Source organism: Strix uralensis, chromosome 12 (assembly GCF_047716275.1).
Source record: "Strix uralensis isolate ZFMK-TIS-50842 chromosome 12, bStrUra1, whole genome shotgun sequence".
NCBI classification, from domain to species: Eukaryota; Metazoa; Chordata; class Aves; order Strigiformes; family Strigidae; genus Strix; species Strix uralensis.
The window spans coordinates 14,809,040-15,097,397 of record NC_133983.1 but is presented as its reverse complement, the minus strand read 5'-3'; the positions used below and the strand labels follow the sequence as shown (position 1 = coordinate 15,097,397).

Sequence of the window (288,358 nt, the reverse complement as noted above, 5' to 3'; positions counted from 1 at the left end):
CTCCTTGTTTTGTCATGTTATGAGAAAGACAAGCTAACCCAATGTACACAGATACAAGCAGCAGAAATTCTGAATATTTTTTATCTTTGTTCCAGCTCTCCCAAATACGGTCCATAAGCACACTCATATGTAATAAATCATTTATTTGTGAAAAATTTTCTGTAATACAGATCTATTTTACCACAACAGAAAAGCAGATGCAACAAAAAGAAACAAATAACAATATAAACTACCCATAATATCACACTGACACAACACATCACCACTGAGGTACTGCACTAAGTGTGCAAATAATTCTGCAACGCATCCAGGTTTCATTCAGGTGCACAACTGAATGACAAAACCAGGAATCACTGAAAGCTGAAAAACACACAGGATAAAAGGGTAAAAAACTGCCCCATCTCCATATGCTTGTGATGCGGATTTGGAAAACAGCAAAGTGAGCAAAACCGACAACATTTAAGTAGATTCAAGATGAGCATGCTGCGTACTGATAAGTACCAAGAAAGTTGTTGTTAACCTTGACCATGTTTCTGCAGGCTTTGATGGATCGTATGTTGTACATTGTGTTGTCTGACCCAGAAACAAATGTTCTCTGTCGCAAAAGTAGCTGCAACTCCCACTGAAGATAAAGGACAAGACTGTCACAGAAAGGGGTCTAAAGCCAGGCTGAGACAGGGACTTTTTTCAGAACTGCCAAACACTAAGCAATTCCCCTGAATTCAAAGTCAGTTACAAAGGCCTTTTCCAGTTTGACAGCTTATGCAATAGTCTAAGTGTAGATTTTTCAGTCAAACGTAAGATTCCAAGTCTGTCAGGATTAAAGTTAATACTGATACTATGGCTAAGTGTAATGCGCCATTTGGGAAAGATGCCATCACCAAAATTTGCAGAAGTGCTAGGCATTAGAAATTCCCAAAATCTGAAGTGCAGAAAATATTTTAATACCCTTAAGTACAGTGTTACATGTGTACATGACTCTTCACATGCAGAATGAGGTCAAGAGGGCACATATCCAAAAAAACAACACTGAGAAAATCAGCTTTTCTGATGTGTATATATATTCACACCTTCACGCTGTGGCTAAACAACAAAGAGCCCTAAAATGAAGCCATACAGTTTCCATTTATTGAAATGAGAAGGAGCCTTTGAAGGAGGCAAATATTCTGAAGGACTGAAGAAATTAATCGCCAGATAACTTTTGCAGCAGCATTCTGAGGGATTTTAGGGTAGTGATGTGTTAATTAATAACCACGGTACTATAGTTTTGGCAAAAGCTACAGGTATCTCCGAGCCATAATGAGCCATGATACTTGTAAATGTCCAATAACCCTTCACTTCAATTGTCTTAATGCTTGCCTGGATTTAAAAATAAAAAATAAAAAGGTGATCAATGACAGTAGGAAACTTTTTACAGAAAGACCTGGGAGTTCACAAGCTTTACATCCACCCCAAACTTCATTACAACTCTGAATCCATCACTAGTGGACCAAAGAGAAGTTAAACAGCCTAGATACTGACGGTAAAGTTGTTTCAGTGTGAGAGAGCTTGCTCTCCGACTACAAAGCCACCCGGGGGCAGGGAAGTAAAGGCGGCTGCCTGCACCCCCGTGGAGCATCCATTTCCATTTCCCTCCCTCACAAGCAGTATCAGTGGGACCACTATGCAAGCGCCTGCAGGGCTAACCCATGCAGGGAGAAAGAAACTGCCAATAAAAGAATTTGGTTCCTAAAAAAATCCAGTGCTGACAGGACATGCCAAAAAAGGCCTTATTTCTTGCATTCTTTACCCTAGCAGCTAATGACATGCTTTTCTTACAGGTAAACAACCGATTCTAAAAGCGCACATGCTTTAGTACCCGATGCAACCCCACTTTCTCCGCCTCTAGCACCAGGGCATTTATCATTCACAGTGCGAAACGTCTCCGAGATTCCTGGTAGCAAGTAGATCTTACTACTGTAAAGTGGTTTTAGCTCTTCCTTGGACTACATTCTTCCTGGCCCCCATCCAGCCACAGCGAATTACTTCCTCTGCACTGCTCAGCTAATCCCGTCCATCCCCGCGGGTTTATTCCCAGGCAGTTCCCTCCCTTCCAGCCCCAGTGCCGGGCTGGACTGGGCTTTCCGGAGCCGTTCTCCGCCGACAGCTCCCACTCCGAGCCGCAGATCCCCGCGGCGTGCCTCACACTTTCCTTCCCCTTCCCCAGGGACCGCACAGGGAGGGGACGGAGCGACGCCGGGGTTGCTCAGGAGCAGCCCCTCCCCGAGCCGAGTCGAGCCCCCCCCTTCCCCCGACATGTGCAGCCCCGAGCACCCCGCGGGCGGCCCGGCCCGCCCCGCCGTGCGGCCTGCGCCGGCCCCGCCGCCTCCGGGCCCCGCTCCCCCCCGGCCGGGCCGCCGCCCCCCCCCACTCCGCACCCCGGGGGCCCCGCTCCCCTCAGGCCGGGCCGCCGCCCGCCCCCCCGGCTCCGTCCCTCCCCGCCGCGGCTGGAGGCAGGGCAGGGGAGGGGGAGCTCCGGCCGGCCCCCGCGGGGCGGAGGTCACCCGCCTCCCCCCGCCCTCCGCCCATGGGCGCCGGCTCCGTCCACCCGCCGCCGCCGCTCCGGCCCCGCTCGCAGGAGGAGGCGGCGGGGCGCGTCTCCCGGCGGCGGCTGCGCCCGCCTCGCCGCCCGCCAGCCGCCGGGGAGCCGCGGCGGAGGCGCATGGAGGCACCGGCGGCCGCTGCCTGCTGGGGTAAGGCGCGCCGAGGCGGCGGGAGCCGCGCCGGGCGCACGCCCCAGCCGCGGGCGGCAGCGGGGGGCCCGGCCCGGCCCGGCGGGGCGGGGGGCGGCCGGCAGCCGGGCGGGACTCTGCCCCGGGGGGCGCCGCGGGGCGGGCGGCGGCGGGGGAGGGGTTCCGCGGAAACTTTGCGTTACTCGGGCACCCCCCACCCCCCCGGGCTGCGCCCCCAGCGCGGTGCGGAGCGAGGGGCGCGGCGGCGGGCAGGACCCGCGGAGGAAGGTCAGCGCCGAGGGGCGGCGGAGGGGCAGGAGCCGGGAGCGTCCCCGGGGCACCACGGCGGGCAGGGGCTGGAGGACAGCCGACTGACTGCCGGGGACTCCTGTTTTATAGGCGACTGCAGGGGCAAACAAGCCCCTCTCAAGAAATCTCAACATTTTGTTATTAAGGACACGTTTTACTCGTGTGCATTTTGTTGCCTGCAAGTATAAATCTTTGAAGTGCAAGTTATAAATATTAAAGCTTAAATGCATAGGGGGAGTATGTGTATCAAATTTTAGAATAAATTTATTCCAACCCAGTTTGACACACACACACGCCTAATGTATTCAAGATGCACTTAAACAAATTAGGAAACAGTTATTTCATTTTACAATGGCAGGTGCCTGTTTCAGAAAGTGGTGAATGACTTAACAACAATAATTAGCATATTTACATAACACATTGCTGTTTATACGTGAGTTTTTGAATCTGAGAGGCATTAAATCAATATATAATACCATTTCCTGACCTGGAGTGATTCCTGGAAGTATGAAGCAATGACTTGCTTGGTTTTTTCACCCCCATTCAAGCTACATCTGTGCGTATATTCAGAGTCTGAAACATGTAATCCTGCCTCAGAGAGAGTGGGTGCATGTTAACAACACAATGTGTCTTCAACTGACATCTGGTTGCAAAACAAAAACAAACTGCTATTAAGGACTTTTTTTTTTCCATTTTTCCCTCCTTAGTTCTTTTCTTCCATCTTCCTCTCATCTGTGGAAGCTCCATCCGTATTGGAATAGGCAGCAATTATTCCAATCTCTGTAAGTAGTCTCTTTTTTTTCTTAACTGCATTAATGGCATGCCTTGCAGTCATGTACAGCTGTAGGAATATTATATTTAAAGTCCTCTAGCAGATAAACATCAATCCATTAAAAAGCAAACAGTTTCCTGACTAAGAAAACAACTGACTTAACAGAAACAGACTTAACCTTGTGATCTTTATACATACAAAACTCACGGAAATGAGTGAGAGAATTGTCTGAAATAGAGGACCGTAAAATTTAGTGTCAGCTACAAGTACTCCAATATTTCCTTTTTAAAAAAAAAAATCCTCCTTTTCAGCATTTTCTCCCACAACAACAAATTAGCACATAGCTCCTAAAACTGATATACAAATTGAGCACACTGACATCAGTCAAAATTTATATCATTTTGACACTCACTAGTGAAACAAATGTGGCTAAAAATTACTTCCAGTCATTGAAATAAAACAATGCCTGACATTTGACTTCCTTCTACTCTCCTTTTTATGACTAACTTTTGTAGTTATTACATTAAAGGTTTTTTGGAAAGGAAATATAACATTATAGGAGTCAATTCTGCTCATGTCACTGGTCCTGTTTTGGCAGAAAACCACATGTATGCAGGGAAGCAGAGTAGCATGTCCAGTCTCTTAGTTGAAAGAATGCATAATGATAAAACTATATGCACAACAATTAAAACACCCAAGATACCTTTCAGAGCAAGTGCTGCAGCTCAGAAGAAGCCATGTTGAAATGTTGCTACTAAAGTCATAATCTGCTTACAACTTTCAAGCTAAGATGCCCATCATGGGTGAGAAATCATATGATTAAATCTGAAGTTTAAAGAAAGAACAGGCAAAAAGTTATTTACTTTGGAAAATACATAAAGGAACAACACAGTCAAGCAGCTACTATTGTTCACAGACTAGAAATATCATCAGGCTTAATGTTTGCTGCCACAACCTACCAACTAGGAGAAATTATTCATAGTGTCAAGACCAGCTTCTATCAACACCAGGTATTTGTAGGATCTAACCCTAAGATAACTTTGATAACTAGGAGCAGAGTTTGGTGGGTAAAGGTGAAGACAGCGCAAAACCAAGCAAATACAGAGTGTTGTCTTTCAGATTGCCTGGTAATTACTTAAACTCCTAGGAAAATCATGTTAAAGTTGGGCTCAAGAGCAAGTGCAAAATGAGTAGCTGCTGATGAAAATTGTTCACCCTCTGGCTACCTAATAGATGACCAACTAGCATCACCTAAGTCCGAGAAAATACATAATAATAATACAAAAGTGACAGGAAACTGTAAATGCTTACATGAGTATGTAATGCTTACGTGTGGCAGTCTACTCATTTATTAGTGAATTGCCCGTAGACTTGGCAAAAAATACTTGTAACGTGCTTATGTTGTTACAGGTTAATATTGCAAAAATACTGTTTAGATTATTTTTACACAGAGCTGTTGGTTTTACATTGTGCATGAAATGACATTTCATGGCACTTCATTACATACGTAGCCAGTGTATGTTTAGTTTGGGGATTCATATCAGAATAACATCATTTCTTACCCATTCTTTGCTTTCATGTTCCTTGACCCTTAAACTCAGATTTTTCCCTGCTGTTGCCCCTCCTAGAGAGACCACTTCTTCATGGCAAGACAACTTTGTATTGCATTACCTTTAGATTAGTGGAGTTTTGTAATAGAACTGTTGCAGCAAACAGTTCAGAGCAATCTGAGTATTGCCCTAATTTTCAAATGGGTGCCTATGTCTCTTCAAAATTAAGTGTTCATAGGACAATATTTTTGTTTTACTTTGGCCTTAACTGAGGACAGTTCATCCAGGCCCAGCGTTCTGGCCTTCTACACAAGGGTTATCATGTTTAATTACTGTAATGCCTAAACTGTGAAATGTTCTATTGGAAATAACAGATAATATTAACACAATACCAGGTGGGCATTAGCCAAAAAAACCCCAAACTGTGGCTTCTATTATGCTTTTATAGTGAACATGGAAAGAGACTGGTGTTACCCCAGGCTGTTACTATGTACTACAGGAAGGACACTACTCAGTGGATACTTCAGCTATACAGAATTCACATATGCCAGGTACTAGACCCGTTTACCCTCCCAACACTGAACTTCCTGAGCAAGTGCAAAGGCCCAGGAGCCAGACTGCAGGTCTTCTCATACAGAGTCGGCTGTGCCTTGAGAATACTGCTCTTGTACGTGACGAAGGGGTAAAGTCGCACAAGCAAAGTCCGGGCAGGCTAATAGGAATGGAGCTATGTGACTTCAACCACACTGTACCAAGGCGGGTTGACAGTTTCAGCATTTAATGGAACTTTCTGATCAGCAATAAAATTTGCTGTTAGCTTTGTTTCTTTAGATGTTTCTTTTTGAGAGAAACACTGGATTTTCTTTGCAAAGTGTTTTAAGCTTTTGGTCAGGTATGTTTGGTTGGTTTTTTAAGTAGAAAGTCAAAATTATCTCTAGAAAATATTGATGACAATGAGTGTAAATCATTCTTAATCAGCAGTCATGAACCTTGGTGACTGTTTCTAATACTGAAATGAAAAGGGCCCAAAACTGCCAGAGAAGTAAAAAGGCAGACAAACATTTCTAGCCAAACTGCCTTCTCTTCCTGCATGCTGCTGCCTCCTCTACCTCCTCCCCAGCCGTTCTGAGATTCATCTCTGAAGAAATTGATTGTAAGCACAAGTAAAAGCAAACAAATCAACTGATTTTTCAATCAATTATCCAGATTGCCAATACATATCAGCTATTATAAAAGGATAGTTATTTTACAACTATTAAATGACTATATAGTTATGTAATTAAATATTAGTAAATCTTTATGATATCTGTATTGAACTATGTCTCTGCTGTTACATCTAAGAGCACAAGGAATGTCCAGAGATATGCAAAACGTTCATTTGGATGCATGAGTCAGGAAAAACAACACTGTAAAATAGGCAGACAGCGTTTTAAAATCCAGCATTAGGATTCCTGTGTTACAACCTTTATAGATCTTACAAACTTACTGTTACTAAACAGAATTACCTCACAAAATTAAGAAGGAACAAAAGCATTCGTACTGTAGCTTTCCTCTTTCTGCATGAAAACCCACCTAAACCTGGCACAGGCACATACTTGCTACAAAGGAAAAATGCAGAAAATCCTGATCCTAAAACCAGTAGGCCCTTGAGTAGACACTTTGGATGCTGTCCCTCAGCATTCGGCTCACAGGCAGTGACAGCACAGCTGGCTGCCAGCTGTGTTGTCATTGACTACAGCACTGCTAGCTGTGCTCTGAGACCCCAGAACGATGGTGGAAGGTTGAATAAACTTCTACTCATAAACAAGGAAATCTTTCTGTACACAGCAAGAATAAAATGCTCTCTCCACTGCTACAGAGTCTGTAGGTCTTATTCTTGATGGTAAATCCTGTATTCTTCCCAGAACAGTCTCCAAACTCAGCCAGTTTAAGAGTTGTCTAGAGGCCAGTACTCAATGAACATAACTCCACATTCATATGCACAGGTGGAGCCCAGTGCCTCCATTCAAACAGGTGAAGAAACTGGGTGATTCTGGGTCTGTGCAAGAAACATCTTACAGTGGTTCTATTGGCTGCACCAGAACTGACCCATACAGAAAGACAAGAGATTGCTTCAAGCCTGTGTGTGTCAGCTTTGCTGTGAGCCGGTGTCCTGGAGAGAGTACATTATGCCAGGGAGTTTAAGAGACAGACTGATCGATCTGCACCAAGACTTCTGCACCCCACAGCAGTATCTTCCCTTCCACTTGTGGGATGCCTTGAGAAGTGTCAGGGATCAAAGCACCAACATCCACCACCCATTACCAGTCTCTCTCTTCTCTAACAGAATGCCAGGAACCATGTAGGTCTGTGATGCCAGGCAATAAGGGAAACACACTGTAGTTGTCCCCACTTCTCTAAATGCACAGCAAAGTTTAATCCCCAGAATAATCTGCTATTTGTTTTCCTTCACTGATTTTTTTCTCAAAGTGTGGATGTTTTCTGAAGGCACCAAGGAGGCTCCCACCTCCCTTTTCTTAAAGGCACACCCCATATCTCCCTACAGTTTTCCACATCGCACTCCAGCTGTGCAGAAGGGGAGGATGGTTCAAATGCCTCTAGAACCACACCTCAGGAATTCTTTGTTCTTCTCCCCTAATAAGTCATATCCTGCTCAGTATCTTTCTGCCATCAATTTATTTTATGATGGCTTGAAATCATCTCCTACATCAGGAGTGATTTTTTCACCTTTCCATTTATTAGGCTGGAATCTGCACTATGGAGGTATCAATTTCTCTCCAAGTGTGACAATTTCTCATCCTCGTTTATGAGGATGTAGGCTGACAACTCCAAATCGTTCATTTCCACTGTAACTACTGACTTAATGCTTTAGTTTCAGCAGCTTCTCCCAACTCCTACCTCCTATTCCCAATTTTTTTTTTTTAGTGGAGAGAATAATAGATTAGAATTAATTCCGATGCAGCTACTATGCAAAAGTACAGATTAGAGTCCAACGCTGCTCCCATCAAATAAACAGAAACAATGCTTTAGTTTTTGAAGGGGATCTGATCAGGTGGTACAAGCAGCCATACTGAGAAACCTCTCAGAGAAGAGTAGGGGGAAGATATGTTTTAGAGGTGCTGAGCGCTATTAACTCTTGCAGCCTGACATTTCATTATTATATAACAATTGTATTTGAGCAAGATGTTCAAGCGCCTAAAAACACAGTAGATGCCCAGATGCCTTTATGTGAAGCATCTTTCAAGGACAGGTGGACATCTAATTGATTATGAGCTTTTGTAAAGCCTACTTACGAGTTTCTATCTTCAGAGGCTTTGAAAATTTGGCCTCAAATTCCGAGCTGGCAGAAGCAAGCAATTCAGTTGGCTTTGACAACATTTATGCAAACAGCAATTTTAGCTCCAAGACTTAATACGTATCATGCTAGAACTTCCTGAAATCCCTCAGACTGTTTTTTAAAAATAATGACATTATATGACATTGAGACACTTACAGTCTTCAAGGACCTGTGTGAAGACAATTCACTGGAGACCATTCCAGCCAAAGCCACTTGATCACTGTCTATTAATGCAAATAGTGCTTCTATGACACTTTGTTTCTTTGGCCTCTTTAATTCCAAGTTTCTTATCTTTTAATTGCTGTTTTTAGTTGCAAGGATGTTAATCCCTTTACTTCTATCCCTAAAATGAGGATTTTCTTTTCAGCAATTGTTTTCTTTCTTCATTAGGAGCATTATAAAAAGAAATAGTGAAAACCACACAGTTTTAATTTTTTTTTTTACTTTCAAATCTCTCCTATTGGTAATTAATCTTTTTTAGTTTCATGGTTTAAGAGCAGGTCCGTAAGCCTCTGATCTTTACAGGTATTCAGCACCCTAGCTTTATTTTGAATTAGCTGCAAAAATTATTACATTATTACTTCTACTTAAAAGACCTACCTAAGACTGATGGTTTATTGCCCTAGGTCCTGCACAAAATAACTGGTCTTGTCCTTCCAGATTGCAGGTGTCTAGATAACACAAAAGGTGGGAAGTGGAAAAAAAAAAAAAGGTTGGCAGAAAAATTAATTGCATTAGATTACATAGCAATTTAAGGAGAAAGGAAGGCTCTCCTGGCTCCTGGATTGGTATCTGTCAATGGTCTTGGTACTGACTCTGGCTAACAAGATACTGCACTACCTATTTTCTCTTGTAGCATCTTTTTTTCCATCTTTGTCCAATCCCATATATGTCTTTGCTCTTGGGGTTGAAGGAACAGACTTGCTGCAAGTCAGTTTACACAACATTTATTCTGCTTTTACTTTTTCATATGATTATTTCATGTAGCTGAATTAATTGCCCACAGGCAACCTGTCATCCATCGGGCTCAGACCTGATAGAGAGAAAGTGTGAGGTTACACTTAACCTCACCTTCCAGTTCCCACTTATTTAGGACAGGAAAATAACTATAACTGGCCTGTAATGTTTTTCTAGTTAGATCACAAATACAGGTGGGTCTCCCTTTCACTTGGGTACACAAGAGATATACAGGAATTAGTATTTTGCATCAGAAAGTTAAACACTTTAGTCAGAACAGCTTTCTGAGTCACTCTAAATCACTTAGTAGGCTGCTTCCAATTTTTAAACATTGAGAACAGGCCCCAGCTTACAGAATGAGTTAAATCAGGGATTTCTACAGCAAGGACTCAGGATATTAAAGAGATGAGCTTTACAAAAGAGTTCCCAGATCCTTTTGGGGAGAGAGTAATACAAGTACATGGCAGAGCACCCAGCAGATGGCAAGCTGTTTAGTCCCAGTTGGAAGACTAGTTCTTACTAGGACAACCTCATATTGAACTTTGCTTCTAATCCACATTTATCCATTTCCTCTTATTAGCGAAGTTCAATATTTTGGCCTAAATGTTCCCCATTTATGATTATTTACAAGTTAAGACTACTGAGGTACACAGTGGCCATTTTCACTCTCCAAACGCACACAGTATGCAAGTCACTGCCAAACAACTAGCAAGAAGTACAAGACTTCTTTAATATAGAAGGTCATAGAAAGCCCAACGCAGAACAGAAGAGACTAGCATTTTCAGAAATTTGTAAACCATGTTTACTTATTGTCATCTTAATGTGTTGCCCTGAAACTTGCCTCTAAAGGTGCAGTGATTAGGCAGCCCACTATGCGATCCTCATTCCCTGTTCAGCAAATAAATGTAAAAACCCTGCAGACTTGAACAGACAATAAAAGCTCTGAATGACAAATTAACACTCCTGTTTTTTTGCAGGTGCCATGTTGACAAGTAGCCCAACAGTATCTAGTCATTTTGTATTGTAATTATAACTCTGCCTCAGAGACACATTGGGAGAGGAACATGAATCCAAAGTGTTTTGGCCTGCAACTTAGTGCTAGAGAAGGAACACACACTCCAGAGGAGCAACAAAGAGTAGCTATTTGGGATGACTTTTATGCATCATTTGAAGCGTATGTTAAACTACGCTAATAATCACGCTCCTCACACTAAACACATTTGTGAAATCAGATGTTCCTTTAGAAAGAATATGGGACATTCAATAATAGATTAGAAAAGCAGTTACAATGTATTCATGCTATTGTGTGCTGGGGTACATGCTGTATAGTACATTTCTTAGCATCAGGCAATCAAAAACTGTCCCAATGTATAGGGAGAGCACAAAATCAGAATACCACCATCAAAGATTTTGTATATAGATAGACACTTTTAGAAAAGACTTTGCTTTTAGAACAGCACAATCCTAAATGGAAACATGAGTGGAAACTGTACTTTTGCAACTTGATCCTATTAGCCAACCTGAAAGTCGTCTAAAAACCTGATAAAAGTCTAAAATAAAAAAGAAAAAAAGTTATGTTCAGAGCTACATTTCTGTGCTCCTGATTTAAAAAAAAATGTTTCTACTGAATGAAGCAAGCCATAAATTGGAAACTTTCCCAAAGTTGGAGATATAAGATCATGCTTTGGGAGCGCTGGAGCATCTATAGTGGTAGAAATAAGAACTTTTTCCCAGATTTTCAAACATGTAAAACTATGATTCCCAAATACGCCCAAGGACAGCATGGTAAAATGCAGGGCTGAAGATAGCATCAACGTACCTTAATAGTACAGAAATTACATCTTGTGTCTGTCCTCTGATTTATTGTAAATTTCTTTAGTTGTCATCAGTGCAAAAATACTAAGGAATTGAGGGGCATAAGAAGTCAGCAGAGCAATAAGAATCTCTCCTCCTTATATTGTGTTTTGTGCAGGTTTCTGTGTCATGCACATCTAAATCACATAAGCACAGTAGAGCATTATGCATCAAACTAACGTGTGCCATGTGTTGTTGATTCTCTCATCCTCTCGCCAAGTTCAAGAGTTGTTAAATCATCTCTGTGTCACTGGAGGATCCTTCTTCACCACGACTATCTTCCCACAGCTGGCTACAAAGGTTTCAAAGCCAGGCTGCAGGCAAGAATGAGGACTATCATTTTTACATAGTGCAGAGGGTTATGTTGCAGAGAATAGTTCCTGCTGGTGGGTGATGAGGGCATTATCAGACTCAGTGGTTGATGCAAGAAGTGCGTACCCACTTTAACAGATACACAATTCAATGGTCATTTGAATAATAAAAAAAAAAAATGTGGTATTACTAACATAGGAAAATACAAATTTGGATAATGTACAATAGCTGTAAACGATTATGTGTATTTTAATGGTGCAGGTTAATTTTCAACTCGTGGATTCATTTTATGCATCACATTTATATAATACCGCAGCTTAATCTAAATTTGATAGGATCATTTTGATGTTCTTAAATGACTAATTTTCACTTCATAAATCCATTCAAATGCATGCTGATTTAAAACGCAAACCTTGAAAACCATCAGCACACCATTGCATGGCACATTCCGGTTGGGAACCGATGGGCTTAAAACTGGGAAGTGCTTCTCTGAAAGAGACTTTGTTATCTCCCTGTCATCTGTAGTAAAAATTGTTTTCAAAGCAATTTTACCTCAGGGTGAATCATACTTTAAAGACAAAATACTTTGTGCTAGCCTCTACAGAAACAGAAACATCGTCTTGGAAATAATGCGTTTTCTCACAAATGAAACTATCTGTTTCAAAAGAATTTTCATTGCATAGAAGTTAAACGTTGTTATTCAGTCAGTACCACACTGAGTGTGATGCCTACCTCTGTCCCGGCCTGCTGCACGACTATAGGCCTGTGCCTCAGTTTCTTCCTCAAAAAAACATTTACATATTTTTAGTTTTCATGAGGTTTTCGGTTATTTTGCAGCTCTGCTTGAGAATAAATGGAAGATTTGTATCATCTAGATTCACAAAAGACATAATTTGCTCTTGCCACATCTGGGAAATACAGCTTTATGGGATACGTTTGCACACCCTATTTTTTTTAACCATCATTGTTCCCCACTGCTTTTCAGTCCAAAAAAAATTGGATCTGCCCATGTAATTTCTTATAGCTTACAGTCTTAATGGTTCTCCCTGAAGATAGTAAAATATCATAGTGGTTTTCTAGCATTTTCATCAAAACCATATCCCAAAGTGACTTACACAGTTCAACAACTAGCAGAAACAGAAAGCATAGTATTACTTTCTGGATGAGAGAGAAGAGGCATTTATCTTTAAGTGACCTTCAAAGTAGAGCCAGTAGAGTGGTGAAAAGTAAAACAGGAATTTTACGTTGCAGGAACTGTAGAAAACTTTTTTACCTCATAAAAAAATGGTGAAATTGTAGCCAGTGATAGAGGAGAATTGTGTTGAATGACTGAAAACAGGAACAGTGAAGAAGAAAGATACAGAAGGGTGTAGACTGGAGCAGTCTACACTTCAAAGAAGTTTAGAATAATTAGGGCAACTTCAAACTAGATTACGAACTAAACAGACTTTATGGAAGATATAAATATGTGAGATGCATACCAGGACCAATTACTCTAATATATTTGCTATTTTTTTTTTTTTTCTTTTCCTTTGGCATCATTTTCTTGCAGGTGAATTTTGTTATTTGCGATGACTGTGTAACCAATCTAAAGTTAACAAAATTTGTTCCCATTTACACAATGACTACGTTTGGTACCAAAAAGTAATTGCTACTTAGCGGCGGCTTCTATAATATTTGAACTCTAAAAAAAAAAAAAAAAAAAAAGAAAAAACAAAAAACCCAGACAGGATTTTTCCCACAACTTTAACTGCTGGCAGTCCTATGCCATTTTACCCCAATATTGTCTGAGATGCCTACCGGAAATACAGTAGCCATCTGGGAAATGTACTGCAAGATGTTCTGAAAGTACAAAACAATATGATCTGATTATTGGCCTCTAGATTGCAGAGCTGCCAGGTACAAGTGTACAATCTAAGATTTACTGTTACAGTGATGTTGTCAATGCCGGTGATATTTATAAATGCATTTGGGGGTACTGACATCTTCCACTGGAGCAGCTGTGTGGAGAATTGGAAATCATCAACAATTAACTCCAAACTGCATGATTTTGCAGCTATGAAGGATGACAAAAAGGCTCCAAATTAAAAGCATTGGAGAGTAAACAAAAATGTGATTTTTTTTTTTTTTCCTGTCTTCTGTTGGGTACCGATTTGCACACTAGCCCTCTGGGCCTTTACTTTCAAGAGCTAGTGTTTTTCAAGTTGGGCTTGAACTTCTATATGCCTGTATTTGGAATGTTTTAGATTGCTCACATAAAGTAACCTGAATACAGCTCTAGTACTATAATGAAATTTAAAGCTGATTTCCAAAGACTCTTTCTACACAAAGGTCTTCCTTGCCAAACTTTAAACCTTTTTATTCTATCACTAATGAACTATTTTCTATTTTACTTCTCTTTCTCATTACTGGAAGGCCCTACAACACCATGCAACTAAATGATGTCACAGTGCATCCATTTGCACACTCAAATGCACTTGTCAGAAAATAATTTCCTTTTATCTATCATCAAAACAAGACCACTTTCAATAGCACTACTTGTGAAATGCGAGGGAGAAAAAAAAACCACAAAACCACCTTCTTTGAATAATATAGGAGGTTTCTTCCCCTCTTTTCCTGGATAATTTTCTGACTTCCTGATCTCCATGAATTTGTTTCTTCCTTACAGTATGTTGATAGATTTTTAACCTATCAAACTGGAATTCATTTACACAACAAGTTATTTTTTCAGTGATTTGCTCAGTGTGTTTTGTATGGCTGGTCACTGGCATTCCATGGGATATTTTGCATTGTGCAGTTAATGTGTCACCAAAAAAAAAAAAAAGAAAAAAGGACATATACTTCCTTGTATAGAGATTCTCCAACTCCTTTTTAAATTTTGTATCATGCAGCTGCTGTTTGAATGTTTATGGACATCAAACAAAACAGCTATTTTGAATAGCCAGTGAAAGTAAACACCTGTTGCTTGCTGGCATAGCACTTGCAGTGACCACTCTCCTCAGGCGTACCCTCAGAACTTCTGGACTAGGAAGGGGTGATCCTGTTCAGATATGACAAGTGATGACACTGGCACCAGCACTCCCATTTCTTCTGCAAATATGTTTCACACAGGTGAATATTAGCATGACCTGAAACTCTGTTTTTCTTAAATTACAAGGCTTAGGCTGGTAGCATCTCTCATTTGAGAGTAGAAAATTTCTGTTCATGCATGTGTGTACGCATAAAGATAAAAAGAACCATAATACGCTATCAAAGGAAAAGATAAAATTACTCTTTTTTTCCTCCCCTCTCTAGGCAGACATGAGTGATTCAGTTTTCTACTCAGCCACCAAGTATCAACAGGACTCCTGAGAGGTGGCTGAGGAGCCAGTCAAAGATTTGGCTTCATGCAGAGCTGCAGACCCTACTACATAAGATTTAAGGGCTCTGCAAACCAAGCCTGAGTTTACATCGCCATAAATTTACCTAAGGCTTTATTAAGATTATTCAAAAAATCCTTCCCCACTCTGTCAAACTGAGTTCTTACCCTTAATTGTCAAACTGGAAAGAGATTGTGAGAGAGTTACACTTAGAGCTAAGAAGCCCTTAATCCAGTCCTTCGGGTTTATGCAAGATAGCAGATCTCTTGTTTTTCCCCTCATTTATCCGTTTTGTGTATAAGCTGGGGCAAAAATGGATTGTTTTGTATATTAATTAAAGCATGTAAGTTAGAAGGCTAGGTGCCACAGAGACGTGGTACCCTTGTGATTTCCATGGTATGCTTCACCTAGACCTCATCTGTCTCAGACACTATTTAAATGATCAGCCACAACAGTATAGGAAATACTTGCTTGAGTCTGAGACCCTTTTCACATCTGACAAACAGGAGAGAGTGTTTTCATCCACTCAGGCCTTTCAAAAGCAGGAAGACTGACTTTCAGTAGACATGTAGCTTTGTTGCTCAGGAAGGAGTTGCTTGTTACACCAAGTCATCTATTGTTTCTCCTCCTTTCAGATGAACAGAGCATTCTGCCGTGTAAAAAAGAAGAACTGCAGTGTGGTGACGGACTCTGTCTCTTAAACTGGCTACGCTGTCATTATAAGAAGGACTGTGGCAGAGACTACATGTCCATCAAACTAACATGCTCAAGTGAGTTACCCTTCACCTTCCTAAATCATGACATAGTGCCCTGCAAATGTGAATCCATTTGCTCACCGAACTGGTGTTTGTAGCAATATACTGTTCCAAAAATTAGATCTGATCTGGTTTTGCTATTGCAAGGATATGGATATTTAGAGGTTTATTTATTCATATGTCTAAATCATTTATACTGCATGCTGATTTCAAGAGGAATGGTAGACAGATAGCAGCAGTAGTGGGAAGATTTGGTTGAGCTCAAAATGCATTAAGCTAATTTATTGTGAAGGCTGCTGCTCTGAAATGCCAGTTGAGGGGGGAGAAGAAAAAAAAGCCTAAAAAAGGCAGTCACCATTGCCGGAAACAATTAGACACTGGCAGCTCTGCAGAGCAGTGACTGCTAGCTGGGCACTCTGCATTTGGAAATGTTAATGTGAATAAACAAACACACTGCCAGCTGATTAAAATAATACTTGAGCAGGGGAGAGGTAAGAATTACTGTCAAGTCAGAGATATCCAGTGTATTTGAAGGAGTCATAGAGTAACTTTTAGCCATTTGTTTTAGAACCAGATTTGTTGCAAATAAGTTGAAAGGTGAGTTTGTAGATTTCTGATGAACAAAAGCATGTTGTGATCTCAGCAGTTGCCATTTACTACCAAACGTGGTGATGTAACCATCTCCGCTTTTTCTGTTCCTACTTTTTGTTCATTATGTTTACTTGTTAATTTCAAGCTACAGTTTTAACTCTGAAACCTTCCTCTTAACATACCCATTTTGTGACTAGCAACATCTGAGAGGGCAAGTTACTTATAGACCTCTATTCTACACGGTACAAATAGGATGGATCGCATACTGCTGTCACTAATTACCTGACAGAAATATTTGCAGACTTGGGGTTTTTAGTTAACACAACATTGGACACAGAACAACGTAGCTCAATTTTGCAAAAAGACCAGAAGTTCCAACAGGGAGAGCAGATTGACAGCTACTGGCAATACACTTCAGATGAAAGTAAACCAAAAATGAGTTTCAGGAGTGAGTACACTCCATCTTCTAATGGGCCTTCAGACACACAGAGGCAAGATAAACCTAATCCAAAGCAAAAGCCTCTGAAACATGGGTAGTGTAGACAGCAAGCCCTCAACACCAACTGTTTAGTCTACCGATCAGTGCTTGTCACAACCTGCTACCTGGCTTTACAGTGGAGTCATGCAACACACACACTCTGTAGAATTGATCATAGTCCATTTAGTAGAGCAGGATTCAGGTCAGATCCATGGAGCACAAAAGATTATGAGTTTAACTAATACTTCAGAAGGGCTGCAGTTAACATGCATGGGAGGACACACAAGACCCAAATTTAGGAAAGACCTCAGGTTCTTATGCTTTTAATTCCTAATCTAATCAGCAGAGATTAGAGCTGGACATGTGGTTTGGTTTTTTTCTCTGAGAAAACATATTGGGTGGGGTCATGGAAGAGTTAATGGGAACACATCAGTTTTGATGATCTTGCATCTTGCCTGGATCACACAAAAACCTTTCAGCAACTTACATTGCACATAAGTATGCATTATTTTCTGCCCTTCTATAAAGGTGCACATAAAATAAGTAGTGAGTGGCAAGAAACTCTTTTTAATATATGTAAATATATATTTTTTCTAAACGCAAAGCTGTCAATTCAGTGCTAATAAGAAAAAACTACAACAGTGACAGCTGACAAAGCAGAGTCAAATAGTCACAGGTTTGCTCTGAACACATTACAGTAGTTAAGAGCTCAAAAACACAAAACCAACAGATCATTTGCAATGGTTGCAGAAGTGCACATAAATCAGAAATTGCCTAGAGGAAAAATTCATTATTTTTCGATGGAAAGACTGATTTGCTGTTCACAGATGAACCTGAGAGCAGACTGTCATCCAGCAAGGCACTAACATCTGTCACTTCATATATACTTCACAGACACAGAAGTGTTTCAGACAAGTGCCAAAGCACCTCTATCACGTTAGTTTTGCTGAGTAACAGCAAGAACTGTTAGAAGATCAGCACCAACAGAAAATCTACACAGAACGACTACACAATTAGATCTGGTATACCATTTCCTTCAGTCTCATACTGTCCAGAATAGCACTGCTACCTAGTAATAAAGGACAAGGCAGTGACAGAGCTAGATGGAATTCAAAAGCTGACAGATAGGTTTCCATATGCAGTTAGCATTTGCATCGGGAAGTCATGTCTGAACATGTGGCTAAACAAACACATGAAAAAAGTACTTGTGTATAAAAAAAATCCCTTTGTGACTAATCTATAGGTTCGTTATGTAATATGCATATAAGGGGGTGTGTATATATACAAATATATACATATCTTTATTCTTGTTATATTTGTGAAGATAGAGACTCTCTACTGGAATTATTTGTTGTTCTTATTTCTACCTTCCTGTGTTTCTAATACTAACATCTAAACACTTAGCCCATAGGTTATAAAATACTTTAATTCATTCAGTCTATTTCATCCTAACACATTTTAGAATTTCCTGGTAGGATCCAAGAACCTTTGATGCTCACCAAAGGCAAGTCATTCAAAGTACTACACCCTTGAGCCATAAAGCATGAATAAAAATATCAGGCTTTTACATATTAGTTACCATTATTCTTTCTCATCTTAAATTTGTTACATTTACTTTACAGTTAATGGCATCTCCATTCAGAAATTGTTTGTTTGTTTGTTTTGGCCAAGAAAAACTTCATCTATTTCATATGAAACCCGTGCATAATAAAAAAAAACAGGTACCACGAAGGAAGTGTAGTTCCCCTATTGCATGTTTTCCTGTTAAAGCACTAGTAATAAATATGTTTAAAGCTTGTCTCAATCATATAAGCTATCCATTACTTTGTGTGTCCTTGGACAATTTGTCATGCTGCTTAAGGAAACTGATTAAAAATGCAAATAGATCTATCCCATAATAACGTTGCTTTCTTATTTTGATGTTTTCAGAGACATAGGGATTGTCACTTTTTTTCATTGAAAAGGATTTTTATATATATATATATATATAAAGAGCAGAAATTTACTTTCATATTATTATGTCAACAACCTAAAAACCTTTTGATAAGTGGCACTAAGTCACTTAAACTTGTTTTTTAATAACGGGCAAGTGTAGTGTACTACAGAGTTACAGCTAGCAAACTATCACTAGTAAGAAGGGTATGGCCGTCATCTCCCCACATATGTTTAGAGGCCACATTTGCATTCCCTCACACTCACACACACAAAGTGAAAATTTTGACCTTCTGCTAAACTTCTGTTTCTTCAAGGACAGAAGCTGACCTAATATTTTCTGAGTCAAAATCCTGGTAGTCAGCAGTGTCATCACTAGTCTGTGTATTTATGAATGCACATTACTATCATGCAATAGAGCCCATTACTACCTGTAGTTATGATGAATTAACTGGAAAGGAGGAGGAAAAAGACAGCTGTTGTCTGGGCTTTTTTTAAACCCAAGCAACAGCTATAGTCCAGATTTCTGCCGTTAAGTATGGCATTCCTTGACTGAAAATGCCTAAATGGATGCTAAGCAGATGTTTTGAAATGTGTTTCCATTGGAGTGGAAGTTTATAATTCTCATCATAAATCATAATGTAAAACTAGTATATAGACAGGTTAAAATTTCCAATTTTATCATGTTACGAATGAATAATTTCAGCATTAAAAAAATAATGGAATAAAACCATATTCCACTTTTTGAGTTGTCTGTGAAAATAGCCCTTGTCAAAGTTATTCTTAGTTACAGAAACTGAAAATCATGATAGGCTGGAATTCCCTTTCTATTGCTTCAAGTAAGTTGTTGTTCGAGTAGTGTTTTTATCATCAATGATTTTACGCTTACAGCCTGAAATTATGCAGAGGGCAGTGAAAAGCTTAAGCAGCACTTAGCATTAAATCTTATTAAGATTTGAGAGGATCTTCCATGGTGTACACTTCTTCATCTAGCATTTGTATCCTGCAGCTGTAGACCAGCTCTTTTCTCCAAATCAAGCTCTGTCAGTTAAAGATCGTGCCATCACAGTTGCTCACCTCCATCCACTAACTAGAAGGAATCATCTGCATAAACCAGTGAATAGAGAGCTTAAAATGAGTGTGCCCTAATCTGTGCTAAAGACAACACCAGCTAGGAAGGACAGCTTTATATTTGAATAGAGGGGTTGAATCAGCTCCTCGGATTTTGCCAGCAGCTTATTAGAAAGTGTTCTGTGAACCTCAAGAATTATGGGGAGAGTAACCCCTAACAAAAGGAGAAAAACTATCATAGAGAAGATGGTAGTGTCTTCACAAGTGTCTGTTCTGGTTGAAGCATAGCTTGTTGAAAGCCTGACTCTGAGAAAGTAGGCTCAAAATTACTTCCTGAGTCCACATATTGTACTATATATAGAGAGAACTATCCATAAATGCTGTTTGGGTCACAATCCCTGCTTCTAATGGAAGGACTGAACATACAAGCATATTGCACAGCACTCAACAGGACAGCAAATGAACCCTCTGAGTACTACTCACAAGACTGTTTCCCATGTAATTAGCAAAGCACTTTTGTGATAGGATCAATAAATTACATTGCCAAGCAGCTGGTGATACTGTCACATAGTGTGCAGAAGTCTGTTTCTTAAACTCATTATATGGAATATTTATCAAAGTCCAAAAAGACTTTCAGTGCTGATAACATGCTTTACTGTGTTATTTTGTTCTGTTCTTTCTATCTTAATTTTGTTCCACTTCCTTCCCCCACCTCTGGCTTTCTAGAAACCAAAGATACCTTTTAGTAAAGCTGAAACAGCAGTAATAGTACTGTTTCTGTATGACAACTAGTGGTTATACAGCACATATACCATAAAGAACACACATATCTTTTAGAACCATGTTGAAAAATCTGTACAATTAATTTTACTTTCAAGCATACATCAACCTGCATCAAACTGGAAAATGAGAACCTTTTCAGGTGCTTCTGAAAAGCGGTACAGTTCACTCCCCAGTAAATACCTACAGTCAGGACTTAGGTACTTAGCTGTTTCTACTCACAGACAAGTCTGTCATCAGCTTTTGAAACTGCAGAATTTTTGGTGGGCTACAGCTACACAGGGATTCCCAGGGAAGCTGATCACATGCAGCTTCATTTGGCAAAGCTGGAATAAAACAGCAATTCAATCTCAGCTATCACCTAATATAATAGAACAGTCATCCAGAAGAACCAGGATGAAATATAGCCACCAAAGTAAAAGGAAGGGATATCTTTCCTATTGCCCCAAGAAAATTATCCCATCAAACTGAAAACTGGTCAGTCATTCATATCAACACTAGAGTTCTTAAAAATGCATCACAGAAGCGTAGTGGTTTTTTGCTTTGGGCTGGACTAGATCCTCTGATGGTACTTACGTTTAAACTAGCAGCTGTGGTGTGAGTATTCAGGCCTTTAAACAAACACACAGTTAAAGATTATAGAATCCAGAAGCATGGAAGGTTATGCTTTGTGCAGGTTTAAAAACAAAAAGCTTTTCCATAGTATATCCATTAGAAGTTTATTTGTCCAACAGTTTTATTTTTTGGTCTGAGGAAGTCTTTTTTTTTAAACAGAGGAATAAATGGCCAAGTCCCTCAGTCTGTTATATGTGCTCACTATGCATGTACACTCCAGAGGACTTTGGATTTGTCAGTAAGGAGAATGCGTGAGGTCTGCTTCTTAAAACACTGGCAGTACATCAACCACGGAAGCTGACTAATGATAGAGTGAAAGGGAAATTACTTTCAAATCACCTCCTGCCCACTGTGTCATTAATGCCTAACCTAATATTCTGGATTCATGTACTTAGGCATTGGGAGGGAATAAAATGAGAACCTTTTGTTCTAGCATTTTATCAAATCAGATACTATAGTGTCTATAATAGGGGCTCCCTGTACCAGTAACTACTACCGTGTAGTCTCAGTACTCATTTAGAATAAGAGACTGCTTTATATCAGCTATGCAGGTAAGCAGGATCTCAGAAATGGGAGGGGCAAAGGAAAAAGAGATGCTAAGAAAGTTCAGAAATAAATACCTAGGAAAGGGGAAAAACAAAACTGACAGCTCTTTCTCAACTGTATCACACCAGTTTTACTATCATGTAGCTCACTGGAATCTCTTGTGGCCTACTGGTGTAAAACAAGAATGAGGCCATGGTATTTTGAGGATATCCATGACTAGTGTGGGCAGTCCAGTCACACTGGAACTCTTGACATTATTACTTGTCCAGTTATGAGCAAATGGCAGAGACATTCAGTGTTTCCTATGTGAGACAGTGAGAAAGATTCCAGAGGGCTTACACACATAAAGGAAAGACAGGCTATAGTATTTTACACATCCTTTCAGACCTAGGCATCTATGGGAAAAGCTTTATGGCTAGCCACAGTAAAGTGAATTTTTAGGGAAAGGAATCAGGAAAATTTTGGGTCCTCAAAATCGACATCTGCAGTATCTACTGAGAGTAAGAGTGGACTTTCCAGTGAGGCTATATTCCAGGAGAGATACATTTCATACATCATACATTTAGCATATTCCTAGAAGATGGAAACCGTCCACGCTGTTGCCACAAACCGTAGTCTAGTTCTGGCAGGAAGAATCTCAACAAGTGGTGAATCAAACAAGAAGAAGGTGGGATAAGTTCTCTTGAGAGGAGGGAATCTCTGTTCTTTTGTAGCACCTCACACATCCAGTTTCCTAACCATGGCTTCTAGGCATTATGGCAATATAAGTAAAGAATAACAGTACCAGTCAGTGTGTTGAGCCATGGCTCTGATATTTCTAAAAGGCTGTTTATGGCATCACAGTAATCAACAGCAGCTTGACAAGCTATGTGTGTACATTCATGGAGTACCAACAGTATACGTTTACCAACCAGTGATATGTGCATACACGTATATAAACCCAGCTCTGTAAAAGAGGTGCCTTAACATAGAAAAAATAAAACAGGTATTAATTTCATATTGCAGGATTATACGTCCCCACAATTCAGTTAATTTTTACCCTCCATAGTTATCTTGGCTTTCAGAGACAAAATAGTTTATTCCTTAGCTTACTCTGAGAGCTTAATTTTAGCATTTAAGAAGCAAGACATTGACATAAAAGTATTTCATTTAATGGGCAGCTACCATGAAATTCAGCCCAATGGGAAAGAACATGAACTATTTAAAGTGTATTTCAAGTATGAATATATTTGCCTATTCCTTCCTGTATCAATCAACCAGAATCACCACATGAAAAAAATGCATTCTTGCTTCTTCCTCCCCTTTTCTCTTTCTTGTGCTCTCTTAACTTGACTGACAGTGATTTTTCACTGTTAAATCCTCTTGAATCAGAAGTAGAACCACTGCTAAGTCTTAACAAAACCATTGTAACTGCATGTACTCAAGGGAAGCTGCCCTGAGAAGCAATGCATGGATTTGTTCCAGTTGAGAAAACAAGCTAATATTTCCCTTGCTGTAAAAGGAAAGCAAATGTATAATCTTTGCTCAAGGGTTAACCATACGTTTCTCAGAAAATACACTCAGCAAAATAATGTTGACCTGTAGCACTTAAGATGTACTTGCCTTCACCTACTCTTTTTCCAGGCCCCTAGCCAACCATGCTTACATGCATACAAAGATTTTAGCTATCTTCTGGTGTCTCAGATTACCTATGTGTCTTTTTTAAGGCTGTATTATCTATCTAGAGACTTTCCTGAAACCATGAGAAAGTAGTATTCAAGGCTAAAATTCTGCTTCAGGTTTAAACATACATTTTCATGGGAACCAAAGAATTTGCTCCACTGAAGCCAAAGATAGTCATAACCTGTGCAATCATTGCTCCCACTTCCAAGAGCTACATGACTGGAGTCTTTTGTACCAGACAAATTAAGTGTCCTTTATGTCACTTTATATTTCTCTTTTTATTTTACTTCAGGCTCATATTAATCGGGCTCGTATTAACAGGAGCCAGGTTTTATTTGTTCTAAATGCTGCATCTACACAGATAATTCCATAGATTGCCTTTCTGTTAAGTACCACAGGCCATTTGGATTAATAATCTCCATCACTCTCTATGCAGATTTATATAAAATCACATAGGTAATCCTGCCTATGGAAAGTCCTCTCTAGATAATCCTGCCCAGTCTCAACCATGATGGTTAACATAATCTTGTCATGAGACTGTTGAGGAAAGTGTGTTTGGATACTTTGCAGACTTTGATTTTGGACAGTTCTGGACAGTCAGAAAAACAGATTTCAAGGGAAGCACGGTACTGTTATTTAAACAACCATCACATGAACATAACAGCACTTGAGATAGAGTGACAACAGTCATTGAAAATACTAAATTTTAACCCAATGAATGCATTCTTTTGTTTCCATTCATTCTAGTTTAAATCCATTATACATCCTTTTACAGTTATTCCAACTGAAGAAAAGGAATTTGTCATTTCACAGTCTCCTTGCAGATTTCTATCCAGGCTTCTCCTAGTCCTTGCATACAGTTTCAGGGAAGGTATACAGACCCTCTGAGTACAGGTTTACATACTCTAGATTGTCAGTGGAGACAGGTACTCAGGAAGGTGATTTCATAGAGGTTCTACCTGCCCTGTAGATGCATCCAGGCTCTTCTTACTGCCCAAATGTAAGACCTAGAAAGCATTGATTCCTGAAGCTCCAAAGTGAAGTTCCAAAAGCGTGTGAATACTTGTTCTTAATCTGTGTGATGCTGTTACGCACCACTGAAATAGATAGGAAAACCTAGATTTTTAGTGGTCATCAACGGAAACACAAATGGAAGGCATGCTGGAGGTGCTGTCTTACGGGAAAGAATTCCAAACTCAAGAGACTCAGTCTGTCCTGTGTCTGACAATTTCTTCCTGAGAAGTCATTTCATCTTCCTTTAACTTCACTTCTTCACCTAGCAAGTGTATATAACTATGCTTGTCAGCTTTGAAAATTACTGTATTATAGGCACCCTAGCACTCTTATGAAGCAACAGAATGATATATCTTATATTCAGGAACATCTTCATAACACAAACTTCTCTATTAGGAAAAAGACTTCAACATCCAAAAAAAAAAGATAAGGGCGGGGGGGGACACACACACGACCCTGTCTGCATCTAATTCGGGGGCACCATAGTAAATCTGTTCTTATCATCTCACCGACTAATTCATCCTTCTTAAGACATCAAATTGTTTCTTGTAATGATAGTTTAAACAATCTTTATCATGCAATTGAGTTGGGAATTCACTGCTACTTGTTTCTCTTATTTCTTCTTTGCTTGCTTAGTCACAAGAAGACAGTTTAGCCTCCAGTTAGATTTCACTTCTTTGGATCATTCATGAAATTTATTTCTGTTTTATTAGTAATTTCCACAACAATCTAAATTCTCCTATCTACTCTTTTTCCGTTACAACAATATGCAGCCTATTGCATACAAAAATGCTGTAGCTGGACTTGTATATAAATTTCATGTACTGCCTTAGTCTGGATTATTAAAACTAATGACAACAATATCCTCTTCTCTTACAACTTTTATTTATCCTTTATAAGGATTAATCTGAAAGACTGCTTCTTCCCGTGCTGTTGTTTGAATATGTTTATTCAGCATATTTTTCTCTTTTATTTGCTGACATTAAGATTTATTTGATGCATACTGTACTGCCTGCTGAGGGTCAGTATTTGTTAATCTTGCCTGATATAAAAAGCCTGCTCACATACTACCAACTTTTGTAAGCAAAAATGAACAATGGACATAATTGAAATAGCCCTCAAGTAACTGTTAATTAGAGCAGAACTTTTATCTGTATTGTGCATCTTTAATTTGACAACTTATCTTTTTGTAAGCATGCAGCTAAAAAGAATAGAAGGTTTGGAAAATAACAACTAAGCATACAATTCTGGCATACAGTAAACATAAAAGGCAAGCCTGCATGGCTTGGACACCCTTTGTCTCCTAGCTAGAGAAATTAGCAATGGCTAAAGGAAATCAGTAGCCTTAAGAAAGGAGTACAATCAGGTACTATCAAGAAAAGATGCCAGTACCAGATCTTCCTGAAATGAGGCAGTCATTCTGACAAGGACCCTCCTTGCTCTGTAAACGTAGAAAATGCTCAATTCTGCTAAATATAGGTATTAATTTCAATGTAGATATAATAATACTAAATTATTTGATAAGATATAAAGAATGACTAGATCAGTTTCATAGTGAGAAATTATCAGTAGTATTGTTATATTTTGAAACATATTAAAATATTTCTTTGTATGGTTGCATTTTTTCAGGAAGAGAAGCTAAGGTTTAAAGCGGAGTTTCTATCAAGGCAGCCTGCCAAAGGCTGCTCCGTAGACCCACAAACACAGACAAGAAACTAATCTAGTTAAAGAGTTATCTTAATGTGCCTTTTCCTTCATCTGTAATGTGAAATCTATGACTTTCAGAAAAAGCTATTTTAAAACATTTCAGTAATTTTTATTACAACACTTCTATAATACAATCTTTCAAAACTACAAGACAAGAAAAAGAGCCCATCAGCTAGGCAAATACTGTGCCCACAATTAAATAGGTAAAACAGTGGCAGATTTTGAACATGCATCTCAGTGCTCCCTGAATTGGAAAATTTTGTATGACTAAAATCAAGAATGTATTTACAGTGCATAAACTATAAACATAAGCACTTTCCTGAATTGAGGCCTAACTTCTTTGCCCACAGTCTCTTTATAAATAAACAGCAGAATCCAGCTTTTTGGCACATTAGCTTTACAAAACATGAGCTAGTGGGAAACACTATATGCAGTAGAATTGAGAATAAGATGAAAAATACAGAGCAAATAGAAAACAGTCAGCAGGGCCAGGGGGCATAAAACCTCCTTGAAATCCTGAATTCAAAAATGCCTTAAGTCATGACTGAAATAATTTGGTTGGTTTCATCTGAGTGGATATCAGAAGAGGCTTGTTCATATCATTACATTACAAGAGAAGTGTTTATAGCTGCCAGGCTTTGTTCCAGGAAGAAAAGTGGCAAATAAATGCATATTATTATATGTAAATACAGAAGCAGGGTAGGAAAAAAAATATGTAATGGTAGACAACAAAATATTCTCCTGATCTATCTTACTAAGCATCACTGGAGATTCTCATAAAGGACAGTAATTCACAGAACTAGTAAGTGATGTTTATAAATGAACAAAACCCTGATGACATCCTTCTCTGAGGAGAGAAGTAGTAATCCCCTCAATCCTTCTGTGTGGGAGAGCCAGAAAAACACACAAACCAGTAATATGTGAAAGGAAGACTAAAGAGTTCAGGGTCTAACTTAGATGATGCTTCTGGCCTAAAGTGCTAAAAAGTCCTTCAGCATCTTCGTAACACTGCACTTGCCATAACAGTTATGTGGGAAAAAAAATTCTTTGCTGGGAAATAACCATCCTTTTATAACAACCTTTAGTGCAATTACAGGATAGCCTTTGTTTTCCATGGATTCAGTTGTCTGCCCCAGGAGTGCTGGATTAATCTGAAGTTCAGATTCACACGGGGTGCTTCACACCATGGCCATAAAAAGTTGTGGTGGCTTAACTCAGGGAATGGTGCTCTACCAGATGAGGGACAGGAATGGTTAAGGCTGGTGTTGCCTTCTGTGTGCTTCTGCTAGTGAAGCCGCAAGTCTGCTACTAAAACAGCCATTCTGGGGATTCTCCCAGGAAAGAGAAATGTCAGAAATGACACAATGTTTGCAGTAATAAGCTGTGTTGGCAAAATTCTTGTAGATGTCACCAAAATGTAAATGAACTCCACTGACTCAGGGAAGCAATCTCCAGAAGAGAGACACAGAATTTATTTGCATTTAGCAGGGGGTTACAAATACCATTGTTCTCTCTCCTCCTCTCAGACTGAAACTGTTGGCTCAGTGTCAGCAGTGCAGAGATGCATTTCTCTTTCTTGAAACTAGTGTAATACCAAGTGTGTATCCCTGTGCTTGTCAGCTAGCTCTTCTTCACACATACTTTGCTGCAGGAGTCCTGATTCTCAGTATCAGGAATACAGTGTATGATATAGTACAGCAGAAACAAAGAGGTCAGTCACTGAAAATACAAAACAGATTCATCATTTCAATAAGATACAGTGAGGTCAGTCCACAAGCTTTTGTTGGGCTCCAGATGTTTTCTTGCCCCATACTATGCTGGAGATAGTAATCAGCACGGGCTTTGCAAAGTACTACAAAAACCCCATTCTGGAAATGCTCCGTGAAACATGAGTGAAGGACAGAAAGTTTACCTGATGATAAAAAAAATGCATGAACGAGATGGGTATAATGCAACATCTTAATTTTTGTTGTCTGGAGAAAGGAAACATCAGGATAAAACCAATATACACAAAGATAGTACAGGAATGTTACCTACATTTCCCACTTTTTAAGGCATATAAAGCAAAATATGAAAAATCTAACAGAAGTGCCATACTTTCACCATAAAGAATAAATAGCACAGTAAAATAGCAGAATTGCAAAAGAGATAAAAGCATCAAGGGAAAAGTTTTCCTTTTTTCCTGTTTTCTACCATCACATAACCCATGTAATATTCATTAGTAGTAATTGCTCATCTTAAGGAAACAGTGTGCTGGTAATTCATCCCTCTTCCACAGATTATAGGAAGTGCAGGAAAAATATGCACAGTTAGATGTGACTTAACACAGAGCATAAGACATAGATGATATGCCACAGAAAGTGTCAGTTGAGTGCAGTTTAAATGACAAGTCACTTCAAGGAAGAGCAGAGTTAAGGTATTGCCCTTTTGGTTGCCAACTTATAAAACACATTCAGTTAAAGCGCCACTCTACTCAGATGCATTGGTGTGTCAATTCACAGCCTCAGTGCAACCATCTGTCCTCAGAAGACTGCAATGCAACTTGAACACTGCCAGCCCTTTCAGTAGGCACGCAATAGAGTGTTCCCACAAAATTGGATCATACTCGTACTAATAGAGTTCAGCATGGGATTTCATGACTGAAGAAGCCAAAAAAAGGGATCACAGTCTCTGTGCTAAAATTGTGCACATTTAGTTTATTGTTCAGTGCTTGAGAAATTGACTTGTCTTATGAGAGCTGCAGACATCCTAATGAGTTGGTGTTGGATAACATGCTACTCTTTAGCACTAATACCATGCCTTCCCTTTGAAAAGGGAGCAAGCATCTACACTCTGGATGCCAAGTTCCTGATACATCATCTTTTCTACTGGGACAGAAAAAACTATGTTAGATATATAGGCAGGAGATTTCCAGTCATGTAGCTGTCCATTGCACTGTAAAGTCCAGCAAGCACCATGTCCTCCCCACTGCAGGACACTATTTTATCCTAACAGGGAGCTAGCTACACAATGCAAAATAAGTCCACAGATTTTCCTTCTGTAACCCACCAAAAGCCACATGCCGTGTATATAAGGAACCACAATGCCCTGCCACATGTTACTTAGGAAAATGGGGCACCAGAGCAGAACTCTGCAGCATCAGAGTTATATGGGGATAGTTCTGCTCTCAGTCTAGTCCCGTTAGCAGTTGTTTCATCCAAGTCAGAAGGGAAGAGATGAGTGAGAAGCCTGCCTCCTCTGTCTCCTCCGCAGTTATGAAGGACAGGCAAACTGGCATTCACCAAATGGAAATAAAACATTAAAGTCAGCATCTCTCCTACCACTTTATGGAAATGTGAAAACCTTGCTTCAGTCTGCTAAGTTGCAGTGAAAAGAGCCTAATTTTATCAGTAGAAATTGCCAACAAGAATGAGAAGAGTTCATTATTAAAGGATGATAAGTGAAAGCTAAGATTAAGGCTGACATTAGGCAAACTGATTTCATATTAATCTTGATTTGAGATCATAGCACAGCAACTGTTTGTGATAATATATGTATATACACATTTGTAGGAGGCAGACATGGATTTTATGGGTTTGATGTGTTCATATTAAATTACCTTGAGTAAGAATCCAAAGGATAGTGTTTATGGAGTAAACAAGACTAGTGAAATATTCCATTAATTCAAAGACATCAATCACAAATGTCACCACATCCCTACTGTAGAAAGCGGCTCTATACAAACCTTACGTACATACTGATCAGGCCCATGGCTACAACCCATTCCTCTCTCCCCAGGCCTCTGAGCCCCGAATTGCACACTGCAGCCAGGACTGCTTTTTGTGATAAGGCAACTAATCCTTTTAACCCAGTCTTTGACCTAAGTGAACAGGCTAATGACTGAACTTGCTGCATCTTTTTCCTCTTCCCCTTAAAAAAAGCTGTCCTGTGCAAGGAGCTAAGACAAGGCGCTGGAGAAGAAGGAAGAGGTGTTATTGTTTTCATTGGCTCTTCAGTGTTAACTACTGGGACAAATAAGTTGAAAGCATTTTTATTTGGACAAAGCTTAATGGAACAACTGGTACAAATGATCTTTGAAAAGAAAGATCCCATTCTCACAGATGAGGGTTTCCTTACCATGTCCTCCATGATTTCCTCCTTCCACTCAGGAAGGTATTGTCACCCTAAAGAAGCCACATCTAAACCAAATGTGACAGATCAACTACATGTTATTCCAAGGTTCAAACACCCTTCTCCCACATTTATTATTGTAATTCAATACCAATACTGAAGGTTAAGTATACTGTCTTTAGAGGAACATATTCATTAGAATTAAAAATTGTTACTTCAAGATGAGGCAAAACCTTGAAGTTAGATTTCTCTGCTTAAAAATTGCTTTTAGAGTTTACCAAAAAAAAAAAAAAAATAGTAAGACCAAAACCAATTTGCCAGAATCCCAGCGGAGAAAAATAAAAACTTCATTGAAGAAGTACAACCATAACAAAAAAGTATCTTTTAAATCTAATTAAGTAGTCTTGCAAATAATGATTGTAGTTATGCTCCTAACTTATAGATGCTTGCATGGATGAATAATTAATTTGATCTCATACCGTGACCATGTACATTAAACCTGCACAAGTAGAACTGGTATGAATGCAGTTTTGAAAAAGACAGCATTCCCCCAGCACATCCTACTGACATCCAGCTCATTTGGAATCCTACCTCAGTGAAGTATCTGCTTCTTTGTAATTTCATGTTTGGGAATAATTGAGAGATGAGCAGATAACTGAGCCAGTACACAATATAATCTGAATGGACACTGTATTGATTCCTTCCATAATGAGTCAGGAACTGGTGGTGATGAAGACTTGTTCAGACAGAGTAGTGGTAATGCAAGAGAAATTACAGGGTACCCGTGCTTCATCAGTGATATCTACCTCAGTCAGTGGGAGAATAAAAAAAGAAATCTTGTGCTAAATTAATCAGAGGAAATAGGACTATAATTCATACAGTCAGTAATCATCTTGACAAATATTGTAAATTAATGCATTGTGCATTGTTCATTACTTTTTATCTCAGTCGCAGTAATTTTCTGAGGCTGATATGTATATGTTTCTCTTCTCAGAGTTTCTGGGTTATCAAACACTGATAAAGGGCAACACGAGGAAAAAACATACGCATTATTAGGCTATCTCTAATCTTTCTTCACAGACAGGGTTTATCTCCAAGTAACATAGGAGATGAACAGGAGCTTTCCTTTCAAAACCAAAAAGCTCACTGCACAGTCTTAGCACTTCCTGAATCAACAAGGTTGCTCACACCTTCACAAGCATTCAGTGCTTGCAAGCTCAGGTATATTGTTAGCAATGAGGCCATCTGTTTTTATCATCAACCCTGTCTTCCTTGGCCCAACCCTAAAATCTGGTATTTTAGGAAACTATGCAGCAGCTGCTAGTTAGAAAAATCTGTGATCTCATCCCCAGAAGGACTTAACAAGATAGTATTAACAAGTGACAGAGTAAATATGAATACATCAATTATTTTAATAATCCAAACAGCATGATATTTCTTGTATCATATGCTGTCAGCACAAGGGAGATCAGAGGATCTAAAGTGAAAGTCCCTGCACTGTATGATATTCAGTACAGCCTTTAGAATAAATTGTAGTAGAACATGCACAGGCTGAACATTATAAAGCTGTAGGTGTAACTCCATAAAACATAAAAATGTTAACAAGGATAACCACTAGCACATTTCTCCAATTAATACCAATGCAGAAGCTATCTAGAAGGCAGCAGGGGTTCAAACAGGATTTTATTTTTGCATAGCATTCATACCTTCCTTGGCAAAGAATTGCAATCTATCCCTTTATCTCTAGTAGCTAAAAAAAAACCAGCCAAAAAAAAAAACCCACCCCAAAAAACAAAAACCACAAACCAAGACCACACATACACAAACAAAAAACCAACCCACACAAACCAAAAAAAACACACCTAACTTCAAACCACATTCCCTTACCAATTTACAGTGGAAGGCAGGACCTCTTCCTTCTCCAAGTCATGAGCAACATATCACTGTAGTACAGTTTCAAGAAATTAAGACCCTTCAAAAGACACTTTGTGATGCACAAGACAAGAACGAGGAGTTAAAGGAATTATTTGATACATGCAGCGATTTCAAGTCTTTCCCATTCAATGTTTTTCCTCAAGCTTCACGACAGTGGGCACTTCAGATTAAAAAAAAAATTAAAACAATCAAAAAGCTATCCACTTCCCATTGCCATTCCAACTGGCATTTTGCCAGTACAATTATAGTTAGGATATGCTGTGAAGTCCACAGTTTTATAAATTCTGAGAAACAGCTGTTCACCTGCTACTCCAAGGTAATGTAATATTTCAGAATTGCTATGAGGCAATAAGGTAAGTCTGAGTTTACATCTTGTCTCTACAGCAGATCAAAAACCTACTGTTAACTTTTTAATAATTATTATGAGACTCATCTTGGTTTTTACATATTTCACTTTCCAGTTATGATAACCACCAGGAGTTCATGCTTACATTAAAGCACAACACCTTTAAAGATATAACAGCCACCATTTCTAAGCTTATTTTTGTTCAATTTCAGCAAATTAACAGTTATTGCATTGCTCTTGCTTTAAGCAACTGAAGTTCAAGGCTTCCATTTTGTCTTAGCATTCACTTGGTTCACACATTCAGCTAACACTGATGCAGACTGGAGATCTTTGGTGGAGGCCTCAGATTTCAGACATGTGTCTCACCAGGCTTTGGACAGGTGACCTGTGGAGATCACTGGGGTAAAATGTGGATTCCAGCCCTGAGGTTCAATCATGGTTGTTACTTGGTCCCCTCCAAGAGCCATAGCACCGTTTCACAGGAAAGGACCAAGTTTTTACTGCTGTTCAAAGCTCTGTGACTCTACTGCTTTTGGAAGGGATTTTCCCCCAGTCTTTAATTGCAAGACCATTATGAAGATAGTGTCCAGCACACACAACACATATCCCATTGTATTTTGCTAGGATTTGATATTTCTCTAGTAAACCTGGAGCACCATTCTTCCCTTTTTTTTTTTTACTTTCAGTGCTACATCACTTTCATGAATAAGCCTTTTTCAGAATAGCATTCATTTTTCTCCAGCTCACATATTGTATTTCTACTGTGTTGTATAAAATAGGAGCTATTTTCATGCTTTCAATTTCTTCACAAAAAAAAATTATTGTCTACTAATGCAAAGAGTATAAAATTTCAACTTGTTTTTAATCTTTGAATGTCTTTTAGTCTGATTGTTCACGCATAAGAAACTGAAAATGTTCATATATTCACACCAGAATTGAAGTAGCAGTATATCCAGCTATCTCATGCAAATATTAGTCCACATAAGAGCAGATGCGTACAATTTACGTATCTAAGTTTAGCAAATCTCTTTGAGATGGTGATAAATTCTTCTAATGTGAACTCTTTATATTGCCCTCATATTGAAGGACATTCTGAGTTCTCCTGTATCAGCAGACTATAATGTAATATATACCTTTTTGGTAGGAAAGAAGTATGTTCAGTTAATTTGAACAGAAGCATCTTAACTGGCCACACCATGTGAATCCTCTTGGCCTCATTATGAGCCTAACAATGTAACTCTTAGCTGCCAGCACCTAGTTAAAATGAATAATTAAGGCAGATAAGAGGAAACTAAAGAAGGGGTTCAATTTTTTTTTTTTATTCATTTTTAATTTGTTAATCAACCATTGTAAAAGTCCTTGCTGTTAGCAAGTATGTAGATGAAAATCCCTTTGCCAGTCATGTGTGATCAGGATAAGCAGGGACAGAAATAACATACTTTTCTATTACAAAGTTGTTTATATCTTTCTCCATATGTTTGCCCGTGCACTTGAAAGGGGTAGAAGAGGGTTTGACATCGGCCTAGATACTAGTTTCTCCAAGAACCCCATAGCTTTTTTCAAAAATTCTTTTTTTTTTCTCCAGTGGGTAAATGGGAACAATTTAACAGACACATTTCCATTATGAATATTAATAGAAGTAAGAGAGGTAGGATGGTTTGCATACAGGCATGTTAGGAGTTAACAACAGGGCTCAGGAAGCAATCAAGCCTCAATTTGTGCTGCAGTGGTGGGTTAACAGTCAAAGGAAGATCATTCTGCCTCATCCTAAATGGCAAATTGTGTCCAGAGATGAAATCACAGTTATCTGATAAACTGCAAGAACAACAGTTAGTGACCTTTAACATTGGACTAAACATACAAAGCACATCTCTTTGATGTGAGCACCGCTACTGCGAGAAGGTGGAAGCTGGATGGTATTTCTCTCTCCCTGTTGTTCCAGACAGTATCCCTGAAAGAGCTTTCATTTAGGTAGTCTTATCAGAACCACCCCTGCAGTGCACACTTATTTTCTGGGACTGAACCATTTTCTAGTCCCTTTTGTTCAAAAGGCCACAAAAACTAGCTAGCCTTAAAAACAGTCAGTATTCTAGGTTGAGACATTGTCAAGGGTGCTCTGTGAGCATCGCAGAGGTTCTAACCTACACACAACACCATTCATTACAAAGGGACTTATAAAACCTTTGTAATTCAAAATTTAATCAATTTTACCATAACATATAATTATTTAAATGGAGTCTAATCTAAGAAACAGTGTGCTCACAGAAAAAGCCAAAGTTCTTGTTCTAGCCTTACTCTGCATCTTTCTATTATTATTCTCACTCAGTCTCATTCAGTAGCAATGAAGAACAATGCACACTGCAAGTTCAGTTTCCTTTAGAAATATATTCTTTTGTTTAAATCCCCTTTGAAAATAATAAATAGCCTAGTTTTAAGAACAGGGAGGAATACCCACAGCCTAGAATTCTAATTGTCTGGAGAGAAAATGGTGCAGCATACAGAGATGTTTCTCAGGGCATCTGTAAATATCCTTCTTAGTGTATGTCTTCTGTTTGGAGAACAACCCAGGACCTCTTCCGACTTCCCAGCAAATAGGAAGGTGTAGCTATCTCCTCTCTAGCAGCTATTATGTTTACCCTATGTTGAAACAAGCATAGTGGAAACTACCTTTTATATATTAAAATACACACTGCAGTTTATATAGAAAGGTAAAGGAATATACTTTTCTAAAGGCTACACTAGACTGGGCGGGGGAGGTATTTGTTTGTTTGTTTTTAAAATCCTTCCTCTGCCATCTCAAATGGAAGAACAACCAACATCAAATTATTTAGAAGAAGGAACTATATGGAATATATGAATTAAGCTATATATGCAAGGCAGCAGAATGTTGTGCTACTCCAGCAGAAACACCACTGACTCTCAGCTGGGGGGAAGTTACTTTTTCCAGCCCTTCAGTGCTGTGAGTCTTCTCTTTAAGCCTGACTCAGCATTGCTGGCCAAAGATAAGCATGGGAGAGGGCAGAAAGCATCATGTGTACCAGTCAGCCCCTAGACACTGCACAGCATATACAGGGAATGGTGTTTGCCTGTATGGCAAGTCCTGCACTCTGATTTACTAGTCCTCTAACCAAACGGATCTTCTATAGTAAGCAATAGAGATTTTAAAGAAAGGGATTTTTCTTCCCAGTTTTTTGAATAGTAACATTTGAGTAATTTAATTTCTATAGATCTTCCAGTGTCCTTCAATTTTGGTGGCTCCTTTAGCAACAAAGAAAAACTAGGTGATTGAAATTGTCCCAAGAATCAATATCTCTTTTGCCATTATTGACATTCCTGCAGCTGTCTAAGCCGAAGTCCTAGTCCTATTTGGACAAAATCTGAGGGAATGAAATCGCTCCTTAATGGTATGAGAAAACTCCTTGATTTATGCAGGCAGATACCATTGTAGCTTTTACAGATACAAAGGATAATGTAAGTCATACTATAGGCTTTGTATACTCTGTGACATCAGCACCATAATTCATATGGACTTGCATAACAACACTGCAGAACCATTTTAATTATTTAAAAAAATTCAAGTCACCTTGAAAGAAAGACTGAGATATATCACATATGATATCACCTCTTAAAGAAAGATCTTTGAATTCCAGCATTTGTTAACACATTTCTATCTTAGCACCCAGTTCCTTACATAACTAGCTAGATCAGTGTTTCAGTTGTCATTATTTTCTAAGCAGTAAATGTCAATCATTCCTCTACATATTTTTCTTAGTCGATAACTACTACTGAAGACTGGAGATGAGGATGGAAAAAGAAATTGGATTATTTCAATAGAAAAAGTCCTAATTAAGAAGCAGCACATAGCCACAAGCACTCTAGAAGGAGTGTTCAAGGTATTTATAAGATGGATATGATTCCTGAAGCTCAGTTCGTAGCTCAATCTCAGAGTTTTGTTGCAGATACCATCTTTATTAGCTCTTTTCAAGTTTCAAATCATGTGAGCAGGTTAATGATTGCTGAAAGATGATGGTTAATAGAGCCAATTGAAAAGTTCAGTGCAACACAAGGAAAATACAAAACTTCATAATTAAAAAGTCTCATAAATTTGAGCCGATTTAATAATAATCAGAAGTGGATAGCTGATTTAAAGATTCATAAATGCATATAGCAGGCAATAGAACACAAGTCAGCTGCTCTCCAGTTAGAGCTAGCCAGAATTTCATCACTGCCTTCTCATTTTCTCTATAATGGTAGAAAGTAACGTTTGTAAAGAAAAGAACTTTTCTGTGGAAAGTTTTGGCTTTTGGGGTTTTTTTTCCCCCCAATATAGATCAGGTTTCCTGCCTGGGCCCCATCTTCTGTGAGCTGTCATCTGCCCTATAGCTACCTCTTTAGGTCACATTAGGTATAGTTCAGACAGAGCTCAAACTCCTGAAGAGAAGATATGAGCTGTGACATCTAGGTCACAGTTCAAGCAGGCAGACTGCTGAGGTAAAAATGTAGAATTATTTGCCAATTACATTTTTTCAAACCTTCCCCTCTCAGAATAGAAAGAAAAATTACTATATTGCTACATTTTTTTCCAAATTATATATGAGAAGCTCATGTGCCAAAATACCAGAGTTTCTCACAATAAAAAAAAAAAATCACTGCTTTTGCCCCAGTCAAGTCACTACCAACCTAAGTTGGATCAGAGCTTATGAAGGTAACTTTACTTTAATGGGTAAAATAGGATTCTCATCATACTTATTTCCAAGCCCTAATACAGAGTTTCTGAAAAAAGTAATAGGTTCGGGTCCTGCTTATAAAATTGTATTAGTTCAAAGTTGTTTGTATATGAGAAAATAGGGGAAGAAATATATTGTCCATCACAAAGTGGGCTGTTATACTTCCAGGGTGATTTGTTTCACTGCAGTGGTATTTATCATGTTGATAAAATAGACCGTGGATCTGAAAATTGGAAGATTTTTCCTGTTAATTTGAAACAGCACCTATACATGCTGCTGTGACATCAACATAATACCCTAAAGCCACAGCATCTGAAAAGATTTATTTTCTGAGCCCTTATGCAGCCACATTCTCTTTGCTTCTGACAGTCTCAATTTGCAGGCTGCTGGTGATCCAATCTTATTCATTCTGGTTCTATAATAAGGATGTCAATGCAAGAAGAGAAAAGTCATTATCTGATAGCCAGCAGACATGATAAAAAGGCAGAGTTAGATATCTCAGAGGAAAGGCCACCCTTTCTACCTTGGATGAGCTTCTCAAGGTCATGGGTAGCTTTTGTACCTGTAAGTACGCTCCAAATTCACGTTAAGCTGAGTGCATCAGATAAAACTGAAATGTCCCTATCACACAGTCTCATGTCTGAATAAGGTTTTGATTTTTTACTATTAATCAGTGAAAAATTTTAATTATGATTAGAACATAAACATGCAGTGAGAAAGATCAAAGAGGCAATGTGAGCTGTGCAGAAACTTAGTCTAAATTTATGGGTCTGCCTAGTTCATGGCATTCGTATGGGTTTGGATTATGTCAGAGTCAGAGAGGGACCCGGGGGTGTTGATTGACAGCCGGCTGAACATGAGCCAGCAGTGTGCCCAGATGGCCAAGAAGGCCAATGGCATCCTGGCTTGCATCAGAAATATCATGGCCAGCAGGGACAGGGAAGTGATCTTACCCCTGTACTCGGCACTGGTGAGGCCGCACCTCGATTACTGTGTTCAGTTTTGGGCCCCTCACTGCAAAAAGGACATTGAATCACTCGAGCGTGTCCAGAGAAGGGCAACGAAGCTGGTGCAGGGTCTGGAGCACATGTCGTACGAGGAGCGGCTGAGGGAACTGGGGGTGTTTAGTCTGGAGAAGAGGAGGCTGAGGGGAGACCTCATCGCCCTCTACAACTACCTGAAAGGAGGTTGCAGAGAGCTGGGGATGAGTCTCTTTAACCAAGTAACAAGCTATAGGACAAGAGGGAATGGCCTCAAGTTGTGCCAGGGAAGGTTTAGACTGGATATTAGGAAGCGTTTCTTTCCAGAAGGGGTTGTTGGGCGTTGGAATGGGCTGCCCAGGGCAGTGGTGGAGGCCCCATCCCTGGAGGTGTTTAAGAGGCAGGCTGACATAGCGCTGAGAGATATGGTGGAGTTGGGAACTGTCAGTGCTAGGTTAAGGGTTGGACTGGATGATCTTCAAGATCCTTTCCAACCTAGATGATTGTGAAATTCTGATTCTATGCTGAAGTATCTCCCCCAGTAGCAATAATCAGGCAAGACTAGTTAACCACTTGTATAAAAAGATTTTTACCTCAAATTTAAAAACAGTAATGAATATCATCTGGTTTGAGGAACTGTTTAAATGTCGCAGTTGCAGCAGCTGACAGCAAAAATTTATTTATTCATCGACTTTGTCAAATAACTACTAAGTACCATTCCAGAAGATAAGTTATCATCAAGCACAAGTTAATGGGCTCTCATAAGCAGTACGTGGATGAAAGTTTGAGCTGCAATATACATGAGCTAAACTAGATCAACCAGTCTTTAATCTATGAATATGTACACCATGCGATGCCCTTTACAAGCCACATTAAGGTAAAAGTTTGAAGCAATCCCTATACGGTTATTATTGAATATCAATTGTAGCTTAAGAGGCAGCTTAGTTTTACGTGTGCAAATCAGAAAAGCATACAGAACAGGAGGACAACATATGATTGGCCCCTAGGCTGTAGATAGCAGAGGCAAGCAGTGTGAGAGAATTAAATACGCTCCTGGGCTTCCTGAACTGAAAATTCCTTTCCCTATACTATTTCTATGGCTCTTGTAAAACTGATTTATAGAGAGGACATTTCCCAGATTATTCTAGTCTTCCACTCATTTGCTCAACTTTGCTACAAGATAATAAGATAAATGCAAAAGGACCAATAGCATTGCCTGTTCTTAGCATCATCATCACTTCCTCTTAAACACTATTTAAACATTAAACATACTAAGGTAGCAGTCCTTACCTGCTTCCTGTATCTCTCTAGAATATAGGAAGAATCTGATGCGCAGTGTTCCCATAGCTGAATGGGTATAACCGGTGAGTTGAGTGGTTTTATTCTTTTGGTGTTGGAAACACACAGATGCGAGTTTGCATTGTAGCATACAGTCTGTGCTACTGTATAGCTGCTTTAGAGGGTAAGAACCCAAACATTCAATGCATTCCAGTGTTAAGGCAGCACCACCTAATTCACTACACTTGACACAAGCCATTGCTGTAGCCATACCTACAAACCCCTTTCTTCAGTGACCAGTTTTCCATCCTCCATACTTTTAATGACAGCTACAAACTCTCTGTACTTACTCAGTTTTTAAGTCTTTCTGGGTCCCTAGTTACTCCTACCTTAATAAGTTGCCATCACAGCTGCTGTAGATCATATATGATGGAGCACTTAACAATAGGCGTGCCAAAATCAATCTTTCACCAGAGGCACGGAAGGTCGTCTTGTGAGAAGACAAAAAGTAGATTGCAAGAAGTTATTTGAGGAGAACATACATAGTTTCCTCCCTATCCAAACTGGTCAGAATTAGTAAAAAGCACAGTATTTTCCTCTTTTTTAGAAGGGGGGTGGGGGGGGAGTATTTGGTTCCACTTTCATCATTAAGTGGGACTCTTAACCAGGGAGTCAGAAGAACACATAGATCCATCCAGAGTGTTCGATGGAAAATGTGCCGATTTCAATATCATGTCTGACAGAGCTGAGCTATTCTCATAAGCCTTTCCTTTGACAGAATTACTGATTTTTTTTTTAATACTTTCACTACACCTAGAGATTGGAAAGGTTAAAAAAAAATAAAATCAAAACTTGTTAAATTGCCGTTCCATTTAAAACTGGCAAGTTGTTTGCACCAAAATAAAAGTCTGAACAAAGTATAAATGTAAATCAAATACAGGCCAGATTTCGATCGGCAGTCACCCCCGATGTATACTCAGGATAACCAAGGTAAGGCCCATAAGCAGATGACATCCTGGCATTTGTCTAGGGTAAGTGAGAGATTCCAACCTTCCTCACGATCCAGATGGAATAGCTTTGAATACAACAGAGACTTCTTTTTTTCCTTTTTCCTTCTTTTTTTCTTTTTTTTTTTTTTTCTTTTTTTAAAGATTTACCTCCTATTAGGCCTTTGCATTCAATGACTTGAATAATATCCTTCTCTCCCTTGCTACAGTGATGCTCCGTACAAAGCCAGCTCCTGTGATCCAAAACCTTTTTCAGCTTGTTTTTCTAATGCACCTACCTTACTCATTTTGTGAACTCCTGCCTGGCAGCTACAGAAATAAGCAGTGTGATAGCAGCCTGATAGCTGCTACAGCCAGAGGCTTTTTCACAGTACAACAGCAAGTGTAGAATTCAATTAGTCACTCTTGGCCAAACTAAATCATCTTTGAACAGGAACCGCTCATAAAGGTAGAATCAACAAAATCTTCATCAGTTCCACTAATTTAACTTACCTGTGTGCCTCACTGGGACCTCTCAACTCCTTCTTGCCATCTGTCAGTCTCCTCCCCTCCATAAAGAGAGTGCATATTCCAACACTGTCCCAACCAGGGATTAAAAAAATAAGGATATCAGAAACATGCTTTCAATTGCTTCACTGTTTGAGACACTTTGCTGTGATTATTTAAAAATCAAAGCTTACTATGCACTACCCTATACTGAGCTTCCTCCTACTCATTTCCAGTCCTGTACACTTTGTTAATATAGCATATTTAAAGGTAACAGGAGGTGCTAGATCATCAACCCAAACCAACTTGTACAAACCTGGGGAGTACATGTAATACAACATTGTTCTGTCAGTGTGCTTCAGCTCCAGTTCAGCAAGTAATCACTAAGCCCATTCTGTCCTCAGGCAAGGCTTAACTGAGGCTGGCAGGGATGTAGAGGTGTATGATTCTGCACACAAAATCCTTCCAGTACAACACATCAGCACTTCTTCATGAGCTGTTCACGTGCATTTCAGTCTGGGAAACAAAACCACTCCATGTCTCATCCTCTTCACCAGTGATAACATGAATTATCTATCATCTTTATTAAGATAATAGATTTTAAACTAGGGGAAGAGCTTTGGTTATCTTAATAAGATCCAACTTTAAATCATCTCTGATCTTTAAAGGGAACAAAGAAAACCCTATCAATTACAGAGACCACTGTGGCTTCACTAGAGCTGATGTGCCTTCCGAAAAACAAAAACCCCACAACTATTTCAGTATGAAGAGAAGTGATTTTCATTTATATGTAGTGCTTCCCTTCTGTCTCATCTGGGATACAAGCAGGTAAAAGCCAGTGACGAAGAGAGAAGCCACTTCTAATAAAGGGCTATATCTTGGATGAACCAAGCTCCCATGGCAGATCTGCATACCAAGACATTTCACTCTGACAGGATCTGACCCAACTGAAACTTCAACATTACTTACTGCCAAGTTAGAAAGGGATAAGAATACAGGTTAATGAGGAGAAAGCACGACATACGCCAAAAAAGTCAAGTCGTACTACACCTCCTTCAGTTACATGGAGTTACTTTACAAGTTTGTCTGTTGAGAGGCAGGACCACTGAGTAAAATAATATAATGTGATATTTAAGGGATTTTGCAGGTTGATAATTTATTGCCTAACACTGGATAGCATAGGCAATTTTCCACTAGTACTCTCATCCTAAATTAAGTGTTCACTCAGCCACATGTGCCCCTTGCATTGTATTCACAGCTGCAACAGCCAGCATGTTCCGTTTGTGCTGTGTCTGGTTACTGACACAACTCCCATCGCTGGATAAAAGCAATGGTTTGTGCATCCAATATAATTCATATTTAGAGGATTAGATATAAAGTATTAATATTTATGCACATATTGTTTACAATTTGCAGTTTCATGGAAAAAATACAACTTGCCTCAAAAAAAAAGTTAGCACTCTGCTATTGCTGTTATATTTATGTTATGTTAAATTTATATATTATATAAATTTACAGATACTTCTATTCTGAGTGAAAAACATACCACTTTTATATACAGACACGTACAGTTTCTCAAAAGGAGATGTATTTGGATAAGAGGAGAAAAATTCGTAAGACATTCCTTTGCCAAAAGTAACATAAACAACTTTTGCCCCCAGAAAACTCAAAACCAAAGAATTTATATCAACTAGCATCTCATTCTGTAGTTGTTAGTCACCTGAGCAATTCCCACAGTAGTAAGTCAGTCTGGAAAGTCTGGAGGACTAGACTCACAGTGTCAAACTGAAAATAATACCATGAGAGAAGTTTATCAATTGCATATTGCTTTAGGAGCTAGGCTAAGGGGAGTTTTATTCATTCCTTCTAATAAGAGCAATATTGCAATATATCATGTCTTTACCAGAGACTGTGTTCAATTAGATTAAGAGCATAAAAAAAGAGAAAGATTCATGATGGTGAGAAGCAAGAGATAAAATAGACAAGATTTGGAACAGCTAAGGAAGCCCTGGGAACATGCTAGGTAAATGGGCAGTCTTGAAATAAAAAATAACACCTCAAGTACAAGTGGGGAGTACAAGAGAGAGTACTTGCTGTTTGAAGTCACTGCTAACCTGTTAAATTCCTATAAAGCAAAATAGGACCAAATATTAGTGCTCACACTGAGTGGCACCACAGGAATCTCCAAAATAGTCAATGTGTTAAGATACCAGCTGGCTTCCACACACAACTAAAAAAAAAAAAAAAAAAAAAACCACCAAGAAAACTAGTCTACTCTTTTCTTTAGACAGTCCCCTCCTGTTAAAAGGATCACTTAGAAGTTGTCCAAGTTTCACAAGATCAGGAAGCACTCACTGCAGCCTCTTTTCTTTCCCACTGAACTTGACAGGAAGTTTATCACCAACCCATTTCAGTAATACTTGACTTCAGTTTGAAGACCACAAGCCTAATAGTGCATCGAGCAACCTCACACCCCAGGCTCATGTTCTCATTATGAGGGCAAAGTTGATTCTTTCCTCTTACCTCTTTGCAAGTCAGCCAAAATTACCAATAAATTACCCACCAATACTTTCAGTTCAGGTGTTAATTCCCTGCAATTGTGATTTAAACTAATTGGCACTGCTGTGATATTTCCATCTTTCAAAGTCAGACTTTGCAAAAATCTGAATAAACAAGGCTCTGGAAAGCAAGTGGGAGTACACATTTGTTGGACATATTACCAACAGAGATAGTTTTAAAAAACTGTACAAATGAGAAACACGATTAGAATTTTGTAAACTTTGAGAAAGTTTAGTTCTAGTGCAAGAGCCATAAAATTAGCAGAATCTACCCCTCAAAAATACCCCATACCCAAAAACTCTTTGTACTAAGAGTATTAAGTAGGACACTTTTCCATAGCCTTTTTGATTTAATGCTGCAGAATCAGTTTAATTTTCAGAAAATTCAGTTTTCTCTTTTAGCATAAAATGCTTTGTAAAAGCTCAGCACATTTCTTGGCTGTCTATCTTAATTGCTCATAAAGATTCTCAGCCAACAGTCAAGTGCTTCTAAAAAATTAACAAAAACCCTACTACATGCTAATTCCCCAGTTTTTTTATATTTCTAGTCAGTTCGTTCAGTGTCAAGCGTTAGCCAATGATAATATACATTGGCTTGAAGCCATCATCTTCTTTTTAAGCTTATTGTGACTGCAAGGCACTGAGTGGTATATCCCAAAGGAAAAGAGCGGGGAAGACACCGCTGAAAACTATCTGCTAACGTGTATCCATGTAAAAAGTCCTTGCACTTCCAAAAGCACATATTCACTTCACAGAAGATTCAAAAGAGCAAAATTTTGTTAGCCTTAGTTTCTGTAGGAAACAAATAATTTATCTGTTCAACTGGCATATAGCCAGATATGAAAATATATCCATGCCATATTTGAAAGCTAGTCTTGGTACATATGCACCTCCAATAATTTCTTGCATCAATAAAATTCTGGTTTACTTGGTATATAGTCTGATCCTCAGCAGCTAATGGGGTATTTATTTTTAATTTGGGGGAGTGTGTTTGTTTGTGGGGGTTTTTTTAATAAACTGTGGATTAAGGATAGGAAAATGGGTGCTTACTGCAACTTGTTTTCAAGTTACCTTTACTGCATGCCCAAACATTTGTCCACAAATAAACATTCAGAGCCTTTTGCTTAAGCAGAGATTCTATCTGCTGAAATCCTGAATCCTTTTTCCCATCATTTCTAACATTTAGCTCCCCTCCCTTAGCACTACAATCCCCCATAAATACATCTATGGGAATTAATTCACATGTATAATCATATGTCACCAGTGGAGGAAATTTACTGTAAATTTTGATACTCTCTCGTTAGCTTGTCTCAAAAGGATATTTGACTTAGGAATAAATTACTGGAGTTATTCTGACTTTTCATAGTTTGGAATATTCTTGCATTTTTCATTTTTCTCCCTTAAGCAGATTTATTGTTGAACTTAAATAGTACACCTAGAGATTTTATTCTAACAAAGGAAAGCAGTTATAGTTTTTGCTGCATACAACATGAGTGGATTTCAACCAAAAAATCAAAATGGGGTGGAAGTAAGAGTAGTAATGTTCCAGTGTAGAACTGCTTGCCTGGAGCAAAGGCGCACAAGCCAGATAGAGCTCAGCTCAGTCTGCAGTCACCTGGTGAAGCGCAGGGTGTACCTCCTGCACCACAATACTTCCACACTGTTTTAAGGTGAGGTCTGCCTGCCCACACAGCTCCTTCCTTACACAGTATCAGGCCAAACTAGGGAGGATGAAATTACAATGACCTCACCAAACCTAAGCTCTCCACCCGACATATAGCCTGTTTGAACACTAGGAAAGCCTGGACTAAAGCACAGATTTGGCACCATCCTTGGGTTACTGTTTAAACACACGGAGGAGCCCAAAGGGCAATAAATTAAGTTTATTTACTTTCAGGTTTTTAATTAGTAAATTTTAAGTGCTCATTGTGATGGCTTTCTATTTCAACAATTTATTAGACGTTAAGGCCAAGAGGACTGCCACATTGCCCAAGCTTCTGCCTAATAAAAAGCCATGTCTTGGATGAAAATCTAGTGCTTCACTAAGAATCTTACTCTGAATAGTCTCTTCCCTCCTCTGCTCCAAATCAGTTTCCTGGGATGCTGACTCACCCCACAAACTAGAGCATGCCCTGTGCTACAGAAGCATTCTCCTCTGTTTCACTCTTGCCCAAAACTTCCTCTGCAAAACCTTGGAGTCTTTTCACACCTAGTAACAACACACAATTCCTCTGTTCTGCTTAGAGCCCAGATTTTTGAGTTTTCACATTCCTCATTGTGCACTGAAGTCCTTTCAGCATGAATCAATTCATGATACAAAGAATCTTTCCAGGAATAAGAAATCAAAATTATGCAACACACATCACTGACTCCAGCAGGATATTCCCCAATAACAGGGAAATGATTGCTGAGTGACTCCCCCAGAGTCAGTTACTAACAGCTCCAGAAATTAGTCTAATAAATAGGTTGTCCATACAAGCGTGAATTCATAACACAGATCTGTCTCAGGCTGTCTCTTAGGGCTTTGAAAGCCCTTCATGTTGGCATCTGTATAACCACACTTAGTAAATGTCTCTTTTCACAACTGACATGTTCTTTTTCTCTGTGCCATACAGAAGTTCATTTGAACCAGAGCAGTCCAACCAGTGAATTCCCCAGCTACAGTGAAAATGGAAATGATACCAGTTTACTTGTTTCACCCCTTCTGGTGGCTGGAGTAGTGATCGGACTTGTGCTATTTCTATCCTGTGTTACAATCATTGTTGGCAGTCTGCGAAAGGACGGACGGTTAAGACACCCACATCTGAGGAGAGATGCTGTTTACGGTAAGATAGCTAGTCACAGCAAGATAATGCTTAACTTTATTAATATCTGGTGCTATGGGCAACAAAAAGCATCTGGCTGCTGTGCAAGGGATAAAAAAATAGAAAATTAAAAAATAGGATAAGTAGGTCACAGGCAGCTTTGCAGTTTAATAACATCTTTGTGCTGGCCCTGAATTCACATATTATGAGCCCCATAGTTAATGGTTAACATTAACAAGGCCAAAGCTGACAGCATTTCTTAAACAGCTTATTTTTCCTTGATACAGTCTAAGATTTCTTCTCCATCGCTAGACTTCTGATAGCTTATTTTCATATCCCATTACAGCCTTGGTGTAGCATATAAAGTAATTTCTATTGGTTGGAAAGCTAGGAATGTTTTCACTTCTGTAGTGTGCACCAGCCTACAACCATGATTGGGCAATTACTTCTTTTCTGATCACAGAAGTTAATAACTGGATATAAACAGAACAACAGGGCATCAAAATGTCATTATAACTGTCATCATCATTAAAGAGACTAGTTTGCTATCAAAAAAATGCCAATTCCTATCCCCCTACCCTCCAACAAAACCCCCCGTACTTTAAAAGGATTTTGGCCAAAAATATAATTCCCATTTTGGGTTTCCTGACCAGAATTTAAAAGCTACTTTGTCAAGGAAATGACAGAATCTGATTATTCCTATATTTAAGGAAAAAACAGTTACAGAAAGTTATTTTGTAAGTCTTCAGTTAGTAAAACTTCAAATGATAAACGGATTAATGAATTGAGTGGAGCATCAACAATTATGTCATCTGTGGTTAGGCTCATATATCTGCAGTTTCTTATGAGAGTACAGTTCTTTGCATATTGCTGAGGTTTTTTCTTTATATAGAAAAGATAATAATAGTGAGCCATATAAAAATGCATTGGCTTAAATCTTGATTTCACTGAGGTACATGAAGTATCCACTGAAGTCAATTTGACTTCATTTAATTATTTGGACCAGGAATTTTCATGTCTGAAACAAACACATTTTCTGGGATAGTTTGTCCACCTGGAGCCAGGAGTAATTATCTGGGGCTTTTCCAGAAACATTTATCCAGATAAGTGAATAATGTCTGTGTTTTGGGAATAAATTTTAGACTCTAAAAAGAATGAAATGCAAACTCCCATGGTAACATACAGAGGGAAAAAGGAAAAAAAAAAATCCAGAAAACTACTATCTACTATTATTGTAACATCTATTTTTTCTACTTTTCAGCAGCTACAGTTAGGATTAAATGGTTAAACCCAGTTTGGAGTCACTGTTTTATCCAGGAATAGCAATATTTTGGCATGATAAAATACTGACCATTAAGATTCAATCACTACATTTAAACCTACTGCTATGTTAATTTCAGCTCCTTTAAAAACCCTGAAGCCAGGTGAAAACATAAAGGACAATTTTCAAGCTGCTTGTTAGAAATAACAATGCTAGAAAAATGGGGGGAAAAAAAAGCATGGTGATATTTTCAGAGAAATTCAAAAGAATAATCTTAAACTAAATTGTGCCAGTCTACTCAAGTGAAAATTTTACCTTAGCACATGCCATCCTAGTATCTCAGCATGCTTCCACTGGCCAGCGTGGGAGCAGTGGGAGTCTCTGTGAAGTTGGCTTCTGTGCACGATGGACTGGATTAGTCCTGGTAAATTCCTCACAAAGACATTGGCAGAGGTGAAAATTGCCAGGAGGAACAGGCAGCTCAAGTGAGTCCTGCCCTTTATCCTCTATTGAGAGAGACCCTACTTCAGTATCATTTTAGAAGCTGGCCCTTCTCTCCAGGTACTATTTTAATGCATCAAGTGAAAAGGAGGGTTCGCTTTATTTGGAAGACGACTGCACAGGAGTGGAGATTGCTGCATTTCCACAATTGAGGACATTCTTAGGGAAATCTACCCCGGAATGTTGAGCATTAGTTAACTATCCTATAAAAGACAGAAACCAGCACTAACTTCTTGGTATTTGTGGAGCTATGAAGCTCTTGCATGAAGGCGTTAAGAAAGCCCTGGAACAGGCAGCAGGATTATTGTCTCTACTATTTTCCAGTTTTTCCCCTTTTTGTGAGTGTATTTATTGAGAACTGCATTTTCTCAAGACACATACCTACAATCAAACACCTAAGCCTCCTTTTAAAAACCTTCACAGAATTGGCAAGATTTCAATGTATGCAACTCCTGGGAACTTCAGCAATCCTGATAATGTTTGAAGCTGCATGCAGCAAAACCAACACTCCTTTTCAACCTTCAGGCCACAAGAGAAACTGTAGACACTTGCATCTTGTAGGGCATCATTAAATATATAGTCCCTGTGCCATAGCCTGAAATGCCACGGTTCATCTAGAGATGATGCTAACTTGCTCTTAAAGGAATAGAATATCCTGTGAAACCTGATTGTTCCAGAATACCAGTAATTCCCCTGCCTCAGGTTTTATTTTCTGATTTATGGCAGTGCTATAAACACTGATATTGTCTCAGAGAATCTACCATGGAGGAAAAGAACAGCAAGTATTAATTGCTTGTTTTGCAGCTCCAGATGGCTTCTCTTATGGTGGCTCTTTTGGAGAGCTGAGATCCACCTGCATGGAGGAGTTTCCCCCAGCTTTTGATTTTGGTTCCTATCTGGATACACTTTCTCAGGTCAACGTCATGTATCCCGATTCACCACCACGGTAAGCTCTTCTGTAAGATTCTGAGTGTTATAGTCTTGCACTTACAAAGCCTGTTAAAGAAAACTGCTAGACCTATACCCACTACAAAAATGCAGGTCACACAAATTCTAAATGCAGACGGACTTTGTTTAGTTTAAGTTCCGTAGCAGAATATCTCTTTGTTAAAGAATGGTATGTATACAGCCAATTCTTATTTACTAATATTCACATTAAAATTTGTTATATTGATGGCATATAATGAAACACAGGCGTAAAATTACTTATGAACATCTTTCTTTGAAATAAGTGATTTTACAAGTCAAAGTTTCACTTCCAGGAGAAAAATATATACTTTTTTCATGAACTTTCAGGTTACATTTATTACTGCCCTTGAGACTGTTCAGATCAGAGTAAACAGAAAAAACGAAGCGGGGGGGTGGAAGGAAGAAGCACAAGAAACCCTTAAACCTTTCCATATTTTTCAGAAAGTCTCACTTATCAGCTTTCTTAACCCTAGTATTCTGTCAGATCGCAGAACTGAACACACCTAGCAATTGTACTTAACCGCTTAATTTAGGATAGGGAGAAAATTGTTTGGGATTGTTCATCTTGTGAAGGAGGACAACTACCATTTTAGCTGTTTAACCCAAACCTGCTCTGGAGAGCCATAGTTGCCTGGATTGTAGTAGCAACTTTGGAGAAGAGCATCCTCCAAATATCAGGGGAGGTATCAGCATCCTTCAAACTGCCTGGGGAGGTAACATCACTAAAAGAGGCTGTTTCCAAAGACAGTTATTCCAGAAACTATATAGCAGCTCCTTCCACATTTGTGTGCCTGCATTCACAGGATACAAGAACAGCCATCACAAGTGCCAAGAGTTGCACTTCAGACCATCTATATCTCCTCTGTGTGCCTCACGCACCTTGAGGTTAACAAATGAAGGAATTCAGTTACTCCCTCCAATGAACCAACAGAAATTGTTTTAAACAGAACATCACTTCAGGCTTTCTGTAGTGCTGTATCTTATAAACAGCAAATAATGGGTGAACAGCCATGCCCTCCTTATCTTTTTTTTTTCCTTTTCTTCCTTTTAAGCAGACTCTGTTTTGAGTTAAACCAATATAAGACCAGCCCTTTTCTGGCTGCTTGTATACATACGCAATATACAGCAAATCAGTAGTATGAACATACAATATATAAATCTTTGCTTTTTTATTCTATGCATGTTCTACAAGCAACCCTTTATGGATTACAAAGTCATACTATATAATAAATGGGCTTTTAGAGATGGTGTAAATATTTTAGCAGAGAGCTCACATGTGAAAAATTATTCTCAGCCTGGCATCTAAATTTGTAGAACTTCATATAAATCCACTTAAAAATTTAGACTGGTTTTTGGACCCACACCCACGAGTCTTTACTAATAAAAACCAGCCAGCTGACACCCAAGCAACAGCTTGAGTGAGCAGTTGGCCAGATTTCTGAGAACAAGCTCAGACTCCTGTGAATAATCTCTGAGAACATATTTCTTTAGCAGACAGGTCTCCTAAGATTATACCAAAGGTTGCTTCCATTTCCCATTTGAAACAGGCCCAAAGAAGGATTTTCCACCTCTGTAGAGTTACCTGTTTGGAAGGAGATACATGAGTGATACAGGATAGCACTAGATGATCTGTGCTTTCCTGTAAAAAAAAAAAAACAACACACTCTCAAGCTACTTCTGTAATAAGCCTGGCACAGGTTAACTATCTTGTGTCCTACCTTGTTCTAAGAAACTATTCTGAGATGTCAGTCCTAGGATCAGAGAGACATAAAGGTGTCCAACCACTGCCTCCTCAAGATTCCCTTCTGGGCTGAGTGGACTGTATCCCTGAGGGGCCCATGATCTGACTCTGCATACACAAGGAAACACTGCTCATCCCAGTGATTGCAGTTCTGCAATAATCTGTAAAGATTACTGTTAATGGTTTTGCTGTTTTCTCACTGCTACCATAGTTCAATATTTTAGAAAAAGTAGCTTTGGCAAATCATCAAAATCTTATTAAGTTTTATATCTTAGCAACGCAACTTGGAGAAAACTTCAGGAAAAAGTAGAGCTTAGCAGATGGCTGAAAGCAAAGCTACGTAAAGAGACATTTAAACTTACTATTAATACATTATATAGTCCATTGTAACTTTCTGTTCAGAAAAGAACTGGTTGAGAAGCATTGTATGAATACACTGTGTTATGTAAGAGCCTGAAAAATTTCTGTATAGCTATCTTTACACTCTCCTCCATGGCATAACACTAAACTGTATTTTTTCCAATTAGTAGAGCATGGAGATTATTTGGACTGATTGGTGCCAACAGCAAGAAAACTGACTGTCATACATGGCCTTAAAGTATAAACAAGACATGCTTGACCTTGTGCATTTAAAATATTAACTCACTGGGATCAATCTTGTTACATATGATAATGTTTTGAAGAGTAGGTTTACTGAAATGTAGCACTGGCTTAAAGTAATGCAATTCCTCCTTCATGCAGCGCAAGATGTAATTTAAAGCTAAACTAGCATGCCCAAAAGTTAATACCACAACTGCAGCATAAACAGAACAGAAATGAACAGCAGCAAGGAAAGCAACTGCATTGGCAAATAACTCTCAACATATATTTGAACTGGAAGAATTCAGTGAGTGAAAGCTAGTGTCCTACTGCCACAAGCAGACACCAAGGCATTAGCTTCAATTAACCACATTGTTCTAATACAGCCTGCAAGAGGCACCAGCATTACGTCACTGCATACTGGGTGCTGCGGAGCTGAGTATTCTTGAACATATCGGGTTTGCTAAAGCCATACTTTCTGAAATGATATTTGGCCAAGGGAGTGATTATAATCAGTCCAGAATGTTTTCATCAGATCTTACAGTTGGGCTTTAAACCATGAAATGAGTGGAAAAGGAATTTTAGGGGAAGGCTGACGAAACAAAGAGAGTTAAGTGTACCCATTCCTATGGGTGAGGGAGAGCTAACTGTTCAGGGCTGCCTACTCTCAACTATCCAGTTGAAAGTCCAATACAAAATACTATTTATATAAAAACTTTAATGGGGAAATCAATTTATGAAAAATGCCTTGGGACGTTAATAATTTAATTGCTTTGATATCTAAATCACAAGTTTCATTTGAGGCTCAATTTGATTATCGCCACAGACACTTCCACTAACCACCTTCTTACATTAGATTTTACGTTAGATTTAGAGGAGTACCATGCACCGAATTTTGACATTAGCCTGCCATAGTTGCAGGGTGGTTACAGAGAAGCTATTTGGTCAATTTGTCTTGACAGCCCAAAATATACAGTGCTCCTATCCATAAACATCCCTTTAGGATAATTAATGACTTTCTAATGAGTCTCAGATCTGTGTTAGCATCTGTCAGATTGATTTTACATGAGGTGTGGAAGGGAAATATAAAAACAAAATACAGTGGGTATGAACTAAACATTTTCAAGATATTAGGGGTTTATATTTTGGAGCCTGTTTCTAACATGCACAGATTACTAGTAGCAGTGCTGGAAGTTAACTTAATGTTTCATAGTCTGTGTTACCAGAGATGACAAAGTATTTGTTTCTAAGAAACTTCAATCATCTGAGAAAGATGATCCAGGTAATCTAGCAACAATTCTAAAACACAGAATTCTTCTCCCCCCAAATTAGGAAACTTGAACAAATTCAACAAGGACAAAATATAGAACAATCTCCCTGTCCCAGCTTAACTATAGTCATATCTGAAAAAAATACTGGAAAGCCTGTAAATCCAATATTTGCCTACTTGTTCAACATTCAATGTGATGATATGAATAAAATCATCTAACTGAATTTTTAGTATCTTTAACTTCCAAGAAGAATCAAAGAAAAAAATCGAAAATATTATTTGGAATTATATGGCAGACAGCAGACCTTTAATCAAAAAAGTCTTCCGGAGTTTGATCAAGATGGCTGTAGTTATCATTTTACATATCCCAAACACATGCTGTTGACACTGTGTGGATAATACCTTTATAGATAGAAATCACGACCTCGTGCTCATGTTCACTGTGCCCAGAGTTCACTGTAACACACACACTTACAGTGAGCTTTCCTAATTATCTCTTTATATATATGTAATAAGAAAGCTGTTTAAAAGTAAACATGAGCTTACATGCTTTAAACTGCTTGAAGTACAGTAACTATCAAGGACCAAGTAAATTAAAAGTGATTGCATTTTCTGATGAGTCTCTAAAATCATAACAAAGCGGAGATTTGAGGTTCCCTGCATGAAAAGAATTTTATAAACTTTTCACCTTTTGGCCAGAGGAAATGCATTTCACCCCACTCAACTAAAAGCTTTTCCACTCCTTAGTGATTGGATATTAATGGTATGTACAGAGCTTTAGGCAAGCAAGGTTATCACCTTTTTCATCTGTGACTCATGACTGTCTAATACAGAACATCATTGAGGAATAACTCTTGAGCGAGATGGAGGGATTTAGCTTCAGGAATGGTTTTAATGGAAGGCACAAAAGTCCTCTCTGTATTTCACATTGAAATGTGTCCTGCAGGGCACACTATGATAAAAGCCTGTTAGTCACCCATTATCCTAGTATTCACATTAGAACAAATTGGGGGCTTTTTTGCTTGTTTAAGTCTGCTCACTCTACCTCATCTGGTCATCTTGCCTAATCTGTATAGGATCAATTCTAGAGAAAATTGTCTTGTTTACGATTGATAAACTGCAGTACTCTTAATGCCCATGTTCAGTCTGCATTGTTTAAATGGGCAGATCCATTTTAAAATTACTTTAAAATGGCAAAAGGAAATGCACGTCTTAAAGACAGACCCTAATTTCTCTCTAAATATGAAAACCAAAAAACCCCGAACTACTTAAGGTACTTTCTTCTCTAAGACATTCTTCTCCATCCCCCGCTTCTGAAGAAGCAAGTTAGCCGTCTCAGAGGGAAGAAGGCTTAAGCCAGCTTCCTAGATTTTCTTGAAAGGCAGAATTAGGCTTGCAGGAAACTAACATAGGAACTTGCTATGTTGTGCTGTATTCCTTTGCCAAGGCCTTTTCCTGCAAGCATGCAAGGCAAGTAGCTTTTGGCACATTACAACAACAGCTGGCAAAGCATGAGATGGACATTTGTGGTTAAGTTCAGATCTCAATCCAGCACCGTCATTGAGATTTTCGGTCAGTAAAGTAAAAAATATCATTGGAAATATGACCGGTTTAAATCCACCAGAAATCATGACATGAGATAAAACTCTCAGTTCTTTCAACTCCAATTTCTGAGCAACTAGACCCTCAAAAGCCCCTCCCATCACATCCTAGTGCTATCCTTAATTAATATTAGATATAGAAACAAGTTAATTGCTTTTTTATTAGTTGGTTGCTCTCTGCTGTGAAGGGATTTTTACATGACACCCACATTTCACAGCCCATCTAGTGAGCACAGGTAGATTGCCTTCATGCCTGACATTAAGCCAGCCTTTGAGAGGTCAAGAGTCTGCAAGTGAGATCCCAACAGGTGTATCTAGACTAGTACTTCAGATGTCTCTGGTATATCTCTAACCAAAGCCCTGCCCTGGTGAGGTTCTCAGCTGGTGTGAATGCCACCACACCAGTGGCAGCACCATCAAGTTACATCTGCTGCATGGACAGGTTTTCCTTCAAGCTTCCTTCATCTGGCTGTTTTCTACTAACGGATCATCCTTCAGGAAGCCATTTCGGTTAGAGGAACACAGGCTTGAAAGGATCTTCCGCAGTTACCCAGTCACACCCCTGCTGCGGCAAGTAATAATTTTTAATAGAAATGTACTTATTCCATAACAGAGTTTACAAGGATTTTTTGTCCCCATTATACTCATTCCGGAATACCTAAGGAGGAGACCTAATTCCTAATTATTATGGCAACCTTCTTCTTTCCAGCTTAAATTTGTTTATACCCATTTAACAATAGTTTCTTTTTGTGGCGTTTCCATTCCACCCATGCCTTTCTCTTTACTTGCTTCTTGTATTTGTAGTCAAAAATCTCACACCTCAGCCTGCATGTTGTGAGGCTAAGGCAGAAAGTTCTCTTGGCTTTATGTCATCAGAAATATCTGTTGGGATGCTCTATAGTCTGACCAGCCTTTCCCTACACCCGTCCCAGTTTCACTCTAGAAGTACAAACTATTGCTGCATATCAAAAAAAAAAACCCTGCAGCAGTGAAAGCAGAAAAACCTAATGAAAGAGAGGCACCAAGCATTTCTAACCAGAAATTGATTGTGCCATGGGGAACAATCACAACTTAAAGCTGTTAAGTGATTGATAACAGTACTGAAAAAAAAAAAGCAATATTTTTCTTTAATTTCCCAGCAGTTAGAATTTCTGTTGCATACTGCAGCTAGTATTTTCTTCATCTGCTCAGAATTCATTCCTAAAATAATTAAAGCAAAGCCCTTTCTAGGGCTTTGTCACATGGCAAACTTCCTCATACTAGCAGGTCCTAAGCATTCCTGCTGACATGCAAAAATTGGTATTGTTGTTTAGAACCCTGTTTGTGGATTAAGAGATTATTTTTAAATAAATTTGTCTTAACTGATTATTATTACTCAACCAGTGCCCATAGCTTCACTGTCATTTACTGTATAATGGTTACAGAAATCCAGAGACTAAACACTGCTTATGATCAAGTGGTTCTTATCATATATATAAAATTAATGCCAGGCTGAAATGCATTATGTAAAATCTTCATCATAGAATGACTTGTCTTATTTAAAACATTTATTTTAATTGTTTAAAGCTATACAATTATGTTGAAACTGTATTACATAAGTTGCAAATGCTATGTTCTCATGAAAACACTGTTTTACATTTAATTTCATTTTTCATCTGGAATATTTATTCATCAGAGTCACAAATTCCTCAATATTATCTTGACACATAGTGCATAATAAAGATCCAGACTTCTAGTGCCTGTTAACACAAATATTCCTATTGTAGTTGCAGAGAATAGGAAATTCCAGAAATAGCTATGAACAGAAAAAAGGCAGAAGATAAATTAATGCCAAGTTTCCTGTCTTTTCAAGGATTAAGTTACTTAAGCCTTAGATGTTTCCTTGAACAATACCTTGGGTTACATTTTTTACTATTTAAAAATATTAAAATAGAAAATAACAGTGTTACTTGTTGACGGTTACCTACTGCAAGATCAGGCAGGCACCTTGCAAGTGCATTCACAATACCTCTGAGAGCTTACAGGTCAATTCAGTTAGGAGATCAGCATCACTCTACAGCTAATAAAAAGAGAGAGATTCCTCCAGGGTACCTCAAGAGAATCTCCCTCTTGTTTAAATAGCTGCATTTCAAATATATGTGACAAAACATTCCCAGAAAATACTCCAGTGATTTTACGGTGCACTGGATCATTCCTTCAGGGCCCTGGTTTGGCTGACACCAGGGGCTGTTATCTCCAGGTGTTACATGTTTGTTACTTCCCCCTCACCCACTGTAATTTGGGATCAATCATAGTAAAAAACTCTCATGTAATATTATCCAGGCCCAGAGACAGATGGATTTTGATTTCATGCAAACACAGTAACTAGGACTGAAACTGCATAGGACGAGGTGCCACTTAACTACATTTGCTTATTCTTGCACTATCATTCTCCTAATTACTAGGCCCCAACAGTTAGGGGTGTTTCTTTTTTAATAAAGAAAGATGTTTTGGCTCTTCATTCTAAGTCACTGTTCAAAAATTAAACTAAGTGAATGACTGAGACAATCAGTAATATTGAATGGATTGCTATTATATAAAAATATTAAACTGATGCTTAATAAATCACTGACAAAGCCTCCAAAAGTCATTAGTAAATGCACCTAGTATCTCAAATGGAAACTGTCAGTATCAAAAATAAACCTAGAAAAATATCCTGTCTCATGACATATGTCACTATACAAGCAGTTTCATCAACAGTGATACATTTCCCTCATGGTAGTTACACATCATCAAAGGATATATGTATTCTAAGAAAAACACACCTCAAAGGAAACACTGACACATTTCCAAGCTGCTGTCCTACAAACCCAGCTGTTAGTAGATTGTGTGATCAGAGATAGTATCATCAGCAGAACTACTTACATGGTCCTCAAACACATCATTATTTTTTCCTTTGATCCTCCTTTTAGCGAGTTACAGTGTATTTGTTCTAATTTCAGTTTTTCTTTATTAGGTAACAACATCATACAAACATCCTTTGTGTTGTTTTCATCATAGCTTAAACCTGTCAGCACATGTATTTTCCAGATATAGTGATTCTGTTTACTTGCCATTATTAAAAGAAGATAGTAGGTCATCAGCAAAATGGAAACAATGTAACAGGAGCAATTTCAGTAGAGTCATAACATATAACAAATGAACAAAGTAAACAAAAAGACATCTGTTTCACAAAGAAGAATTCTTCATTCCCCAGATTTGCCTTTTTTTCACTAGCTATTGTTTGCATCTTAAAAAATTCTGTAAGTAGAACCTTCTTCTTTCCCCAGAGAGTAGGTCATAATTTATGAATGACAGCTAGTTAAATAATCTCTTTTGGGTTTCCTTAGCAACAAACCTATCCTAATACTTATTGCAATGAGACCTGACAAATTCATGAAGTCATTTCCCCACCCCCCAACATTCTGAGTCAACAAGGTCAACTTGAAGAGCTGCTGTATTTTTTAAGCAACATTCTTCTCTTTGCAGATCACATTTACATGCGGTAAGATGATGTTAACAGACATCAGCCCTCCTTGCCTTTCTTAGTATAATTATCCCTTAAAAACTCAATAGCATAGTCTACAATGACAATGAAGTTATTCTGACAAGAAACAAGGCCAAAAAAAAAAAAAGATGTAGACAACAGCACATTTCATGGTCAGTAACATCCTCCTTCTCATGACTGCCTGTAAAATACACTGAGCCTTAAGATAATATAATTTTTTAAAAATAAATGGATTAAAGTGTGTTCACCACAAGTGCTGTAACCAAGGTTTTTTTCAGGACTGAAAAGGAGACCCATGATATTCATGAGATGCAGTGTAATGAGTTCCTGTGGTCCATTATTAGGTTACGGTAACATAATACTTTTCAAAAGCATTTGCTTTCTTGTCTGTAAGGATCTTCCTGTGACTGCTGTACTGAACTTCAAGCATCAGCTACTTTTTACATGTACAATAACTTCACAGAACTGAATCTCTCAGATTAAACATAACTTACTTTTTGTAAGAGACTAGCAAGTATTTTTGTTTTTCTACTTAAGTCATGCAAGCTCCATGCTCTTGCATTTTCAGTTGCAAAACATGTATATAGATACACACATACCTGTAGGTGTCATTCCCTTAGCAGTTACTGAGGTTGCACTTTTATGATATGGCTAAGAAGTTCTACCTGTCAGCTGTGGTCAAAACAATCCAAAAAACACACACACACAACCTTTTTGCCTATTTAGCTCCAGATTGGGGATCATGGTTGGGAGGAAGTAGTGCAAGGAAAACAGTGGGAGTATGGAGCAGGGCAGGGGACACTTCCTTTCAGTGACATGGACGTTGGCTCATGCTGAAACCACAGCTTTACACATCACTGAGCTTTACAGCTGCCACCTTCTCAGATTGAATCAACAGCATTAGGTAGCATACTTGAGTGACTTGCATGTAACAGCATAATTTTAACATTAGGAATCATCATTACTGATTGTTATGGATGCACTGGTTCTTTTTAGTGGTAGCTATCATTACATAGTACCTCTTGGCCCCTCTGGTATCGAGGTCTCCATACTAGCTGATGAGAAAGCAGCTCATTCGTTCTATCCTAGTTTGTGCTGTTTGCAAGTAAAAAGAAAGAAACCTAAAAGCTGTGTCAAAGGTGCAGACCTCACGCTACAGGACAACTTAGCAATACCACTTAATTCATTATACACAACCTCACTGCAGTAAAATGCAAGAGTGCATTCACTTCTCCTCAAACATGAAGCTTTATTTTAAGACAACAGTTAAGTATTTAGTCCAGTATCACTCATATCAATACATGGTAATCAACTGTAAGAAATTATTGCTATTACAATTTTTTATAAGTAATCCTTTAAATCTTTTTTTTTTTTTTGGTTTTCTATTTGGTTAGAATGATTTTCCAACCACCAACAATACATGGACAGTGGGTGCCTCTCAAACTGTGTGTTACTTCTTAAAATAGTTGCTTAGAATCCTCTAATAAAAAAAAGATCTGGCAAAGACTAGATGTATAAGTTCACATATTATGGTCTCTTTGAAAGAGAGACTGCAAAATAAAACTCATGCTTGTAGCATTGATATCCATTAGTTATACTACAGGAATACCTCTATAACAGCACTCAAAGCAAAACCAAATTACTGAGGCTGTTAGAGGAAGGAAAAACAAACAAACAAAAAAAAAACCACAAAACATTTGGGAGCTAGGGAAAGATACAAAGTTAAAGTTTCTTTTATGACCTTAATTCATCTCTTCTCTATCCTCAACAGAAAGTGATAGGAACCTTATCTGTAGACTCCACTACATATCATAGTATCATAGCAATAGCTGCTTGCAATGTCAGCATTACAAGCAAAGATACTGTGCTTAGAAGATAATATGGGAAACTAAATATCAAGATCATAACTTGCTAATGAAGTACAAGAAGTTATTTTTTTAAAAAAAAGCTATTTGAGTAATTTTTAGTTGCCTCCTTGGCCACAATGGTAGGTGCAGCTGTGAAGGTGCCAAAAGTTACTTAATATAAAATCTAGCATGTGTTCCTTACTGCCCTTACTTACGATTTTTAAAATGTGAACTTAATTGCCAAAAGGGGGGGGGAGGGAAACATTACTTGCATTGGAGTTTGCAGAAAAAGAGAGAATTGGTTTTCATCCATCATATATATGAAGAAAAAGTGCCCTAACACTAATATATTGATATTTGGAACTAAACACTGAAATGGCAGGTCTTGAACACTGTAATTCGCTACCCATTTATCTTGATGCTTAAAAGTCTCCTTAAGGACAGATCATTTTACTGTTTATCCCATGAAGCATTTTAGTTCTACAGAGCTGAGCTACAGTCCATGAAAGATATTAAATTAAATCCAAGGGAAAGAAATGCAGATGATCAGATAACAACAGTAAGTAGAAGGTTCATACTGTGCCCATTTCTCCTTTAGGTCAGTGGCAGTTTTCCCTTGCGTTGGGTCCAGGCCCAGAATCAGGAGACAGAGAAGCTTCTTCCCTTTTGTGTCTCAGCAAAAGGATTCAAAATTTTCCACCTTGAAACTCATACCACTTTGTGGGCTTTTCAAAACTGAAATTCTTTTACTATGGTAACAGGACCCAGTAGGTGCTCTTCATTAGCCTGATTAAGTCAGTCAAAATCTGTGGAAAGATTTTACATAAATTCACTGGGCTTTGGGTCAGCAAAATCCAAATTAAATAAAGATGCAGCTCACAGTAAGTAATCCTGCAAAAAGTGGTTCTTCCTTTACACTCACTGAGTTCATGAAGAGTTGAGTTGGGGACATCAGGTCCTCGATCTGACTGAGGTCTAAGATCTTTTAAAAGAATATCAGGTATGCTTGAAAGCTTCAGTGGGCTTAGTAGAGGCTGGACTGAAACCTTTTCCACATGCTATACAAAACAATTCAACCTTCTATGGGCTGGGACTTGTTTCTGAAGTACCTATGTTCTGAAGATCCCTATTCAGGATCTTCAGAACACAGTTATGTTTTCATATACCGTTCTTTCTGATGGGGAAATCAAAATTTTCTAGTCTAAATTAAAAACCATTGTACTCATGAACATAAAAATAAGATAAAAAGGAGGTAAAAATAAAACCACCTGTGAATATTTGAGTTATTTAGTAACCTAGTACTAAGATTTCACTTTCTTACCTTTCCCTTCCCCAAAAACCATTTCCATCACCTGGACTAGGAACAATACCATCAAAATCATCAGGAGTGCTCTGAGGGAGAGGTACAAATGAGTGCAGCAGAACCAAGTACTTTCCTAGGGCAGGGCCTCCATGGTTGATTGCAGTAGATTTGAGCTCACTCTAACCAATGCAAGCTGCCCTGCTGCAAGCACCTACAATCTACAAGTAAGGTTTATTAGCTTGTGTTTAGCCTGGCAGTAATGCAATTACAGGGGGCAGAATGATGCCCTGAAGTCTACTGGGAAGACATATGCTAAATATCCTAAGTTTCAGGAAATATCCCAGATCTTAATAGCTCTGCGGTTAGTGTGGTTGAGGAAATGCGTTCTTAATTTGTCTGGCTCCAGCAGAATTGTTTTTCGGGTTAACTGAGGAGGTGGAGGTTTTTACAGGAAACATTCTCTCCTTCAGAATTGGATTTAAAATGATCCTGAAACAGCTAAACAAGGCAGCCACAAACAAAACACGTCCAACATTTAGGATCATGATGTTATGACTCTTCCTCACTTCTGCCTGTAGCCAGCGAACCAGGAAAACAGGACCTTCCTTCAGACCACTAGACCTGGGCTGGTTTGATAGCAAAAGTGGAGTCAGCTTTAGTTTGCGGACAAAGAGGTGATCACACTCCAGTAGTCAGACAGCAGACCACCCAGATAACAGACCAGATTCACCAGTTCTGGTTCAGCCCTCCTTGGGGTCACAGTGCAATCTCTGCAGAGCCCTTAAGCTCAGAGGGCTGGGCAGTGCCAGCGCAGCACAGTACAAACGCACCGAGCCTGCTCATGTCCACTCTGTTGGTTCCCATCCCCTTCCTGCAGCACAGAACAGGAGAAAACACAAGCACAAAGACCTGCTGGTCTATTCAGGCTTCATTATTTACCCTTCGTGGGCCTCCCTAGGCTCTGCAGTCCAAGCTCCAATCCAGGGTGCCTGTCTGCATTCACACCGGGACAGCAAGCACTGAGCACAGTAGTGGAGTAAGGAGGTGATAGTTTGCCCTCGCTCTAGCTTGGTGGCACAGACAGAGCTATAAAGCCTGGACAGACCTGAGCTGGCTCCTCACAGAAGTGCCACAAATCGGTCTGTCTGGCATTCCTCCTTTTCAGGAAGAGTGTGGCAGGGAGTCTGCTGAGTCTCAGAATGGCCAGCATGAGTCTGTCAAGATTATTCATCGCAGCTCTGCACCTCAGCAAGAAATCCTGCTGCCTCTGCCAGCACAGATCTGCAACCCAGACAACCCACTGCATGTAACTGCTGGCTGAGCACCAGAGACCTGGGAGTCAGGAGGACAGCATTTGATGTGATACTCTACTCTAAGACTCCATCTAAAGCTCTCTATACCTTATTCAGAACTGTAAAATAGCAACACCACTTCCTTTTTTTTTCCCCAGCCATCCTTTAACTTAGCTACTTACAAGCAGGAATGAACCCCCGCTGTGCTACACCTATGGCGACATGCACAGCTCTGTGTGAGCCAGCAGTTACTCCTCCTGCTCCTGCCTAACCGGCTGTAAGGAGCTGGGCTTATCCCCAGGTACTTCAGCTGAACAGTGCTGCCACAGATGTTACTTTCATGCAGGAGGATGGGGTCTAAACTTATCACTGAGACCTCTGGGATTATCTTTAGGTATTCAGAGATGTGCCTTTAAGTATTATGCTCTCAAGTGTCTCACATGGCAGGGTAAGCAAGGATGTGGGCTGAGGAACAAAACAGCAGACGATCCTTTTCTTCTCACTTTACCTGCCCCTGTTACGTTGAAAATAATGTACTGTGGCATTTTTTTCACAGGAATCTAATGAAAAATTTTCTTTTTTTTTCAGCTACGATGAATGCGTGGGGCCAGGAGCAACACAAATATATATTCCCACAGATGATCCCCCCCCCTATTCTCTTACTGACCCTTGTGAAAGAAATGAAATATCTATAAACATTAGCCTGGAAGAGGAAGCAGCATCTGGGACTACAGGACAGGCTGCAAATTATGCAGTCAGGCTGCAGGACTTGGAGCAGCCCATTTCATCCATCTCTTTGTCATCTCTCACACTGGAGGCTGCTCCCCTGTATGAGACGGTGGTGTGTGAACAGAATATCCCCATCCCACTTGTTCCAATGGAAGTACTGAAAAATTCTTCCACTGACTATCAGAGCCTTCTGAACCAAATCATGTGAATAAGTGGCTCTTCAATTCTTCTGAAGAACTCAAACCAACAAAAACATTTAAATGGAAGAATAAAACATCTGAAAGTTTTACCTATTTTATATCTTTAAACAGGGATGCAATGGGATTTTATTTTTTACAGTGAATTTTGAAAGTTTACCTAGACTTCCCTCTTTGTGCTTCAAAGCGTTCCATGACATCACACATAGAAGAGCATAGAAGAGCAGCAGTGACAAGCAGTGCATCTGACCTTTTTGAAGCATTTCAAAACACATTGAAATCAGCCACTCTCAATGTAGATACATGTTATCCAGTCAAGCTTACTTGTTGATTTTATGATACTTTGCATGTTTTAGAGCAGAAGGAAAAAGAAGAGCATTTCGTTGTCTTTGTAGGTGTCACTAGTACATTTCATTCAGTGTCTTGGCAACAAAGCATTTTTAAATAATTCTTTGTCTAAATATGTATTTCAGTAGACAGAGACAGAACACTGCCTGCAAAACATGACTGTCAGTACCATATAGGAGTAAAAGAAAAAAAGAGTCACATTTTTCCTTTGGAAAGCCTGGCCAGTGCTAGACTTTCCAGACCGCTGCAAAGCCTGCTGTAAGTCTTCCTCAAAAGAAACCAACAGCAAGTGATGGAGAGGTGGCAGTGGATCCCCCAAGACCAATTGGCTTTACCTACAGAAGCTGCACTACAGCCGTGTGCAGGCCTGGCAGCTGCATGCCCTTCCCAGGAACTTGCTCTAGCCAAGGGCAGGGCAGTGTCTAGAACCCCAGAAGATGCTTCATGCCAGTTCCCATGCGTGACGGCATTTTCAGGCACTAACTGGTCTCTTTCTTCAGTAAAGAGCCTGTAGTGTCACAGAGGACCTTGACCTCTAGTAATTGCATTAGTGTGATGTAAATAATAGATGCTGGACTTGGCATGCACAGTAACAGAGAACCTCACTTTGTGCAGAAACCTCTTTTATTAGGCATGATCCTTTTCACTAAAATTTTGCTACTCACAAATCTAGCCTGTGTTCATAGACCTGGACTTCTCACACGTTCATATGATAAATGCATACAAGTTGGAGATGCACACTAGCAGGAACAGCAGAGGTAAACTGCAGAGGTGAGAGTTTAATCTTGCATGGTACAGAAGCACCCTACCTCCACACAAGGACTAAACTACATCTTCAACCAGTACTAGTTAGCAGAGTTATCAGAGGCTCTTCTCCACTAAATCTCTTAGAGGTATTTTCACTGAAAATAAATTTTTTTAATGCCAATAAAATGGACTTCAGTTTACTACCCCCACTGAAATTTATGTAAAAATGAGTATAGTAAATATATAACTGTGTTTAAAAGGAAGTATCATCCAAATTATTAAAATTGCACTTAGATTTTCTGTAAATACTAAATAATTTTCAACTGCAATCATCATTCAACACTCCAAAGATTGACACAATTATAATTAATACTTAGATGGGAAGTAATTATATGGTTCTTACTGCTGTATAAATTATACCATTACTGAGTCATATGCACATGATGAGATAAGGTAAGTATGCATTTTTTGCTAAGTAGATGAGAGTAAATATGTATTTTGCTAAAATAACAGAATTCTTTTGCAGTTCAGCAAGATTTTCAATATTCTTGGTGTACTATACCCAAAACAACAAAATTTCACAATTTTGCATTGCAAAACTGCTAGCAGGCATTGCCAGAATGTAGACTATATTTCACATTTGTATTTTTAACAGACAGATCTATTCCTCTGTATAAAGTACTAGTGTAAACAGTTTGGTGGTATGCAAAGTATCCTGCAATAAGAGACACAAAACTAATAGATGATTAGGGGCCAGAAATGAAAACCCCACATAGAAATGTAGCAGTCAGTTTTATTGGCAGGAAAATAAAAAGTGAAGGAAAGCACAGAGGTTTGTTTATGCAGAATAGGACATGCTTTCATAGCTGTGTCTTCCTGCAGCTCTTGGAGACCTGCCTAGAACAGGGTAAGGCACCGGGACCAGACCCTGCTTACTTCAGGCTGCTAGTGGGGAGGTGGAAGGGGAAGTCTAATAAACAAATAGAAGGCAAATGTGATTTTTTTTTTTTTTTTCCTGAAAGTGAGTCTCTCTCTTACCTATAAGATGGCAAACCTGAAGGCTCTTCTGAAGACAAGCACAGAGGGCTCTTCACATCTGCCAGGCAAGCCTCTACTCTATTACAGATACTTAAGAGTTTCTGTGCATTTTGGGAAATCCTTTCAACCTGCTTGGCTTTTAACCTGACATGGCCTTCCACTAACTTTCTATCTGTGGTTTAAAAAATAAACTAATTTAAGTAGACCTCTGATGAAAAAGAGAGATTTGTATTTTACCTTACGATAGAAGTGCATTACTAGGATTATAGAAAATAATCAAAGTCTTTCTTCATTTGATAAGGGTTACGCATCCTTAGCATTGAAATCTGGATTGTGTGTAGCAGCATTACTTAAAAACAGCTGTCTACTCCCTCTTGTGGTATACTGCTTTATAAAGTCGAGACATCTAGTTACACTACACAGAGTTCACAATGAGGGACTCGTCCATCAGAATAATCCCAGCTTCTCTGTCACACAGATATGGAAGCCAGCCAAAACATACATGCATACTGTAGCATTTTTCTAAGTTACCACTAAATGCATAGGCCATGTCATTCATTATAAACAAATATCTTTAAGAAACAAACTGTGAATTCAAAGTAGAGTATGCTGCATTCAGTGATAACTTACCACAATCACTTGCAAATGTGGCTTAGAATTTTCTACTCTTGTTAATCTTTTTAGCTAGGTGATACCCAACAAAATTGTGGGAAAAAAGCTTATAAATCCAACCCATATACCTCTGCAAATAGACAATACTAGAAAGAAAAGTTTATAGCTCTAAAGCTGCTCTAACAGCTTCCACTGCTACTGCTGGAACAGTGTTGACATTTCTTGTAATGATGCAATAAGAACATGTTTTCATTTCTTGGATCATATTTAAGATCCTGGAAAAATCTCAGCAAAGTTGACAGAGTGTCTCTGATGCTCCTCTTAAGAAATTCATATCCTCCTATCAGATTTTACCCTGAACTCTTACATAATTTTAATGCCAGTCCTAAAACAGGCTTAACACAGGCCTTTCATTTATTACATGGTTGACATCAGAAAGAAAAGTGTTTGGACATGCTGTTTCTTGCTATGTGATAACAATACTGTATTTCTGTAGTCATCTCTTTTGCTTCGATTTTTAGTATACCGATCTTTACACAAAACTTTTAGTAAAGAACATACCTGTATTCGATTTATCTCCTGTGCTTTTTATTGCGTTGGTATCACTTTGGGACTACCCACAGCCTTTAGCCTCCTGTTAATCAGGCAACTAAGCAACCGTTGACTAAGCAACTTCATGCTTCAGCCACTTACATTTGGATTTTACATTTGTCAGAGACCACATGAATAAGCAGCCATCGGAGCAGTGACGTGTCTCCTGCTCAGAGGGACGAGTCAGTATGTGCCCAGCCAGGATCAGCCCAGCTGAGCAAGAGCAGGAAGAGAAGAGTCTGCAATACTGCTGCATTGAAAACTGTTACCCTTGAAATACTCTCAGGCATTTCGAGAAGCATCAGAAACTCTCAAACACATTCATAGGTACTTCTGAAAATTACTAAGGTCGGGAGATGAAAATGGCAACATACCACCAAGGAAAAAAAGGAAAAGCCAGGAAATAACAGGCCAATCTTCCCAGAAATATTCAAGCAGATAATTTTTGAGCAGAGCAAGGTGAGTAACAGTGTATTTGCTGAATGGAAACCACATCAAACCGATCTAACTGCTCATGGTACAGTCTGACAAATCATTCCCCTCCTTAAAGTAGAGAAATAGTCTCTACATAAAATTATAACCACAGACTTCTGTAAATTAAAATAATAATCATCATACAAGAGAGTATTTATTAATTGCTCTGTGTTAGTTTGAAAGGATGCATCAAATGGAATCACCTGTGTCCTAATGAAAATACCAAGCGTTGCTGGATTTCAGAGCTTTGAGAGAGAATGGACCTATTAAAATCAGCACATTACATTAGACTAGGAGAGGCAGGAGCATGTAGGAGAGCAGGCCTGGAATTTGAAGAGACAGAGAAACAGCCTGGAAAGAACACGATGCAATTCAGTGAATGCGAATACAATTCCTGCACTTGAGAAATGCAGGTGCAAATTCACAAACACACAACACAGACTGCAGGAGAACGCCTGAGAATTAGACACATACAAGCTAACTATGAGCCAGTAATGTCATACTACTAGGAAAAAAGAAGAAAAACAAACAGCAGCAGCCTGGGAATATAAACAGCGCTCTTATTCTTAAAACATTCAAAATAGCTCTCTACTCACCACTGCTCTGTTAGGAAACTGAGTCCAGGCTGAGGCTCCACAAGTCAAGGAGGCTGACAAACCTGACCGCCTAGAGAAAAGGAACAAGAAAGTTAAAAGGCCTGGTTATTATTTTTATTGGTTTTGCATGACAGAGAATAGAAAGCTGTTCTCCATTGCCATATGAGATATTAGAATTGAGGGGAAATAGAGAATTAGTATTTTCTACATTGTAGAGAAGGAAAGATTCCACATGCTACCAGGAATGGAAAGGCCAAGTTTCAGCCCTCTCTTTTAGTGGAGCTTTCCACATCCTCTCTTTATCACTGCCTGACAGTGTCTGATGCTGCTTCATGGCCTGGGAATTGGCAGTTGTACTTTTGTCACTTAATATTAGCAGCTCTCCAAATCTGGATGTTCTGCCAATACCCTCTGGGAAAAGAGGATTCTCTTAGCCCAGACCACATTAGTGACCCACTGAGAACTACAGGATTTCTAACGCTATACTGTTGTCACAGCAAAAAGCTTTCAGTGAAAATACTCATCACCACAATTATACCCAAGCACCTTCAGCTCTAGCTCCACTGAAGTGATGTGCTACATGTGAAGTGGGAATTGTAGATAGATCAGAAACTGAATCCATGTTTTCTGAATCCCCAACAGCATCTCATGCATTAAAACTTCTTCTCAGCTAGCAAAGTTCATATTCATTTCCCTTTTCCTCAGCTCACAGTAATGTATGCTTGAACACTGGCTACTGAACTCATAAGCATACGATAAATCCACAGCTTGGATTTCAGACAGGTCCATATGCATATATATTCTCACTTCCATTAAAGCAAGAAAAAGTAACAAGCAAACTAGCTTCTCTGTCCAGCAGAGGCACAAACAAAGTTAAATCTTTAAGGAACCTAGAAGCTTCAATGGTGGTCCATTCATGTTTTGGGTCCAGGGCCTTGACTCATTTCTTCTCCTGCATCTCCTATCAATATTATTTCAATAACTCTCCTCTGTCTAAATTAGCCCAACTGCAATGAAAAATAGAGTCAGGTATATAGCCTGATGCAATTCACCGGATATCAGCATTGTGCCTTTTGAACTCCAGGGAAATAACAACAGTTTGCATGAACAGCTGGAAGTGGCCATTCCTTTCTACTGAATTCCTATTCTCTCCTAGGACTAATGATCAGGCTTTTGCCTTGCTGTAGTCTTTAAAAAAAAAAAAAAAATCTTTTCAATAGATTCTGTCTTCTGTTACACTCCAAGTGAACCTAATACACTCACAATGGAGAGACTTTTTTAAAATTTCAATTCAAATGACAATGAAGCAGTGAAAGAACCCTGTAAAAATTAAGATTATTTTGCAACAGCTTTGCCTCTAGTAGCATTTTATATTTCTGCAAGAGATTGAAATGAGTAATAAATAAAATTAATACACCCAGAAAATAGCAAAACTTCTTTGCAAAACATTTCAAAGTCTCATTGAAGAAGGAGGAGCAAGATGGGAGACCTCATAGCTCCAAGAACTGCAATTGGACTTCTGGGCCCCAGGGTCACTGCCCTGTTGGCAGTGATGGGACTAGTACCCCCACACACACCAGGGAAGCGATTAAGCTTCCCTTTTAGAGAACAAGCTTTTAAACTATTAGCAAAACACAGAAAATGAATCCCATCCTTGGAGGCTGTACTAGGAAACTAATTCAGAGAACAACAATGCAGTGATAGCTAGACAGATGAGACGACTTGGTATTTACTATATTATGCAAATATGCTTTACTGAACAGTGAAACACTCAAGAGAACCAGCAACAAAGCAAGATTCCCTGTATCATTTGACTAAAACGCACCAGACTTTAACAAAGTGCAGCTATTCTATAAATTAACAAGAACTGCAAAGTTTAAAGAATCCAATCCCACCCCCATGGAAGCGGGTGTGCAGAAACATGAAATCCAGCCCTCTCCTTTGGGTCAATAAAGTTTTGCATATGGCAAGAAGAGAGCTGAGCTGCCTGCAGGGACCCTACTAAGCGCACATCCAAGCTTGTCTGTGTATGCATGCACATATGGTAGGGGAGGAAACTCAGACATTGCAGCAGATGGCCAGATGGCCTCATTTTAACATGTGGTGGTAGTATGGGGATTTGTCCCCCCTTCCCTCTTGGCTAGATCAGCAATTTTATATAGCAATTATCCATACACAAATTCTACAAAAGTATTTCCTAATGACATTTCACTTGGAATGACGATCAAAAGCATATGTTTTTGGAAAGCCCCCTTGCCTAGAAAGTCAGAAAGAAAACCAATTTATTTGCAGCACCACACAGCCACTTTCCCCAAAGAAAGAAATAAGGCTGCGGTCAAGTAAGCCTAAGATTTCTCTTAATCACAAGAAGCCACACATTCGCAGAGGTTAACAGTGAGACAGATATTCATTTTAAAATCTATCATGTAATGAAGACAATCTATAATAAGATGAGCCATTAAAAATCCATCAAGTCAAATTCACGCTTGCAACAAGTCAAGTCAGTAGAGACACCACTGAAGACACAAGCCCAGCTGGTCTACAACAAAAATTAAGGTCATGGGAGGCCGATGCTGGCACTAATTTATGAAACCACACAGGTGTGCAACATCACAACAGCCATAGGAAGTGACTCTAAAATTCAGATTCCAAAAATCAAAATTAGCAAAATCATGTGGATCAAAGTCAGGTTTGTCTTCTAGCTGCTGGACCTGACCTCCATTTCAAACCCATTCCAGGAAACTTTTCAGCCACCATAGCAGAAGACACCAGTCACTTTCAGCCGATTGATACCCAGCCTAGTCCAGGAGTTCAGAGCCAACATACAATAAAACGAGTAACAAAGCAAGCACAAGGAACACAGTACGTTACAGTCTCGTTTCACCCACAGCACAATTACCACTGAGGTACCTTTCACCCTCACGCCAGCCCTCGAGCACTAGGTCTCGCCCTCCCAAGCCCATGACCGCAGCGGGCACCTCCCTGCGGGGGCTCACGGCCAGCCCGGAGAGCAGCGGCAGACGAAGGGGGCACAAGGGGGCTGGAGGAGGCTCGGGGAGGTCGCTGACACGGCGCAGCCGGAGCCGCGAAGCGGGAACTGACAGACCCTACCTCAGCGCCGCCGCCCTCGCGCGCCACCGCCACGCGCCCGTGCTGAGACGACGGCCGCCCGCGCGCGGCCCAGCGCGGAGCACCGCCCCCTCCACCCTCCCGCCTTTCGCTTTCAGTTCGCCGGGGCGCCCGCCCCCCGCCCTGACTGACACGGCGGAGCACCACTGACCGCCCGGCGCACCGGCGGAGCGGCCAATGGCGGGCCGAGCGGCGCCGCGGCCGGGCGGGGGCAGCGCCTGCGGGCGGGCAGCCCGGCCGGTCTGGTGCCGCCATGAAGGAGCCGGCGGCGGCCGAGGAGGAGGTGTTGCGGGACTACCTGGCCTACTATGCGGCCCGGGGGGCGGAGGGGGAGTTGGCGGTGTGCGACGAGGCCTCCCTGAAGGCGAGGGCGCGACGGCTGCTGGGCCCGCGGCGGCGCGGCGCCCTGGACGTGTGCAGTGTGGCTGAGCGGTGCCGGCAGGCCCGGGGCGAGCGGGGCGGCAGCGTCCTCCGCGACCTGCTCAAGGCGCTGGAGGTGCTCGAGCTGCTCTGCGTCAACCTGCTCCTCTCCCCGTGGCGGAAGGAGATCAGGTCGCTGAAGGTAGGGAAGCGCTGTGGAGCCCGGGCGGGGGGCGCAGCCAGCCCCGACCTCGGGGCCTGGAGGCCGCGGGGTTTCGAGGCCTCTTCCCCAGGCCTGTGGTGTAAGAGGCACGGCAGCGGCGCCCGCGCCCCGCGGAGTTACAGGCAGCGCTTAGGGGCCGATTTTGAATGTGTTAGGAGTGCCCGCTGCGGTGGCAGGTGTTCGTTGGCCTTTGCAGGCCTCGTCCTCGCCGAGGCCGGGCCCTCGGGGGCCTTCCCAGGAGCGCTGAGCAGTTCAGGGATTTGGAAATGGAGACCTTTGGTTATTGTGAGACGCTGGAGAAGTAAAAAGGTACAGTGAGAGGATTAGACTCTAATTACTCCGAGTTTTAACCTTAATTTGCCTATAAGGAGGGGATGGATTTTAGCATTAGTTATCACTTTTACTAACAGTTTGATGCCAAAGGCCAGGTGGGCAGTGTCTCTCTGGTCTTAAGATTTTACTGCCTATCCTAGCTCTAGTGACTGCAGCTGGTGAAGTGGGTAGGAAACCCCCCTTTGAAAGAGAAAATGCAGCTTTTTGCAGCAAGGTGGTCAAGGTTACCCCCTCATCCCTAGCACACTGAACATGTCATTGCCCAGAAGAGACAGCAATCTTGAACACATGCAAATTGTACTTGTATTTAAACAAAACCCCTGAACACCCCAAATCTAAACTTATTTCCCTTCCTACAGCAACAGGTGCTGGTGAGGAAAAGCCATTTCTTTCCTTCTTCCTGCCCTTAAGTCTTGTCTACAGATTCTCAAACAGCTGTAGTTTCCTTTTCTCCTCATTCATCTCCCTAAAACAGGACAAAGCATAAGATATTCAGGTCTACAGTTAGTGGGCTCAGCTTTTCATAACACAAGAATCCTAAGCTTCATTAAAATCAAATTTTGAAGAGCACTGCGAGTAATCCAAAGTGCAAGAGAGCTTGCTGAAGGCCTGAAATAATTCTATGGCAAGGCACAAGTTGGAGAACAACCAGTATCTTGTGTACATGCAGGTTTGATAAAAAGTTACTAGTCATATGCAGAATACTGCTTCACATATTTCCTGCCTCTCACCTGCTCTGATGTCATTGTCCCTTGCAGTGCCTGCTCCTTACTTCCCCTCTGGAAGGAACAGAAGCTGGGGAGTGAAGGGCACTGTTGACAACTTTATCTGAGAATGGACTGAGGCTCAGTGCTATATTATGCTATGGCCTTTTAGGTTAATGGCCTTTTTGGGGATCAGTTTTCTCCTCCCCCAAGCTTGTGCTTGTGAGACCAGTGCCTAGGTCTCAGCCTTAGGAAGTAGATAAGTCAGTCTCAAGCTGGGCAGCCTAAAAATAAGGCACCCTAATTCTGGAAGTCTGGACTTTGCATTCCTACCTCCGTTCTGTTCTGACTTGCCTGCAGTTGGTCATGCTTAGGTCAGTATAGTCTCTCCTTTCATAGCATTTCAGACAAAACCAAAAACCACTTCCAGTTTACAAACTGGGCCTTATGCATGGGGTAGCTCCAAAACCAAGCAAATGTTGAACAGTTTTTTAAATTGGTCCACAGCAGCAGCATTTATTCAAGTCATGTTTCGCAGACAGCTTGTGCAAAGAGAGCGTGTTTTGGCAATATTTCTGCTAGAATAGTTTCCCTTCAGAAAGGTGCTTTCAGAGAAATGGCAACTTAATTCAGGGGTAGTGGAGTTACAACAGGAGTCTGAACCATGGAAAAAGAAAATGTTACAGTCTTGTCACCAGTTAAGAAATACAGTTAATGGTGAGTGCATCATGTCTGTTTCTTTAGGAAAATATTAGACCTCGGTGATTTATTCTATGAATCTTTGTTTTAAAAAAACTTCTGTTCTTCAGTAGATCACATAAGACTTATTGCTGAGTTTTTCTAGTGTGACTAAAGTGTTTTTCTTACTCTCCTTCTTTTTGAGTATTGATGCTCTTAGCCAGTATCTCAGCAGGCTTAAACTGGCATAACTTCACTGAAATTAATGTGCAAAGCTATAATGCTTGAGAGGCTGACAAAATAATGCTGATAGAAAAGCCTCACTATGATTCAAAATTCAGACTTTTAGGAACAGGGTTTTTTTTAAAACTTAATTTCTGAAGTATACTTCTGATTTTTAGGAAGTCTTTCCTGCTTCCCTCCACCCCACCCCCCAGTGTTCATCTGTTTTTCAATGTTGCATTCTGTTTCAGACATTCACCGGTAATTTTGTCTACTATATTCAATCTGTGCTCCCAGATGACATTGTAAAAACAGAACTGGAGAAAATAGGTTACATTGCAACAACAGCAACAGAGTTTTCACTTGTCAAAAAGAGAAACAATGAGGAAACAAAGCAGACTGCATTTGAAATATTCCTGGCAAGAATGGAGTGTGAAACCATCCTTGAAATGACAAATGAAGAAAAACATGGCAATTTGGAGAAGACTCTACAGAAGAGAACACAAATGCACTGGCATCATGGAGATAAAGACAAAGAGGATCAGACACCCCAGAGAGAAGACACTGAAAATCTAGAAAATAAAGGAAACAGTGAGACATCTTTGTGCCTTGCTACTCAACAGAAGTCTTCAACTAATAGTGATATATCCTTTGAAGCTGCTGGGAATCTGAAGATCAAAGATGACATGCCTCAGTTAGCAGTTACTCAATCCACTAACAGGCTTCAGGAACACCAAAGGCAAGTCATTAACACCATACATTTTCCGGGCAAATGCTCAGACAGCGAGGACTTCTTGATCAAATATAGTGACATTGTCATAAGACAAACACCTATTTTCAGTGAGAATCTTTCTCCAAAAGCTTTTGAAAAAAAGCCAAGAGCCAGTCTAAGTGAAGAATGTGTTTTGGCAGTCGCTGCAGAGTCAACTGCAAATGAGATCAGGCCTGTGCCACTCTCACCAGGAGCAAGTGGTCCGCCAGCCTTTGCAATATTTGCTGACAGCTCTTGTGATGGCAAAGACACTTTAGAGTACAAAGCTCAAGAAGTCCCCAAAGAATCAATTGAAGCAGAAATTAACGATGCCATAAATTGCACAGACCCAGACCCTGCAGATGAACCCAATGAGCTGAAGTCTCTGCCGTACAAGGACATTGCATCTGTCCAAAACTGCAGTGTCCCTAGGGAAGAGGAAGTTTGTGAGCTGTCTTTAACCTTCACAAAACTCCAGATCAAGGACGCTCAGGAAGACCTTATGTATCCAGTAGAGGAAACTGGCCAACCTGAGTCAGTACCGTATGCAAGTACAAGTGACAGGCATGTCAGAGAATTTAATCATTCCAAAATAAAACACACATATCTGACTAACACCCAGATGCAGAACAGAGCAGCTGTACATATTGAGCCATCTTCAGATCTGTGTACTGCTGGGAACATGGAGGATCCCACAGCTGGTTCTGATAGCAAGAGACTGTTAATGGGTACTCCTGATGCACATACACCTTCTGAGTGCTTCAGACACGTCAGAGAGCCTCCTAACCTCACCTACATCCCACCACAAAGTATTGATGTTCGGTCTTCACGCATAAGAAGGACCAGCGCACAGGGCAGGAGGAACCTCTTGCAGCCTGAACGTGACTCTCCCGAATCCAGTGAAGTAAATCTGGAGAACTATAATTTAAAAGTAAATGAAATTCAGGAGCCTTATGTCATTATTGACAAAACTGACCAAGGAATGATATGCCATCACACTTGATTCTACCAGTGCTTTATTTATAATCTGCCTGGATTTCTTCCTCTCACTTGTGGCCTTGATCATCTTTTCAAGGAGATGATTAGCTTTGACAAAACAGTTTTAAAAAAAAAAAAAAGCTCAAAACAAAAAGCCCACTGCTTTTGGACAGTAAAAATGGGACGTAGTTGAGCAAACTCTTAATGGCCCCTTCTCATCTGGAACCTTTGGCACTGAAACCTGAATGATCACCTTCCTAAAGCATAGGCAACTTCCATAAATTTAAATCCATTTAATTCATTAGCCAGATTCCTCCTTCTGGCTGTACTTAATGCCAGACAGGTTTCCTCAGTTAGTTAAGCATACTTATTTTTTTGTTGTTGTTGCTTTATATACCTATTCCTGGCATATTCTTCAAGTATAGCATGCTGTACAATGATAAAAACAGGTAAATGTTTCTAAACTGGAAGACCTAACTTTATAGGTTTACGAATGCTATACTGGAGTGTACTTCTATTAACTCATTCCATTCTTACAAAGCTGTGCTCTGAGCTAATCTTGCTCCTGTTTTCAGCTGAAAATAATTTTTTAAATTTTGATAACATTCCTTTAGGTTTAAAGAAGGAAACAGCCTTGTGAACACCTTGGGTTTTATAGAGGTGATAACCTGTATTACAGGTTTTATACCTGTCTCCACTTGCTAACAAAATTTTTTGTGACGACCACCACAACTTTCAAAAGAAGCACTGAGCATTGTAAGCATTCACTGCTACAAGAAGAGGGAGACCCAGCTACTGCTGCCATTTCCCTTGCCCCTGTTCCTGCCACTTAACCCTGCACCAGCTCTCGAGTTCACTGTATTTTTCTGTAGGCCTGTTCATCTCACTAAAATGAAGGGAAGAAACTGCCATTCTCTGCCTTCTTAGTGGCAGGAAAAAAATCAGATCAGAGAAGGGTCCTGGTGAGCATTAGAGCCTGGATAAGGGATATCCTGTAGGACAGAGTGCTGTGTGGAAAGCACTGTGCTGAGAAGGAAAGGGAGCAGTATTGTTAGATCAGGTCAGCTGTAGCTGGAGTCCCAGCATTGAGAACCTGTCATACACAACATTTAATTAAATTTTAAAAAGCACAGAGTCACTGGTGCTGTATTTCAGCACAATCTGCAATGCTTCTTTATATACTTGTTACCTAGAAAGACAGTTTAATATTGCTTCAAGTAGCTGTTCCAGTAGCACTTCAATGCTAAGAATGTTGTTTCATGTATAGTTAAAATATTAGTTGAAATAAGTGTAAATTGCTTATTATTGACTTTCATCCCCCCAAAATTTAAAGAGGAGCACATAGATTACACTAGAAAAACCTCAGGAGCTAAAATGTAAAGATCTGCTTCTTGAACAACTAAAGTCCTGTCATCACCTGATTCCAGCAGTGCAGAAGGAATAAAACTTTAACCAAGCTAACAGCAAGTGAATTACTGCCTTCAGCTTTGGGTGGGGTTGGGAGAAATATATTATGAACATGCATGCACAAATTAATACTTCTGTACTGGGTCTGGCTAGGAGTGAGGCAACTTTCTTAATAGCAGCCCCTGGGGTGGTGTGTTCAGGATTTGTAGCTAAAATTGTTGGTACTACACCAGTGTTCTGGTTGTTGCTGAGCAGTGCTTGCACAATGTCACAGCTTTCTCTTTTTTAACTCTACCTCCCACCCCCCAGTGAATAACTGCGAGAGAACACAGCTGGGCAGCTGAACTGACCAAAGGGCTATACCCTACCATGTAACATCATGCTCAGCAATAAAACAGGTAGCAGAGGTAGAGGTTTTTGTCTACTGAAGTGGCCATTGCTCAGAGACTGGCTGGGCATTGGTCCGCTTGTGGGAGGTGGTGAGTTACTGCCATTACATCGCTTGTTTTTTTCTCCCTCTTTCCTTCACTTATTAAACCTCTATCTCAACCCCAAAACTGTCTTGATTTTGCTCTTCCTGGTCTCCTTTGCCCTTCTGGGGGGAAGGGGAGCTCTGTAGGTGCTTAGCTGCTGGCTGGGTCAACCCCCCACAACCTCCTTGCTCTTCTTTCAAGTACCTATCTGTCCTTCCTAACCATTTTGGGGTTTATAAGCTGTATTTTCCCCCTGTGGGGGTTATTAAAGTTATGTGTTTTAAATCTCATGTTGTGTCAGTTATTCAGGAACTCTAATTTAAAACTGTAAAAACCCCTTCTCATCACAAATGAAGATGTGTCCTAAGTATTTAGATGACTACCAGTACTACAGGATTCATACACCTAACATCCCATTTTTATCTTAACTGTAGCCATACAGGGAAAAGTATTTAAGAGCAGCAGCTTACACATGAAAAAAATACAAAAAGAAACTAAAGACTAGCACTTGAGAAGACACCATTTTGGGCATCTAACTCCATTAATGCCATACTGCTGGCCTTCATTAAACTTATTCTGTTAACATTTACTGTGAGAAACACTCTTAAGTCTTTACTAACTTCCCTTGATGGCCCTGTGCACAATTGCTTCCATCTTCATAGTACCTGGCATACAGGAGACATAGATCTTCACTTTGCCCCTGTTTGAGCAGAGTTTTGGAGCAGCATCTTCCCTGTCCAGGAGCTTAAGAATAAGCTCACATGGGGGAAGCAAAATACACATAGGGTCTTTCAGAAGAGAGGAAGCGTAGCCCCAATGTGCTAACTGCACCACTGTCCACAGCTCCACCAAGTCACAGGAACACTGGTGGAGATCGTAACGATGAACAATGCCCACCAAACAAACAGTTGAATTGCACAAAATTTATTAAATATAAAATAGCCATGGTCTGAGAATCTCCTTTTTGTTAATGTTTTGAGTACCTGCATTAAAGAAGAACTTCCTCTTTATGGCAGATTGGCCAGGACTGGTAAGTGTTGTGTTGCCTCTGCAGGGAGAGCTTCTGTGCACTTAAAGTCTTCTAGGTATTTTCATCCGAGTTTGTTACCGCTGCAAGAATACTTCCTGTACAAATGGTAGGGTGTTGAGGTCTTGTACTAGAAACTACTTTTTTTATTTGCAAATTTCCAGGGTCTCAAGACAACTGCTTTACAGTTAAAGATGCTTGTGAAGAGATGAGATTTGAAAACCAGCTGAAATAAGAGAAGTCATTTAATAAGCCTTAGGCAGCAGTCCTTTGTGCAGCTGCTTCCACATAAGTAAGGTGGAATTCAGTTTAAAATCCTAGTTGTAAGTACAGTCAGACCTGAGAAGAGGGACAGAAAAAAGGGGCCGTAAGATTTCTGACCCCATCTGCCAGTGCCGTCATGTCCTTGTTGGTAGTAAGCACTGCCCCTCGGCTAATTAACTTAAATTAGAGCAACCACTCAAGCAATACTGCTAGCCAGCAAGAGGGCTGCCTGGGCCCCTTTCTAAAGGAAGGTGGTTTGTGTTTGTAAAATCCATGCTTATCCTCTGGTGAGCTGTCAACTTTAATTGTGCTACAGCTGGTCCTGATTGTCTATGAATTGAATGGGGATTTAGTGACTGATTGGATGTCTTTCCATCATAGAGACATGAAGCCAATTCTGTTCCCAAATTTATATGCTACACACAACAACTCTGAATGGCTCAGCTCTCCCAAGCCTCGGATTAGAGAAATTCTCTTTTGATCACTGTAGACACAGGCTCGGGCAGCAGACCTGGTGGCTGGGTGATACTCACTCACACCACCTCTCCCCACTGGGTCTCTTACAATAGTCGTTTTCCCCCCTTAACATTCGTATCACACATACACCCTTGCCCTGTCTGGAGTTAAGGTGCTCAAGAGGCGTAGCTTGGTTTTAGAACAAACCTTGTTTTTAAAGCCAAGAATGAAAACCAAATTTCAGTGTGAAGACAAAAAAAAAAAAAAAAAAGGCAAAAAACCACACAACTAGAAAGCATGCAAACACTAAATGAATAAACAAAATTACAATTTGCTTCAGAATTATAGATGATGGTCTTAAAAACAATTCCCTGAGACACAAAGTACACCCGAGAGGGACTGGCAAGGCCTTGCAAAGCACTGATGATTATCATTCAGAACTGTCTCACCACACAAAGACAATTTCTGCAACACTGCTTTATCATTTTTTACCTTACTTGTACCTAAACACTGGGAGAATAACCAGTAACTCACCACCCCAGCTAAAGGTCCCACCCATTGGAAGTTAATTGGCACAGCTCTCCAAGTGAGATAGCTGATTAAATCCAACAAGGCTCCTTTTCACAGCATACCAGTAAAAAACTGAAATTAGGATTGGGATGGAATATAGCGTCATCCGTAGAACAGCATACTCACAGTGGAAGTTCTAACAGCTCAATCAATACTTTTTGTGGTGTATGCGAGGGAGGAATGTATCACTGTCAGCAGGCAGAGGGCTCTAGGGTGGAGCAGAGGATTCAACTCAAAGCTTTCTGGCATAAAAACAGGCAAGTACTATGTATTCAACAGACAGGTAACCAACAGAGCTCCTCCATTCTGTCACTCTCCTTATCAAACCTTTGTATGTGTTCAGACAGAGATCACTCTTGTAGGTGTATGGTTTACACAACACTTAGCAAAATGGTGCTCTGATCCTGATACAGCACAAATAATGATCACATGCCAGCCTCTTAAAAAAATGATAAATGATCAATTAAAAGATTGATCTGGACTAGACAGAAGACTACATTTCTCTTATGTAGGAATTAATCGACCGCTAGTTTTTGTTCTGAAACTAATCTTCATTTACCAAAAAAAGCACACAACTTTGTCAGCCCCCTCAAATGGTGGGAAAAAAAAACCTCACTGTAATTCTCACCTGACTTTATCCTGCTTTAGAAATCCACAAAGTTTAGTTAAACCTCCATACACAACAGGAAAGACTGGATTCTCCAAGGACAGTAACTTGCTAGAAGAGCCATTATTCAGGAGAGGGACAAGAGAGCTTTGTGTATGAATCTTCTAATAGCAACTGATGGCAGAATACCCAGCACTTCCTACAGGCTCTGCAGGAGGAAGTGCACTGAAGAGAGATGATGGATTATTTCCTGGTGTTAGCAGTAGTTTTGTGTGCTAATTAAACTGGTGAAAACAATTTTCAAGGTTTCTTAAGACCTACTGTTTTGGACAGCACTTCTGAAATGTTTAATCAAACAAGGAAGATCTACTAAACATGCTTCCCATGATAGAAGAAAGTACACAAAAGGCCAGGCTAAGAGAACGCAACTATTGAATGTCTATCTTACTTCAAATCAATTTATACGATGCTCCCAGATTTGCTAAGACACGTTGACCAGGACTTGCATGGAGAAGAAATCATCTATTCAGATTAAGTATGTAATAAAGAAAAGGCAAAACAGAAGGAAATCACTTTTCACACATACTGCAGTTTAGATGTGGAACTCATTGTGACAAAAGTAATTAATACCCACAATTTTTACTCATCTCCTGTATTCCTACAATATACTCCAGAATAGCCAAAACGTATGCAAAACCAGCTTTGTATGGTTCAGTCTACAAGTATAGGCTACATCCAACTTATAGACCACATCTTAGAAGCCAAGAGAAGTGGCAAATTGTTTTTATTATCCATTCCACTGGTACTGAAGTTCAGTCTGCCTACAGAAACAAGAGTACTTCCTATGGTATTTTGGAACTTGCTACTCAATTACTGCTTCTTAGACAGTCATAAAATAAAATACGTATCAGACTAATGCTGACTGCCCTTTTTTCCCCTCCCCTCATCAACTGAGAGATTTCAAGAAACAAAAGCAAATAAATTCCAGGCTTTAAAACAGCTATTTATGATTACTGTCATATTTTTACCTACACATCTATAGCAGACTGTAAACATTTTACATTTTTGACACATAACAAGCAACCTGTTTGGTTTTGTTCCAAGTATTCATTAAATACCCCAACCCTCCTGTACATTAAAATCTATACATGAAATTTAATAGATACCAAAACATAAAATAAACATGCTCTCTATAGCCATTGCATCTGTAATTTTTCATAAATAAGTTATATAAATTATTCCTTTATATTCCATTAGAGTTATGAATATCAATAATCTCCATCCAAACTACTGTTTTGATATATTAAAGGGGGGGAAATCTGACGAAAAAGCATAAATTTCTTTCAAAAGCTGAAAGGTAACAGTGAGATTCTTAGCACTGTTAAGACTCTCTGTACAGAACAATTAAGTGATATTTTCTGGACCGTGTGCAAAATATACATGCTTGGCTTCTACAACCCATAATAAAATTAGAATTAAGAACAAACTGCAGATGACTGAACTTCAAATTTCTAGAACTATTTCCAAAGAAAATGTTCTTTTGGTCTCTTACAGAAGAAAAAAATTTTAAAGTTTAACAGAAGGTTTTAAGAATAACTACTACCCCCCTACAAAAAAGCTTCAATAAGTAAGATAATTACTTAACACTCAAAAATCTTATTTTTAAGCTAGAATTCTGAAGATTTACAACAGAACAACAGAATGGCAATACTGGGTTCACAAGCTTTAGTATAGCAATTTAGTACTTCACTAGGAAATGCTCTCTCAGTGCACTGACCATTAGTAAGTTGTACTGATTTGGAAAACCAAAAAAATCCCACCAGATGGAAGTGACAAGAAATGAACTGCATTTCCTGACTTGGAAAACGGTGCCATCGTTTCAATACAATGATTTTTAGGCACACCACAAAACCAGCTACCACAAAGCTACAAATAAAAGCAGTGAAGTGATCTCCAAAAGTAATACCATCAAATCCTGTTCAAAATCACATGGAAAAGCCAAGTAACTGGACATTTATATCCTCCAACAAGTTACAGACAAATGTCTGTAATAAGTGATCAAATACTAACTGAAGTCTTGGATGTTAACCATTTTTAGGAGCATTCACTACAAAGCTATGGCAGATGCTCAACTACATTAATATAAATGTATTTTAAAGCACTGTTAACTTTGCTTGCTCCAATTACACCAAGCAAAACTAGTACAGGAAAAAAAATTACATACTGTACTTCAGGAATCATTCCCCTCAAATTAAACAGAAAAAGTAACGTGAAAACAGTCAGAACTGCTGCATTAAAAAGATTATCTTGAAGACAACACTCAGAGAGTAAACCTGAAATTAAGGGCAACTCAACACTTTAGCTAACAAGTGCAAGAATGAAACCCCCACTATTTTCTCTACTCTCTAAGTACCTGTAAGTCACAATAAACCAATCAAGATAAAAACCCAAAGAACCATCTGTATTTTTCTTTATAAAACCCCTACAATCGAAGAATCCAGAATACTTAAGAAATCAATTAATTCTAGGGTTTTTAATAACCATTTCAAAGGAACAACAAATACAGTTCTGTGCACCCTGTATTTTTACTAGTCCTTAACTCAGCCATAGCAGGGCCAGGGATTTCATGAACACTACAGAGAAAGAAGCCATTTTAAAAACCTAGCTTAATAAAAAGCCTCAGAGCCCTTCTACAATCACTTACGAACACTTATTATTCTTTTTTTGCCATTGAATTCAGTGGGACTATACTAGTGCATAGTTACTTCAGAACTACAGCTATATTGTGATTTCATGTAAAGCAGAAGAGACTTGCTGAATCCAATGAAACTGCACTAGTGTAGGTAGGATTAGAGTACGACTCCCCATTTCAACTTGAAAAGACCTATTTAACAAAGCTACTTTGACTTGATGCACTTCATTTGCTTCCTCTAATAATAAAAAAGGACATTCCACCTCTTGTGTGGAACTATTTCTTTCAAATTACAAAAATAGGGTTGTCTTTGGGGGGAAAAAAAAAAGAAAGAGCTTACTTATAGGAAGCAGCAGTGAAGTGGGAAATGGGAGAAATAGCCCTATTTTAGCTGAATAGAACTGACATGGTAAAGCTGATGGAGAACCTAAAAACATGAAAGGGAATTGGCTTATATTCTGTTTATGACTTGTATCTCAACATTTCACAGCAGTAAGTCCACAACATTCTACAAAGCATAATCCAAAAGCAAAACCCATTATATTTAGAAATACTAAAAATACTCAAAATTGCCCCCAAATCAGACTTCATAAACATGTTTTTTACAATACAATAACCGCAGACTTCTATAAATGGTGTTGCATATTGTATGGGTTTAGTATTTGGTCCCGGTTTTCTTCATACTTTTCTATCATTTTCTGCATGTCATGGTCAGCTCCAATAACCTTGAAAAGAAGAACATGAACATTAGAAATAACTGACACCATAAAATGTGGTTGCTTTTGAGCAAAATAGAACAGGACTACCACTGAAGTCAAATCAATATACAGATCTGTCCCATTAGCTTTCTGTTCAGAATTTGGCATTCATTGAAAAGCTGCATGTCTGATCCTGCAAACAATCACAGTGAACAGACCCTCAAATTCCACCAAAGAGATGGTTACGCTATACACAATGGATAGCTGTAAACATTTTTCTGGAGTTTTCCTTCTCCAAAGGTTATTATAAAAGCAGATTTATTTACTTTTGCCACTAAATAACACCCTTAATACCTGAAAAGTACAATCCTCCATATGCTTAATTGGTTATAACTAAAATGATACTCACAAGCACTGGGCAGGAAACTTCAGACAGTGTATGTTTAATGAGCCAATCTTCGTAGAGCTGGTGAATAGCTTCTAAATATTCCTAGGAAAGAGGCGTTCAAATAACACCTATGCCCAGGGATGGAATACACATTGCAATTTTTATGCATTTGGTAAGTAGTTAAGAGCTACATATAAAAGCCAGCATCAGGTATTTCCACTAACAAAAATGAAAAGCATCAGAAGGTTTCTGAGAAAAACTAATTCCCAGTATAAGGTTTTACTCCATGAAGAACCTCAAAGACACAGCTTACAGGAACACAGGGCTTTCAGCTCCTTTTAAGATCAAGAGCCATGTTTCTCTCCCATAGGTATAATGTGGCTCAAGACTTTACAGAGAAAAATGTAACAGAGAAATAAGGACAAAAAGGGCAAGACTGCAAAGAAAATGTATTGCAGGCACTTTTTGTGTCAATACATTTTCCTAAAATTCCCAGCTCACCTTCTCCTAACTCTGACTCCATTTCCTCTAAAAGCACTTCTGCCTGTCAACTATTAGGTTTTTTTCATGGAGACCACAACATTTTTCATTCATAATTGCTCCCCCCCACCCCTCAGTAGAGCTGCAAAGTAACACAATGTCTCTTCATTATGGTAAGAATTTATTCTCTGAGGCAAAATTTCACATGGCCCAAAATTTAGCTTTTTGCATATGTCTTCAACTGACAATTGCTTCTACTGAACTACCCAACGCTAAAGATACCTTATAGTACATGGTATGTCTTCTGCAACTACATTTACTTATGGTTAGGCTTTCTTTAGGAGAAAACTTGTTCAATGAAGGGCCATTCTGTAAACTGTGACACAGAAAGTGAGCATTCAATTACTACAGCTTATTTTTAAGCAGATTCCCACACTAACAATTTTCAAGAAGTTGCTTCTTTTCAGAGACTTTTCATACATACACATCTTGGTAACAGCAGACAACAGAAAGTGCCCACATAAATCTTCAGCACCTGCATGCACAGGTATTTGTGCTTCAACTGGGTGCTTTTATGCTGTTTAATGATACAGAAGCAATTGCCTTTTTACATCTTCAAAAACATTAACAGTTGATTAATACTTCACCTAAACAGTCACCTATAGTACACTGATTACTAGAACATAACACTTGGAGAAGTCAGTGTGCATGATAGATCATTTTTTTTAAAACAAATCAAAATTAAATAGTGAAGTTTTAGTCTGCAGTGGAAACAGCTGCACCACATTTTGGCAATACACTCAGAATATGACTTTAGTATTTAGATTGGAATCATTATGTTTTCAAAACTCATTGTAACCACATATATTGAAGGAACTCCTTACCAGAGGAATGATCTTTTCCTCTTCCCTGCATCTTCTCTTTAACCTCTCATAACAAACTTCAGGAGAAGTCTGCAGATAAACTGTCATAACAAAAATTAAAATAGTTATGTTCAAGCTTTAAAAGCAAAGAAGAAATTTACTTCACAGACTATAGAAGGAAAGAATCCTGACTTGAGTACCACCACTGAACCTCCCCTTTGGCATTAATGTTAACCAGTCCATTGAACCATCCACAAATTCATGCTGTCTGATGCTACACATTGCAACCACTATTATACTGAATAATGTGATTATTTATGACCCAAGAAACAAGATTTTTTTTTTCTACAGTAAGGAAACCCACCCACAAACACACCCCTCCAGATCCCATCAAAATTTTACCTATCAAATCAACCGAAACATCAGTGTTGTTCTGGATCCAGTCAAACCATTCAGTTAGGACAACATAATCCACCTCTGGCATTTTTCCGCTGAATAAAACATAAAAGTCATCACTCACTGAACAGCATGCACAGATCAGTTCTAAACTTTTTTTTTTCACCTGACTAGAATTACTCCCCATTTACTCTAGCATATGTGAAATGAAAAGACCACCAATATTACACCCACCCAAACTGAAGGCCTCATAAAGCATTGTTTATACAATACTAACACAAAGTTTCTATTATTAACAGTTACAAACATTAATTATTTTTCCCACTACAGTTAAAAAATAGTTACTTGGTGACTAAGAAGAAAAAACTTGACCACATCAACATTTATACAACAACATATTAGTGTCAATGGTATTTATTGTTCAAGTTCTTAATATCAGGATCATTTCAAATATATCTTAAGTATTGCAGTGCATGTCACCAGAAAGGCTTGATTTACGAAGCAGCAATTAATTACAGAAGTCATAGTAAAGAGCAGTGAAAAACAATGACACAGTGTAAATAAAATTTACTCCCACTGTAAGAAATATTTGTGAAAAGAGTAGTGAAATATTCAGCATGCTTAATCTAAACTCTGTAGTCAGAGAACACAGACAATATTGGCAACAACTGTCCCAACGTTATCTCAGTAAGAATAATAGAATATCAAACAACTCATGAAAAAGGACACGTTAAGAATCACACACTATGCTTTTACTAGTGTTGGAATTTTCACTTATTACCATATTCCTAAATAGTCAAGTATTACTAGCTTTACATTATTCTGTCTTCAAAACTGGTGATAGTAACACATACTATGCACACTTTCCTAAATGCCTCTGCAATAGAAAAATAAAAAAGAGATGGGGTTGAGAGGCTCCTGTCCTCTCCAGCTGAATGATTAAGACCAGTTGCAACATTTTAAATAGCGCTGAAGAAAGAGATTCCAGATTTCTAAGCCATTCCCCCGGCAACGTGCTTTGACCACTGGCAAAATGGAGTAAAGATAATCCAGAAAGATATATCCACTTAAGTATGCAAGAAAGCAAAACCCGTATTCATACCACCTCTCTTCTTTATCTGCCATCCAGCTGAATATCTTGCCTCTCAAAGCACCCAAGAAATGAGATAACACAATTCACTGCTATTCTTCAATCATATACGTTTCTGGGTAGCAGGCATATACATAAGCCAAATACTGATTGTGCTACTTTTCTCCAAAATATATGGGAAAAACAGGAAGGCCAAAAGGAATTAGAAATAAGAAAAAGCACCACTATTCTTACCCTAAAAGACAGCTACATCCAGGTCAAATCTGCATTGACCTGCTCTGCAGACAACATGCCTTTGCCTTCCCTGTGTCAGTGGAGTCCCCTGGATAATCCTGTGAGGATTCTCCATCAGGCTCAAGATCCATAAAGAGGCAGGTAACGTAAAAGGCACAAAAGGGCATTCTCATTTCCAAAGTTTGCTGACATTTGACTTCTACCAAGTAAAGTTTTTAGTGCAAAAGTTAAACACGAATGGAATGAGCTTTGTATCATAAATAAATATGAATTCAAACGGAACAAAGTGAATTGCTAGTGCTTACCCTATAACATATCACACATACTCACGTGCACGCGTTTTATATTCTTCCACAGTTTTACACCTAACGTGAGCATGCCTTTCAATGCTTAACTCAGATGTGCAATCACAGTAAGAACTTGGACATTCATGCATATCTCTGCATGCCAGAGAAGCTCACAGCAATCGCTCACAATTTAAGCCTTCCCCATCGTTGTAAATCTTACTCTAGTTCTCTCTCTGGGAAAAAGCCTGCAAAGCCAAAACACAAATACTGAGTGACACTGGATCAAAGAAGAGCTGGTATTCCTGATGTTCCCACAGCTCTTTATCCCCTGCTTAAACTAATTATTCTCCTAAAGGAGAAGAGCTTGTGTAGACTAGAGATAACAAGAGATTCTTCTCCCTCCTTTAAGACTGGGACCCTAAGCAATACCTTCTTTTACAGAAAAGAAAGCAGAAAATAACCTCTGCTCTTTGCAGCATGCTTACCCCATTCAGTCCAAGTCTTACTTTGAATAAAAAAGTTCTAATTCATTTTTACATACTTTTAATGGGAAAATGCCTTCCATACAGCTATTTAACAATCCTTTGCTGAAGATACCTGTTGAATAGCTTGAGCTTGAGAGGTGTTTTTGATAACATTTTTATTTTCAGCAAAATTTAAAGATATGTCAGGTCAGTTTTGTCTTCCAGACCTTCCATCAGACAGGCATAATTAACTTTCTGCAACGGGCAACCTCTCTTGTGTTCTCTCCATAATTTTGCATGCTGACTAACCTACACAAGAATTAGGACCACTCCCCTACAGAGACAGGAGATTCCTTCTAGGAAATAGCAACAAGGAAAGAAAAAGCCTCTGGAGGATACAAAGGAATTTTCCTTTGCAAAGTCTGTGTAGTTACAGAATGGTTTTTAAAATTTTCATGGAGCAGCTGAATAAAAAAAACCCACAGCATGGGAAGCAATCGTTTTAAGTTATAAGGCCTTTCCCCTGCCACAGGACACTATTATCCTTCTACATAAAAGTATCAAGTGTAAAGTTTCTATTTTTACTTTGTTCCCCTGATGCTTAAGACACCATCTTCTCATTTTTAGCCTTTAGTTTATCCCCAGCATTTTTGTATCTAATTATTCTTTTGTTACTATAGTCCTGCAATTTCAGTAACTCACATTTTGTGTTTGCACCCACTGTGCCCATAGGTGCCAAGTGTATTCTCACAACTTTTCTATACAAGTATGTCAAGCTGGTTTTGCCTCTTTAAACAGGCTTTCCATTCTTTTGATCATCCCAGTATCTCAGCTTCATATCTGTTTCAGTTTTCATTCATAGATCATAAATGAGCAGTTAGAAGTGTAAAAAGTAATGTTAAAAAAGCTCTCATAAAAGCTGTGTACAAAAGCACCAATATTTCCATCCCCCTCTCCTGAAAGCCCTTTGCCAGATACTTCCAAGAGTTATATTTACTCTTCTCTGGACTACTCAATACTAGCATTATTTTGTGACCAATTTTTAACTAAATAAATAAAGATTCTGCTTTTCAACTTACAATCTTTCATTTTAAAGTTGAAACTTCTGTTGTCAGTTCAACTGAATGATAGAATTTATTAGCATACTCTCACCCTGTGTACCAAAGCATCAATCCAAAGGGTGATCCAACATGAGTAACCCCCTTCCAGGCTGATACATCCCCTTTCAATATCTCACTTCAATGGGAATTCCCATCACGTTACAACACCAGCTTCTGCACTTATGAATAATCACTCATGGAAGTCTCCCCAAACCTCCTTCACAAATACGTAACTTCGGTTCAGACTGGTGAGAATGCCTTCGTTCAGGTGGAGGAGGACATTACAAAACACAATTACCAGGTAAGTCTAACATGCTGTGTTGTTGGTTGCTGACTACATTTTTGTCCAAAGCTTGAATTATTCTTCCTTCTGTCATTTGTTCTGATGCTGTGCTAAATACTGAGGCAGATGAACAAACCTGCAGTTCCTAAGATGACTTTCCCTACCCCCTAATATGGGCTCTAAGTCACAGGGGTACTGCCTCTACATTACAATATTTTCTCCTAGTGTGAGACTTCACGTGCTTTCAGAACTCTGAAATGGACTGTTTCTATTACCACTGTTTCCATACTCCCATTATCATCCTGGGGTTTTTTATATGCAGTTTTCTTTCCTGTACACAGAAGTATTAGTTTTTGAGACAAGCCTAGATGATCTTTAAAGAACTATGACACCTAGGATAGGGCAGTGATCAAACAACATGGAGCAAAGCTATAGAACTGCTTGCCATAGGACCTCCTGGAAACTAAAGGTTTACACAAGCTTAGGGGGAAACTGGACAGGTTCATGGAAAAGAAATTCCCTGTGGGTTACTACAGAAAAATCACTGCTGAATAAGAAAGTCCCTAAACTGTAAGTTACTGGATATAATCAGAAATTATCATACATGCTTACCCTGTTCTTAACAGGATACTCTCTTTTCAAGTACTTTTGGCCATGACTGGAGTCAGGATATGAGGGAGGACAGATTTACTTATTTTTTTTTGTGTGACTCAAAACGGATATTTTCACCTACTCCAAATTTTTCCTTGTTTGATTTACAATCCTTTTATATACCCTTATATCATATTTTGGTTTGCTATTGGTAGCACCAGCTGGCTTCTAGCTTGCTGGAACAAAACAAAGCAAATGCCTTCTGTCCAACATTAAAAAGATCTGAAGGCACAAAACATCTTAGATGCCCTTAAAAATGTTATTACAAAAATAACATTTGTCATAGAGTTGACACAAGCAGAATTAGCCTCATAGCAACAAAGTTCTCAGTCTTTGGGACAAAAGCAGTTTGTCTACCATAAAAAAAAAAAGAGTCAGTAATTAAACACGAGAAAGACATTCCGGTACATTTGCATTGTATATAGACTGGGATAGATAACGTCTTTCCGTTTGCCTCGCATCTTACTGTGTGTGTCTCAACTTTCAAAGCAGTTCCAGTAACAGACTAGGAGCTTATGTAGCACGGATGCCATCTTGTGGCATGCAGCCATCCTCCCTGCAGACAGGGGCAAGAAACTGGTTTTGTCCCTTAAGACCACTGAGAAATCCATTAGAACAACAATCTGTTACAAACACTTCTCAACAGAAGGTCAGCATTCCAAACAAAAAACAAAACAAACCCACCCAAATCAGTGCTGAATACTGCGTTCTTTTAGTTCGTATGGGATGGGCGAGTTACACATCAGACAGGTAATAAATGCTTCTTCTATTTCCGGCCATATCCACCAGAACAAAGTAACCCATGTTAGGCCCAACTGCTCTGCCTCCGGCCCCAGCACACCTTGGGGTGGGGACCTGATTCAGAAAGTGACATTTAGAGACAAACAGCTCTTGTTGTTTCTTTCCTCACTAGCCTACCAAGGTTTGCAGCCTGTTTTGATCCTATGAATCCTGATTCTAAGCAATAGCACATGACGCAAGTTCCTGCTTGTCACTCGAGTTCCTGCTTGCAAGGAATGCCAATCCCTGCTGCTGGGCTGGATAACGCTGTCTAGTGCTCTGCCTCCTACAGTGTTATTCTTTATGTCCTCATGGTTTTCTACATCCTCAGTATGCGTTTGCTTTGATTTAAACAAGACTTTGTATTCAGCTGGAGAGCAGATAACTTAAATAAACGGTGTTCTAAATAATAACATGTTCTAAATACACAAGAGCACTTCTGGAAAAGGCTCTTGCCTGGCCCATGTCCTACAGGTTTTATTCTACCAGTGGGTAGCACGACCCGTACAACACACACTGCCACTCCAAGACAGAACCAACAGACTTCACAGACCACTTCAATGAAAAGTACCAAAGAAATCATCAGTCAATTATATACATTTTTTAATCTAATTAAGCCAAGAAAGTAATTTAGAAAACCATATTCCATACCTTCGATACAAATTTTCTACAAAAATGTATTTTGCACTGTGAATTGATCGCTCCATCATTCTTACCGGGGAAATCTACAAAAGAAAACTTGTCAGTCACTGACTAGTTTGCATTTTTCAGCATGCTTGTTTCTTTTCAAGCTCATATTACACATCATGTCCTTTACATTATGAAATACATAACACTTTCAGTTCTTCCGGATCTTGTGATAAACAAATTTACTGGGAGGGTGGGAACCACAAAAACCAAGTACTCCTAATCTTACTTAGGTCCCTGCATTATTAAACACTGACATAACTAATTTGTTATTCATACGCAAGTTTTGAAGGTAACTGGAGAAGCATTAAACTGAGCAGCTGAAGTTAACTAGGGCTACAAAAAAGCAGCAATCCATTTCGGATTTGCAGAGCAACAGGAACTATTGCTTCCTGAACTGTTGCCACCTTCAGGTGTGTTACTGCGTCAACAGCACAGGCCTAACATCAGAAAAACTATAACAAGAAAACAGAACTTTTAAAAGAAATAATTACAAGTGACAAAGGACTGGCCTTATCCAGTCTTGCATGTGCTCAAACAGAGCTTCATTTGGGAGAAGAGAGACTCTGGACACTCTCTGGCCCCTGCAGAGCAAGGCAACCCTGGCAGAGCTCTTCCCAACCAGGTATGCTGCACGTTAATGACCACAGAAGCAACAATTGCTCCAGCAAGGCTCAAGTGCAAATGACAGCAAAGCTCAGACTGAAATGAAGGGAAAGCCTCAGGAATTTCTGAATGAGCTTTTTCTGCAACAGAATGAGATTTCTATTATCTTGGAAAAACACCTCTTCCAAAAGCTTGTATGTGCAGTATCACTACCATATGTCGTACTTTTGAAATTTTGCCCTGACACAAACTCAGAAAATGTAATGCAAGAACAACCATTAAGATGTAAATGTGCCACCTAAGATCAGATCTTGTAATCAGGGAATGAAAGATTTAGCACAGAATGTAACAAAAGGTGTTTGTAGGAAAGAGAAGTGAACAGATCTTGATAAAAAGGTGGACTGTGTGAATCGATATAGAAAAAGAAAACATTACAAGAGAAAAAGGATGCAGATCATCTGAAAAAAGCAATAGAAAATTTTAGTGGTAGTATTTTGGATAAACATAAGAAGCAATGGCTAAATCTGTGCCAGACAGCATGGAGCAGTAGAACAAATACTGACACTACCTTTAAGATTACTTAATGTTTAGCAAAGATTTGACATAACTAAATTTATATAGACACCAATTACAGACAAGTCACTGACGTGCGATGATGAAGAGATTTGCGCAAGTCTAGCTCATAAGGGTGGTGCAAAAACAGCAGTATTAGTTTGGGGAAGTAAAAGTTCTGAGCAGATAGGAGGCAGATGTTTCGCCCTCACAGTACGTGTTGAGCGTATCAACAGTGTCTTTGCACCATAAAAATTCATACTCACTGCAGGAACAAAGAATGCAAACAGCATCTTAACTTCTGGATACAAGGTTAAAAATATTTATTACTCATAACCACATCTAATTCTTTTTTAAATTAAAAGAAAAATGTTTACTTACCATTGGTCTGGTATGCTGCTCCAGCATTGTCAGCTGTATGTAAGTCTGTAATGTTATCCCCCATCTTGATGCATCTTGGTACATTAAGCCCTGGGGTCAGAGATAGAAGCAAGACAGACATTTTTGTTAGGTCAAACAGCAAAAAAAGGGAAGTTGGGTATTTAGCAAGCTTTTGCACTACAACAGAATTGCTAAAAGAAGTGCACTAAAACAGCTGACACCACGCTTTACAAGAATTAAGTGATCATTTGCTTTCCACAATGCAGATGTAAGAATTACAGTCCTGGTCTTTAAGAGACACGAAGTGGGGCATTTGGAATGCTCGCTGAAGTCAACAGGAATTAGTTACTCTGCCCTGAAACAGTCAGGACCAAGGCACAGCTCATTTGAAACAGTTCAAATATATTTAGTAATTAAAAAAAACTTATCTGCTACTCTATTTTTGGGCAATGACAGACTCTCAGTATACCCAGTCCCTAAATGCAGAATCCAGAAACACATATATGGTTCCAGTAAGTATGTTCTGGGCCTCAGACAAGGTGTCTTTTAACACAGAGAACTGTTCTACCCAAAGGATCCTCAAAGCAGTTCTCAGATCTTCCACTCTTTTTGACTGCTGCGATTACACACACACATACACTTAGAAGCAACAGTCTATCCTGCAAAGGAGAGAAAAGATCTGACTCAAAACATCATTCAGTGTGTATTTGCCGAGGTGCCAAGCTTTAAGGCAGCAACGTGGCTTCAGTCCACAGATCTGACCTCCTCCTTCTCTCCCTGCCCAAGATCAGAATGAGAAAGTATTCCAAAGTGCACAGATTGCTGTGATGATATGCAACACAGACAAGCACGCCCTATACCTTTACTAATTAAGAAAATAAAGCATCAGCAACTCCTAGTAGGGAGAATTTACTTTTGTAGAGGACCTATGATAGCAGTAATGGTATCAAACACATGTTTGGGCACATGTGATTTGGGGTGTATCCACACCGCTGTGTCGACAGCAAATTCCACCTGAGCCTGAGCAGAGATCCCCATCTCAGGCAGCAGGGAGGTTTTTGCAATGGAGGTGATCACACAAGCAGTGAAGACTGACATCAGAAACCACTTCAACCATGCCAGCAAAAGCAAATCTGCAGACGTAGTCACGGCCCTGACTGCTGTCTCTGGGCACCGCTGTGACAAACGGACATATGTGCAGGGAATGGTTGCAAGACACTGTGACTTCCCAAAAGACAAGAGAAGCTCTCAACACCTCACAGGACTGAATTTTCCTTCTCTTCAGCAGTCAAACAATATCGAGCCCTCGCTGAGTGACCTTCCCTTCTCTGAAATAGGCATAAGTAGATTTAGAAACAACTGTCACACTCAGGGCTTACCTTTCACACCCAATAAAAGACCCAGTCCTTGCCAAAACCACATTTTATATGCAATGTTTCTATTACGTGCACGTCTTAATCACAGTAAAAGATCTTTTGCATTATGGAGCTTTATTTTTTGCTGTATGAGATTATGACCACACCTTTTGTAACAGTTTTGCTAATTGGTAAGAAGTCCTCACGCACGTCTTTCTAAAAGAACAGTAACTGTAGTTGTAGATACAATTTCTGCCACTTACCAGGATATTATGGCCACGAACATTCCTCCACTTACTCACTGGTTCTGTCAAAACCTTGTTAAAAAGAATTACTGCATGTTAAACATGTTTAGATTCAAAATACTTAATTTGACCCTACAAGTCTACAACTATTTTTAATGAATACTCATTCAGTAAGTCAAGAGTATTCAGGATTTACACTCATCCCTCTTCAGAAAACAGCACTGAATCCTGTAATACAGAAGGTAATAATGAACACTGCTGAAGAATAGAGAAATATCATTATACGGTAGCTTTTTAGCATTTTCAAACCACCAAAATAAAACACTGGATTGATTACCTAACAAGCCTGGATATAATTTCCCTTTTCGAGACAAAATCAGTACCATGTAAGGGAAAGAATGGCTTAGCTGAGTACTGATTGCATTTCAATGACCTGCTCATTCCCTCACAAATTAATTTCTCAGAGAGTAGCACTTGTCAGCAAAGGAAAAGAGGATCAGACTACTATCTTACTTTTCATTTTATTTTTGTGATCTAACAAACAAAATGTATTCAAAGCTTTTACAAAATTAATCAAAAAAGCCTCTACCCTGAATAGGTGAAATCACAAGAGACCTAACTGGTTCAAACAGTGTCTAAAACTTCAACCATACTGTAGAGCCAGGCCTAAGAGAACCTGATAAGCCTGGGAAGTTAACTAGCTTTTCAAAAAATATTGCACTGTATACAAATTAAAGTTTGCTGTCCTTTGGGTTAATAGTTATTTATTCCATAAGGATAATTCCTGCTAAATTACCAAAAAACATCTGGCAATCCAGCATTTCTGTGAGGAATCCTAAGACTTATCAAACGTGTTCCCAGGTCTGCCAGGAAAAGCATTAATATCTGATGTGCACAAAAGTAATTGCTCACAGAGGTTTGATCTTGATTTTGTTTAAAATACAGTAAATCTGCCCTTCCCCTAACCTTGCTCTAAGCAATATGAAATCAAATACCATACCAATCTAAAAAACCTCCAGAAACAATTCTAACAGATTTTTCACTTTTTAAAAAAAGCCATCCATGTACTGGGATCTCACTTACATGACATCAGTATCTTTACATGATTAATTCTTTGTCTTTACTTTGCTGATTACAAGACAGAACTAAGATTTAAGTGACATGAAACAGCAAACACACATGCCCAAACATGCCCAACCCACGGGGGCTGCTGTTACTTTAGAGGTACAAACTCTAACCCACAGGCCTTACTGATATTTTGGCTTCCAGTACTGTATCACATATGATCTAAATATCTCTTCTACAATTTGAATATAAATAGTTGGGGGAGGTGGAGGTGCGCCAGTAAGCACCCTGGCTCACAACCTGCTGCTCCTTTCTCATTAGCCTAAGGAAGGACAAACACTTCTAAGTTAACGGTCAGTTTTGTCAACACAAGCAACTGCTTAATGATGTAAATAAAGACAAAGAAATGTACATCCAGTACCTCAATGCTGGTAGTTTGTGCAAAATAATCCAGGCATGTTGTTTTTCCACTTGCAATGTTCCCCTCGATACATATCTGATGAAAAACAGTATCACCTTTAAAAAACATGTAATCACATGGTAGTAAACTGCATATGTAAAAATATGCTCTTTCCACATCAAGTATACTATTTCCTTATAAAGTAAATAGACTATTTTATAGAAAGACATTGGGGGTCAGTTTGGATTTTGTGACTCCTTGCAGACCACCACTTTTTCTGTCCCTGACATACATATACCGACTGTCTCTGCACCAGGCACAGGGCAGCCTTTTCGTCCGGTACCCCTGCACTCAGCTGCTGAAGTGCTAAGGCTTGGACAGCAGGCCCAAGCCAGAGTTGACCTGTAGATGAATCCTGTATATTTTAAAACTGATAACCACTGTGCTAGTAGGTATTGTACTAAGTTATAACAACCCACTTATGCTGATGTAAAAAGTGCTAAAGCGTTGAAATACTGAAGCCTGAACAACAGGCCCCGAGCCGAAGCTGCTAACTTAGCATGTAGTCATTAACAAAATATGTAAGGCTCACTAGTGAAAGATGCAGCTTAGACAGAATATAATCAGTAGTGAGGATGAAAGGCCGAGAGAATGTATCCAACTCCTTTCTCAGCCTTATTCAAGGCTGAGAACCCAAGTATTTGGCCTTGTTGGAAACTCCCTTGGTTTCCCCCCACCCCCCAAGCCCTGGCCAGGCTTTGGGTGGAATCCAACAGGAGAATGAAACCCTAAATTTTCTGCTCAAAACAAAGGTGCCAGTTATTCTGGCTTGCTGATCTCTAGTATATAAGGCTGGACCCGCTCACAGTGACTTTGGCTGCCTTTGGCTGCCTCACCTACGGATGGGCGCATCGCGTAGGACTTCCCGCTTGCCGGGACAGGCTCTCCAAATCCTCGCTGTAACCGGGGCTGCCCAGCGACTGCGGATCTGGATGATGGTAAAGTATGCAAGTGGTGATGGATCTTTCTTAATCACTATTCTCTCTCTCATGTAGTAATGATTTGATGCATTACCCTGTATTTTCTTATTTGTTTGCTTTAAGTGCATTATTCTGTCTTTTCTTACTGCATGTTTTCTGTATTACTCTGTTACATTATTTAGTTATCACTAGTAAAATACACCTACTCTTTTCACTCTGGTGTCTGAGTTTAATTGGTATCCTTAATCAGCAAAACAGCTGCCTGCCCCAGCTCCTGCTCCCACCCCCGTCCCACGGCCCCCAAGGGTTTCTGAGGGTCACCACATTGGCTGCCACAGCTCACCTCAAAGACACCAACCTAACTTCCAACTTAAAATAAATGCCAACTGACGTAATAATTTCAGCATCCATTCAATAGATAACTTAAACCTTAAGATGCATTAAAATTTTATTTTCAGAAGCCTGCACAATTAAAATAAACTAAGAAAGTTTTGTTTCAGTTGTCTTAAAATAATTTATAGCTTGAAGTAATTAGATTCCAAATACAAAAAAACACACCTCACAAGGCAGGGCTGTACAGGGCAACTGCAATGCTACACGTGCAACAAACTGACACGTGTCCCTACACACCACCACGTGCTTGCACAACCCCTCACGACTTCACTGCAATTTCCAGAACCAGGCAAGCGTGGGTCTGCACTGAGCAAGACCCAGGACAGACCCACCGCCTGGACACCGCTCAGTACAACAGCCACGTCCAATGGCTGCCAATATACACACGCTCAGATTAGAGTAAAATAAGAAGTTGCACGTTTTACAGAGTTTTCTGAACAAAACACATACTTACAACTGTCTTTCTGTCATCTTCTTTCATCAGATGTTTATCTAGATTAGAAATAAACAGAAGTTACAACCAAGAAGGAGATCTTCATAACTTAAGTTATACTGAGCCTTAGTGTGAGCCCCTGCGTGAAGTTTTTAGGCTCTCTATTGCTTATAGTATGAATATTTGCTAAATTTCCAATCTTTAAAGTTTTAGGTAATCATTAGGTCATGTAGTAGACATGTTGTGGCACACACTGACACAGTTTTAGCTTAAGTTCTCCACTGTCCTTGACACTACAAATAGCCAAATGGTAAGTGCCTACACTCTCCCAGCAAGTTTTTGTTACACTTACTGCTCCTCAGTCAGCTTCCATCGGGGAAAAACTTAATTTTGGAAAGGCCAGTCATGGTGTGATGCCCACTGACTTTGCAGGCCTAGCTATAAAGCTGGGTAAGAATCAAGATTTTAGATCATCTCCAAGAATTCAGATGCCTTACATCTCCGAGCTGCCTACATAAAACCTGTGCAAGCAACGCTAGGGTTACTAGACCCCTAACAAAACCAAACACACGAAAAAGGCCGTTCCGGTACCGGGCACTGTCAGTGAGGGACCACGAAGATTATCAGGGCCGCGACGTACAAGAAATGGGAAGCAGCAGGCTCGAGACTCGGTGGCTGCTCACGCCAGGGCAACCGCCGCTGCGGAACCGAAAGAACTGAGCAACGCCCCCCACCTTCCCCCGCGCCGCCACCGCCGCCTCCCGTGTGTCGTGAGGGCGGCGCCGGGCCGGGGCCACCCGTCGCCCCCGCGGCCGCCGCTCTCCCGCCTCCCCGTCCAGCGGGTTCCCGCCCCGCCGCCCCCCGGGCTTACAGCCGCCAGCGCCGCTCGGGCCGGGCCGGGAGCGCAGCGCCAGGCCGCCCGCCGAGGAGCCCGCGGCCGCGCCGCTCGCCCAGGCGGCTCCCGGCGCGCCGCTCCTCCGGCCCCGGGCCCCGCGCAGCGCCGCGGGCCGCGCCCAGGCCGCCCCCAGCCGCCACATGGCCCATCCCCGCCGGACCCGCCGCCACCGGCCCCGGCCCCGGCCCGCTTCCGCCCCCTGCGCGCTCACTTCCGCCGCCGGCGGGGCCCGGGGCGGGGCCGGCCCCAGCCCCAGCCCCCGCCCCCGCCCCGGCCGAGGGTGCGGTAGCGGGCAGCCGCGCCCCGTCCCGTCCCGCCGCCATGGCGCTGGACAGCGGCTTCCCCCGCTCCCCGCGGGGCGCCGTGAAGATCGCGCGCGCGGTAGGCGCTGAGGGGAGCGGGGCGGGGCCGGGCCCCTGCGGGGGGTCCCTGCGCTCCCGAGCGGGCGGCGGCGCTCACCCCTCCCTCCCCTGTCCCCTCAGGTGGTGGCGTTTGGCGCGTTCCTCTGCTTCGCGGCCTCCCGCGCCACGGGCGCGTACACGGCGCTGGCCGGGCTGGAGGCGCTGAGCGCGGCGCTGCTCCTGCTGCTCTACCTGCTGCAGCTCGACGCCAAGACGGGCCGGTTCTTCTGGCCATTGGCTGTGAGTACGGGCGGGGCCGCGCAGCCGGGGCACTGCCGTTCTGGGATCGCCCGGCCGGAGGGGTTAGCGTCCATCGGCTCAGTCCGTGTTTCTGGGAAGTTAAAAAAGCAGTAGTTCATTTTTGGGGCAGCAGTTTTTCCCAGCAGAGGTGGCGGTGTTCTTTTGCCCCGGTTTCTAAACAGCTGGCTGACAGCCCTTAACATCCCTCCTGTAATGAGCATCATTTGCTTAACTTTATAATACTGTGCTTTGCAGCTTTCACAGCACAAATTAAATGTATGCTTTCACCTAAATATTAATGAGTTCTCCTCTTACCTCCCTTTTTTAAATGTATTTGCTGCTTTACTCTGTCAAGCGTAGCCAAGTTGCATAAATTTGACTGCCAAAAAAAAAAAAAAAAAGGGTAAAATGAGGAAGTGTGACCACAAACACTCTTTTCAACATCAAACCACTGGGTGTCACTATCGATCTTACGTGGATATTACCGTAATTCCATTTTCATAGTAAACCAGCAATTTTTAACGATTCATACAACATTGGGAGCTATTCATGTTCTTCTTCAGGCATGTATTGCAAAATAAATATTTTTCTTCCACTGGCCATTTCAGGACGTTTTCAACTCGGTGATTTCAGCATTGTTCCTCCTCGTTGTGTGCCTGTTTGCAGTAATAATCAAGACCAACAATGGGACACTGGCTGGAGGAGTAAGTAGGAAAATAATTAACGAATGTCAATTCTTACAGTAGACATGAAAATGACTGTCACGGAAGAACGAATGCAGAAGTCGCAAACAAAAGTGAATACACATTCGATGTATCTCACTAAAAAAAAAAATCCTTAAATCATTAGTAATGCAAAGATATTACTAGACTTAGGAATTGCTACAGAGAAGTACTAACACTGTAAACTCCTAGAGTTTAACTAATTTGAGTAACCTGCATTTGCTTCCATAACCTGAAACGCTGGGTGGGAGAATCCATAGCTCTTTTAGGACTACCCAGTTTGGTTACACTGTTTAAGAAGAAATGCCTACAGTCCTGCCAGAAAGAGTTGAAACTTTTTAACAGACATGCTGGTACCTCCCTCCTGATACAAACTGAGAAATTACAGCAGTTGAAAAGGTTTTTTCATACTATGATTGTAAGATTTTTGTGTACTAATATCAAACCAGTTTAATAGTTTAAGTAACTGGTATTTTTAATTCAAATGAAAACTAATTAACATTAATAAATGATAAGGGGGGAAAAAACCTCTAGTTGTACTTCAGGAGATGTAAATACATTCACAAGATGAGCTAAAATGTGACAAGCAACCAAAGGAAACCCAGAACTTGCCACATGAGTTTTTCAAAATCTGCTTAAGAGACGAGGTGCAAAGCTGATGTCTTCGTTGGCAATGACATCCTAAGCAAAAAAGAAACTTTCTGATAAAGTGACTGTTAGAATACTAGAATATAAGTTATATTCTCAGTTGTGAAGTTAATAGAAATTAAAGTAGGAAGAAGGAGACTAAGAAGGTAGCTTGGAAAACAAGTTTGGGCAGAACGTATGAGATCTTCAACGTCAGGAGAAACAGAATTGCCCCTAGGCCTGCACTCGGCCTTGAACTGTGCCTGGACAGCTTGCCTTAGCATTACTCCCACTGATCAGGCAATTCCATTTTAAAACATGCTTGCAAAAGAAAAATTTGTGGGCATGTGGGATCGGGCTCAAGGGCAAGAGCTGAGCAGGTTAACTCAGTGGCTGTTTTGCAAACACATTTTCCAGCTGCCTGCCTCAAGTTGTGTATTTTTTAAATACTACATTTTCGTGAATTTGGAATATGTTTCCCATTCAGAGCTCCAGAGGAGAGGAGCACTACTTTTTTCCTGCTAGGCTTGTTTCTACAGATGTTGACTTTTCTCCTGGCCAATACTATTAATTAGGCAGTCCTTAAAGAGACAGAAGGGTTTTCATTTAGGATAAAAGCATTGTCTGGCATAATGCAGCATTAGCTTAGCTTTCAAGGAGAACACATCATCTCCAGGCTTCACACAAACATCAAACAAAGCCAAGGTGTAGGCTGCTGTATGAAAGGCTGATGGGATTTAAATATGGATGTTATTTATCAGCTGTCTTGTATCACACATATATTTAGAAAGCCAGAAGCAAGTTAGGAAAATGTGTTTACTGCTGCTTTGAGGAACAGTAGATGAGTCACTACAGTAAAAGAGATTCTGTGGGGGAACTAACGTTGTTTTTATAGGTGCTTGGTCTTGTATTGCTTGTTCTCTGCGTTGTCGACGCTGTTCTTCTCTCCCAGAAGATTAGCCTTGATAGACCAAGAGGAAGGACTACTCCTGCGAAATAAAATCACCATTTTTGTAAAACAACAATTTCTCTATGGGTGACCCTTTTACTGTTTCTCTTTTAAACAATTTGTATTTTCATGTGTTCACCTTTGAATTTCCTGTGCATTTATATACATTTTTGCTAGTATTGTTCATGAGTTTTCTTACCTTTACAAATGTAGTTTCTGTGTTGCTGTTTCACCAGTATAATGGAAATCATGGAAAATCGTCCAGTTTTTCTCAACTTAATTAGGTTTTCACCTGTATGAAAATTAATTTCATAATTGCTTTTTTTTCTGTAATAAAATACGAATAGGCCTAAGTGCATTATTTAACTTTATTTATTAAGTGCGCTTATAGGAAAAATTACTTGATTTAATGTACCAGTAAACATCTTCAGGAAAAGATTTTTTCCACCCTTGTGTTCCTCGTTCCAGAGCCGAGCGTCCCGGCTGAGGGCTGTCTCGTGATGCCACGTCTGTCTCATGCTCTATCGCCGAGGCATTTCGAGCCCTGAATTTTCATGTTTATGTTCAGAATAGCGCTGAAAATAACCTCCGTGCCCCCAGCGGAGCGCAGCCGCGCCGGTACCGCGGTGCAGGGAAGAGAGGAGACGAGGTTGAATTCGTATCGCAGTTGCAGCGGAGGGGTCTGAGGGCCGCGGGGCTCGGGCACAGCCGAGCGGCTGGGGCCGGGACCGGCAGCACGTGCCCACGGGCTGCGCGTGGCAAAGGCGGAGCCGCCGCCGCCCGGTCCCCCCGCGGGGCCGGGGCCGGGGCGGCGGCTGCCGGGCGGGACCCGTGGCCGCGCTGCCCCCGCGGGATCCCCGCCCGCATCAGCGGGGCTGGGACGGGCTGCAGGGCAGCCCCAGGGCAGCCGGCGGAGCCCACCCCCGGCCCCGACCGCACGGCCGCCACCCCCCAGATTTGGGGATGCTGGAACTTTTTTTCACGTTTCCGCAGTGTCACGATTTCCGCTTCCCTCCTTCAAAAAAAAAAAAAAAAACCAAAAAACAAAAAGAACCACCACCCCACAGCGCCGCCCGCGCTCCTCGCCAGCCGCGGCCGCCGGAGCCGCTCGCAGCCATGGAGGAGCCCGAGCCCGCGGGGGCCGCCGCGCCGCCGCCCGGGCTGCGCTCGCTGCTGCCGCCCCGGGAGCTGCTCGGCTCCCGCAAGGGGCAGCTCCTCCTCGCCGAGTCGGTAAGGGCAGGGGCAGCCCCGCGGCGGGGGGGGGGAAGAGAAGCAGCACCCGCGGGAGGGTGGGGGGGCGCGCATGGATTTGGGGAGGGCGGCCGGGCCGGACCGCAGCCCCCCCTCCTCACCCCGGTGAGGCCGGGGGCTCCGGGCGTGACCCCCCGTAACGTGCCGGTCACCTCCGGCGACAGCGGCGGTGCGAAGGGCAGCGGGCGCCGCCCGGGCTGAGCTGAACAGACCTGGGTCGGTGTCGTCCGTCTGCCCGACCCCAGCGGGGCGGGAACCGAGGGAGCGCACAACGGGGGGAAACGGGGGAGAAACCCTGCGAACGGGGGGGCAGTCCGGGGCTGAAAGGGGAGTTGATTGTGTTCAGGCAGAGCGGACTAGGAACCCAAAATACCCGTCCCATTCAGCTTCCAAGGCCCTAAGTGCGTTTCCCTTTAGCAGGAGCCCCTTTTAAGTTAAAGATGGCCTTGATTTCGCTTTAACCTACTCGCAGTGTGAATTCAGTGACCACTACTGCCCTGATTTGCACTATCTCCTCGTGCCATGGGGGAGGCATGGCTCACAAGACATCCTGTCCTGAGTATGCTCAGGAAAAACCTTCCTCATTGATTTATGATGTATGGCATTACAGAGGGCATCACCATCTCGCAACTTTTGTCCTGAGCGCTCCCAAAGCTGTTTGTCCCAGACCTGACAGAAGGACACACTCGCTCACTGCTGTGGAGCCAGTAGCTTCCTGTGAAAGTACCAAATAATAATCATTAGAAACAAGCTTAGTCTGGCGCTGGACACACTGCTCCCCCAGAAACACACCGTAGTTTTTCCTTTAGGTCCAAGTGCAGAGATGGGGGCTGGTGGTAATTATAGGCCTTTGATTTTTGGTGTAACACTTTCTGGTATTTCACTTGTAAAGGCTTAAAGCCTGACAGCTGAAACAGTACACCCCTGGCAGGGAAAGAGAAAAAAAACTTACCCCCATGGGTAGCGGGTATTTCACAATCAAAAGTTAAATTTTAAGAGGAAGTTAGTTGATTGAAATTAGACCTTCAACATAATTTATACTAGAAATAATGAGTTTGAACACTAAGTTCTCTGTAATTTTAGCGGGCGTTTTGACAGCAGGTAGTCGATACCGGGACAGCCCAAACTAGCAGTCAAGTACATGGAGCACTGTTTAGAGGCGTGAGGTGTCTCTGGCTATCCCCTGTGCTAGCTCAGGGAAGGAAACAAGGACATTCGAGAAAGGGAAGGAATGGGCAGAAGGAGGCAGCGCCGTCAGGCTCAGGCCGGCCCTTCTCTACCAGCGCTGTGAGTTTGTGAGGCTGTGGGCACTGCCCTGCGGCAGCAGCATGCGCAACAGCCAGGGTGCGGGGCTGGCTTCGAGAGGAAAAAACGTTCATTCAGGAGATGAGGATGACTTCTGTGGTGGGGAACACAGGCCTCGGGCTGGGTAGCAACAGGCCATGGGCTGTATCAGCTCCATGAAAAAATGCTGTAAAAATTCCAGGTACCCCCCATCACTCATACAGCAGCTGTAGTTTACAAAAACACACGTTTAGAAGATACCAAAGCCCAGCTAACTTTGCTCCTTTGGCACATGTTTTTGTTACATACTAAAACATATACTGGAATTTCCTATACAAGCTTACAGCCAGTAAACTATGACTTTCAGAGAGCCTGGCTTTTTAACATCTCCTTATGATGACCTATTTGAAGAATACTGTTTTGGTCATGGGATCAGACTCACCCTTTTGTTGTCATAGAGAAGTACTGACTATGCCTCCTTAGAGTAATAAAAACTGCTCTGTCTTGACAAAACAGGGATTTATCCTTTGTAAGGCCACTCAGGGCTTCCTCAGGGTTTGGCTGGCTGAAAGCGGCTCTAAAATCCCATCTGCCGAAGCTGCAGCGAAGCTTTCTGTGTGCTACTTGCAGGCCAGCCCACGTGCTTAGGATGTCGTTTCCTGGCAGAGGGGAGGCAGCGGTAGTTTCTCTCCAGTTGTCTCAGCTTTGCCAGAAGAAATCCTGGAAGGCAACACAGGCCCCAGAATAAATCCAGTCTGTATACAATTAGAGAAATGCAGAGCCAAATAACTGAAGATGAGTCCAAGTGAAATCTATCACAGTTTAAATCTGTGTTTCATCTTTAGCTTTGTATTTCTTGTCTTGAATGTTTGATTTTTCCTCTTTGACACAGTACTAATGTGGGGTGGGGTTGGGTTCTGCACAAGTGTATGTAAATAATATTCATGGGATATAGATTTTGACTAGTGTCTTTTGTTCAGAAACAAAATGGGGTTCTCATTGTTACCAAATACCTCTGTCACATCATTATTCGGCAGCTTGGCAAGTCATGAGAAATGGACTTTATTTCTGTCTTTAAAGTCACACAAATACTGGCATCTCTGCAGGTAGAGCAGAGGTTCTCTGTTCAGCTACAGGAAATGCCAAGTTAGTTTTTTCAACATTCAAAAAGCAAACCACCATATACTGAAAAATATATTGCCAGTAAAGTAGCAACTTGAGAACATATCTTGACTGGGGTAGATGGTTATACTTCTCTTTTTCTGTCTGTGGCAGAAAGGGAACAGAAGGTGGCTTCAGCAAATTCCCTCAGCCCAGTGACCGTGCTGGTTGTGTACTTGGTGGAAGTAATCTCATTAAAAAGTCTTGTTTTGCCCAGTAGAAATGGCTGGCAAATGATCGGTTCAGCTGTTAAAGGTTATAGTGGACCAACTCAGACTTTGTAAATTAAGACAACTGCCACATTCACGCCAGCGTGTCCCTGTCCCTTGCGCTGCTGGCGGCGGCTGGCAGCCCGGGAGCACGGGTGCCCGCAGCGCAGCCCAGGGCGTCCCAGGGAAGGTGGCAGCGGGAGCTGCGCCGGGAGCGTGGATGCTCAGCGCTGTGTTCAGATTGAAGGAAACTGCTACAGCCACTTTTTAAAAATAACATTTACACACATTTTCACATGAAGCGAGAATGGATATTTACAACGTTCGGGTGTAATTTTCATGTCGTCATGTAAACTGCTCTGCGGGCTATCAGGTCTGGGAATTCTGGTGTTTCCTCTAGAACAAGTTAGGCTGGCAATGAAGCTGATTACTGCTAGAAGCTTAATTATAATCTCAAATTTTATTCAGAGAAGGACGTTCCCCTCACCCCCCTGCTCATTTTCCTTTTGATCTTCCTGCCTTATTAATTTTTTATTCCACCTGGGATAGCTACACAGCCACAAAGAAGCAGTAACATCAAGTACACGTATAAGCTTTGCTGTCTCTCCTAGTCCTATTTATTCTGTTTTGCTCCTCCACTTTCTAATCACCATTCTTTATCTCCCAGGTTAATTTTTCTTTTTTCCTTTCTATTCTCTGCCCATACCATTATTTCTTCCATATATTTTAACACTCTTCATCTCTTAAGCTACTCATTTTTCCTAAATACTCAAGTTGCTGTCTTGAAAGACAGCATCTCATCCATGCTCTTTTCCCCTCTTAAGAATGCATTTTTTCAGTTCCCTCTGTCCTGTGTTGGAACTGTTTAGCAGCCACTGTCATACCTGCCACCAGAGCTTGTCTAGGCAAGATCCACAGTTACACACTCTGCCGCTCACCCCGACTATTTCAGTCAAGCTTTTGTGTTTGTCCTGGTGACTGTTTTAATTGGCATCTCCTTAGTCCCCTGAAGCCAGTATACAGTGGCACTACATGTTTTTGTAATAAAAACGTAGTGTGAATATGTAAGGTTGTCCTGTATAAGACACAAAGGATGTAGAAGTCATTGTACCTGTTTTTCTCCTCTTTTCCTGTCTTTCTTCTGTCTTTTCAGTCTTCTCTGAACTGACCTTCATAACTGAAACTTCCAGCTGCTCTGTGTAAAGCCTCCTTTGAAGAAGACCCCTCTGCCTTTCACTGGGTCTGTAGCCAGAAGGCAACTTGTGCAGCTAATTCTGGGGGAACCAAGAACCTCAGCTCCATGACAAGTACAACGGAGAAGTAGTAACTGAATAGCAGAGACCACTAAGTGGTCTAATTTCTCTCTCCACCAATAAACAACAACAAAATGCACTCTTGTCCAAAAGAGTTCACCGCTAGCCCCTTTTAAAACTATTTAAGCAAACCTGTTTTCCGTGGAGGGGAAACGAGGAGCAGGCTTTTGACGGCGCGAGGCAGCGAGCAGAGGACACCGGGGTGTGTGTAGTACTGCGCAATGATGTCAGCTGCTTCCTGGCATCTGCATCGTCCCCGACGTCCCTGGTGGGTCTGTTCTCCCTGCACAGAGGAGACAAACGCCTTCATACTCTGCCATGACCTCAGCACTTCAGCAGTCCGTCCTCCCTGAAGCAGCACAGTGCTCTCTAACCATTGTAACTAATAACTTTTCATACCTTAAACTGCAAACTGATTATATGATAAAGTATAACTTCATAATGCCTGGCCAGTTTGAGAAGCCCAGCAACACAATATTAATAATTACATGGGAGAAAATTACTTTTTGAAACATAATACCAAAGAAGTTCCTTTTAAAAAGTGATATGTAATAGTTCTCTCTTTTATGTAAAAAGGTGTTCAGTGAAAAATCAGGCTTCTTTTTTGCTAGGATTTTTTATGATTTTATCACTGCCAGACTATGAAAGGGTCCTGTTCTGTTCTTTGCTGCGCTAGAGCTTTGTACATCCAAATATTCCTCCACAGTGAAGCTGTCAACAATCACACTAACCTTTCAACAGCAGTGCAGGAACAACTCAGAGTCCTAGCTACTATCAATGCTAAGGATGTAATCTCAAGGGAAAAAGAAACCCCCAGTGTAAATACAAATGGACAAAACTGAGAAAACACTGTATTTTTTTCCTCCCAGAAGCAGCAGTGCTTTCTGAGTCTGAAAATGCTAGAAACGAACTTGAAACTGTATTGAGCCTCACAAACTTCCTTTCTAGCTGTTGGTTTTGTTGTTTTTTTTAGCACCAGCACAGAGCTGTTAGAAGAATGACAAGATCCCATTGCTTGACCTTTCTCTGAAATCACTTTTAAACACACAGCTTCAAACAAGTGTGATGTGCAGTGGATCATCTATGGCCTTTAGAGAGGTCTGGCTATATTCTAAAAGTTACTTTTGAGTTTGTTGGTTTTAGAGCAACTTTCAGTTTGTCTCAAAGACTTGAAGTCTGGAAAAGTAAGTAGGTAGGTGTTCATTATTTCTGGGTACAGATTTGTATTGTGGGAGTAGAGTATATTTTTTAAATTACCAGATTTTTAGATGACATCAAATGCTTGTTAGTGGCACTGCAATTAAATGGTCAGACAAGATAACAAGATACCTACTCACTTTTATAATTCAGAAAAGACAGTAATAGGTAATATCCAGTATTGCTCAGGGAGTCCATGCACTCCACCTGTCAGAAGGGGGAATAAGCTCTAAACAATGGGAAATGAGAAACATTGTCAAAAGCCAAGAGCTTTGTGGACTCTTGTATTACACAGGTCTGTCCCCAAATTACCGAATAGATCTGGCATTAAAATCCACGTCAGGGCTGCGACATAGTCACCAAGGAGACAAAAAAAAAAAAAAAAACAAAACAACTGAAGAACAAGCTGGAGCACCATAGCCATCACCTGACAGAGCCTTCAGGCACCTCCTTCCTTTTGTTTCTCTTGCTTTTTCTAACGTCTGCCTGCCTCCCCTTCCAGCGCCTTCAGCCTTGCCTCAATGAAGGCTGTAGCATCTAAAAATACCATTTTTCAAACCTTCATTCTCAAAATCTGGTCTGCTATTTTACAGGTGTGTATTTCACCTAAAACCTTCCTTGGGCCTTTTCAATCTCCAAATGCCGGTAAAATGAGGAGTGGTGCTTAACTGGAGAGCAATTACCACACTTCATGTCAGATTCTTTCCCTTTTACTATCATCATCACTACTCTGTTGAAATCAAGGGACTTCTTGTAAACCAAGAGTGGGGTTTTTTTAATGTGGCCTTGGCATGCACTTCCCATGCACAACGTAGAGTCAGGAGTGGAGAGCTGGGACAGGCTGGACTCAAGTCCACCACTCAAGGTGATGGCAGGAGTACAGTTACTGTTCATCAGGGCTGAGGAACAGGCAGCAGGAGACTGCTGTGATCCTACCAGTAACGAAGCGGTTTGTTTGAGCAAGTAGCTGGCCTGTTAACTAGATTTTAAAATGGACAACTAATATTTCCCCAGATGCCAGGTTCTGTGGATCAGACCAAATTAGAAAGCTGCAATACTCAGACTTGTCTCTTCAGCAACTTACCTTACACCCAAGCAGGAATCCCGCCGGGACACCAGCACATTGGAGCAGGAGCCCCTTGGTGTGTTCTTGCTGCGAAACAAGTTTCTGTTTGGATCCTGAGCCGTGTTAACAGCAGGGTCTCGGGCACTGCACTGCATTTCAAACCACGTGGACCTGCCCTGGGCCATCACGGTGAGGGGAAGACAGTGGGAAACTTAAGTTACACAAATTACCATAAGGTTGATCTTAAGAGAAAACAATCACTCTTCGTTTCACCTAACAGTTCTGACAGAAAATCTTTTTCTCTGTATAAAGGCAGACAGAGCACAAGAGTTACTGCATCAAACAGAATTAAGATCAAAGTGATCTCTACTGTGTAGCATTAACTTACATATCTGAAATTTGCTTCTGTACCCCCCCTCGCTGCTGTAGTATGATGGATTATTTAACACTGCATTTAATCCTTTTATATGAGATTTACCAAGTTTAGTTCAGGTCTAATGTTCTGCTGTTGAAAGGGGCTTGGTTGGTGGGACCTATCCTGAACGTGTCTCCTCCCTGCTGCTGTTTGTCTCTTCGTGCTTCTCTTTCTATACATCTCAGCATTCACACTTTCCTGTAGCCAAAAAAAGGAAGAGATTCTTTTTGAACACCAGAAAGAAAGAAAAAGTGTCCTAGCTACATGGTGATTTCTTTTTAGATCAAGAAAACATGAAACCATGTCTAATTTATGTTCCACAAATGCAACTGAAGCAGAGTCACAAAGTTAAAGTCCAGTCCTTTCTGGTTTTATTCCATGGGGGTGGGAAGGGAATAGGTGGTATGATAGGAAGGAGGAAGAAGTCCTCTCTCCTCTTAGCAGTTTTCAAGTTCTGTTATATCCACTTCCCTTCAAACAGTACTTGCCATTTTTTCAGTCACAGAAATAAAATACCACGTTAAGGATAAGATACAGTGCATGAGTTCCCTCCACTATATGAAAAGTCTAAAAAACCCTGCAAAGTGGTATGTAAGCAATAAGCAAGTAATAATAGGATAAATAACAACAAATAGGGTAAATATTAACAGGCCTTGATGCAGAAGTGAACCCTATGTATTCTACCAGATCAGTTTCCTACAACCCAGTGAAATGAGAACAATGCATAGGCACTTTATGATAAATATAGTATTTTACTAAAAATGTCACATCCTCTCAAACTTCACCACCCAGTCCTAATGGATCAAAACAATATACTCCAGCTACTACCATCCCGGTCAAGAACTGACTGCCTTCCCCAAAATCAGGTTTAGAATAAAGGCTAGTTAATTAATATTATAAATTAATATTATATACATTAATATTATAAATTAATAATTACTATTATAACTTAATAAAATAACTAAAGACATTATTTCAACAGGATTGAACTGCTTAGGTGCCCCCTAAATGGGCTCTTTTGATACATGTATTTGAGGGTTCACTGACCTCTCATAGGAGTAATTATTAATTAATTATAGCAGCCTTATCATTCAAATATAATGATTTTTTTTGAGGTACAGGTGGTTCCCAGGAACACATGGTAGCAACAAGCAAAGAAGTCCATAGGTCTGAAATTTAATGAGGCGAATGCATTGATCATCACAGTCCAAATATTTATGCTTTTCAAGAAGCCACATCTGCCTTTAGATATGCCACCTGGGGGAAAATACTACATCTATTTTCAGTATTATATGAGTGAGAATGTCAGTGTCCCACTTTAAAATTTAGAATTTAAAAAAATGCTTGTAATCTAATGCTCAAACAATACCTACTGCTATGTTGACCAAAAGCATCTCTGAGCATTGCTAAGGCAGAGATTTGTCTCCAAGAGGAAAGGCCTAATAGAGCAGCTCCGGTGTAAACTAGCACATAACACTCACACTTGCAGAAAATGTTTTATTCGGTATGCTAGCTACTTTTTTTTTTTTTTTTTTTTAAGCTGATTTGAAGAAAACCGCAACCAGTTACATGAGGTAGTAAGGCAGTAGGGTCAGAGCCTCTTCTTGGAGGTGACCAACTCCCAGTACATCATTTGAAATTAAGTTTCTCCACAGTTCCCTCACCTCCCACTTTCACACATACAGTGGCTGAAAATCCAGAAGTGTAACACAGCACTTTGGGAGTGTCTAGTTTAGGTGAAAATGCATTTTCTTTAGCCATTTCTCCATTGTGAAATTTTCTATTTTGAGCCATATTCTGGAGGTATTTTAATTGAATGGGAAAACAAATGCCATTTTTATTATTTTGTGGAGTTAGGAAACATCATGGAGATAAAACAAATCTATGGGAGTTATTTATGCTATTACTCTCTAAAACACTGTCTACACTGGAAAACTAGAACCAGAGACTTAGAGAAATCACAGAATAATTAATTCTCAGCTCTTTTCTATCCATCAACAGCAGACTTTTTCTTTCAACTCTAAGAAGATTATAAATGCTGAGTTACTTTGGGCTATCTGAGCAGTGATTTGGATTTCAAATGAGAACTGTCACGGTTGAAAGCTTAAAGCTCTGTTTTCTTGGCAATGCCCTACTATTTTCAGAATTATGTTGTCAGAACTGTTTACAATCCAGAGCTAACTATTCACTCAGAGAGGTGCAAATCCACCAAGCTCTCCGGAAAGTCAATTTCTCACGCATTGAAATAAATGCCATTACTTTAGATTTATTCCATGCTAAACAAGAAAATTCATTTGGCCCAAGAAAAAAAAAAAGTAGGAAGCAAGATATGCCATCACCAGCAGCACCGACAGAAATATGCAGGGAGAGTAATGCTTCAAAGCTGCTCAGCTGCCTGAGGCTCTGCTATTCCATGTGAATAACTAGTTTTCCCTTTACTCTAGGTGCTGTCATTTATCATCTTTATCTGCTATATTGCATCTCTAGCTACCTCTTTCATGATGGCACCACTCCTAGAGTTTCTGCTGGCACTGTTTCTTTTTTTTGCCTACGCCTCCAAACTTAATGAGAAGTTTAAAGGACTCTACTGGCCTTTGATGGTAAGTGAAATGTGCAGTATAAACCCACAGATTTAATTCTACAGTAGAACATGAGTAAAAGGGACTATATAAGAGTTTAGGCTGACTGTTAACAATTATACCCCCTTACTAGAAACTTGTCTGTATTGCCTCCCCTTCAAAAGGGCCCAAAGCACTCTTTAAAATGTGCTATACTACATACTATAGCTTTCTTGGTGCTGACACAAAGTATGGTTTTATTAAAGCACAGAACTTATGCCCAATTCCCGGAAAATGGCTTAGGGCTGGATCTTCAGAAGCAGGCAACATCAGCCTAACTAAGTCTGACCACTGCTGGGGGCTCTTTAATATTGCTACCCTTACAAATGGGGAAACTGAGGCATGCTATATAGTAATCCATGTACTTTATTAAAACGTTTTAAAATTCTCAGGTAAGTGCTGTTGAGATGCAGAGTCATACTGACAGGTAAACAAAGTGACAGCTACTTTTGTTAAGGGGGGAAGCCCTGCAACCCTTGCAGGCAGATGCTCATTCACACAGAGGAAACCACTGGCTAGTCACGGGCGAGTTTTCAGGTTGGTACTTGCAGGTGGTTACTGCACACTGGCCACTGGATGTCTCTGTTGTTTCAAATATACACTGCAAAGGGACCGTTTGTCTAGCACAAACACTTCCCAAAAAACGCTCATCTAATCGATCTAGATCTCTTTTGGTACAGTCTAGCAATAGTTCATCATAGTGAGATTTGAATTAGAGCTCTTAACAGTAGAAAAATGGCATTAGCAAGGCCACTGGTGATAAAAGAATAGCAGTGACTCTGACTATGACAGTGCATGGTTCTCAGCTGGTAATCTCAGTTCCATTGTTTTCCCATTTTATACACGTAGTTGATTCCAGAACTAAGACAAAAAAAGCACTTGTATGTTTATTATGTCCATCACCGTAACATACTCCAGCCACAACGTAGATAACTGACCTTGTCCTGACTTCAGAAGAGTCGGGTTTCTTGTAGGATTTGTGTTTTGAGACAGTATCTTACTTATCCCTCTGTTCTGAAAAGGCGGATCTAACTGTGAACAGAGGTCAAGATACCGTTATTCCAGCTCACATGGTTTACACGTGCTCTGGGAATCACAGCTCTTTATTTAATATACAGTTCAGAGACACCGCTGGCTCCAGCACATCACTACTGGTATTATAGTGCATGGCCCCTGCCCTGCAAAGCTACAGTCTCAGCCACAGAAGCACGTATTTCAATGATAACAACAGGTACGTTCACTTCAGGGTAGCTGTTGGAGTTACAAGTGTACATATGAAGTATAAATCGTAGTTTTAAACACTAAACAAAGTGTTTAGTTCCCAAATGAGGACTTCCAACAGACAGGCCTACTTCTATATAGGAACAAATACACCCCTGTTCCCCACGGGAACAGAGCCTTTGCTACCACGAGTTCTGCTTGAAGATGAGTATTTTTAAGGCATTTCAAATGATTCTTCTATTAGAGCCCTTGCTGTGCTCCAAGTTAAACATCACAGAAAGATGGCTCTTCTCAGCCTGAAGAAAGGTCTGCCTGACATAAGCATGTTAAAATTAGGAGTTATACCAACATCTGTAAGAGCAGAAGCTTATGCCAAGATTCTGGTCATCTCTCATTTAAAAATATTTCCCAGATGAGCAATTCATCCGCTACAAAATACCAGGCTGTAGTCACACTCCAGCATCAGGCAAGTCCACTGATGCAACAACAGGTTTTTAGTGGTCATTTCTGAAATAATTTTTAGAGGAGTTTGTATGTTGGAATTACTTGACTAATCTGAGAATGCAACATTGCTTATTTTACAGGATTTCTTGCGGTGCGTCACTGCTGCCATTATTTACTTTGCCATTTCAATTGCTGCTGTCTCAAAATATAATGACGGAGCATCGAAAGCAGCAGGAGTAAGTAGACACGTGTTTTCCACTTAAGTATTTTGGTGAATTGCGTATGGACGTACTTTAGAAACAATTCAATTTTGACCCCATTGCAAGTAGCAGAAGTTTCTTCAATTAACTGAGAATTAGATTTGCCTAAAGCAAGGAAGAAATGGTCAGCTATTGAGAAAACTGTGTTTTGAATCAATGAATAGTTTTTCATCCTAACAGTGCTGCTCAATGTTAACTGTACTACTTAGGGAAGGCATCTATTCTGCTTTTTGATTTCACCAGCTGTACAGGGAATATAAACTTCTCTGTTCCTGCAAGATTCTCATGTAAGATCCTTGCATGGAGAGAATAATAATAATTAAAATAACCAAACCTGTAACTACTAAGGACAGTCTAAAATAAGTAATTTCAACCTCCTGCCCCTACTGCTTGACTTTACTTGGATGAATTGAAACAAGAGCAGTGTCATTTTACTCTCCAGTATATGGACTGCCCAGGAGAGAGCCTTTGCCATCAGCATTTTGTGTTCAGAAATGGGATACAGCCTCACCATCTGCAACTTGACTCTAAGCATCAATAATGTATGCAACATAAATAAAATTTGCATAATTTTAAAAGATAGGGAAGAACAATACCCAGTAGTGTTAGCCAGCCAGCCTTACCAAACCATCCCAAGTCATACACAATTTCAAAACAAAGACCTTGTTTTAATCTTTGTCACTCTGTTTAGACATGGAGCAATGCAACATAGCATTTACCCTAGCTTCTCAGACTGAAAACCAGCCTATTCTTGCCACACTGCTGCTTCTTTGACACTAAATAGGTAACTCCAGAATCATTTTATCTCAATCTATTTCATTCTGCTACAGACATGTCTCCTTGCAAACCAGTAAAAAATTATTTCCAGAGAAATTGAGGTGATTTCTTGGTGGCAAACAGATGCCCTGGGATGGCGGAGGTGCAGGTTATGTTCTGTATCTCCCAACACAGGGCAGTGCTGATGCTCAGAACGTGCCCATAGCCAGAGAAGGATGTAGCCTGGGGAAGGGCTAAGAACACATCTGATAGAGCAACTGCAGGGACCACTACTCAGGCTCCCAGATTAGCTGCAATTTAATTGATGCCAATGGGTCATGAGACATGTCCCTTCCCTGTCTTTTTAGAAAGGCACAAGCCAAAAAATCAAGCCCAAGTTTTCTTTAAGCATTCTTCTTCTGTCAGTTAGACTTATCTTGGTTTGTCATTGATGGACATGACCTGTTGTTAAAGAGGGTATTGTTCTGCCATTTTAGGTGTTTGGATTTATAGCCACAATAGTGTTTGCCATTGATTTCTACATAACCTTCAATGACCTGGTTACTTTTCTCAAGCAAGGCAGTTCTGATTCCCCTGAAGGGCGCAAGTCAGAAGGTAAGTAAAATTCCCCATTTTGGTTATACTAGCGTGTAACGTGAGATTTTCTTCTCCATTTCACCCTTCACAGGGGAGCAAGAGCACTCAATAAGAACAGTTTCTATTCTTGGCTACGTTGGTTTTCTGTGACACAACTATGCTGAATTATGAAGCTGCTTAGTCTTAAAATACAACAACTGTAATTTCAGTGATTTAAAAAAGATAACTAGCAAGCCAGGAATGTGAAGTTTCTCAGGGTTTTGCGCCATCTAGCTTTGAAAAGCCCCAATCCAATTACAGAAATTACTGTACAGCACAGACTTTTTTCCTCCTGCCAACATGTCTGTCTTTAAAAACAAACATCTACTTTTTTTTTTTTTTGATAACTTGATAATTAACATCCATTAGTTCACAGTCTTTTATTTCCAATAGTGCTTTTCTCTTCATCAGCTCCTTATCATGATTACCTCTTATTCGGGGTCAAGCTTTGACAATCTGTGGGAAAATGGCCTTGAAATCCAAGGGCCACACAACGTAAAATTAATAAGATTGTTACCAAATGTCTTTCTAATATACGAGGTACAGTCTACCTCAAATCAGAGAGATCCACTTAGACAAAGATAAAAAGAGGGACCCGCTGTCAGGAGTTCAAACCCATTTCAAGTCAGGACACAGGTAGCTATTTTGCAGTACCCAGGAGCCCAAATCATGCCCATGTGATACTAGTTATTGCATCCACAAAGATGAAAAAGACTGCTCCACACTTAAAAACAAACAAAAAATCCCCAAACCCTGAAAAACACCCCATGCAAAACCAAAACCCACAAAAACCCTCAAAAACAAACACCCAAGACATGTACAGAATCCTAGAAGGTGTATAGTAACTCTAACAGTCTTTTCTAGGTATTTTAGTAGACTGTTAAATGTTTTGGAAGATTTAGGCCAAAAAGAGGGACAAAGAAAAGAAGAATTAAAGGAACAGATCATAGGAAACAGACTGTTAAGACTAAAACTGCTTATCCCCACAAACTGAACTGACCTCAAGATCAGGTGACAAGGGCACAAAATTAGGCTAAAGATTACATCTAATTTCCCTGGAGTTGGAGAGAGAAATATATAAACTTACAAATATGCAGTCATGCAGCTTTGTGTTGATGATTTAACCATGCAAGGGCTTTGTCCTGCAGCACTGTTCCTCCAGCACCAAACTCTTGTTCACACTGGGGCTCTCAACTGCTGATGGCAGAAATCCCTTGCTTCCTTGCAAGCAGAGTCTCAAGCTTGGGCAAGATGCACCTCTGTAGGCCTGTCAGGATTTCTTAACATCTTAAAGCTCCTGGCTTTCGGATACATTTGACTGGCAGTGCGTAACCGTGACCCACAGCAAACGGCAATATTCTAGTACAGGAAGCATGTCTTCAGCAGACTTCCTCTTGGTGGTCACACTAACAATATTGTCTCTGCAACTTCTTTCATCTGAACTGTTACCTACCTATGTTGTAGTTGTCTAAGGGCCTCTCAGCAGCATTTCTCAAGTCCTTTGAAACACGATTTAAAGCTCTATCATGTTAGTAAGAACTGTCATTTTACAAGTCTTTTCCTAAATATGCCACGTCCTTTGAAGCAGACACCTGCTGAAGAGCAGCAGCTCCCAGCAAGAGCCAAAGTTGATGTGGAGATTTCCAGCCTTCATTTTCACTATTGTTCCTTGTTTTAAATTTCAGATGAGGACTCCGATTCTGACTCAGACTGAAGAACTGAACACCAACCAAGCGTGAAGGGAAGATGATCAAGCACTTTCCTCTTTGCTGAATGCACTGCCAATTGAAATATCTCCCTTATTTCAGCCTCGGTATCCTCTTTCCACCTCACTGTTTATGGAATCAGCAAAGCACAGACAGGGCAGTGATGTGGAAAAGGAGACAATTCCCAATGCATTAAACATTCCTTCCGAACTATGGATTTTACAGTAGTTCAACCTGCCACAGAGGTCTGTATCCAAATAACACATCTCAATTCTCTGCTGCCCCTCCCTGCTCAGCACTACAATGTACTGAGTAAATGGGAACATAGTATTTTAAACGTGTAAGCGGAGCTTTTAATATGCTTTCTTAACTCCAAATCTTTAACACTTATAGCTTTTATACTTCTTGCTGTGCCAAAGAAGGGAGGCTCAGAATGCCTCTAGTTTATTTGTATTTTTCTTGATTAACTAACAGTATTTCTTTATCTGAAGTCTGAATATTCCACTATCTCAGGCACTGAAGGTTATAGTTAACATGTTGGTTTCAGTACATTTATATCTACTGCCTATCTGCAACAAGAAAAAGTGAACTGGAAATCTGCAGTAAGGATAAACCTCAAAGTATAATTGTGCCGCAGAGTAGCTGGTTCATCAAATATTCAGTATCACTTTTTTAAGCTGCTTGGATGGGATCACATCCCGTCTCCTGCAATTCCACCACAGATCGGAGGTAGAACAGATGAGGCATCTTCATACCAGCACCCTTCCTACCATTTGCATGGGAGCCCTTGTACCTGTTTGCACATACAGGTAAGGAAGGCTGGCCAAATACCATCCAACAGTATCTGCCTGTAGAAACCTGCAAATATTTGCGCACAAGATATGACTGATCTCATGCTGTGTTGCGAACACTGGTCCTCCCGTGAGAAGTAATGCTGGACGTAGTCCGCTGGGTTCGCAAAACAGACAACTGTAAAACTCAGGATACCTGGGCCCCAGGAGGGCAATACATCCTTCCCACTGTGAAAAGGCAAAAAAACCAACCTCCAAACTAAAGAATGTCTGCAGTGAAATTAATTTTCCCAGACCCTTTTTCTGGGGGGACACACACACATGTGTGGCTTTTGGTTTGTTTTTTTTTCCCCTGGAAGGACATGATTTATCTCATGGTCTAGTATTCTGGGTGAAAAGCCTTCTGAATTTGCAAAAGGTATTTTCATGGGGAGCACAACCTACCTTGAAATATTTGTCTCCACCTATGAACGCGTACTGCTTGGAAAATGCATGGCATGCTCCTTATATATGGCATCAAATAGGTCTGTTTCAAAGAAACCTGTATACATTTAAAAAAAATTAATATAGTACCAGAACAGGTGGCCTTAACAAGGAGTAATTAAAATGAGAGCAGATGGTACTAACAGAGTAAATGAAAAACAGGGATAAAACAGTAAAGGCAGATTTCCTTTGAAACAAAATTACTACTTGGGTTCCAATTCCCTGCTAGCAGCTGGCTGCTAACAGGCGGAAACACGGTACCTAGCAGCAAGCAGGTGCTTGGGAAGGTGCTGGACAGATTCAGAGCTGTCTAACAGGCAGCTCCCACATCTCCTGTTTCCAGACCACTGAGGGAATAAAAGCAAAACAAATGGTTGCTTCTAAATGTGACAATGCTTTTATAAGAAATAGCTCTTTGGATCTTTTCCTGTATGAAATTCCATGTTTCTTTTCTGTTGTCATATTTTACTGGCACACACTGGGACATCAGGGGACCTGGGCTCATTTTTATATTCAATTGTTTTGTACTTCTCTTTTTTTAATTAAAAAAATGTACTGCATGTCACAGCTGGAAACTAGTACATGGTTAATATTTAGAAACCATGATGGATTAAACCTCTTTTAATAGAAGTGTTGGGTGTCTTTACTTTTTTAAGACCTGGTTTTACCACCTTGCCTCTGACCAGTGAGAGTACCAGTGTTTCAGGAAACTCTTTATCAGGCAGGATGCCGGGTGCTGGGGAGGTGGACAACAGCACAGAGCCAGCACTGGAGACCAGTCACTCATGCTTACAAGGAGAAACTTCATCTTTAATGCGTAAGTGTAAAATAATTTAACCAAGAATTAGTTTTAGCATATTTAGTAGACATTGGAGATACACTGCTCTTACCGAGCAGCTAATAACATTGTGAACAACAATCCCCTTTGGGTTTACCCTTCACAGACATGTTACAACCCAAGAACTGCGAGGGTTTTCTAATAATTTTTTCACATTGGAATACTCCTAAAAATCAAGAAGCGGCAAACAAAATTGCTCATTACATGCTTCAAGACTACTTTAGCAGGCATGCAGTGAATTGCCTGTCCACAGAATTTAATTATTAGCATTCAAGTATTTGATGATTTCATTTATTTCTAAGCAGTTTGCTCCCAAGGTCAAGCACTTGTGTAAGATTCCAGCCTTTTATTTGAAAGTATGTTCCCATGACTGAAATAAAATACACTTTTATAAATGTAATTTCAGAAAAGAGAATTCAATTAAAAGTAATTACTTTAAAGCCAATTCTGATTGGGGGCGGGGGGGCGCTGACTCAGTCTTTCGTTCATCTCCTGCCAGCAATATTGCACTAAGCTCAGACTCTGGTATAGGGCAGAGGAAAAGTCTGCTTGGTTTTTTTTGCTTTTACGTTTGTTTGCTTGTTTTTCCTCAGCTGACAAGATCAAAGTAGCAGGAGCACTGGTTTCTCTGCAATTCGGGATTCACAACACAAGCACAATGTTACACCTGCAGCATGGAGTCCTTATTGAAGTTCTTATTTCGGTGTACTGAAGGGGTCATAACCAACATCTCTTTTCGATCACAATACGTTCTTGTTCCAAACAGGAGCCATTTCCAAAACCTGTACAGGCTAAGATAAGCCTTCATTACAAGTGCATCTATTCCCATTTTGAATTCCTGCGCTTGTTAGAGAGCACTCAGCAGTAGACAAACCCAGGGAGTGATGAGAGTTTCCAGTACCAAGTGTGGAACACATCTATGTTGAAACAATGCAAGAAGTCTTATGATCTAAACACTGTGAATCAAAGCCACTAACAGGAAGGAAAAATGATCAGCTAGCATTACAGACGAATGACTTCATACAGCTCTCGCACTGTTTGAAGGTGTCTCTCCCGCCTCCTCCCTTCTCCTCTCAAAAAGCTTTTATACTTACCTGTGGAAGATTTGTTCAGTCTTGTGTGGTGATTTTGGACAGGTGATGTTAAGGAATTCAAAAGACCTTTCCAAGCAGCCTTTTTAGTTTTTAAGAGGCTCAATTGTCCAGACTTTTAACACTCTCCATTGCTCCACTTAATTTTGCTTTTCACCTGATACTGTTCAAAACTCGGTAAGCCTTACATTTCCAACTGACAAAGTAATCTCCAAGATACTAAGTGAAAAGTGGTGTATCTCAGCCTACGTGGTATTTGAGAAGAATGCTTCCACCAGTCTGGTGTGTCAGAAAGCAGAAGACAACTTAATGCTCTGCATAGCAAGCATATGGTTTTCATTCATTATGCTTCTGGTAAGTGTTCATTGTGCAAATTTCTAAGCCTGAATTTTATAGCTGCATCTTCCCCTGCTAGGAGACCAGCAGCCTGTATCATTAAGTGAGTATGTACTTGTAACCAAACACTAACAGTGCATGTTACCAACCTTGTCAGAGATCAAAAATAATAAAATTAAGTGGCTTCATTCCAAAGACCAGGATACAAATGAGCAAATGCAAGATACGTATCACCATGCATATGTAAAAATACCAGCAGCTCCACCTGGCCGTCGTCTAATCTTTTTTTTTGAGCATGGAGAAAGAGAGAGAATACATCAAGTAAGCAGAAGAAATTTAGATAAGCACTGAGAATGCAAATCTTGTTACAAGATGCTTGAGACATCTTTCAGCATGGAGTATTGGCTTAAAAGTCAGGATGGAGACACCATCTATTGTTTTTCTTATACATAAACAGGACTGCATCAAAAAATCCACACTGCAACACAAATTCCTCCTTTACTGTAAGAATTCACAGTGCTCTGAATGTTCTGTAAAACTTCTAGGTCAGAAGGTAAAACAATGCTACCCAGAAAGCGTTAAGTGTATTTAAAAAAAAAAAGTAGTCAATTTTCAATCTGTTCTCTTGAAAAAGAAAACAGCAATTCCAATATTAATTTTGTGCTTTTATATATTTTGGATGCTGTCTATCACATTTTATTAGCCTAATCCATTAAATAAGAAATCAATTGTAGTCTTCCCAGGAGACTGAAGGAAGACTCAGTATTTAAAGGTTAGACAGAATAAACTCTTTTTTTTAATTCGACAGCTGACAAAGCTTCTCCTAACCAAGCAACACCATGGATAACAACATCAGCAGCAATATGGCATTAAAGTCCAGTACTTTAATTCTTTGTTTTCTTAAACCTGATCTCTAAGCAGGTCCAATGGATGTACTACGACAAGAGATGAGAATCTACCACTGCTGCCAGCCCCACACAGGCAAAATGAACTGGCCCATCTCGTAGCAGAGAAGTTGTACAAACACATTACTCTCCTTAAGGAATCCTTCTGTAAAAGCTCAACCATACCACCCTTTGTCCACCTCCCCCCACACACACTATCCCTAAGCAGTGTTTTAAGAGCATCATCCATATCCTGAAAACTTTCCACAACACCTTCAACCATCCATGTGTTTCTGTGTTCTTACCCTTAACTCTGTGCTTTCACCTCACACCTAAAACACCCAGATCCCAACTGCATCAGAGTAGGACTGGCAACCCTGCAACAACAGCCCATGAGGTGGCAGAGAATTACCCACCCACTCTGGCATTTCAGCCCCAAAATTCCTTCTCAGTGCAGAACACGATGCTGCAAACCACAAGCTATAGCATTTCGGCCCATTATAGTGTAGCAGATGGAGGAACTTCCACAAGAGCAAACCCACCACAACCACTTTAGCAATAAAGCAGTTCCATGTGCTTTCTGCTACATATAACCTCTCATCAAGGATAGACATGGTTTTTCATTAACTCCTGCATCTATGAAGTTTGTCTTGTCAGAGGCATAGTCACAAAAAAACCTCAGACTGGGTTGGTTGGTTTGATGTTTAACCCCCATGCCACTGTCTTGCACAGGAAGTGCATTCAGCAACTGCACTTACTGGATTATGAATTAATCCACCTCGACACTTGGTATACTAAGCTTATATGTAGCCTTTACAAATGAAGACAATGTTTTAGTACTTTAATATGTCCATTTATTAAACAGGAAGTCCTTCACAAATGATTCCATACTATATTATCAAGATAAGTGTTAGAAAACTACCATTTTCCCTACATACAAAAATACAGACTTTTACCACTATGAAGACATGATCAGAAGAGTACCATGAAAATCCATACAGCTCAAATCTTCAAATATCAGAAAGAAAAAGACAGAAAGACAACTAAATAAAAAAATTTACAAAAAGTATTGTGCCCATATACAAAAGACTGGAAAGCAAAATGACATTTAAAACTGATAAATACACCATTTAAATTATGCTATAACAGTATGGATTTTAAAAACAGGACTGCTTTCTGTATTGCAAGACATTACAATTCTTCAGCTTGTGTTTTTTGTTTAGCATAAACACCAACAGAAAAGAAGCACACAACATACTGAGAAATCGTTACTGGTGTTAAAACAAGTTGGGGTTACGTTTTCTTGTAGAGTTACCTTGCCTTTGACATTGGTCAAGCATTAACAGCACAACTTTCACATACAGAGCTGGAAGATGCTACACTTACACATGTAAGTTACAGCTGTCGATACTGAGAAGACAGTGATCACAGCTGGCAGGTACCGCTACAGAAAGCGTCCATGTCATCAGCTGGCCTTGTGTGCAGTTTAAGAACTTCAAGAACACTTACCAAATAATGTGAAATTGCTTCAAGGCTGTAAATTGTCTCTGTATGAACATTTGCTAACTCGTGATATTCTTCAAATCCTTGATCAGGATTTGGCAATAAATGATACCTGATCTGCAGTCCCCTAAGTCAATGGGGAATTTTGCCTGAGTAAGGACAACAGTCAGGTTCTGCATTCACACATAAGAGTATGCTGCTAAGATTTTCCTTGGCAAAACATTCTGATTTTTCTTACTTCAAAAGCAAAATACCAAGGGTATTACACAGCAGACTTGTGCTCATATGATAAAAGGAAAATTGCATAGCCTTTGCTCAGCCAGAGATGGAATTCTAACCCACTATTTCAACTAATACTTCCGAGCTGTTTGCAATTACAAATCACAGAATCACAGAACCATCTAGGTTGGAAAAGACCTTGAAGATCATCTGGTCCAACCATTAACCTAAATCTGTCACTACAGGACCTGTATCCCCAAGGGATAAGGTCTTTCAGTCAGGCCTGGATGCTCCTTCCTCGGACACCATAAACCAAACTATGAGCTAGAATCAGAATGTTTAGATTATGCCTGCTACATTTTCTACAAGACCCAGAATCAGCACCAAGGATACAGATATCTCACATTGAGCATCTCTTTACACAAGTCTCAAGGAAAGAAATTTGGAATACCTTCTAGCTCACGTCAGCAATGTCCTTTATCTCCATCTTTCAGGTAGCAGCTGAAGGCAGAGCAAAAGTGATACAATCCTTTGATTCACCATGAGATCAGATTTACTACTTAGTGCACAAAGGGAAGTCAATGACTACAGTAACCCTAAAACTGGTATTAGTGGAAACAAAGCACAGTGAAGCCAGAGATGCATTAGTGACTCACATTACAAAAATAGTGTTTACTGGTTTAATAAATTTACACCTCTTATTTTTGTGAATGACAAGTGTTTATACCACACATGGAAGGCACCCTAGGTGAAGCAGTTTTTCGGTATTTGTTTACAATTCTGTGAAAAGACATACAAAGTGTCAACTTTCAAATCAAAATTGAGCATTATAGTGAGAAATAAATACATACTTTACTATTTTATTGTGGGTTCCTGAACCCTTACAAACTTCAACATATACAAATAGTTTCAAAATGACACTAACACAGAAGAGAGTAAGTCTAGACAGATACAATGATTAGCTAAGTCATTCGTTATATTATGTCATAAATGTTGTGTCTTAAGTATAGAAATAATTTTAAAATGTAATAAATTGGCCACAATATATAAATCAAAATATATTCTTACTCCAGAACTGTGATGTATGAGTTAAAGCTGGATGAACTGTAGTGCTAAGATACACTCTCCCTCCACAATAGCCAACAAGTAGAAACCAGTAAACATTCAAGATTAAAGTATAAACAGTAAAAAAATGAAGGTAGCAATTGCAATAAAAGGGTGTTAGCCAGAACCACTTTAACCTGTAGACATCAGGATAAATGTAACATTACTAAAAATATTTAGACAATAATACTTTTGGGATTAAAAGGTTACCAAAAGTGATAAATCAGCCTAGTTAAGAGAGGGTATTTTCTTTCAAACACATGAAGGTTTTAATTAAATATGTCTATTGAGACATTTGTCCAAAGCAAAACAAATACAATACCCTGAAATTTCCCATATTCTAGACAATAGTCCGTGACAGTCAGAAGAGGCAGATGGTCATATTTCATTCTGTTACTCACATCCAGATGTTATTAAAATAGCTGTAGGGACCAGCCCCAATCAAAAAATAAGAAAAACCCCAGATACTCTGTTAATACAATCTGGCTACCGCTTTTTAAAATGCTCCTATGTCCTCATTCTGAATTAATGAAGATAGTTTCCATATCCTTCCATATATCCTAACTGGCTTTTTAAAATTTTACCCATGAAGTCCATGGTATACAGATAAAACCTTCATAGTAAACACAAAGCTCTATGTTATAAATATGTCAATCAAGGTAACTATGTATATTGTATATAAAATTAAATATCTTCTGTTTGCCAAGTATAATTTAAAAAGGAATATCTGTGGCTAGTTATAAAAAAATATTTATTAACCCATAGAGATTAAAAGGCAATTTCACTAACTCATCCATCCAGCACATCTGGAAGAGTTGCACTGGGATTCTGGATAGGTAACTTTATCTAATCACATTCTCATGATAAATAGACAACTTTCATTTCTGGGCATATATAAGAACACTTTTGAAAGCTGCATATCCCAAAAGAAAATTAGATTGTGTTGTATACTCTAAATTAAAGGCTATCATAAATCACAGTGTAAGCAGATTATTTAAAGATTATTTTTAGAATACAAATGGTTAAATTATAGACAGATTTAAAAAGACAACACAAAAATACAACCAGAACAACAAAAGAACCCTTTCAGGTTGGACAGCACCATTCTGACACTGTCAAACAGATCTACCCAGGTGGCCCAAGTGGCTAACAGGGAAAACAATATACCAGGAAAAACTCTAAAGTGGCATTCAGAGATTTCCTGATTATTTGTATAAATTCATTTTTAACCAACTCCCTCTGTTAAAAACAGAGAGAGGAATATGGCATCATTTCTACAAAGTACTTTCAAACATCCTGCTGATTTTTGTACCTCTTTCAGTTTCATTTTTAAATTCTTACTTTTGTTGCCATTGAAATTCATACACGACAGCTCTACCTGCACAGTCCTTTTGAGCTTTGTTGGCTCTCCAAACAATCCTTATAAATCCTATAAACAACAAGAACTAAGTACCCAGTTTTCAGAAATGCTACATGACTGCTTTACTGATTTCAGTGGGACTGAGCAGAAATTAGTCTGGAACTATCCTTTCTTCTAGACACACAGAGCCCTTCTGATGCAAGCATCTACATCCTGCAGGTCTCTGTGAACCAGCTACTACACTTCAGCTGAACAGAAGTTATTTGATAATCACACAATTTGTCAACATACCTCATCTTTTAAGATGCACCATTAACAAAGTCGGTGTATAATCTCTCCAACTGTATTACACAGCCAGCACAGCCCCAGAGTTAGGAAGAGAAACATTTCTACACCTACTTTCACTACTGATTCAAGGTGTCTCTCTCTCCTTCTCTATAAAGTGCAGAAGCAATCCTTCCTTCTGCAGTTGGGGATTATTAATGTTCACATATTTTGAAAGCAATGGATATTAAACATCAAGTTTGGGTTTCTCTCTCCTTCTCACTCTATTATATCTCAAATTCAGGATCAGATTGTGCCTACCTCTTTATTTACCCTAAACATCTGCTGAAGATGTTTGCCTCCAGAGCCTTCAGCATGACCTGTTCTTTATGCTCTGATTTTCATGTACCAAGCTGTTCCTATCTCATCTGAGTAAGAGAGAGAACATTACTTTCTACACTATTTGAATTGCTATTAAGTTTGGGTTTGGTTATTGGGGTTTTTTAATATTATGCCCTAAAAACATTATTCTTACTTATTTTGGGGTTTGGGTTTTTTCTCCCTCACAAAAAAGAACAAGTAGGAATGTTTACATTCCTATTTTCATATCCTATTACATCCCCATTCCGGGGGGGGGGGGGGGGGGGGGGAAGGGTTGCATTAATAAAACCACATATTATATAAACATTTGCTGTGCCTGCACATCCCCAAAATAGCACAAAGGTGACAAATATCAAATTTGCCTACGGACCTTATTAAAGTTCATGGAAAAATAGTGGTTAATTCACTCCTAACAGTCCACATGCAGCTTGTAGCAGATCGATTCTCCTGCTGTGTTCCACAGCATTTTAAGAACCAGTAAGTCTGCTGTGTTAGGAAGGGGCAATCATCTATAGTATAAAATAGTTCACAGGAGGAAAAAAAAAAAGTAAAATAAGATTATCTTAGGGAAGATTGGAAACTTTCCCCAGGTTTCCCCTCTTCTTTCTAGAGCCAACACTGAAATAAAAACAGTTAAAACAATTACAGATCGTATCATGAGAAGCACAGTGAAACACATGTGACAAAGCCTGCGGAGAAGCACCTCACACTACTGATTTTATTTAAATTCACACCTAAGAGACATCTTATAAGCAAAAGATGAGAGGCTGCTTCCAAGTCACAGCTCATTGCTGATGCCATGCTTCTGAATACAAAGCCCATGATGAATAGCACAGACTGAAATATAGGCATCAAATCTCTAGAGTCAATACCTTGCCTCTCAAAAAAGGCAGAGGTAGATGAAATCTCTAAATCCTCTCAACCTCTAAGCATGTGGCTCCTACCAGAAAGCTTGCACAGAAACACATACAGTACACCAGCTAGTTTCCAAAGTCCTAGGGGAAAGAATAAAATTTCCCCCGGCACATCCAGCCCAAACATCACAAGCTATCATAAAAGGGAAGAGTACCATACTGAAGCAAAAGTATGTTGGACACAGTATTCTTATCTTCCTTATATTGAAGCAGACACTATACAGATCAACGAAGAAGGCTTAACAAAAATTAACTACTAAAATGAAAGATAGATGAGGCATGAATGAAATGAAAGAAACAAGTGGAGAGTAGGAAGGAATCAACTTGACTAAGAAGCAATGAAACAATCAAATCAGTTCTTAACATGGTTTTAGAAACTCCTATTGTAGGCAGTTTGTACATTATTACGTATGATGAACTAAGGCTGACAAAACTGAGCATAGATAGCATTGAGGAAAACATATATTCTTAGAACACTATACAACAATTATTTCACTGTTGCTCCAATCATCTCTTACTGTTGAATCTTTTGACGCCTGTGCATAGGTTGCAAAATTTACCATCATTTCTACATATAGAAATACACGCAGACTGCGTATCTGAGGGCTTAGTTTGACGAAAGAGGACTAATCAGAACCATTACAGTTTTGACCATTCCATTCCTACAAGATTCAACTGTTTAGCTTTAATTTAGTTTTATTTACAGTGAGTTTTGAGTCCCTTTATGGAGCTAAACCGCACTCTTAAGGACTAAAAGAAATTATCTCTATATGCTCAGCAATTACAAGCAAGACTAACTGCCTGGGAGAAGCAGTTTAATGTTACTTTTCTAAGTAAGTTTCAAAAAAAATTTAAACTTTCTACCCTACTTCTTCCTTTAGAGTTTGTTTTTGGTTTTTTTTTTTTTTTACGATGACTGCAGTTTTGGGTAACAGTCTTAAAATATTACCACCTCTTCAATACACCACGTAAAATTAAGTCAGGGGGTGGTGGGGGGGTGGAGAATCAACTGTGTATATATCATATGATCTTAATGTTTCAAATTTAGTTGTCTCTCACAGCTACTTTATTTCCCTTCTATATAATCCAAACAGTAAATAATGTCTCTGTAGAGTAATAAATGCTTAACTTAGATTTTTAGAAAGTATATACTGTACAATACTAAAACCATCTTTGGTCCCTAAAATAGGGAAATTACAAATTTACATTTGTTTTTGTTTTACAAAGTGTATCAGATAGTATTAAATTAATATTCTCTTTGAATTCTACCCTGAAAGCTGGGCTAAGCTCAAGTCATGATGTGAGTAATAAATAATGGCATACTGTTCTTGGCTCAAGAAAAACTTACTTCACATGGAAAAGCACTCAAGGTCATTTGGGTATACTATACTACACGGCGAAGTATTACACAGTATTAGAAGTATAACTGTATGACTCTGCATTTGTCATTCCAGCTAAAAGGTAACAAAAGCTTTTCACGATCTCACTCCAGAAAAAGCTTGGTGAAGTTACCTTTTTCTAGGTAAGGAAAGGTATAAGGATTTGAAAGACACCAAATTCATAAACTTACAGACACACAAGAATTAACCAGCAAACAGGACACACTCGTAATGAAAAGCCTTTGCTATGCATCACCTAACTTCTGTTTCTTGATATGAGGGTTCCTCTCTAAAAGCATGGATCTTCTGGAGGACAATATTCTGTATTTGAGTAGGGGGGTTTGTTTTTTTGCTGTGTGGGTTTTTTGGGGTTGGGGGGGGGGGGGGGGGGGTGTGGGTTTCTTGGGGTTTTTTTTAAACAATCTTTATACAAACCGCTTTAATGCCAGTTTACAGTCTAGGTATCCTTGTGCTACTTTTAAAAAGGTTCTTTTAATAATTGATAATATCTACAAACTCTTCTTGCAAACTTTGCCAATACTAAACAGAGTGCTGAAAAACAGCAGGGCTGTAACAACTGTACTGGCAATAGGAAACTTTGTTATACCACACTGAACACGGAACTGTCATATACTTTTGATGAAACACACAGTAATCCTGGTGAGACACCCACCTCAATAAAATGTCTATGTTCTAAACCCAACACTAGAGGTTGGCTTATATGATTTGATCTTTTTTTAAACTGGTGTTCCCTTTGGCATTAACTTTCAATGATGCACAATGAAATGCCACCATAGTAACTGGTAAACCATTACTCATTAAGAAAAATCTACAGAAGAACACAATGCAAAAAGTGTTCAAGTCAAATGCGAGACAGATTCAGGCATACATGGCATACAGCTCTGCTAATTTCAAGGATTTCATCAGCTTACACCAGAAAGGAATTCAGCTCTAGAGATCTCCCTGACCCATCTTCTTCATGTAACATGCAGGCATGCATATGCCAAATAATGAATCACACATAAAAACACCAAAAAAACCCCAGAAATACATCAAGTAACATCTTCCTAACAACACTTGATACTGTCTAACCGTTCACTGCAGAATTTGAGTTCTGAGTTGAGAAAATATCCTTCTCTTCACTGGATACAATTAAAGTAAGAGAACTTCAGTTAGGTAAAACTATTACTAAACCAATCAGTACAACCATATTATCCTCCAATTATCTAAACTCCTTTTCCAAAGAAATATTAGGGGAAAAAATTTGCAGAAACACCCAATTTAAAAAAAAAAAAAAAACAAAAACAGTTTTACCTACTACCAACAGCTTTAATTTTAGAAGAAACCAACCTCCCAAAAAGGAAAATATTTATCTTACATGAATCACAATATTGCAACCTTAGAAACACTTTACAAGCACATCATAATTTTTTGCTAGTTCTTGCTTACCCTAGACTTCTCAGAAAGTTTGACCCTTAAAAAAAAAAAAAAAAAGGCTACGACTGGAGGAATGCAAGTCTATTGGATGACAATCCCTTCTTTCTCAACCCCCCTTTTCTCCACCCTGCCTCCCAAGCATATTTATTTTCCCATTTTGGAATGAAAAACAGGATGTATCCCGACATTAGCAGAAAACCACACACTTGCACTTGATGCATTATCATGACCATTCAGTAAACATGCTAACTTTGCACAAGTTCAGATCTGGCCAAGGCCATGCGTGAATATGGCAATTTCAGAGTAACCCACAGGGTAACTACCTCAACACGATATCCATGAAACAAAAAATGTGAAATGGTTGTCCATTTCAGCTAAGTGCACCAACTGTGAAACTGCAGGAGATCTTGCAGATAAGAACTGAGCTGCACTGCTGAGGCTGCATGAGGGTGGACACAGAGAGTTTGTTCGACACAATACATGGCTAAAGTTATTGCTATTTGCCCCTTGCTTACTTTTTGCATGTGTTAAATTTACATTTGGTGGATTTCTTTCCTATATTAATCAATCAATGTAGTGCTGGTCTTTGTTTACGATAGACAAAGAAACAGTGCCAGAGCTTGCACTTGGGAGAGGGAAGGAAAGTACTGTGCAGTTTATCCAAAACAATAACATACTTCAAAACATATATATATTATATATTATATAAGCTATATAATATATGTATATATATATGTGGACATCTTAAACAGATCTTGTTTTTTAATGACCAACATTTACTGCCTTCATGACAACAGCTTCTGACTCAATGCATCTCTGCACATATGCAGGGCTGAGCATTCTTTGCCACCATCTGATCTTCCTTTTCTTCATTAAATAAAAACGCTTTATTCCATGAGGGAGTTAAGCACTACTTCTTTTCCCTTTGCAGTCCCATTTGAATGTTGCTTTCATGCATCCAGACGCTGAATCTCAGGGCGATGATCTACTTCTCTGGATTCTGTCCGAGCACGTATGTAATCACTGGTCTGCCGACTATTTTGTTGTCTGCTGTTCATTCGCCACTTTTTAATAGCTAAGTATGTGTTCACAGCATACACTGCCATTGCCAAGAAACCAAATATCTACAAGAAGTAGAAAGAATTGTCAAAGACAGTTTTTGAAAACAAGAACAATACTAGTTTCACAACAAATTCCTCAGAAGCTTAGTTTTCTACTTTATTTGCACTGACAAATCATCACGGCCCATAAAATCGATGTTTTTCTTCTTCAATGAACTAAAGAATCTGCAAAAATGACTAAGATCAATGATCCCAGAAAACAAAGTTCTCTAAAAAACATGACAATTAAATCCTGCAATGTAACTTTAATGGAAGAACCTCTTGTAAAGAAGAATACAGCTCTTCATCCAACAGTTCATTCCTCAGGGTGCACATAACAGTGAATGAATGACAAGAGAAGAGATGACCATTCCGGACCATCAGCCTGGAGAAGCAGCTAATTTGCAGTTCTTCCTACATGCTTCTGCAGAACTGCTGTGTGATTTCCAATATCCAGGTTTGAAAGATGAAAAAGGAGAAGTTGCCAACTCAAGCACAAAATTTATTAGCTTGACCTTACTGTTCTGGATTTAAAGTCTTGAAGCACTACTATACTCCCTCCACAGAACAAAAATTATCTGTAGCAAGCAAGAAGAATTCAGTAAATTATGTGTAAGTAGCTCCTATTTCTTGTGAATTTTTGGCTCTATCTTTTCTGTAAGCTTGCACTATAGAGCAGTATCATCTAAGCTAGCTATAGAGGAAGAAGCAAGGCAAGTTCAACTGTCGAAGCGTTCTCTGCAAGTCATTTTTCTGTTTTTCTTGCCTCAAGCCTTAAGACAAACAACTCAAAGGATGCCCATGCTTTTTCAATCACAATTAGCTTATAGCCAACTGTAAAATTAGAAGTAAATTGTGATGGCAAAGGCAACAGTAGTATTCAATGCACACAAAGGAAAAGTCATTATTAGTTTTAATAGAAGATAAGAGTCATATATAAAGAAGTTCATATTCTTACCACAGCAGCAATTTCTGCTCCAGTTTTATGGTTTAAAGCAGCAAGTACTACAGAGGCAATGAAAAAGAAGAAAGTGCTGAGTCCAGTGTTGACCAGATCCTAAAAAAATAAATTCATTAGCATTACTAAACAATGATCCTTTGCTTGCTTTTATTAGAAGTGATGAAACAGAAGGTTAGAACAAGAACTACAGCAACACTTTCCCACTTCCTATGCAGCTTATCACTTATACAAAAGGCGGCAAAGACACAGGAAATGTAGCATGTGTATGCTTTAGTCTGTGAACTGAAGTCAAACACCATGTACACATAAAGCACCAGTGCAGATTCTGGGTGCGTTACCTCAATTTCTAGTGGGTTTATTAGAAAAGTACTGTCAGCATAAACAATGAGTAAAGCTGTTCTATCTCAGCTGTTGCTGAAGTACCCTGTATATCAAACTTTAGCACTCCAGGAACCCCTTGTTCTCTTTCACATCACTACAGCACTCCCCGCACTACAAAATTCTTTGAAGCCTTCGCTGTAGAAAACTGCAAGTCCTATGCTATTTCTATGAGTGACAGCTGCCCATATTCTCAGAATACACAGATTTTTACATATTTATTGCATAAAATTGTTGTTTCAAGCAGACATTTTAGAACATATACACAGCAACACCCCAGGGGCACCTGTGTTCAGGGAAAATTCTTGCTTTGCTCCAAGCACAGAAAAAGGACAGACAACACGCAATTCAGTTATACATAGGCTTCGTGTCACTTACGTGTTCAGATGGTTATGTTGCTATGCCTTACATAAAGCAGGGTCATTAAAATACCATTGGGACATAAGTAACAATTCTGAATGGCAGCTATTAGCACAAGAATAGTTATGCCAATACAAGGCTATCTGATCAGACTTAAAAAAAAATTTCAAGAGTTGGGACTTTAAAATAATAGAAGAAACAAAGTGCTAGATTCACTACAGACTAGCTGTTCACTACATTACTCGAGGCATCTTTTATAATTTTTAAAACATTTGATACATATGTGCACTGCACTATACATACATTACAGATATGTAGGAAATAACAGACTATCATGATAACCGAATGACCAGGTGAAGTCAGGGAGTAAGAAAGGTGTGAAGGCACCAGGGAACGGCAGCTCAGCACAAGTAACTGAACAAATGTGAAATCAGTGGGAGGTGAACACTATCAAAGCCAAAAGAGATGGAAAGAAAACCCGTATACAAGTTTGCTGTGCAAATTACAGTTTTGAGTTAAAGGAAAAAAACCACCAAACATCAAAAACCCACTCAACACGCCAACTCCCACCATTAAAAAGTCCCATCACCACTCTTTAATTAGAATTCAAGGACAAATTTGTTCTACTTGACTCTTCTTTCACATGCAAGCCAGGCTCACTTCCTGTTCCTGCTCTTCCACTTACTACAAGTAGAATTTTTTTAAAAATTTTATTTTATTTTTTCCCCCAAAGTGCATCTTGTGAAGTGCTGTAAGAAGCCAGGCTTAGAAAACTGAACATACAAACATATTCCCTGGGTATAAATCCCATGATTATGTTCCAGCTACATAGCACAAAGACTCTGAAAAGACCACTGTCATCCAGCCACCCCCAAAACATCTGTTTTTCTAGCCATGATTGTAGAATGCTTTAGAAAGTAACTGTAAAAACTGAAAGTTTCTGGTGCTGTGTTATTCACAGGGGAAACTATTTTGAGGGTACTGACTCAGCGACAGCTGGTTATCAGAACTAAGCATACCTGGGGATAAACTGTATGATGTATCACTGTGGCCTGATCCTCATCTAAAAGGAGGACTTTCCCAAGAAATCTGAGAGGCTTCCATTGCTCATTGCCATTTCCTCCCACACGTCCAGATTTCATAAGCCCAGTAAGACCCAAACTGTTTTACCAAATGGTAAGGAAACAAAAGCAAATTGTGGGTCTCAAACTCCTACCATCTTTTCACCTGCCAGTGTATAATTAGAGAGATACTTTTTCTCTCTGTTCAAGCTTACTGAGGTAGATGTTATTTTGTACTTAGGGCATCAAACAAATTGGAATTAAATAGTTATTGCAGTTTTAATTATATAACTTCTTGCTTTGCAGAGATAAAGTTAAGAAATAGAGATATTAGAAAACAAATGTCATTTCACAATTTCTCAGAGTATCCTCCTCTCCAACTTCAGTTCAGCAGCTCTAACTGTGCTTCTGGGGAAGCCAACAAGAGCTGTGGTTCTCACCTGCACAAACCTTTTCTCACTAGAGGGGAAGTCTCACTATATATGACAACATACACCAGACTCAACAGTATTCAACATTTTCATCAAGTCTCTAGAGTAAACATATGTATGTCACCAAGAATGCTGAAACCAAATACTGAGGAGAGGGCAGCTATGCTCTTGAATAATTAAAAAAAAAAAAAAAAATTTATGAGTTCAACCTGAGACCAAGTTGTGTATTTTACTACCAGAGTACATTTGCCACCTACAGGAAGGACCTACAGAACGGAGACAAAATCCTAGAAGAAGTAACTCTGAAGAACTTCGCAATTACAGTAGGTATGCATCTCAAGATGTGATGCCATAACAAAAAAAAGGGAGAAAAAGCACTTATACATTCCTTTGGACATACGGACACAATAGGTGCAAGGTGGTAATCTTACCTTTGCAAGGGACACTGGAATGCTGCATCCTGTTCCAATGTCCACATTTTTAAAAGTATGTTGAAAAATTAAGTCAGGGTACAAAGAAGAGCCACAGAAGTCATTTGAAAGGAGGAGAAAATTTCTCACAGCATGAATCAGAGAACCTAAACTGCTCTGAATATTAAAAAGATTGAGCTGTATACATAAAGACTCCAGTGTTCAAATAATCAAAAAATACTAGCTGTTTTAGAAGTTCAACATAGAAAAGGGCACCAAAATTAATAGTATAACAAAAGTAACAGCTGCAAAGTTAATACAAAAATCATATTCAAAATGAAGTAAGTTTTAACTGTAAGGGAACTGACCATCAGAACAACCAACCAAAGATGTGCTTAATAATGCACCTTTACACTTCTTGTAATCCAGATTATGTTTTTTCAGACACATATTTTGTACATCCTTAGCACCATCCATAAAGACTAAGTGGATAACACATAATGCTCTATGATTTATGGGGTCAGATATGCTTATTAATTAATCCTGCTGACATCTGACTTTTTGAATCTGTCAGCTTGATCATCTTGCCAAAGGACAATCATATAAGCAAGACAGACCTACCCACAACATGACAGACGTTATCATCTACCTCCATGCCACAAATTGACTTGAAGACTTCTTGTAAGAAGTTTGAGACACTGCAGAATACGTAAATACTGCTGAAACTAGACTGCTGGTGCCTTTGTCATTATTTTTCCAGGAAACCAAAGATATAAGTATGTCAGAAACTTTGTCATCATCAGTGGCATTTTACTTTATTGTACTCTTTACAAAGCATATCAAATTTGTCCTTGCAAAGAATCCAACAATTCAAATCTAAAGAACTGAAGCCATCTTGAGGCTCCAATTTATTCATTTCTGCAATTCCATTTACCCTGTTTAGGTCAAAACCTTTTCATTAAATTAATAATTGATTCTCATTCATACAATAAGGCTGGTTACTTAAAAAGCTGAAACTAACACCATCTTTCATATCCACAGATCAGATTGTTTGAGGCTTAAGGAGCAATGACACTTATGAATAGCGCTGTCATACAGATATACAATGGTAACATCACAGATGCAAAGATCAGTGGAGGTTTTTAACCCAAAACCTGGTACTTACTACTTAGAGGAGAAAAGCAAGAGAAGAAAAAATACAACCATTTTGGACGAAGTCAGAGCAAAACCAAAAGAGAATGAACTACAGTAGGAATGCAAGAAGTAAAGGACACTCCCTAAAATAATGTAGTGTTTTTCCACGTAAGAGAAAATGAATAATCATGACAATAAAAGGAATAAACTAATTGAAAAAAGATGAGCCGTTTCAAATCTGGCCATGATGTAGCTGAAGTTCTTGCTATTATATTTATAGACAAAGTAAAAACCACATCACACAGATACAAGAATTTCTGCTGAAATTACAGCAACCTCATGAGACAGTATGCTGTGCCATGAAATACTGTACAAAGCTGCCATCCATAACAGAGAATAAAATCTATGAGCTGAATCAAATCCACTCTAGACTGCTGCTGCTCCCTTTCTCCTTTCCAAAATGATTTAAAATGAAAGACTGACTTCTGGTCACTTGCTAGTTATTTGCCAGTCATTCCACTCAGTCACCAACGGTCCTATTAGTCCAAAGGAGAGTATCCAAGGACATATATTTGCTACTGCCATCACCAGCTATTTGTCCCCCTCAGAAGAAGAGAAGGCAGAGGAGGCATCTCAGCTTGTGGATAAAGATGGATTTATGCCAAGACAGCATTTTATACTAAAAAAGGGTGAGGCTTTTGTTCTGATTCTGCTGTAAAGGCGGGAAACCCTAGAAAAGAAAAGTGGACAGCATCCTACAGTCTTTTGTTTTTAAGGGTCTGGGCAGGTATGATTCCTGGATTAATAAGGATGGAAAAGCTGAATTGGTTCTATGAATGGGAGGTCTGTTAACAGACCTGAAAACTCCCATTTAACTCCTGAAAGCTGCACGGCACAGCAGCTTCACAGACTTCTGTTTAGTGCTCCAGTTTGGTACATTACCAGGAGTTGGTCCTAACACTCAGAGGCGTCAGTAATATCCATGTGTCTTTATCCGTTATTCTCCATGACCTCACACATGCAAACTTTTGAGAGACATTCAATCAAAATACATGCTCTGCCTTTTTATTTTGTGAAGTAAGAGACTGCACAAGTGACCAGGTACTATTTAAAAGAGAGACAACGCCATATTGCAATTGTAATTTATATAAACAAAAATATGACAATTAAACTGGTGGTTGCTTTTGTCATTTGCTTTCTGAAATCCAAGAGTTTACATTTAGATGGGAGTTTAAAGCAGCTAAATTAAGGTAACTTGGAAGAGAAACCTGCATATATCAACAGCTTGACTTTGTCACAAAAGGTGACAGAAGTTAGTGGCCTGCTGCTGTCGAGGTTATTTTCCACAAAAGAGAGAGATCAAAGTAACATTTCCTTTTAGCTCTGTTTGGGTTTTGGTGGTTTGTTTTTCAGTTAGCAGAGGAAGGGAGGAGAAGTGTGGTTATTGATTATTTTAACTTTTTTTTTTTTTTTTTTGTACAATGCCCCTAATTTTTCCTCCAACCAGTACTTTACTTGCAAGGTTTGGGAACTTTTCCCCTTGTTTCTATATGAAATTATTAATTTGAAGTTTACAAACATATCAATCAGTCATCTAAACCAAGCACCTCTGGTCAAACTCCCATAATTTTACTCTATAATTGTATTATTAAAACCTGTATGAGTAATTTGCACCCCAATTAAAAATGGAAACATGGTTTCTCAAGCAAGAGTAAATCCTAGGTAGAAAGAACCAAATTAACTGCATGAGCATTAATTCCCATCTCTTTTCTTCTCGTTTCTTTAGGCTTATATAGGTATGGGAGCCTTTACTCAAACACTAGATTCTGCTACTCCAAGATTCACATAAGCATCGCTTCCCGCTGATAAAACAGACCATGACCAATGGTTTCAGAAATATGTTAGTGACCCAGAAGGCTGGATTCATGCTGTGCAGAGATCTTAGTGCCCATCTCACAGGATGGGGCTATGCTGCCTGGCCCCTGCACAGGGCTGAAGGTCCCTGCGGGTCCCACATCACACACAGCAGCCCCCAAAGGTCTCTAGCATTCATCTGCAGGTGCTCCTGTTCAGGCACTGTGATCCAGTCCCAGGTGTCCAGCACCTGCTGGAAATCAGTTCTTATTTCCAGCATCTCAAGCAAAGTCTGTAAAAAAACCTGAATTAACACGAGTGACTTTCAAAAACCTTACTTGGCACTCCAAAAGGTCAGGAACAAGCTACAGTTTTGAAGAAATGGAAGAAGAGGCATTCCTCAGGGCTCAGTGTTGGGACCAGTGCTGTTTAACATCTCTGTTGGCAACACGGACAGTGGGATCGAGTGCACCCTCAGCAAGTTCACCAATGACACCAAGCTGTGTGGTGCGGTTGAAATGCTGGAGGGAAGGGATGTGTCATCCAGAGGGACTAGGACAGGCTGGAGAGGTGGGCCTGTGCAATCCTCGTGGAGTTCAACAAGACCAAGTGCAAGGTCCTGCACATGGGTCGGGGCAATCCCAAGCACAAACACAGGCTGGGCAAGGAGCGGATTGAGAGCAGCCCTAAGGAGAAGGACTTGGGGGTATGAGAGGATGGAAAACTGACTGTGGGCCAGCAATGTGCGCTCACAGCCCAGAAAGCCAACCGTGTCCTGGGCTGCATCAAGAGGAGTGTGGCCAGCAGGTCGAGGGAGGGGATTCTCCCCCTCTACTCCACTCTCATCAGACCCCCCCTGCAGTGCTGTGTCCAGCTCCGGGGGCACCAACAGAAGAAGGACACAGACCTGCTCAAGCGGGTCCAGAGGAGGCCACGAAGATGATCAGGGGGCTGGAGCACCTCCCCTGTGAGGACAGGCTGAGAGAGTTGGGGGTGTTCAGCCTGGAGAAGAGAAGGCTCCAGGGAGACCTTATAGTGGCCTTCCAGTACTTAAAGGGGGCTACAGGAAAGGTGGGGAGGGACTCTATCAGGGCATGTAGGGACAGGATGAGGGGTAACAGTTTTAAAGTGAAAGAGGGTAGATTCAGATTAGATACAAGGAAGAAATTCTTTGCTGTGAGGGCGGTGAGGCACTGGCACAGAGAAGCTGTGGCTGCCCCCTCCCTGGCAGTGTTCAAGGCCAGGTTGGACGGGGCTTTGAGCAACCTGGTCTAGTGGAAAGTGTCCCTGCCCAGGTCAGGGGGGTTGGAACTAGATCATCTTTAAGGTCCCTTCCAACCTCAAAACCAAGATTCATATGACTTCAATCTTATTTCTAACTATTTTTGAGTTGGAATACAAGCTGTTAGACGTACTAACTCTGCTGAAAATGACAAAACATGTTCCTGGATGAATGCTTCTACAACCCCCATTTCATTTGTCAAAGATCACCTGCCTACTTCCCTCTCAGTTCTTTCTTAGCTGCTCCTCACTGCTTTCCCTGCATGTTTTTCCAATAAGCAGTCCTGCACACAGACAGGACCAGCAGTTACTGTCACAAAGCAACAGACATTACCGTAATAACTACCAAACCATGTAATATTTCTTGTATTTAGAACTTGTGCTTTTATTTGTTACAGAACAATACATTGCTTACACCACGCTGCACCAAACAAGAACTGTCCACAAAGAGCACTAACCCAGAGGAAATTAATTCTATTTTTAATTTATATTTATTTTTATCCTTAATAGGTATTGCTATTTTGACAGCAGCAAACATAAAAGTGAAGGGTAACTTACTTAATTTCTCATTCAACAGCTAAGCAAGCCACAGAAAACCAAGATGTTTCTTCAAAACAGAAGGGTAAAAAAAAATTAAATGAAAACAATCAAGATTGCCCTGTGAAGGTTTTTGAACTACAGCTTTGTAATTACACTCTTCAGAGCCAAGGCTGCTGTAAGACAGTTTGTCATTCTGGCACTGCATCAAATTTTCTGCCAACTACTTCAAGTGTCAGTTGCTTGCACACAAGGTTTCATCGCTAAAACAACTGAAAAAACCCCGACCCAGCAAAGATGATGAAATAAATTTTCAGGCAGTACAAAATACAACTACTGATCTGTGTCTTCTAAGAGACACACCTGATTCCTTATGTTTCCTCCCTGAAGCAGTGCTTCCCTGGGACTGAGTCCAGGCTAATAAGCCCGGTAGAAGTTTGTGCTGTGCTCAGTTCTGTGCCTCATCCTTGAGGCCGCTCTAGACTGAAAAACTCTGCATTCAGAACTGCACACACACACCAAATAAAGTACCAGAGCTCCAGTGGATGATTAAAAAAATTTTTTTTAAAAGGCAATGGTCATCATCTATTGCAAGATTTTTTTCCCCACACACAGACAGAAATAGTCCATTCTACTGGCTGATTAGGCAATGATTTACATCTGTAATGACTCATATTTCTCTCACCATACAAACTCTCATCCAAGAAATACTGTCAAATTCCAGTATTCTCAGCTGTTTGCCATCACTTCTCCCCCTGTCCAAGTCATCTCAGTTGTCAGCCCTGAAAAAAAGGTACTGCAGCATTACAGTGGATCCACTCTGCCGTGACAGTAATTGTCAGAAAGCCTGGCAAACCACATGCAAATTCACCGGAACACCAAAGTTACTGCCAACACTTCTGTTACTCTCCTACCCAGTCCCTACTTCTGGAGGGGCATGTCATGCACACAGTTTGGCTGCAAGATCTTAAGCTCTCCCTGTAGATCACATGAGATTTAAATAATGAGTTAAAAAAAAAAATTAGCCAAACACAAAATTATAGCAAACATTCAGTTATTAGTTAACTCTTAAAACAAACATTTCAAAGCAGTCAGAGACATCGTGCATACCACTCCGTAGTCTCTTAACGAAAAGTCCTGGTCAAACTTACTTTGAACATAAGCTAGATCTAGTATTCACTGTAAAACCACTCACATCACACCAGCAAAACCATCATGTATTTGTGTGACACTGATGAACTTATACACACTTGTTATCATGCTCTTGTACATCCTAGTAGAATGTACAGAACTGTGTGGTATAAAAAGATGGTCTTCAATTGCTGTTATCAGATGTGAGGCTGCTGTGATGCTCATTAAACAACCAAGCCAGCAACAGAAACAGAGACTACCACCTCCTCTCTGCAGCCGCTGCTTTTCAGCTTGCCACAAAGGTAAGTGGTGATGGTGACAATGCTGGCAGGAGAGAGACAGATGGAGCAAAGGCAAGACAACCCAGAAACACTGCGGTGGTTCCACCAGTTTTGTTTTGCAAGCCACCTGGATCTCCCCCACCTACCAGTCACAGTTCTCAGTCCATCTAATCCATCTACCAAGTACTCTTAGGAAGAGTTCCTCAATAGATCATGCATTCCCAGGGTACAAAGGATCTTCTAATTCCACATTCCAGTCTCATCGTAGACAAGTCATTTAGGCTTATAAACAGTTACTGCAAATGTGCAAATTGCAACTTTAATAAATTCCATTAAAAACTAATTTTAAAAATCACACAGAAGCCTAAAAACCTCTGGGACTGGTCTCCAACAGTACTTACAAAATTACTGTTATAAAATAAAACAGAACATAGGCACATATGTATCTATACTATCCAAAAAAGTTGATATAAATATTGTCCTTGAAGCTGACAGATCTTTTGCTGGAGTGACTTAACATGTTGATTTTGTGACCTGTGTTTATGCAACCCAATCTGAAAATTTAACTCATAATACAGCATGGAAATAGAGACTTGTACAAAAGGAATGTGCACTGCCAGCAGTTCCCTTCCTAAAACTCCTCATATTTGAGAACCCATTAAGTATTGCCAGTCAAAGTTTAATAGTTATGTAAGCAATTCAAAACACCTGATTTTCACAGAAAGCACATAATTTTTACACTACTACCCGATGATTGTTTAATCTGTGTAAGAAAATATACATAGCACAACTGTCCTAATATAAAAAAACAGCTTAAGAGAGAACAACGGGCTACCATAAATACAGCATCTGTCAAAGTTAAATAACTACAGGCTGCATTTTTATCCACTTCAGCCACAAACAGTAATTGCTGGCATTAGCAGGAATTTCTTCCTTCCAAAGAGAATCTACCAGAAGACAACTGTAGTTATATTTAATGTAGTTTAATCTTGCTACATTTCAAAGCTCATTCTGCAGTTAGTATTCAAAATAAATGTAAGTAAAATGTATACGTTACTCAACATAAAGAACACTCATAGACAATCTCAAGCAACAGTAGAAAGTAAAGTTCAAAGACCAAACTTAAAAACAGATTTGCAGCTACTTTTAACAGAGGGAGGATTTCTATGAACTTACAGTAAGATTCCAGTTGATCTGCGGTATTCTTGTGTGAAGGTTTAGACTGAACATAAGCAACAGAACTCCAGTAACCACCAATGCACTACAGCTCACAAACTCGAAGAAATAAAGGCCTTCGCAAGGGGAGCATTCCATGATGGTCTCTATGCAGATGAATGCAATCAGTGCCAAAACCTAGGAAGAAAAACAAGTGGAAAAAAATATAAATAGATTTCCACATTTTGAAAGTAGCCACAAGTATTCCTGAAATTTCCATTGGGAACATGATCAGTTTACACTCAGGAATGTGTGATTTTAGTTTATAGCAAGGCACTGTCTAAAGAGCAAAAACAAAAGCAAATTAATGCAAGACCTTCTGGATATCTCCTGTTCAACAAAGTATATTTTAGCAAAATTACAAGGAGTCTAACAGCAATACGACTGAGAAACCCAGAAAGGCACAAAACCCCTTCAGGCAATTGGCTTAATACGCAAATGGCACCTCAAACATTTTATTTCATTTTTCACTCATGATTTGCTATTCCAAAACTTGAAGATGGAATGCATTTGTCTATTGGGCCAATCTCAAGCTCAATTACACAGAATTAATACAGTGTGATTGTGAAACACATTTCAATAAAGTTATTATTTAAAATTCACTACCAAATTGAGATCCAAGGTCAAAATAGAATAGATACAGAACCTCTACCAGCCTCCAAAAATTATAGAATCATAGAATGTTTTGGGTTGGAAGGAACCTTAAAGATCATCTAGTCCCCTGCCCTGGGCAGGGACACCTTCCACTAGACCAGGTTGCTCAAAGCCCCGTCCAACCTGGCCTTGAACACTGCCAGGGAGGGGGCAGCCACAGCTTCTCTGGGCAACCTGTGCCAGTGTCTCACCACCCTCACAGTAAAGGATTTCTTCCTTAGATCTAATCTGAATCTACCCTCTTTCAGTTGAAAACCATTACCCCTTGTCCTGTCACTACATGCCCCTGTAGTGGTAAACCTGCCTTTTTCATGGTTTTTATCAATATACTATATTTTATATAAAAACATATTTTTATCATTCCCTTGTAAGACAGTAAAATGAGTAGCTAATAGATGAAGGAAAAACTCCTGGTGCTGCAAACACATTGAACTGGGATAATGGTTAGTCACACTAAATTCAGAAGGCAGCTTAGTAGAGTTAACACAAACACAGACTTTTGCAAGACTAGAGTTTAATTTACTCTTTAGGATAAAACAGTGAAACTCACCATACTTGAGAAAAAATCTGCCCAATGGACAAAACTAAAATATATAAAAACCATACACCAATATTAGCTACCAATTAGATACCATTAGATACCACTGATTAGCTACCACAGAGTATACAACTTACATATCTAGGTCTATGTTTCAAAGTGATTCCTCTTTAAATATAACTGGTAAAAGAAAACCAGTTGCATGGATGGTTTTGTTTTGTTGGTTTGTTTTTTTCATTTTCCATGGCAAGCAAGGAAGGCCTTAAGAGTGTTTTGCTTTGGTTTTCAAGACAACAACCCCCCCCCCCACCCACTTACATTTTTCAGAAAGAATTCACTTTTTTGCTCTGCCGCAAAATTCTAGTGAGACTGTAATAAGTCACTTCAATTTAAGGATGAAGAACCCCGGGAGATAGCCTCCTCAGAGCTAAATATTCCATAATTTGAAGGTTTTGCACAAACAAAACATAAATTTGAAAGATTGACAGAAGCCACAATATGAATCAATTCCTGCTAAATCCTTCGTCAGTTCCAATAATGTTTTGCAGATACCCCTTCTTCCAGCACTTTAATGCTTCATCCATTAATCTGCCTTTGCCTCCTACAACATAACTAACAAAATGAAGAAAAAGGATTTTGAAATAAGTTATAATTTTTGTCACTAACATTAGCAGTAATTCTAAGTAAAGGACAATACCCTGCATGCTTTGTTTGCCATGTAATTCAGAATACAGTAGCTAATTTAAGTTTAAAAATGGATTAAAACAAAGCAATCCAGTTTTAATAAAAAAACCTCATACTTGGATAGAAACTCTTTCAGTTTCTATCTGAGCACATGCCATACGAATTTTTGCCAGCTAACAAAGCAGGCCAATTCACATCAAAAATTCTGAATGGATACCCAGTGACTAAACACTTAACTTCAGATTTTTATCTTTGACATTGAACAACTTTGGAAAAAAAGAAAGAGAATATGCAGTGAAATGGAACGTTCAGAAAATCAGAATCAGTCAAACTATGATTTCAGCAATGACACACACACAAAAAAAAAAAACACCACTGTCCAGAGCACAGCTTCATTTTACAGTATTAGCATATAACGAAGTCCACCTTTTCTGTGAACACAAGTCGCATAACTGAAGATGACATTGAATACAATTTTAAAAAGTAAAGCTCTAAAAAAAAAAAAAAAACCACTTTGCTGTTTCAAGCAGGATCAGTATCAAGTATTAACGCTAAATGTTAGCTGGCAAACCTTTTATTATATAGGAACATCTAAAAGTTAAGTCTCCATTGTTCTTGCCACTATTTTTGATACTTTATGACACTTCAAAATTTTTTAAAGCATTAGAAATAAATTATGCACTGAAGAAGCACTTGGAGCAATGAACTCTAATCATCACATGTTACGTATATACTCCCAAGCTCAGAGTTAATAATTAAACTTCAGAGCGGTTCTACCTTAAGACTTCATTTTATCACTTAAGAAATTACAAAATGCATTTACCTGTGACACACCCTTATAAGAAAAAAGTGTTAGTTGTGCACACTTGGGTTTGACTTAACCCAAACCGTTTCAAATGCAGGTAAAGATGTGCCACCAGTTTACATGCAGCAGCATTAATGTACATTGGTCTGGGTTGTGGCAGCCCAAGTCTATTGATGTGTTTATCAGAAAGGTTGGGAGAAAACCTTAATTGCTTCAGTTTATGATGGGTATTCTGGCCACAAAGCAGAGGCTGTGTTTTGGAAACATGCACAATAACTATGAACAGGAGTATTATCATCACTAAGTGGATCGGGATGCCTGAACACTTGTTGGTGGGAGGGACAGGGAAAGGAGAATATTCCCGTGCATACAATTTATTTGTAACACTTTTGTACTTCAAGTAAGATTCCAACTAAATGTCTTACTATTTTTCTTGTGGTAAAAATATATTTCACCCTTCTCAAAGATCATTCATCCTGCCAGTGCTACACATGATACCTGCCTGTTAACTGCCCACTATTTGTCTCACAATGAATGCTACAACAAAAAATGAAATCCAAATTAATCACCACATCAGAAAAACACTATCCGCCCACAGAAACTTCCCTTTTTGTAAAGACAATAAAAATCTTAGTCTTTAATAAGAAATATTTTCTCTTTGAAACATCAGGGTAATCTTGTCCTCCTACGTGTTTATAAACTTGCCAGAAGCATCCTTCCAATTAACTACAAGTAACATGAATCTTCTTTAAAAACACACCAGTGCTGCTTTCACTGGCCGTTCCACTCAGAGTTGAATCTAATTTTGTTTCTAATAGAAAACTACTCTGAACACATGAAATGAAAATGAAATACACATTACAGAATCAAACCCATGACTTCCTCAGACAGCTACACTACTTAAGTGTTGTGTAAATGCTACAACACAAGCCAAAGCAGACTGCCAAAGGCCATGGTTTACCCAGTGATCAAGTTCATTTAAAAAAAAAAGAAGAACGTGTTAACATTGTAAGAAAAATGCTTCATTTTCTCTGCATTTTTAAATTTATGAAATAAATAATTTATGAGACAGGCTATATAAATTACATAGTGAATTAATAAAATTTTGTCACCTAGAATACCACTTGATTGGCATGGCCACAAAGTAGACTGATGCGATCATAAGCATGCCCCCGGAGTGTCCCACTGCAAACTGCAGACAGACCAAAAGTCAGTCTTAGTCTCAGCTACCCCAGCTTATTTTCTGAGGGACTTCCGTGCAGGTCTAGCACTAACCATTTTCTCCTGTTCTCTCACAGAGCTCTGTAACTATAATGAAAACATTTTCTTTATAACCTACATTTACCTCCATTCTCTGTCTACCACCCATCACTGCCTACCGAATTTGATAATCAACATGCAGCTCACAGCTTACCAAGGGTCAAAGACCTTAAAAGTCACTTCTCCAGAGCTTCCTATACTCTTCCCTCTGCCACACCACAGATCCAAGATAAAACTGGTGCCTTGCCTTACCACATTGGCTATACACACTCTCTTGGAAAGAGGGAGGAGGGACAAAGACCCACCACAGTCCTCCCGGGAAGACTCCGAGCTCCATCCAAACACCATCTGAGTGTGCAGAGACTTGTGCTGCCCCAGGTGACTGAGGCACAAAGCTGAAGCAAAGAAAAACCCTCACTCAGAAGCTGCTAAAGCTTTGCTCTTGCTTTGTAACACAAGTCACCTCAGAAAACCAGGAGACAGGATCTATCCAGGCCTGCATCTGCCTCCCATGACTGCAGTTACAGGACTAGCTAACACAAAAAACCACAAAAGAACCCAAAAACCAAAAAATCCAGCATCATATCAGCCAATGAAATGCAAACTGCCATCTGTCCAACACAGGAGGTGACCCCCACTTGAGTCATACCTCTTCTCACAGTTTATAGTAATGAGTTTCAACAAGTTTCTTCCACAAGAAAAAGTTTCAAGGTTACTTTACCGAGGAAAAATGAGAAGTTGAACGTGGTGAAGATCTCCCCTTACATGAATTACTGCTGTCTCCCACAAATGACACAGCTACAGCTTTCTCAGGCAGAGTCAATAGTTTCCTCTGATGGATGAAACAAACCTTTTCATCTGCTTTTCTCTGCACTGAGTACTTCAGAGAGTTTTCTATTCCACCCTAATTCCTCCAATGCCCTAAGATTTGTGTAACTCTCTTTTATTACTTTCTTTCTCTTTTATAACAGTTGCTTTTGGTTTCCCTTCTACTTCCCCTGTTCTTGAAGTAAGTGCAGAGGATATTGATACGCAACTTTATCAGGATGGAAACATCCACTTATCCTACTGAATGCTCAGGTCCATGCAGAGGCATCCTAGGCTACCTGCAATACCACCTTTTTTCCTGGGGAAAAAAAAAAAAAAGGAGATGCAAGAGTCTGGTCAACAAAGCAGGATCAACACGAATGAGCTTCAGGGTAAGCTGAGAAAAGGACTGAGTCTGCCCAGACTTGCCGCCCAATGTGTGAAATACAGCTCTAACTCTGTGATGGAACAAATCTCCCCCTGCCCTCCATCTCTCATCTCCCACCACCACATAATGCAAAGGCAGAAGAAAAAAAATCTCCAAATAGAGGATTAAGTACAAAATCTATTTCCCAATAATGACTTTTTGTGTTTTTTGTCTTGAATAAACTGGCAAACTCTTATCCAATTTATTGTTTAGGACTGCTAAGATAACTCATGTACAGTGTGAGGCTACTGCACTTCTACTAAACAGCACTGAACCCCCACATAAAGGCTCCATTCAGAGTGAAGCAGCCCCTCACTGGAAGGGGATAAAGCAACCAGAATTTAAGGCCATTTAATTCCTGAAAGAGAGCCTCTATACTGGGATCCAATGTCCTTTAATTTAGCTACATTAGCCTCCTACCATTATTGTATTCATCTCAACTTTCCTGTAAACTCCCCTGGAGAAGGGCCCTTAATGAAGAAATCATCTGCCTTAGGGCTATGTAAATGGCTTATATTTACATCATTTTCTTGGCAACAGAGGCACCTCAGACATAAAACACTGTATTTCCCCAAAATGGAGAAAATGTGCTATGACAAGCACCAACGCTGAAAGAGAGCTTTTAGGAGGTTGCTAATGGTGTATTTTTCCTGTCAGAACATGTTGTGTTTTATTTTTGAAGAAAATAATCAAACAACTTTGCACTAAAAATAAAAAAGACAGTTCTGCAATGAAAACAAAGTAAAAAATGAGTTTTCCTGTTTATCTAAAATGTTACCACAGAAAGCCTTATTGTGTGGTTAAATGACATAATTACACATGATTTCCAAAAAACCACAAAATGGTCAGCATTTTTTCTGCCTGAAAAATACCCACAGAATTTTAGTAAGAATGTCACACTACCAAGACATTTTTGCATCCAGACTGTTTAAATTAATGGTACAGCAGAATACATATGCACAAAACAGAGAAGAAATAAATTGCTTTTACACCACTTAAAGTATCTGAAGACATTAAACTTTCTTGAATTAAAATCTAGATTTATTGTTCTCATTTACTTGGCCCAGCAGTCCCAACTTAATGTATGAAACCAAGTGGGTCTCATTCCTTGCAAAGCACATGCATTTCCCACATCTAAAACAGCTGGCACAGATATGAATATTTGAGATCATATGGCTTAAACACAGTCCTGCTCCTCCAGCAGGAAGCCATCTTTTACCCTAAGCAGAAGAATGACTGATTTCCCGCCTGTTCCTAGCCTGCATCCTTAAGACTAAAAGAAATGTGTTATTAACTCTGGTAATTGGACTGCAAGGAGCCTTAAATCACAAAAGAGTATTAAACTTTTCTTACAAGATAGAAAATTTAGGAAAATGACGCTTACCAGAGAGGGAAACTTAAGAAGCACCAGTGATTCAGCACCCTGGATAAACTAAACTGTGCTCTAATGGCGCTAAATACATCCACTGAACAAATCCAGAGAAACTCAACCAGACCTCCAAATTCAACTCCGATTTGGTTCTGGTGGTGACAACAGAAATAATAGCAGAATATTTAAATTTCAGATCTTCATTGCACCTCTAGGGTTTTACATGTAGCTGCATTCCTTAAGTTTTCATTATTTCTTAGTTTACTTTTGGATATAACGTGGCAAGACTTCAGCACATTAAATATTGTGGAATCTTTATTAAATCAGCTGAACTTTTGCCACCTCCAGCAGTTTTCTATAATCCCTGAAAGATTCAGCTACTGCTCACTTCCCTTTCTCAATTTAGGCAAAAGACCAATTCTAAATACAGAACATATTTCTGAGGCCAGAAACATTTTGATAGTGTATTATAAGAAAGGGACATATTTAAGAAGAACGGTAATCAGCACTCAACAACGGAATGATAGTTGTTTTGAAACACAGAGTACATCAGAACTAACACTTATTCTAAAAAAAATATAATTAACTGGACTGAACTAAGGTGAACAGAAGAGATTCTCAACTGGCTAAAACAGAAATGCATCCATTTTAAGTGAACTTAATCATAGAGTCTAGAATGAAAAAAGATGCGGACATGAAGTCGTGTCTTATTTCCTGTTAATTATGCATTAGTACAGTGTTTTGCTTATTGCTTGGACACGCCTATACAACAAACATTCTTATCTGCTAGACAAATGCAAAACCTATTCCAGTTCAAATATCATTAAACAAATAGTATTTTACAGTACAGAAATATTTTATGATTTGGGTTTTTTTAAAAGAAAAAGCAAACACAGTTCTTCCTGCTACTGCTAAATAATTTAAGATTTTTTTTTTACTTTACATTTATATTGTCCTCAAAGTAAATCTATTTTAGCATTCAAAGTAATAACTGAACATGCAGACAGGTGTGAAGCCCTGGGTTGCACAACTCCCACGCGGCTCATTCTGGAGGTGTCAATGACCAGACCCACGCCGCGCTGCCCCGCGCAAAGTGGCCTCGGGCTGCAGCATCAGACACAGCGTGGCCACCACCTCCTCCCCTTTCTCCCTGTAAGAGCAGGGTCGCTGCCCAGGCAGCCCCTCACACCAGTGCCTTCTGGCATCAGGGGTGCACCTCACTGGGACTGGAAGAGTCACCTTGTGACCCCCACACTTGGCCCCATCCCCACCAGTATCTTGCCCACTGTTATTTTGGCACCTGTAAAAAGTTGCTTATCCCAGCTTTGCATAACTTTGCAGACCTGACTGCAAGTTTGTCTTTCTTATACCCAACCAAAACACGACCATCTTCCTAACAAAACAAAAAAACACACCAACAAGCAAACAAACAAAAAAAAAATCACTCTGATTTAGGTATATTTCAGGTTTTATCCAATCAAGCAGGTGACCAAAAGAACCACTGAACAGAATCTGAAGCCAAGGCACACTGCAAGGAGATACTTGGTTTAGGCACATTTCCTCACAGAAATCTAAATGAGATTCAAACATACCTTCCAGGTTAGACAAAAAGGGAACATAACATGCCACCTGTCCCATAAACAAAAGCCCAGCAACAGTTTTGTAGCAAACATATCCTATAGGAATATTGATTTGAAGATCATAGAGATCCACTCTTTAAACAAAGGCAAACAAAACATGGAAAACGTAACCAGTTTCTCCCACTGATTTCTTTCCACAGGAACCTGTGCCTCCAGTCTCCAGAAACTACAATTCATGTGTATCATAATTAAAAATATTTTCATAAGCAACAGGTCCTGCAATAATGAGCAAAATCCCAACATACTGAGTTACCCATTTCTAATTTTGCCATTTATACACTGTATTAATCACTGAACTCCTACGCAACCCAGTGAAATGAACAACTCCTAAACAAAGTCTTATTTTTTATCTATAGTACACTGAATTGTGCCAGTGGCTTCAGGGAGTGGACATAAAACACTAAATTATAGGATGCAGGGGATTTTTTTCCCCCCCTTTTCACCATATCCTGATATTTGAGGTTTAATTTTCCTGTTCATTGTCTCATAATCATTTTGACAGACATCTGCAAGCATAGCTTTTTATAGCCATCTCTCTCTAATTCCCAAACACCACAAGCTAGTCTCTCAAATGATACTGCCTGGTGCAAGACGTGGCAGGTTCCTCAGAGGCAGCTGCAACTCACAGTAAAGTTCTCTCAGCGGTCACCTCAACAAGCCTCGGCATACCCATACCTACGCCAGAGGAGAAGAGAGGGACACGCCACAAAGCAAAGGGAACTCTCTCAGACTAACCACTGCAATACATCCACATCAGACTTCAGAATAGCGCTCTGGAACGCTGGTAAAAACCATAATTAAATCACACACATAACAGAAAATTGGAAATTCTTAAACAGTTCTTAAACACCTTAAACAATTCTTAAACTACTCAACTAAGTTTCAAGTCCAATTTTATCACAATTTGACTAGCATTTATATATCGTGTTCTTAGACAAGCTAGGTAAAAATAGGTCAGAAAAAACATCCTACATCTCTTCAGTGCTGCACTAAATATAACTTTGTATACATTGAGTCCTCTGCATCTTCCTCAGCCACTGCCGGCTGAAGGTGGTAGGAGCAGGGAGAATAAAATATTTTTCCATTAGTCCCATTTGCTGCTAGTCCTACTCATGCAGGCTTTACTAAAATAGTAACACAAAAACTGACTACAGGAAACAAAGGGGGGGGGAATGTAGCTTAACAGCTGATTTCAAGAAAGTATAGCAATCCTCACTTTCAGTCACCAAGGCAGGGGAAGATACAACTTCACTTCCTTAAAAATCATTGGTAGTTCTTGTTTATCTTAAAGACTAATTTAATACATTACTAAAAGTCACTAGTTTTGTATCAGCACATATTAGTTTGTTAACAACAGGATGCTCAAAGAAAGCATGTCCAGGAGAGGTTCCTCTCAGTAGTACAGTGTCCAACTTCCCATCCCCAGTCTTCCAGCAAGGGTACAGCATCCTCTCCAGTCCATTTCCTAGTAATTTCTATTAAGTCAAGCTGTAAGAACTCGTAATTTATTATACCTTTGCTATTTAAACAAAACGAATAAATACAGTTACCCTATTTTTGTCTTTAGGCTGCAGACACATGTTCTGTATGGCACATACACACACACACACACACACACTCTGCTGGAACACAGCAAGTTACTGAGCTTGTGCTTGTATGATTTTTAAACAAAGTAAAAAAAAAAAAAATGGCTATTGCTTCACTTAAGAGAATTCTCTACTCAGCTCTTAAAAAAAAAAAAAAAGAGAAAAATCAACACTTTTGACCTGGCTTCGTGTTCCCATTCACATTCAAGCTGTGTTGGAAACCTGGCTAGTCAAAACAATATTAAAACACAGTACTGTAAATCTGTAACAAACAGTAGGATATATTAATTGCTTTTAAGAAGGTGTACTCATAAAATTTGTCAAGTATTTGATCTGCGCAGCCTCTTGTTTAACTACCCTGTTAGGCTATTTTAAAAAGTGAAAGTTCTATTTTAAGACTATCAGAATCAGTCTGCATCCTTTAAAACCCCATTTAATCCCTATTATGAGTAAACATCAAACATCCCACAAATACTAAAACAAGAAAGGAATTTTAATGAGAAAACAATCAAGAACTTAAAGTAGTCCTAAGGAATCCATTAAAGTTTTTTGGGGTTGTTTTTGTTTAAAAGAAACGGTGCAAAATGTCCTTACAATCCCAACGTTCCCAAGATTGCAATCTGAAGGCCCCCTTAGATGCCATGCCTTAAAAGGCAAAAAGAGTCTAGACATACTGGTAAAACAGAACATTAAAAAAATAGATGTAGGCCAGAACATTAAAGAGCACTGCCAGCTGCACTGGGGAATGCATGAAACCTTCAAGCTTGTCTTGCTGTTTAGACTGTCTTAGAAGAGTTATACAGTAGTATCTCATCCAAAATAGAAAAAAGCCCACAAACTTTCATTGCATAACTGCAAATCCACCTACTTGCGATTTTATAACTCAAGAACAGATCTGACTAAAGACTGCAAACAAACTTGGCACACTGCAAACAGAGGACTATAAAATGTTGTTAACAACACAAAAGCCGGAAGACTCTGGCAACAATGCCTTCGCCTTCTTGGTCACGACTCTCACTGTACTGCCACCATAAACTAAACATACTGTACATCCCAAAGACGTAGGACACAACCCTGTAACTCTGGAGGAGCACCTTCTCCAAAATACAAAATGTTACTAAGTGATAACATCATACAAAATCAAAAGATCCCAATGTTTAACAAAAGGTTTCATCTACATTAGATAAAAAGTTTTAAGCATTAAATGCAACAATTAGTTTATTTTAGAAGAGTTATGATCAAAGAACCAATTCATTTATTCACAACATTCAAGTGGCAACATCGGTTCCTAGCAGGAAAATAATTTCCTAAGACAAAAGTTACTGAAGTTTATTAAAGACTTACAGAACATAAGTATTTCATAATATTCACAACCACGCTTATTGCTTTCTTGCATGAGTATTTCAGTTTAAAATGTACAAAAGTACAGAAAATGACTAATATAGAAATGCTTGTAGTTGATTCATAAAATAATTTCGCAAACAATTGCCAGAACTGTTATGAGTAGTGCTGTATCACTGGCAGATTTATAGCATTTAAGAATAATAATGTTTAGCTTAAGTGAAAGTTACAGTGGAAGTATCACTGTACGCAACTCCTGATCTAAGCACAGGATGTATTTCTACATACCAGGGCCATGGCTGCTGCACTTTTAAGCTATAATGTAATGAAGGGAACTATCATGAATGAGGTTCAGCTCACTTACATGCTGAACACTTTGTGAACATACATACAAGCTAAAGAGAACTTAAAGAAGTGTCCTGAACAAGACATTATTCAAGCATCAACACCTGAATATCAAGTTACATATTAAAAAAAGTTTAACTGCAGACAATGTTGAAGACACTTGTTTGGGTAAAAATACCCATATTCTTCCACAAGCTAAGGCAATAAATACCAGAGTCTTAATTACAATTAATTGAATACAACAGTCAGAAATGTGATACTTGGAGTTACAGTTCCTAGTTTAATTTGCCCACAGTGAGACTAAAACATTAAAAGCTACTCTGCTTACCTGAAACCACCCAGGCATTATGCCATTCTAGTAACATACTGCAGCGTGAGTACGGATTTAATCCTGGACCTCTACTAAATAAAACAGCACTTGAGCCCTGTCACTGTAAAGACTGCATTACTTGATTCATACTGTTGCGTACTGCGTAGGCTTCTCAGTTTGGGCAAGTGCTATGCCAGCTCTAAGACCTCCTTGCCCATAGTCTGTAATATTTTGGACCCATCTTTCCTCTACTCATGGCTGTATGTTCTTACACCTATTCTACATCAGATTGCTGTTACCCAGCTTTTGCTTTTCTTCTCCCATATTCTGAAGAGCTAATGATGGAAGTTCCAGAGAAACCTAAACATTACTGCCATGTTTTGGAAGCAACTGGCTACACAAATCATCTGAGAATTAGGTGACTTCTTTTTTTCTTTTTAAATCAAAATATATGTATTTTTTAATCCAGCTCTAATTTAGAAGTAGCAACTACTGCCGCTACAGAGTAAACAGCAGTTGACCTCCTGTTAAGAAGTCTATTCATTGTGCATCTAGTCCTCTTTGTATGTAAAATTTCAGTACGAAATTATTTGTTGAGGTCTAGAAGCAAGGCAGGTTATTTTTCGATTTTGAGCACAGGATGACGACTATCAAAAAGTGTGCAAGTTGATTTGACAAAATGATGCGTTAACTCGCATCAGAAATAACCAATTCCTCCTATACTGGTTATGTTACAAGAAAAACACAACCTCTTCATTTTCTAGTCCTTCTTCTTGTCTTCTTATCTCAAGATGATAATTAATCACTGGGGAGGCTCATCAACAAAAGGCATTACCAGAAAGATTACGAGAAAAAAAAGGTAGCTTTCCAAAAAATAATACCATTAGAACTTACTTAGCATCTTACTTAGCATCTCTTACTGTAGCATCTACAATTAGTGTAGGGCATTTATTACTATTACACTTATTCATAATGGGAGGAAAAAAATAGAGCTTTCTTACTACAGAGATTATAGAAATTTCTTCTGAAAGCAGAATTTAAAACTATCCACCATCTTAAAGAGAAATTTGTAACGGGAATTTGGAGTTTACCCACAGTAGGACACCAGCCCATGGCCAGATGGTAGTTAAGAGACACCATGAAAGAGACCAAAACCCATTCCCCTTCATGTGGGAAGCCAACCACAGCCTTCTCTTTAGTTGCACACAGAAACAATAAAAAGCAAATCTAAACAGATTATCTCATCATTCTTCCCTCTATGGTAAATGTCAGTATAAAAATATTGCCACACAGCAATTTAGATCCACAGCCTTTAAAGAGAAATCTTTCCAAAGAGAAATCAAAAGGTCTGGAGACACCGAAGAGACATCATTTACCTAAAGAGATTTTCTAAGCATATTTATGTATTACAAATTGATCCTTTTAATACGATATTATAACAGTCTTTTTCTAAGACCAAATGCCAAAGATCATCAGCATCCACTGTCATACTTAGCATCTTCTGAACAAGCAACTACAAATACCACTGAGAATCAAAGCACAACACAAAGAGTCACAATGATTTCTTACACAAATGTACACTTACTGTTTGGAAATTATAAGAGAATAAAAGATGGAAGACACAGTTAATCATGGAATTACTATACATTACCAATGCAATCCTAGCACGTAACAGGAAAGGTATCTCCAGCAGAGGCTTGGAAAGTGACACGTCAGCATACACACTGGTAAGACACACTTGAAAGGTTACTGAAAACTCAGGTTGTGCCTACTGAGAAACCATTACCTCAGTCGGACAGTGGTGCAAGGAAGGGCTGCCGGACAGTCCCGAAAACAGAGAGCCCCTCTTACAAGCAGAATCCAAAACAATTTTGTCTTGCCTTGTGCAGCAAGATGAAGGCTGGCTGAGTGCAGACAGCTGTTTCAACATGCATGAAGGAGTAAGGAGGAGTTAGGGAAAGTGGCAGTGTTAACACAAGAACAAATGCCTATAAACTTGCTAGAATTAAGTTCACACCAGAAATGAGGAAGGTTTCTACACCTCCAAAGTGCAGAAAAAATGAACAAAAGCTAACTTTAAGGTGAAACTATCACTTACGGAAAAGCCATCAGGTCGAGGGCTGCCTGTGACAATGAAGCTGCCTTAGAAGGCTCAGGTGTCTCCAGCAGTGCTCTGCTTCTCACCAAGACCACCGAGTGCTTTACTTCCAGACTGATGACCTGACCACCACGGAATGACCTTACCATGCAGAGAATGTCATCTGCTGGCCTCTATTAGGTACAGAGTAATTTTCTGTAGCTAAGCTAACACCCCATTTACATAAAATCAAACTTTACAATAAATAACGTGAAAGAAATCTCAATTTATTCACAATGCATTCAGTAGCCAACTGGTAACTTCTGTGATTTACAGATTGACAACTGCCCGTAAAGCACCCAGCTCCCCGCTCTAATAACCCATAAACGAAGCAGAACTGTGCAGCTGCACAGCAGTGTGATGCCTGGAGTACTGCAGAGACACCCAGGGAGAAAGGGGCAGGGAAGAGTTAGACGTGCCGTATAATGTGACACACCGGACTGGGGTGGGAGGTTGGGGACTCCATCTCATCCTCCCCTCCAGAAGCGATCAGAATGAGATGCTGAGCTGAAGGCACAAGCAGGCAATGATAATTAAATATGAGATTACTGAACACCTCATGATAGTTTTCAACTAGATTCTAATAGTTAGCAGTTAGTTTACTCCTTGGAACATAAATGTTATTACTCTATTTTTTAATATAATTAACAGTGAGAATTCTCCATAATCTCATTACCCATGTAGGCATTTATTACAGGTTTTTTTAACTTTGTTCTCTTCATTGCAATAGATTCTGATGGCAAAGAATTTCACTGTAGTCCTGGCCTTAACCAATTTCTGGATCTGGATATGTATAATGACAGTAAGCCACGAAACAAGTTTTTCCAACGTTCAGCTACTCTCCACCAATGAAGATGGAACTTTTTATTCTGAAAATTGTGAACACATGAACTGCTATTCCCACCAGATTTAATTTAGCTGAAAATCTTGCCTCCACTGACAGGCAACAGCATATGCTATAGAGAACAAGACGAGAGCAAGCACGCAGTGATACTTCCCAGTACAGTCATCAGCAACTTGGAGCTCAGAGACCTCCCAAGCAGAAGTATTATCTTCTTTTTAAAAGGACTCTCTGATGGATTTTGTAGTATTTGGAACAGACACATGAAAAAAAGAAGAGGCTAGGGCTCTCCAAGCCACAGAGGCCATCACTAACCACCACAAATGCCATCCTCTTTTAAGCTAGCACGCGGTAAGAGTTTTCTGACACTTGTTACCTCCATCACAAGGTTGCTCTGTGATCTCACTGCTCCAGTTAAACCATTTCTAACTACTGAACTACCGCCAATGTCACAGGAACTGGCCAGGCACAATTTTTCACATCAGTTGTCCCAACTGTTAAAGGCAATATATGTTACTTTGAATCAAGTAAATTGGCAGGATCCCAGTGAGAACCAACAAGGATCCCGACAGGATCCTGCCTGGTTTCCTCCTAACTCGCCTGGTGGCCTGATAACCAGCCCACCCGGAGTTATGGTTCCCAAAGAAACTGAGAAGCAGACAACAGGGAGTCTTGATACGCCATGGAAATTTCACTGGGAAATATATGTCTACGCCCAATTTTAATGGTAGTAATATCCTTCAAGGTGCAGAATTATAACAAGTAAAATGATAATGCATTTAGAACAGCTGAAGAGAAAAATTAAGTGGGGAGGGGGGAAAAAGCAGGCAATCTCATCTAAAGTGAAACAATTTCCAGCAAAGAGGTAGTACTGGCCCAGCTCTTTTGGATGACAGCAATGGGCCCCTCCTGATTCCTCACATAGTAAGCACACTCAGAAAAAGGAGAGAATCTCCTTCGGAAATTCAAGGGAATGGGAACAAAGTACTGAAATGAAACAAATCATTTGAGGTTGTCCATAGGAAAGTTTTCCAGGGATATCTGTTTGATTATTGTACAATAATCTCCATGGGAAGTATTAAAGCCCCGAAAGCATGAGAAACATTAAACCATGCCAGAGGATAATGAAAATAAACTCTAAAGAACTTTGGTCTCCAGGGACAGCTATCTAATATCTCACATCAGCCATATGGCAAGGTACTGCTCCATCTAAATGCTAGAAAGTCAGCTGAGACAATTTCCACCTAGATTTCAACCTCCCCAAAGGAAAAGCATTTCTTCGGTTAGTACACAAGTGTACTGGCTTCTCCCTGACTTCCATTTCAAGTTCAAACCCTCATTTAAAAAAAAAAAAAAAGGCACAAACTCAAACATGCGAGCTTCATACTAGTTTAACTCTTCCCTCCTCCCCCTCCATTCACTTCCCACCTGCCTGATGACACCCCACCAAGGTGTCTCAGCCACCCCAGTAGCCCTGAAAACTCCTTTCCTGATACGGTCCAACACTCACCACCTTCCTTCGACCTTCTTCTTTTAAAGAGGCTTGCAGCTCCAGCCCCAGCTACAGCAGATGTTTCCTCACAGATCCAAATAAACACACATGCAACTATTTCAACAGAACAATAAGATATAGGCCAATGAGCTACTTTCCGAAAAGCTCACCTACCTAACAATAAAACTTTCAAAAAGAGGAAAACCGGTTCAATACTAAGCTGTTCCACATGGGTCCTTTTTATTACTTCCTCACTATTCTTCATATTGAATATTACTGACCATTAGCAGGCAGACATAGGTACTACATAACTGCTCAATTTAGCCTTAAATATTAATAAGGATCCCTAAATAGTAAAATACAGCTTTCTTAGTTTGCATACCCAATTTAAAATTAACAAAAAACCGTAATGCTAATCAACCTTTTCTGGGAGTCAAGGGAAAGCAAACCAAACTAAGACCCAGAAATAAGCTGCACAATACTATACATGAAACATTATTATAAGACATTATGTCAGTGCACCTTTAAAGGACATTTTAGGGCATATTCTCTTTAAATATTAATAAATAAGAATTAAAACTCCCCTCTAGCAGCACATAAATTACTCCATATGCCTAAAATGTCATACTGCTTTCCATCTTTTAATAACTATTGTAACAATGTTTTAAATCACTAAGGACAAATCTACAACAAAATAAAGAGAGCCCTACAAACACCTATTTTCAGTCACTTGGGTTTTTTCCCCCATTCCCTGTTTCTTCTGCTTTTGACAATAAAAAGCGGGCATTTGCAAGAAAAGCCATTTAAGTCACAACACCCAAGTTATCCTTCCTATACAGCACTATGAACTAATTTGCAGAAAGTCTGTCAACTGAAGATTAGAAAAAACAGCAATGTTTGTCTTAAGCAGATAGTTTTGCCTGCCAATCATAATGTATTTTAAGACAAATCCTGATGCCAAATGAAGCACATGCATTGTAGTATTTCCTGTAGTATTCTTCTTACTAGAATATATTTAGTGACATTTTATCTTAACCAATACTTGTCTTTTTTTTTTTTTTTTTAGGTTTTCTTGGGTGCAATAGAGTTCGTCCTTGTTTTTAAGAGCTGGAGTTCTACACTTTGATACATTTTCATTCCTACAGTATTTTTGTAAAAATATTACTAAACATTATAATTAAAACAATTTTACTTGGCAAATAAGTGAATTAAGCACAATGTGGAATGTGTTCTCTCTTCTTTCCTTTCCAAACTGCTCAGTTTTCCATCAGTTTGCAAAATTCAGTAGTCTGCTCTACCAGTTGCTACCGTGAATTAGATAGAGCTTCTTTTGTGCACAACTGTGCAGAATCTGAATGTGTCTAGATGGTACATAAGCTTCCATCCTATACTAGCTAATTTCTTGTTAACTTCTGACCCAATGGATTCATACATTCTGTAAGAACCATGCGCAATAGCTCAGATGACTCTTATTAAAGAGGCACAAAACATTACTCAGTTCCCCTGAAGATACTATCTGCACGTATGTCTTCCAAATGATGTACTGGAAGTAGTGACGTCTTCATTCAACAGACAAGAAAACTCCCCTATCTGTAACTCCAGCACAGTGTGGTTTTCCCCCCAGCTTTCTTTACAAGACTTAAAAAATTAAGAGGTGTACTCCACGTAACTTTGGAACTTGTTCCAAGCCAATCACAGTTTAGTAATAAAGGATTCACTTACTCATGATCAGTAATCACTCATTTTAATTACAAGCTTTTTAACGTGACGTGCCACAGTTATTAGTGTAGTACAGAAACGATCAGCAGTAGGAACAGAAACAAAAATCCTGAGGGCAGGTTATTTCAGCATATTAGAAAGCACCACCCTGGGACTTCTACCACATGGACAGTTTTTAACAGTTCAAAGACAGGTAGACGTTGCACAATGATGACAGATTCTTTGGCTTCGGTCCTGAGAACACATAACAAAATACAGCTATTCCTTGTTGTTAGACTGCTCGGGTAACACGCTCATTGCTACCACTTGCAGACCACAGATTCTGTTCTACACTGAGAAGATGAGAAGAAAACAAATCGCACTTCCAAATCATGGATTTTACTGTGTATTCATAAGAGATTATCATAGATTCATCACTGCAGTCCTCTATAAACTTGTGTCACTGTTGAAGCTAGGATACTTTCAATGTATTTTACACGAAACCTGTACGTGCAAGCTTTGTCTGGTACTAACCAGCAGTGATTTCAAATGCTGAAGTTATATATACAAAATACTAAAATGTTTCCACCATCACAGTCCTCAAAGAACTCACGCATTTTAAGGGAAAACAATTTGTAGTACTCTGTAAGAAACTACTTAAAAATTTATTTGAAGCCTACTGCTATTTTCATAAAACACCTATTGCAAAATATCCTGAAAAACAGATTTGATTTAAAAAATATTAATACCAAAGTGACTTTGAAAGTGGATCAGATGAAGACAAGCATCAGCACCATCAACAGAAAAACTAACAAAATGCTTAGGTGCTGTTACACATTTAGCTGCCATAGTGCTCTAAGACTTGCACATGCTCCATCAAACTAAACAGTTTTAGCTGTTCAAAGTACAATAAACACAGATTACATTTTATTTCAGAACAGAAGAACACAGGTTGGGGGAAGGGGGGGGGGTTTGCAGGATTTCTCTTCGTTTACTCTGTGCACTTAAGAGAACCTCAGCCTGTTAAAGGCCAGCACGTCAGTGAACGCTTTGCAGGCACCCAAGTCGCCCTCCAGGGCCAACCCAGGCCTGCAGCTCCCCGCCTCGACACTTCAGGTAGCTGCCACCCCCCCCCCCCCCCCGTGGCTCTCTCCCGGGCCGTGCCTCGGGGGGGGCAGGAGCCGCGGTTGGCACCGGGGCCAGTGACACCCCTGCGCGGCCGGAGCCAGGCTGTGCCTCCAGCCCCAGCCACACCGCTCCGCGGAGAGTCCATTCAACTCTTGAAATTGAAGTCTTTAGATACTGAGAAATTACCTTTTTTTCTTTTTAACCTATACAAAACCTGCAGCGGTGGAGTTTTTTTAACACCCCAGTGACCTAAGGGCACAGGCAGGCCCTGGCACGCACATGAGGTAAAACCTCACACCAAAACCAACCAGCAGCGCTGAACGCCCCTACAAACCCACCGCAATGGAGGCCTGACCGGGCCGCTTCGCCTGCGAGGGGAAGCCACGCCACCTGAGCACCGGGAGCCAGCCCGGCCGTACCTCGAGCCACCCGAAACCAGCCGCCTTTCCTCCAGCCGCCGGGGACGGCAGCGGGGCACAACGGCGGGAGCCGGGCGGGCAGCCGGCGGGGACCGACTTTCCCCCCGCACCGGGCTGACATGACCCCTCGCCCCCAGCGGAAGGGACGGTTCCAACCCGGCCGCGGCGGGTGACACGGCGCTCCCCGGCCCGGCCGCGGCGGTTCCCGGCCCGCGCCGGGCTCCCCGGCCGCCTGAAATGGAGGCCGGTTGGGCCGCCGCCAGGCGCCGCGCCCGCAGGTACGCACCTCGCCGCCGGGCCGGCACGGCCCCGCCGCCCCGGGGGGGGCCCTTCCCCGGCGTCCCGCCCGCACCGCCGCGGGGGAAGGAGCCCGCCGGGTAGGCGGGTAGGGGCGGGGGAAGCTCCCCCGGCCGCGGGCCCCGCTCCCGCCGGCAGTACCTACCACCTCGGCCAGCTTGATCCTGCCGAAGGTGCCCCGCAGGTAGTCCAGGTCGCAGCGGAGGCCGCCCAGCCCGCGGCGCTGGCTGACGGGCTCCGTGGTGGGCTGGTAGGGGCTGCTGGCCCCCGAGATCATGGAGGTGCTGGACGCCTCGCCATCGAAGCCCTCCAGGTCATCGCCGTTCCTCATGGTGCCGGTGGTGCCGGTGCCGCCGCGCTGCGGAGGGGGCTGCCCGCCGAGCCCCGGCCCGAGCCGCGCCGCGCTCACCTAGCGGAGCGCCGGCTGCATGGCTGCCCCCGGCCCGCGTCAAGCCGAGCGGCGCGGGGCGAGCGAGGGCAGCATGGTGCTGTGCCCCGGCCCGGCGGCCGCCGCCGCCCCGGCCCCGCGCGGGAGGAGGAGGAGGAGGAGGAGGAGGAGGAGGAGGAGGAGGAGGAGGAGGAGGAGGAGGAGGAGGAGGAGGAGGAGGAGGAGGAGGAGGAGGGCGGCGGCGCGCGGGCAGCCCTCAGCGCCGCGCCCCGCGCTCAGCGCCCCGCCGCTCGGGGGCGCCCTGGCCCGGCCGCGGGGCGCGGGCGCTGCCTGGGGCGGACGGCGGGGGCGCCCTCAGCCCCCGCGGCGGCCCGGCCCGGCCCGGCCCGGCTGCTCGGCTCGGCACGGCGCGGCTCCCCTCCCCCGGTCCCGGCAGGGCAGCTCGGCTCCGAGCGGGGACGCTGCCGCCGCTCCTCCCCCTGCGCTCAGCGGAAAGGGCGGAGAGAGCCCGCCCCGGAGGGCGCGCCGCGGCCGGGCGGTGCCTCCACCGGCCCGCGGCCGCCCGCCCGCTCCGCCCCCGCGGCCGGCACCTGCCCCCGGCCGCGTCCCCGCCCCCGGGCCGCCCGCCGAGCCGCCCGGGCAGCGCAGGGGCCGGGGCCGGCGGCGGCACCGGCACCTGCCCCCGGCCCTGCCCCCGCCCCGCCGGGGCGTTCCCCGGCCGCGGCCGGCGCCGAGCCTGGCCTGGGGCGGGCGGGCGCGGCCGCCGGGTCACCTCGCTCGGCAGGAGCCGGTTGGAGGGTCCGGTTGTTGCGTCCCGGCGGTTTTGGCACCTCCGAAGGCATTAGCGGTCTATTGTGTTAAAGGCTGTTTGGCTTTGGGTTTTTAAAAATGCATCGGTGGTGATGTTAACACTGAGAAAGTCAACGACACTGACATTTTAATTTGTGTTCACAACTCAGTTAATCCTTCGAGGTAGATGAAGCAGTTCACACTGCCCAGAAATACCCTTCCAAGCTGTGAAGATACTGTACCCGCAGTAGTTCTAATATAGGAAATCTGCAGTGCATTCTGTGAGCTTTAGAAACATTCTGAAGTGTAATTTTAAATAGTGAAGTTTTCCAAGGAAACAGTTAGTTTCGACAGGCTCTGAATCACTTTTTGGAGACATTTCTTCTCTTGCTGTGTCACCATAAATAAGGAGAAATTGCAACGTGATCTGGCAAATGCAGCTGATTTATTTTTTTTTTTAACATGGAGAGACACAGACCGACTGCTGTGGACCACAGACCAAGCTGACTTTCAAGGTGTTCAGCGTCACATTCTCTGCCATCTTTATCAGCCAGACACCTACTCTTGTTCTTGTCATCGCCAGTCTACACCATTTTCTCTTCTTTCACGTTACTAGTACAGGACTTTCACATGTATTAATTCTTCTAGCATCTTCCTCCAGCCTCCAGGAGTCTTTCTTACTGCTACGTTTTTGTTTTCCATGAACCTCGTGATTTCCTTCCCAGTTATCTTTGTGTTTTGCTTAATCTCTTCCTTTCAGTTCTCTTGAAGCCCCTTTAATCCTTCTTCTTTTAAAGGGTTCTGCCCAGTACCACGTGATTTTTATTTTCAAGAGATTTTTCTTCTTTTCTTCGGCCTCTGTATAAATAGACCCTAAGAACTAGGGCCAAAGAGACAGATTCAGAGAGCACACCAGGAACCCTGGATCAAAAAGGATCGGGTTTTTGTCTACCGTTAACAGTCACTGCTTAGTTAATTGGAGACATTATTGACAGTATGCAGCAAACAGAAGTCTTTTCATAGCTTCTCTGGTACACCCTGGTGCTGAAAGAAGCTGATATTCTCAAGCAGGATGAAGAGTTAGGAGACATGCTTAAGGAAGCAAAAACATTGCCCTTTAGTGAAGAACAAATGGCAGGAAAAGAAAAGAAAAAAAGAAAACATGAGCAAGGCAGGGAAAAGGATGGAAACTCTGTTGCTTGGATCACATGAAACTAGCCTAATGATATGAAATCATAAATGTAAGAGGAAAATCCTGCATTGGCACAGGCCTGGCCATGATGGACTAATAGGTTTTTACAGTCTCTTATTTCAGTTCTGGTATAACTCCAGGGAAATGAGAAGTCTCACAAAGCTCCTTTTCTTGCAGGAAATATCATGGGTAGGTGGTTGCCACTTCCGAGACCTTCTCTGGATTCGTTTTAAGGCTCTACAGCTGTTACAGGAACACAGGATTTCCACATTTACCTACAGAGACATTTAACATTTGCTTTGAGGAACTGCTGTGGCACTTCTAGAAAACTACGCTGAGCAAAATTATTAAAACATTGCTGAAACACCCACTGCTGAACATTTTTTTGATGAATCTTTTACAGTTTTAACCAAAATACATCCGTATGTTGAAGGAGAATCAGAAGGTGGTACTGCAGAAGGCAAATGAAGGACAAAAGGAGAGATGGTTGATTTAAGAAAAAGGCTAGGTGATAACAGATCTTGATTCTGGATTTTGGCACAGCCAATGCCTCCTGTGCAGCCTTCAGCAAACTTAATAGCTTAGTTTTTCCTGTAAAGGGGAGGACACAAAGTTTAAATGTATTTAAAATCAATAGAGCATTTTTAGAATGCCCCAAAGTATAGACATGCCGACAACCCTCTGTCTTTTAGTGAGCAAGTTGCCTGGGTAGCGAAAGCACAGTAAGTGTTCTCTCTGCTCTATCCGGTGTTATTTGAACAATTGTGAGGCATGCTTTCAGTGAGCGTGTTGACAGTGCCACTGACCGCGGTTGCACAGACATTCCACGCAGCTCCGAGGGCAGCGGGACACCGGCATCGCCGACCATAGCCAGGGTGCCCCCTTCGGCACCATGGCCTGTACAGCCAGCATCCCCCTTGCTGTAAATGGCACAGAGCCAACACCAAGCCATACTGGGGGATTTTCTGGCGTCCTCCTGGACGGGTGGGTGGGCTGGACAGACTTGGCAAGGGCTTGTGAGGTTGCTGCCAACATTTAACAAAGGAATCCTTTACACACATTCTTGCCTGATACGGCACCTTTTCAGCTCACTCTGTAGCACTTGAAGGAAAAAATGTCTACATTTAATATGTAAATAAAAGTATTGATCCTGTAAAAAGGTCATTGCATTCATCCAAGGCAGATCACATTGCTTTCAGGTAACTTTGTTTTTACAAGTTCATAAGCTTCTCAAGCACAGCCTGCCATTTCATTGTGTGGCTGCATACCAAGACCAGGAAAATGGGGAACCAGATCAATGATCAGCACTCGAGACACCACCATAGTATCAAGCTAACCAGATCACAGAATTCATCAGAGAGGAATTCATATCTGGCTAAAATATGACTGAATAGTGAAAACAAGGAAGAAACAGCACAGAGGGGAGGAAATCCAAGTATGCTATTCATGGACACTGTAATTCAATGATCAAAGATCTGTATTTTTACAGAACAGGTAAAGCCAGCTTTGATAGAATTAAAAATTCCCCATCAGAAAGAATCTCCAGGACAGCAGTGATAAATTAAAACCAACTGGTGATTTAGGTGTAAAAAGCAGTGGAAAGAGAATCTTAAATATTATCACTGGTCAAACTGAACAAAACAACCCTCACCTCTCAATATTCATCTCAGCTATTCATACAGCCTTTAATAAACTTCTGATGGGTTTATTTCATTAAGCACATTTCAGTTCTATTTTCAAGATTCAAGCATGTGATTCTGTTGCAACTGAATAGGAATATCAACTTAAAACCAGATTTTTAAAGCTGCTTTTATGTAGTTTTAACACACTTTAAAGTATTTTAATGTTTATACATAAAATTTTGTAGATCTGAATGGTGCTTATGACAAATGGTGCTTAAATATAGTTAAGAGTGTGAAAGGAATTAGAATCCAAACAGGAAAGTTACATCTGTACAAGTACCTGAAAAGAGCTGAGAGGTTCTTTAAGAAAATGCTCCGGTATTTCCACATGACCTACCAAAGGGAAGGAGCACTGGTATGCTGCCAAATTCCAAGAGAGCTGAGCAGTGATTAGAGTTTAACTCTGGCATCAGAGAGGAAGCTTTTTTCCCCTTGAATTTCTCAATGTAAAAAATGCTGAAGCTTTTTCTCAACTTTTCAGTTGGGGAAAAAAAACACCAAACCCCACCCCACCCTAAAAAACTAACAAAGAACTTGCTTTAGGAAAACATCTGGTAGTTTTAACTGCCTCAGTCCAGTAAATTGTCCGTTTTCACAGTGTGGGAGCATGGCATGCACACTTTGATTCTGTAGCCATGAGCAGCATGGGAAGCAGGCAAATAATTTTGCTGAGTCAGAGTTAGGAATTGATACAACGGAAATAAGCTGCAAGTTCTGAGATGGACTTTAAGCAGAAGGAAAATTGGGCAGAATGGCGAGGAGTCATGCAGTCAGTTATCTCAAACTGGTCGAGGATAACTGCTGCTGAGCTGTATGATAATTCCTACTCTGCCATGTCCAACCACAGCTAAAGTAGCACTGTGCAACCTCCCAGGGTAAGACCACTCAGCATAGAGGCACCTCAGGAACAAGAACGAGAACTGAATTCCTCACCTAGGAGTCAAAACACGGTCATATCAACCGAGAAAAGTATCAAGAGAAGCAGAGAGGAGGACAGAAGGAAACTAATTCGAAGGGCAACCTATAAAAACTTCTTCCGCTGAATATCCAGAGAAGTTTCACAGGCTGACAGCACAGTGCCCGCGTCTCACGCCTGACGGTTTGCTCAGGGCACTTTAGGTACATACTGACACAGCACAGCAAGTGGCTCTCTTGGCTTTTCGTCTGGTTAAAAAAGTACAGCTCTAGTAACAGAAAGTGTTAGTGAATGCTATTCCTAGCCTGCAGTTATACTCTAACATTGACCCATGCATATTTTCAACACGTTCACCTTTATTCCGGCCCTTAGGCTTTGGAAAATAAACAGAGCAGCCCTGGAAGGCCTTACAGGCCTCATATGCTTGTGTGACAGATTCTTCCATCATGAGCACCATGGGGCAGCCATCGGGTCTCAGCTGGGACTCGTCCCAAGGAGCTGTATGGGACAGGTAGAAGTGTCACTTCTGGAATTTCACCATCGCTATCAGGAAACAGTATTTCCCCTTCAAAAACAAACCAAGCCAAAGAAAAAAAATCTCACCCCTCCCACCCCCCCCCCCCCCCCCGAAAGGCAATACTGCCAATAAAATCAGCTACCCTCTTACTTTGCAGACTTTATATGCTATGAACAATGAGACATTCACAGAGCAACTTTTTTTGTTTTTACTCCAGGACTAGAGATTGACATCTTGGGTGTTGTCTACTGGTCCGTTTCTTTTTCTTCCCCTGCCTTCATCACTGATGAAGTAGTCACTGACTCCTTTCACCTCCAAAAACATTTAAGGACATTTACAATCTGCAAGTGCCAGAGAGGGGTCACCTTGCAGCCACAACTGGGCTGAAGGGCAGCAACCATTCTACATAGCAGGGAGGTGAAATTAATTTCTATAAAAAAATAGAAGCAAAACCTCATATTCTTAAGAAAAGTGCCAGCAGACCTTTAATGGTGCTGGGAACCAGCCAAGACTGTGGGTTATATTTCTTTTGAAAGAATCCTGTATAATGAAGCACACTGAAAAATATGCAGAGAGACTGACAGCAGTGTTTATTTTATTCATGGCACTACATTTATTCAGGGAACAGAAGAAAAAAAAGAGCCCTGAACCAAGAAAAAAAAGGTAGTCTTTCAATAATACCATAAAAACACACAGGCCTGGAACAGAAGGTCAGAAAACACTAGTTCCCTCTGACTGCGTGGGCATGGTCATGCTGCCCCTGTGATATCCAGTATTTTTACAGCAAGAGATGGAGTGTGTAGGGTACAGCAGGCCTTTGGAGGGAAAGAGCTGATTTTTATTTTTTGAGGAGGTGGGAAGCTGAAGGGGAGGATGAAAAAAATTGTATAAACCATGTTTTATAAGCAAAGTTTTAAAGGTCCCTTAACAGGCTTAAAAAAAAGATGAAGTACACTCGCTACATTCTTTCTTTCCATGGACAAAACGGGCCAGCGAAAACAACTGACCTCAACTGTTTTAATACTGTGTTTGTTGTTACGTAACCAAACCAATCAGTCCCTGCACCTCTGGTGGGGAATTGCAAATGTTGAACAAGTTTGTTTTCTAATTATCCTTCTGAATTTTACTTACAGCTAAGATACAGCTTATTGCTAACATCAGCTAACATGACAACGTTGAAAGAATACTCCTTTTTTTCAACAGCACTTAATTCCTCCATGAGACAGAATTTTCTATTCAGCTAATTTGGCTCATTCCCTTGCAGAGTACTTTAGTTATACGCGTCTTCTACATGCAAGGAAAAGTTTTGGCTTTGGCTTTTTTTTTTTTTCCCCTTCTTTCTTTCTTTTTTTAAACAGGAATTTCAAGTCTTCCATCACTGGCTATAAACTCAAGGCAGGCATATAGCCCCAACTCTACAAAGCCATACACAGACGAACTAATAAATCCTGATTCCTTGCAGACTTGTATCTTCTCTTCCTACCTTCCCCACCTCACTCCTCCCACTGAGCCCAGTGATCCAGCACCCTCCCGAGGGTCCCTTTTCACACACAGCAGGCTTAGCTCCTATTTATGTCCTCGAACTACTGCTTGAGCGAAAGGAAGCAAGTGCTATGCCAGGTTCCATGTGTGCAGACCGGCAGATTTTTGTTTGGCCTGTCTCGCCTAGGAACTAGCCAAACTTACTTGGCAATCCTTACCTAAAGCAGAGGAAGTCTTTGGATTTATCATCTCCACCAAGCCACTAATTTTCATGCAACTGGTATTAATTCAGCTATCTGCAGATCTTTCTTGTTACTGAAGTCGGCCAGAAGATTTAAGTTGTTTTTGAGGAGGGTTGGTAAAATAGGACAGAGCACAAATGCAAACACAGAGGAAACAGTGCTAAAAATATTTTAAATATGACAGCATTCTCTTAATAGTTGTGTTATACTTCCATTCAGCTAAAAGGTGACTTAGAGAGATTTTGACAGGTTTTTGCTAATTTTGAAATCATTCAGATCCTGCCAATTTCACTGGCAATTTCTCAGCCCAGCAAAACAGCATTGCAAGATACTGGTCAAAACATCCTAACAGACCTAAACAGCTGCTAATTACAGTTGCCTACTGACACTCCAGTATTATTCTGGGGCACATGTGCTTTTCCCAGGAAAATAAACCTGTGTGTAGCAATTCACATTTATAACATACACAAATTTCAGTAACCCCAATCTCTTACATATATCAAAGGCTAATATAACACTTGCTTCTTTCAAAACCAGCCCATTACAACAGGAACAAACAATTATTACCAAAGGATATTGTCAGCTGACAGTTGTTGAGTATTTGTGAGTCAAGTAACACAGTGAGATTATCGCACAGATAATAAAAGTCTGTATCACTTTCCTTACTGACCTCCACACCTAAGCTAGATAAATCCAGTTCTGGGTTTGGCTGGAAGTATCAATAGCTCTCCCCTTAGACTTCTGCCTTTGTTTTGGATTTAAGAGATTTTCTGTGCAGTCAGTGACTGATCTTTAATAAAATGGATTTTTTTCCTACTTCTCCTACTCTGCCTATGGGCACAGTAACAAGTCTTTCAGACCCTCTGAAAATTTTGAACATCTTCACTTTCTAATAATCTCCAAAGCATAGTCAGTATACTAAGTCCTTCACGGATAATCATTTGATTCCTCTAGAAAAGAGAGGTTTTAATTTGATAGTACTTAGTGATTTATTATCAATGTAAACCAGTTTCTATTAACCAACCACAGCAAGTTACATTCATCTCCACCTTCATCCTACCATTTAAGACATACATGATCAATACAGTCATTTAAATTTGAGCTCCACGTTCAAGTTCGCTCTGCAGCCGAAACACGTGTTAAGTCTGTTCAGATGCCGACTAATTACTGGGCCCCTGCCTAGGCATATATTACCCTCCACAACCCGTGCCCACCGTTCCTGTTAGCACTGTGACCGTGTTGTGAATTTGCTGTCCCTGGCTCAGGCTTTTACTGCCTATCCCAGACTGCCTTGCAGGACAGTCAAAGCTGGTGTCAGACCAAAACCTTGGCTGGGCTCTTTCACAGAGGGAAATGGGCAACATAGGGCAAGACAAAAACTGTAGCTGGTCACTTGGGCCCATGCATGCAAGTCAGACTGCTCTGTCCTCTAGTCACTCAGACTGTAAGTCCAGTGAACAATATGCAGAGCTGATCTGGTCCAAGCCTCAGTAGCCATCTCCATCCACGATTTTTTCAGTGTTCTTATTCCCTCAATTAACTCAATTCTAACGCTGTTATTCATTCCCTCTCTAAAAGGAAAGTCCCTGGTTTTTGGAATGCTGTCAATCTGGTAAACTGAGTGCCAGAGATTTACAACGGCGTGTTTCCTTTTCTCAAGAACTTCAGTATCTTACTGCACACTCTTGCGAATATTCATGCAAAATTATTCCTAGCACCTTTTAGTTGCAACCACCTTTATGACATATTCTGAAGAATTTTTTTCGCTTTGAAGCATCTGGCAGGTCTGAGACAAGGATGACATTTTTACATGTGTCAAAGCTATAACGAGTGTTACATACAAACAAGTACCAACAATTTAATTAGTGAATATTCATACTGAAAAATCACTTTTCAAAGGCAGCTTGTACAATCAAATTCTGCTTTCTTGTGCACAGATACAACTGTTTTCTCTTAGTGCTGCACATTGCTATTTCAGCTTTTGTTCTGAAAGAAAGGAACCAGAGTGTCTTAATTAAGACAACTCAAAATTAAAAAGAAAAAAGCTTAACCCATAATAACAAAATTCTTAGAACTGAATGAAAATGCATTTGGGAAAAATTCAGCAACACACTCTGAAAGATACTTGGCCTAAAAAAAAAAAATCTGCCAAACAAGAATTATTAAGAGAACATCACAAGCAATGCATATAGCATCTTGCAATGGCACATTAAGCAGCACTACCTACAGGCATTGATCCCAAGTCTGCCACCTTCTGGACTTGGAACATTTCATCTCCAGAAAATATCAGCAAAACAATTACAATTAAGTATCAGGGAGAGGGGAGTCGAGGATCTTCAGATAAAAAGTTACAACTAGCAACGTTGATTCTCCCACATAGAAAGTCTGCAAACAAAGGCAATGCGGAAAATTAAATTGCTTCCCTTGTTTATGACGTTATCTTACAGACCTCTCACGTGTTAATATTAGCATGGTTTCAGTATAACCCCTCCAGAAACTCTCAGTCTGTGACTATGAATACCAGAACACAAACCAAAGTGATTATGTAGCTATTTCAGAGGGCAGCAGTGCTACGTATCAACTTACACGGACAAGTCAAATCTTTAGCATCAGTCATTTCTAAACAATGTCAGCACCATGCTCTTAGGTGCACTGCTGTATTTGGCAAAACTAAGGTGCTAATACTACTACTATTTTTTTTGGGAGCCAGTTTAAAGCAGAGTTAGGTGCCCTATACTTCAGATTTATGGAGATGTGCCCGATTTTGAATCTTTGTGACACATTTATACTACCACTTGTAAAGCGCTTCATTTGAGAAAATTAACTTCCTTGAGCTTTTTTTAAGCATTTGAATTTCAAGAGGCATTGATGTACACGTGCAAGTCAGTGCTTGCTTCATTTCACTTTTCCAGAGAAAAGAAAGCACGCTAGATCAGATTCTGCCCTCACCTGCATTTCTGCAACTCCCATTACATGGAATGGCTGTTTATAATCTACAGTTACATTTGACCACAGAATCTGATATGTTTGTGAAACTAGAGCCATGTGGTGTCCCAAAGCATTAGTTCAGACTGTTGGCCTTCTTAATTATTTGTGCTTACATTATCTTCTCCACACAATCTGAGTGGATCAGAAAAGTAATTCATTATTATGAAGGTTGTAGTAGAACAAGCTGCCCCTTGAAGGGGAAACTGCAGCAAAAGTGTGCTTTTGGAATTAAACCACCTCTGTCCTATGAATATATTGGTTTTTAATTAAAAAGACTGAATAACAGACAAGTTCTGCTTTTGGTACTAAATATTCAATTTAGGTATTCCATGCAGCTCTACATATAGACCCAAACAACCAGAGTCTGGTTTAGATCATTAATAACAACGTAATAATCTAGAGCCTTTCCCTTTGATGTATTTGAACTACAGAGACTCAGAAACTGACTATTTTATTCAAGCATAGGTTCTTATCTGAGAAGTTCATTTGCTAACAAAATCCTGCCATGGCTGAAAAGCCAGTGGGGTTAACATCACCATCTGGAACAGCACACGCAGTGAAAGATTCATCTTGTAAGAGTAGCTTAGACCCTCCAGCAAGATGTTTCCCACACCAAAACCATATTATTCCAATTTGTTTTTTTTTTTTTTTTTAAATTTGGAGACATTTTGCTTTCAAAAAAAAAATTACTGTTGAATGACTGCAAAGTAAACATTAAGAGTTACAAGGGTGTTCTTCCATTTTGATTAGTTATGTGTTTTCTGAAGAAAGTCACTTTCAACTCCTGCACATCTAAAGATGAAGTCTTCATTTAGTTTCCTCCCAAACTGACATAATAGATAATTCTCTTCATACTCAGAAATTTTTTTTCTAAATCCCATCTTAGAGGACTAAAACTAATTCTTTACATTAACGAGCTCATTAAACCATAAAGCATTATGGCACTTCTAAAACTATAAATGTTTCATGGCCTCATAAGGATTCACTTGTAGGGAAACAATGTACTTTAGAAACCAAGAGCTTAGCTGATTTATATTTCAGAGGCAGGGTGACTCAAGAAACATGAGTGGCTAGAACTTCAATCTATGCAGGGAGATATATAGGCATCCAGTTAAAGTAATGATGAAATAAACAAGTAGAATCCCAATTAAAGTCAGTCTACCCCTCCTATGGTTACTACACAGAACTTACTACACCCACCAAAGGGATAAAACTTAGCTTTGCTATTGGCAGAGAAGAGGCGTTTGCACAACTCAAGCCATTTACTCCTTAAACTCGTCATAACCTGGATTTTAATCCTACAAATTTAGGACCAGTGCTCTGCTTGGATCCAGTATGTCACAAAATATATCAGAAGGTAGACATCTTAGCCTGGGAAAATATACAACTGTTTCCCCCTTCTCATGAAATGTATTACTTTGCACCAAAACCAGTTCTGCTGACATAACTGTTTATGTGTAAACTATCACAAGCACACCTCTCTGCAAACATAGCTATACCAACTTCTCTTTACTTACACAAGGTCCATGCTCTAAACTCCAGAGAGGACTTGCATTAGCAAAGGCTGGTACAAGAACTCCCAAAAAGGAAGTTGTCATTAAGGTACACAACTGTACAAGCCAACTTATTTCTCCTGTTCACAGAACTCACTAATATTCTGCTCTCACAGAAACAGATCTAGAAGGGGGATCTTAAGAACAACAAAGCAGCACAGCATAAAGCAGTCTGGATTCGTGTTTATTGAAGCCAGTAATTAAAGACGTCCTCATTTTGCCAGCACTAGAAAGCAAGATTCCACATGACTGCATACTGCACCTGGTTAAAGCCATACAACTGGACTAAGGTTTGTTTCATACATTTGCAGTCCTAATTGTAAGTTGGAAAAAAAACCCAATAAACTTAGTATACAGGACAGTGAACTTTCATTTACAGCATGTATATTGTTAAGTTCATGATGTACAGAGCAGTCACTTTCAACATAGTTAAATTAAATAAAATACGAAATTCTGTTCAGTTTAAACAGGTCTTTTTAAATGCCAATAAAAAAAGTGCAAACTTAAAATCAAGCAGCATAACCACAGCATTTTTACGGAGGGCCAATCTTTATACTTTTCTATTTGCTTCAAGTTGAATGCTTTCATCTTTTGTTTTCTTAGTTTAAACGTGAACAGTAGATGCAGTCACTATAATGCATATAAATATAGTCATATAATAGTTTAAACAGTCTACCATACAAGTGTATTTGCAAATAAAATGAAGTTTCACTTGAAAATGTAAAGGCTGTTTGCAATTTGGCCTTTGGTTCCAATGCTTGAAGACACCAGAATAACAACTGTGCAGCTCACCAAAGTTGACAGACTTTGGCAACCACAGGATGCTACATTACTTACAATTTCTTTCAATAAACTAGGAGCATTCACTTGCAATTAGAAACCAGAAATCTGTTTCTGTTTTGTCAGAAGCATCTTTCTGCAAAGCTGGTAAGTTATCATACATTATCAGTTTTGATCAATTTTAGTATATTTAACATTTTTATAGAACTGGAAAGTACTTCAATTTTAAGTTTTAGCCATATTGCTAGAGAAAGTGCTTATCAGGTTAGATGACAAAAAAATGCAGTTTCAGACTGAGGTTTTCAAACTATATCCCATTACGATCACACGCCTTTTCAATTTCCTGTCGAGTTTTTGATGTTTTAGTCTCCAATCTCAATTCTCAGTGTCAGGAGGACAGTGTGTAATTACTTCTTCTGGTGTGGTAACTTGCAACTGGCACCCATTTCACCAGGAAGTACATCCACATTACCCATCAGCCATCCACAGTCTTAGTCTAACTGTTATCTAGACAACCGTATAACTTCAGGTCATACCGTTTATTTAAAAAAAAAAAGTAAAAAAAAGAAAAATATAATATTTTCAACAAAAAAACTGGCACAAATAACATACTCATGTTAATGTTTGTCAAAGAGGCAAGTAAATACTCTTAGCTTTCTAGATAATGTTTAGACAGACTTACAAGAACAGCCTCTTGATGTAACATAAGATTTGAAGTTAACATCCAGTACTGTGTTAGTGGTCAATCTAATTCTGTATATTTAAGTAACAATATATATTAGGGAAGTTATATCCAGACATCAGATTTAGTACAACAAGTTCATATCAATAAAAAGTAAACTCTGCATAATTCAAATTGTGGTTTTTCCCTTCAGCGTTAAGAGCACAGAATACGCTTGGTATTTTTAATTTATGGTAGTGTGTACATGTAAAACAAGCATACCGTATATAAAATCAAAGTGCCATTTCAGTAACCATAGCAGTTTTGTTTGTTTTTACAGAATGATGGTTTTATGTGACCATGGACAGAGCTCCGCTAGAGCAACGGGGACAACCACAATCCATCTTTCCAAATGAAATGCTACATTAAAGAAAATACAAAACAAGTTATTGAGTACGTTCATCATGGACACATTCATACTTTTTAGGTTACCTTCAGAATTGGAGTTGGCTGCACCTGCAGCAGATGTGGTTGGAACTAGGGCCTTGAAAGTTTTTTTTAAAAACCTCCAGAGGTGTAAGGCAGGAATTGATTTTAGCTTGGTAGCTAATATTTAGTTACAAAAAGTAAGAAAAAAAAAATACTGAGTGTTCTGTAGCACATTTCATTATGGGAAAATGATACATCACCCACCATTCTTCATAGGCTAGCCTCTTAGCATAAAAAAAGGCAGAAGCTATCAGAAAACAGGATTTAAAATTAAATACAAATCGCCAAACTACTGATTTTAAAATAAAACCAAACAGTGACTGTTTGTACTACAGTGCACAATAAGTTCAAGCACCTTCTAAAGACACATCACACACTGTGCCAGGCACTTGGATCTAAACAAGTTATAGTTTCTCCCTTTGTCAGCTACACCAGAAAGGGCACCCACACTCTTAGACTTTTTTTAAAAACTAAAACAAGATTTATAACAAGAATAAATTCCCATGATGCTTAGTGTTTGGCCTGGAATTCTCCAATGTAAAGTAGTCTTTTTAAAACAGTGATTATTTACCCCATGTGAAACACAGGATTTCACAACATTGCTCCTCTCCAGTCAATCCAACATTCTAGTTTCTCACTGTCCCAAATCTGTTTCCCCTTTCAGGGCTCCATTCCCTACCTAGGCTTCTTTCACCTAATTAATGCTCTGTTGCATCACCACCACCACCATCTTTCCAAGAATCTACTGCATTTGCAAACATACAAGTAGCCAATTCCAGTAACTTTGAAAGAGGAATTACTTTCTCTTTCTTGCCTTGTGTGCAGTCAGTAGCAGTATTTTAGTAAGAATTCTCCATTTTGCTTCTCTGTGTTCTTCACAACAGGAAACGCAGCTGCACCTGCTTACCTCCAAAACCAAAAGAATTGCCCTATATAAACTCTAAATGGTTATCTTATACAGAGGGATTTTATATGCAAACTTCCTGGATGTGCACTTTTTACTGGGACAAGGCAATGATGTAGTAAGCTCATTTCCCCTGCCCCAAGAAAACTGATAGCATCTGCCATAGCAGAAAATTCCTGGTCTTATCAGATCAATATACATAGTTATTTGGTCATTTACATATGCATTTTTTATGCGCTATCAAGCTTCATTCTCTGTTGGAGGAGAGTTTGTTGTTACCATAGAGTCTGGCTTGCGAGTCATCCTATCCAATTCTTCTTGAACATTTGTCAAAACTGTTTTTTGTCCTAAAAAGAAAAAGGACAAAGGTTACAGCAATCTAATTTCAATGAAATGCTTTAACCAATGAGTACAAGTATTCATGAAATCACTTTTGTATGACAACATATTTAATTTCTTATTATTTTGCCACCTACCCAAGATAAAGACTGATAAATACTAAGGCTTGAATCACTTTAAAGAGATGAAATGCTGAATTATACAGCAGCATAAAGCACAAAAATACCTGTGATGTATTTTAGAGCAACTAACATTTTAAAAGCAACCACATTCAGATTTTTCTATAAAAATCAACTCTACACAATTCTATTATTAGTATTGATAGCAAGGACTTTAACCCAGATTTTAACCACAAGTTTTTCAAGGTACATAAGACACCTGCTACAAATACCACATTTGTTTAGTCACACTTAAACTTGCTGTATTTTAATATTAAACAACTAAGAACTCTTTTATGCCTGCAGACAATGTTTCCCTTAAAAAAGGGGACATGAATTGCATATTCATGTAATATCTCAGAGCAGTCATTTCAAAGGACTTCTTCAATTGGAAACAGACACACTGAAGTATTTCATGGAAAGGCACATATCTTACATTTTTATATTAGACTCAAAACTTTTCAACAATTCTCTGAACCATCAGTTTAATTCTCACATTCTGAAAATTATAAACCCACAAATTAATTGCTAAAATTGGAACAACATATTCTAATGCTTAGAGCATACAAGCATTTAAGATTAAAAAGCTGTATTTTTAGACAAAAAGTAGATTATATAACCATGTACAGCTTCCTTACATAGCCAAAGAATTTAACAAGCATCTGTTTTCCAGCTCAAATGTGTGTGAAATATTAGGTGGATTTTTTCCAGGGTACATGCTGAAAACATTAAGGAGGCAAGATTTGACTGTTAGAGATTTAAGTGTTTTTTTCCAAAGTACAAAGACATAACCAAGTTAAAAGGTTACCTTTAATCATTATAAAGGTTTTAGATTTAAGCACTAGTCATAAGCCACAGTATTCTTAAAAGCATCTATTCAAAGCATGAATATTTAAACAAAATCTAAAAATTAGTACATTAATTGTAATACAACGTACAATACAAAACACTTTACATGTAGACTAATGGTACCTTGGAGTTAAAAAACCCTAAACCCTAAACCAATAAAAACCACACAAAATTCTTGCTTTAACAAAAGTAGGTCTAAACAAAAACTGTAGTGGTTTTTTTTATGCCCATGAACCGGATTCTTAAGCCTCCAAAATAATACCAAGCAGCTGTCTCCTGCAACCACCTCATACCGGACAGAAAAAACACTGCCAAGCTGTTCAGTGATGTGTATGTTTACATACTCCCCTTTACCACCATCACAGGTGAGCACCTTTCAAAGGAGAAGAAATGCAAGGAGCTGTTTTTAAGAAAATAAAAATTTCCCCTCCATTATAAATTAGATTGATACTTGCTTTCAGTTTCCCTACAAAAATATTGTCAAGCACAGTCATGGCCTTAGTCAATTAAATGTTTATACAGTTATATGTACTCTCCTTTCTAGATCAGAGTGAGAGCAGGGAACCCTAGGTCTTTATCTTTTGCAAGGGAATAAAAGGGTGAAGGCAAATCTTAGAATTTCCAAGAACCTTCTTGTGAATATAAATGAAATAACTTAAGTCTAGAAGCCCATGTGAAGAAAAATGATACAGCACAGAAACCACCAATTAAAGTTCTTTGAAACAGCATGGTCTACACGTGGAAGACAGTCCAGAAACAGTCAAATAAGATGGGTGAGGAATTACACAGCATGAAAAACGGACATGACATTGCAGCATCTGCCCAGATGAGAGAGCTCTCTCAAGTAAGAGTTAACATAGCAGAGACCAATCAATCAATTAGGCTGACCAGTATGTTCAGATCCACAATGTCTCCCTCCTCCTGTGACAGAATCTCAACATTTCAACCACAGGATATTCATAGCTGTGGGAGAAACAGATGGGTGTCTTCAGAGCTAAATATTTTTAGTGTCAACCTTCTGAGAAGTTTAGATTAGATATCTAAAATGCCTACAAAGATCGTTTTAGCACATGTACTTGCACAGAGGATGCTGCTGTAAATAAGACTTTCTCCAAGATATTCTCAACTCTTCCACAAAAGAGCAAGTAATCTTTTCTGTTACCACCACCACCAGCTACCTTATAAACTCAACAAGAGCTTTTCAGATACCGATGTTAGGAGCCCTTACCTTCTCAGGAAAATTTAATCTTATATTGGTTGAATATAAGATGTGAGCACATCAGCTGACAAGGAACAGGCATATTCTCTTGTGAGTGAAAGCTGACTGTTCTGTTCCGAATGTCAGGGAATGAGCGTGAGCTGCCAACGTGATGCAGCCAAGAAAAGCCAACTGCAATCTTGAGATCACTCAGGAGAAGTACTTCCACCAAAGAAAGAGAACTGCTGTACCAGGCACTACAATGAGATATATCTGGAGTGCTGCATACAATTCTAATCACTCATGTTCAAGAAAAGATAAACCAATGATGGGAACTAATGAAAAAGAAACTACTGGGTAATGGAAGACTAGAAGGGAACTTGTCTAATTTAGTCTAACAAAACAAGAAAGTTAAGAAAGGATATATAACTGCTGCCTCTAGATGTTTCAGGAGAGAAATAATCTATGTAAATTAGAAGTTAATGCTGACACAAGGGGGAAAAAAAAGTACACACAACCATTTGTTATCTTTGAAAACTCCTGAAAGGCACATGATGTTCTAGAAGACTGAAAGAGGGAAGAGTAAAGCCCATTATAGACTTGTTAGTTTTTACTCTAGTATTTTTTTCCAGAAATTGCAATTATGTTTTAGGTTTTTTTCCAGAAATTGCAATTATGTTTTAGGTGCTTACAAACAGCCTACCAGCATAACAATCAACAGAGATCTGTTACCAACAAGTTGTGTCAAGTCAACCAAATTTCTTTCTATGATAGGATAAACAGGTCCTGTGGAGAAGGGAGAAGTGGTCGGTATCACATCTCACGTAACCTTCATATAAATAAACTAGAAAAAAAACCAGTCTTGGTATTTCAGAAAAATGAACATACTGTAATACATAAAATTACCCATTAGTTATCCATAGTACTAGTCAATATTTTTATTCAGCAATCTACCCTGTCCAACTGTTGGAAGATATCGGATATGCAGGCAAGCATGCTTGAAGGAACTACAAAGGATTTTGAAATACAGGATTGGAGGTAAAAAGTTATTTATATAAATTATCAAAGTAGTGCATAATAATGGAATGGAAAAAATGATTAAGCAATCGTATGACCTTTTGAAATACTAAGGTAATTTGATACAGACTAGAAAACCTCCTACTAGGAGGCAGTAATTGTATTAAACTGGCTGTATTGTTATAACAAATCCTGATCAATATCATACAGAAGAAAAAAACCTAGCATCACACTGAGATGTGTAAACAGAAGCATAATACATAACACAGATTAAGTAACCCCTACTTAGGGCAGACAAAGCTTTGTCTGACATACTGCATTTATTTCTGAACACCAAAAGAAACAAGTCTTCTGAGCAGACAGTCTAAAGGAGAACAGTAAGAATTATCAGAGTCATAATAAGCATAAAAAAAAGCATAAAAAGTCCTGGTTTAGGCCGACAGAAGTGTATTTCTGTAGTCCAGACAAAAGTCACAGGCAAAAGAGTAATAGCTTTCAAATATGCAAAAGACTGCTGCAAAAACAAAGGGGCCACACTGATCTCTGTCTCCACTTGAACAAGACAAATAGTACTGGATTAAGAAATACTGACTGTACAAGAGAAAAAATAACTCAGAAACTAAGTACTGGAGTAGGCTTCCCAGAGAGATGACATTACATCTTTTATTTCAGAGTTTGTTTGCTTTTTAAATCACTAGCTGGGAATTCCCTAACTGATTCTACTTTACACAAAGAGCATGGATGAAACAATCCCTAAAAATTATTTCTAGTCCTATTTCTATAAAAACAGTTAATTTGACACTGTGGCCAGTAAGAGCATAAGGCTGCACTGGATGAAGCAGAGGACACCTTTCAGTGTTTAACTAAAGAGGGCATTCTGGATAGGAAAGAAACAATTAAATATTTTTATAATGTAGATACAATAATATTATGTAAATAATATATAAAACAATTATTTTATTGTTCTTGATTAACAAAAATCAATTACAGAATTCATCACGCTAAAACAAAACAACTAAAAAACCAAATACTGACTTGACGTAAGTCAAATTCTAGTAATTTTTGAGCTTTCATAGCATGGAATGGCATGTAAAACCCTTACCAATTAAAATGAAAAAAAAAAGTCCTATTTCCTCTCTTCAGGAATAGTTTCAGTTCAAATACCCACACCCCAACAACTGCTCTGGTTCTCTTACTGGCAATATCATTAGTGTGGTTGGCATCAAGTATTTTTCATTTGCAGTTCAGAATGTCTGGGCCTTACACTCCTCTAAATGTAAGAAACCATGGGTTTGGCATCACCATTAAATTTTACATTATTTTAACAACTCAATCAAGTTATAACAGACTTAATAGAGAGTTGTGAAGTTGCAGTACTCCAGTTCTTTTTTAAAGACTACATATTTTGGCACTGTCATCTGTCAAGGTCTGTCACTTTACAGACCAGTTTAAGAGATACACACAGTTAGACCAATGTAGGCCAAATAAAGTACTAAAAATATGCAAAACAGCCTGTAATAACAAGTCCAATACCTGATTTCTTAGCTGTACTTTGCACTCCTCCAGCACCAGGACTCCCAGGAGAGCCAGTCTTTTTGCTCAAGAGACTGTTAAAGAAACTAGCCAAGACACCTTCACTTGCAGCATTATCTAAACAAAAACCAAATACATATATATATATATCACAGAATAGTTATTGTTGGTAAATGATGTTAAAAAAATAAGTTCTATACTATATAAAAATAAGTTCTATACTCTATATAAATTACTTCATGTACAACAGAAAATTACATTCTAGAGAGGGCTTAGCAGACGAACGGCTTTCATTGTGGATTCCAGAGTAAGTGATAGGAAGTATAAAACTGCATGTAGTTTAAAGCAGTCCTCACTCTACTAATTCAAGTGATGCATAATAAACGTATTTAGGTAACTTAAGGAAATAATGTATTTGAACTCCGTCTGACTGCTTGGCAGTAACAGAACTCTACTTCAAGCCATATGAATGACAAAAAAAGGAAAAAAAAAATCAAACCTGAAGGTGTCATAAATTCATTCGTGTTATTAAACTAACTATACCATTAGTGAATAAATTCGAAAATCTTTCTACATAAGAGGATTTTTTTTTAAATGAAAATAACAGATTATAAAAACAGTAAAATGCGTATTCATACTTTTAATATTTGGATCTGGTTTCTTAACTGATGTTATTGGTGAGGCACTGGGTACATTGGCGGGACCAGCTCTGCCTTGAGTTCTCGGGGATCCTGCAGGGCCTCTTGCAGGAGATTCCTTAAAAAAAAAGTCCAAATCACACATGTCAGAGAAGAACTTAAATGGCTTAGTAATATAAAGCAAATGTAACATTACATACAAATTACTTTTTAAACTTTTATGTTAGCACTGTAGTATATGCACGCTGAGGGAAAAAAACCCAAACAAAACAACACCAATTATTTTGGGCATGTGCCTCAACTAAAAGAAAGATGACTCACTGTACGAAATTTTCAGTTCAATAATCCTCAGATATTTCTATGTTTCCACGGTGAATTAGAATGAAGTAATTTATAAGCAACATTTTAAAATACTGCCTTTTTTTAAAAAAAATTTACTTTCTGGAGTTTGGGGAGATGATGTATTATACATTTACAAAATGAACTGTACAGATTAGAATCATTCCCTCTTCCCTAAAAGGAAACAAAACACCTCCTACTCTTCTCTTGGATCTACTTACTGATGCTCTTGTAGGCGTTGCTGGCTGTTTGGCAAGGAATGACTGCAAAAAGAACATATTAAGAATATTAAACATATTTCAGAAAAGTATAAAGACATAAAATACAGTGAAGCTGACTAACCATTAATTTCTCTGATTTTTTTTTTTCCCCTGATATTTACAGGCTTCCTCTGTGATATTTATATAACTCCAGACTTTACCACTAGAGGACAGAGTTAAAATGAATAAATAAGCTTCAGTCCTTTGTCTTACACAGCCCTCCCAGAACCATAGACACCCAAGTCTGTAACTTCTGTGATGTTTACAATCAACTATACAGGAAAGTATTACCAGGGGTTTTTTTAAACAATAGAGCAATAAAGAAAATAACAAGATACAGTAAAGCCAAATTTGACACCTTAAAGACTTTCAAGCCTCTGGCTCTAAGAAAGCTGCACCACTAAGGCGTTATGTTTTAAAAGTATTTATATTTTACAGATCAATACATTTATGTTGTGAAATTTCTTCTTGCTTTTCTACTTTGAAATGTAAATTATTTCTGTTCTCAGTATATTTTCCTTTCAACATGTCAAGATAAGCAGCCATGTTTTCTACTCATATTTGTTAAAATAAAGTCTTATTTCACAATTACATCTGAATTTACAAAGCTGAAGAGTAGCTATCTAGTGAGTTAAATGAGGAATGAGAAACTGAAGGCAGTAACAATGGAGAGCTTAAAGCCAAATCTTATTTGGTAAGGACTTATTTTCATTCTTCCATTCTTACCTGCTGCTTCATAAGAAATACTTGTTCATCTTCTGCTGCCAGCTCTTTATCATGGACTAACTGTTGAACAAAATATTTTGTTATTAGAGGTAAAAAATGAAATTGCTGTAACTGGTTTTATGGTTTGGTGATCAAAATGGAAGAAAAAGAGGCAAATCTTTAATACCATTCTTTACTTCTTGGGTTTAAAAAAAAAAACCCAAAACCCCTGACATTTAAAAGAGTAGTAACATTAAACAAGTTGTCATTTAAAAAAAAAAAATAAGTGAATGGAGTGGACTAGCCTTGACCCAGCCTGTGAACATTCTCCTAGAAAGGTTAAGTACCTGGTAAGTAGTCACATTGATCTTTTTAAGTTTGGGTATTAACCTCATCTCTTAAAAGACCCGAGATTACTTTACTCCATAAAACCCCACACTCAAACCCGGAGCCCCCAAAAGCATTATGCTAGCTCTTTTCAGTCATAACACTGCTATTGGGCAATGATTATTTCCTATAGGTGCCATGAGTTACAACAGGATTAAACCTTTCCCTTAAAGTTTCAAACAGCTCTTCCCTTTTCCAAATACTGGGGCTTGAGCTAGAAACATTAGGCATGTAAGAAAGTTGTAAAAGAAGCTTTCCGATACAGACCAGAATACCATTTCATTTACAATTTTCCATATTATCCATTTTACACATATCCTATCCCTGTGTACCTATACTCACAAAATTAGCAATATACAGAATTTATATGGATTATTTACAGCTCCTGCCTTACATGAAGAAATCTGTCATTAATAATGTTAATGGAATAGTGACATACTGTCTTGTTTTACAAGATTTGCCTTTACATGGTAACCTCAATGCCATGTGTGTATATATGCAAATTGTTCAAGTCCTACAACAGTATTTTCCACTTTCAATCAGCATTTATGCCCCATGCATGCAAAAAGGTTGATGTGACTGGAAAATGAAAGCCTGATGTTTCACACATTTGGATACAAAAAAATTTAGATTTGGAGTTCTTCAATATTAGTAGTTATTAGCAGCCACGCAAGCAAACTGCACTTATTTGTTGGGAGACAGGGAAGAGTTTACCCCTTTTTACCTTTCTTACAGGAGGTTTTACAATGAAATCCTCATATGCATCTTCTGGTTTCACTGTTGTGAAGTTTTCATGTAAAATGGCAATTTTCTTTTCATTGTCCCAACCGGCAGGTCTATAGAAAGAAGGAAAGCTTTGCCTTTTCAGTCACAAAAAGCACTTCCACAGAGACACCTTATTTACTCTACCTGAATAAGGCAATTTTATTACAGATCAGTCTTAATTCTCAGCTAAATTCCAAAGATACTAAAAAGCTGGAATGGTATACTCTGAGTCAAGTACCCCAAGTAATATGCACTATGTTTTTTTTTTAATTCAGGATTTCAGAAGACTCACATACTGAGTAAGCTTTTGAACAACACAAACCAGTCAAGTTATTTTCATATATATGTGAAGTGTACTGCTTAATGGAAAACAACCTGAAACCATGCTGCTTATACAACTGACTTACATAAAAACTGCATCCTTTTCTACCACTAAGGCAGGTGTGGTAAACTGAAAACCGTATGTTTTATGTACAATGTACTTATACAACAGATCAAGGTTCTTTTCCTCCTTAACTGATGTATAAATCAAGGCAGCCCCATCTGATTGTTTATTTAAGGAAAATTATGTAAGATACAGTTTTTAAGTTGTAGTAAGAATTTCAAAACAAGAGCTACTGGACATGTATCTACCAGACCTGATTTTGAGAAGTAGTTAAACGCAAAAGCTATAGCCATTTAGTATTCAGGAAGGGGGTATAACAGGAGAAGACTCATGATACTTTTCTTTGACATGCACAGAAGTTACCTACCCTTCCAGGCACTTAACTTTGAAAAGTCAAAAGCTTAAGAGACAGCTGACATCTCAGTTTTACATGGAAATTGCAAGTTCTGAGGGGAAAGCCAAGAAAAACCACCTCACAAAATGCAAGACAAATCCTTTGTAAAGGAACAAAAGCTCAAAATCCCATGTACAATTTAAAAAAAAAAAAAATACAGAAAGTTTTATACATCTCTCAACATTTTCAAAACAACAAATGCTACATAATAAGTAACTAAATACCAAATATTCTTGAAGTGCAATTTCTCAGATTAACTTTATGTGCAATTCAACACTAAAATGTATTTTCTTGCTTCCAGATTACAGCAAATCTCTTCAGCATAGGAAAGGATACACTGTAAGCAGAATCTACGAATGTGTGACTGAATGAAGTCAAAATGTTCTTCTCTGTAATCATGCTCCTTCTCTAGTACACTCACTGCATCGCACTGGAAGGAAGGGAAAAAACCAAAACCAGAAAAACCCAGTGATTTAATTCTAGCACATCTGAAAATATTTTCCTTAATATTACACACATGATATTTACTTTGAACTTTTGGTTTTAAAATGCCACCAGTAAGTCAAAAGATAAGGTAATTAACACATAATTGATAAGGTTATTGCTCTTCTGCAAAATTAAAAATTGACACTGATGGTAGAAGCTTACTTATAAAATAAATTGCTTTGCTATTAATCCAGAATTCATTTTTCATGTCTGTATAAAGCATGCCTTCTAAAAGAAAAGTAATTAAACTTTTCCAAAGGAGCACAGAACTGGAAACTCACTTTTGTACAAACTACCAGCACAGGAATACCAAGGTTGTGAGTCAGCACATTTTCCCCTAGTGGCAAAGAAACATGTTCATCCTCTTGGCCAGAAGAAGGGCCTCTTCTCTGCGGTGATCCTTGGTAGCCTTCTTCAGGTTCTACATACTCTTGAAACTCCTTTATAACTATTAAGAGAAAGATCTTCTTAAGGTACAACAAAGGAACTAGTTCTTTTTAAACCATAATTAATCTAGGACTAACTAGAAATCTCAACTTTTTGTTTTCCTTTTATAATGAGGCACCACACAAGAACAGAATGCAAGCTTAAGCCTTGTTGCCCCTTCAAACACAACAGTTCTTCACCAAAATTTACAGCAAGCTAAATCAAGTTCAATTTGGAGCCATTACAAATAACCAAAACTACCTTAAGAGCTATAGTATGCACAAAAGCACATTTCTCAACTCGATGCATTTCATTATAGGGGAGTTGACAACAGAAAACATAAATGTAGTTTAGCAACATAACCTATAGTCAGTAAAATCTGTATGTAGTTTTGGAAGAAAGCATGGTGAAAATGTAAATGGACACAGAAAACACCAAGCTGAAATAACCACTCTTTCTTATAAATTATTACTCAATTTCATTTTCTATTACTCTGCATATCTGTTGCATAAGTCCAATGCTAGAAAAATAAAAAAATACACCATGTAAATACAGACTCGAGGACTTCTAAATGTTATCTGAAGAGACTCGGTTATACTCTGGAAACCTACAACTGAGTCCAGAGGAAACTAGACGTTTTCTAAGTTTTCAATGCTTTAATTTTATAGCAACAATGAGCATTCCAGTAATATTAAATACTATCAAATACTGAAGTGCCCAAGAAACAGTATTAACACCATTTTGGAAGCACACTTTGACACCACGCATGCTTTATCAAAACTGGGCTACAACTTACAGCTTTTATGTCTTTTTTCAGGATGAAAGCCACAGACCAGATAAATCTGCCTACTGGCTGCACCTGCTCCCAGGCACAGCACTTCCTGAAGGCCCAGGGCTCTCCCTCAAGTGGCAATCCCACCTGAAGCCTCCTCCTTGCTCAGCCATGAGCCCTCAGGAAAGAGGCAAAGCTCCATCATTTGCTCCCATGAAGGCCTCTTTATTTTAGAAACGTGGGAGCAGGCTGACTGTACATACAGTAAGGAACTCTTCAAAAAAGCCCCCAATCTCCAGCACAGTCACAAAGAGAGTGCTGCTCAGTACAACCATCCATGTGACAGGGAAGGAACTGCCACTGTACTGCAGGCCATGTGATACTTCTGAGATTTAGGAAGTGGGAAAACCTCAGAAAAGTTTATAATACAAATCTTGCAAAATAAAGTCACTGTACCTTTTCAAAATAGGAACCATTCCTGCAATGGAATGGGCACGTGGAAGGAAGAACAAATCACAAAAAACACTTCTGTTCAAAGCCACACAACCTACAATTTTTATTTGAAATATAAAATTGTGTGATTCTTGTGGAAAGCAAGAGAGCTCTGGTCCAGACAAAAGCTTAAAAAAACACATTAAATATAGACCATAAGAATTCCAATGACCAATTCAATATATCCCAAGGTCCAAGGAAATTTAAAAAAAATTTGAATGCAGTTGCTTTTAAACTTGGGGAAGCAGTGCCTTCTGGTGGAGAGGAAACAAAAATGCTTTCAAAGAGATTCTTTCCTCTAGTACTGTTTCATATTCAACAACTGGAAATCAAACTTCTGTTATACATTTTGCACATTAAATATTTTTACTGACTATCTCACAGAAAGCAAACTGATTCCAGAGCATTTAACTAGAAAAGGGTTTAAAAAAAGTACTTATTTCATTACTCAAACTATTCCTAGCTCAGGATAGGAAAAAAACCTGTTGAAGACAAGTGTATTACAGAAGTTAAACGAGTATCATTTACATCCACTACAATCATTCAGATAAGCCCCTCTGACCTAATCAGATGTAACTGACAATTTTCTCTCAATTTACTACAGCATTATAATCAGACTAATACTAGTTTCCTAGGTTCTGTTCATATCAAAGCCAAAAATACTTTCTTTACTGAGATATCTATTAGTATAAACCCCCTCAAATTCGGGAAAGAAAAGCCTTAAGACTGTGACAACATGATACAAATCATGATACCCTGAGAATTTTACTAATATAAATAATAGCAAATGCAACATAGAAACTTCATAAATCTGATGGCACATCCTCATGAATATCTGCTGAATGGGAATGACGACCATAACCCTAGGGAGATGAGATTCCCAACTCTTCCCTCCCAAGACTAAGCAGTACTGAACACCATGCATCACAGACCCGTGACCAACAAGGTCGTATCTCACTCTGGCTGATCCATGCATGGCAGGAGAAAAAACTTCACTGTGGAGATGAACTGTTGTTGTGGATTGGTAATAATGCACATGGTCTGGCAATGATCCCTGACTAGAGACAGACAAATGCTACAGAAAACACTCAGCTTTAGTTAACAAGGGTGTCTGCTGAACAAGTAACTACTGGAGTTAAAGAAGGTAAAAGCTATACTAAGAACCTCTAAGTATCATATGAATGCAGATACACTTGTTTCTGAATTCAAGTGGTTTAAGTGCCTGCTAGCCATAGGCTCTTAAACACTTTTTAAAGACTCTCATTCAACCCTCATTCCCATTCAAAATTTAGTCTGGTTAAATCCAAGTAAACCTGTATCACAAGTGCTGCCAGACTACCTCTTAGGAACAAACTGCATTCTAAGCAGTTAACAAAGAAGTTCACTTCAGTTAAAGTGTTTCTTTGTCACACAGCAATTTAATACTTTCTCCTTACCTCCCATATCTATTTCTCGCTTGATCTCTACTCTCAAACTTTCAATGAACATAAAGTTCATCATGCATCCAAATCGCTTGTAGAAATCTTTCTTTTCCCTTTTTTCTAGTGAGCTATGAATATTTTCTCCTCCACATAATTTATATTAAGGAATCACATTCTATATGGTATAGGAAATAACTCTTTATTAAGAAGTAGGGGAAAATTTCTTTGGTTTAAATTTTTTTAAACAGGCAACACAGGTAAGATGATGCACATTAAACAGGAAGCCAGAAAAACAACCATTCATCTGACGAATCAGTAATATTCTGCTATCTATTAGTAAGGTCAAATGGCCTATGACATTTGGAAAAATTATCACCAGGTAGATGATATGCCATAACAATATCACACCTCTGCTACAGTGTGCTGATTTATCTACCAAGCTTGTGGCTTATCTAGGTAAAAAGCCTCTTATTTAGACGTTTGCATTTAACACAGCAAATGAACTCAAGTTTCCAGTTAACTGTTTTGTTCTCATGTTACTGCTTATTTGCACAAGCTACTGAAATTGAACTATAACAGGAACAGACGTATCATTCCTGTCACACGAGCAACTGACTTGAAGCACCACCAAGAAAGCAATCCACAATTGTTCTTAGGTTTGATTGTTCTAGTAACAAAATCCTCAGTCTTGGAGTACTGCTTAACTGCAATATGGAAATGGCAAACACTACAACTTATTTAACTAGATAGATCACAAAAGCACTGAACAGCAGAACAAGAAAAATGCAGGAAAATTTTTCTGAGACAATCATTTCATATTTACACTCCATTAAGTTTCACAATCAATTCATGCAGCTTCCAGTTTTTTGTGTACTATCTTTACCAATCATAAGTTTTAGTCTTGGGAAAAGAATTCCTAGACAAAAAAATGTCTGGGCAAAGTAAGTTTCTTTTAGCTTAAGAATTCTTTCAGCTGTATGTCACACAACAACAACAACAAAAAAAGCAGAGAACCTGAAACTAATTCAGCTTGAATGCGACACTATTTAATTTTCAGAAAAATCTTAGTGTGTTTCCAGTCTTTTTAGGACAGTTGTCTTTTCTGCTTTGCTGTCATGAACAGGGAGGCAAAATTTAGATCTTCCCTGAAATAATTATTCAAATGTGTGTTATTTAAACAGTGATTTATCATAACTGAGCCTGAATTAAATTAGAACATTTGAACTGACATTATTTATCAGAATCCTAGCCAAGCTTTTAGCAGGGAATTTCCAGATCAGCTCAGTGACAGGACTGAGTGCAGACAAACAATGCTCTTGGTATACTCTGAATAATTAAACTTCTTTCATGGCAGCCTGTTGCTTCCGTATGTGTGTCCTGCCTTCCATTCTGGAAGCTATTGAACACAAAAGGAAATCTTCTCATATACCAGATGGAGCCTAGTGTCATCCACCCAGTAAAGCCAAGAGTTGGTATCTCAAATAGCAAACACAAGACAAAAGGCTGGGTGGAGAAAGGCCATGAAAACCTTGAAAGCAAAGACAAGCAGTGCAAAGTTCAATTCCACTGAGAATGGTGAGCTGACAAAAGGATTTCTGGGAACTGGTAATAAGATCTTAGTAATGGAGAAAGAACAACCTAGCAGCACTTTAAATGGATGCTAATGGGATAATACTAGAAAATGTTTCCCCAGGGTCAACAAGAACTGCTGGTGACTGGTACTGAGTGTAATAGCTAGGGAAAGCACTGTGGACACTCAGCTTGGTCCACATGCCCCAGCTTCTAACTAGAAGCAAGTGTAAGGGAATATGGTTCTGCAAGCTGAAGTCAAGGAACACATACATCCATGTGGTGTTATGCTGCAGTGGGGCTTTACTAGGATGAATTTAGCACATCCCTTCACTCTGCACTCTATGTTTTAACTGCCTCCTTTGCATATGCACTTTATAAACCCAGTTTTTTCATATCCAGGCTATGGCAACACAATGATTCTTATTTTCTAAATGGCAGCTTATCTCAGGAAGCATATGCAGCAGGATTTTAGTAAGAAAAACTTTGCTACTGTAGCTTTATTGATGAATTCCACTCACAAGGCATTCTTCAGACATGTGGGCTCTATATTATCTAAGCAGTTACACAGCCACGGTTATAGTAAGAATTTCTCTTATCATGATTTGCTGTTAAGAGAATTACAAGTTATGGTGGCCAAAGTTTTGAGCACAGACCTGGCCAGTCTCAAAGAACTCAGAAGACAAGTATCTGAGATGACACAAGAGTCCTACAGAGTGTCTGAGAAAAGCAGCCAGATGGAAGTTTGAGAGTGGGGACGCTAAGGCCCTGTTTTACCTGCATGCTGACACTGGACCCAAGTTCACCCCTCAGCCACAGGATGGCAGCAGAGTCCTGCAAGCGTGTGCATTAGGCAGCTCTCAAATTTTCCTTTTCCCTCGACTCTATTCTAAAGCGCAAGAGAAAGTAGGAATTTCTACAATACTTTGACTTAGAAATCTCCAAGACAATACTACTGCAATGTCTTCTAAGTTCCCCAGACACGGTGTTAAAGCTTCGCCATAGCTGTTAATGGCTCCTCCACACAGTACGCTCTTATTCAAGGCTGAAACAGTTCTCAAAGTAAAACTGCCGTGCACAAACTTCACATTTATTTGGACTGCAATAAAATTTGTGTCTCAGAAAAGCGCGAATTGGGTTAGCTCCTGTATTTTGACACTAGAACTGCCTTTCCATCTCCCATTCCCAAAAAATCTCTCACACATCAAAAAAACCCCCCAACTTTTTCCCTTAAAAATTGTGAAATTTTACCTTTTTTTTAATATAACCTGGTGATCAAACCCAGTTGGTTTCAATCATTAAGTTTAAACTCTAGCTAGTATGCTGGAGGCACAAACCTTTTGGAAAGTAATATTTAACATTCAGAAAGGGTATCAGCTATACAAATACACCTGAAAGCTCACAGGCCAAACAGATTACACTGCTCCCTAAAGTGAATCTAAGGAAGCTACTAGACAGTATATGCAAGGTTTAAACACTCCAGTACAGCTAGCCACCAGCCTTGAACACAAACACCAGCAGCACAGATCAGTCTGAATCTATACTTCAGCTGAAAAGGAATGCATGTTGCTAAGGTCTTTTCCACTGAAAGAATTTCTTTATTTTATTTATGAAAACAGAAAACACTCTCAAGAAACATTTAAAACTATTTTAGGAAAGAAAAGAAGCTGCAGGAAACCAGACTGCAGCGGTGACTGCCTGCCAGTGCCAGATTCTTTCCTGCCACAGATATGCTGGGAAAGAAAGTTAATTTATACAATGTTCCTGAAGTCACAGGGTAGGAATGGCTGTAGTGAGAGACAATTAAATGTACCAGGATCACAGTCTGAGCCTCGTGAAAAACAAGAGATCTACTGGAAGACAAACACAGTATACAGGAACGGGACCTGGCTTAGATACCACAGAAAAGCAGACAGCTCACTTCGTTACTGAATTTTGTCACTATTTTAAAAAATGTGATTCTGTATGGAATTGGTTTAAGTTGGCCTTTTAAAAAATCACATTATCAAAATCTCATTATTGCAAGGGATTTAGACTATTAATTCACCTGATGTTTTGTTTGCACAGCAAAACTGGAAAAGTTGTTTTAAAGCCTAATAGAGTCTATCTGAATTAGAATTGTAATCAGAACTTCAAAGTCATTCTCATCCAACCCATTCTCAAAACACTAACCATTACAAAAGTTACAAGAGCTAGGGTAAAAAAAAAAAAGGACAAGAATGCATGGATGCACTGAGACTTACACTTCTGTTCCATGTCTCTCATCTCTTCTGGAGGAATTTTCATCTTATCAATATGTTCTTGCAAGACACTGGCCCATTTCTGTAAAGACTCCATAACAGTCCATGGTCTAGACATATCTGCAACAAAGACTACAACGGTGTCTTGCAGGGATTCTGCAGAAACTGCAAACTTCAAGAGCCCTTTATGGTATAAGTCTCCATCCAGAATCCAAACGTTACAGCGAGTATGATCTGAAAGGAAAAGGTACAGTTGTAACTCAACAGATGCCAAGTTCTTGGTTTGCGAGTCTACAGGTAAACAGATGAGTACATTAGTGTCAAATGGAAGACCAAAGACCAGCTACCAGCAGATCTTGCCTGTTTATTTTTACGACAGGTGCATGTGTAAATGCCTACATTACTCGGTAGATGCTTTCATTTAACAGGATTTTTTTCTTGGTTCAGAATCTTTCAGTTTAAAAAAAAAAAAAAAATCTGTTCTTTGGCTTTTACTAAGACAACTGACACAACAGTTTATAGATACCGCACAAAATTCCCGAATTTGAAAGATGTATATTGGAAGTAAACCTGAGTATGTGTGACACACATGTAACTCCAAGTTCAAAAGGGCGTGGTTATAGCCCAGTCCAGCCGGGAAGCCTTAAGTGTCCCTCAGACACATAAGCTGGTTTAACATACTAAGGACACCTCACAACAGAAATAAGCTGCAAACAAGATACAAGCAATAAGCAGCTTAGGTTTCTAGCACCAGAGTAGGAGAAGCAAACACAGGATAAACTTATAACCTACCAAACTTCAGAGTTTTGCTATCTGCTCTTCATTTGCACTGACTTAACACAGGGTCCTACTTGCAGGCTCCTTATCAAACGAGGACTGGACAAACAATTTGGTATTTTAGTTTTTGTGTTTCTGCCCCACCCCCCAAAGTATTTTGATACCAACTGGACATTTTTTGTTGAAATGCAAAGGGGGGGGGGGAACGGAAATCAGCTGGGGATGAAAAGCTTTAACCCAAACCTGAACTTTGGCAAGAGCAGAAGAAACTAAAAATGAAACATCATCCAGGAATAATGTATGAGGTACTCTGAACAACCAATTCTATCCAAATTAAAAAAAAGAAGAAAAAGGAAAATAAATTACATTATCCTCAGAATTTCATCCTGAAAAGGAGCAATTCCATTTGTTTCTATCTTCTAGACTCCTCCTAGTACCTCTTCCAAAGTATTGCCTTTTCTTCTACAGTTGTCCAAAGGTAAAAGTGGGTCTCCACAGGCATTGCATACGAGATACATGAAATTTTGAAATACATGGATCAACAAACCAATGACTGCAGAGCCCAGATTTTTCAAAACAGCTACTGAACTTCATAATTACTTCACTTCACTGTATTTCCCTGCCCAGTGCTCCAAACCTTTTAACTTCACAAAATAAACCCAGTTACTGTAGTTATCATAATTTTACTCTAGGAAAGAATCCCACCAGAATTAAAAATACTGGCTCTAGAAAAAGACAAAAACTGGACTAAGGGAGTTGGAAGGAGAAAAGAGTACAGAGATATATATACTACCCTCTACTCAGGTCTCGGATAAAATTACTGAACAGCCAAGTTACAGACAGATTACATCAAGATGCTATACGTGGGCAGTCTTCATTTAGCATTTGTTATGCTCCTACTTAAGTACTGTTAGGCTGTCATAAGACATTCAAACATCAGTCATCACACAAACAGGCCAACAGTTATGCTTTTAACTTGAAGATCTTCATACTTCCAACTGAGCATTTCAGATCTATCCTTTGCAGTAAACAGTTGCGATAACTGTTGCGTATCTAAGAAATGCACCTTTGTGTATTCATCAACTGTTTCCCTCCTTCCTCCTCCCCACCTCAGGAAACCATCTCACAGATATCACACAGAATTCTCACAGCACTGGATGTACAAATCTAAAGCTATCGGAAGACCTCTAAGGACAGAGGAAAAGCCTGGTAAAAGTTTGGAAAAACAGAAAGGAAGCTAGGACATAGGTGAACACATTTACACATTTACTATTAAACAACAGTAAATGAAACATCTACGCAGGACTCTCATACTCTGCATTCCAGAAGCATCCTTTGCATATTCCTAAAAGTAGAAATGTACCAGTGAATAAAACCCCTGTGAGCTTTCTGAGTTAAAGGTTATTAATAGACATTAACTATGTCTATTCACAACTGTCTCCCTGAAGAAAATATGAAAACTTTAAAAACCTAAGTCCACCTATAGTCTATGAAAGTTTACAACTCTCATCAGCACCTTCATAAATTCTCCTGTGGTGAGTGCTTTGATCACAGAAAACTTTCACACCTTAGCAAGTAACAAAAACTAATAAATATCCTAATTCACTGCTTCTAAGTGACTTTTAAAAGCCAATCTCTAAAGGTTACAAAGGTTTTGTTTGCTAGACATCGCTGTCCTACTTAAGGATTTTGGTTCTGCTTAACATCTAGAATACAGACTGGAACTAGAGGTGGAACTAGAATGCAGTTGCAACTATCACTCAAACGAAATCAATCTGCTAGGAAGACTGGAAGCCTAGCACTTATGTTAAAATGTACTTTAAGAAAAGATAACATTATAGGAAAATGAAACATTTTGCTTCTTTCTTACAGTAGAGAGGTATGGCTTGTGATTTATATTTGCTACAAATATAAAACACACTTAAAAATACACTAGTGGTTGCTCATAATTTGGCAAGGGCTCGATAGCAAATTCAACTTCGTCAGTGCCACATCAAGCTCCCAGTTAGTCACATGATGTGAATGTTAACCGGGCCTTTCATAGTGGCTATGACATGAGATACCAAAACAGAGCAAATAATTACCAGATCCTGTTGGAAAAGCAGGTGCTACTTATTAAAGACTATTACAACAGCTGCTAAAACTACATTTCTAAATCTTATCATTATTATCCCTTTAGCCTTGAAAAAGATCTTCCAGCTTTGATGAATTTTACTGCAGATAGCTGGTTCTATGAACTGCAACTATACATCTTGCATTTATGCAAAAGGGATCAGTGGTTATTAGATATCCCTCGCCCAAGCTGTAAAGAGAAACAAAACAGGGAAAAATAATTTTCAAGAGAACCACTTTAAAGATGTCAACAAAAAGAAATTTTCCCATTAGAAACCAGTGTACCAGCAGCACTTGCCTCAACCTGGAACAACCAGTTCAACTGGAATATGCATATGATATGACTGAGGCCAGTCCAAAACTGAGGCAAAAAACTAAGACTACTTGATTTTGTTACAAGTAAGAACACAACAGAATGACTCTACTTTTGGGACATTTGGCAGAGTCAGGACAACTGTATTGCATTAATCTGAGGCAGTTCAACTGGAAGTGCTCTATGGTGTTTATAATTGCCAGCTAACCCATACAGTTCCGCTACAAAATCAATGTAGTTTATCTCACTGTCTTGCTGTACAACCTCTCTTTAACTCTGTCCCATCACTGCAAGGGACTCTGACAGCTACTCTAGAAATACATATCCTTTAAGAAAATGATGCAGAGCCTCTCTTGTACCTCCTACAAACTAAGACTCTCAGCTCTCAAAAGCAGACTAACTAGCACATCTGCTCATCACAAAGAAAGGCAAAAAATTAAAACTGGCCACGCTCCCTGAGAAATTCCACTAACAGCCTGACTCCAAGGTTGTTTAACATCCTGAGTTAACTTTACAGCTAGTGCTGCAAGTGCTTTGATCCAGATGAACTACAGTGTCAGGTATGCAGAAGAAGCCATATGCTCCAAGGATATTGTACCTGGGACTAACGATCTAGGAGAATCCTCTCTCTCTCTCTCTCAGGATTGCTTCTCTCAGGCATCCCCAAACCTCTTCTTGAACAACTGCCTCAGCCTAGGCAGAATTTGGGATAGTACCAGGAGATTTTTCAGGTAGAGATTTAAGTAGTGGACTTATGCTAAGTTATCCTGAGACCTAGGGACCAAAGTACTGCATGTTACATTGAACAACATCTAACAGACCTGACCCAGCTAATTACTACAGCAGTGGTTATGTGTCTCTTGCCATCTAAGCTACGTATCAGCCACAGTCAAGAAACAAGCACATGATGGTGAAAACCAAAAAGTGAGTAGACACCTGTGTTAGCCATGGGGGTCCTTCAAAAAGAGGTGCTTTCTATGCATTTGTTTAACTTTCCTACAAGAAAAACAAACAATTTAATCACTGATCTAATCTTTAGGGGAAAAGACAAGAGTAACTGTAGACTAGGATATGCACATAGCAATCCAGAGTAATTCTACTTCAAATGTAGGAGGAGCCAGATTCAGGTATCTGTTAAGGAGGAAGAGGTGGGGAGATGGGATAGGAAGCAACACAGATTTTCCTTGAGCTTTCCAAAGGGAGGTGGGAGGTAGATAATGACTCAGCACTATGACCAAAATATTTCTCCTGGACAAAATAAACTCTTCTGAAATGAAGAAAAAAAAAGCCAAAGAGAGCAAAGAAATCTTCCACCACTTGGGAAAGAAGTTGAAAAGATCTTCCCACCCCACTACATAGTTTGAGTTACCAGTATTGATTTGACACCCCTGGAAATCATTGTGGTTTACTGGTCTTGAATAGGTTGGGGTATAATAAAAAGCAGATAACCTCAAAAATGAATATGTGATAGCAAGCTCCTGAATGCCTATCCTGAGTTTCTTTAGGGCTTCCAAAAATTGTGGGTCAATCATAAAGGCTTTGTTCCTAAATCCGTATCTGAGCGTACACACATCTAAAGCACGCAGAGAGTTTAAAGAAAGAAACCCAAACCTGTCCTAGAGAAGGAAGAGTGTTATCTTTGCCTGCTGGGAGGTCCTGTCCCACTTTGCTATTTATTTTGCTTGCTGACGACATTAATGAGACAGAAAGGAAAAAGGTATGTATTATTAGATCCTAAGACATGCATTAAAAGGATGCATGAAGACCTGAATTCTCCAGCTGAGTCTGGTAGTCAAAAGGTTTCTCTTTTTTCTGCTAATGCTGCCTGAGTTCTTATGACAGGCTTCTCCTAATCACCTCAAATACTTATCACTTCCAGATACTCAGGAATAGCCCCAAAATATTTCCAAAGTAGGGACACACTTGAAGCTTGGTAGACAGCACCAGGAAAAATAGCACACCAAACATTTTTCTGCTTATAATACCATCTCCTTTGATGTTGCAAGAAGCCTGATGTTACAGGCTGTTTTAACACTCCTAATCTTAGGGATTTTTCCCCCCCTGAAGTATTTATGCAGTACTAAAGAAGATCGTGCATGGTGAGAAAGCACTTTCATCAAGAACCTAGAGAAGTCAAGAATGGCTCAGCACTTAAATTACAGCGCAACAGATTTTTAGGAACTGCATGATTAGGTGGCCACTGAAGACACAGGCAATGTACTCATCCTTTCATTGTGCCTAACTTAGTATCCAAAGACAGTTTACTACCGTGTCAGCGCAGGACCTATCTCCATAACAACCAGTCACATATGGTACTTCATCACTCGTGCAAGCCTTCAGTACATTTCCATTTCCAAAATACCACTATAGGCTCTTCCTAGTTCATTTGTTTTCAGGAACATGGATGAACCATCATCATTGCTTCCCTCTTCTGAACTGAAAACTCAAAAGGAATTCATGAATAGGAAGACTGTCATTCCCCATTTTTGAAGACGGAAACTAACACAAAGATGTTCAGTAGTCTGCCCAAAATGAGACAAGCAGAGGCAGATTTAGGAGCAAGGATAACAAACTCACTCCCCATCTCTTCCTGTCCCTAACCTTCCTAATAGGAATATTCTGATCATTAGATCTGCTTTTAAACAGTCTCTTGTCATCATTCCCCTCCCATATAGTAGAGAAGAGCTATCATTAACAGCAACAAGGGGGAAAGAGACAAGTTCCAATCTGAGAAAAGGAAATATTAATTCTGGCTTTCAGTTCTGTTCTTCACTCATTCAACTCCAACAAACATCTTGGTTATAGTTAACCAAATTCCGCACACAGCCCCCACAAGAAAACACCAAAACCCCACACCCAGGAATCCATACTGAGAATTAAATTCTCATGGATGCATCACTTTCTATAGTTATCAAGCAGTCATACCAAATGACAATGTATCTGCTATTAAGTCAATATCAGTAAACATAGCTACCCTAAAAGTAAATGGATCCTGCTTTTTCCTCATGGTCAGGTCAGGCTGTAAGAAGGGCAAGAGGTAGAACACACACTGAATGTAAAATGCATTTCACTTTTAGGAAACTGATATAGCTTCTAAAGCATACAGAACAATGCTGGAACCAGCTACTTGGGTGTAACCCAAAACACAATGATGAAACCACAGTTATTAAAAAAGCACATGAACTACTTAATTAAAGAGATTACATATAAAATTAACTTACCATCTCTGTCTTCATCATGAATATTTAGATACAAGTATTCCAGCCCTCTTCCCTTCTTGCCATGCTCTGCTCCCTGTATTTTAGCCATAAGTGTGGTTTTACCTGAACCATCATCACCTGCCAGTAAGTTTTTACAAAAAAAAAAAGACACTTTCAGAATTAATTTTAACTTCATAGAAAAGATTTTTCAAAACATGTTTAAGTAATCATAAGTATCCTTGTACATTGCTGGACCATTCTTATTTGTAATTTTCTTTCAAATATTCCAGCTAAATCCAACAGTTTATACCATGACAATAAGAATAAAGCACTTAATTATTCTCTATTACATCCCATTCGTTTAAATATGTTATAAATCTAACAGCAAAAAACAAAAGTAAATCAGCATAAAGAATACCACAGATCATATTACATAACCTAATTTTAACAAACTGATGTATCAGTTTGTTCACATCATTGTTTTAAACAAGCTTTACTTCTACAAAACAACCCCCAACCACCCAACTGCTTGCATATGTTACTTACCAAAAACAAGAATATTCTTGCCCGATGGCAATTTAGATCTTGACCGGGTAGAAACTTCACTCAGTATCGAGGACCTAGAAAAACAGCATCGTTCCCGTCAGACTGCCGTGCCCACGGCCGCGCACAGCATGCACACACACAAACACAGCCCACGCATTGCCCATTTGACAGCACTGATGAGCTCAGCAGATCTGCACGAACCAATCCAGTTACATCCATTCTATTTACAAACTAGATATAATATTACAGTTAAACATTTAAGTTTATTTTAAAAGACCGAAAGTATGCCACCTTTTCGAGAAAACATAAGGTACACATGCGGTAACATTTTAAGTTTTTCTCCCTGTAATAGGTCACATTGCTGCAAAGCATTACTTTTCAACTGATGACTAACTCTTCCCACAATCCATTACTGTATTTTACACACGTTTTTTTCTACCATTATTAGTGTTTTTAAAAGCGTTACTCAGCTATAAGCGACAGGAAAACAAGAGAGCGAGTCTCCCGGAGCCTTCCCCACAGAGCCACGGCTCTCGGGCCCCGCACACCGGCTCTCCTCATCCTCGCAGCGACGCTGGCCTCATTCACGCGGGTGCGGGGCTCCCCTCCGGCTCCCCATCAGCCCCCTCAGGGCCGGGAAGGGCTACATTCCTCACCGGCCCCGGCGCCTCGGCCGCCGGGCGGGCCGGCCCCCGCCGCGGGCAGCTGCCTGCCTGCCTGCCTGCCGCCGCGCCGCCACCCGCCGCTCCCACCAGCGGGGCCGGAGCGCGGCCCGGCAGCCGGCGCCCCCACCGCCCCCGCCCCGGCCGAGCGGGGCGCAGGCTTCGCTCCGGCCCGGCCAAGGGCTCACGCCCACCGCGGGAGGGCTGAGGCGGCTCGGCAGAGCAGGGAGACCCCGCCGTGACAGACGCGGGACGGCCCAGAGCAGCTGCTCGCCTCCGCCGCCAGGATGCTGCTCCCCCCTCCGCCCGGCGCGGCCCCTCACCAGAGGTTCTGCCCCTCCTCCTCCTCGCTGGGGAGCTCGGCGCCGCCGGGCCCGTCCGGCCCCAGCAGCTTCTTCTCCACCAGCACCGGCGCCATCTTGCCAGCCGCAGCCACAAAGAGTGACCTCACCCGGGCCCGCGAGGACCCCGCCCCTCCCTCGCCCCGGCACGCCTGCGCGGGCGCCCCGCGCTGCCGGGCGCGCCGCGGCTCGCCGCCGCCCCGCCGCCCCTCGCGGGCCCTCCGCCGCTCCCAGCCGCGCCCGCGCCGCTTTCCGCTCAGGCGGCGCCCGGGCAGCCCCGACGGCGCTCCCCGCCCTGGGCGGGGCCTTGCGCGGCGGGCGGGGCCGCCGCCGGCAGCGCCCCCTGCTGGCCGGCGAGGTGCGGCGCTCCCGGCCGCGGCGCGGGGCGGGCCCGGCCCGGGCGCTTCGCCGTGCCCCCGGCAGCCGCTGGCGAAGGCGCCGCCGCGCTGGGCGCGACCGGGCGGCAGCGGCTGGCACTGCCCCTGCCCTGGCCCGCAGGCACCGTGCGTAGCGTGGAAGCTGAAAGCTAAATTAATTCTTGTGGTTACATGACAATGCCTGTTCTATGTGATTTCCTACCAGAGCAAGCTTCTGTTACGACCCAAATTCTTACACCTCGCCAATAATTTTTGTTCTTTTCATAGAACTACAAAGCAAGTTCCCAGTTTTTTTGTAAACCTGCTTTCCTTCGTGATTTGTGAGTCAAAGTGCTAAAATATTATGCGGAGTAGCTCAAGCAGCCTAGAAACGACATTCCTATGCAATGATATTTTTATTGTGCCCGTTATGTGTGGATTTCAAAACATTTTAGGCAAGAAAATTAATAAGATTATCAAGGTTATACAATAGAAAGAGAGAAAAATATTAATTGACTTGCCCAAATTCACACAAGTTTCTGCTTGCTTCTAGTCCATGCCTCTTCCTTTTTGGATTATACAAGAATGTTTAATGACGTCTTCCTCGGCAACTTGCGTTACAACAGTAGCTGAAGCACCAGAAGAGGTTGCAGGAATTTCAACCCTGAAGCCTTTCAGTAGTTGACAAGGCACTAAGCAACTTGACTAACTTGGAAATGAGCCCTGCTCAGAGAAGGAGGTTAATTACAGACTCCAGCGGTCCCTTCTAACCTACATTATACCTAAGATTAGGCAAATTGTCAGTATTGTGATATTCTGACTTTGTGTCAAGTAAAGATTTACGCCTTGCTGATTTTCTCCACCTGAAAGGTATTTAGGCCAGAATAATACAGATTACCAATACACATTCAGTCAACAGATGAAATAGCACTTGTCTAGACTAGCTTTTGAGGCCTTGGAAAAATACTTCGTAGAGTAAACCTCCCCGTTGTGCATCCCACGCCCCTCCCCGGACGTCCTCTGGGCCCGTATTCTGCAAAGATGTAGGCCAGTATTTAACTGTGCTGCTTTGAATAGCTCTGTTCAAAGACATGTTTTGTAGATGCTTAAATATTTTAATAAGATAAAAACCAAAGTGCAACAGCTGAAAATATCAGAAGACCTATTTATCATTGGTATCATTTTACCACAAGACTTTCAGTTTCGGTCATCCTGCTTGTTTTTAGGCATTTAAGCTACATCATAGTGAAAACCTAGTGCTAATAAGATAATTTACTATGGAAAAAATTTAGTTAACTATGAGTTAAACATTCTTTATCAGAATTGATAAAAAATACAAATGAAATACTGTTATCATAGAAAAATCAAGTTCCTAAGGCTTTCACTAAAGCTTTCCATAAAAATTGTGTAATTAGCATAAGTTGTTCTGCTCACTTACTTGAATAATACACCAAAAAATGTCCAACCATAAACAGAAGCCAAATTTTATCAGTACCTGCATTCTACTTTGTTCAAGGCTGAAGTATTTTATGTAGGTTATCCCAGCCATTAAGATCAGTCAAGAAATACTGCAGCTGAACCACACACTAAATCTTCTACCCAGAGGTTCTGACACTTCCACCAGCTTTCTGTCTCAATTTACTTACTGTACCAACCTAAGATTTGCCTACTACATGTAGCAGTGCTTAACCATACATTTGGTGTTTTCTGTCAGATATATTTTTCTGCACATTAAACACACGACAAAATATTTTAGCTGCTTTAAACATTTCACTGATTAAGAGGAAAGAAATTCAGACACAGCATAACACCAGTTTCTGACATAGGTTCATTTTAGCAATACAGCCTTGTCTTACAAATGGTATAAATCAAACTATAAAAGGATTCAAACAAAAAGCCAAATCAAATGTTACATACATCAAATGTTCCAAGAAGGTTAAACTAAGTTAAAAAAACCCACAAATTTTACTGATAAAGATTTTGTTAGCTATGCTAGCATTATTTAAAGAAAACCTTATCAAATTATATGCAATTTCAATTTACAATCATAACAACTCTGTCAGTGAATGTTATCACCGAAAAACATGAATCCAAGCCAATCTAAATTCTCCAAGGGCTTGTCTTATCGTGACAATACCTCACTGTTAAAAGTGCTGTTCTTCAACATTCTGCAACAAAACCCAAAACACTCTTGATATTATTGATGATCTTTGTTTTTTTCTTGCCTCTACAAAATGGAGATAAAAGAGAACATATCAAGACAAATCTTGACACAAAACACTGCACAATTTTAGAAAATGTTTTAGTAGAAAAATGCCATTAAACACTCCCACACATCCCCAAAGCACAGCAGAAAAGCTATCTACTCCACCCATAGAGAGCATCTACTCCATCCACAGAGCATCTCTGTGTAAGGAGTGTATGTATTAAACACGGTGAAAACTGTCAGAGAGATTTTCATCAGAAAAGAAACTGAACAGAGAAAGCATCGACTTCCTAATAAACACATGGATTAATTTAGAGTCCTGAACTGAACTTCTTACGCTCTCTGTATCCCATCAGGTGGCACTGGAAGGTTCAAAGGCTCTCTAATATTTTCCCAGTTTAGTTCTCACTCTCCAAGAACAAGCCCTGACTGAGTTACATCAGAGACCATTCTAATGCTTAGTGTGCATAGCACTGAAGTGACGCAAAGCACAACCATGGCCATAGGTTGCAAATTCTGATAGCCTGTCCTTTTCTTTGCAAGTCAGTTCAGGGGCAAAAGCTGAAAACAACTGACAGCATATATGATTAGTAGAAAATTAAATTATGATTACTTGCAACTGTAACCGGTAGTATTTCTTGGAAAGATCAACACTCGTCCTTCCTTTCTGAAATGGGTAAGACCACAGAATTGAATTCCAGTGATTACCCATTTTTTTTACTCCACTCAAAAGACAGTTAACTTCTTCAGTCGTGAAATTTTTTCGGGCTCTTCTTTTGTTTAAAGTTCTTGTGTCCATGTCCAGGGAACATATTTCATTGTTCTGCAAATATTTATTTTGGTATAATTAAAAATTATGTAAATGTACATATTATTTTGCCTTTGGAAGCAATGCATTATTACTGACAATACAATCTTAAGTAGTTCTAAAGAAATTATCGCTTTGTCAAGACAACAGTGGTTCTTCAAGGTTTCTTCACTGTCACCCAGTTACTGAAATACAGTATTTTTCCATGACATTTACTTTCATTTCTATCGTGCCTACAGAGTTTATACCATTAGTATGTTTAATCCTCTAGGTTTCTGTTATTTCTCTACTATGCAAATTTTCATCAGTGCAGGAGAAAGCATACCTCCATATTCATTATTCAGAAAGGACTGTCACCTGAAAAATGCTTAACTCATTCAGGGGTACATCAGTACGACTGGAGTAGAATCAACAGAGGAATACCCTTTTTACAAGTTTCACTTTGCTACTGGGCTCCTGTTAAAGGTGACTTAAAAATAAATTATGCAATTCATAGTGATTTTGTTTGCACATATTTATAAATATGTGAGTGTATGATCAGGCTTTGCATAACTAACCTCATCTTTGTCAAGGGAATATATGCAATTTTCTTTTAAGTGCTGACATTCCTGGTTGCACATTTCTTTGACTCTTCGTCTCTTCGAGTTAGCATCTTGAGTTTTTTTGAAAGCTATGAGATTGTGAACAAGGCCACCTCTTAGTTACTTTAGTTGAAATCTACTATAAAACTGAATAGAGTGTTGTAAAGAAGCATTTCTTCTGATTAACTTGAATATGTAAATGTTGCTTTATTACTAATATCTCATTTTCATTAGATCTTTTTCTCATCATTGACATTAACGCATGAGGATTACTTATGCATTGGAAGCAACTAGCAAATAATAGGGATTAACTCAAACATCAATAAGACTATGATTGAAGGTAAAAGAACACACCTATTTAAATTCTTAGCCATCTGTCTCCAATAGCAAGCACAGGTGCTTTTCTCAATGCCCAGGCCTAAATGCAAAACTTGATCTTTAAGTTACACTTATTATAGAATTAACTTTCTGGTAATACTCACACTTTTCATATGTAGGTACCAAGTTATAGTCGTCAGTCAACCTACTATTTTTACTATGGTCATCTCTATTTGAAGTATTAGATTTGTTTTTTCTAATTGGAGTCAAAAGAATACCTTAAAAAAACCCAAACAGTAAATCATTATGCATCCTTCTTAAAAAGAAACACAAAACACAGGTAATGTTTAGGAACTAAAATTTAAGAGAGCCATACTACTATCCGATCTTGGAAAAAAGACCGGAAAATTCAGTTTACTTCAGAAAATGTTTACTTGTTAAAGGTAATACATTAGTGTAATGGACTCTTGAGATAAAATTACTCAAAACTACTGGTTTAGAATTTAAGTACTGATTTAGAGAGCTGCTTCAGCCTACTTTAAAATTTCTAGTCATCAGTCATAAGAAACAGTATTGGTTCCTAGTTGATGACTGTAGTAATGTATGACTGTAGTTGGAGTTCTGCAGGATGTACCCACAAACACCACATTCTGAAGAAAATTCTTTGTGAATTATGTAAAAACATAAATCTTGCAGAATAAGGAAAAAGTTATAACCACTAACTCTCTTGCTATATTACAGAATAAAATACTGTAAAAGATATGTACTCTGCTATTTACAAATGGAAAGTGTGTTGCTATTTACAAATGTTGTGTGCTGTAAAGAATACCAGTTTTTATGGGCAGCTGATGGTTCTGTAAACATAGGGCTCCTAAACTGCACTGCAGAAACTGATGGAACTTATATTCACTTTTCCAACTCTACCTTGTTAGTAACATCTTATTCAACACCTCATGATACAGGACAAGTAAACACATCTCCTGTGCTTAATTTTCTGATAGGTTGTTTTCAGTTACTTGTTCTAGTTTTGTTGTATAAGTTTAGCTATTTAGCACACAGAGACCCAAGTCCTTAGCAGAGCTCCAGGAACAGAAACAGGTATCATAGGATAACATGGCTATAACTGTACAATAGATGGTGCTGAATCCAGGTACAGGCAACTGTACGGTGTTCTGATCCTGACTATAGCTCTACATTTTAAAAATGAATGCCACAAAACTGAAAAATAGCAGATGGCATGGAAGTAACCCTGACAGGATTCAAAGCAGTATCTATCAAGCAAGTGCCAGATAACTTCATTGTGAATTAATGTGCATAACACAATTTCATTATTATAGAATATGCATTTTCTGGCCTATTAACATACAAATTTTTCACAGAATCCACAGAAAAAAACCTCCTAATTCCCTCTCCACAGCCTCCCATGGCAAAGTCCTGCAGAAGAATTACTTAGACAGTAAGGGTTTTTTGCATTAATTTCCAAACAAGTTTCTTACTTTGGAAACTATACTTTTTGCTCCTGAAAGTTGATAGTTCTGTATGCAGTCTTTCTTTCTTCACTGGGGTCAGCAGTATTTCTGGAATATATAAGACAGACACCAGTGCAAATGCCAGTAATTAATAACTGTTTAATTTTCAAAATGCCTCCTTTAAACCAGAAAAATATAGGATGCACTTTTATTTAATTCATTAAAAATTAGGAGCTTCTTACATCCATAAGTATGTGATATTAGAATGAAATGTCTTGTTATGATGTCATACATCCATTCACCCTCATTTCAGCTTAATATACTCCCTTCTATTAGTACTTGACTAATTGGCAAACAGGACAGTCTCATCAAAGCCTATAACAAGGATATATCACTACTGCCAAGAAATACGCAAGATCCTCAAAACAGAAGTGGGTAGTTCAGATTTCACTTTGTACAAATCATTGGTAAATCAAATTAAATGAGTGAGTTTACAAAAGCAGGACAATCAGAATCAGACCAAACAGAATTTTAAATACGATTTAAAACAATAGTTGCAACTACTGAAAAAAAAAATCATAATTACTCTCATGAGTTGTGTATCTGCTGTTGTTACAAACAGCCAATTTGTGAAGCTCCTTTTTATATCTTTCTTCAGCTTCCAGAATGACTTTGTGATGCTCACACTGGTACGGACAACTTTGCAACATCTTGGTAAAGGTTCTGCTATTGAAGGACAGTCCTCCTGCTGTACAACCTGGAGGAAAAAATAGGATATTGTAGAAACAGCAAGCATGAATGCCACAGAAGCCATCACAAAGTCCAGCATATTACTTTGCTCCCTATGATCTACAATTTGACCTCCAGTTTTCCATATACACATCTCAAAAGAGGTTACACTTTCATGTACCTTCTTGAAAATACTTACTTCTTGTTTTGTACTTGCTCTCTAAAGAAAAAAAAGTGTTTTCAACATGACCTATGGGACCAAGTTATATTGCACTTCAACTCCAGAAGTACTAAATGAGGCACGGATCCTCTACAGAAGTAAAAATATTAGTGGGATAGGAAGAAAGGGGCCTCAGTTCCCTTTGCACATTTATCTAAGAACCAAAATATAAAAGATGTCTTTGCTATACTTACAAACTTTCTCTGTGTCGTAATAGTTATCTGAATAAATAAGGAATAAATTTCCTTAATAATAAATAAATAGGAATTAATTTCCTTCCTGTTCGTTTTTGAGGACATGCCTAGAGTAATTTACGGTTTAGTTAATTCTCGGATGTTCTCACAGTTAGTTATGTCAGCTGAAGGAGAACTCTGGCACTGTGAGGAATTGTAAGAAGGGCACCGGTACATACCTGCAATATTCTAGCCTACAATAAAGCAGTGCTAAATCTCCGTTTGAATTTAGTTTGACAACTTGGATTCATGTGCCTAAATGATGTTCAAAGATGGGTTATGGGCTTGGGGGGAGGGGGCTTTTGGGGTTTGGGTTTTTTGTTTGTTTGTTTGTTTTTTAATAAAGAGAAACAGGCTTGATTACTAAATCCACTTACAAATCCTGAATACCAGCAGCATTCTTGTAAGCTACTGATAGACCATGTTCAGGAAGTAGGAGGTGAGTAACTGAGGGCTGCAGTCATGGATTACTATAAAAATGACGGCCTGTACTTAATAGCAATAAGGCAGAGAAAACAGAAGGGCTGCAGAACAGTTCGGAGGCTTAGCAGCAGAATACATGAGGGAACTGAGCAGGGCTACATGTTTTTCCTCCCTCTTTCCAATCAGAGAAAGGTGGAAAACACCTGCTCTTAAGTATTCTTGTAAGTAGTGTGTCATATTTAAAGGTGTTATATATTCTGTTTGTTAGTAAACCCACATTAAGAAAAGTTACATAGACCAGAACTGGAACATGTAAGCTTTACTTCAATATTTATGTTTTATTTTAGGGGCAGAAAAAGGAAAGGAAGAATACATAATATGTAATCCAATAGATGCATTAAAATTTCTGTAATGTCAGTTTGCTTATTGCATTGCTGACTCTTTATGGCTTCTTTTATGGATTCAGGAAAAAAGACCTAAGATAATATTTACCTAAACATCTTAAATTTGCCATTTTATGAGATGCAGGTGTAGTTGAATGACTTTTTTCTTCACTGGTTATCTCCGAGTAGAATGAATGTTGATCTAAAATAGGAAGGAAAAAAAAACACTTCAGAAAATGCAACCTGTCTTTGTAATCATTCACCAGCGCACCTATATTCAATTGTATTTTCTATTTGTAGATTATTAAAGTTTAATTTACATAACAGCAGAAAACCCAAATGAAATTCCTCAAATTAAATGGATTGCATTTACTTTTTTGTAAATCCAGAATAATTACATTTATTTCAGTGCTTTTTCATCACTCTCCCAAAGCATATTGCTTCAACTTGAACACAGCAAAATAACCCTGTAAACTCACCTCACTTAACTAAGCCCTATAAGCTTTATTTCTATTTGGAATCAGATGCTGAAAAATGTGATGTACTGGAATAGTACTTATACTCAATTTAAATATGTATAACCTGGAGATCAGCTTGATCACCTGTAAAGCTATCGTTCTGGCAAATACTAATCTAATGAGTAATTATGAATTTTATAAATTACCAGGAAACTAAGTTATGAATAAGATTTGATCAAACAGATGCCAATTCTGAAATAAATGTATCAGACTAGGATCAATGCAAATCTGAGATACATTTATTTTAAACACATGTTCAACACGTAGGAATACCTTCAGGCAGAAGTCACTCTAACAGGTAGGTTCTATCCCTAGTAGAACAAAACCAGCATCCTTACGCATCTCCTATGAATGGCTTTCATTGTTCAGTACGGATTGCATTCAGACTAAACTTAAAACATTTATTTGTGATATGTTCATTTGAATATTAAAAAATCAATTAAAAAATAAAAGCTAAAATACATATTAGAAGAAAAGTAGAATAAATATTTTCCTGGTAAAATTGTATACAATATAAAATTCCAAAACTATGCAAAAAGTTAAAGGATATTATACGTAATGTACTCTGTCATCTAATGATGCATAACATCTGATAAAAAATAGTGATAAAAGTACACAAAACTAATTAAAATCACATTAAGAAGAAAATTATCTAAGAAGGGAGTATGGTTATCTATATGTACCTGATATGCATGCCTGTTTCATATTTTTAACAATCTCTGCTGGTTGTTTAAATAAGTGTTCACTAAGACAAAGAAAATGTGAACAAATTAAAAAAAAATAATCAAACTTCACAACATACATATACCTGTGAATTAATACACGCATTCCAAAGGCAAAACAAAAAACACATTAAATACATAAAACTCTAAAATAAAGTTATTCTAATTATTCCAAGTTACTGGGCTTGTAGCATATAATCACTGTGTGTTAGACATCTGTCTACCAGAGACCTGTGGTTAGCATTCCTTGCAGTGCTGTTCAGCACCTCTGTTCCAGCATCTGGAATACAGTGCTTTCAAGGGATGCTGGGTTCCAGAGTCATTCCCAGTTCTAATTCACGTAAAGATTAGTTAGCACACATAAAACTTTCACAAAGTCTTCAGAATACTGGAGCCACCACTAGATGCAGCAATTGCTCTAAAAGGTAATTGATTTTCTTCTTTTCTTACACTGATTTAACTTCTATGCAACCAACATGCTCCTATGATATGGTGATCATGCATTTTTCTATGTCATTGACTACTTCTGAATGCTGCAGGATCAAGGAGCCTAATCCATGGTTATGCTTGGGTAACTCCTCCCCCACCACCCCAGTTAATTTCTTAATAGTTTTGTGCTTCAGAAATCTGAATGACAAATAAAGAAGCTGTGTGAAGTTATGCTAATCAGTAGCAAAGCAAAATTTACATGAATGTACTATGGAAAATATACTAGGCTCTTGGTAATTTCTGTGGTAGTTGCAAAGTTACAATATAAGGCATGCAAGGAAACTGCATAGGAGCAGGGTTCAGCCAGCCACATTAAAAAAACACCCAAAAAAAGTGGAACTCAAGAAAAGGAGAAACTTATTTTTGTTCATACCCTGTCATTGCCTGTCTTGAGGGATATTCCAGATATAAATTCAAGATAAGAGAATCTGTATTTATCCTTACAAGTTGCCTATAATTAACTTTGTGTTTATCAATAGGAAAAGATAACCATAAGAAGCAAAAGAAAAATAGAAAATTAAGCATTTGTGTGAGAGCAAGGAGCAAGAGGACAGTGAATGACTACACAAGGCTGTACCTGTCTCTTCCCATGCAAGCAAGCAATTCAGTATGAAGGGAGAAAAGAAGAGCAGGGGGGTGGTGGTCACTTTTTCCCTACTTCTTAGGCACTCCAATTTTTGCTGAGCAGTTCTGTAACTGCTGTTTTCCTAGTAAGTGCATAATACACAATTTTTTGTGGTTTCATCCAAAGCAATGGGTCAAATCTTGATCTACTGATTCATTAAGAATTTTGAGGCAAAAACTATGGATGCTTTTTCATCACCATGTTGAAGGCATCAGAACATGGCCTGTAACAGGCTCTCTATAAAATCCGTCAGAAGCCTACCATTCACAGAAAAAGATCAGAATCTTTTATTACTACAGTGCCTAATCTGTGATGTCAAAAACACTTCCACAGAATATTCTCTAGTGAGCCACCAAAAGGCTGTGTCTTTTCACTAGGTGAAAGAGACATATTAACAGATAATTTAAAAGGCTGACATTCAATTTCGAAATTACTAAAGAAAAGCAACTCAGTGTTTCCGCTTAGGTTTAAGATACTTACCTTACTTGAAGAATAGACCGATTTTTTACACAAGCAGTTTTTTCCTTTATACTGTGACTTTGAAGTACACTGTCTGGCTGCAGTTCATTAACTGAACATGGAATATGACTCTGTTCACTTTGTCTAGTAGAAGCATTTACTGGATCCATAGCGTTCACTATTTTATTTTTCAGTGGAGAAGAATTTACAGATGTAGCAAGAACCTGATCATCTGACTTAAAGGTCAACTGTGGACAATGTACTACTTTATGTGTTCTTTCTGTGTAAGTTTTTGGATCAGCAGGATTCACTTCATGGTATTTTGATGCTTCAATATTGGCTTCTGAAGATCTCTCTACAAATACTCCTCCTTGCACTCTTTCCTGTATTGAAAAATACTAGTTAGCAACTACCAAGCTCTATAAAAATATTAAATAAACCTAGTAACAAGATTAACTAGGATAGACCAGTCTAACTCTGAAGGTAAAGCAAATTCCAGAGAAGCTTCAAAAACCCCTGACTGAGCTGAGAGCCAACAAGACATTAGTGCTGCTGAAGGTGTTGAAGGGGTAATTATTAAGTGAGAATTCCATGCTGAAGCAATGGATTTGCTACTAATACAAGGCACTTCTAGAAATGAAAATATCTAATTAAGATACAGCTAAATAATTCAAAAACTTGCTGTTCCACACCCAGAGATACCAAGTAGTTATACAGCACAAGGAAAATATAGATCAACTTTATTTCAGTTCATGTTCGCATTTTCCATTATCATCTATCCTGTAATAGCTGTACAATCATGGGTATTTCATGAATGCAAATATTATAATTATAGGTTCAAATGATTGATAATTAAGAATAAATCTAACTCTTGTTTCTCCAACTTAAATGATCTCAATTTTGCAGAAAAAAATGGTTTTATAATAAACTAAAATGCTTCATGAAAATACAGATGCCTGCATTCTCTGATTGCCCTGCACACTTCTAACTTTGACATACAGTCATGGTAAAAGTTGCAGGTTGTAGTTTCACACATAGCCAATGTTTTCCCTACTTTTCTAGTTGACACTGAAATTATCTTAAGGGTTTACTTTCATTTCTCCCTAAACTCTGGAAAGATTTGCTTAGTTTTATGGTACTTTGGTAAACAGGCGAACCTCATCATGTTCTTTTTCAATCAAGTTTATTCTGTGTAAAATTTCTTTTGCTTTCGTCCAGTAGTCTCGTAGACTTCTTTTTCTGACTTGCATGTCCAACTCTTCTGCATTGTTCACGTTTAACAAATTATCATTTATTTTCAGGGACAATTGTTCAGCTTTATAAAATATAAAACAATATTAATATTGCAAATTTTATCAGTGAACACCTTAATAAGTATTTATTATATTTTAGTATGTTGAGGGACAGCCCCAATAATTTAATGCAAAATATAACCTCTGAATAATAATTGTTATATAACTTAAATTTACACACAAATGTTAATACACTTCAAATATGAACTGCAGTTACAAGAGGTGAGCTTGCAATTATAGTTACTATAAGCTATTTACATAATGATGCTGTGCTCTAAAAAATTACTATCATGAACTTAATCTTAACTCTATAGGTCCTTTACCTGGGTATGGGTGTCTTGGTTTTTTAAAAGACAACTCCGTATTAATCAACACTGAAAATCACCATGCCGCCTCAATCTTAAACAAAACTCTCAGTCATGTTTCAGTACAGAAATGTAGATACGTGCTTGTTACTAATTATCAATTGCATAATACCTTCCATGCTTTGGAAATTAAAGGACAAAATGTCTTTCTGTTTCACTAGTAGTATTATAAAGTAAATTTAAAAAAGGCTTAAACAGGATACTTCAAGATACACCCTACTTTAAAAATAAAGATCAAGATTTTTTAATATTGCAAAATAATTATAGTCATGGTGATTTCGGGCTTCATTGTTTACTCATTTAGTCTCTATACAATAATACACACCCAGGAATAGAGTATCAATTGTGTGTTAAGTGATAATGTTAATATTTTGCACATAATTTATAGATGGGAAAGCTTTTAAGAACTGGCCCTACATATAGAGGTTTCACAAATGCACTATCACAACATTATTGGAATTCTTACTTTTCTTTTTTTCTGCCTAAATGCCATAATCAGTCCATGGTGGCAAATATGCAACTCTTCTGCAGAAAACAAACATCTCGGAGTACATAGAATTACAAAGCTGCTACAGTTAAAATCATTTAGAAAATCACATAAACATGGAAATCATCTCTAATTTTAAAAGCAGTAACAGTAAGCTTACTCATTTGTTTGCAGTTTTGCAGCACAAAAGTAGCAGCTTTATTTAATTCCTCATCCTGAGATTCGGTTAATATCTGAATCATAAGTGGAAGACCATTGTTCTGGAGCAGTTCACACTGGTTTTCTTCTAAAATAGGACATTGTAAAGGAAAATAGATTGGTTGAAGCCTCATACACAATCTTACAGTAATTTTAGAAACTAATACTTTTAAGTTGCAGGGAAATTCTGAGAGATTTTCATTACAGATCCAAGCATGCTGTAATGACTTCCTACCCAGACAGCAGCAGCAGCTCTCTAGATCACACAGGATGATTTGACCATAGCTCAAAGTTCTTGTAAGAAAACTGAAGGAGGACTGAGACAAATTACATGACGGAGAACCAAACTCATTTAGTTGTTTAGTTGTTGCCTAAAAATAATTGAATTATGGCTTCTCTATTTCTTTTCCTCTGGTATATACACTCTTAAAGTATATACGCTACATTTATGAAAACCTTGAGATGCAGATATATCAAAAGCTTAAAGTTTATAATTAGCAAAACTCTAATAAAATTAGTATTTTAATCCTGGTCTAGCTAATCTTTCCTCCTCATTAACGATATAATTAGCTAAATTTTTTTATTGTGATCTCAGTCACAGTATGTATTCATAAAACTGACAACTTTCCAAAAATAGTTTTGTTGTCTAAGCTTGATAGAACAAAGAAATCAACAAAAGATGAAATAAGATTATCTTGTCAGTGTCGACATTTTAAGAGAAACTTTTATTCGGTTTATTCATATTTCTATTTGAAAGACATTTTCCATTAAGCTTTGTTTCAATCCTTCGCGAAAAAGTGTCTTTTAAAAATACCAGATTTATGACCTACTGAGCTAATTATTGAACTTGTTATTGACATTTAGAGGATGATAATCAATCATGACTTTTGAACGTAATCCCTTTTTCCTGCATTTCTGAACCTACATGAGAAAAAAACAGTAGTATAAATAAACAAAGATCAGTGTGTCACAACTTCCCATTCTGTTTGCTTGTACTCATAAAATACAAACGTAAGTGTTGTTATGCTCGGGAAAGCCCTGAGGAGCGTGGCAAAAACATCTCAGAGTCACCTACTGCTTATGTTACTTCAAGAACAACATTACTATATAGCTTCTAAGAAAAAATAGCTATGTAAACAGTGCACAGAAGCTGTGTATATCAAGGGCCATTAAAATAGAGCTCAAAAAACCTTACTTGGTAGGTATGTATTGTAGCAGTTTTCATGTCTGGATGAATTTTACCCTGTGGTACCTAAGCCCAGCTCTGAATTCTTGCATAATAGTCTACTTTTTCTAAGCTCCTAAAGATACTACCTGTTAACAGGTTTTAAAATTTAAAGATGGAACATTATGGTAAACATTTTTTCTGAATGTTAATACTACATCATTTAATAGAATTTCCCCTCATGTTCCAATCTTGATGGAGTGACACCACTGAAGTAGTTAGTGTATGAGAACATAGTAGAAACTGACAGAAAGAAAAAAGAAAAAAAAAATCTTACCACAAACTTCAGTACAGTGTCCAATTGTTAGAATAATACTTATTTTTTCTCCTGTATCCAGAATGTCATTGGACAGCAGCTTCAGAAGCTCCGACACAGTGTGATACTTTGTCAAGACAACACCCATGGCAGCTATTATGTTAAAAATAATTTGAAGTAAAATAAACTAGGTAATAAGTATATAGGCATCATCCAAGTATAAAATGCTGTTGTTCAAGGGAACTCTACCGACTTCTAAAATCCTTGGGCCTGCAAGGTCCTTCTCTTCACTCTTTCATTTTAACGCTTGAAATTACCACACCCCTCCTAGTGCAGTAACTGCCCATGCTGCTCCCCATATCCAACACTACCCTTTCTCCCAGACTGTGCTCTATAGAGATGTGGCAGAAGATCTCATAAACAAAGGCTCTGCAATGTGCAAGTTTTGCAGACCTCTGTTGAGTTTCTCCACATCCTTTATCAGCTCCAGAACAGAGCAAGAAAGAGCAGAATAAGGTTTGACACATAGTCTATCTGCCACAAAAAGAGATAGGAATGTTTCTGGTAGAGGGAGATCTCTTCCTGAAGCTGGGATCATCACTGCTAGTGCATACATGCTGAAACCTAATCCTGTCACATACCAATTTCTTGAAACTAGGCTCAAAACCAGTGCAGCTATATGCTTTTAAACTCTTTTGAACTTCCATTAGTGGGCACCTATGGCAGAAGCATCAAACATAATAACCATGGCCAACAGCACAGATTCAGCAGGCTCACAGGTTTCTCAAAATCTGATAGAATACACAAAGACGTAATTAGGATAGTGTTATCCAGACAGTAGATCAGAGTAAAGATGCATTAGGCAGACATACCATATTTGTTCAGCTCCGCACCCAAGTTACTAAAGCCTCCTCAAGCGTACGAAGCTTATTAGTTTAGGCATAGACATACAGAAACACCGCTCCAACTCCAGGATCCAAACTGATTGCCACACTCAGTTCTCAGCTTTACTTACACAAAGCTACCTCTAGCATCTTATTTTTAATTTTAGTATAGTTTAAATTTCACTATCTTTATTTTAGTAACGATGGGAAAGCAACCCACCTCAGATGAACTGAATCATTCCCCACATATACATTGGAATTTTTAAAAATCAGCAGTATAAACTGGTATGTATATAACTTCATTGACTTTCAGAATCCATTCATATCACTTTTCCAGCAAAACCAGCTTTAAAAATTTCATTTTAAAGTTACCACATACAAAAAATGGTAGCAGTCTTTTCACTCACAGTCATTAGCAATGCAGGCATCCAGAGTCTTTGTTACAACTACTGCAAGTTTTGTGCTTGAGTGACTCATACAGGAATCATGCATCAGCTTGATGAGAACTTTAGCTAACGTATCCAATCCTCCAACAGAAACAAAATATTTCTGCACGTATACTTAGTGAAAAAAAAGAAAAAATGTGTTTTAATACAAGTTGCAAACTGTTTTAGCATTTTATCAATCATTACAATTTTTCTGTGCATGTATTAATCATTACATTTTCACCAACAGTTGGACAAATATAAATCTCAAGAAATGCAGTAATTGTCTTATAAAGTAGTTACAGAAAACACATGGCCCTAATACATGCATACAAACAGCAAACATTATGCCCGAGTTCTACCCAAGTCATTGTTTTCAGAGATGTAATAATGACTTATATTCATAAAATACTTTTAATCAAAACAGCTTCCAAATAGTTTTTACCAACCTTACTAAACGCAGCCAGTTTGTGGCTATTTGTGCACTTAAGCACAATGCAGTATAAGTAAAGATGGTGGAATGTAGTTTTCAGGGTAAAAGCTAGAATAGCAAAATGGGTTTGTAGAGATTGACAAAAAGAAATCAAACATTTAACTACTGAATTAAACTTATTTTTACAAAAGAAAAAAATATTTAAAGCTTGTGCTGCACTTACAGTTATTTGCAACTGTGAGACCAACAAATGAACAAATAGGACGAACTATCTCAGGCTCTATGTGACTTTCAAGCCACTCTTTGGCATATGGAAAAACTGAACAGCAAATGTTTTGATTATCTTCTAGAAAAGTAAAAACAAATAGCTCCAAATCAAAATGTAATGTGAAATTTCAGTTGAACAGTAAAAGTGAAAACAAACTGTTGTCACTTTGGAGAAATACTTTAAACTTTTTTCGCAATTTTAACAGCAACACTTACCATTCTGAGGATTGTTAACACAGGCACAGAGAGTACTGCAGACTGAAGACCACAGCTGATAGCACTGATTAGTATTTTCATCTGACAGATTCACCTCAAACGTGGAAAGAGTCGTTCTGTTAAGAACAACACAGACAAGTCCCAAATAGTCAAGCAAACATAAATCCTAAATAGCCTATAATTTTTGTTTGAATTGCAACCGTTTGTGTACCTGAATAGCTGTAGCAGAAGACCAATGCAGCCTGTATCTCTGACACAGGTTTGCCCACTTTCTAAAAAAGAACACATACAAGACTCCAGACACATGCAACTTGAGACAAAATCTAAATATCAAGTTTAACTTACATATATACATTCTATTTCCATTTCCTAAGCATATATCCCCCCCAAAACAAATACAAAATCACACCAACACACTGGCAAAAATGTTCCATTTCTTGCTATGTGTGTTTTTTTCTATAGACTGTCAGAAACTACTGGTTTGCATTTTTTTTTTAAAAGTATAGTTTCATTTGCAGAATTAAATCACTTTCTGCTATTTAAGGAAATCCCAGTGAGCTATGATCTACTTACACACTTCAGGTTCAGTTACATGCAAGTATTCATCTTTATAAATTAACTTTACCAAAACATTACTTAAGAGTGTTCCAAATTTCTGTACTGCAGTTTGGCAAATATGAAAAATTGGTGTTGAACACAGAAAAAAACCCCAACTTACTATTATTTGAAACCAGTACTAAGATGACATAAACAGACATTCTTTTCAAGTTCACACCAGAATCCGTATTAATTAAAAATAAAATGAGGTCTTCAAACAATGCAGAAGTACACAAAGTTTGTTGACAATAAACTGAAAACAGAAAATAGAAACCATTAAGTCCTAAAGCAAGCTATTCATAATCCTGAACTTTTTTTACAATATAGTAACTAGAGTCTCAGTTGCATCCAGTATGTGGTGAGTGGAGACAAAACAGGACTATAGTAACTGAGGGCTTCCCCCTGTAGTCAGTTCTATACCAACCAGGACCTAGGCAAACTTTGGAATAATCTGTGAGTCATTTAACACTTGCTGCTGAGGAAGCGAAGTAGTACAGCTGTCTGGTATCATAAAGACATGCTGTTCACTCAAATCAGCAAGGTTTTTCTCCAAATCTGGGGATGTACAGTGAAACAGTGGCACCTTTACCGCCTCTCACTCAAACTGGTAATCTTGGAATCTGATTTTCTAAGACAAAAAAATAATGGAGACAAAGCACAAAAGTAATACCATATGATCATAACTCGGTCAGAAATGCAAATAATATTACTTATTATTACCGTTACTCTCTATTATAATTCCTAATGTAAATAAAGCTGCTTCCTTTACTATGCAATGAACACTTGACTTTGCAAGATCATTTATAAACATCAAACCACCAATTTCTCGAAAATATTCACTTGCTTCACCTATAACAGAAAAAAAAAAATTAAACTTTTGCTTTTGTTTCTTCACAAAATGAAAACCTTCCAAGATTTTAAAACTTCAAGCCTTATATCATTTAGATAGTCTTTTTTTTTTACCATGACAGCCAGCTTCTTAACATATACTGTGAACATAAAATTGTGCTGTTTCTATGGAAAAATGCTTCTTACTGTTTTGTTGACAAATTGAATAAATAGTGATCAAAGCCTCCTTCTGAGATTCAGGGCAGTCCATCTGATATTTAAGGCATTCAAGCAGTAAATTCAGGTCTGTTTTCATATCTAATAGCAAACAAGAAAAAAGTAAACTGTTATCTTTTCTTTAATCTATTTAGTATTGCAATAAACCTGCCCAAAAATTTAGTATGTATTTTTAAAAAAAAAAAACAACAGTGAGAAAGAATGGAGCTATGCCACTTTTATCCATCCATAAAATAACAAACACACTTAACCTAAAAAAATTCCTCTTCATAGTTTGTTATTTGAACATGATTTCCTTCACTAAAGTAACAGCCCCTTTTTAATATTTCTGGCCTTTAATTACTAGTAACTGTTAGTAAATGTGATGCAAATTACTAAACATTAAATTTGCAATCGCAAGGTGCATTAATAATGCAGAACCATTACAATATTCAGACTAAAAACACAGTTGAAAATCTACAGAGTGAATGGGGAAAGAATCCAACAAAGCAAGGCTTGCCATATGATATTTAGTTACAGAAGATGTAATCACTTACCACAGCAGCTAGAATCTTGAATGAGGTTGTTAGGTTAGTAAGTTAACACAAAGTATTTTCTGGGCACCTACGTACAACCTTAGGTAGGTAAACCACTTGGAAAATCTGTTTCTTAGTCTTTTGGGTATAATAAAAATACTTATTTGATAATTATTTACATACTAACAGCAGATATTGTATATTTAAAACACTTGTAAGGTTTGGGGTTTCTTAAAGAAGTTAAAAGACAATAAAAATGTGGGTAAATATCAGCAAAAAAAAAAAGGGTGACTTTGTGGTGGTATTATTTACTATTTGAAAGTTTGTCATTAGATTAGCCCTTTATCTGTCCAAAGATTTGGCAGCAAGGAAAATAACATTTCCCCAACAGCTCAACACCCCATGAGAGACCTATGACAGTCTAATAAAACATTGTAAAATTGATGCAGATAATAATGACAAAATATATTAGGTATCTTACCACACTGTTTTTTCTGCACCTTTTGATTTTCCATTTTTGATAGTACCTGTCTTCTTGTTCTACAATAGCAAGGAAAAAGTATTTTCTGTTTAGATTAGCAGCATTTATAATATATGCAGTATAAACTACGTCCTTTTTCTTAAAATACACTCCACTTTTCTGGTTTTACACTATCATCTGACACACACAGTGTAATATGCTCTTGCATGGCGAAGATTTTCTTTGGAAATACAGTATTTTATAGTAACACTGCATTTGTAACTACTGTGTTACTATGTTTTGGAATTTAACATTTTGCAGAAATTGGGCGATTCCATGCTACACCACCGTGGGGCACCAAAAACGTCCCTGTCATTAAAAATATATCTAGCTCTGTGTCATATATCACAATAAATCTGATGCAATTTTGCTTACAATAGGTTGTCAACTTTGCCATCAGCCAACAACTAGCAGTAAGACCACCAAGTTACATGGAGGATCAAGTGTGTCTGACATCCACTATAAAACATTCAGCCTCCTATTGCTACTCAGTGAGCCACTAAACCATAACTGTGTTGTTTTACCAGTATTGGTCAAAACCAGAAACAATGAGCATGAACTCAGAGCAAGAATTAAGCAAGAATTATTGCTTAAACTAGGAATTTATTTTAGTTCACCAAAGACATGATCACATTACACAAACCATGTAAACCAGAAAAACTCACAGCGTTGATTCTACATAAACCTAACATGTCAGCATCTGAGAGTTAGTCAAGCAGAAGAGTGAAATGCAGGTTTGGAAGCAGAAAGATGGTCCCTTAACCATGCCCCAGGTCCCAAACCCAAAGAAAGATTGATGGAAGCATCACAAGTAATCTACTTCAATCTCTCAAAAACTATTTAGCTCCAGGTAGAAACTTTAAATCAGTGATAAATCCAGTTTAATAATGAAATTAGTTATCTTTCTTAAAGTAGAGCAAAGGCTCTAACAAATTTCAGTATCATCTTAAGACAGCCAGCCCTGCTTTCCATTTAGTTACTGATTGTTCCCATTGTTCTGCTATTCCATTAGTTCAGATGCTCTATACACATCCTTAGAGTAGCATTGGTGAAACATGTAATTTGAGAGGGAAAGTTTAAAAACAGTTCATCTTCCTTTACTCTTTTGGAAGTGATCATATACATGCATTTCATTTTCTTGCAAATCTAACCCTGCCACAATAGTGGAAAGCTTGCAAATCTTCCTCACCTCTTTTTGCCCCTACTGATACCATCCTGCTAGCCCAAGAGAAAACAAAAACTACCTACAAATTCCTTATCAAAAGAGAAGCTCTAAAAATTAGCTCACTTTGGAGCTTATTTCATTTCAGTAAAGTGCAATTAAATAGACATTTACGCAATTAAAGAGCCTTTAATATAAGGGTTTTTTAACACTATAGAAAGATACATCTTGACCTTAACTGGATCTTTTTCTTTTACAACATACAGAAGGTACACAAAGTAATACTTACAAGCCAGCCTACATTAAAATACGAATAGCTCAACTGTGTTGTTGCATCACAGGGCAAAGATGAAAAGTTAAATAACAGAATTTGCTGCAACAGACTTCTGGCAAATGTTGCATATAAAGGAAAACAGATTACCTCTTCCGCATCAGTTGTGGAAAATAACCCAATAACATCCCTTCAAACCTCAAAAAAACCCACTCTTTAATAAAAAAAAAAAAGTACAGATATATTGATCTGTTTGTTCAGCAGCAGTAGAGCACAGAGCCTGAACATTCAGGAAGAGCGACACAGGAGGTCAGGGAGCTCCCATGGAGGCCAATGGGACCGTCCCCAGCCAGTCAAGGCCTGGGCTGCCGGACTTGGCCCCTCACAGCCACACTAGGTCAGAAACAGCCAGGCTTAGGGGTATTTTTAATTTTTAAAATGCAGCGGTCAACTCCTGTACACTGGAAGAATTCTGGATTGTTGGTGTCCTACTAAAAATCAAAATTCACAACATCACCTGAGGATGCATGTGCTAACTTTTGAGAAACACTCTTCAGTGTAACACACCTTTGCAGTCTTCAGGTGCTATTTCAGCATTCATCCCATCCCTCCCCCCTCTCCAGTGAGCCATGTATGATTTATATAGCTCATTATCAGAGTTTGACTTCGAAGTAGAAATCTTAACAAGTACTTCAGATCACCCCAAATATAAAAATGAAAGAACATATAAAAGATTTTTAAAAATGCCAAGTCTAAAAATGAAACCGCAAAAGCAGTCTTTTACCAGCTTTTGGGAGGGGTGAAGAATATCAAGAGAATGGGAACCAGGGCGCGGACTAGCCACCTGTTGATCCGGCGGTAGGAGCCGTCCCGCTCAGCCCCCACGGGGACGCCGGGCCTGAGGCGCCCGCCCCCCGCGCTCAGCGCCCCGCCGGCCTGAGGCGCCCTCAGCCGCGCGCGCTGCCCTGCCCGGCCCGGCCCGCCCTTCCCTTCCCGCCGCGGCACGCGCGGCCGCTGCCGCCCTACCCCGGCCCCTCAGCAGCCGCCGCAGCCCGCGCCGGCGAGCGGCCGGACCGCCGGCAGGCACCGCCCCAGGCGGCTGCTCCCGGGCCCCAGCCCAGTCCTCCTCACCTTCTCCCAGCGCCCTCCCGGGCGCAGCGTGGCCCCAGGCCACGGCCGGGGTACAGCCTTTGCTTTTCAATGCAGCCGGCTTTCCATACTCCACCTCTTGGAAACGACAACAAGGCCACAATGCGCAGTCAGCCACCACTTGACATTTGCCAGACACAGAGGGTGCAGGAAAAAGAATCTTTTACTAGATGAATACAGCCGAGAACACCAAGCTTTCAGGCACACACTATCCCTTTCCCTAATGTCCTTGAACTCAATAAAAAGTATTACAGCTTTCCCTAGCTCTTCTCAGTTAGATCCTCAGACCATCATAGTTATGTTAGTCTTTTTCAACCTCCTCCCCCCTCACTCTGAAGAGCAGCTTTCATGAAAATAAATTCAGCTCAGCTGCAAACCAGGTAAGTCAATTTGTAAATGTAACTTACCATGCCAAAGAACAGCTGCTGCTTTTTTCTTTCAAAGGTCAATCAGAACATTCAAGATTTAGAAAAAAAAAAAAAAAATCAACATTTGGTATGATTTTATTTGTCCTCAGGAAAAAAAAAAAAGATAAAATCGTTACAAATAAAGGAACTTTAATTGGCAGGTAATACAGAACAGTCCAGTCAGTGGCAGAACACCACAGTATTTACAGGACACAGCAGCAGCACCTGGTGGCAACAAATGCAAGATCCTTATCTACAGCTGGAAAGTTGCTGAAGTCTGTGACATTCCACTGTAAATGTAGGTGTTATTAAAAATTACAAACTGCCCTGTAATGACTTTGATAACTTCCTGTGCAGCAGCTCCTGGAAATGAAAAAAAAAAATATAAAACAGAAGGTAGTTAGCAGGTCATATTTAAAACCCAGTAAAATGTTATCTAGAACTCACTACACTAGAATTATTTCAGAAGCGCCCGATACAACTTGTAGGAGGAAAAAATGCCTTTCAGTACTTCTCACTATAAAAAACTCAGAAAGCTGTTACTTCAAAAGTCAGCTTTACATACACTTTGCTATATATACTTTCTCTCTCCATGTACATACACACACAGAGTAAAAATGTGTGAGCAGACCCATGCCAAGTTGTGACCTCTATACACAAAATAGAGAAGTTCAATTAAAAAAAAAATCATATGCAGTTAAACTGTAAAATAAATTGAAGGGTCACTTCACTGGGATCCCTTTGTGTTCTCCTGTAGTATGAAATATTCTGTAACTTCTTCAGAAGATATCTTTACATATTTTCCTAAAGCACTACTCATACCAGGTTTCACTTAATCAGAAAAATTCCTACATCCACGGAGTATTTAATACATTAATAACTATCTTCAGCACTGCATGAAGCCAAATAAAGAGGGTAAGTTAACTGATATATCAATTTTGAGCATCCGTTAAAACATATTTAGTTTTGATAATACCCACGGGTTGAAGGCTATTTATACTTAATAGACACTTAAATGTATTGTGTTAAAGGAAGACGTGTACCATGTTAGTTTTAATATTACTATAATTTATTTTAAAATTCAGTGTATCTTTCAAGCATGTTATTTTAAAAACACATTTTTAAGCTACTACAAGTCATCTACTGAGATTATTTTTTATTTGGTTTCTTTCACTGACTTTAAACCCTTGCTGTGTCCACTTTTTCTACACGGAGAATGAAGGGGAAGCATTTTGTTCTAATGCTACCTTTGACTACAGCCTGTGATTACAGTCTTTGCTCTGACAATACAAAGTAATTAAAACAGTGGAGATTCTGACTCAAGTATGTACTACAGCAGGTTGGTTTGTCTGTATGGACCTTAGAAATACAGTGACATTCTTACCTCCCATGAAGGCAGCAATAGCATGTGGCTCAGCAGCTCCATAGCGACAACTGGATAGAGAAGTAAGAGTTAGTATTTTCAGGTCAGTTTTGCCAACAAAGGGACACTTAAGATATAATACTTACAACTCATGAACATAGTCATCTTTCACCACTACAGACAACCCATGTTCTTGTAAGAAACCAGTAAGACATGATTTCAGCTTTCCGATATCGTCTTCTACCTGATAGTTGTAGACACCTGGAAGGTAAGGTAACTGTTTCATCACAAAACTGTAACACCATACTCAATGTTTAATGGTTTAAATGGCAGTTTAAGTAATTTTTCTGAAAAGTTTCTAAGGCAATTAATGAATTATTAATACTAGACTAATTATAATTGAATATTCTGTTGATGCTACTCATGATGACAAATTACTGCATTGCTGAGCCAACTCAGAATCCATGCAACCCATTTCAGTGGTATCAATTCAGATAAATTTCTTCAGTTCCCAAAGAAAAAATGCTCACTTTAATTTTCACATTTTTAAGTTATATTAATATGAAAACGAAACCACAACTAATGCTATATTTGAAGTTTGTAACTAATATTATAGTAACTATTGGATCTTTATATTTCTTTTGATGATAAGTGACTCTGGTATTAACATACCTGGATATCTACCATGCTGCTTGTAAAATCTATCTACAGTCCGTAGCATCAAGTACAGCACTACTTCACTGTCTGGGTTATCCATCTGGGAAACTGAGAACAGCAAGAGAACTGGTTAGCTGGTACAGATGAAATGGAAAAAGAAACATTTTGAATTACTGGAAATCAAGTATTTCCCATGTGCTTAAACTGTAAAATCTGCAGTAAAAAGAAATCTTAATGAAAACAATCTGCATCTGAGAATCAAAATGAGTCAACTGTCAGATACATGACTTTGACTCCAGAATGTAAGACAAAACCATATGTATGTATTTGATATAAACTGTTCAGTGAAGATAATCACATTTTGACTCTTGACAGTTGCTATAACAATAAATGGGACACTCCTTTGTTAGAATTTTGGGATTTGAAATACATGCTTCATATATTTAACTGTAATTCTAAAACAGGTCTTAAATCCCTTAACATACAGCTCAGTCTTTCTAAATACTACTACTTAAATCACATTGCATATTACCATTACCATATTCAAGGAGCTTTCACTTAAATTATAAATATTACAAAAATTATGAAATCACAAAATGTATACACTTTGTATGTACATTTTGTTCAAAACAGGACTTCTATAGGCTTAAACAAACTTTGATAAAAAGTATTTCCAGCCTTTTTTAAAATTTATGCGGTTCAAATAAATAAAATGCAACATTAAGTAACTAGTTTGCTTGTTCACATACTGAAAAGATAGGTTGAGAGGGGCCAAGACAATTATTCTTATATCTTTGGTCAGGTGAAAGCACCTTTCCAGCTCTGTCAGAAATAAATGAGGTACAGAAAAGAGAAGTTTGAAGAAAACAATGTTTTATTTATGTGTTATCAAAAAAAATCTGCAAGACAAAAACCTGAAACATAGATCAATCTGTAAGGTTATTTCTGAACTTTCGAAACCAATTTTAGTTCAACATTCTAGACTTTAAAAAAAAAATCATACTTCTAGTTGATGCCAAATTATAAACATAAAACTGCATCATGAAATAGAAGTGTAACATTTTGGATCACAAAACCATTTCAAGTTGAAAATGCAACTAAAGTATGTGCCAAAAAGGAGTACTTACTGATTTCATCCTTGTTAAAAGTGTTTAAACCATATTCTTCAGACAGAGATCTACATCGAACCACTCGGAGAAAAGCTGAGTTGCTGCCTAAGCAGAGGGTACAGAAAGGAGAGAATGACCTACTTGAACGCGTCACCACTTAATGTATCTTTCTAAGTCTGTATCTCTGATGCATTAAACATGCAAGACTAAAACTTACGTAATTTCATTTAACCCTTTTCTGGTTCTTCCAGCTTGCAGTAATAAAATCTATTAAACTACATTTAGATCTATGATCACAAGTATTTTAGTGAAATACTTCATGCTTATTTACTTCTAGGATCTAAACATATTTGCCACGATAATGTAACAGCTCACAACATCTGTAACTCTCAATTAATATTCTAACAGTGCAGCTACAAGCAGGAAAAGGTGGTTCTCCAGTATCACTGTTATGAAACAACCCAGCGTGCAGCTACTACCTAGCGCTCAAAAATGTACTGTGAGGTTCTCCAAACACCCAGCAAATGATCTATCAATGCAGTGGCAATGTGCTCTTGGCTATGTGCTTACAGGAAAATGTTTTTTATTTACTTAGGCAGGCTGCTGAGTGGACACGCATACATATACAGAAGAGTCATAACCTAAAATGCCATCAATAGTACTCCTCACCACATCACTGTTCTACCTTTTCAGACTACCAGAGCCTGCACTCTGAAGTCAGTATCACAGAATGGGCAAGAGTGATTCAGTACTAATCACAGAAAGTAGAGGACATCTGCTACCTGTTGTTTGAACCTGAAAAAATGTCCCACCTTTTTTAAAAGCCAACCTTTATAGACTCACTGTCGAAAGATGCTGAATATCTGTTACTTCCACTGAAGATGACAGACACAACTGCTAAGCACTTATTTTAAAAATTCAGATACTGAGTTACTGATTAATAACTACATTATCATTCAAGAGTTTTTGATTATTTGATCATTTGCATAAACACAGCAACAGATTCCAAGCATACTCACAAAGCAATTTTAATTCTCTCTCTGAAATAGATTCGGGTGCCTAAAAGAGAGAATATACTCATTCCAGTACATGCAGTGACCAGATAATTTATATTTTCAGAGATATTCATATATTCATTGTGAAACAACTAGTCGTTCTGGCAAAAAAAGATACCTTAAATTGTAAATAATATATCCCTGCATGCCTTTTATATGACCAAACCAGAAGTGAAAAATAAACCAAACCACAGATATTAAATTTCACTAGAACTTACTTAAGCCTTTTGAAAAGAATTAGATTAATTAAGCCTTCTCTTTTCCTATCTGTTTTCTGTGACTTATTTCTGTACAGAACATCAGGGTAAGAATATTTCTATCCTGTCAGAATGGCCGTACATTTGTAATTACCTTGCCTAGGGATTGTAACAATTTAGCAGCATGGTTACCCACAGCAGCAATATCCTTCTTTGCTTTTTCACGGTATCTGTTAATAATAAAGAAGTCTTAATAATTACAGCATAAAGCCATCAACTTCATAGTGAAGACCGTTTCTTTTTTATGTTATTACTACAAACACTCAGAGGAAGAATATTAAGTAGCTTCAGAACAACAGCCATATATAATTAGAATGAAGTATTTAGAATTAAGTATCTAGGAAACTAGAATTTCTGTAACCAGGTTGACATACATATTGAAGAGAATAACCGAAGGCTGTTTTTAAGCAACAATTACCACTCAGGAAACTGGGATGCACTGAAGACTTAGGCCCTGGTTCCAAGCAGCTGATCACATCTATACAGGGAGCAGACAGCCCCAGGCTGTCATGCTTCCCTCACCCCTCCTCACCCTCGTCCCACATATACAGTCTTTTTTTGAAGTAATACAGGAACTCATGCACTTTGTGAGGTCTGGAGTCATCACCATTTACTACCATTAGTAACTATTCAGGAAAAAATTATATACTTACACATTTTGCAATTTGATAAATTTACTGGAGTCTGCTATCATATCAGGAATAGTGCCTCGGACAGGCAAGCTTCCTTGCCCCTCAGCTGCCACAAATTCCTTTACAGCTCGAGCCAAAACCCAGAAAGAGGGTGACTGCAAATGCACAAGAGAGTCATGTACACAAATGTTATTTATAATGCTTTTTCTACATTTAAGTCTTACTCTTAATTATTCATTACCTGCTCTGTGAGATTTATGCAGCGATCATCATTAAAAATCTCTTCAATGCATCTTGGAATCTGAAAAAAAAAAATTGGGTTTGTATTTACTTGTCTTCTGATTTCTTGAATTATCTGAACACTTACTACATAGGTGATCCAACTCTGAGCAACCTCAGAGTTTCATAGCAAAATCTCTTCTGAATCTTACATAGTCAGTGCTTCTCAGATGTGTTTCAAATAGTAGCACTGCCTGAGAACAAGGCACATGCTTCTGATCAAGATGAATGTTACAAACAAAATCTCACCTTATTCCCATCTCCTATATGGAAGATTTTAAAAAAAGCTGGTAGCAGCATCAGCAAAAGGTACTACCAGTCCCAGCTGCCCATCCTACCTGCTAGAGGCAGAGCAGCAAAAAGGCTGGGGAAGTGAAGAGGAGCTGCAAAAGTGTGTTTTGACTCCTTAAATGCTGCAGTTTAGTCTGGCACACAACCTCAAATAAATCACCAACAGTTTGGGATATGGTTTGAGGTGGCTCGGATGTCAGCACTAAGTTTTACCCTGCTACTTGCTTGGGAGGTTTAAAGTGACTGTCCAAGGAAGGATCAGCACAGCTCAAATAAAAATGGAATGGAATCTAGAATCACAGAATGTGCTTTTACTTCATGTAGCTTTTGCAATTTACCATGGGTGAGAGATGAAGGAAATCAGAGGTCAACTCTAAACCATGACCTATCACTTCAGGAGTATTTAGAACAAGAAAACTTCACTTTTAATGTTTTTAAGCTTGACCAGTTTATGAAGGAATTTCGTAACGTTTCTTTAAGAGGAAAGAATCGAATTTGCTGAGCCAAAGGTCCCTTGCAGCATTTCATTTCTATACAGAATACTACAGCAAGCAGCTTCAATATAGCACAATTTCAACACATGCTTTCTGAGTCTCTCTCCTAGCAATATATTTCAATCAGACATCATCCACACCAACGACTGCTAATTCTTTATAATTGTATCAAGCACTTTACAGTTTAATCTGTAAAAGAAAATCTGATAAAGTCTAAAACAGGAATATACTACTAAGGAGCTCTGGTTACTGACTTATTCTATACTTGAATTCAAGTCCTCAGGAAGAAAGGGTAGCTTCCTAGCATGATCAAGAAAATAAAAGAATTTCCATAAGTTACAGTGCCACCTAGTCTAGGTCTATTTTACTACACATTATTTCAATTTTAAAAATAGTACTAATCCTGTTTTACCTAAATATAAATGTTGCAAATAGAATTCCTGTCCTAGAAGTGCCTAATAAGTTCCAAAACAATGAGATAGTTGAAATTTCTTCTATTTTGTCATATGTTTATTTTACCTCTGTGGTATTTAATGCTGTGTTCACATTTTTTATAGCTTCTTCAAAGTTCTCCTCATCTTCTGGGGTCCCGTTTTCATTCTTTAAGATACCTTATTGAAAACAAATTTAAAAATACACAATCCCCTGAATTCCATTTTATTTGTGAGAGAAAGAGTAAAGTTTCATAATCACTTTATTAATGTAGATGGTGGTAAAAGGCAATTCAGCTCTCCTTTCCATCCCCAGTTATGTTGTGTTGGTTTTAGTCAAACCTGGCAAAGATTTATGCACTCACACTGCAAGCCAGACCAGGAAATGGACTCCACTGAAAATGTAATTTAACCAAAGGTAATTACTACAGATCAGATCAGTTCCCTAGTCCAACCTGGGGATAAGGACAACAGAACCACTCAACAACCTGCACACATGACAGCTTTTAATGAGTAAATACCAAAAATTCAGTTAATGTTTTTACCTTACAATCATTTAAGATAATTTATTTATAGATCTTAAAAATGCCTCATTAATTTTAGCACCTGTAAAAGGTATTAGATTGAAACATCTGCAAAAATGAAGCCTATTGACATAGTGGTTACAGCGTATTCAGTAGCTACATAATCTTTCTCTCTGTCTAGACTAGTTCTTTAGAACTGCAGTGATTACCAACAGTTTGGTGGGTCAAATGACCAATGAAATATTTGCAGCTAGTAACAATTTCAGCACCAAAAGCCACTTGCTTTCCTCACTGTCACGTTTTCCATGTTAAACATCAATATTTTCTATAGGATTTTCTCTTAAGGCCTCTCCTCCCACCCAAACCAAAACATACTCTTGATCTTAAACAGCAAACAGTAAAAAACACTGTCAAACTGCATTTTTAAGCAAATCTGAACTCTTAAGATCCACCTGTATAAAACAATCATTTAGCAGAAGAATCATAGTATATGCTAGCAGATTTTCATATGTTAACCCTGCAAGAACTTCTCGTTATTTTTCAGATTATTGCCTTATACGTTTCTGCCAGTATGACTAAGTTACTCCTAGGACATGTATTACCTTGCCGAATCAGTTGTCTGAAGGCTTCTTTTTCTTTGTAACTCTTAGGCAACTGATCACTTTTCTAAATTTAAAAACACAAAAACATTTTGTCTTTAAAATATCTACTACTAACCTCATTGTGTTCAGACTGCTGAACATGTTTGTCATCATTCACATACATTCATTTGTATTTCAATTAGTAATTTTTTTATAATACCACCTTGTTTTCTTTGTTACACATTGCCAAAATAATAATCTAGTTTAGAAAAGACATATCTAAAGTAATAATAATAATAGACTGATGATTATCCAATTTTGCAATATACCTCATTGAACCATTTTGTTAGATACTTGGCTACAATCACAATCCATGGAGTGTGGCTATGGTCCTGTAATAGAACAGGAGAGAAATCTTTGTTAAGTTGAGGAAAAATAAAAATAGGAGACAAATTAAAAACCTATTTTAAATGTAAACTCTTAACATACCTTCCTCTATTGTAAAAACACAGTACACATTCCAGATTTTGATTCAGAAATAGCATTCTCTAACTACTATAAAGCAAATTATTAAATTATTATTCCTTTACTTAAAAGAAGGGTGGCTGAGCCAAGTTCTGGAGTAGAACTTACATTATGCACAAATACCCACACTGCAAAGCTTTGCAGCAATAATCATAAAAATGAAAAAAAAGGGGGGGAGGGGGAATCGATCTAACAAAAGATCAAGTTGTCCAAGAATATTCCTTACTTTCCAAGATCCCCACTTGCTTAAGATTTAAGTACATACTGTAACATTTGGTGCAGAGGCCAAAAATAGTACCTCGTGACTGATTCTACAGTTGCCTCTGCTCAGATGAGACTCGGCACCAAAAAAAGTCATCTGCCAAGTCATTTTCACAGAATCCCTGTTCTATGTCTGCATCTGTCTTAGAGCACATACTGCACACACATACCAACCTTTTTGTCCATATGATCCAAGTCATAGGACTGAATGTGTTCCCTCAGTTCTGGAAATGGTTTGTCCAGTCTCAGATCTTCTAATGTATTATCAGGATGGGATTCAACAACTGTGAAAAAAATTACGCAACGCATTTCACAGCTTTATGTCCAGCCTTCAAAACAGAGCTATACATCAAATGCAGTGCATCTCCTGCTTGATTAACTGCTTAATTCTCAAAATAAGTGTTTTCTGTAAGTTAACTTCAACATCAGGATAATCATTTTACTATTTGTTACAGTCCATAATTTCTATGCATTCCTCAAAGAATGCTCCTGGTGATGAACTGCAACTATTTAAGACTTAAATACTAAATACATTACAAGATAGAAAAAAAAAAAAAAAAATCAAAGTGACATTACATATTGAAGCATTAAACCTTTTAGGAAAGCCTGAATCTCAGAAAACTCTAACCTGTATGTTCTTTAATAATGACTCTCATATAACCAACCAGTCCATATGTCCTGCAGACCAGGAGAGGAACGTTAGAATTCCAGAGAAGTTCAGCCAAACGCAGCAACGTACTGTAAGGAAAAACATTTTTTGTTTTTCAGATGTACAAAAGGACAACAGTTAACTTTAGTTAACTCTTGCACAAGTCACTCATGAAAGAGAAGTTTTCTATGAGAGAGCTCTAATATTATCATGATTCTAAGCACAAAAGGCAATTCATTTTATACATGAATTTACACTAGGTTAGAAATGCATTTATGTTAGCTTACTTATGTTTAACTCCATCCTCCCAAATGCTCCAAACACCAATTAAACAAAAAACCCCAATGAGTTGTGAAAGAAGGAAAATAAGAATTAGATCTATGTGTCTGTCTAAACCAGGACAGTGTTGCACAAACATAATTTCCAGTAGGGGCAATTCCAACCAGAGGTTTTTGAATAGCACATAAGAAATACTCTTTATTCATGAATTCCTGCAAGGCATTCACCACTTCTAAGAGGCAAGTTGGCTCTCATTTCTGTAAGAGACAGCATCTCTAGCTCCTCTATTAAGTAGGGGAAGGGAGAAAATATATAAAGTATGAACAACAGCCACTTTCTTACGAAAGCAAGATTTAACTATTCATCTATCCAGCAATGTCTTGCTTCTGGGGAGGCAGCTTGCCTACTGAAACAGAAGTACGGTCTTCTCCCCCAGCTTTCTCAATACTGACAGTTGTCATTTTTCATCTGTACTGTTCACTGGAAGGCAGCATGCAAGAGGCCTCTCGGCAGGAAAAGGTAAAAACAAAAATCAAGAACTTCTGGTCCTGACAAAGCTTATGTGGGCAATATAATTACGTACACAGGTAAAGTGGAAAGAGCTATACAAAGGATAAATACATTTGCAAAAATCTAACGGTATCGCAGACCCTATTATCTGTTAGGGTTTACATAAGAATACTTGTTATACTGATTTTGGACCAGAAACAACTGTCGCTACAAAAGAGTACTACTTGACATAGACAAATACACCTAGGAGTCAGGCATGGCTCTGAAAGATTTTAAACTATGTACTAACATATAAAAAGGTCCACAGAAAAATGCCATCATTTACTGTAACCTTCCTTCACAAAGTCCTGTTTCGCCTAAGTTTTCCTGCAAGAATATGCCTGCAGATGAAACCTGCTTTTACAACCAAATGAAAACAAACAAACAACTTCAGATGATTCTTTACCTTTCTGGTAGTTGTGTTGCAACCACCAAGTTAAACCGACTAAAAAAGGAAGGGTCATTGTCTAGAAGTTTTTCTGGGCTCTAAATAGTAGGAAAAAAAAATAATCAGGAAACACTGTGAAAATTTCTGAATACACAGCAAGTCTGTTCATCATTCAAAGTGTTAAGTGAAAGCTGTAAAATTATGAGGAAGTTATAAAATGTTTAAAATACATAAATTGACTTTTTGCAAATAACCTAAGATCTTCCTCAAATGTTGTTTTATCATGAAGCTACTCAAAATGCAACATTACAAAGACAACACATAGCTATTATTTCCTACTGTGTGTTATCACATTGTATAACAAGAAATGTACAACGCATTTAGGAAAACAAACCTCTTCAACGAAGTTTCCGGCAACATCACTATTCAATTCTTGCAAGAGCTCAGTGGCACTCTGGGCACGATTCTGTTTTGGAACAATCAAAACAATGTTTAACCTCTCGAGATGCAATTTATGTAGTATATCAGCACTACATATGCTACATGCTTTAAATTAAAAAAAGACTTCATCATAAGCTAGGATTTCTTATCCAGGCCTTGCTTATGTGAGGAAAAAATAAATCCCTTAACAGCAGGTACTTGTTTGAGATCATTTTTAGTAATATCATTTTAAAAACAAGAATTACATGACAGCTATTTATTAATTTCCAGGAGTTACCTATGCCTTTAGTACTCTCTTGGTTTTGTGATCCCCCCCGCCATCCACTTCTCTACTCTTAGCTTTACTCCGTCAACCACAATTCTCTTCCACCTTATCCTTCCAAAGATTTTATTAATGATATCCTGTTCATTTTTTCCATTCAATCTTGTCAGAATTGAGCTTATCTTCTCACTTATGAGCAACTAAAAAATAAGCATGGGGAATTATGTCAAAGAATAAATAAGATTTTAACCTATACATACATGTTTTTAGCATTACTCACAATATTATGTTTATTTACCCAATACTTTCATGCTTTCAATACACCTAAAGTGACATTTGTTATCTCCTCACCTGACCAATATGGTTTTTTTGCAGAAAGAAACTGGAAAGGAGACAAGAAAGAGTTATATGTGAAGTTTTATCTTGAACAAAAACAACATTAAATCCACATTTTGGAGTGCAGAATATGTTGCTGACTCTCATACACAACAAACCAAGTTCCCCCTTAAATGTCCTTTTCTTCTGCCCACCACTGTTATATTTCCCTCATGATCAGTTTCTTAAGGAAACTTTCCAATGTCTGAGTCTCAAATCTGAAAAATAAGACATGCCCAACTCCTCTAGAAGCCAGGATCACACTGCAGATTCTTTTTCACTAGACTAATTAAAGACCCATTAGTACTCATGTCTTCATATAATGAAATGGCCTTCCCCCTTGTATATCCCCTGCAAGAAGACAGATATTTGTAGGTATCTACATGAAGTGTAAGAGAATGTGATCTAGAATTAGTAAACAAATTATTTTCTATGGGCTTTGTAAAGAGTTTCTTATCCTTTCTCCTGCTGCACACAGCATTTCAAAGCTATCAAAGGTAACAAATGGCTATCAGTCATGGTTTCACAATGACAAACTAATGAAAACGGAGTTATTTTCATCATCAAAATTACAGAAAATACTGAAACACAAGTAAATCTTGAGTTGTTATATCTCAAGATTAAGCAAACAGGCTACTTTTAAATATTTTTATACTGAGTAGACCATTGTCTTTATAAACTTGATACATGAAGCAAATAGACCTGTAAGATACAAAAACAGCAGCTAAAAAAACCTATGTAAAATCTTGCAGATAATGTCAAAATGGCTGTGCATGCTGTATATGCCACAAACATCCAAAACCACAAAAGACTTGGAGAAACATATAGAGTACTGTAAAATTATTAAGGATTTTATAGGATTTCTTAACAAGTATAGAGACAGAACTACTTAACTTATGAAACCCTGTTACTTCTCAATTTGTATCAGAAACTAGTAACAAACCTACTTATTTCCAACATCTTCTCCAGAGACCCGACTCCCATCGACAATTGTAAATGAACCAATACCTTGGGGGAAAAAAAATACTATGAATAACTAGGCATTATGAAATTATCAAATACATTACAAAGAAAATACAGAAGTTACTTACCTGGTAGCACTAAGTTTTTGAGTATTTCAGTTCCTGTCGCTGTTGCATTTATGACACAAACATGGGCAGATTCTAAGGCTTCTTGTCCATGGTCACCCCACAATCTATATTGGGATGGAAATCAAAACATCATGAAATTATTTTATTTCAGATTGTAAAGCCAATATAAAGAAAAGAAAAAAAGTTAACCACAATCAGAGGCTAGCACAATACTTCCTGTCCACTGTTAGAGGGGCTAAATAACAGTCACCAAAACAAGCTTTCCTTAAGAAAACCTACTGTGACAAACTTGAAACTTTCTAAAGAGCAACCCAATTTTACTGATGTTTCACTTTCTTCACCTTTATACTCTACACCCTATGAATGTGCACACCTTTTCTGTTATAACATTGAACTTTTTAAACGTCAGCATGGGTCAAAATACTCCTCACACAGTTTTGCCCTAAAACGGAATGCTCTCTTTTTCATATGATGAATACAGTTTTATGGTTTTTTGTAATTTATAATCCAAGACATACAAATAGATGAAAACCAGTCTTGATGAGTTTGGTAATGTATTTAAGACATCTATAAAATAATATTCAGGCGAAATCGTGATGTGACTGTACTCGGTCACAAACGCCCCACTGATTTCAGGCGGGCAGTGATGTTACTCTGTCCACCTGCAACAAATTCAGTTACTCAATAGACACAGCAAAGCATTATTGCTACTACCACGACTGTCGAATGTACGCGAGTGTGTGAAAATTAACCCATGCCATACTTGAGAAACCGGCTGGCTCCCGGACAAGGCGCCCTGCTCTCGTTTGACTTTGCTCCGTTCCTGCCTTTCTCCCCGTGCCGGCACAGCCAGTCACGCAACTGCTCGGCGAGGCCGAGAAGCCGCCGGCCCAACCCGGCCTGACCGCTGGGTCACAGCGCCCCCTCCCCCGCGGGCTCCCCTCGCGCCCCTCAGGGCACGGCACGGCCGGAGCCGGCGGCTGCCACCCGCCGGGGGGGCTCAGCGGCGAGGGCCCTGCCCACACGGCGCAGCCCCAGGGGCCGCCCGCCGCGCCGATCCTTACAAGCGGCGGCGGCCTGCCGCTTGATCGGGCAGCCGTGGCCGCGGGAGGGCGGCGCGCGGGCTGTGGCCCCCGGCCCGGCCTGCAGCGAGAGGCGAGGCAGGGCCGGGCGCCGCGGCAGCCCGCCCTGCGCCCGGCCAGGGCGGCGGCAGCCCCCGCCGCGCTACCTCAGCTGCCGGTCGTATCGCTGCTCCTTGAGGGCGGCCCTGCCCGGCTGCGCCATTGCCGCACGCTCCCCCGCGGCGGGCGCTGCGCAGGCGCGGGCCGGCGCAGGCGCGGGAGCGCGGGGCCGGAGGGGCGCGGCCCGGAGGGGCGGGGAGAGGCGGAGCCTCGCGGGAGGGGCGGGACCCGCCAGGGGCGGTGCGTGGTGCCGCGGGACCGGCCCCGCCTCCCTCCCCCGCCTCCTCCACCGCCTCCTCCGAGCTGGGAGGTGCCCGCGGGGCCCGGGCACGAAGCTGCGGGCCCGGCCCTGCCTTGTCCCGGGGAGCTGGGCCCTGCGCGGCGCCGTTAAACACGGACACCGCCGCGCCCTCCCTCCTGCCGGCCCCGCTAAAAGCGTCCTGCGGCCCGGCTGAGCGGGGCGCTGGGCTGGGGGCTTCCAGCCGGTATGGTGGGTTACCTCAGGCTGCGCTGCGGGGTGGCAGGGTTCCCCCCGGGGCTCCTCTGTGAGTCACGGGCGCCGCTTCACTCTCGGGAGAGAGGTGAAAGAATTCGTGTTGACACGGAGAGTTTACTAAATGCGGTGGGGATGTGGGAAGAGCTGCCATCGTTGTTCCATGGAATTGAGACAGCGATTTGGAAAACGGTAGAAAAAAATGGTGCTGAGAAAGCAGCCTTGATGGAAATCACGAGCATAGGAACATAAGATGCTGTTTCCTTCAGGAATGTGCTTCTAAAGATACGGTGCCATTTTCAAACTCATATTCAAAATGGGTATTTCTCCATCTCAGAGCCCACTTTCTGGTATGATGTTCTGAAGCATTTTCCAGCAGTCTGAGTTGGAAGCCCTGCTGATACCCACATTCAGAAAAATCAGTCAGATATATTTTGCTGAGATGGTGGACATTATTACAATGATTTCTCTTTAGTATTGAGACAATAAAATCTGAAATCTACCGTGTCTATGTACTTCTGTTATGAAAATCCATATAGGATCAACATAGATTGTACTATAAACATGTACAAAAGGAAACTTTCAGATCTTTAAAAATGTCAACCAAGGTTTCTGGCACTGTTTCAACAGCAAAAGAGAGGTCCTAAAATGTGTGCATCATTCCAGCTGATTTGTTAGCCCATAAAGGGGTGTTCTGTTGTCTTTCAAAATCTGCTTCTCTCTAATAAGTTCAACTTGCTATTTATCTGATGAAATAAAATATACAACAGTACAATTATAATTTAGTGCTTTATACCTTGCAGATGATGTAAAATGTCATACAATACAATATAGTGCTTCCTCTTTTGTTTTCCCATATACAGTATCTCCTCCAAAGTTCATTTTTCTCAGGCTTTGTGTTTGCTATGTCACAGTAAATCCTTCCTTCTGTTGAAATTTCAGTGACTGTTACAATATTTGTAGGAACATTCTGTTCACCAAAATCAAAAGTTGTCTCGTTCTGTTCTTGCTCTGTCCTACAATTATACAGTTTCAACTGGACAAACCATAAATTATAAGAATTATTATTTCAGACTTAGTTCCAAAATATAGTCCTCATTTCTGGTATAAAGCAGCCAGGTGTGTATAGCTTTAAAAGTCAAAGACAAGTCATAATAAAAAATGGCATGTGAAGGCTGGGAAACTCCTAGGGAGTCAGGTGCCTCGTTCTTCTTTTTCTGTCCCACTTTCCCAAGAATGTTCCAAATAATTCTTTCCTCTTGGCCCATATTTTATTCAAGTTTTTTTCTCTTGCAAAATTGTCTGTTAATTTTATGCATGTTCTTTTTGTTCTTTTCTTCTCAATCCCTTCTTTAGGGACCTTTTTTTCCCCCCTTATGTCATGAAGAGACTCCCAGTAAATAAATGTTCCCTTAGAAATCTCATGAGTCTCACCGTGTAGCTGTGGGAGAAGGATTGCCACTTTCAGCTCCTGAAGTTACACCGGATGCATGAGAATCTCAATATATAGTCATCACATTTTTGTGTTTGCAAATAAAAACTTGAGAATATAAAATCTGAAATTTCTATTGTCAATCAACAAGTGTAGGCAGTCACTTTTAAAATAAAATACAAAAAAAAATATCTGGAATTATTCTGCTTTTTAATGCTTAGTGTTGGCAGTACACCAACTTGTTTATATTTACCTTGAAAAGTATTTTTGTGCAGTTTCTGGATTCATTATAAATTATTTTAATGCACACATAAAGAACAGATGTCACTTTAGTATAACTCCCAGTTGGAAACCGCCAGCATTAGTAATGGCAATGTAAGAAGAGAGATGAGCTGCCTGGATAAAGATACTCTTTCAAGAACCTGAGGTGTAGGCAAGGTCTGGAGTGATGAATGTTTTAACATTTAATCTACCCCTACCTATTGTACTTCAAAGGCTCTAGAGTGAGCAGCCTGTACCCAAACTGATTGTATTTCTGCCATATTTTTGTTATAGGCAATGACACATCAGACACACTCATATGCATTAAAGAAGGCACATGACACCTCGTTCAAATGTTTGCCATTATTAAAGATGCTCAGCAAAGATAATTGCCAAGTTACTTAAGCAAATACACTTAGGGTGCCGTTTAACCATTCACCTTGGAACCAAATAACTATTCTTTCATTTTACATCTCCTAAACTGCAGCTCTGCCCCTCTACAGTGATGCAGTAAGATATACCAAAAGCATTATCCTCAAGTGATGTAATCTCTTTGCGCGAATACCTCCCAATGACTCCAGATCTGTATTCTAGAGACAACTTGCCTTAGAGATTCAGAAATACAATTTCCTCAAACCTGCAAAGGTTAATATGTTCAATGTCTATTTGGCATTCTGATCTTACTTGGAGCTTTCTAACCATAATGGTTAGTTCTTATATAGCAATTTTAATAAAGGGAGCTCAGTTTCAATCATGAAGAAAATTATTCCATATAAAGGGATGGGAAAAACTGAAGCGTTTGTTGTTAGTTCAGTATCACAACATAGTGACAGGTTCAGAAGAAGAACCCGTGTATTTGTCCTAGGCTGCTGCTCTGTTCACTCATCATTACTGTCAAAGAGGAATAAAACCCTAAGTATGAAGACTGGGGAAGATGGAATTATTCTTTAAAGTAGCTTGAAACATTTCACTGTAGTGGATGGAATGATGTCTTCCTGTCATTCACTGCTAAGCAGACACTTTTGAGATGTAGTCAAAGCCCCTGAGAAATTTGTGGAAATCACGAGTACTTCACTTTTAGCTCAGCATTGGAGAAATCCACTGTTTAAGAAACTACTACTCTGTTCTTCTCACTTCCATAAGTTCAGGAGTGTGATGTAATTATCGTCGATTCAAGCTAGTAAAATTGAGATCAGAATTAGATTACTACCACAATTTTTGAAGTGATAAATGATCATTTGAGGATAGAATCAGTGAAAATCCATACTTAGAGGCAGCCAATATCAAGAGGCATCAGGGTTACAGAATAATGTGATGTTCATATAAGCAGCAGTATTACCCTAGCTTTAAGGAAAAGTTAATATTCTCCTCAAAAAGAAAGAAGGCTGATGGATGGGGGAGCACAATATACTGTCATATACACACTGGCTATCATTTATAGCTAAAGTTTTACTCAAGCTCTTTTTGTCTTTCCTCTCAGGTATTGTCATTCTCCTTTTTCACTTTTTCTAAATCCAACCATTTAAACCTCCATTTTATGGAGGCCACTTCCTGCCATGTCTTCATGTTCATGAGACTCTTGTCTCAGAGTTCTTCCTATGCCCTGCCTTTGTAGTCCACATCTGTAGACATCTATGTGTTTTTGAATGTGAGAAGATAAAAGCTAAAGTGATGAACAGTGTCAAATGCATGTAGGCATTGGGCCACTTCAATGGCACTGTGCTCTGAAAGCAAGATCAGAGCCTCAGTTTTCAAGTTTCTCTTGAAAACAGTTGTTCAGTAGTTTCTATCTTGCATACAGTTTTCCCCAATCTATAGTCTGCTTTTTTCACATAAAAAATTCCTCTTCCATTTCTTCTTTTCACTGGTAAGTTGGTATTTTTTGTACTTTTTCCCATGGTCTAGAACAGCTTTCCTGACTATTTGCATCTGACTGACTCTGTCTACATCTGGCTTCCCTGTCTACAAACACGGCACAGAGCCACACAAGAATGCAAACCAAAGCACCAGAACTTCTCACAGCTCATTTGTCCTACTAAGCAGCAAAGTATTGTAACCCAATGGCAGCACCGCTGTACTACTTCCAGTGCTGGAGTCACCGGGAGTGTATGTGTATAGACTATTTGGCCACAGACACACCTGCAGTGCCAGTGCCTGGTGTGTGTGTCAGGCCTAGGCAGAGACCTGAGTAGGTCATAGTAGTTTAACAGAAATAAATTGAGAAGTTGACCTGAGTAAGTCATTGTAGAACTACTCTGTGGACTCTTTTATAGCAGTTTACATCCTTTATTGAGTGATTTGGCTTGCATCAGTGAATCTCAAAGGGTTTATAGCTGAATCCTATGGAAAGCTTCTGAAAAAGGAAATTAATCTTACAAGGCAATACCACAATATAAAAGTTGCATAAAATGCTTTCATTGATTTTTTTCTTCCATTTTCTTGATTGCATAATAGAGAGATCCTATTTCTGTGTGCTATTGTTTTTGTGAAAATCAATATGTTTATAAAATGTAGCCTCAACAGACAGTGTTTCCTCAGATCTGACAAAATTATTTCCAAGGAGCCATTTTTCATGTCACAAAGATGTCTTAAGACATTTTACAGCTGCAGATTGGGTATCTCATTGTAGCCTCTTCATGGGTTTAGGAAGCTGCAGGCAACTACTGGATCATACCAGATAATGGAGGCTTCACAGATCAGCTCCTTTCTCTAGTCTGCTGTGTTCTATTCCCTAATATAACCACACTTTTATATTTGTCTTTTCACAAAGTTTCTTCAGTTACAAAGAAAAAACAAATCAGATTGCCAATTTATCATTAATTGATGTGATTTTTCCTTTGTTTAAAAGTAGCACAGGTAATTTTTTCTGAGATGAGAATGTTCTCCATCTCATCTAAGCACTGATTCTGAAGTTTTAATGACAAATCAGGTGAAAACATAGTAATTTTTTGCAGCTGGATAGAGTATTTAAGAAAAGAGAGACAATGATGTTTCTCCATACAGAACATAAAAGTGAGAAGGGCAATTCTCATTACAATCTGCAGGTGTTACTGTGCCCTGATGCTCAGAGCAGTTTACAGCATTTGCTTCCTTGTGGTGTAGGATGGGAAAATAGTACTACTTTTTCCTAAATTTGATCCCCATGCCACGTAGGCAGTCCTGGTTCCTCTCTAAGTCCCGGGACTTCAATTATCTCAGTCTTACATTTTCCTTCTCCTGTGCTGAGTTAGCAAATAGAGTGAGCAGCAGCAGGAGCAGCGAAACTGGGAGCAGAAGGAACGCGGGTGCTTTCCCTGCCCTGCAGGAATTGCTTTGCTTGCTCTGTATCTTTAAGGGGCTGACCCTATCCCACGGTGAGCCGTTATAAAGGCAGGTAAGCAGCAGTGCCCTGATCAAAGAGCTGAGAGCAGAGCAGGGTACAGCTCCCCTAAAATGACTGGCCACCACAGTTGGGGATATGGGCAGGATGACGGTAGGTTATAGCATTTCCGTGCTGCATCTCTCTCTGTCTTCCCCCACTCATTTTCTTTCTAGAACTGTTGCCTGAGCCCTGCAGAGCTGCCTGCATTTCGATGTCTGCAAGCATCAAGTATATACAGCAGGTAATTAATTACTTTATTGATAATAAATAGTACCCAGAAAGTGGCACCGAAAGATGCACAAACTTATGCCTGCTGCCTTTCATTGTTGTAATCAATGTTCCTAAACTGAGGGAAGCAGTACTGAGTGGTTTTTTTTAGGCTGCAGATATTACAGCTGGGTCCCTTTCCAAAAAGCTGTTATGAAGAGGATTAACTGTGTCTGTCTCTCCAAAAGCAGTTCTTTTAAGTAAAAAAGATTTAGTAGAGCAGTAATAGATCTTCTGATCTTGTGCAGCTGTGGAAATGTGATATCTAGGCTTCCATAGAAGTGAATAAAATAAGGTGTATGTTATATATTTCTAGAACATCAATAAATTGTACAGATCAGTATCAGAGATCTCTTATAGAACAATTTATGCTTTCTGATTTGACAGTTTTTAATTTAGTCATCCTTTTTTGCTTCCCACCTCCAAGAATGTGTGTCAGAGTGAGAGGATATGTGAAGCTACTGAAAGATTCCTACAATAGTGTTTTATAGCACCTGTATCCTTTCCAGAGAAGGATGGATGAGTGACTGATGTTGTCCAATAAGACAGTCTTTTGCATCACTTTCAGGACTCTCAATTTATCTTAGCTGCTGAGTGTCCAACAAGAGTCTTTTGTATAACCTTCAGGAGCCAGTCTCTCTCTTAACAGCAATTATTTTAGTTTCTGTGAGTTCAAAAGCAACTTTGAATACTAAGTGAAGCTGGTTAGGGCTAGTAGATAAGTGTTACATGTTTGGGGATATAGGTAGTAGTAATAAAGCCATGTATATTCTTATGAAGCTTATAAGAGACAAATCATATTGCTTAAGCTTGTGTAACAGTATTTAAATCTTAAATCTGCTTTATAGGTAGGCTGAGAAATGATATTATTTTTAAGTTTAGCTTTTCAGAAAATGTCAAAGACAAGTAAGAGTACAATGGATCACTGTTTTTGTTACATGAACTCAAAGGGGGTAAATACCTGTGCTTGATTTAAAAAAAAGTTTCCACTTGTGAAAGTATGTGAGACTAGCACAATTAAAAATGTGCTTCAGAATCTTAAAGTAAAATTCTTACTGTTAATACTTCATGAACATAAGCAGTAGAAGAATTTAATTGCTTCTTGCACTACCATACCAAAGTAGAACAAGAAGTTGTAAGAATAAGTAATTCTTTGATACAGATAAGGTTTTATTATCTCAAACAGCATAAGGCTGTTCCAGCTCTGGCAGCAGAGTGCTGTGTTATTAAATTGGTCTTCCTCCCCCCTATTGGGGTCAGGAAGTCCAAAAATGTTAATTATCACACTGTACCTTTCACTCAGGGTAGAGAGATACCATAATGGGCATGGGTGAAGAATGAAGCTGCCTCAAAGATTTACTGCAGTCATAAAATGGTTTTAAAAATAACTGCATAGTCAGTAGCTAAGAGATTGAGTCATCTGCATCTAATTTGAATCACTGGAGCTTCTACACTATCTTTCCCAGGAAGAATTAAATGCTGTTTCTTTGGGGGAGTGTATGTGTGCATGCAAGTGTGTTTACGCTTGCACCCACCTTGGAAGGTCTACAGATACCTTAGCAATGTAATTACAAACTCCGCAGAAAATTGGTGACACAAGTAACTGAAGATACGGCAGTCTGATGTGCTGTGATTTCCTCAGTGTATTTTGTATAAGATATTTGAATCTCCCATCTTGTTGCAGCCTGTTTGTGCTAATAAAAACATACCATCTCAGAATTTAAGTGGACTTCAGATACCAAACTTTCAAGTCACTCCTGATCAGCAAGCTTTACTTCAAGGATCATGAAAACCTGTAATGATTATTTTGTGTATAGTAAGAAGAAAATAATGGTGCTTTCCTTTCTTTCGTTTTGAAGGACCTTCAGAGTGGCACAGATCTTATCCCATTGCCCAAGGGAACCGCCAGTCACCTATTGATATAGTTTCTGCAAGAGCAGTTTATGACCCTAATCTGAAGCCACTTATTATCTCCTATGAATCATGTACATCTCTCAACATCTCCAACAATGGCCATTCAGTTATGGTTGAGTTTGAAGATACTGATGACAAGACAGGTGAGACTAATACACAGCCAACTAACTTGGAATACCATTTTGTGACTTAGTGAGGGAAACAATTAAGTACATCCTGTATAGGCTATTTTATATAATGTATAATTACAGTTTAGAACAAAGCATATGACCAGAGCCCTTCATATTTTTGTCTCTTTGAGCCTCACATTTCTTGTCTTCACTTGAGTCTGTCTAGCAATGCAATATTGCACAGCAGTAGTGTTTCTGCATTAGGAAAAGCTCTTGCATCAGGACAATCAAAAGTTTGTTTGCCGTGCTTCCCTTTTAAATGGGGATTGTCAGTTTGCTAGACAGGGAATACATGTATCTCCAGCACTCCTAGATCACATCAGCATGCAGAGTAGGTATGGACGCTCCTCACTGCCCTGTTTCTATGATCATCCAAATCAAAGATGCTAACAACATGCCAGCTCTGTCTGGCTCACTTCCCAGTTTCCATCCACAGGGGTAGGGAAGAGAAGATGATGAGCAGAGATCAGGTCATACAGCGTAGTCATCATAATCATAGCCACTACACCAAGTTGTATCTGGCCAGTCACTGTTACGTTGCATTGTTTTCCTGTTCCTCCCTGCCTCATAGCAGTTCAGTTTCTTCAGAAATTATAAAATCTTCAGCTAATTCTGAGTTGGTAGCAGCTTGTGGATGTTGGGCTATCCGCAGTTGTATGTTATTCTTGTCTCAGCTCTTGGCAGAGAATATAAATGCTTTAAATGATTGATTACTTCTGTTAATTCTACTTCCATGGTAGACCTTGCTTTTACATCTGGGGGGTAGGGGAAGAGCATTCAAATGGAGATGATTTAAGTAGCTGATAAATTGAAAGTGCATTTAAAAAAAAACCTTCTGAACAATTTTTAAACATATCAGCTGATTTCATCTTCCATTTGGTTGTGTTTATTGATTCTAGCTAAATAGGATATTCTAGATACTCAAAACAAGTTACTCTTTCTGTCCGTGCTGGTAAGCCTTTGAAAAAGGGCTTGGGGTTAAAACTCCAGCCATTTTCTTTTAAAATTTCTCTTCTGGAATGAAGAATTTAAAACTGCCCAAGTGAATGGTCAGGTTTTCAAGCATCTCTACTGAATTTAAAAAGAAGATTGGATGTGCATTTTCCAAAATCTTATTTCACAGATCCATTAAGCATGTAACTGTACAAAGAGCATTTGTAAAATATATCTGGAAGCATTATCTTAGCTTGCTAACTACTTTTGTGCAATTCTAAGCTGAACTATAACTATGTAACAGTGAACTTTATCCAGCTTTAAAAGTTTAAGATCATCATCTATTACTCTGCATTTAGAGATACAGACTCAGAGCACATGCAGGAATGAAGACCTCTGCCCTTTCTGCACTAAGCACATGCCTTGTTTTAATAACACTTTCAAGAAAGAAGACTGCTAGAAGTAGAAAACGTGGTTTAAAGTGTTTTTAGTTGTGTTGAAATAGATCTAGTGACTCACAGCTCTGCATAAATGGCACAACAGAATTTTGACAGCAACCCATCATAGCTAGATTTCTTAAAAATAATATTTGAGACAGGTGATGCATTCCATTGGTAAGTTCAAAAATCATACTAGGAGATACTTATATTCTTAATTAATACTAAAATATTTTCTTTGGCAAGGCCAGTTTCCTGCATAAAGGCCAGCTGGAACTATGCACATGTGGTAGGCAAGCCCCAGCTTTAGTTATTTAAATAAAATGTTATGGACTACACTGAGGGTAAGTCCTTTACAGATACTAAATGCAATTTTAGTTTTCTTAATATAAGACTTTGAGGTTTTCATGTCTGTTGGGCCAAATTTGATTTAGTGCCATATAAAGTTACAGGAGGATTACTGATGCTGTTGATCAAGTATCTTCTCTAGGTGGCATCTTAAACATTCATCTGGTCTTAAGTGTTATTTCTAAATGATATATGAAGGTTCTCTATAGCATTTCCTCACCATTATAAGGTGATTTGAGATTCTTTGTGGTGTCATGTAAAGTACAAGCTATTATATTACCTCTTTTATGGGATCAGGTATTTAAAGGAAACAATATATATATATAACCTTCACTGGAAGTAAAGATACTCTAAAGAGGAAATACTTAGCTGAATTGTCTACCTGATCTTCAAGGTATCTACTCTTTTGTACAAAATCTTGGGTAGCACTGTCAAATATTTTAGGTACATGAGTTTCAAATTGTGATTTATTTTTTTAATATTCAACTTCGATTTACTGTGTTTAACAGGAAAGGCAAAACCGTAACAATGGCTACCACATGTCAAATATAGTCTTTCAAAAAAGCTACAAAATTTTGTATAAGTAGCCACACAATGTTTTTAATTTAAATTTTTACATTAATTCAGGTGCTTTCAATTAAGAAATCCAACCCTTCTAAATGTCTGGATGATGAATCTCTTTCATATTGGCAAATGGGAGATGCTGATGTCTTTTTTTTCCACTATTGTGCCAACAGTAGCTACTTTTTACTAACAGGAAGCTAAAAAGCCAGAATACTTAAGCTTTTTCCCTTTTTTTTTCTTCTGCCTAGCAATCAGTGGTGGTCCCTTTGAGAATCCATTTCGGCTAAAGCAGTTTCACTTTCACTGGGGGACAAAGCACAGCCAGGGATCAGAGCACACAATTGATGGCAAATCTTTTCCCTGTGAGGTAATAATGTGTTTCTACAAATGGGATCAATTTATGAAAATGCTGTTGATGAATGACTGTCTGCAGTGGGGATTGTGTGTCCCTTAGGATTCTGATCACTTACTCACCATGGTTATGTCAGCACAGACTTTATAAGAATTAAACAACCCTGCTGGTGCTATCCATGGCTTAGAAATGGCTTCATCTGGGCGCTCTTGAGACAGTTCTGCAAAGCCAGGACCAGGCACAGGCCTTTCCCAGCATGATGTATCCCAAATACTATGGTAGCATAGCACCCTGGAGTCTACCAGTGAGTAGTGGAGCATAGTGATTCATGGAATGAAGGCCTATACCAGGGAAATTAGGTCACTGGTTAATGTCTGATTTGTTTCAAATTAAAGCTGTGTGGTGGGTTGACCCTGACTGGACACCAGGTGCCCACCAAAGCAGCTCTATCACTCCCTCTCCTCAACTGCATAGGGGAGAGAAAATGTAATGAAAGGCTTGTGGGTCGAGATAAAGGACAGGGAGAGATCACTCATCAGTTACCATCATGGGCAAAACAGACTCGAGTTGGGGAAGTTAGCTTAATTTATTAGCGATCAAATCAGAGTAGGATAATGAGAAATAAAACCAAATCTCAAAAAACTACTTTCCTTTCACCCTTCCCTTCTTCCAGGGCTTAACTTTACTCCTGATTTTTCTCTGCCTTCTCCCTGCCAGTGGTGCAGGGGAACAGGGAATGGGGGTTGCAGTCAGTTTATCACCCGTTGTTTCTGCTGCGCCTTTCTCCTCAGCACGAGGACTCCTCACACTCTTCCCCAGCTCCAGTGTGGGGTCCCTCCCACAGCAGACAGTACTCCATGAACTTCTCCAACATGAGTCCTTCCCATGGGCTACAGTTCTTCATGAACTGCTCCAGCGTGGGTCCCTCCCACGGGGTGCCATCCTTTGGGAACAGACTGCTCCAGTGTGGGTCCTCCACAAGTCCTGCCAGCAAACCTGCTCCACTGGGCTCCTCTTTCCATGGGTCCACAGGTCCTGACAGGAGCCTGCTCCAGCGTGGGCTTCCCATGGGGTCACAGACTCCTTTGTATCCCCCTGCTCCAGTGTGGGGTCCCCCCTGGGCTGCAGGTGGAGATCTGCTTCACTGTTAACCTCCATGGGTGCAGGGCACAGCTGCCTCACCATGGGCTGCAGGGGAATCTCTGCTCCAGCACCTGGAGCATCTCCTCCCCCTCCTTCACTGACCTTGGTGGCTGCAGAGTTGTTGCTCTCACATATTCTCACTGCTCTCTCCTGGCTACAGTTGTACAGGTTTTTTCCCCTCTTCTTAAGTATGTTATCCCAGAGGTGCTACCACCATCACTGATTGGCTTGGCCTTGGCCAGTGGTGAGTCCATTTTGGAGTCAGCTGGCATTAGATCTATCAGACCTTCATTCTGTTATGAACGACTAGTAGTGCCTGTTAACATGAGACAACCTATGTTCACAGCTTCTATCACTAATTTGTTTAGTTCTTATTTGTTATTTTTCTCTAAAGCTCCACTTAGTTCACTGGAATGCCAGAAAATATGCAACATTTGGAGAAGCAGCAGCAGCTCCAGATGGCTTGGCAGTAGTTGGTGTTTTCTTGGAGGTAAGAATCACAAAAATAGCAAGTTTACATGATGAAAAGCATTATGCTGTCAAGTGTTTGAGAACCAAGCCACACATTTAAGTGCTTAAGGAAAACAGATGACTTATTGGAAGCAGTAACTCATAGCAAATTGCTGTTAAACTTACTTTAGGAATGTTGAGATTCAGATAAGAAACCAACACCTATTCAAAGCATAATTATAGCCATTCTTATTTAACCTGTCTATTCCATTATTTTAGATTGGGAAAGAACATGCCAATATGAACAGACTCACTGATGCTTTGTACATGGTAAAATTTAAAGTAAGTTTTAAGCTCTTTAAATGTAATTTTCTGGGATATTCTTTATAAATCAAGCTCATGATTGAGACAAAATGGAAAATCACCCACCACAAATCCTCCCATCATTAGAACGTCACTGTAGTTGTATTCTCCTCTTCCCTGCCAAAGTTCATCTTATTTGGAATAAAATCATAGAATAGAATGGTGTTGGAGGGGACCTTAAAGATCATCTAGCTGCAACCCCCCTGCCATGGGCAGGGACACCTTCCACCAGACCAAACCCCCATCCAACCTGGCCTTGAACACTTCTGGGGAGAGGGCACCCACAATTTCTCTGGGCAACCTGTTCCAGTGCCTCATCACTTTTTTGCCTAATCTCAGGTGCTTCCCAAGGCTACATTAACCCCACTGGTCAGTCAGAGGTTCTACCTTTCCAAGAGTATCTAAAATCAAAAGCTCAACGACCCTTTAGGCTTAGCTCTTACACCCAGCAAAATAATCCTTTCCATTGAGCCTAGCCTTGAAAAAGTCAAAGCTGGCTGTCTACTGCTGCAAAGCTCTGTCAGGGGACAATCTTAATGAGGTCCTGAGCTAGTCTGTTCGTACAGTGATACCTGAAGGTGGTCTTTAACCAGCTGTATCTGGGAGTTTTGCTGAAGATTGATATCTCCTGCACTTTCTCAAGTGCAGACTGATTTAGACCACTACAAATGTTATCCTTCCTGGCTTTACATGAGGTCAATGCAATCTATAACATGTATAAGTTCTAATATGTAAAATAAAATATCTAATACTTGAATGGGCATATTATTTCTTGCTCCTCTGTATACAATTGTGAAGAACAGGAAATGAAGGCAGTTACACAGCAATATGTAGGCCACAAACACTAAATGATACTTTGATGTTTAAGTGATTTCTTCCACTTGCAGGAAAGAGTTACCCCTCAGTTGTAGTCATGGGAGGTCTGCAGGTTTGCCAGTGGTGATAAGCTGCTCGTTCTGTTCCTTGAGCAATTTTACAGACAACTAGACAGTGCTTTCTGAGTGACTAAATACCTTTCAGATATTCCTGCAGGCTGTAAAATCTTGCCCTAGACTGTGGTAGTTAAGGCGATCACTACTTTATGAAGCACCTCCTTCTGTTTCTACTGGGCTTTTGGTTGATCCACCTTTCTCTAAAATTAGACTTAAACATTTGATTTTTAAGACTAATATTTGTCATAGCAGACAATGACTGGGGCCAAGTTTTCCATAATTTAAATCTTCTATTGAACTAGATGAGAAGCATAGAAAATAGCAAGTAATGAGACAAGGAATTCTGCAATGATACTGTCTATAGCTCACACTGAACACTATACAGAGAATATACTTCCTGCATTATTTTTAGACCTTTTGTGACAAGAGATGAACTTTGGTAGAGGCAATGGGGCAAGAACTCAAAGTCCAGTAAGCCAGCAGCAGGCATCCACTTGCCATGCTACTCTTGAATAACAGTTGTTATAAGTCAGCCAAACCTTTATAGACTTTTCCTTTCCCCTACTTTTTAATATTACTTTAGTATTTTTTCCTCTTTCAAAGAGTTCTCTAACCTGTACTTAAAAGTAAAAATAGAGTTCAAGTATCTTTTTTTTTTTTTCCCAGGGAACAAAAGCTCAATTTAGAAGCTTCAATCCCAAATGTCTCCTGCCTTTGAGCCTAGATTATTGGACATACCTTGGTTCTTTGACAACACCACCTCTTAATGAGAGTGTAACATGGATAGTGCTGAAAGAACCCATCAGAATTTCTGAGAAACAGGTAAACTTTTGATATTCTCCTAGTTCTTGTAGGATTCAACACTGGATAAACAGGCAGTGACTGTTTTGATTTGCAATGGGGCTAAGTTAAAAGACCATTAGCCTGTTCAATAATCAGGGCTTCTGTTTTTTCTGCTAATGCTCTCTAGGATCTTTGCTTGAACCCATTCTGTGAACAGATTAAAATGTACTGAATACTCTCCTTTGGTCCTTTATTAAAAACATTAATATTGATTGTCCCCTTAAGCAGTAAATTATTTCACCTGAATTTACAGATGGAGAAATTCCGCATGCTCCTTTTCACCAGTGAGGAAGACCAGAGGATCCAAATGGTGAATAACTTTCGCCCCCCTCAGCCTCTTAAGGGGAGAGTAGTTCGAGCTTCCTTCAAGGCCTGAAGAAAACTGATAATGGCCCTGAGATATCCAAGAGCTTCCACATCTGAGATGCTATAAACAGGAACTCTGGTCTTCAGATCACTCATGGAACACACAAGATAGACATTTCCATGAACACTCTACGTGGAAGGGGACAACCTTCTGGATTTATATTTTATTTGAATTGCTCATTCTTTTGAGAAATGGGATCTTTTTAACTAGCACTTTTTAATATAAGGGATAGTTGAGTAAACCAGAGTGTTCTCCAAGACCCAAAACTCTAAAAATTAAGATTAAATTAAAATCCCACTTATTATAAAATGGGAAATTATGTAATGATCTACTAATACTGATGGCTACAACTTCTAATTGTCTCATTTAATATGTGATGAAACAGTCAAGAATTTTGGACAGATTGGACTTAAATTTTCCTTACTGATCTTTTTGTTAGCATTTGCTGATCTCTGCCTGATTTAAAGACTGCTTTCACTGTATTGCTGTCTGACACGTACAGTGCACGCTAGTAGCACTAGAAAAAAGTTCTTTACTCACCTCAAGTAGGCACTGGTATGAAAATGTCATATATATTTTAAAATTACTGTTCTAAGATGCTATTTTATAACTAATTTAAAATAACAATGTAAATGCTGTGTTTAAAAGCAGACCATTTTATTGCACAGTGTTGTTCAGACATATGTTGTTTTACCCCATGCAGCATACAATGCCCTTGTCAGTTTGTTGAAAAGAAGATCTATAGCAATTCAGGTGTGTGGTTTGTGGTTCTCAATTGCTCAAATTCTACCTCAGTTAAGTGATTTGCTCTGCAATACAACCTTCTTCATCGTCTGCCCTAGAGAAAGTAGGTGTTTTGTTTAGTTTGGGGACCTAACATGGGTAGACCTTGACTGCACTGAATGTGCACTGCTGCACAAATCATCCCCTCACTATGGCAGTCTGTCAGGGATACTCCCTGCAGATACAAGGTTCAATCAGTCCTGGGTCCTTTTACCTCTTCAAAAGAAAGTTGCTTTAGAAAAGCCATGTGTTAGTATTAATGATTCTGCAGCTTACTGACAAAATTCACACTTATGTCTCTGGTACTTAATACAGGGATGTTATCTGTAACTACCCACAGTCTATTTTCAGTTTCTTTAATTCTGGGCTTCAAATGTTCTACTTCATCTGTATAGTTCAGACAAATTGCTGATGCTTATCGATTTTCATCAGCTTAGAGAAATCAAAGATGTACAATGTAAAGGAAAGCAGGAGGAGGAAAGGAGAACAGCTACCGTGGGCTGTTCTCCTTTTTCAGAAGGGGAGAGAGACACTAGGTGTGAAGGACAGTACCAGAAATGGAAGACTAAAATTCTAGACCTAATTCTTCTATGGTTTTTCTGGTACCCTAACCTAAAACTTTCCATTCCTCAGTTTCCTCTTATATAAAAAGAGAATAACACTGACCTACCTCACAGGGATGTTGTGAGGGCTAATTCAGCATTGTTTTAGATGTGAGATTCTTATGCAGTGGATGCTAAAGGAAACAGAAAATCATTACAAAATGCAATGGTTTTAGCTATTATGAATGTAACTTTGCTAGTAATGCAAACTGGTATTGCAGAAAATCTATTTAATGTATCTTAATTTCTTTAAGAAATGAAATAAATGAGACTTTAAAATGAAGTGTGCATATCTTCATCCTTTATTTTGAGTACCTCACGCTATGTGCAGCAGTGTTTTTCTTGGACTTTCATTAACAGAAGTGCTGTTTGATATCTTCAACTGATACATCTACTTTGGATCAAGGAATGCTTTGTTTACCTTCAGTTTCATAGAAACCTTGATTATGCTATAGTAGAATAATCTAAGTACAAATGAGTTCATCTTCCCAAGTTTCTGGGCTTTTTTTTTTAGTTTCTAGAAAGCCTACCTCTGTTTAAAAACTCTTTTTAGTCTATTTTACAATTCTTCCCATCTTTTGGAACTAGCAGTTTCTCCTTCAGCTTAATCCTTTCACTCAAATTCTGACATATTTTGTGCATCTGGAATGATTTCTTGTCCAGTCAGAGTTAAATTATTGTTGTCATGAATCTTATGTCCTTGTTAAAACCTACATGGAGAGATTAATTTTAAAATGTAAAAAGTTTGATAACCCAAATACATTTTATTAGGGGTAAACTAAAATATTCTCCTGTTTACAGTTTAACCAGTATTACTTACCATATATAGCTTAATAAAGCTACCTAAGTACTGCTGCCTTGGCATTGGTACACACTTTTGCAGAGACAGTTACTGATTGATATTTTCTGTTTTCTCTCATTCTAGGCATATAATTAGGTTTCTGCTCACTCAGTCTCTCATAAAGGTAAAATTTTGTATACCAAAATTACTAATAAAATTTAAATCTTATTTATCCACAGAATGTGTCCATTCTGTGACCTTGAACACAGTACTTAAGCTTCTTTAAGGGTGGTTTACTCATGAACAACAGAAGGATAATGTTTAGCTTACAAGGTTATTGTAAAAGCTTAGCTATTGTAAAGAGCTTTAAATGCTGAATCACCCAAGGTGTTCAGTTTCTGGGAGCAACCGAACTATACCTTCCTTCAGAAATAAATTACCTTATTTACAGCTTTTTCCAGTTGTTAAAGAACATGATCTATTTTTATAGTGGTGAAGCAAAATATCAAAGGAAGCCTTTTATATTCTTTGTTTATTGAAACCCTGGTTTTAAAGCTATAAACTAGTTTCTACAATTTAATGCACTTCATTTATTTTGAGGTTATAAAAGCAAACTGCAAGAAGAAATATATTATCTGAAATAATGAATTTTATTGTATAGTCAGTGAATAATGCAGTCAGTATGATGAAGGCATAGTATTTGGTTAGACTGAGCTTTGCTGTACTGTCTTGTCCCTGCAACTGAAAGCATAGTCCACCAGGAAAACATACCAAAAATAGTAACAATAAAACTGATTGTTCCCCCCCCCCAAAAAAATAAAATCACCAATCTAAGTTATTTTTCAGTACTGATCCTCATTTAGCAAAGTTCTAGTAATAATATTCTGGGGTACAAGGAACCATGTTCATTTGTATTCCTTATACAGATTCTGGACTTGTTAATGTATTGGTTGAAATATAGTCAACTTGAGAGTCTTATGGCAAGAACTCCTTTATTTCTTTTACCAGCATTATTTTATCTTGTTATTCATGAGGATCACCAAGCCTAAGGACTGTATGCTGTATTTATAATATGCTCTGAGACCCTCAGAAGATACTAACTATAACAGTACAAACTTCTATTATTTAATAATTCCCTTTCTGAACTGAGCTACATTTTGGTGCTTGCATATATAGACATGACCATAAATTTACAAAGTGCTGTGTTTTGTAAGACTGTAGGAATCAAGCTACTCTTACCAGTTTGCTTCTCTGAACTCCCAACAGTGTTCTAGATAGTGCCTCTAGTACAAATGTCCCCCTCAAATGCAATTCATAGGGCTAAATACCTGTGCTATGCATCAGTGCTTTCTGAGGATTTGCATTTCATTTTCTGTTTCCCTTCTGAAACGTCTTCCTCTGCACACAAACATTATTCAGCAAAGCTCCTCCATCAAGGTCATTCAAATTCTAGAACATGTGCTATCCTTATCTTCTACCAACTATGTTGAAGGAAAAATAGCAGTTGAATCTAACTACTCCAGCAAGACTTAGCTTAACTTGTAATAGGATCACAGTTGTCTTGCCTGAGAGAACACGAGGCCTCGTATTCAGGACAGTGACTGAAATTTCAGAGCTGTAACAGCTAGACTCAAAATGCCATCTAGTGGCTGGCTGTTTCCATTTCTTACTACAACGCTTGAAACGATTTTTAAGGCCAATTCAGTCAAAATATGCCAGATGAGACAATTTAGCTTTGACAATAATTATTTTCAAAGGTATGGGTGAGTGTAATTGACATTCCTGTGCTGGCTCTACATACACAGCCCTTGAAACTCCTTTATCAGATAAAAATCTATCTTACAAAAGAACTCCATAAATCAGTTACAAGTTTTTGTTCCTCTTTTTACTGATAGAGTGGAGATATCCTCTGCCTGGTAAACCACACACTATCTCAACTTTAACTTTTCAACTTTAATAGCTATAGTTAATGTTCAGCTTAAGGTTTGTTTCCTCCCATCTTCTGCAAACAGAAAGATTTTTAGGCAGTTTCAGTTATATAGTTGATACGATCTAGCAGTGATTTATAATGATAAATTTCATGATGAGTGTAAATTAACCCAAATATAAGCATCAGAGGAAAAGTATTGCAAGGTACCTTGTAACCAGATGGTGCTTGTGGTGGTGTTCAAAGGTCAGAAAGATAAAAAAGGGACCATTTCAGGAAAAAAAGCAGATATAAGCCCCCCCAAAATGAGATGTTATCCTATACCTCAGATTAGCTGTTTTCCTCTCTGAATTCCTTCTGCATGCAAAAGTGACCATTTAGTAAAGACACTGAGTATCAAAGCATGTTGCTCTACACTGCCTGTATGAGTGGGGATCTCATTTTTTTTCTCATTTACCCTGAGGAAACTACAGTACACTGATGAGACCTGACTGACTTTAACAGAACCCTTCCCAATTTGCATGTCTGTAAGGCAGAGGGAACGTTTATACCTCTAATGTTCCATTTATACAGCTACTTGCATTACATTTGAATTTTAGTAAAATTTCAGCCCCCACTCCAGGTTGCGAACAGCAACATAGTAATGCAAACTGCCATTTTGTTTCATTGCACATTAATATAGTGGAATATTAAATGCAGCAATTCAGGAGTCAGCTCAGGCTGCTCATCTGTTGGAGGGGAAGAAGGTGGAAGGAGAAGAGGGAAGAAAGGAATATAATTAATTTTCTACACATGCGCACTTTATACCGAGCCAGAAGACTTTCCTGCACTTGTAAGCTCTCCCAAGAAATGTAAACTAATTTTTACAGTGGTACATAACCTTAACTGCACATGTATTTCAGTTTAACTTGAATCAGTTTGTAAGCAACGTCTGGTAAAAATTATATATGTGGAGTTCAGATCCAGTTATAGCAACAAGATAGGCCTTTGCACCAGTCCAACTACATTAACCTGAACTGGATCTTCAGTTTAACCCCTGCAACTTCATATATAGACACACTGCTTAGCCTCTGCTGTAACCGCAGGGGTTAAATGAAGTTGGAGAGCTGGAATAGCATTTTCCCTAGAGTTGTTTATTGTGTTTACCTCTGTTCATTGACATTTCTTGCAGCTTGTTTGCTTTCCTAGCATTTAAGTATTTGTTTTAGATTATATAGGGAGATCAAAGACTGGAATTTGCTCTAACCAAACTAGGAAAATGCAATCGCTTTAACAGACCTAGAGGAAATGTATTTTTCCCAGTCTCATTCATGTTTCTTGTTGTTATTTTCTTTGTTTATAAGAAGAGATCTCTGCATCTAAGGTGCTAATTTGCCTTTTCTGAAAATTCAAAATATGATATACAGCAAATGAAATATATGTCAGTATTCACAGGGCAAAATACATAGAGCAAACAGCTGACATTTTTAAAGGCTCTGAGCCGGAAAGTATGCAAGTGTTTTGTGGACTGGCATTGTATTTTTTTCCTTTCAGAAAGCTGGTTAGCTAGATTGTTGTGCTTTTGGTGGAAAGGCAAGTTCTGACTCAATCTGTATTCTCCAAAATGGACCAGACAGTCAGTTCATTCAAAGGACCTACCTACACTACTTTGCATGATGGTCATTCACAAGTTTCCCAAGGGTTCAATCTATGGCTATTTTCTAATGTGTATCACTAGACTAAGCATTTCTCTCCATTTCAGGAAAACTTCTAGTAACCTGCTTTTCTTTGGATTCAAATTATGCTTGCTACTAGTCAGCTTTTTGGAAAAGGATTAGTTATTTATTAGAAATATTATTCTGATTTTTAACTTGCTTTCTTAGGAACACCAGGCTTATTTGATGGTTCTGTTCTTCATGTGTCCCCATAACAAGAAATGTTTACAAAGTACTAGGAGTCCCACACCTTTCATGAATATCAATTAGTTAGTGGAAAGTAATCCATCATAGTACCTGCTGTGAAGGCAGCAGTAACTCACAGGCATCTGTTTGTGGCTTCTGGAAGCAGAAGCTGTGTATATTGCACCAAATTAGCCACAGCCAGTTGCCCAAACAAACAAGGAGATGAAAAATTGTAATGTTCCATGGGAACAGAGGAAACCCCAAGCAGTGCAATATCAGTGTAAGGAAAGTCAGATAGAAAACTTCAGGTTTCCCTGTCCAGTTAGTCACAGAATTAGCCTCCTTTTATAAAAAGACATGAAAAATTAGAAACGGCTGTTCTTCTACCTCTTAGATATATTCTGGCTGTTTTTTAACTTCAACTTAAGACCCAAATATCCCAAACTGTCAGAGCTATACCAAGTATACTTTTAGATGCCATTTCCAAGTGATGCATACATATGACATCTTTCGCCTCCTAAATTTTTCAGTTCTTCTAGACAGTGTTGGATTTTCAGAGAGAAGGGGTGATAGAGTGCTGTTAGGAGTCCAGTGACTGTGGAGCTGCAATTATCTGAACTTCGGTTAACTAGAATTCTTTCAGCAACATAAATGCTCCCAGAGTTGAGTTGGCTGCTGCTCTTTTCAAAGTAGAATACTAAGTGCTAAAACCCTCAAGCAAATTTTACGACCTCTGGGACAACTCCCTACACTCCCTCCCAAGAAGTCAGTTTTTCTTAGCAGTTTTGCAGACATCTACCTCCAGCTCTGTATATGAAAATCCTCACTGTGCAAATATTCTCTGTTACCACTGAATAATTCAGGTACTTCTGTATGAATTTACTTGAGTTACTCCAGGTATATAAGATTGTGCATCTTCTATTATACTTCATTAATTTTTTGGAACAAATTTTTAAAATTCAGACCAGACTGCTGAAATATGTCTGCTTTGCAAAGGCTGCCCAAAGTCATTTACTTTTGTCTTTGTAAACAGATTTTGGGAATTAATGAAGTGGAACAAATGCAACTGTTTCTGTGATGGTGTCAGCATCTTCAGTATATTGTAATTTAATCTTGAGCTAGTTATTCTCCTCAGATCATTCTTAAAGCTTTGCTAAGAAACTTGATATAGCAAAGGTAATGAATAACAACAGTCATTTTTGCCTTAATATTAAGATCATCATAGAATCTAAAATTAAATCAAGGTATAAAAGATAACAAAACAGTAAACCCACGCTTACTTCATGTCCCTGTATGCAATGGGAGGTATGCAATATAAGCAGAAATAAAGCAATTTGTTAATATTCTGGTAATCCCTCAAAGTGCTTATCAAAATACATCTCCCCTTCCTTCAATCTTGGAACCCTAATTCTCCAATAAGCATCCAGTAGGTGATATCATAACTCCAAAAGTTTGCTAAGACACACCGGGGAAGAGGAAGGAAGCACCAGCTTTTCCATCCTTTGTACCCCATATCCAGAAACACGCAGACTAAGGATACAGATTCAAGTGTCATTCATCCAAACCAACTGAGGGCTGATGCCAGAAGCAGCAGAACCCCTCCTCACTCCACAGTTGTCCCCTTGCCCTACATTGGATCTAACAGTCAATTACCATGCAGGAAGCTGGATCACAAGTCCCCCTGAAAAATTATTTTGTCATGATGACACCCTGACTTCCTGTAGGGTCATGTGATAGCTAAATCTGTTAGAAGAGCTGGGTTCTGGGAGAGAATAGGACTACATCTCCAAGGACCATCCAGAAATTACATCAAATTTAACATACAGTGAAACTAATTATGTCTCTTTCATAGTCTCACACTTCTCTCCATTCCTACAAACATTCAAGTTGGCTGAAATAACTTAAGCAATGTACTCACGTCTCAAATACCTGGCAGGATTTGACTGCTTAGCAACTCCTGAGGTGGTAACTGCAGGTCAGAAGTAAAAACACCATGTGCTCGAGTGGCGTGATGGCAACCTGTTTCATAAAATGGCCTTTCTCAAACTGACCTTTTAGGCTCAAATAAACATTTCACTTTGTCTGAAACCTATCAAAGTCTGCTGAAACAGTCATTGACTTTAATGGGAGCTGGATCATGGCCTAAACAAGCAACACAGAAATGAGCACAAAAATGTATTTGCAGAGAAAATCAGAGTTGCTGGCTGTACAAGTCAACAGATAAAATTATACCTTGAAAAAATCTAAATATAGCATTTGCTACATTTTAACTTATCACTGCACCTTAATACAATTGCCCCTGAAATTAGACTTATTTGCTTATAAATATTGGCAAGAACTTTCTCCTGGCACAGGACATTTGATACTGAACTTCAACTCATCTATAAACAGGGAAGTCAAAACCAAATCTTTTATTTAAAGAAACCTGAGTTATAAGTTTTTCACTACAAATTAACAAGATAGAGCACTATGGCAACCAAGCCACTGTTGCCACAGAAATTTGCCATTTTAATTAGATATTCCTGAAGGCAAAAATACTTTCATCAAATCATATCAGAGACTAGCATTTCTACTTTTTTAAACTTTAATTATATGTCATTCTGGTTCATCAGCATAACCAAACAGTCCAAAGCAAAATCTAAATCTCAATTCAACTTAATAACCAGTCCTGTCAGGTACTAGATATTGACACTGAAACACTGAAAACCATTAAGTTTCTTGGAAACCTTGAATATGGTATTCCTTCTTGTGCTTAGAAAGTATGGAATGAAAGCAACCAGCTTCTTCTGCAGGACTGTTAATTGTTTCACATTCATTTACACATTTCCTAAATCACTTCAGCTTATGCATATGAGTTTATGAAATTACTCCATGAACATGTGAGCAATAAGTAATAGCTTTCAGCTGAAGAGAAGCATTTAAACATGCTGGGAGCACAGGAAACTCAGAGCAGTCAAGTTAGTTTTCAGGCTGCTGTATGAGGTTTTATTAGTGTTGTAAATAGTGCAAAAGCTGAAAAAAATCAGTAGGTCAGAATGGATGTGCCTTGAGACCCAGAAGCTGCTGTTGGTATACCTGAGCAGTGGAGCAAAGCAGAGAGATGCAGTAAGGGCTTCTGTGGGTGACCTCTTTCAGTTCAGCAGGTTTGTCAGACAATTATGTCAAACTTAAGATCATTTTTTTCATGTGTGCTAAAATAGTGTCCTGAAATTTTTTTTTTAGGGTGACCTTCTATTTTTGTTCTTGGTTTGGTCTTCCATTTGATATGAAACTATATTTCACTGTATTAATAAAAACAAGAAATAAATGAAAGCTCAGACTCACAAAGATGATTGCACATCCTTCCACTCGAGATAACCTGGGAACACATTTATCTCATCTAGGATACCTGCAACACATTATTTAAACAAAAAATGCTTCAGTACAAGAGGCCAGGAGAATAAAAAATGCATTGGTAATAACAAAGCCTGTTGTGACTTGTGAGCCTCTGTTCTTGCAAAATCACTATTACAGGTTAAAGCAAGGACTACTTAGTAACCAATCCATAATATGCAATAACTACTTATTAACCACCGTGCACTTTGGCCCCATTGGTTGTCTTGTTACATGGTATGTAGTATTGCAGTAGAAATTTTAACCAAGACAAGCAGAAATATGAAACCTAAAAACCAGGGAGACAGCAAAATGAGACTTCTTGTTCTGCATAATTTATATGGCCTATCATTTTCAAAAGGGCTTTGCGATTTTGAGCCTCATCAGCTGGTGGCCTCAACACTGAAGAGTGTAGAAAACCAAACCGACCAAGCAAAAATCCTAAAGACCCTCCCTCAAGAGAATGTTTTTTAAACTTTATTAATGGGGAAAGAAGTCCTGCTCGTGCTTTTTTTCCTAACACATCTCATCTCCTTGCTTTTCTTGCTGACGTTATTCGCCTGATTAGAAATAGGCAGGGCCGAACTCGCCTGACCCTCCCTCAGCACCTCACCGGCGCTGAGGCAGCCAAGGGCATGGCTCTATGGGCCGAGCGCAGGGCAGCTCAGGTGACGGGAGGCTCCGCGGCCCCGCCCCCGGGATCGGGCCTCAACCCCGGGCCTGGCGGCCGCTCCGGAGCCTGCTTTACCTCGCCCCTCCGCAGCTCCGCCCCAGCTTGCCGGCGAAGGAGCTGCTGCGGTCCAAGGCAGGCGCTGAGGAGAACATGGCGGAGGGGCGGGAGGGGGCCGGGCCCGGCTCCACGCGCTGCAGCCGTCCCGCCGTGTCCTGACAGGAACTCGCGCGCCGCCCCCCGGCGCGGCAGTGACTCGGGGCGGGGCGCCGAGGGCGGGTCTGGCGTTGGAGGCGCGGGTTGGGCGGCGGGGCTGTCAGTCAGCGCCCACCTCCCGCGCCGCGCCGGCGAGCCCGGAACCCGCAAGCGGCGGAGGGCGCGTGGCGGATGCTGCAGCCGGTGGGTGCGCCCGGGGGAGCGGGGCGGCAGCCGCCTCAGCGGGGCCCGGAGGAAAACGGCCGCTTCAGCCGCGCCGGGGAGCGCCGCGCTGTGCCGCGGGGGCTCGCCTGGGTGGCGGCTGCCAGCCCTTCCGCCGCGGCACCGGCTGAGCCGGGCAGGGGGCGATGCGGCGGGGCAGAGGGAGCGGAGCCGGGCCTGACATGACGAGTCTGCTTAAGGGGCAGCTCTGGCGGCGGCGGGAGGACGAGCTCTGGGGGCGGGAAGGCCGTGGGACGGCTCTGCGGGGAAGGGCCGGCGGGGCCGTGTGAGGGGCAGGGGCTGGGAGGGGGGAGCTTACGTGAGGTAGGGGCTGTGTGTGCGCGATGGGGTGTGTGGGTCAGTGAGGGTGTGCTGCGGGTCGGGGTAGGGGGTGGGGTGTGGGTGGTAAGGGGGGTGCAGAGGGCGTGTGGGCAGTGTCGGGAGCGTGCCTGAGGGGAATGGGGGGGGGTTGTATGTGGGGGGTCTTGCGGGGGCTGTAAAACTAAATGTGATGGATATCTGTTATTTTATTGGAAAAAGTGGGTGTTCTTCTTCTGTGAGCCCCCAGCGCGTGCTTCTTGGCATCCCAGCAGCACGCAGGCTGTGTTGTGGGGGCAGTTTGGGTTTCACCTGATGAGGAAGTGCTGCGTTTGGTGTTGAAGTGGTAGGTGTGCCACGCAGGGAGCGGACGGTTTATGTAATTGGATCTTACATAATGGTCTTTAGCACATTGCTTTTATTAGCACTGCTACCGGGTTTTAACGTGGCTTGGGCTGGAGTGGTGAATGGATGCGGGTGGGTGACCCGGGCAGAAGCAGGGAAGTCTGCACACTGCGGCTGGAAACCCGAGGATGTGAAAATTGTAGTTATAGACAGCGAGTAAGGGTGGTTCAGAAATGTGCTCCGGGACTGATTGATGATACCTGACTTTAGGCGAACGTGTGTCTAAATGGTATTGGGTAACTCTGCTGCTAGGAAAAAACCCACCACCTTGCTGTGTCTGTCAGCCAGCTGATGTGAACAGGGTAAGTTTGTTTAAAATGCTGTTTCTATTGCCTTTTTGAGACGAGAACATGAAAACTGCCATTGTTTCAGCCTCATGTGGCTCAGAGGGTGGGAAGAGAAAGAAGAAAAAACAGGACAGGGAAAGGTTGGCAAATATGAAGGGTTGTCTTGCACTGTTGGTGCTTTTGGGGTTTAGCTGATGCTGGAGTTAGCAGTGTCTGCTGTCTTCCTATTAGCTTTATTTCAGTTGTGTTCTCCCTGCAGTACAGCAAAAGGTGTTGGTTGTGTTGGGAGATGCTAGTGTCCCAGGAGACTGCAGGCAAGCCTCGAGCAATGAACTGGCATTGCCTTTTCCATCTGCTCTCCTGACACCAGCAGTAAAATTATGCTGTGACTTTGCCTGCCCTCATAGGGTCCCCAGAATTATAGTGGTGGGGACCTTGTTGGAATGGCTTGTCTACTCTTTTCCATTGTTAAGCATGGGTGGTAACTTCAGAAATGTTTTGTGACATGCTGTTTTGTTTTCCAAATGGGATTTCAGTAAAGTCCTTGGGTTGTATCAGTAGGCCTTTTGTTTAGAATAGTTCAAGTTTGTTTTTAGCTCCTGCTGATTTCTTAGAAGCATTTTCATGCAACTGGCTGGTCTGGCTTCTTGTTATTTCTCATTAAATGCCCTGCTAAAAAAACCAATGTTGCAGTAGTATGTGGCATCTTTGGCCTGAGACCTAGAGCACATAGTGCTACAGGCCACCTGAAAGTGGTTCAGAGCTCGCAGAAAACTGTATTGTTCTCACTGGCTGCTAGCATGATCTTTTGGGAGTAATTATACTTGCAGTGCTACTATACGGTTAGCTTTTGAAATCCATGGGGCAGAGTTCAGTTGTGGAGTAAGCATCTGGTTGTACTTAGGAATTTCCCACAGCTTGAATCCTTTATTTGAAGTAGGAGACAATATGATGGACCTCCCCCATGGCAACTGAAGAACTTCAGCTGTTCAGGTGCCCTAGGTTTTAGCCTGTTGACAGCAGAGCTCTTAGCAGTTCCTTGTTCTAATTGCACTCCAAATGAACAAGCCAAACTGTAAACCTGTAGAAGTTGTCAATGTAACTGTGTTAGAACTTTCATTGCATCAAAGTGCACAGTGCTGTGATAAATACATTAACCAGAAGTAGAATCTTTCAGCTGCTCAAAAAATCCTACCTGTGTGAAGGCTGGTTAAGACCTTGAAGGTAGAAAAACCCCAACAAGTCGAGTTTATAAGCTGCAAGAGAATTGGAAAGGCAGACTAGCTTGTTCTAGATGTGAGGATCATGGCAATTCATATAAATCATTGATTTGCCACATCTTTCACTTTTTCTGTTGGCTTTGAGTACTGATCTTCTCTTGGGTTTGATATTTGGAGTGTATTAATAGAGTTGTATTCTAACAGGCTTTTTTAAAGTTGCACATTAATTGTCACTTATTTTCTATTTTCTAACTCGTTGGATCTGCTTGCTCTGTGTTGTGTTAAACGAGGCTTTTCATTGTACAGTTTACAATTACATTTCTTATAGTGTTGGAATTTCTTCTTAGCCTTGCCACAATGAGGAAAACCATGCCTGGAAAATAAAAATTAACTTTTCTGATGAGTTAACTGGAGAGGGACAGTCATATCCTAAAGTTATAATTAAGTGATGGAAATTGTATCACTTTTAAGATCCCTCTATTTATAGTGGTCTTTTTTGGAAAAAAGTTCTGAGTATTTCTGTAAGCTCTAAACTTGCTTTTGTATTGCCATATAGAAAGCTTCTTATGGACCTTCTAAATTTTCTACCTTTCCTATTCTTATATTCCAGGCTATAAGGACATTCTGTATTACTGAAGCAAGGTGCTCTTATTTGTGGAGTGACTTATGATGTCAAGAACTGTATCATCCTGGATCTTAAGCTCAGCAAGAAGCAGCATTGTTTTACAAGGAAAAGGACGTTTGTACTCCATCTGTATCCCAGATAGAAACAAGATAAAATGGAAGCTTGTTTTCTCCAGAACACATCTCTACCCTCCTGGGAGCTGCAGCTTAGACAATACTTTCTCCTTAAAAAAAGCATTCCGACACACTTCCACCGAAGAAGAGCATTTCTCTTTCCAGTTGTCTCCATCACAAATCAATGATATACTCAGAGCAGGTGAATTATCCCATAAAATACTGGATTTGAATGGTAAAAATGCAAATTCTGTGTTGAGGTTTGAAAGTAACCAGTTGGCCTCCAACGCCCCTATTGAAGACCGCAGAAGTGCAGCCACTTGCCTGCAGACCAAAGGGATGATGTTTGGAGTCTTCGACGGTCATGCAGGTTCTGCGTGCGCTCAGGCCGTGAGCGATAGACTGCTTCATTATATAGCGGTTTCTCTCATGTCCCGGCAAACCTTGGAAGAGATCGAGCTTGCTGTAGAGTGCATGAAACCAGTTCTGCCTATTCTGCAGTGGCACAAGCATCCAAATGATGTAGAGTATCGAGAAGTAACTTCACAGTATTTTGAAAACCTCCGGGTTTACTGGCAACATTTACTGGACCTAGATACTGAGCCAGGATTTAGTTTAGAAGAAGCCATGATATGCGCATTCAAAAGGTTAGACTCGGACATATCACTGGAAGTTCAGGCTCCCCAGGAAAATGAATTGATGAGAAATATTGCCCTTCAAGTAGCTTTTTCTGGTGCAACAGCCTGTGTAGCTCACATTGACGGTGTTCACTTGCATGTTGCAAATACTGGTGATTGCAGAGCAATTTTAGGGGTTCAAGAAGAAGATGGAACGTGGTCTACTCTCCCTCTAACCCGAGACCACAATGCCTTCGATGAATCTGAAATTAGAAGACTGAAGAGAGAACATCCTAGATCTGAGGAGAAAACCCTATTTGTGAATGACAGATTACTGGGGATTCTTATGCCCTCCAGAGCTTTTGGAGATGTGCAATTAAAATGGAGCAAAGAACTGCAACACAGTGTTCTCGAGAATAGTTGTGATGTTGAGGCTTTAAATATTTATCAGTATGTTCCTCCAAACTACCATACACCCCCTTATTTAACTGCAGAGCCTGAAGTCACGTACCACAAGTTAAGAAGCAAGGATAAGTTTCTAGTTATTGCTTCGGATGGACTATGGGAGATGCTAAGTAATGAGAAGGTTGTAAAACTTGTTGCCGAACACCTTACAGAGCTTAATATGCAGAAACCACAACTGGCTTTTGAGAAACCAGTTAACTTGGGTTACATGCACAGCTTGTTACTTCAAAGGAAAAACAGAGGCATTGCCTCACTTGATCAGAACATAGCTACTCATTTAATAAGGCATGCAATTGGAAGTAATGAGTATGGGGAGGTGGACCAAGAGAAACTTGCTGCAATGCTGACACTGCCTGAAGACCTTGCTAGAATGTACAGAGATGATATCACAGTTACTGTGGTGTATTTTAATTCAGAGAAAATTGAAAATGACTACAGAAACAATGAATAGAGACTTGCGCTGCTGCTCTTCTGTACCACTAGCCAACTTTGATACTGAAACCGTTACTGGTTTTCTCTGATAGTCAAGCTGTTACCACTGTTATGGTCTGGAAGTTCCTAAATCCTTTTGTTACTTACTAGTCTTGGAAATAACTTTCTAGAAGTGAGCTTGGTGAAAGTTCTGTAGGTTTCTAGGTCTACAGACACTGAAAAAAATGTTTTGATAAAAGTTCACTGAAATGTAACTGAACTAACAATGGCTGACCCAGTTCTGATTCCATGGGAACCACCGGTAAAACTTTCCAAATGAACAAACAAGACAAATTTCACTGAGACTGGTACAATTTGATAGAGAGATGGATAATTGTAGCTGCATGGAGTGTAAGAAAGGCTCTGCTCTTGTGAAAAATGAGTAGCATCCTATTGAAGCATGGTAATTGAATTAAATAAATAAACTACCAAACCTTTATTTGATGTAACAGTGTCACATAATTTAACAAATTGCCTTGTATATGTAAAGACAACACTAAAGAAGGCTGTTCAAGAGAGCCCTGGGATTGTCAGACATTTTTTTCCTAATTCTTTTTTTTAAGATAGGAAACAAAATAATTTTCTTCCACAATTATTTTGACGTGTGAATGCATATTCTCTTAACTCTGTATGTGGACTTGTGTGACAATTTCTAGCTCAAACACATGAGGGACTTCACGATTCCCTGTTTAGGAATTAACAGTATCAGACTTAAGCATTTAAGTGTTTAACTTGCTTAAAGAATATACCCTCTTATTAAGTCTTGATCTGTGAAGTGCTGTGCATCAAATCCACCAACTAATTTAAATGAAGTTTGAGAGATCCAGAAGTTCAAAAATTAATCTAACCGTAAATACAGCAAAAGAGAGAGCACATTTCCTTCACATTTATCTTAGAGAAATAACAGTGCTGATATTTCATCAAAATATGTTTAATCTTTATTTTACTCTTATTCTTGCCTTTGGAGGTCAGGTTTTCTTTATAGGTGCAGAGTTATTTAATGAATGTATGTTCTAATCTCTGACCATATTTTTGGTGTTGGTTTGTTTTTTTTTTTACAATGGTTTTCTTTTATACTGTGCTTTCTAGAGTGCCAATCCAAGCTTGCAAATTAGCTGTATTTTCTTAAATTTTATATATGGTATTCTCTAGTGACTCTTTTCCTTGTTTACGCAGTGGAACAGCAGTAACTGTTGCCCGCAGGAATGTGCGTACTGGGAATATAGGACTGTTTACCGCTGTTGCTACCGAGTAAAAACTTGTGTGGGTGCAGCAGAGCAGATAAAAATAATGCTTTTTTTTCCCTGAATTTCACTTAAAATAAAAGTGTTATCCTTCTGCAGTTTAGCAGATGAAAAAGCGCTTCGATTTTTCTCAAGATCTTAAGTCAATGGATCTCGGGGCATAAACCAGTTGTGGATTTGGGGCTTTTTGTGTACTTTTCCTCCAGAAAAAAATTCTTAATGCTTTTTTTGACATTTAAATAATTTGTTTTGAAGATTGATTAGAAGGAAACTAAAACTGTTTAAAAAATACGCATGCTTTTGACTATTCAGGATTGGCCTGTAAGTTAGTGCTACAGTTGCATTCACTGAATGCATCCTTAAAAAAACTCTGTTCTGGAAAACTAATTTATTCTTCAAGTTTTTTTCATCTAGTACATTTTGGAGTACATCCAGCAATTCAACCTTGAGACAGGTTTGGATAAAATGAGTAGGTCTATTTCCCTAATTTCAACAAAATGAGATTGCCTCAAGAAATCTGACACTTAGCTCTTAGTGACAGGGACTGCAGGAACACGTTAGGTACATGCAAGATGTTACAGAGATTGCTGAAATGTTTGGGTCCAACTTACTTTGAAGCGTGCCCGCATCCTTGAGACTGGTACTGGGGGGAGTGAGATGTCATCTGCTGGAAAAGGGCAAACAGTGAAGGCCAGGCGCTGGGTTAACCTGAGGAGGGGTCTGGTCTACCTACAAGGCAGTTGGGTGAGGAGAGGAGAGCTCTTCAGCAGCATTCCTCAGCCCTTTTGGCTTTAAGTGGGCTGTTTTCATTTGCTCTTACAAATCCTCTTCTGTGATTAGTTGCTTCATTGCTTGGAATTGAGACATAAAGCAGTAAAAGAATGCATTTCTAGACTACCTCTTAATAGAGAAATTACTTAACAGTGTAGCTACAGGAACAAAGTGGCTAAGCCATATTAGAGTTGATTCGAAGTGATACATTTTTAATGAAGATAATCTAGAAAACCTCTGATGGAGAGCAAACCTGCAACTGCAAAAGTAATGTAGCAAATCAGCTAGTATATAGTCATAAAATAAAAATAAGCTGTTTTGTTCTTTTCACCACCCAGTGGTGAAATCTAGGTCATCTTTGTTAAGAGTCATTGTGGCGCTATGTCATCTAAGTGTTACTCCTGGATACGTTATTGTATGTAGGTTGTTGTAACTGCAACTGCAAATTGATAATGATTGTTTTGGGGAACAGGTTTGACAGTAAGAAAGGTACTATTTCTAATTTCATGTTACTTTTGCTCAGTTTAACATGCAACGCTATAATTATCCTACAGTGGAAAAGGATAACATTAAACTAGTTAGAGGTTTGGGGTTTTTTTTAAATGCAAATCATGCATTTAACTGCATGCTCCCTAGAATTTGTTGCAGGCCAATGAAAGCAATGTATTCATACTTGTGGTAAGGAAAATAATGATTCTACCCGCTTGAACTGGATCATTTTCATCTCTAACTGCAAACACAGCCAATAGGCATTAATAAAAATGGTATTTTGTGACTTGGAGAATCAGCAATGTTTAAATGAGTGAACTAAGTGCATTAATCTGCTCCTGCAAGCACGATGATGTGAAGCTTTGATAGCACATTTAAATGCAAGTCCTGCAATACTGCAAATATGTTGGAACCAACATCTTTGCAGACAATCTGTTTGGTTTAGGTTGGATAGTTCTTGGTGTTTGTTTTCTTTATTTCCATAGCAGTCCAGAGAAGCAATAGTCAAAAACAGGCACACAAGTTCTGTGTCTCAGAACCTGGTATTATGGATGTTATAACTATTAAGTAAAACATCTGAGGATGTAAATACTAGAAAAAAATATTATTTTTTTCCCTAAAACTTAAACCTTGGGTTGAAATACAGCTTGGTCACTCTTTTTTTCTCTCGAACTTGTATTCCATGTTCCTAATTTATATTTAAGTATTCAGGCCTCCATAATGTATTTGGAGTTTCAGGGGGTCTTTTTTTTTTTTTTTTTTTTTTTTTTTTTTGCTAACTTCTTTGTAAATAGTGAGGGGGATCACTGTTTTTGTAAGTAAAAATACTAATTTCACACTTATCTTTATTAAATGGATGAAGGACTTAATGTTTTGGTGGCTGTGCTGGAATCTGGCATTCTTTCTACTGAATGCTCATATGAAAAGATGCCAGATTCCAGGCCAAAGTATAAATGTTCAAGCTGGGATTAAATAGCTTGAGTAGGTGGTGTGAGTTTGCCTAAGTGTTTGTAGCTCTGTGGTTTTCCCGCAATGGAAATAATTGTTAATGCATAAAAGTAAGGACATCTTGATACTGTTGAGGTTCCACTAAATTAACCAGTCAGCAGAGGGAGCATATTTCACTGGCAGAAATACCCAAATTATGCTTTAGTTAATTTGACAATTACACAAAAATATTTTTAACTTTGATAGGCCCACATGCACATGTGTTCATCAGCAGTTAAAACATCATTGTAAAATTCATGTCAAATGTGTGTTGTAATTGTCTTAAAAATAATGCAAAAACCCCTACAAAATACAACATCTACAGAAACACTGATTAAATTCTTGAATTACAACAGGCCAGTAGCAAGGCTGAACTCCATTAATTCCAAGTATTTTTCTTTTCTCTTTATCCCACCAAAAAAGACAATTATTTGGGACAGAATTTTTTCTTTCTTTTTGCTTTTTTTTTTTCCCTTCCAAAAGAAGATATTTGTCTAAAGTTTGAAGAAGAGTTTTTTGGTATTGTTTTAGTCAAACAGAGGTTGTCTGTTCAGAGCTGTAACTGTACTGAGCCCTGGAAGTAGAACTGTGCACACCTTGTGGTTCTGTCAGATACCAATTGGTCACACTGGTGGTGTGTGTTCTTTACTACCACAGGCTTAATACTTGAGTAAAAAGTAGAAAAGTAAGAATCCAAGGCATATGTTTCTCTTGGGGCTACAAAGCATGGTGTGATTTGGGGGGGGGAAGCTTTTCCTTCTTTATACCTGTTGCAGAGAGGTTAACCTTCGAAGAAGTATTATTGTCAAAGAAAACACTTGAAATTTTACTAAATTATCGTCTTTATCCTGAAGAACGGGTTCAAATTGCTCCTGTCGGATCTCTCCAGTTGTCAGTCAGGTAAGAGTTAAGTTTTATTTCTTATTGCATTAATTAATTGCTGCTCCAGGACTTCACAGCCCATGGGCCTGCACTACAGTGCCAGCGTGGGGAGTCTACTTGAGTTTGGCTTCTTTGAGCCTGTGTTATCCGAGACACTCAGAATGCTTTGACTGAAGCTCTTTAGCAACTTGAAGGAAAAAGATGATTGGGAGCCAAGCAATTGTGGAAAGGAAGCATAGTTATGGTTTCTATTTGGGTTAAGCAAACTTAACTGGGCACTTCTCTTAAAGAGAAAATAAAAGTACGTTTCTTGCCTTCTGGCAAGCTTTTTTTGCATTAGAAATAATGCAGAGGGGGAAAAATGTGGTCAATAAGCAGGCTTAAAAGGTTGCTGGAGCCCTAGACAGCAGGTAAGTGGGTCAAAGCATACTTCTCATGCCTCCCTGCAGGAAGTTTGGAGCCAATCCTATAGGGACTTGTTCTAGAGTGGGTTGGTTAGTTCAGACTCTGACTTCGTACTTCTCTCAAACAGCCAGCAGATGCTAGCTATGGAAGTGGTTCTTCTGGCTGTAGGCTGCTGAAGTGCATGAGAAGCCAGCAGCTGACTGTCAGCTCAGGGGTTCTGAGCTCTGATGGTGGAGCCTTTGACATACTCTTTTCTATTTTTGCTCAGTGCTTCACTTCATGCTCTCTGAAATGGTCTTTCTTGCTTTGAGGTGGCTCTTACACCACTACTATTTCATGCTCCACATTTCTGTGGTGTTTTTCTTAACAAAAAGGATTTCAGTGCATTACTGAATAAATCTTTGATTTTTGTATCTGCAGAACTGAGGTTGGCCAGAAGATGTCATCTGAGTTTTGCAAAAGGAGAGCTGTGTTTTGACTTCAGTCTCTCTGCTATTGTGTATGTGTTCATAACAAACTTTAGGTGCCGTTGAAATACGGAGAAAAAACCCTATATACATCTTAAAAATTCTGTCTATTAGTATGTCCAGGTTATGAACTGGGTAACCTGAGCAAGAGTTTGATTAAATTTAATTCTTTGCCAAAACCAAGTTTTAATGGCCCAAGTACCCTACGCAAGTTAAGGTTTGTGGAAAACAGTCTCTTTGTCCTGGCCCTGCTAAGTGCAAGAACATGAAATGAAAGCCAAGAGGCACCTGAGTTTCCTGAAGAGTCTTCAATTGCACAAGAAAAAAGGATGCTTCCTAAACTGAGAAAATCTTTGTTCAACTGTTACCTGTGTGTCTAGCTCCTGCTGTCGTGCAGCTCAGAAACTGCAGATGGCCACGGCTGCCCTATGGCTATGCTATAGCTTAGGTTAAGTTGTTTTCATTTTGACAAACTTCTAGTCTGGAAATTACCTTGAAAAGCTTCTAGAGGACTTTGCTGCTGTGAGGAGATGGAGATCTGTTTGGTCTAGGTGTTCAGAGATACTGTGGTTCATCCTCATCAGCTGGGATTCTCGAGTAATATGAGGTTTTGAGAAACAAATCAGTGTTTGGTTTGTTTAGTGGTGGAGATTTTTTGTCCTCCTCTTTTTTTCTTTTTTTTTTTTCTTTTTTCTTTTTTTGGCCTTTATCTGCAGTTCGTTCTTCTGGACATAGTTGCCTGCACTGGAAGCAGCTTATCAGAACTTGCAACTCTTACGTACTCTTGTTGTTGTTGCTCTCTCTGCCCCCCACCTCTCTCTCTCTTCTCTTCCCATTGCTCTATGGTGTCTCATTTTCTATTTATTGTTCTGGGCAACTACTTAAAGAAAAAGGGGCAAAATTGCATTTTTTAGAGCACTACGACAAAGGGGATGTGACTTTCTTCCATACACAGCAGGTGAGGGAATTCTAGAGTGTGATGGCATGTGCTTTCAGCCAGGGCTGTACCTGAGTGACCTTAAATCCTATAGAAAAGCTTTTTCAGCTGTTTGCTGCTGTTACAGCCATGCAGTATAGCACAGCAAATAACAAAGATCTGAAGTGCTGGGTGATAGAGAGTAATTGCTTTGTCCTCTTTGTTATCACAGATGAAAGTAAGGCATCCTTTTCACAGACCAACTTTACCTTCTGTTTAATCCCAGACTTCAGCCTGAGATATGTTGGAGTCTCTGTTTCAAACTACTTGCCATGAAAGTAAAATAATCAAACGAAACTAGCAACTCAACTGAAAGATTAAAATGATGGGCGGTAGTGGGGCAGAATAAAGCTGCAGTGTTTGGGTTACAGAGTTGATCCTCCATGGACTTGCTCCACATGTGCACTTGGGTCAAGTTCTGATCTCGAACCCATTTGATACATTTGCTAATCAGATCTTTGCTGTGCTCTCTTTCTCTCTCTATTAAAAGTGAAATCTAGTCATTTGGTTAAGTTTTTTTGGAGAAACTAGGTCATGATTAAAATCTTCCAGGGTTGGGGCTCATGTTGCATCATCTTATTTTAAACAAAACAAAATAGTTATCTCTTACTGTTTGCAAGCATGTGTAAAGCAAATAAAAGCTATGCTCCATCCCTAATTCTGGTGTTGCCATGCATTAAGAAACTTACTGTTTGCTGGTAGTTTTCTTTCTTGTGATATCTGCTGTGAATTCCTAAAGCAGGTACATAGGCCCTTTCCCTCATTTGCAGAGCTGTTTTTATGAATAAGAGATAACTGCTGTATTTTTTATGATAATAGTAGAGACTAAATTCCCCAATGGCCCAGATCCTTTTTCAAAAAATGTGCTTAACACTGCTGAAAATGTTAGTTATTTTTATTATGACTTTTTTTATAGTAAGCCCTATGACTTGAAATCTTTGGCTACAGTAGAACGGGTCACACTAGTCAATAGTCTGAAAGTTTCTCTGGTGACGTTATGCAGAAGAGAGTGTAGAACCCTCTATAAAAACCGCAAAAACAATGCGACATTGCTGGCCTTTTACAGCTGTGTTACAAAATGAAAAAGGGGTTTCAATTCCACTTTGACTTCAATTTCTGTGTGGTTTTCCAACCACCTGACATAAAAGTAGGTGTACTTGGTTATCTTCTTTTCCTCTTCTGGAGTAGTTAATTTTTTTTAATGTTGTTGGGTTTTTTTTTTCCCCACCAGACTTTTAGAGGCATTCTAGTGTCATTTTCAGTGAATGCTAGTAATAAATATTTCTACCTTATTCACCTGCCAACTCATCTTTTATTCATCCTGCTGATGAAAACAATCTCCCATGAAACTTCTGTTGCTGAAAGAGTTCAAAAACTTTCCAGTTATGGATGTAATAGATCCTTTTTCAGCTTAGTGTAAGAGTTCCGATGTTTAATTAGAGCAACAGAAAGAATGCAACCCAGTAAATGTAGCAACAGGTGAACCTGCATTTACTTTATGTTCTTATTGCAAAATGCCAATGTTTTACTAAAATAAAAACTGGCTTCCTTATGTTTCCTTAAAACTTCAGAGGTGTGGATTGGCGCAGGTAAACCTCAAGCCCTTATTCCTCAGGTACTGGTGTGCTTGCATTATGGCAGTGGTACCAAACACACCAAGAGAAGGGTTACTTGTAAGGTTTTGTGTCTTGGGAACTGGAGCTGAGAAAAAAAATTAATCGGCAATGTATACTGATGGAAAAAAGGAAGCACCCACAATACTGACTCTCTTCTTTCCATGTAGGGTAAGAGCATATTTATGTAGGAATTTGGGGAGATACCACTGAATGAAATCTAGCTAAGTGGTAATTTTTTTTTCTTACTCAAGTAGAAATCGCTAATTTATGCAAGCTCTTAATAGCACGATCTCAGCTTAATTGCTGGTACATCTTTAGTGAAAACTAGCCAATAATTTAGCTATAATCAAACAGCTTTCCTCAAGTTGTATTTTGCAGATATGTTTTGTAAAAACTGTAAATTGTTGCAGGAACCTACATCTCTAGATAAAAATGTAACAAAATTATTAAATACATTTGAAACAGATTGTAGTGTTCACCAGACCAACTGATTTATGTAGCTTTATATATATGTGTATCTAAACCCCATCATTTGGTCTCCAGATGAAAAGCAAGAACTGTAGGCAAGCTAGTATCCTAGACAGTCATGAGTACAAGGATCTTGCTACTTTGAATGTACTTTTGTAATATGAAAATGTGACTTTTTTATGCTCAGTGAAGAGAAAGAAGAGGTATGAATGCGCATATATTTAAATTTTTATTTTTGTATAAAGACATTTTCTGTACTTGACTAGATGAAATTTTAGTTGCTTCAAGAGCTTTCCCATGAATTTAGAGGCATGACTGCATATTTCTGACACATTCCTTAGGAATATGTCAAAATCTGGCTCTGATTTTCAAGATGGTGTGGAATTAAAACAAAACATGCCCATGATGTAAGCATTGCCTCTGACGTCAGATCTCTTGAGGCATCAGTCAATAGGATCATTATACTCTGAGCTTGTCAGTCGATGAAACTGGTAGAGTAGAAAGTAAGCAAATGTCCACCTCTAAAAAATCATGAGATTTTTGATTCCCTGGCCTGGAGTAGAAAATGCACTGTTGTGCTCTCCCTTGAGAACACAAAAGATTTCACTACCATAGCATCCTGGGATTCGGTCCAGAGCCAATTGACCTCTCCCTGAAAAACTTGGAAGGATTAAGAGTGTGAAACCCCTGGATGTGTACATTCTAACTGCAAACGAGATGCAGCTTTAGATGTGCAATACCCATGACTCTGATAATTACAGATCTATATTCTTATGGCCGTGCAAGAGTATTTTGGCTATTGGCTGATAGAGCCTATTTTTGTTTATTGCTGACCAGTTTTTGAACTTTGCTCTTTTTTTTATAGCAGAAATAGACTTTCAAGAATAGACCTATTCAAGCCCAAAGTTCTATTCAGCCTCACTTTCCAAACAAGAGGTATTTCCATTGTTCATTATTATGTACCACTTCCATTTCAACCCTGAACTCATAAATTTTAAATGAGCTTGAAGTATTCATTTCCCTCTTTCAGCACTACCTTTATCTAGTATTTGCTGACATGGCTCATTATAACTTTTTTTTAGCACAGTCAGACCTTGTTTTCTGAACAGATGAATTCATTGTTGGAAAGGACTCTATAAATAGAATTTGGGAGCCACCAAAATGAGAAATTGTAGCTCATTAGGATCTCAGCTGGAACAACGTGATCTGATATACAGAAGTTTTGAGCTGATGAAATGAAAGCAAAGACTTAGCTAATTGGTTCTAAATCTTTAAATTACGAATGGGCTATTTTTGTATTACTGTTAAGGGTGATAGAAACCATCTGGAAAAGAGATTCAAGGCATCATATATTAGGAGGAGAGAAAGAAAAAACAGGGTAGTTAATATTAAGGAAAATATATGAAGTGTATACAGTGGGATAAACAGATTACTTCTGGTATTCTGAGCTATCTTCTTCAGGTGAAGCTTGCATAAAATTAAAATCTTGTTAACCTCTGCCTATCTTCCTCATACGTAAGAGGCAGATATGTCTCCTCTATCAACCCGTGGTGCTGAAGTGATGAAGTAAATTTATGGATATGTGATTCTATTTCAATATCTCAAGGAGGATTACTAATGGAAAATGCATGAATCCTCTAAACTATCTAGTCTCATGGAAGACTAAAGGCTTACTGCATCAGCCCAGAAATATGTCCTCTGGGAACAATGTGAATAACTGTGTGCACGTTCTGCTCCGAGTAAGTGTCTGGCACACAGTGCCTTCCAGAAGTTAAAACTCTAGTGCTGGGGCATGCACGAAGACTTTGTCCTAATTCTTCCCTTACTGTCAGGTGCCAAACCTGCTTGAATGCCAGACAAAATCAGTTAGTTTTATTATCATTAAATAATATCCTAACTAATGTCTTTACTTCCTCTTTCCTTACTGAGAAACAAAGCATACTGTGCAGGGTGAAGAGCCTATAATCTTGAGACGTGGTAAGTAACTGAGGAGGAGCAGTAGACCATTTTTCTAAGATACGTACATTTGCTATTTAAGAATTATATTATGTCACTGTTTTCTACTGTCCTCCTAGGACATCATAACTTTAGCTTTTTTACTGTGTACTGAAACCAGGTGAGTCCATGTGTTGCATTTAGAACCAACAGTTTACAGGAAAAACTGATGACATGATTTTCTGTATAATTTATGTATTTAAAATCATTATACTTTAAATAAGGGGCCTGTGAAATATGAGTGAGATAAAACACATGCAGGTATGGGGTGGGATCTTTGAGTGGCAGCAGACCATATAGCTTTGGTAATTAAAAAGTCAGGGAAAAACAGCTGTTAAGAACCATTTATGACTGTTATGGAAGTGTGCAGCTTGGAGACCCTTGTCACCCCTGCTGTCCCCTATATGCAGTGTTTGAGAAAGTACATATACTGTAAATACCTAAAAAGGAATAAAGGGTAGAAATGGAAAGTGGTGAAGATGTGAGAAAATTTGCTGTGGTCAGATCATCTTAGGAGCAGATAAAATCTGGGAATCCTGATAGCGTGCTGTCCCCTGCTGCTGGTTCACACCTTTTAGCTCAGACTCGGTCATATGGCATAAGACAGGCCCTACAGAAGTGCTGCTTCCTCTTCCTGACTATGGAATGATGAAATGTCTCTGACATCAGGTATTTTCTCGTTCATATTCAGAACTGCAAAATTAATCTAGTTATATCAAGAATTCGATCTTTTAAGAGGACCATTTAAAGAGATGCTTTTAACATTGAAAAATTGTATTGACTACAAATCTTTTTTTGAAATAAAACATCTAACATTTGTATCTGAAAGATTAAGAAGACTTTGCTGTGTTTACAATACTGCTTTAAGAAAAGAAGCAGTGATAATGGCAAGACAGGTGGTTAATTTTCCCAACTGTTTTTTTCACATGTCTATTGGGTGATCAGGACTTACAGAAAGAACTGCAAATGTTTTTGCAGATTCACCCATACAAACATAATGGGAAGGACATACGAAGGATCTGAAATTACAGCTGGGTTTTCTGTCTGTGACTCGACAAGCTGCCTTTTCTTACACAGTGCAGGTTTTTTAGAGAAACATGAAGTATTGTCAGTCTCAGTATTCACAGCCTGCCTGGCTTATAGGATTTAATGGAATATGGGGTGTGCTCTCATCAGCAATTTAAATACGTGAGCAGTCTCAGTGATGCTGTAGAGCATACAGTAAAACGTAGAGGTACCTCAGCTAACTCGAGAGCTAGATAGCAGTAATTTGGCACTTTGCTGGATTAATTTGCCTCATTAAAAGAGGACAATTTGCTTGGATAGTCAGAGCCGACTGCAACTGGGCCATGTTTAGTATATGTACGTACATCCTATTCTCTGCTTGCTAAGTTGTAGATGCACATTATTTCTCTGGTGCAACTATCTATAGCACAGTACCGCTGGCATGGATGGGACTGTAACATGAAGTGGTGGTCTAGATGGAAGCCAGTTCTTAGACATAAAGGCAAGGCTAACACTTAACTCACGCTGTTTAAAGTCTCTGTAAGTGGTTCTATATAACTGACAGATAACTGTAAGAACTCTTTTTATTTTCTAGTAAGCAAGAACAGGCATTAAGAAAAAAAACTAATTGAGAAGTCATGTTCTTATTCTGTTTAATCTTAATTCAAATGACAAGAAGAATGAATGCATTAATCCTATCTTTTTTCTTGTGCTTGTCATTTCTGTTGTTAATACAAGTAACTTCAAAATGATGTCTGTCTTTCCTTCTGTGTTTTTTGACACTTACTTTAAAAAATCATTCTTTTGCTTCCCTAAACCAGGAAATTTCTGATGTAACTGTGTAGATATATTTCTTTGACTAAGCATTTTGTGGCAAAATTAGAGCTATTAAAATACATAACTAGTGCATTCAGAAGTCAGAAAAGGAAAACTAAGGCTCAAAGATCACTGTATCCTCCTTTAAATTGTGCCCTATTACAATTTTCTATCCCTTGTCCAAAAAGTAAGAATATCCCCAAGACCCATGAAAGCAAATACTGTCCTCTCAAAAACAAGCAAGTATGAATGGGCAGTCTAACTAAGCAGATTTTTTTAGTGTTTCTGAATCTCAGAGGACTTGGAGCTTGTAGGAGAAACCTGCATACACAGTTCAAAACTACCATGTTCACATTTAGCTAACTTGCTGTGTATGTAGTACCCAAGTTGAAAGCACAAACTGACTTTTAAAATTCTATTTCAATTTTAGATTAGATTAGTGACCTTAATTACACTAGGGATAGTGTAAGCCAGGACTGATGAAGGAATACAAAGTAACAGAAAATCATGTGCTGACCTGAAAAATAAATTTGCTATGCTCATTTAAAAATTACTGAAGTATTTCTTGCATGCTTGTCTTTTTCCTTTGGTCCCTGTGGACTTGTAAACCTTATGTTCCTTCTTGCAAACAATGTGTAGGTTTAAATTGTATACAATACTTACAAAAGCATGAGGTTAAAAATAACGTATTGCCCAAATTTTTTTAGGCATATGCACTAGATACTCATTTTGTTAAGACTTGTCCTGTGTGAGGAAAGAATGTATTTGATATAGAGCAAAAAACACAATCATAAAGTTTGAAACATCAGCAAGCAATACTAAATAGGGATTATTCACTATCAAAGTCTTAATGCCGCTTTATGTTAGTGGATTAAATGTAATAATACACATACTTAAAACGTATATACTGTGCTCATGGTCAGTTTAATCCAAGTTGCCAATCACCATTACTTCACTAAATAGTTCAATGTATAGATGTTGACCTGCCTTATTAGTCATCAGCAGCCAATGTAGTATGTTACCATCTGACTCATACCGCATTTAATTGGATACTGATGGATGAGTGAGTTGTTTCAGATAAAATAAGAAACTGCTTACGAATGTTGTTGTGTTAAACTAGGCCCTTTTCCTTTGTGAAAATGCCTTGTTAACATGTATGATATAGTCTAGGTGAGAGCACAGTACTTTCCAATGTCGTACAAGAAAAACTGTGTCCTTGGGAGTTGACTAATTTCAAAGCCATACTGAAACAACTGTGGTGCACGTCAGACAAATACTGAGGTTAGCTCACTGAACCAAAACTCCAGTTATTTCTTAACCATCTCTGGTCATGCAATTGTTAACACAGACAAGCTAGGGAGCCAATTTTAAGAAGCTGTTACATTTCACAGTCTTAAATCTTTTAAAGATGATGATTCACAACCTTTATTCATTAATGGGCATCTGATTCATCGCTGGTTATAGTGGAAATAGATTTTTATATTGCAGTATAATTGTTCATATTGCTTTATAAAGACTGTGCAATTATTTCTATTATTGATGTCTATTTGGAGGATTTATAACTTGTCTGTAAAACCTATAACCTGCCAAGCTACAGCATTACAGCAATCTCTATCTGGAAGTGATTTAAAGTGGTCATTTTTAATTTATGAAAAGGTTTTTCTTTAAAAAAAGTTTCAAAGCATTCACAGCCTTTTCAGTAGCATATAGAACTTCAATTTTCATTTTAAGGTGAAAAATGCAATCATTTTCTGCTGTTTTAGCTAAACTGAAATGTTTCATAGTCACATGTCTCACACTGATTTTCACAGAATAAAAATTGGAATGTTTGGAGGTAATCAACAGAATATTACAGAGGAATAAACTTTGCAATTTATTTTTTTCCTCAGGCAAGGGATGAAAAACCTTAATTTTCCATGAAAAGACAATTCAGAACTTCCATCGGCACTTTTAAAAGTTAAATTACTTATTCAGGAACAGCTTAGATGAAGTATTAATTTTTAAAGTTTCACTGTCTATAACTTGAGCAGACTGATTCAGATTGAATCATGACAATACAGTGCCATTAGTGTTTAGGGCCATGTTTGTTTCATCTTGCCTTGTGAAGAAACTTGAGACTTGTGCCGTAACTGGATTTGAAACATGCTGCTTCCTGCACAGTGGAAATCTGGATCATTTCTTATTGAAAGCTTGCTCATTTCAAATCCCTTTCTGAATGGTCAGTAGCTAGAGGCTGACTTGTGTTAGCAATTGTATGGTGACATGGTTTTTTGTTGTTTTGTTTGGTTTTTGGTTTTTTAGTGTTAGTGCACATTTTACTAAATTGCCTGGGAATTCCAGGGGTCTAGCATACTGCTGGGAGAGCTGAGCTGACTAATGGCACCAGATTGTGAATGTTGTTTGGCATCTCAAGATTAAAGAAACTGACTCATTTTGGGATACTTTTATTCATAAAAAGAAAAATAATAGTAAAAGCAAATCTGACACTTAGCATTTATTATTGCCATAATTTGGTCCTAAATGCTTTGTTTAGCTTTCAGATAGTCTTTGGCAAGCAGTAACTGTTAGTTGTCCCTTACTGAACATGTCTATCTCAGAGACTAAGACTGCTGAGACAGGATGTTAGCAACTTTCCAAAAGTTACTGTGTGTTTTGAGCTGATGGAGTTGATGCCAATTATAATGTAAAGTAATTATCTGAGAACAGATTTGTACTGGTCACTAGGACAGAAATCTTTTCCTGATGTTAGGAAACGATTGTTAGAAATTAATGTTCCTTCTTAGTTCCAACATGTGTAGGGAGCAGGTGAAAACATGATGTTAAAACCTGGAGATTTTTATGGCTAAAAGTAAATCCGCTATAAGCTTTCGGATACTCTGTCTTCAAGATCTATTTCTGTCCAAAGGCCATACAGTCAAGCTTAAAAAGACGCTAACCATAGACTTCAAGAAAATGGAGAGGTCTTTAAGCCAAATGATTCTTTGATGTACCTATGTGATTCTGATCTCACTTTTAAAATATAAAATCTCTGTTCTTAGACCACTGTGTATCTGAAGAAGACTTCAGCTACCTGAGTAAAATCCACTTGTAGCAGATAAGGATTAATGGTCTCCAGCATTATGGTTGGTGTGGAAGCTTTATCTCTGTCACATTCCATAGCTTCTCTCTGAAGCTTCCAACTCTGGCATTCAATCCTCATATCCATGAACATTTGGGACACTTGATATTCATAATATATTTTTTATAATATATTTTTTACAATTCTGATGACAACACTATTTCTATTTCTGTTTCTTTTTACTCTACAGGGCTTGTTATTTCTTTCCCATGATTATAATTCAAGTTTCTTAAGGAAGAAGTTTATTCAATGTGAAGGCTTTTTTTTGGTTGTAAAAGCACAAAACTGGGAGCAAAACTTTTCTGTGAGTTATGTTCAGGAGGTATGACTGACTAAAGTTGAAGACTTCTGAACATCCAAAATACTACTGAGGCTCTTCACAATATTCTCCTCCTTATTGCTGGAACCCTGACTGAAATATGGCATCTTCCAAATTTGCAGAATTCCCACTACTTTAACAGTAACTATGAAAATGTAGTCTGTGTACTTCTAACTTTATTTCCTTTTCCCACAATCAATCCTCTATGCATTTATTTTTTAATATAACTGCAGCTGATTGATATGAGTTGTTTCACCTTTTGTTACTGTCTTCTGAAATAGTAATTGCTGTCAAGATGAAAGTGTTAGGAGGGTGGGAAAGAAAACAGGCTCATATCTGTTTATATATATAAATATATTTTAAGCTATCTTCTATTGTATTTCTTTGAATTGGGGAAAAAGTTCTCTCTTTTGACAGTTTTCTCTGAGGACTGTGAATTGCTTACAAAGCTAGAGAGTAACTAGCAGTGAATGAAATATGACTGTTTTCTACCACACTTTAGACTGGGCAGAAAGAACTGCTTTTATGTTTGTGTCTAGCTGGGATCCCTAATTTTAATTTGCATTTTCTGAGATGCTTTGGCAGCATGCATACTCAAGCATCTAGTATGATACTCTAGTATCAGACACCATTTATCAACTGCTTTATTTCTGTGTTCTTTTATCTAGTGTTTTAAGTCCTTAGAGGGAGCACAACAGGATTAATGAGATAATCGTATATTTTACAAGGCATTGGAAATGGTAAAGTAATAAGATGTACTAATACTGCCTCTAACCTAATGTATGAAGGATTTTAAACCTTAATTCTATGATAGGTTTTGTTTTGTTCTCATTACATTTAACTCAAAACTCAGTTTCAAGCCAACTGTTGTCCAGAAAAGGCAGGGAAATGGAACAAATAGAACATAATTTGTTTACAGTTCAGAAGGCATGTTTTCCCTTAAAACCACAACTGGATGCATATGAACTTGTATTGATTCATAGTTGTCAAATAACTACACTGTACTGCTTGCTCTGCCTGAGCAATTATACTTGATACTTTGGGTTTGTCAGGGGCACAGGTCTCAGGAACAGGGAATAGTCTCAGCCAAGGACACACAGATAAGCATTTGACTTAACTCAAATACCTTAACTTAGTGAGGTATCCAAAATTACTTCTGTTTTACTGGTGAACTGAGGAATATTGTCTGTGGCTGCTATTTTGAGTTTACTTGCCCATCCTTCTGAAAAGACCGATGACATCTTTTTTGTCACTTCAAAATTCTCTATTGCTAATGGCTATACACCCATGCCACTTGGAAATTTTCTTTACTGTAGCCGTGTCTAAGTATTTGTATTCTCGAAGTGGGGGGACTCTTTGCATGGAAAAGTACCAGTTAAAGTTCTATCCCCTTCAGACAATAGTAGAAAGATACATTTGTCAATGAACAGTTCTTCTTGCGTATGTTTTCAAAATTTGTAACTGAAAACCACTGAGATAGTATAAAACCTAGAATGACTCTGAGCAGAATGCACACTTTCATTTCAGTGTGAATTTCCTCTTACCCATATTTGCATTGACTTCACCGTTTGAAGAGAAGAGCCAAATTCTCTGCGACCATAAATGTCTGAAATTCTACTCAAGTCTACAAACCATCTTATAGAAGGGCACCTGGCCCTCTTAAAGCAAGGATGACTTCAATAGACTCTATGGCTACTAGAGACTATTCTTGGGAACTAATTTCACGATAAAAGTTTTCCATATTTTTGAAAAACAGGTATTTTTTCAGCATTCAGTCTTGAAGACTGTAAGGTTTTTTTGATCTATGGCTATCCTAAAATTATCTCCTTCTGAGTATAAAAGTAGTAGTGCTTCAGTACCCTGCTGAAACTATTAACCAAGCTTACCAAAGAGTTCTTAAAGTGTCAGATAGATTAAGTCATATACACAGTATGAAACAGCACTTGTCATACCAAGTTTTAAGCTAGCTAATACTTGGGCTATGGGATATGTCCAAACAGGATTCTGATTCCAGAGTTAGCTTATGCACAAGTTTTGCCATCTCTACAGTAGCCGCAAAGCTATGCCTTGCATTACAACACCGTATTGTTGTGTTGTAATATAAAGGCACATTTATGACTAACCATACCCAAAATTAATTTGGTAAGGAACAAGCATTGCAATTACTTCTACACATGGAAATGGGGTATTAATGAGACTGAACCACCAGAGAGAGCAGTACTGGAACTGGAGGTATAAAAGCACACAAGCAGTTTGTTCAGGTGGTGAAAAACAAGTTACAGAAGCAGCATTCAACGGTGTCCCCTTGGGCCATCTCTGTGGCCCACTGCAAGAACAGAGTCAAGCTATAATCCAAACACTGGGGTAGAAAATGGGTAGAAGTAGTAGCTGTTCAAATTTTATTAGGTTTTCAAAATTTGGCTAGAATGCTCAAACAACTGATTTGAAGAGAAACAGAACAATTCTGTTTTAGTGATGTGACTGCACATGAAAACAAAGCAGGTAGCTCATTTCACTACAATCTAAATGAAATACAATATCATTTATTTATCTATTTGGGTGAACTTTTTGTGTCTGTTCTGCATTTAATACACTGACAGCCTATGTCTCAACAAATGCATTTTAGGAGCAAGAATGTATTGTTTTTTGCAGTTCCGCTTAGGCAAAAGACAGACCCCCATCAGTCACCTTACACTTCCCCCCCCCCCCCCCCCCAAGTATATGTAGGAAACAGAAGAGATGAACTAAATACAAGCAAGGATGATGTCAATTATGGGTAGAATTTCTAGACTCAGTCTTTCCAGACTTTTCCTTTAGGAAACAGACAGGTTGCTTTGCTGATGCTTCACAACTCAGAGCAGGTGAGCAAGAGAGCTTGTTTGAAATGCTGAGCGCTGTCTGCTTTACAGTAAAAGTATCACAGCTCTTCCAGAAAAGAGGCAGTAAATCTACTGTTGAAATCTGGAAGTAAGAGGAGCAGAGGTACTGTATTCAGAGATGCTTGTCTTGCAGAAAAGGTAAAAATGTTCTGGCTTTGCACCCTTTGCTATGAGTGGATAGGGCTTCCCCTGCAGGAATTCTCTTGATTGCCAGCAAGGGAAAACAAGGAAGGAGCCTTAATGAGAACTTGTACCAAAAATGTGTTTCTAGTGCATCTATTTTTTAGTACAGATTCTTTAGACTTTTATAGTTTTGACTATGGAAATACTTTAAATTAGGTAAGTTTACTGTGATTCCAATCCTTATCCTGTGTGTTTAGAAATTTGCTAATCTACACTGTATTTGCATCTGCCTAAAAGCCTATTTATGTCTGTTTCTGGAAAGGGAGGGTTCTTCCTCTGTGAGCTCAGAAAAGGTGAATACACATGACTCAGTCTAGAGAAACCCCCAGCTCTGACTGACAGCTGGTGCACGTATTACACAGATGACTAGAAATATTCAGTTCTCGGTAAACCGCCTACTGACTACTTATCTGCCTCCTGCTTGCCAAATGTTAATTACACAAATGTCTGTGTCTCTGTCAAGTGTATTTGTTGGGATTGTGGAGCATTTGACTCAATGCTAGATGTGTACTTTATCAGTCATCTGGCCTGCTGTCAGCAGAGTCCTCATTTCCACCTAGCACATCAAACTGGAGATGAGAAAAGCCTCCTTAAAGATTATGTGCTTGACAATTTGCATGGGATGTACTTGATGCTCATATTTGACATCAAGTTTTTAAAAAAATCTTGGAAATAAACTGATAACCTTGTGTATAAAAATGGTCTAGTGTTGCTCTATGGTCTTTATAATTGATAGTTGTTTTGATTCTTCCCCTTTAAAGTCTAAATTACAAGGGGATTTCAGACATTAATTATGAGTTGTCTGTAGGTTGCATAATGGTATTCACCTTTTTTGGCATTATTTCAAGCTGAAATGAAGAGAATTCAGAATTATCCCTCTCTACCTGGCAACCTGGTGTCGACTGCAGGTTGTGTGCATTGTTCCAAGTATTCTTATTGCTTGTCTGACTCAGAGTGAGTAACATAATAATAAACCTTATGTATTTAAGATATATAAATAGTGTTTCCAGTTAAAAACAGACAAACAACCCAATAAAAAAATAAAAGAATCAAAGTTTTGAGCCGTTGTTTGGGGATCAGTCTGGAGAAATTCTTATTCCATTGCGGTCACTGAATCCACACAAATGTAATGTAGTCGGAGACTTAGCTTGGGTATTTATAATGTATCAGAAAGTTCTCCACAGCAGGTGGAGAACTATCAACCTTTAAAGTGAGTATGTAAGCTGATAAGTCAATGGTAAGATGAGGAGTAGTCTGAACCAGAGTTTGTTTACAAAGTGAATTACTGCACATTAACAGTATGAACTGTCTGCTAGCTACTTTGCAGTAGCTCTCTGCGTCCTCTTAAGACAGTTCTTTATTAGTGGTGTGCAGAGGAATGCAATGCCATTCACTGAACAATATATATAGCTAGCTACAGCATGGCATGAAGAGTGACCAGCTTTGACTCCAAAGACAGCAAATAGTTACTGGGGTGCAATGCTGTTTCATAGTTAAAAAAATCGGTTGGTGGGACTTTTTGTACAGTGCTATGTTGATATGGCTGTTTCACTTTGGCTTTGGTCACAGTTTGCTGAAGGAGATCTGCACCATCTTTCATTTTAAGGGGAAGGCCTTCAGCTTGGAGCATCTTTGTGCATGTGGACTGATTTTCTTTTTGAAGTGCTTGTATACAGGAGGTAGTGCAAAATAGATAGTAAGTAGTATTTCCTTACCATGGTTTAATGGTCATGCTGTAGACAAGTCTGTTAGTCACTCTTCAGCAAAGATTGTCTGCTCCAGAAGAGTTCAGCAAAGGGGGTTTCTTCCACTTTAATTTTCAGACTTTCAGATTTTATAACATTAATAAAAATGAGAGAAATCTGGTGCATGACAATGCAGCTCCTCCCTGATAATGGCTGCATCTTTCTTAAGCTTTGATACTTAGCAGCATTTTAGTATGTTTTCTGACAAGGACAGAATTAGAAATCACTGCTGAATTTCTAAGATAAAGGAAAGGAACTTTCTCCTACCCAAAAGAGCTCACTGTTTTACTATACATTTTCTGTTGCCTGTATTGTGGTTGACAGTGTAAGTTGTGACTCTATTTGAGCCTGTTTTCTGTTGTTTTCCCAAATAAAGCAGTTCTGACAGATACAGTACAAGAAGATACATACTCTTCCATGGGCTGTTGCCTGTAGTCAGACCTGAACGTGGACACCTGAAAAAGGCAAAGAAGAAATCTGCTAAGGCGTAGGGATATAGACACATAGATATATAGACATACACTATATATCAGCTTTTAGAAATAAAACTCGCATTTCTCACTTACCTTATCCAAAAAGCATAGTAACTTTTCGATCCTTTTGTTCTGTTCTTTCATTTTAGTGTTTACAGGAAAAGCTTTCCATAAGAGGTTATAGCTTCTTTCAGCATTTGAAGTGCTCAAATGCTAAAGGAGAGGGAGATTATGTACAGAGGGAGAGGAACAATTTACTAGTTGGATTAACATCCATGAATAAATTCATTAGCATGCTTTAGGGGGGAGAGTCTAAAAGACTGAAATTTTACTTAATGACCAGTGGATATTAACATTAGAGAACAGCTAAAATGGATAGGTACATGAAGCTCTGTATTCAGCTGTAGCAATTGCTGCCCAGGCTTTGAATCTAATCTGGTCAGATTTTCAATCCTTTCAAAGTAATTGTGAAATGAATTGCATTCAGTAGTCTTAAAAAAGTATACCTTGAGTATACCCTGCTATAAAATAGGACAAGTTGGAATCATCCTACTTTCAGACTTAAGCAGCCTTAATGCACTGGTATTTAGGACCATACTTAATTACAGAAGAAACAAGGCCCTATTCTCAGACTTCTTGTGAAATTAACTTTCAAAATTATTTCAAATCTTGGTAAAGTGTCCATAACTGATTTTTTTTTCCTTGTACTTTTATTACATAGATTGGCTTTAAGTCCTATTGATCAGAAAGGGAACATGAGCAAGAAACTTCAATGAAAAAAAGCACTAAACTGAGAGCTGGGGATCTGTTCCAGTTTTCCTGATGGTGAGCCATGGATTTGTTTTTACTGTACTTCTTTACCTTCCTACTATCTTTCTGTCCTGAATAATGTATAGGGACTGCTCTCTCTGTTCTGTGTCTCTATGGTGCCAAGTACAAGGACTAGAGACTTTCTGAACTGCAGGCATTAAAGAATAGTAAGCCATACCAGTAAATAGCATTACAGCTACTAAGTTTGAAGGCAAGTTGAAAGCAAATTTTCAGTCCCATGGAACTGAAGTAGTGCTGAAATGAGACCTCATAATACTAATCATTTCTGCCACAATTTAAAGAAGTATTTGTTGGAAATCATCAAGTTAGGCTACCAACAGCTTTCAGTCATAAAGGAACTATGGTAACTCTATAGGCTGATGTGGGTCTTTGCCAGCTGATTTCAAGGCCTCTAGTCTTGGAGATTTTCAAACCTCTCTGGGTAATCTGTTACTTTTCTTAACCACCCTTGTTATAAAGAATATTTTTCTTATGCCTTTCCCTTGTTGCAACTTGTGACTACTTCTCTCTGTGCTTTTGTGGCACCCTTTGAGAA

The 288,358-nt window shown here is 39.2% G+C and overlaps 11 protein-coding genes and 1 long non-coding RNA gene across 44 annotated transcripts in view; 6 read left to right on the top strand and 6 right to left on the bottom strand.

Moving 5' to 3' along the window:
- Positions 1-2,602: 2,602 nt before the first annotated feature.
- Positions 2,603-63,448, top strand: BEAN1 (brain expressed associated with NEDD4 1). 2 transcript variants are annotated; one of them, XM_074881932.1, is made up of 6 exons: positions 2,603-2,732; positions 3,728-3,802; positions 15,797-15,931; positions 46,355-46,564; positions 49,110-49,251; positions 63,022-63,448. In XM_074881932.1, the coding sequence occupies exons 1-6, from the start codon at positions 2,702-2,704 to the stop codon at positions 63,368-63,370; spliced, it is 942 nt and encodes a 313-aa protein (XP_074738033.1). In that variant the 5' UTR covers positions 2,603-2,701; the 3' UTR covers positions 63,371-63,448. The 2 variants fall into 2 exon arrangements, with proteins under 2 accessions (XP_074738033.1, XP_074738034.1); XM_074881933.1 differs by lacking the exons at positions 2,603-2,732; positions 3,728-3,802 and adding an exon at positions 5,872-5,893.
- Positions 63,449-71,121: 7,673 nt separating this feature from the next.
- LOC141948888 (uncharacterized) lies at positions 71,122-77,313 on the top strand. Of its 3 annotated transcripts, none has more exons than XM_074881868.1 (3): positions 71,351-71,456; positions 72,170-73,231; positions 73,666-77,313. In XM_074881868.1, the coding sequence occupies exons 2-3, from the start codon at positions 73,229-73,231 to the stop codon at positions 75,166-75,168; spliced, it is 1,506 nt and encodes a 501-aa protein (XP_074737969.1). In that variant the 5' UTR covers positions 71,351-71,456; positions 72,170-73,228; the 3' UTR covers positions 75,169-77,313. The 3 variants fall into 3 exon arrangements, with proteins under 3 accessions (XP_074737968.1, XP_074737969.1, XP_074737970.1); XM_074881869.1 differs by lacking the exon at positions 71,351-71,456 and adding an exon at positions 71,464-71,786; XM_074881867.1 differs by lacking the exon at positions 72,170-73,231 and having other exon boundaries at positions 71,122-71,456.
- A 3,401-nt stretch (positions 77,314-80,714) lies between these two features.
- Positions 80,715-98,693, bottom strand: TK2 (thymidine kinase 2). 6 transcript variants are annotated; one of them, XM_074881886.1, is made up of 10 exons: positions 98,557-98,693; positions 97,472-97,509; positions 95,666-95,740; positions 94,198-94,251; positions 92,580-92,669; positions 91,005-91,078; positions 85,471-85,559; positions 85,090-85,169; positions 83,747-83,827; positions 80,715-83,364 (listed from the first exon to the last, which is right to left on the bottom strand). In XM_074881886.1, exons 1-10 carry the CDS (start codon positions 98,666-98,668, stop codon positions 83,266-83,268), a joined length of 792 nt encoding a protein of 263 aa, XP_074737987.1. In that variant the 5' UTR covers positions 98,669-98,693; the 3' UTR covers positions 80,715-83,265. The 6 variants fall into 6 exon arrangements, 5 of the variants coding, with proteins under 5 accessions (XP_074737987.1, XP_074737986.1, XP_074737988.1 ...); XM_074881885.1 differs by lacking the exon at positions 98,557-98,693 and adding an exon at positions 98,322-98,503; XM_074881887.1 differs by lacking the exon at positions 98,557-98,693 and adding an exon at positions 98,042-98,156.
- Positions 98,573-101,637, top strand: CKLF (chemokine like factor). The gene is made up of 4 exons (XM_074881892.1): positions 98,573-98,726; positions 98,828-98,986; positions 99,595-99,690; positions 101,231-101,637. The coding sequence occupies exons 1-4, from the start codon at positions 98,667-98,669 to the stop codon at positions 101,333-101,335; spliced, it is 420 nt and encodes a 139-aa protein (XP_074737993.1). The 5' UTR covers positions 98,573-98,666; the 3' UTR covers positions 101,336-101,637.
- A 125-nt stretch (positions 101,638-101,762) lies between these two features.
- CMTM3 (CKLF like MARVEL transmembrane domain containing 3) lies at positions 101,763-118,725 on the top strand. Its single transcript, XM_074881891.1, has 5 exons — positions 101,763-102,514; positions 111,625-111,780; positions 113,604-113,699; positions 114,977-115,094; positions 116,801-118,725. The coding sequence occupies exons 1-5, from the start codon at positions 102,248-102,250 to the stop codon at positions 116,827-116,829; spliced, it is 666 nt and encodes a 221-aa protein (XP_074737992.1). The 5' UTR covers positions 101,763-102,247; the 3' UTR covers positions 116,830-118,725.
- CMTM4 (CKLF like MARVEL transmembrane domain containing 4) lies at positions 102,644-162,264 on the bottom strand. Of its 9 annotated transcripts, none has more exons than XR_012630583.1 (7): positions 161,863-162,262; positions 141,901-142,077; positions 109,244-109,378; positions 108,784-108,941; positions 106,301-106,785; positions 103,328-104,539; positions 102,644-103,250 (listed from the first exon to the last, which is right to left on the bottom strand). XR_012630583.1 is itself a non-coding variant. In XM_074881881.1 (6 exons), exons 1-6 carry the CDS (start codon positions 162,046-162,048, stop codon positions 104,519-104,521), a joined length of 828 nt encoding a protein of 275 aa, XP_074737982.1. In that variant the 5' UTR covers positions 162,049-162,262; the 3' UTR covers positions 102,644-104,518. The 9 variants fall into 9 exon arrangements, 5 of the variants coding, with proteins under 5 accessions (XP_074737982.1, XP_074737980.1, XP_074737983.1 ...); XR_012630582.1 differs by having other exon boundaries at positions 102,644-103,459; positions 104,262-104,539; XR_012630584.1 differs by having other exon boundaries at positions 104,262-104,539.
- Positions 162,265-163,322: 1,058 nt separating this feature from the next.
- Positions 163,323-200,764, bottom strand: DYNC1LI2 (dynein cytoplasmic 1 light intermediate chain 2). 6 transcript variants are annotated; one of them, XM_074881878.1, is made up of 14 exons: positions 200,607-200,763; positions 199,622-199,695; positions 199,097-199,213; positions 192,677-192,907; positions 186,035-186,201; positions 185,604-185,697; positions 184,896-185,031; positions 184,448-184,559; positions 183,358-183,417; positions 182,593-182,634; positions 182,033-182,150; positions 181,395-181,511; positions 176,580-176,647; positions 163,323-164,361 (listed from the first exon to the last, which is right to left on the bottom strand). In XM_074881878.1, exons 1-14 carry the CDS (start codon positions 200,699-200,701, stop codon positions 164,206-164,208), a joined length of 1,587 nt encoding a protein of 528 aa, XP_074737979.1. In that variant the 5' UTR covers positions 200,702-200,763; the 3' UTR covers positions 163,323-164,205. The 6 variants fall into 6 exon arrangements, with proteins under 6 accessions (XP_074737979.1, XP_074737978.1, XP_074737973.1 ...); XM_074881877.1 differs by lacking the exon at positions 163,323-164,361 and adding an exon at positions 165,753-167,182 and having other exon boundaries at positions 200,607-200,764; XM_074881872.1 differs by lacking the exon at positions 163,323-164,361 and adding an exon at positions 173,634-175,327 and having other exon boundaries at positions 200,607-200,764.
- TERB1 (telomere repeat binding bouquet formation protein 1) lies at positions 199,627-222,597 on the bottom strand. 8 transcript variants are annotated; one of them, XR_012630577.1, is made up of 22 exons: positions 222,473-222,597; positions 219,870-219,928; positions 218,844-218,954; positions 218,529-218,657; positions 217,930-218,061; positions 217,423-217,483; positions 217,212-217,327; positions 216,952-217,074; positions 216,278-216,430; positions 215,008-215,139; positions 213,468-213,593; positions 212,321-212,478; positions 211,185-211,546; positions 209,552-209,613; positions 208,460-208,552; positions 206,949-207,119; positions 206,390-206,470; positions 205,058-205,171; positions 204,552-204,664; positions 203,800-204,009; positions 203,118-203,207; positions 199,627-199,695 (listed from the first exon to the last, which is right to left on the bottom strand). XR_012630577.1 is itself a non-coding variant. In XM_074881860.1 (21 exons), the coding sequence occupies exons 2-21, from the start codon at positions 219,901-219,903 to the stop codon at positions 203,178-203,180; spliced, it is 2,511 nt and encodes an 836-aa protein (XP_074737961.1). In that variant the 5' UTR covers positions 219,904-219,928; positions 222,473-222,597; the 3' UTR covers positions 202,791-203,177. The 8 variants fall into 8 exon arrangements, 7 of the variants coding, with proteins under 7 accessions (XP_074737961.1, XP_074737962.1, XP_074737963.1 ...); XM_074881860.1 differs by lacking the exon at positions 199,627-199,695 and having other exon boundaries at positions 202,791-203,207; XM_074881861.1 differs by lacking the exons at positions 199,627-199,695; positions 222,473-222,597 and adding an exon at positions 222,186-222,233 and having other exon boundaries at positions 202,791-203,207.
- Positions 222,598-222,975: 378 nt separating this feature from the next.
- Positions 222,976-236,697, bottom strand: NAE1 (NEDD8 activating enzyme E1 subunit 1). Of its 2 annotated transcripts, none has more exons than XM_074881870.1 (20): positions 236,619-236,697; positions 235,391-235,494; positions 235,247-235,307; positions 234,276-234,306; positions 233,616-233,687; positions 233,240-233,319; positions 231,985-232,094; positions 231,531-231,640; positions 230,900-230,962; positions 230,592-230,655; positions 229,554-229,645; positions 228,212-228,271; positions 227,992-228,125; positions 227,433-227,508; positions 227,046-227,085; positions 226,045-226,131; positions 224,933-225,025; positions 224,407-224,521; positions 224,282-224,331; positions 222,976-223,260 (listed from the first exon to the last, which is right to left on the bottom strand). In XM_074881870.1, exons 1-20 carry the CDS (start codon positions 236,672-236,674, stop codon positions 223,151-223,153), a joined length of 1,608 nt encoding a protein of 535 aa, XP_074737971.1. In that variant the 5' UTR covers positions 236,675-236,697; the 3' UTR covers positions 222,976-223,150. The 2 variants fall into 2 exon arrangements, with proteins under 2 accessions (XP_074737971.1, XP_074737972.1); XM_074881871.1 differs by having other exon boundaries at positions 235,243-235,307; positions 236,619-236,680.
- Positions 236,698-242,167: 5,470 nt separating this feature from the next.
- CA7 (carbonic anhydrase 7) lies at positions 242,168-252,869 on the top strand. 2 transcript variants are annotated; one of them, XM_074881923.1, is made up of 7 exons: positions 242,168-242,229; positions 244,245-244,442; positions 247,000-247,118; positions 248,641-248,736; positions 248,976-249,038; positions 250,658-250,813; positions 251,088-252,869. In XM_074881923.1, the coding sequence occupies exons 1-7, from the start codon at positions 242,190-242,192 to the stop codon at positions 251,208-251,210; spliced, it is 795 nt and encodes a 264-aa protein (XP_074738024.1). In that variant the 5' UTR covers positions 242,168-242,189; the 3' UTR covers positions 251,211-252,869. The 2 variants fall into 2 exon arrangements, with proteins under 2 accessions (XP_074738024.1, XP_074738025.1); XM_074881924.1 differs by having other exon boundaries at positions 242,171-242,359.
- An 8,639-nt stretch (positions 252,870-261,508) lies between these two features.
- Positions 261,509-266,593, top strand: PDP2 (pyruvate dehydrogenase phosphatase catalytic subunit 2). Of its 3 annotated transcripts, none has more exons than XM_074881786.1 (3): positions 261,509-261,615; positions 262,567-262,658; positions 264,474-266,593. In XM_074881786.1, the coding sequence occupies exon 3, from the start codon at positions 264,530-264,532 to the stop codon at positions 266,132-266,134; it is 1,605 nt and encodes a 534-aa protein (XP_074737887.1). In that variant the 5' UTR covers positions 261,509-261,615; positions 262,567-262,658; positions 264,474-264,529; the 3' UTR covers positions 266,135-266,593. The 3 variants fall into 3 exon arrangements, with proteins under 3 accessions (XP_074737887.1, XP_074737888.1, XP_074737886.1); XM_074881785.1 differs by lacking the exon at positions 261,509-261,615 and adding an exon at positions 262,179-262,297; XM_074881787.1 differs by lacking the exon at positions 262,567-262,658 and having other exon boundaries at positions 261,536-261,615.
- Positions 266,594-284,090: 17,497 nt separating this feature from the next.
- Positions 284,091-288,358, bottom strand: part of LOC141948768 (uncharacterized) — a 7,475-nt gene continuing 3,207 nt past the window's right edge. The window contains exons 2-3 of the long non-coding RNA XR_012630544.1: positions 286,931-286,974; positions 284,091-284,673 (exon numbers count right to left, since the gene is read on the bottom strand). This is a non-coding gene — a long non-coding RNA (uncharacterized LOC141948768). The remainder of the gene's footprint in view (positions 284,674-286,930; positions 286,975-288,358) is intronic.

Bases quoted from the DNA above. Each gene is read 5' to 3' on its own strand.
- BEAN1 (XM_074881932.1), top strand. From the start codon at position 2,702: ATGGAGGCACCGGCGGCCGCTGCCTGCTGGG. The intron at 3,803-15,796 runs GTAAGTAGTCTC...TCCTCCTTTCAG, and splicing joins CAGCAATTATTCCAATCTCT to ATGAACAGAGCATTCTGCCG. The intron at 15,932-46,354 runs GTGAGTTACCCT...TGTGCCATACAG, and splicing joins CATCAAACTAACATGCTCAA to AAGTTCATTTGAACCAGAGC.
- LOC141948888 (XM_074881867.1), top strand. From the start codon at position 71,148: ATGAAGGAGCCGGCGGCGGCCGAGGAGGAGGTGTTGCGGGACTACCTG. The intron at 71,457-73,665 runs GTAGGGAAGCGC...ATTCTGTTTCAG, and splicing joins AGGAGATCAGGTCGCTGAAG to ACATTCACCGGTAATTTTGT.
- TK2 (XM_074881885.1), bottom strand. From the start codon at position 98,487: ATGTGGCGGCTGGGGGCGGCCTGGGCGCGGCCCGCGGCGCTGCGCGGG. The intron at 94,252-95,665 runs GTACTGGATGTA...CTTTTTAACAAG, and splicing joins CACAAACTACCAGCATTGAG to GTTTTGACAGAACCAGTGAG. The intron at 91,079-92,579 runs GTAAGTAAACAT...TTTCTTTTGTAG, and splicing joins AGCAGCATACCAGACCAATG to ATTTCCCCGGTAAGAATGAT.
- CKLF (XM_074881892.1), top strand. From the start codon at position 98,667: ATGGCGCTGGACAGCGGCTTCCCCCGCTCCCCGCGGGGCGCCGTGAAG. The intron at 98,727-98,827 runs GTAGGCGCTGAG...CTGTCCCCTCAG, and splicing joins CCGTGAAGATCGCGCGCGCG to GTGGTGGCGTTTGGCGCGTT. The intron at 98,987-99,594 runs GTGAGTACGGGC...TGGCCATTTCAG, and splicing joins GGTTCTTCTGGCCATTGGCT to GACGTTTTCAACTCGGTGAT.
- CMTM3 (XM_074881891.1), top strand. From the start codon at position 102,248: ATGCTGGAACTTTTTTTCACGTTTCCGCAGTGTCACGATTTCCGCTTC. The intron at 113,700-114,976 runs GTAAGTAGACAC...CTGCCATTTTAG, and splicing joins GAGCATCGAAAGCAGCAGGA to GTGTTTGGATTTATAGCCAC. The intron at 115,095-116,800 runs GTAAGTAAAATT...TTTAAATTTCAG, and splicing joins TGAAGGGCGCAAGTCAGAAG to ATGAGGACTCCGATTCTGAC.
- CMTM4 (XM_074881879.1), bottom strand. From the start codon at position 162,048: ATGAGGAACGGCGATGACCTGGAGGGCTTCGATGGCGAGGCGTCCAGC. The intron at 142,078-161,862 runs GTAGGTACTGCC...TTTTCTTCCTAG, and splicing joins GGATCAAGCTGGCCGAGGTG to GTTTTGGCACTGATTGCATT. The intron at 109,379-141,900 runs GTAAGTTCATAG...TTTTGGCTACAG, and splicing joins AGATCAACTGGAATCTTACT to GAAAGTGTGAATGCTGAGAT.
- DYNC1LI2 (XM_074881878.1), bottom strand. From the start codon at position 200,701: ATGGCGCCGGTGCTGGTGGAGAAGAAGCTGCTGGGGCCGGACGGGCCC. The intron at 185,032-185,603 runs GTATCCTTTCCT...ATAAACAATCAG, and splicing joins TCGTAGATTCTGCTTACAGT to ATGGGGCTGCCTTGATTTAT. The intron at 164,362-176,579 runs GTAACAACAAAC...ATGTCTCTGTAG, and splicing joins CTCGCAAGCCAGACTCTATG to GTAAATGTGGAAATCCTGTG.
- TERB1 (XM_074881860.1), bottom strand. From the start codon at position 219,903: ATGGAAAATCAAAAGGTGCAGAAAAAACAGTGTG. The intron at 218,062-218,528 runs GTAATAATAAGT...TTCTGTTTTCAG, and splicing joins AATTATAATAGAGAGTAACG to TTTATTGTCAACAAACTTTG. The intron at 205,172-206,389 runs GTAAGAAACTTG...GGTTTTTTTAAG, and splicing joins CAAAAAGTATAGTTTCCAAA to GTATTCTTTTGACTCCAATT.
- NAE1 (XM_074881870.1), bottom strand. From the start codon at position 236,674: ATGGCGCAGCCGGGCAGGGCCGCCCTCAAGGAGCAGCGATACGACCGG. The intron at 235,495-236,618 runs GTAGCGCGGCGG...ATCCCAATATAG, and splicing joins CGATACGACCGGCAGCTGAG to ATTGTGGGGTGACCATGGAC. The intron at 232,095-233,239 runs GTAAAGAATCAT...TTTTCCTTACAG, and splicing joins GCAACACAACTACCAGAAAG to TACGTTGCTGCGTTTGGCTG.
- CA7 (XM_074881923.1), top strand. From the start codon at position 242,190: ATGACTGGCCACCACAGTTGGGGATATGGGCAGGATGACG. The intron at 249,039-250,657 runs GTAAGTTTTAAG...TTTTTTTCCCAG, and splicing joins TGTACATGGTAAAATTTAAA to GGAACAAAAGCTCAATTTAG. The intron at 250,814-251,087 runs GTAAACTTTTGA...CTGAATTTACAG, and splicing joins TCAGAATTTCTGAGAAACAG to ATGGAGAAATTCCGCATGCT.
- PDP2 (XM_074881786.1), top strand. From the start codon at position 264,530: ATGATGTCAAGAACTGTATCATCCTGGATCTTAAGCTCAGCAAGAAGC.